This window comes from Myotis daubentonii, chromosome 1 (assembly GCF_963259705.1).
Source record: "Myotis daubentonii chromosome 1, mMyoDau2.1, whole genome shotgun sequence".
Classification (NCBI taxonomy): domain Eukaryota; kingdom Metazoa; phylum Chordata; class Mammalia; order Chiroptera; family Vespertilionidae; genus Myotis; species Myotis daubentonii.
In genome coordinates this window covers 174,222,254-174,510,611 of record NC_081840.1, presented here as the reverse complement: position 1 = coordinate 174,510,611, position 288,358 = coordinate 174,222,254, and the positions used below count along the sequence as shown (strand labels likewise).

Sequence of the window (288,358 nt, the reverse complement as noted above, 5' to 3'; positions counted from 1 at the left end):
TCCTGCTTGTCTTCACTCCCTGTGAATTAAATGATAGCAATTACGTTTAGGGCTGTCTATGTCCTAGATCAGTGGTTCTCAACCTTGGCTGCACATTAGAATCACCTGGGAATCTTTTTAAAATCCTGATTTCTGGGCCTCATCCTCCAGAAATTCTGTTTCTTTGTTATGGGGTGGGGCCACAACATTAGTAACAAAGAAACAGAATTTCCGGAGGAGGAGGCCCAGAAATCAGGATTTTAAAAAGATTCCCAGGTGATTCTAATGTGCAGCCAACGTTGAGAACCACTGTCCTAGATGATCTTACTGTGAAGAATTTGCAAATAAAAAGTACATGTGGTAATGTGAATAGAGATCATTTTTCTTATGTTGTCAAATAACAGTTTACCCCCAGTCTCAATATATGTTTTCTCTTTTTATTTCTATTGCTATTACTAGAAATCGTATGGGCTTACTTGCCATCTTGTTAGCACTGATTTCCAATGGGACAATTAAGATAGCATAGTGCCCTGGCTGGTTGCTCAGTGGTTAGAGCATTGGCCCATGGACTGAATGGGGTTTGATTTCCTATCAAGGGCATGTACATCAGTTATGGGTTCAATCCCTGGCCCAGTCAGGAGAGTTCAGGAGATAACTAATCAATGTTTCTCTCTCCTTCTCCCTGCCCCCTCCTCCCTTCCACTCTGTCTGAGAATCAATGGGAAAAAAATATCCTCAGGTGAGGATTAAAAAAATAAGTAAAAAGATAGAATAGTACTATACCCAGAGACAAGGGTTTTCCAGCAGACAGCAATAAATAGATAGAAATGCTATAAGATTTCTTTTGTCTTTGGAATTAAAATTCAGGAATATCATACTTGATTGTGTTGATAAAATGCAGGAGGTAAATACAGAAAGAATTATAGTCAACCTCATTTATCCAGTATACTTTTTTTTGTAATGTTTATAACAGTTTTATTCACAATTGCCCACAATTGGAAACAATTTTGATGTCTCTCACCTGGTGAGCTGTCAAACAAACTAGTAGATCCATACCATGGAACATCACCCAGCAATAGAAAGGAATGAATTATTGGTTCATATGACAATCTGCGTGAATCTCCAGAGAACCATACCAAATGAGAAAGCCAATCAGAATATGTTATATACTGTATGATTCATTTTTGTAACATTCTAGAAATGGCAAAATTATAAACATGAAGTAGAGATTAGTGGTTGTCAGGGGTTAGGGAAAGAATGGGTATAGGACAGAAATGAGTGTGGCTTGTCCATATACTTTTGATAATTTGTTGTGGGTTACAATTTTTAAAACCATTTTACTTAGGTATAACATATATATGTGTATATATATATATATATATATATATATATATATATATATATATATAAACTAGTGGCCCAGTGCACAAATTTGTGCACAGGTGGGGTCCCTCGGCCTGGCCAGCGATCAGGGCCAATCAGGATTGAGGGAGGTTGGCTGGCTGCATATAGTCCTTCATAAGGTACAACTTTTATTTCATTTTAGAATAATATATTTAAATTATAATTAAAATAAATAAAACATATTTAAGTATTTGACTTGTTAAAATACTTAAATGTGATCACACATTACAGAAAACTTGAAAAATTAAGAGAAGAAAATAATCAACCATGTTTTGCCACCTTAATAAAATATTTTAATTTCCAATAACTTCATTCAAGTCTTTTTTCAAATAAATGTACATATATATACATATACATATACATATACATATACATATACATATACACACATATATATACAAGGTGTGATCCAGGCACACATATATATACATATATATGTGTGTGTGTGTATATATATATTTCTTCAATTGTAAGCAGAGCAATATATATAAAATTTCAAATCCTGCTTTTTTACCTAACATTATAAATATGCATTTTACATGCTGTTTTATGATTCCTTGTATTTATAATTACTTGATCCTGCATAATATTTCATTGAAAAACATACTATAATTTTCTTAATTATTCTTCAATTGTTAGAAATGAAGCTTGTTCCAAGATTTTGCTCTTTGCTGTGAATACCTTTGTGTATTCACAAATTTATCAATTTAGTAAATGGGTTTTCAAATATCCATTTTACTAAAAATAAACAGTCTTTCTTTTAGTACTATGGCCCAGGAACAAACTTTCCTCTACCCTCAAGGTACTTTTGGCTGCTCTAATAATAAAATAGACATGAACAGATTAACAAGAGAAAATGACCTGATTTAATATGTACATGTGTATGGGAACTCCACATACGTGACAGAGTCAGAGACTCCCACATGCAACAGAGGTTCAAAGACAGAAGTGGAACATAGGACATTTAGAGCTAGGGATGAGGAAAAGCACCTTAAGCTTCAGAAGGTAATTGCAGGGAGAGTACTTGTTCAGTACTTGCATGGCCAATATTTAGTCCTACTTCTGCTAGAAACACCTCAATTTCCTTGTTTCCCTCTAGAAACTACTCCCTCCCAGTATTACATTTTATAATTTAGATGGAGTTAAATCTACTGGCTCTAGAAGTGGGCCATAATTGTGAAATCATATTTGCATATTTAACATTAGCATGGAGAGCTAGAGAAAGTCCAAGACTCAAAGTTATTCGCTCACAGTATCAAGTGGTAGAGGACAACATAAAAGATACATCTCAGGATTCCTGTTGTAAGGCGTGATCCAGGCACTCAAATGATGTCCTCAGGAAATTGTCTTTCCCACCCATCTCTAGCCTGTACTTTCCTCTTTTTATTCTCAGGTAACTATGAAGTGACTTTAAGTTATAAGATTTTAGTTTAGCAACACCACCAGGAAGAGCTCACCATAGTGCTAGCACCCTCCCCTGCCCTCTCCCAACCCCGTCTCAGCTTGGCTTGTATGCACACCTCTGAACAAATAATTGTGTCCAGAGTTGTTACTCTTCCAAGGCTGGTCTGGATAACATTCCCACTTCTAGAGCCAGTAGATTTAACTCCATCTAAATTATAAAATGTAATACTGGGAGGGAAAAGGAAATTGAGCTTGTAAGGCAAGTTGCTTACTTCCCTGATGTATAGAAGATAGGTGCAAAGTATTTCTGGTGATCACTCTTATCGTGGGCCAGGCTCCTAATTAAATTCTTCTAGATAAGGTTGGGGGCAGGGTCTTGGGGCCCTTACCCCACAATTGTCCACATGCCACTGAAGCACATCGTGGGGTGGCTCGTTCTGAACGTCTACAATACCCTGGCCGAGACATTGACTTTCTATTCAACAAATAAAGGATCAAAGTACAAAAGTCTGAAAAGTAGGTTGGAAGTAACAGTTCTGCCTAATTTCTATAAAATTTCCTAGAGATGGTATAACAGAGGGAAGTGCTCTGTCGCTCTGATTCCATCAAGTCTGCATCATTGCCAGGACTTTCAGGCTATAGCTCCTGTGTACACATGCTAATCATTAGAAGAGTTCTGTTTGAGGGCTTGCGTTTTCACAAAAATAGGCCATCCCATGTTCCCTTCCCTTGACATAAAAGAAGCCTGAATTCTATACTTTCTTAAGGTGGACCCAAGGAACTACTAGGGCTCCCATCTTTTGGTTGGAATGGTTGATCTTTCTCAATCAATAAAACTTTCTTCCTTCAAACTCTGATGTTTTGAGTTTTGGCTTTTCTAAACAGTGGGCACACAGACTTTGGACTGGTAATAATAGTCACCCAACTTTAGTATGATCACTCCACTGGTTTTAGAATTTCTATTGCCATTCTCAGCATGGACACATAAAACTATTGTACAAGTTTTTGAGCCAGCCTCTCTGGCTTCCTTATATGAAACCATTGCAACCACCCCACCCCCATTCCAGTAACTTTTACCCACTTATTTTAGTTAGTTATTTACCATTCTTCCTCTTTGTGCTCACTGTGTTCTGTTTCTCTCTCCAGTTCCTCCCCACCCTTCTCCACCCTGCTTTCTGAGGCTGGAGGCTGGCCTGAAAGTACTAAATCAGCTCTTGGCTGATGGGGCTCCCAGCAAAGAAGGCATGTGAAGGGAGGGTATTTACTCTGCTGGTGGTCTCCCTGCAGGATCATTTAAAGCTGGCTGTGTCCCTTCATTAAAGGTGATCTTCTTTATAAAACTTTTTTGAGTTCCTCTTTCTGGGTTGGATAAGTGACCTCTCACAAGTCCCTTCAGACCAAAGAGTAATAGCCCAGGGTATTGAGGTGTTCTTGTCCCTTTAACAACTTATTTGGACTATCTTAATTTGAGCAAGCCATCTGTTTCCTGTTTTCCGCTAGGATGTGTCTGACTTACTCTACATGCTCCTACTAAATGTAACCAGATTGTCACAAAACTGGAGTTATAACTACTTGCCTTATTGATGCTGATAGTGGAAGGGTCCAGAGCACACTGGCATGGCTCGCTCTGCTCACCTCTAATATTCACCACAGTATCGCTCAGTTAATTCATAATTCTCTGTCAGAATGAAAGAGAACCTTCACTAAACCAGGATAACATTCATCTTCAACGGCTTATGAACTAAAAGAGTTTGCACTGCTTTCCTTTAAAGCTCAGATTTTTAACTCATAAAAATTTTTACGTTAGATAAGTATCTGTGCCAGAGCTATTTGAATAATAGCATGAATAGATGGCATGAGAGATAAATGTGTATTTTTCCTTGGTGAGTGTTCAGTGCCTAACAGGCTATGGATAAAGTAGTAACTCTGGTAATCACAACTTGAAAAAAAAAAAAGCCAACTTCTCTGAGTGCTCTAGTTATTCCATATCTGTAAGACACCCTCCTGTAGAAACTGAAGTAATTCTTCCAAGCCTTTAGTGGAGCATTATTTGGCAAGTTACTTTCTGGGCATGCTTAATCTAAGTTTTCATTTTATAGGGAAAATGCTTTTTAGTATTAAGGACATACTAAAGGGATCAAGGCATACTAGCATTGCTAGATTAATTATTTCCTTTTAGAAAGAATGCTTGAAATGGATAAAAAGAAGCAACTGAAGATATCTCAAGTGTTAATTCATTATGTCATTTTCTTGATATGGTTCTTCTTCTGATTACCAGTTGGACTTGTTTTGCTCTTACAGAAGAGAGGGTTTGGATTAGCGAGTGAAAAAAAGACGTAAAGGGCTGAGTCAAGGCCAAGGAAAACTTGGCTTCCTCACTGTGTGTTGGGCGATCTTCTCTTCTCACTCTTTCCTTTCCTTACTAAATCTCATCCATTTCCATGTCTCCAATTACCACCTATTACAGATGACTCCCAAAATAAATCTCAGCACAGACCTATCTGAGCTCCAGACCCATAAATACAACTATCTTCTTGACATTGCCAAGTGGAGATAATCTCAAAATATCTCAAATTCACAGCCTTCATTCCCCCACTCAGGTTTGCTTCTCTTTCTGTGTTCTCTGTCGCCAGACACCAAGGGATCACCCTTGACGCATCATTATCCTCATCCCCTCATCACTCTTCATCCACTTTCTCCCCAAAGTATATCTCAAACACATCCACTCTGTCCTCTGGGTTCAACACCCTAGTCCTGCTACCATGACCTCTTGCTCTTGCCCAGGCAACAGTAGTCACCTCCTTACTGGTTTCTCAATATCTACTCTTTCTATTTTTCCAAATAGTTCTCATACTCAAGTGATTGTTTTGAAATGTAACTATGTTCCTGTTACACACACACACACACACAGAGAGAGCTTTTCTCCTTCATTTGCACTCAATGATTTCCTTTTATTCTTATCATAAAAATAAAAAAAAATTTAATGTGGCTTATAAATTGCTTCATCTTCTGGTCCTGTTCTACTCCTCCAAACGAATCTTACTTCCACTCTACCACTTACTAACTGTGTAACCTTGGGTAAGTTACTTCTCTGTGCCACAGTTTCTGTAAAATGAGAATTATACTAATATTTCCCCTTAGGATTATTGTGAGGATCGATGTAAAGTGCTTAGGACTTACTTAGTAGGTATGTAGCAAATGTTAACTCTTATTAGCGTTATCTTAACTCTTTCAGTCACTCTGAAATGAGAAAGAACCTTCACTCATGAATTTAAACGATAATGTTTATCTTCAATGTCTTATGAACAAAAAGAGTTTGCTCTGCTTTCCCTCAGGAGTGTTATACATCCTTTCACCATAGGACCTTTGCACAATTTGTTCATTGTAGGTTTTATTTAGGCACTAATCCCTCCCACATAAACTGACATCATTACCTCCAGGAAGCCTTCATGATCTCATTTTCTAGATCAAGTCATTCTATTACATGCTTTCAGAGCAGCAATACCTTTCCTTAATAGCACTTACATGGTTATATTTTTACATTTATTTAGGTAACCACATGACTAATGTCTTTCTCTCTCTCTCGATTGTAAGTCCATGAGACAAGGGAAGATGGGATCATTGTTCTCTTTTAACGTTGTATCCTTAGCCCATAGCATCTTGCCTGGCACTGAATAGTTATTCAATAAGCACAAATTAAATGAGTGGAAAGAATCTCATTGTACCCTGAGAGGACTTCAAGGCAAGGGAGCTCTCTGACATGGTCCACAGCTGCCTTGCCCTCTGCCAGAAAGCAGCACTATGGTGAGTAAGAGTGGGTGTTTCTCAAGGAAGCTCTCCTGACCACAGACCCCTTAAGTTTCCCCAGGATGTTGATGATTATCCCCTTCTCTATGTGTACATCATCCCTAAGAGGACTATTTATAGTAGACATATGGTTCCAGAACTATGCCCCTCAATAAGGCCAAACCTAAATACTCATAACAGTAATATCCATTTGCAGTGTCTCTGTAGGAGAGGTTAGCTATTGAAATCTGTCTTGAGCAGGAGATGTCAGACAAGTGGTTGTACTGGCACCTTTGATTGCCTTTTTTTCCAGCCTGGTTCTAGTTTGCTCCATTTTAACTTGCTCCTTTATAGGCCTACACAAGGGGAAATAATAATAATAGCTCACACTTATTGGGTGTTGGTGTTTGCTATTGCTAGGCAGTATGCTATGCATTCTCTGTTATTTCACTAATTCCTAATTGGAGAGAGGAAGTCTCTCAGGCAAATGCTATTCTCCTCATTTCACAGTTGAGAGTATGGAAGTTGGGAGAGATGAAGAAACCTGCCTACTGTTATAGGGCTGGATTTCGAACCCAGGTAATCTGATGCCATGGCCTGCACCTGTATGTGCTGCATCGCACTGCTTAGCTACAGATAGCGATGTCTTACTGACCTTAACTCCTTAGCCTCTCATCCAGTTGGGTAAGCTCCAAAGATCTTTTAAATGATCTTCTTAAACTTCCACACACATTGTGAACTCGAACATCATACACCTTTGGGTCAGATGGCAAAGTTACCCAGATTCACAACAAGATAAATCTTGATCTGTGATATAGGCACTCAATAAATACTTACTGAATGAATAAATGAATCATACCATTTATGCTGCTACACACCCTTTAATTGTATTATGAATATTTTCCCATACAATTTCTCCATAATTCAGAGTCCTCTCCTCTCCAAAAATGATGTGAAGGATTTTCTTCTTAATTTATTCTCTGCAGTCCAGACAATCTGATCGTAACTGCAAAAACTTGATAACCATCCATCAATCCATTCCACAACTATTTATTGACCAAGATACACTGGTATGTCCTGCTTTTGCCTCACTAGAGAATGGACTCATTCTTCTCTGGTGACTATGCATCCTGGCGTCCCTTCTGTCTTCCCTCCTGTCATAGTCAGGCCTGTCCAGTGCTTCTCTCTGTGATGGTCCACACAGGCATGCAAGTTTCACCTGTTACTGTTACTATTACTGTTACTACTACCCAAACAAGCCCTCCTCTCTCAAGCCTGACCTCCATTCTACTGTAACAGGTACCTTGCTGTAGATTCCATAGTGACTATTAGAAACCATTTCTATCTAAAGAAAATTCATTGTAATAAAAAGTAGTCCTTTTCTCTTATGATAAAAATGTATTCATTGCATAATTTTTTTAAAAAAAAAAATCCTTATAAGCCCCCAAAATGACTATAATATAGATCACTGCCAGAAGCCGGTCCATCCTTGCTGCTTGAAATGGTATAACAGAGTGAAGTGCTCTGTCACTCTGAGAGGAATAAAAACATCTAGAAAATGCAGTATTTACCTGAAAACAACAGTTCAAACAAGAAGAGATGGAGAGTGTTAAATGATGAGTTTAAGATCCCTGCCCAAACACTAGCACAGAGGCTTGAGAATCAATTTAGATAAGTTCTAGAAAATAAATGTCTTTGCACAGTGTGACTGAATTTTTAAACCCTGCATCAGTGCTAGCTTCATAATTTGTGGGGCCCAGCGCAAAATGAAACGCAGAGATCCTTGTTCCAAAAATAGGAGGGAAAAGGAAATTAAAGGTACTAAAATATAAAACTTTTTATTTTCTTCCAAGATCTCTTTTTAAATTTGTCATGGTCTTTTTATTTTCTACTTAATGTTGTTCTAACTAAAGAAAATTAGAATTTTAAGTTATGCACACAAATTTTACCATTCATCTTTTAAATTGTGCAATGCCAATTTTAAATGCAAACATAAACTATTAATTCATAAGCAAAAACTATGTAATTTCTATTTTGTAGCTCTTATATTCATGTGCATTTCATTCTTACCAGAATGGTGGAGACACTGCACAAAACTAACCCAACTGTTTTATTCCACTTCTTTATACCTGCATGTTCTACGAACATTCTAATTTTAGCCTAAGGATAAGGAAGGACTGAAAGGAAAATGAATTAGGGGTTGCCCTAACTTTCCTTTTCTTTCTATATCACTTTCAGTACCACTTGTTGGCTAATACTGAGAAAAATGAGGCATAAGAAAGGGTCTGATAGGGTTCCTTGCTCATCTGTGTTTCTTCGAATGCCATTGCCTTCTTTCTGGATTGGAAGCCAAGTTCTGGTTCAAACGGAAAGTGTGGCCTCTAGGGGCTGCCAATGTCCTAGTTTACTCAGTCCTGGGTGTAACCTACTTACCTTATCCTAGCTTTGAGCCTCACTGAACTCTCACACACCATGGATCCAATGGAATTTTATGCTTATGGCGGCATCTTGAATACCATATGCAAATAGGGTGGCAAGCAATAGCAGACATATTGCGTGTATCTCCTCTGCTCTCACACATACTCCAGTGTTCCAACAAACTTCACTTACAAAACACAGGTTCAAAGAGAAAATTGTTAAGGATTTCAAGACAGAGACAGCAGCACATTAAACTAAGTGCAGGCCTTCTGAAAGGGCCCTAGGCAACTAACTGCACTTGTCAGACTTGGTGATGCCGCCCTCCCATCTGTGGGAACCAAACATCTCAAATTCCTTGCTGGTTGTGGAGAGACTGCTCAGTGCACCCCAATAATTCACTCCTTCCCTGTAACAGAACTCCAATTTCATTTAAGTTCTCCAGCATCTTCTGCAGCTACTATAGCCATGTGAACAAGTTTTGGTTAATCAGACATATGAGAAAGTGTTGTATGGGTTTTGGGAATAGCAACCTCATTCCTCATTTCTAGCTGCCTGGAAACAGAGTTGTGATAATACAACTCCAGTAGTCATCTTGGAACGTGAAGATGTGCTGTTAGGTTTTTGAAGATGACTCGTTAGATTTTGAAGATGACCTTGAAGGTGGAAGTTAAGTTCCCAAAAGAAACAGATAAAAGGTGCCTGAGTTCCTGCCACAGGAGCCTTGGTTGCTTACCTCAACGACTTTTTAATGTGTGAGAGAAATAAACTTGAATCTTGTTCGCCATTATTATTTGACAGTGTCATGACACGCAGGTGAAATTTTCTAATTTACAAGAGAACACTCCACTAGTTCACATTGGCTAACAAATTAAGTTAAACAATGTTTAAATACAAGTCTTGGCCTGTCCTCAATTTGTTACTGGGTGGCATGTTTAGAAGCCCCTGGCTGGAGGGGCAACCATTTCTAAGATTCTGAGGTACTTTTTCTCTTTTTCCCAGTTCAGGACTATATTCTGGAGCTCGGAGGGTGCTGACAGACTCCAGATAAAAGCAGTGCTATAATGAAATGTGTTATGACAATAATGTAGTAATAATATGACATGTGAATATAACATTTTGTAGTTTCCTAAGTAATTTAAATATCAATATCTCCAATAAGCCTGAAAAAGAAAATCATAAAAATCCTTATGGATAATTATAAGACTACATATAGAAAAGAGATGTCAACCATTAATCTGTCAACATAAAAAAAATAGGTTAAGTTGTCTCCTAAGATTAAAGAAAAGAGCTTCACAGACAACAATATGGTGACTGCCAGAGGGAAGAGGAGGTGGGGGAGATAGAAGGTAAAGGGGGGAGACTTGACCTGAGGTGATAAAAACACAATACAATATATAGAATTGTATACCTGAAACCTGTATAATTTTATTAACCATCACCCCAATAAATTCAATTAAAAAAAAAGAGAGTTCAAGTTGACTAATACCGCCATCTAGAGTTAAAAATCAAAATTACTATTTCTTATCTAGTAATAAGGAGACTGAAAGGTTGGGACTTGAACAGGTCTCTCTCTCTTTTTTTTTTTTTTCTCACAACTTGTACTGGTTATCCTACCTGTCTTGTCCATTTGTGGAGAGCTGCTGGATGACATCTGCCGTGGCCATCTGGAGGTAATTGGGATGGCATATGGAGTGTCCTCATAAAACAATACATGAAGTGCATTCCATTTGCCATTTGTCCAGCCTACGGGCTGTCCTGGCTAAGTAGCACACAGGATGGGCTTTGAACTCAGAAGCGGGGCTAGGAAGAGGGTGGTAGAGAAAAGCAATATAATTACAAGGTCTCTACTCCTCACATGTCTTTCCAGCTGATCCTCAAGGATTGACCTCAGACCTAATTCTTCCCCTTCTGTCTGGTTTATTCTCTTTCCTCAACCCCATGTGCTCCACAATGACCTTCTATAAGTTCTCCCTCTCTCTCATCCTCTTTCCAAGATCCTTCTCACCTCGCTTTGAGTCAGTGCGGTTTGGTGGAAAGCAGGCAGAGAAGGTTTGAACCTGGGGTCCCCATGTACCTTACCATTTTTCTTTATCACATCACTACGATTTTCTGAGATTCAAGTTATTCATATCTGTATGGAACATGTAATATGGACCTTGCAGGGTGGCTGCAAAGCTTAACTGGGAAATGTACGGTAAAAGAAACCAGCATGTGGTGGGTAGTTAGAACATTTTCTTTTCTTTTCCTTCTCTCATTCTCCTGTCCTCCATAAAACAGTTAGGAAAAATTAGTAAAAAATAAAAAGAAGAAGAAGAAAAATAGGGCTCCTTGCATGAGATTTAGCTATCAATCATCTTCAAAGTGTGACTTCATGGATATGATGACAGTCCATTTTTATTGCTTCCTTTTTTTACCTGAGTGCTCTCTGAGAAAGGGAAGCTCATCAGACATGGTTGCATAGTGGAAAGGAAAGCCATGGGCTGTTGCACTTACTCGTCATTTGAGACCAATCCCTTTCACCCTGGGAGCCTGAGTTCTTCATCTCTGAAATAGGGGTGGTATTCCTTCTCATGCCCACCTCCTCTAAGCTTAGGTTAAAATAGCTGAAAGGATTTTGTAAAGCCTAAAGTAAATACTAATGTGAGCCATTATTACATTTTCTTTGCTTCATGACTTACCCATAATGGACATTCAGTAAGGATTTTAAAATATATTAACCATGAGTTTTACCTAATTAATTTACCTCATAGTCACTGAGTGCTGATTATCTCCTAAGCATCCATCCCCCACGTCTTCCAGCCAGGCACTCTACTTAGCATGTTTTGTGTAAGAGACACTTTGCTAGGCTTTGGTGAGGTTATAAAGATGATTAAGGTCCCTCACAAAGTTGGTTGGCAAAGCCAGGACAATATAGCAATACAGAGTGTAATTAGTATCACGCCGGGGAGCGTGTGCAGACTAAGGACACCGTTTGCTGTAGGAGCTCAGAAAGGAGGAACTGATGTGTGGAGTCCACGGCTTCACAGAGATGAGGTATTTGAGACGTTATATTTTTGTAAACAGAATCGGGGGGTAGGGAATTCTAGGCAAAGATACAGAATGACAAAGGCATGGATATAGAAAAAGCAAGTAGGAAAAGGCAAGTTGTTCATTGTGACTGGTCCCTGTGTGTGTGTGTGTGTGTGTGTGTGAGAGAGAGAGAGAGAGAGAGAGAGAGAGAGAGAGAGAGATACCTGTGATTGTTGGCGAAATGCAGCTGTAAAGATCCGTTAGAAGCAGATCATGGAAGGCCTTAAATTATACACAAAGGATTTTTTTCTGTAGTAATAGGCCTATAATCATTACAGAAAGTATGTGATGTGATCACAACTGTGTTTCCTGCAGATAACTCTTGAATATAAAAGACTAGAGGCCTGGTCGAGCATGGGTGGGGTCCCTTGACCTGGCCAGCGATCGAGGCCTATTGGGGGGGTTGGCCAGCCGGGGGGAGGGAGGGAAGGGAGGGGCCATGGGAGGTTAGCCGGCCGGCCCTCTCATCGGGGCCTATCAGGGGGGCCGGCCAGGTAGGGGAAAAGAGGCTGCAGGAGGTTGGCTGTGGGAGCACACTGACCACCAGGGGGCAGATCCTGCATTGAGCATCTTCCCCCTGGTGGTCAGTGTGCATCATAGCGACTAGTCAACCAGTCATTCCGATTGTAATGGTCACTTAGGCTTTTATATAGATAGATTAGATATACCGGATATTAGAGATGCAGACATGTGAGAGGTTATTGCAAAAGACCTGAACTAAGATAGGAGTGGCAGAGATATAAAGTGAATAAAAAATGAGCTGCCGCTGATATGAGCCTACATCCTTCAGCAGCTAATTGGTTAGAGGAGGTTTTTCAATGGGGAGGAACTATAAGGTGAACTGGAATGTTCTAGATGGAATAGTTGTGAGGAAGTGCCGTTAACCTAAAGAGGACACTAAAGGAGGCATCAGGGACTAAAGAGTGGAAATTAAATAGGCTTTCTAGACAAATTGACTAGAGTTAAAATTCTGCCACCTACATGCCATGTAACTTCAAACAAGTTACCAAAACTCTTTGAACCTTGATTTCGTACCCCAAAACAGGAATTACATGGATATTTATTCTACATGATTGATGTAGAGGATACACGTTGCTTATCTCCTCAGCAGGATGATCTGCCAGGTGATTGACTCCATCACCTGCATCCACAGTGGCTGGCTCAGGCGTAGACTGGTGACCCAAACGTGGCCATTGAGAACATCACGGCTAAACTTGCCACCTCAGAGGAGATTCAGGAACCGTGGAGTACACCGTGTGGAGCCTGAAGAGGAAGCCCCCATAGCAAGAGGCAGAGTAAAGGGAAACAGAGAAATGGAGTCATTAGGACATTAGGTTATTGTTGGCAGGAAGCAATCCCTGCCAATCAGCCATGCTGACAGACTTTCAATTATGGGACTGACAGAAGAGGCTAAATTATGCTATCAGAGCAATAACACCCTCCTCTCCCCCAAATCTCAGGGCCTGACAGCCACAAAGATTCATTTCTACATAGATTAGCTGCAACTCTGCTAAATTACTGTTTTAATCCAGGACCCAGGATGATGGAGTAATCGCTATCTGGAAACCACCAGTTATTGTAATAGGGGGGCAAGGGTAGGAGAATAAGTACTGGCTCTTAAACCATCTGCCTGGAAGATGCTTCCTGCTTGCACGCCATTGGCCAGAATAAATTCATGTGCTCAAGCTTGATGCCATAGGAAAGAGAGGGGCAGCAAATATTTTTGAAAAATAATAATGATTTATCAGTAAACTTCTTATTAAGCAAGCTTAGGTCATATTTTCTGTCACTTGCAATCAAACCTGTCTTAACTAAAAAAAAAAAGCAGATTAAAGAATTAAATTAGATATTTTATATAAAATTGTCAACACATGGTAAGCATCCAATAAATGGAGCTACTATTTCCAAGTGCATGAACACAGCTGAATGGATAATTATATCTTTCTCAAGCACTAAAAGTACAATCAATTTATTTAATTTACCTTTTATTCACTTAACTCACTAACGTGTGTTGCGTTCTTTTAATGTGGTAGACACTATCCTGTGTGGTAGTGACACAAAATGAGCATAATACATTTACATTGTAGTTCAGTAAAATTTTTTTAAAGAAATAACTTAATACGAGGGCTCAGTGTCTTAGGCTGATATCAAATTCTCACTGTTGTGTCTGAGGAAAGTAATACACATTTGGGAACTTTCTATTCAGAAAAGGGTAGATAGTAAATGGCATATTGTAAAATGGAGCCAGAAGTATGAATGCTATTCATTTACTTACCACACATCAACCCATTTGCCCAATACATGCCTATTAGTACCTACTATGTGCCAGGCACTCTTAAGAGTGAAAAACATTTATTCTCATCTTGAGAGAACTTAAATTGTAGTAGTAATGAATTATATTGTAAATCAGAAGATGCCTTAATCAATAAGCCAAATTTATTTGGAGTCCTGTTCATTTTTGCTAGCGCTAGCGGGCCCAGAGGGACTCTTGCTTCTCAAATTCTGGGGCCCAATATGGTGGAAGTCTTTCCTATTTATATGTTTTTCAGCTCTTTGTTTTCCAAATTTGAAATGAGACTTCCGGACCTTCTGAGAAAAAGTCCTGTTTGCTGGGACAGGGCCGTGAGACCATATCTCAAGGCCTGGCCTGGCGCCAACACTGACAACTCTGTCTGGAGCATAGTTTATGGCCTCTCTGGATGGGGAGTAGTCTTATGTTCCCTATTATTGAAGCAAGCAAATGTTTACAGAAGCCAGAATAGCAGGGTTAAAATTTTAAACAGCAGTTTTTACCCAAGATGGAGGTTACTATGCTTCAATGAGAAGTGAGCTGAGAGTATATAAAGGATACTATAAAAATAAAACAATACTAGTGATGCTGATGATGGTGAACACTGTCAGTCACCAATGACCCCCATTTTTGCCAAACCTAAAGATCAACTTGCTGGAAAAACAATAGAGTTGATCATTCCCTTGTTCTTCACTTGCTTCTCACACACCAGCCCTCCTGTGTTTCTTCCTAGGATCCATTCTGTTATATGCTAGCCACACCCACCCCCTGGGGCTCTCAGTCAGCCATCTGGCTTCCAATATTATCTCTGCACGGAGGACTGCCAATAGCAGGGCTCCACCCCGACTTCTCTCCACAACTCTGAAATGGCTTATCTTATTGCCTCATTTTATACCAAGCATCTCTCAGGTATTACCAGACTGGACTCCTGACCCACCAGTCTTAAACTGGCACCTCCCTCAAGGTCCCCCCTCCCAGTAAAGGGTACCACTGTTCACCCACTTGCTCAAGCCAACCTTGCAGAAATCCTAATTCTTTTCCTTCTTCCCTCACATTCCCAATCCAGCAGCAAATCTGTGGACTCTGGCTTTCAACACATCTCGACTGTGATCAGTTCTTCTCTCCTCCCCTCTAGGACATCACTTTAGTGCCAGCCAGCATCATCCTTGTGACCTGGACTCCGGCAGCCACCTCTCCTAACTGGCTTTTCTGCTTCCGTGTCTATTCTCTTATCTTCCACACAGCAGCCAGAATGATTCTTTTAAAACTAAAGTCAGACCATGTCACTTCTCTGTTCAAAACTTCAATTGCTGTCCCTGCAACCTCTGCCCTTAGATATGAGCATGATTCATTCCCTCTTTCCACCATTTTATACCTTCTCTGATATCTTACCAAAAACAACAGTTCCTTCTGTCCCCACCCTCTATTCCTTTACTGTTGTATTTTCCTTAATGTTGCTAAGTAACATTAAGTTGTCTGACCTTATGCTAAGTATGTGCCTGTTTATAAATGGGGGAATGGAAGCACCATGAGGATTTTGCATTTCTATTGCCAAAAACAGTTGAAGGTTGGCACTCAGAGGCGTTCATGAAAGCACTCTAGGATTATTCTAACTAACACGTTACTAATGAGCTATGACATCGTCCTGACGTATTAGCTTTACTGTGTTACTGTCCACATTTCAGAGACCTGGTAGGTGAGGCACAGAGCCGTCGCCACCTGCCCGAAGTCCCACAGCTCATAAGCGGCTCAGCGAGGATGTCAATCTAGGTGTTTTTCCCTCTCTGCTCCTGGGCACTTGGCTCTCCGGTTTGAACCCCGAAAGAATGTCTGGGGAGGCGTCCAGATGACGTAGTGCGCCCGGACAGCCCTCTTTGGGGCGAGTGCCACAGCTGGCTGCCGAGACCAGGGTGGGAGTGACCTCCGCTCACTAACCTCTGGGAGCCAGAGGAGACCCGGCAGCTAGACCTGAGCAGCGGCCAGCGCGGGAGCGGGATGTACTTCTGCGGCGGCCCCGGCCCCGGGAGGCTGCAGCGCCGGGAACCCGCGGGCAGAGCCGAGCTGCGGCGGGCGGCCAGCGGGGAGCGCCACTCGCTGCTGCTGCTGGGCGACGGCACGGTCCACGCGTGCGGGGACAACAGCCGCGGCCAGCTGGGCCGGAGGGGCGCGCCGCGCGGGGACGGGCCAGGTGAGCGCGGGACACAGGTGCAGGTGCGGGCGCGGCGCCGGCAGGTGGGGCCCGGGAGCCCTGGGTCCTCTGGGCGGGAGCCTGCAAAGGGCTCCCCGCGCCGGCTGGGCGCAACTTCGTCAGTTTCGCTTTCCCAGACGCGCCTCGGGCTAGTTTCGGTTTCCAGTTCCTCTTAAAAGAAAAACTGAAAGCGAAACCTTCAGTGGAACTGAACTGGACCGCTCTTCCCTGAAGGGTGCTGTAGCCCCTCCCACTTTTCTTTGGAGACCAGTCCTTGTCTGCGCAAAGCTCTCCAGAATGGTGACCTTCCAAATGTGGTTTTGGGGGGTTGATACCTGTGAGTCCCTCAGCAATACCCTAGGGCGTCTTTTTTCTTTTCTTTTCTTTTTTTTAAGTATTTTTTATTGTTAATAGTGTTACAGATACCACCCGTCCCGCCCCACCCCCCTTTACCCCTTACTCTTATTCAGTCACCTTTGCACTTCTTTTTTTTCCTGTTACTTTTTTTTTTTATTAAATCTTTATTGTTCAGATTATTACAGTTGTTCCTCTTTTTCCCCCCAATAGCTCCCCTCTACCCAGTTCCCACCCCACTCTCTGCCCTTACCCCCCCCCACTGTCCTCATCCATAGGTGTACGATTTTTTTCCAGTCTCTTCCCGCACCCCCCACACCCCCCACACCCCTTTCCCCCCGAGAATTGTCAGTCTACTCCCTCTCTATGCCCCTGATTCTATTATATTCACCAGTTTACTCTGTTCATCGGATTTTTTATTCACTTGATTTTTGGATTCACTTGTTGATAGATATGTATTTGTTGTTCATAATTTGTATCTTTACCCTTTTCTTCTTCCTCTTCTTAAAGAATACCTTTCAGCATTTCATATAATACTGGTTTGGTGGTGATGAACTCCTTTAGCTCTTTCTTATCTGTGAAGCTCTTTATCTGACCTTCAATTCTGAATGATAGCTTTGCTGGGTAAAGTAATCTTGGTTGTAGGTTCTTGGCATTCATCACTTTGAATATTTCTTGCCACTCCCTTCTGGCCTGCATAGTTTCTGTTGAGAAATCAGCTGACAATCATATGGGTACTCCCTTGTAGGTAACTAACTGTTTTTCTCTTGCTGCTTTTAAGATTCTCTCTTTGTCTTTTGCCCTTGGCATTTTAATTATGATGTGTCTTGGTGTGGTCCTCTTTGGATTCCTTTTGTTTTGGGTTCTCTGTGCTTCCTGGACTTGTAAGTCTATTTCTTTCACCAGGTAGGGGAAGTTTCCTGTCATTGTTTCTTCAAATAGGTTTTCAATATCTTGCTCTCTCTCTTCTTCTGGCACCCCTATAATTTGGATGTTGGTACGCTTGAAGCTGTCCCAGAGGCTCCTTACACTATCTTCATATTTTTGGATTCTTTTTTCTTTTTGCTTTTCTGGTTGGGTGTTTTTTGCTTCTTCGTATTTCAAATCTTTGACTTGATTCTTGCGATCCTCTTGTCTGCTGTTGGAACTCTGTATATTATTCTTTATTTCAGTCAGTGTATGCTTAATTTCTAGTTGGTCCTTTTTCATATCCTCGAGGTTCTCACTAAATTTATCAGCGGTTTCTAGAAAATTCTTGAAAAATCTTATAACCATGATTTTGAACTCTATGTCCAGTAGTTTGCTTTCCTCCATTTCTGTCATTTGTGACCTGTTTCTTTGTCTCCGCATTTTTTATGCTTCCCTGTGTTGGTAGACTGGCTTTGTGTGCTAGGTGTCCTATAGGGCCTAGTGGCTCAGGCTCCCCAATTACCTGAGATGGACACTCTTGGTGCACCCCTTTGTGGGCTGTGTGCACAGTCTTGTTGTAGTTAAGCCTTGATTGTTGTAGGTATCACTGGGAGGAATTGACCTCCAGGCCAATTGTCTGTGAGAATCAGCTATGTCTACAGTGGGAGAAATTCTGTGCTGAAGACACCCTTCTAGGACAAGACTTGCTTCAGTGGGGCTTTGGTGCTCACTGAGTCTTCCCCCTGAGTGTGTCCCTTATGGATTTGAGGAGTTGTAATCTGGATGGTCCCACTCTGACCACTGGCTACACTGGCTCTTGGATCTCTAAGGAGGTGCTAATTTAGCCTCTGCCTGAGGCTACCCAGCAGGAGCTACGGAGAGATCTGCAGATTCCTCTTCCTTATTTGGGGTTTGGAGGTGCCCAGATGAGGCCCAGCTGTGAAGCAATGCAAGCTGCTGTGGGGCCTTGAGCCTTCTTTTGGATGTTCTGGGTCTCTCTGACCCAGCTGCAGTTTGTTAGGTAATTTTAGATCTCAAAGGGCCAGGCCTTTCGTATGCAAATCCTCTGCGCACAGCTTGGGTGAGGCGGGGTCTCAGGGAATCAACAGGGCTGAGCAAACAACTATGGCTGATCCTCAGTCCTGCCCTAAGAGGTCCCGGGTCCCAGTGTCCCGTGGTAATCGCTGCAAGCACCTATGAGAGAAAGCCACCCTCGAGTTCCGCCCGATGCCAGATAGTCCAGTTTCTCCCCGTATGAGTCTGGGTCCCCAGAGACTCGCCTGGAACTGGAGTTCAGAGCAGTTGGGAGGTTGAGACTCTTTCCCGATTGAAAAAGACACCGGCATCCTCAGTTGCCAGCCCTTTCCACATGCACCTCCGTACCTCTGCACTTTACTTCCGCACCTCCTCTGAGTCTCAGTGTGCTTTTCTCTTTCCTTCTAGTTGTAGAATTTCCACTCAGCCAGCCTACCTGTGGTTCTGGATGATGTCTGTTTTGTCTTTTAATTGTATTTTTGAAGTAGTTGTGCGAGGCAGCAATTTCAGGTGTTTGCCTATGCCGCCATCTTGGTTTCTCCCAGAAATTATGGGCGTCTTTTTTCTTAAAATTAAAAATATATGTAATAGCATTTTTACCGTTACTAATTGTTCTTGAAACACAGGGGAAGAACTAGCCAATAGTTCCAATACCCAAAGACAACTGCTAATATTTTGTTGCATTGCCTTTTTGCTTTTTTTATATATTATGTATTTAATCTTTATGAAATCATGTCATTATACAGTTTTGTAAACCCAGTATTTATATAATTCTGTTAAATTGCATTTTCACCGAACATAGTATCATGAACTTATTGCCTTTTTATTACATATTTTTGAAAATACACTTCAAATTGTAGCATAACATTCCAGGCTCTTAAATTATTCTCCTTTTGTTGACATTAGTTGTTTTTTTTTTCATTTGGGGCTTTTATAAATAATATTATGATTGGCATTACTGTAGATATTATTTGATGAAGTTTCTAATTCCTTACTAAGAATAAATTCTAAGGGTTATGTCTGGGAGGAAAAACATTTCCTGTACCTTCTTAATCAGGAGGATCTGCAAACTTAGACAAGAGAAGAAGCATACAATTTTATCAATAGTTTTGGTGCACAGGAGTTCACAGAAAATAAGTTAAACTCAAGAAGTCCTGAGATTCAGGGACTTATGTACAATTTAAACAAAAAAAGGGCGTTTGGGCATTGAGGGATCTTCAGGTGTGGGGAAGTGACTTGGAAGTATATGGGGGGAACTAATGGAAGGCAAAGGTTAATTTAGTAAGGGTTGTTTATACAGACTCTTCTCAATGCCAGCTCCGGTGATGAGTCACTCTTGCTGGGGGACACCTTCACAAGGAAAAAATGTATGCCTACTGTTAGGTGGATAAGGGGAGGGAAGAGAACTCTTCCTGCATCTGTTGATTTGCTGTTGCCTTCTGCTCAGAACAATCCTTATGCCACAGCGGCACATTTTGGGATGGCACATCTTGATTCCCTTCAGGTGGAAATGAAGGGTATCATGATACTTAATGATACTTCCAGTTCTTCCGGAAGGTGGTCTGATTCGGGTTGTTTTCCTGAGCAGGATGCAAGGGTAATTTCTTTCTCCGGTCCTTGTCCAGATGGGTTCAAAGAATGAAGCCGCTGGACAAAAGGTGGTCGATGAAAGGGTGGAAATTTATTGGAAGCAAATACAGACTCCCACTAGTAGGAAGGGGATTCCAAGGGGGTAACCCACTAAGCTCCTTTTTTCTAAGGTTTATAAAGGCTGCGGTTCTTTGTTTCTTCATACTGCCTTCTAATTGGTCACTCTTTTGCAGAATATCAGCTTCAAACCCTAAAACCCCTTGTGGTGACCCTTTATCTCTCCCCCTTCAGTGGTAGAATTCTGTCCCAAGTAGATCCTGGGAAAGGATCTGGGGTGTTTATCTAAGGCGGCCCTTGAAATAAACTTTAACCGTGCAGGTGTGGTACATTCAAGTAGTTGCTAGCGAAGAGGCTACTCTACACAAGCAGGACCAAGGGCAGGCCTAGGACTGAAAAGACCAGAAGCTTTAATTTTAATTTTGAGCGTACACAAAATAATTCCGTTAACTGCCGGAGGAATTACAGCACATGAAACATATGCAGTTGCAAATCACACAGCACTTTATTACTCACACAAGTTCCTGATGCTGTGGGTACAGGCTTAATGGGGATCCCAGTGGTGCTGTCCTCTGGAGTCCGGCAGCTGGGCTGGTCCAGTCTGGATGCAGGAGGCCAGCATTCCTCACTTGAGAGCTCAGTTGCATCTTGATCGAGAGGTACTGGCCGTTCTTCTGTCGTCTGGCAAGAAAAGAAACATGAAATGGCGTTGCTTGCCGGACTGACAAGAGAACATGCCTTTGTGGCTGTCTCAACAGGCAAGCACCATTGGCTGGTCAGGACCCCCATTTTTTTTTAATATTTTTATTGATTTCAGAGAGGAAGGGAGAGGGAGAGAGAGATAGAAACATCAATGATGAGAGAGTATCATTGATCGGCTGCCTCCTGCAGGCCCCTTACTGGGATCCAGCCTGCAACCCAGGCATGTGCCCTTGACTGGAATTGAACCTGGGACCCTTCAGTCCACAGGCTGACACTCTATCCACTGAGCCAAACCAGCTAGGGAGGGCCCCCATTTTTAAAGCCTGTACGGCACCGGCAACAGTTCAGGTGGCTATCAATAAATTACGTCAATGCACACATGTTAATCTCAAACAGGGCAAGGGGCTACATGTGATTATCTTAGGAAAAATGCATCACTCACTCAAATGGTTATCTTGACAAGTCACTCTGAGTCATAACTAAAGTTCAAATCCTTATCTATAAAATGCACGCGCTTCAGGGCAATGGGAAATGTGTCCTTAATATCATACTTTAAGTTTCAAGGAAAATTAACTCAAACATTTTAAACCTTTCTTAACATTTTTATACATTTTTAAAGCATTTTTAAACATTTCTATATATATTACTACAACAAATTCTCTGTCTCCGGTAAAAATCTCATTTGTCTGCATTTCTCTATCCTCTGTGAAAGTTTGTTTCCTTTTTTCCCATACCCTGTGGCTTTTCCCTATTTTCTGTGAATGGATGTCTTCCTCTCTGCTTATCCTGTGGAATCCTTTTTTTTCCTCTGTGAATGTATGCCTTTTGGCAACTCCAAGCCCTCACCTATGCCTTCCTCCCCCATGGAGCCTCTTTATTCCTGAAACTCCCTAAAACTGCCTATTTTATCCCTAAAACTCCTTTCAGAACCAGTTTCTACCCCTGTGAGTGTATCAATCTTTGGGAAATTTTTAAATTGTTGCGTAGTTTGAAAGTAAATCATTGGAAAGGATAAGATCACAAAGATTTTTAAAAAGAAAATTTGTGTTAACAAAAACTTCACTTATAATTATTCTACTTAACTCCAACCCTTTGATAATTCAGAGACAACACTTTGGGAAAGAATCTAGATTGGCTTGCAGGGAAATGTGATCAGGTTTCCGTTTGTGGGCCCACTTCGCCCATTTAGAGGCATATCACTGCACTCTTCATTGTGAGATCTGGCTTCTGCCTCCCACACTCATGAGACAGGCTCCCTGCTTTTTCCTCCTGAGCAAGGGATTAATTCCTTGTTCTCACTGTTCAGGGCTGGGGATCCAAAAGAGTATAGAAGCAATCCCATCTTCTTTCCAGTTCCCTTCATTTTGCTGGGTTTTACTACCACCATCATAGAAAGGAACATTAGCTCAAGTGTCATAGTTCCTACAGGTTCCCCTCTTCCGTGATGCCCACCCTTTTGAATACCAGCTATATTCCCATAAAGACAGTATAACACACACTGAGCTATTTCCTTCAGACCTTTAGCATGGACTTTAGGCCTTGATTTAAAGGCCTATTGGAAGAGACAAGCAATTTGAATGACCCTTCTTTTTGAAGGAAAAGTGCTGTCTTGAACTTTCTGTTAAATTAATAATCTGTGGGGGTTTTGTTTTGCTTTGTTTTTGTTCCTGAAGAACCCATTAAGGCACTGGAAACTCTACACGTTGTTTTCGTGAGCTGTGGAAAGGAGCACTCCCTGGCTGTTTGTCACAAAGGAAGGGTCTTTGCATGGGGAGCTGGTTCTGAAGGACAACTGGGGATTGGAGAATTTAAGGAAATAATTTTTACGCCTAAGTAAGTATTTCAGTTCATTCATTCATTCATTCAATATTTTTGAGTTCCACCTGCCAGGTACCATGCAAGATGCCAGGGTACAAAGATGACTATTCGAACAAACACAGTCTCTAACCTCAACCATTACAGTATATTGCAGGGAGGAGGCAGGGGAAAAACTTGTAACACCAATTATTATTTAAAGTCCTGTGAAAGAGAAGGGCATGGTGAATGTGAACATGTGACCCTTCGGTCTTAATCTAATCTATTGGAAATACCTATACAACTTGGACCCCCTGAGTTGGCATAAAGATTAAAGTAAAAACATTTGAGCTACTGAAGATGCAGAAAGCAATTTATCTGAATTTCCCTATCTGACTAAAGCAGTGCCTCCTAAAATTCAGCTGCCATTAACCCTCCTAGCAAGGAGTTTCCTGTGAATTCGGCTGCCCTATCAGCACCAAAAAAAAAAAAAAAATCCCCCCCCCCAAAAAAAAACACCCACAATAGAAACTCCCATACTCTTCCATGGAAGTTGTAACTGCCTCCTCCAATCCCGACTTTCGTTATGTTGATATATATAAACTTTTACTCTGGTTATTCCACAAAGTTTCTATTACTGGGAGCTCCCATGTGTACATATAAATAAGCCATGTCTTTTCCACTGTTAATCTGTCTATTGTCAATTAATTGCAGGTCCTCAAATCACTGCACCCAAATTGGAAAAAGAAATGTTTTTCTTTCAACATAACCTTTTTGTTATAATCACTGGGTCCTAATATTTTACTTAGTAAAATGGAGGGGGAAATCATACCCTCACAAAACGTTTTCTAGGACAAATGATATGACAAGCAGTCTGAATTTTGTGTTCATGAATTACACACTTTGGAAATGGTCAAGAGCATGTTTTCTAATACTAAGAAGTTACCTTGTCACCCCCTGTGGTCATTAAATCATGTGAGAAATTGCTGTGGCTTGAGGAATGACCATTGAACTTGAAATGGAAAGACCAAGGTCTAGTTCTACAACTTGAAACATATCTGACTCTTCTTTGAGTGAAATTGCGGATAGTTAACGTTTTGATCCTGTAGAGGCAATTCAACCCAGTGGTTTTGTTTTTCTCACAGGGATTAAAATAGTATCCTATAAATTCTAAAGCCCTGTGCTATATGTGTATGAAGAAAGTTATTTTTCTTTTACATCAATAAGTATAGAATGAAAGTTGGTACATTAAATAATGCAGTAAAAGTCACTTTTGCATTATATACTGTTTTGAATTCTTCCCTGCACCTTTGTACATGCTGATGTCATGTTAAAAACAGCTCAAAGCTTTGAGAAAAAGATACTACAGAAATACAAGAACATTAAATTGTTTTTCTAAACCAAATGTATTACCTGGGATGTTTTAAATATCTGTAGCCCACTTAGTGATACATTCTAAAGAACGATTAATAGAGTTTGTGTATTTTTTATGTTTCATTTTTAATACAGGAAGATAAAAACTCTGGATGGTATAAAAATAATACAAGTTTCCTGTGGAGACTACCATTCCCTGGCATTATCAGAAGGTAAAAAAGGTGTTTTCGATCTCCTGTTGGCTTTTAATGCTTTGGGGTTCACTTTAATGCATTTAGAAGTTTTTAACTCTCCAGATTTCAGAAGAGATGTTGTTTTCACATGTTTTTTCAATTTTATTTGTTCTTATTATACTCTTAACTATTGCCTAATTCATATTTCACGGCCATAAAGACCATTTCTGCTTACATGATCTGATTGGCTGACTCTCTCAGAACCCAGTAGTGGTTTTATTTCCAGCATTTTGCCCTTTTTGTGGAATGGCTTGTCTTCACTGGCAAATTCAGGTAGACAAAGGCCTATTCTCTTTTTTACTTAGATCAAAGAAAGAAACGTCAAAATCATGACTACTTTTTTTTTTTTTTATCAACATCCTCGATCCTTTGTCCATCCTGCCAAATTTCAATGGAAAGTGTCAGGGAGGAAAAACTTTTCCTTTACTCCTTAGTTTCAGTACCTGGAGGGCTACAAATATAAGAAACGACAAATTACTAAGAAAAAAGGCACATCATTTTTATTGATACTTTCATGCATGGGAGTTCACAAAAAGAAGTGAAACCCAAGAAGTGGTTAGATTCTGGGGCTTATATACCATGTGAACAAAGGAAAGGAGGTTTGGGCTAGAGGAGAGAAATTGTGGGAAAGGGACTTGAAAACATGTGGGGGGAACTAATGGAAGATGAAAGTTATTTCACTAAGGGTGGTTGAGGCACCCTTACGCCAATGCTGACTCTCCATCTCTGGTGATGAGTCCCTCTCCCATTCCTGGTACAAAGGGGACACCGTCACAAAAGGAAATTTATGCCTTGCCTTCAGGTGGATAAGGGGAGGGCAGAGAACCCTTTCCGCAACTGTTAATTCTCAGTTGCCATCAGCTTAAAATAATCTTCCAAACAGGGCATATTCTGATCCCTTTCAAGAGACATCTGACATTTGTGTGTCCCTCTGGTGGTTTCGTGTGCATAACTGCCATTGTGACACCGGGACCAGGGACAGCCAACATTTCTTAGTTGCCTTCTATGTGCTACTCTTAAATGCTTTACATGTGTTGTCTCATGTAATTGCCTAAAACACAGAAGCTAGGGCCCTGGCTGGTGTGGCTGAGTTGGTTGAAGTGTCGTCCAATGCACCAAAAGGTGGTGGGTTCCACATGGTCAGGGCACATACCCAGGTTTCGGGTTCGATCCCCTGTTGGGCCACATGCGTGCAGGAGGCAACCAATCAATGTTTCTCTCACACATCAATGTTTCTCTCTCTCTCTCTCTCTCTCTCTCTCTCTCTCACTTTCTCAAGATCAATAAAAATTTTAAATAAATAAAAATATTTTAAAACACAGAACCTAGGTATTATTTGTATCCTTATTTCAGAAATAAGGATAGTTGGGCTCAGAGACTTTAACTATGTTTATATCCCAATCTTACGTTCTTAATCACTGTACCATGTAGGCTATGCAACCAGGACAATCCCAGGGCTATAGTGTGCTTCCTTCTACCTACCACTTCTAGCTATTTGATCTAAGGCAAGTTATTTAACTTTGTTGAGTCTCAGTTTTCTCATCTGTAGGAATATTGATGCATAACTTAAAAGTTGTTTAGAAGATTCAGTGAGAGAAGGTACGCAATTTATCCTGAACAGTCCATAGCATGTAGGGTACAATGAATATTAGTTTCTTTTCCTTTCTTATTTTTCTTCTTTTTAAAAATTAGAAAATGTATATTTTTATTGAGGTATAATTGACATACAACATTATTTAGTGTCAGGTGTACAACATAATGATTAATGTTTGTATACACTGTGAAATAAAAACAATAAATCTAGTTAGTATCTGTCACCAAACAGTTACAGAATTTTTTCTTGTAATGAGAACTTTTAAGATTTATTCTCTTTGCAACTTTCAAATATGCAGTACAGTATTATTAACTCTAGTGGCCATGCTGAACATTACATTCCCATGACATTTATTTTATAACTAGAAGTTTGTATCTTTTGATTCCCTTCACCCATTTTATCCCTAACTCTTGGCAACCGCCACTCTGTTCTTAGTATCCATGAGTTGTTGGTGTGTTTTTTTAAGATTCAACATGTAAGTGAGATCATACAGTATTTGTCTTTGTCTGACTTATTTCACATAGCATAATGCCCTCAAAATACATCCATGTATTGATTTCAGAGAGGAAGGGAGAGGGAAAGAGAGATAGAAACATCAATGATGAGAGAGAATCAATGATCAGCTGTCTCCTGCACACCCCCTGTTACAGATTGAACCTGCAACCCAGGCATGTGCCTTGACCCAGGAATCAAACCATGACCTCCTGGTTCATAATAGGCTGATGCTCAACCACTGAACAAATGGAACTTCTTAATTATGGAAATGATTTGAATTTTTTCCTTGGAGCATTGATTTGTCTTTATGTTGATCTGGAATGTAAAAGCTGTGTAGAACCCAGTACTCAATGCATTTGCTATGGTGAACTGTGAGTTCTCATACACTTTCATGACAGTTTGACATTTTGCAGCATGTTCTCAAAAATTATTTTCAGTGATAGAAATAACTTAGAAGAGTTCAAAATAAAAGTTAGATATAATAACTTAAAAATCTGAGATGTGTGGCGTTTCTCTGGACAAATAATTAAGCATTAGAGCAACTTTTAAAAAAATTGATATTAATTTTCCCTCTCTGGTCAAATTCAACATAAAATGTTGGTTCCCGCCCCCTCCCCCCCCCATGGAGTCATTTCACAAATATTTACCAAGTGCCTGCAGTGTTTCTAACAAAGGAATATAGCAGTGAACAAACATAAGACCCTGCTTTCAGGAAGCTTATATTCAGACTAGAGGCCCGGTGCATAAAAATTCATGCACTGGAGGGGGTGTCCCTCAGCCCAGCCTGCCCCCTCTCATAGTCTGGGAGTCCTCAGGGGTGGGAGGCGACCCAGCGATCAGGGGAAAGCGATGCCCCCATCACACCTCTGCTGCTGCCACTGCCAGCAGCGCAAGCCTCAGGCGGCCCTGGGCGGCTAGGCAGCCGCCATCCAAGGCTTGCCTGCACCTTGGGCCGGCCCTGGGTGGCTGGGGGGCTGAGGGTGGGTCCAGCCTCACTACATGCCTGCCATGCCCACGGCTGGTCTGAAAGGACTGGGGGACTCTGGCAGGGCTGAGGGGACTGGGCACCGCCATCTTTGTGATGGCATGATGGTCAATTTGCATATTCACTCTTTATTAGATAGGAAGAGAAGTAAGAGAAGAGACCCTTAAACACAGAGACAAATAGTTATGTAGTATAACAGATAAGGAGAAGGGGTCTGAAGAAAAGTGAGTGAGGGTAAGAGGACAGAGAGCAAGTGCTTGGGTGAAGGAAAGGGGTTTTTCTGTTTATACAGGAAGTCAGGGAAGCTATCTCTTACTAGGTGACATATGAGCAGAGACCGAAAGGGAAGGAAGGAGATATGATGCTAAGGCCATGATCCAGAAGAAGGATCCCAAAACAAAGGTGATGAGGTAGGGGGCATGCCCGGTGGTGTGCTCAGCAAGAGCAGGGTATATGGAGAGGCATGAGGAAGGGGCAGATGAGGTCTGAGAAATGGTCATGGGAAATACTGGGTACGTGGGGCTTGTGAGCTGTGGTAAGAATTAGTCTATTATTGAGTGAGATAGCAAGCTCCTGAATGGTTCGATCTGACTCATATCTTTAAAAGGTCACTCACTCTGGCTATTCTTTGGAACAGACTGCTGAGGGCAAACGTGGGATCTGGGAGTCCAGAAAGGTGCTGTTGTAATTTTCCAGGACAGAAATGATGGTGATTTGGCCACTGAGGAGCTAACAGTGGGGAGGTGAGAAGTAGTTGGATTCTGTATAAACTCTGACAGTAGAGGCTTTAGGATCTGCTGGGTTGGAAGATGTAAAGGAAAGAGAGGAGTCAAGGATGACTCCAAGATTTTTGGCCCGAGCACCTGAAAGAACACAGTTGCCCTTTACTTGGAAGAAGAGGAGTGGATGTTGTTAGAAGGGACCTCTGAAGGTGATCTTGACCTTTGCCTTTAGCCAGAATACTTTAACCTTATTTAACCCTGTTTTATTTTTTAAAGATTTTTTGAATTAGGGTGGCAGTTTCTACTTGCAATTCTGAATTTCTCTTCTTTATTTCTGTAGATGGCCAAGTGTTTTCATGGGGAAAGAACAGCCACGGTCAGCTGGGCCTGGGGAAGGACTTTCCCTCCCAAGCCAGCCCGCAGCGGGTGAGGTCCTTAGACGGGATCCCGCTGGCTCAGGTGGCTGCAGGAGGGGCCCACAGCTTTGCCCTGTCTCTCTCTGGGACTTCATTTGGCTGGGGAAGCAACAGTGCAGGGCAGCTGGCCCTCAGCGGGAAAGATGTCCCAGGTAAGGAGATAATCTTGTGCCTGCAATAAATTATTATTTCTTTCCAGTTGGAAGACCAACTCTGTAAAGGGCGGTCTCAGAGGTTAGAACAGTGGTTCCCAAACCTTATGGAACATTAGAATCACCTGGAGGCTACATTAATTTTTATGGTTGCTGTAACAAATTACCACAAACTTAGTGGCTTAAAACAACACAGATGTGTTATTGTTCCGGTGTTCTGAAGTCTGGTGTGGGCCTCCCTGGGCTAACATCAAGGTGTCAGCAGGGCTGTTTCCTTTCTGGAGGTTCTAGGGCAGAAACCATTTTCTTCTCTTTTCCAGCTTCTAAAGACCACCTGCATTCCTTCACTCAGCCCCCTTTCTTCTTCAGAACCAGCAATGGCTGGCTGATTAAGTCTTTCTCAAGTCACATTATTCTGACATTGACACGTCTACCTCCCATTTCTTCAGTTAAAGGACTCTTGTGATCTCCCTGTTTTAAGGTCAACTGATTAGCAACTTCGATTCCATCTGCTTCTTTAACTCCCCTTTGACATGTACCCTAACATGTTCACAGGCTCTGGAAAAAAGGACATGGATGTCTTTGGGAGGCCATTATTCTGTCTACCATGAGAGCATTTAAAAATCCCAATGTCCTAGTTGGACCCTATACCGATTAAATCAGGATGTTTGGGGATGGAAGTCAGGCATCAGTCATTAACAAAGATCTCTTGGGTGATTCTGCTGTGCAGCAAAATTTTGGAACCACTGGATTAGAAGCCTGCTAGCAGTAGGGAAATCACCAGTTCCTTTGGCAACCTTTAAACAAAACTCACTGTGAAGTCTTCCCCATGGGCCCTGTCCTCCTTTGTTCGATTTTTTACTAGTAGATTCAACTAACATATCTTTAGCACCTGTTTAGTGCTAGTTCCATGCTGAGCACTAATTTCATTTAACTCTGTCAGCATGAAGTAGGTTCTTGTATTTTCTTAACTACTATTACATATTTGCAAAATACCTACTGTGTGACAGAAATGAATTCAACATGATGACACTATCATTAGGATGAAGGTCTTAAAGCTTAGCTTTCCAGGGCAATAGATTCAGGAAAGAAAATTAAATAGTTTCCAGAAATACATGCTAAAAGACTGCTTTTCTTTCCCAAAGCAGGGCTTTCCCTTTGTTTTCTAAAACCTCTGGTTATTTATTCACTTCTAAAAATTATGTTAATTAATTATAAGATAATAAAAATATTAAAAAATATAAAAACTTATGATAACTGAGTCTGCTTCTTATACTTCTTTCAACAGTGCAAAGCTACAAGCCTCTTTCAGTTGGTCGGCTAAAGAGTCTAGATGTGGTTTACATCAGCTGTGGTTATGAACACACTGCAGTGCTTACCCAGGTAATTTAAAATGTCTTGCTATTTTTCAAAATTTCAATCAAGTGTTACCACAAGGTTCAGTTACTAATTATTGTTGAAATCAAGTTGTGGATCAATATCTCAATATATCCATTCAGTGTACAAATCTTTAAAAGGAGAAGTTACCCGATATTAACCATGAAATTTTCAAGATCCTATAACAGAAGTTAATTTTAGCTTTAGGATATAGTTTTAGATACCTACTAAATCAGATTACTAGGAGAGAATCTTTTTAGTAACTATTCATAATGTGGTTCTACAAATAAAATTTATTATAGGAGCACAAAGTAATTTTTACAATTTTCAATAATCCACATTACAAACTAGAACATACATTGTTCCACTTCTTGCTTGGCACAGATATGAACTGATTTCCTGAATTTTTTCCTCCTCTTTTTATACTGGCAATAAAGGATATTCCTTTGTGATAGATTTTTTTCCATAGCCATAAGTTATAGACTTGAAAACTGTGGTTGAAATTTAAAGACTAAATATCTAAAATAATTTTTACTATTTGTTTGAATATTTGAATTATATTATTCTTAATTGACAAGAGAAATCTAGAGTTGTTTTAATCAAGAATCATCTTTTGAAGATACCTTGAGGCAAATGAAAAGGAATACACAATGACTCAAAATTTATGGGACATGGTCAAAGCAGTTCTAAGAGGGAAATTCATAGCAAAACAGACCTATTTCAAGAAACAAGAAAAATCTCAAACAATTTAAGATTACATCTAAAGGAATTAGAAAAAGAAGAACAAAACCCAAAGTGAGTAGAAAGAAAGAAATAATAGAGCAGGAATAAATGAAAATATATGCTAAAAAAAACAACAAAACCAATAGAAAAGATCAATGAAATCAAGAACTGGTTCTTTGAAAGATAAAAAAGATAAAAGGTAAAATTGAGAAACCAGACTCATTAAGAAAAAAAGAGAGAGAACTCAAATAAATAAAATCAGAAATGAAAGAGAAGTGACATGAAAGGAAATATAAAAATCATAGGATCATATCAATAGATGCAGAAAAAGCATTTGAAAATATCAAACATCCATTCATGATAAAAACTCTCAGTAAAGTGGGGATAGAGAGAACATATGTCAACATAATAAAGACAGTATATGACAAACCCACAGCTAACATTATATTCAATGGTGAAAAGTTCAGAGCTTTTTCTTTAAGAACAGGAACAAGACAGGGATGTCTACTTTCACCACTCTTAATTCATCATAGCAGTGGAAGTCCTAGCCACAGCAGTCAAACAAGAAAAAGAAAGAAAATGTATCCACATTGGAAAAGAAGAAGTAAAATTGCCATTATTTACAGATGATATGATACTATATAGAGAGAACCTTAAAGATGCCTCCAAAAAACTATTAGAACTTAAATGAGTTTAGTAAAATAGCAGGATATAAAATTAATATTCAGAAAGTGGTTGCATTTTTATACACCAGTATTGAGCTTTGTAAGAAAAAGAAATTAAGAAAACAATTACAGCCCTAGCCAGTTTGGCTCAGTGGATAGAGCGTTGGCCTGTGGACTGACGGGGTCCCGGGTTTGATTCCAGTCAAGGACACATGCCTGGATTTCGGGCTTGATCCCCAATAAGGGGCATGCAGGAGGCAGCTAATCAATGATTCTCTCTAATCATTGATGTTTCTATCTCTCTCTCCCTCTCCCTTCCCCTCTGAAATCAATAAAAATGTATTTTTAAAAAAGAAAACAATTGCATCAAAAAAATACAGTGGGGCCTTGAGTTACAAGTGTCCCGACTAACGAGTTTTTCAAGATACGAGCCGTCTCTCGGCCAATTTTTTGCTTTGAGTTGCGAGCTAAAATTCGGGTTAGGAGCCAGCTTCAGATATCCCATCGCTAGTAGGTGCAGCGAACGTCACAGTGAACACCACAACATCAGCCCAGCATCACGTGTCTCACTCGTTCACTTTAATGATTTGACATACGAGTAATTTGAGTTACGAGCTCTGTCACGGAACGAATTAAACTCGTAAGTCAAAGCCCCACTGTATCTAAGAATAAATTTAACCAAAGAGTTGTAAAAGACCTGTACTCAGGAAACTATAAGACACTGAAGAAAGCAATTGAAGAAGATACAAACAAATGGAAGGATATACTGTGCTAATGGATATGGGGAATTAACATCATTAAAATGTCCTTATTACTCAAGGCAATTTACAGATTCAATGTAATCTGTGTCGGAATACCAATGGCATTTTTTACAGAACTAGAACAAATAACCTTAAAATTTATAAAGAACCATAAAAGACTTTGAATAGCCAAAACAATCTTGAGAAAGAAGAAGAAAGTTGCAAGTATCACGCCACCTGATATTAAACTATACTGCAAAGCTATAGTAATCAAAACAGCATGGTACTGGCATAAAAATAGGCATATAGATCAATGGAACAGAATAGAGAGCCTAAAAATAAACCCACATCTATATAGTCAATTAATCTAAAGAAGCCAAGAATGTACAAGATAGTTTCTTCGATAAATGGTGTTTGGGGAAACTGGACAGATACATGCAAAAAATAATAAAACTAGAACATTTTCTTAAACTGTATACAAAAATAAACACAAAATGGATTGAAGATTTAAATGTAAGATCTGAAACCACAAAATTCCTAGAAGAATGCATGGTAGGGGGTGCTTTCTTCAGCTTATTGCATGAAGAAGTCACACTAATCCAAGTTAAAAGCAGACACCAGTTGGTTACATTATGCAGGTGGTGAGGTTTTTAAACTTGTGACAAGGGCCTCTGGCCGGATAGCTCAGTTGGTTAGAGCATCATCCCGATACACCAAGGTTTCAGGTTCAATCCCCGGTCAGAAGAAATCTAACTAATTTGATTAGCGAGAATCAATCAATGAGTGCATAAATAAGTGGAACAACAAGTCAATGTTTTTCTCTCAAACCCTCCTTCCCCCCGCTCTTTCTCTCTCTCAAATCAATTTTACAATTAAACTTGTGAAAAGGGTTGCAAGGAAATTCTCACTTAAGCTTCAGTGAGCCACTAGCACTTAAAACTCATGAACCTTCAGCTGGTCATCCTTAGCCAGTCCAGTCTCTGCGAGGAACTGGCATATGTTCTTGTACTGGTCCTCCAGTACTTATTACTTATCTGTATCCTGGATGCTCAATTACAGTAATATTGCCGACAAATTTCTTCTTAAACACCTTCACTAGTTTCTTTTTATCGTAATCATCAGTGATCCCTTGGACAGTAGTAAGGGTCTTCCTGCTGTTTCTCTGTTGAATTCTTATCTACATTAATAAAAGAGAAAAATGGTAATTGGCGTACGGCGATACCGTTTTCATTGGCTAATCAGGGCTATATGCAAATTAACTGCCAACTATGATTGGCAGTTAACTGCCAACAAGATGGTGGTTAATTTGCATATGTAGGCACAATGCAGGGAGGTGAAAGGGAAAGTAGGAAGAAGCCCCCTGCCACTGACAGTGATCGGAAACCCAGCGGGGAGCTAAGAGCTGGGGGGCAGGGCAAAGGCGGCCCTGGGGCGGCCCCCCAGCCATGATCGGAGAATCAGGCACCTTTGCCGCCCTGGCCAGTGATAGCAGGAAGTAGGGGTGGAGCCAGCGATGGGAGCTGGACACGGTCGAAGCTGGCAGTCCCGGGAGCTAGGGGTCCCTTGCCTGGGCCTAAAGCGGAGCCCACGATCGCGGGGCCGCTGCAGCTGCGGGTCCCCGCTGCCCGAGCCGGACGCCTCGGCCAGAGGCGTTAGGCCTGGGCAGGGGCGGAGCCTGCAACCGCGGGGAGCTGGGGGTCCCCTGCCAAGGCCTGACACCTCTGCCGGAGGCCTCAGGCCTGGTCAAGGGGCCGATCCGGTGATTGGTGATCGGAGGGTGATGAGGGTCAACTCCTCTGGCCGAGGCATCAGGCCTGGGCGGGGGGCTGAGCCGGGGATTAGGGGGATATGATGGTCCCCTTGCCCAGGCCTGAAGCCTGGGTCAGAGGTGTCAGGCTTGGGCGGGGGGTGGAGCAAGCGATCAGAGGGAGATGGGGGTCCCCTACCCAGGCATGATTCCTGGGCCAGAGGCCTCAGGCTTGGGCGGGGGCCAGAGCCAGTGATCGGGGGGAGATGGGGGTCCCCTGTCCAAGCCTGACACCTCTGGCGGAGGCGTCAGGCCTGGGCAAGGGGCCGATCAGGCAATTGGATGGTGATGGGGGTCTACGCCTCTGGCCGAGGCATCAGGCCTGGGCTGGGGGCAGAACCAGTGATGGGGGGAAATGAGGGTCCCCTGCCTAGGCCTGACGCCTCGGACAGAGGCGTCAGGCCTGGGCAAGGGGCCGATCCTGCGATTGGAGGGTGATGGGGGTCAACGCCTGAGGGCTCCCAGTATGTGAGAGGGGGCAGGCTGGGCTGAGGGACACTCCCCCCACACACACACCCAGTGCACGAATTTCGTGCACCGGGCCCCTAGTATGGACATAATCCTCTGTGCCAGCAGGAAGCAGATATTCGCCCTTACTTACATCAGCAAAGGGGCTGAAAGAGTGGAGGCTCTGGATAGCAAATACCTAATATGATCTCTTTTCCTGGGGGTGGGGGAAGCAGGAGTTGGGGACTGGGTGAAAAAGGTGAAGGGATTAAGAAGTTATAAAATTAGTTTTAATTGCCAGTTATAAAAATAGTCATGGGAATATAAAGTACAGTATAGGGCAGGGGTGGGCAAACTTTTTGACTCGAGGGCCACAATGGGTTCTTAAACTGGACCGGAGGGCCGGAACAAAAGCATGGATGGAGTGTTTGTGTGAACTAATATAAATTCAAAGTAAACATCATTACATAAAAGGGTACGGTCTTTTTTTTTTTTTTTAGTTTTATTCATTTCAAACAGGCCGGATCCGGCCTGCGGGCCGTAGTTTGCCTACCGCTGGGATAGGGTATATAATCAATAATATTTTGTGTATGGTGTCAGATGGGTAGTAGACTTACTGGGGTGATCACTTCATAAGGTATATAAATGTCTAATCATATGTTGTACACCTGAAGTGAAAATAATATTGTATGTCTACTGTAATTGAAAAATAAAATTAAAAAATAATCCTTTTGAAAAGAGATTATTTCCAGAAGAATGCACAAATAAATAAAGCAATCCCATACTAAATGTTAGTGTAATTTTTGAACCAATTAATTTGTCCATCCATTCATTGTACAAACATGTATTAAATGCCTAATTCTTAAGGGAGTACCAATGATATTTTATGTTTAATGTGTTAACTCTATATTCACTATTAGAAATAGTAAATATAGACCCTTCCTCCTTATATAGAGCTTACTAGAGGCTCGGTGCATGAATTCGTGTACAGATGCCGTCCCTTGGGATGGCCTGCGGGGATTGGGCCCCAGCTCGTGCCCCCAGCCTCGCAACCCGGCCATGGCCTAGCGCCACCCCCTCACCTGCTCCACCATCCTGCCTGCGAGAGGATCAATTGGGGCCAGGCCCCCCCACCCAGCTCCCTCATCACCTAGGAGCCAGGGGGTGGCCCCGCCCCCCTCCACTGGTCACCGTCTGTGGGGCAATCGGCAGGGCAATTAGATCCCTGCTCACACCTGCCTTGGCCTGGCACCACCCACTCACCTGGTCCACTATCCTGCCATGGTCCCACTCTCATCGGGGCCCATTGGTGCCAGCAGTGCCTCCACTGCTGCCCAATGCCAGCGCCACATTGTCGATGCCCGCCACGTTCTGCACCACCCCCTGGTGGTCAGCACACATCATAGCAAGCAGTTGAACTCCTGGTCAAACTCCTGGTCAAACAATTTGCACATTAGGCTTTTATGATATAGGATATTTCACATAGTGCTCTCATATACCTCTGTTATGATACGTAATCTTTAACTTTTTAATTACTTTTTTTTACCTGAAATTAGTTTGATTTCAACTTTTTTAAACAGAATGGGAAAGTGTTCACATTTGGAGACAATTGCTTTGGACAGCTGGGACACAGCCCCACTGCTAAGAAGAGTGGTCCACAAGAAGTGGAAAGAATTGATGGCCTAGTTTCACAGATAGATTGCGGAAGGTAATAAGCTTCTTTCTTTCTTTCTTTTGTTTGTATATGTATGTATACACACACACACACACACACACACACACACACACACACACTAGAGGCCTGGTGCATGAAATTTCGTGCACTGGGGTGGGTGGGGGGGGGTCCTTCAGCCGGCCTGCACACTCTCGCAGTCTGGGACCCCTCCGGGGATGTCCGGGACCTCTTGCTCCTTACTGCCAGCCTACAGCAGAGGCAGGAGAGATTCCCACCACTGCCCCTACGCTCACCAGCCACGAGCCTGGCTTCTGACTGAGCAGCGCTCCGCCTGTGGGAGTGCACTGACCACCAGGGGCAGCTCCTGCGTTGAGTGTCTGCCCCCTGGTGGTCAGTGTGCATCATAGCAACCAGTCGTTCCACCGTTTGGTCGATTTGCATATTGGTGTTTTACTATATACTAGAGGCCCAGTGCACGAAATTTGTGCAAGGGGCTCGGCCCTCGCAGCCGTGGTGGCCGCCTCAGTCCTCACAGCCCCGGCTTCATCTAGAAGGTCGTCTGGAAGGATGTCTGGAAGGTCATTCAGCTGTCTGGTCTAATTAGCATATTATGCTTTTATTATTATAGACTAGAGGCCCAATGCACGAAATTTGTGCAAGAGTAGACCTTCCTACCCCTGGCTGCCGACACTGACTTCCCTCTGGCACCTGGGACCTGTGCTTCCCTCGCAGTTCCAGCTTCGTCCAGAAGGTCGTCCAGTCTAATTAGCATATTATACTTTTATTATTATAGAGAATATGACTTAGAAATGAGCCATATGACCCTGACCAGTGTGTCTCGGTTGGGTGTCGTCCTGTGCAAAAAGTTTGCCAGTTCAATTCTTGGTCAGGGCATATGTGGAGTTGTGGGCTCAGTCTCTGGTAGGGGGCATGCAGGAGGCAGCCAATCAATGTTTCTCTCTCACATCAATGTTTCTCTGTCTCTAAAAATCAAATAAAAATCTTTTAAAAATATTTTTATTGATTTCAGAGAGGAAAGGAGAGGGAGAGAGAGACAGAAACATCAGTGATGAGAGAGAACCATTGACCGGCTGCCTCCTGCACGCCCCCCGCTGGGGGTCAAGGCCGCAACCCAGGCATGTGCCCCCAACCAGAATTGAACCTAGGGCCCCTCAGTTCGCAGGCCAACACTCTATCCACTGAGCCAAACAGGCCAGGGCTCAAATAAAAATCTTAAATAAAATAAAAGCAAGAACTCATGTGGAATGTTATCAAAGCTTACAACCCTAAAATATGACAATTCTTTTTATAGATAATTTTCTTTTCTGAAATTTACTTTTTTCAAATATAGGTTAATTTTTTAATTATTTTCTTTTTCACCCTTGGCATTTACTTAATAGGGATTATTTTGAAGTTTACTGTGTAGAGACCACCTAACTAGGTGCTGGAGGGTGGGGAGTGGGTGTATAACAAAAACAGTGTACTTGGTAATCTCATGCTCATGCATGTAGAAGATGAAGAATATTTGCATGTATATTCAGAGTTTTGCATAAACTAGTTATGAGGACACTTTGAGTATCATTTACCTACTAGTAATTCCTAAAATAAAACACTTGCATTTTAAACACAAACTATAGAAACCATAGTAAAGATCCATCAATTATATTCTATGTTTAAGGTTAGTAATGTTCACCTACCATTTGTTTAGCCACATCATTTGGTACCCTCTAACACTGACATTGTGATAAGGGATCTGTGTACTTAGAGTGAGATAAATCTGTGTGTGTGTGTGTGTGTGTGTGTGTGTGTAAGAGACATCATCTTTCTCAGAAAGTATGAGTATCCTGATCTTCACTGTATGTATTCTCTCTCCTGCAGTTTCCACACCCTTGCGTATGTCTACACCACTCGTAGGGTGGTGTCTTTTGGTCATGGATCAAGTTGCACAACCAGCCCACCTCATCCGGAGGCCCAAACGGAAAACTCTGACATTAGCTGCCTGATTTCTGCTGATGGTATAAGTGGTCCCACTCACTCATGATTTTCTGTTAATTGATTTCACTGAGGAAAATTATGATTCAGCTTCTTCTCAAAGGAGTGCACAGAACTATGGTTCATCTAGTGCTATTATTATTTTTGTTTGTTTTAGTGCTATTATTTTTCATTTGTGCAATATGCATTTTTCTTATGTAGGGATTCCTGGAGTATTTGATAACCTTTTCTAAAGGTTAGGTAATACAAAAGAAGATCCCAAATCAGTTACTTAAGCATCAGAGCAATACACTTTTACTATATATTTAATCAAACCTCTTATAAAGCACATTAGCCTGGCTTCATGACCCAAATGCATGAAAAATTAAATTTTCGACCAAGTGAACATATGACATGCAACCTGTTCAAAATTAATCTTTTCTGCCGTTTGTAGTCAAAATTCATTCAGAAGATTATAAATTACCTTTATGGAAGTCAATTTAGCTTGGTAATAATCAGATTTTTTAAAGACTATTTTTAAGAGACGTTTTAGATTTACACCAAAAGATTTATTTTTTTACTTATAAAAGCAATAAGCATGGATTTATCACTTTCTTTTAGACCTTGTGGGTGTTCAGGTCAAACACATTTTTGCTGGAACATATGCCAACTTTGTGACAACTTATCAGGTATCTATTAATGTTTCTTTAACATCATTTTTCCCTCTAGATTTCAAAGCAGAATTGTATCATTTGTATATATTCAAATTTCTTAGAACGCTTTTTAAAAATATTATGTAATTCTCACTTCCTCATCTGGCTTCCTAACAATGAGACCACCCCCAAATGCATTGCTTTCCCACTAACTAATCCGAGTACTCCAAGTGGATCAACACATTTAATCTTCATATCAACTCCAGTTGGCATTGTTTTCCTCCACGTTACAGATGAAAACAACTGAGTCTCAGAGAGGTGGATTCGCCCAAAGTTGCACTGCTAAGGAGTGGCAGAGCTGGATTCCAACCCAGGCCATCCAACCAACTTCAGAGCTCACACCACTGTCCACCATGCCAGTGCCTTCCTAACTGTTAACAGAGAGGATTTTTATTATTTTACTAGAGGCCCGGTGCACAAAAATTTGTGCACTCGGGGGGGGAGGGGGGGTCTCTCAGCCCGGCCTGTGCCCTCTCGCAGTGTGGGACCCCTCGGGAGATAACGACCTGCTGGCTTAGGCCTGCTCCCGGGTGGCAGAGGGCAGGCCCAATCCCTAGGTGCAGCCCCTGGTCGGGCTCAGAGCAGGGCTGATTGGGGAGTTGGGGCGCCGCCCCCTGTCACACTCAAGGCAGGGTCGATGGGGAGGTTGTGGAGCAACCCCCTGTCACACACAGAGCAGGGCCCATCAGGGGGGTTGGGGCTCTGTACCCTGTCACGCACAGAGCAGGGCCCATCAGGGGGGTTGGGGCTCTGTACCCTGTCACGCACAGAGCAGGGCCCATCAGGGGGTTGGGGTGCTGCCCTCTATCACCCACAGAGCAGGGCGGATCAGGGGGTTGGGGCGCCGCCACTCTCACACTCAGGGCAGGGCTCTACCCCGTCACACACAGAGCAGGGCCCGTGGGGGGGGGGAGCTCCCCCCTATCAGGCACAGAGCAGGGTGGATAGGGAGGTTGTGGCCCCGCCCCCTGTCACACACAGAGCCGCAGGGTGATCAGGGGGTTTGGGTGCTGCCCCCTGTCACGCTGATTCCAGTGCCGGGAGGCCTCACGGCTCCGCTGATCCCGGTGCTGGGAGGCATATTACCCTTTTACTATATAGGATTGAGGCCTGGTGCATGGGTGGGGCTGGCTGGTTTGCCCTGAAGGGTGTCCTGGATCAGGGTGGGGGTCCCCACTGGGGTGCCTGGCCAGTCTGGGTGAGGGGCTGAGGGCTGTTTTCAGGCTGGGGGTGACTGAACTCCCAAACGCTCCTTTTTTCCTTTTTTTTTTTTTTTTTTTTTTTTAATTCTGGGCCAGCTTTAGCTTGAGGCTTGGCTCCAGCTCTTAGGCCTCTGGCTGAAAGTAGGTTTCTGGCCTTTGCTTACAATGTTGCCAATCTGCTGGCTGAAGTTGGGCGTATTTGTTACAGAGTTTCTTAAACTGCCGGCTCAGAGGCAGTGGCAGGCGGGGAACGCTGGTTTCCTCCGTCACTGAGGCAACCAAGCCTCATGTTAGTTTCAAGCTGCCTGGCTGCCGGCCGCCATCTTGGCTGACAGTTAATTTGCATATCTCGCTGATTAGCCAATGGGAAGGGTAGCGGTCGTACGCCAATTACCATGTTTCTCTTTTATTAGATAGGATTTCCAGATGATTCTAAAATGTTTTGTGTGGAGACAAGCATACATAGTTATTTTTCTAACTTGTACTTTTCTCTATTATCAGGGATTTTTTTTGTTTGTTTGTTTTTTGTTTGTTTTTAAATATATTTTATTGATTTTTTACAGAGAGGAAGGGAGAGAGATAGAGTCAGAAACATCGATGAGAGAGAAACATCGACCAGCCGCCTCCTGCACATCCCCCACCGGGGGTGTGCCCGCAACCCAGGTACATGCCCTTGACCGGAATCGAACCTGGGACCTTTCAGTCCGCAGGCCGACCGCTCTATCCACTGAGCCAAACCGGTTTCGGCAAGGGATGTTTTAAACTTGACATCCATATAGACTCTTACTATGTTGCCTGGGGCAGAAAATGGTGACAGGCAAAGGTTTCTGTGTTGCTGGGCTAATCAGGAGATTGTTCTTGGTTGCTCTGTCATAGCCATTCAATAAGCCAGTCAACAAACACCTCCTGTGTCTCTGGCTCAGCTCTTAGCACTTGAGATGAAAGTGAATAATACAAGGATTCTATTATTTGTATCCTAAAAGGTTGCCCTCACTCATGGTGTTTGGATTCTACAGAAAAGGAAAGATAATAAACATAGAAATGCAAAATAAGGTTTTGTTAGAGAGTGAGAGGTGCTCCGAAGAAAAACAAACGGGTCTTTTGAGGTGGGCTTCTTTAGAAATGTCAGTCAGAGAAGGCCTGGCAGAGGCGGTGACATTTGAGCAGCTTAGAAACAGAGAAAGCATTTCAGGTAGAGGGAACGACGGGTAGAAAGCCCTGGTGCACGAACACATTTACCTCTGTGAGGAACAGAAAGAAAGCCGGCCAGACAGAGCTTGGTAGGAAAGGATAAAGAATCATCTGAGATGGAGCCGGGGACGTAAGGCAAGGTCCGTTATGTGAGGAGGGGCCAATCTGAAATGTCCTTGGAGAGGTGATCCGGAGTTCAGTTGGATGTCTGAATCTGGAGCTCAGGGAGGATGTCAGCGCTAGGATATAAACATGGGATCAAACTCTAGATGGGATCTAAGCCAGGGGCCTGGGTAAAAGGTCACCTAGAGGGAAAGTAAAAATGAAGAGAAGGGAACACCATCCAGGTTGGAGGGATTTCTCCATTTAGAAATCAGGCAGGGAGGAGGAGCCAGGAGAAGAGCCTGAGAAGGACCAGTTTCTGAGGTAGCAGAGAACCAGGGAGGGTGCCTCATCACGCCACAAGAAGAAACTGGTTCTGGAAGGAGGAAGTGGCCAATTCCGTCACATCCTGCTGAGAGGTGAAGTAAGATGAACACAGAGTTTGTTTTTGCTGTTAAGACTGAGTCGTCTGGCAGGGGGCAGGGAGTTGATGACACCTGACTTAGTGGGAGAGACAGAGAATAGGAGGGGAGCCAGTAGAAACCACCATGGCTATGACAAGTGCGAGTTTTGTTGTGAAGGGGAATAGAGAACTGTGGAGGGTTTTGCTATTGTCTAGAGAGGTGATCTTAAGGTATGTTTGTGCGCCAGTGAGAAAGAATGATCCATTTCATATGGAGAAAGTAATGCATGAGAAAGAGTGAATAATTGTCATAAATGCAGCAAGACATGCATGGAGAGGGCGGCTGCTACTGCCATACAGTGGGTAGAGGCCAGGGATGCTGCTCAACATCCTACAGTGCACGAAACGGCCCCTCACAGCAAAGAATTAGCTGACTCAGAATGTCAGAAGCATCGGTTTAGAAACCCTGGTGGAGGGCATGAGTGGCTGAGGTGGAGCAGAGGAAAAGACTGGAGATGAGATCAAGAATTGAGAGATCAAGGTGGGAAATACATTGTGTTAATTCTGAAGTTGCCAAGAATGACAGGAAGAAAAATGACAGGCGCGGTGGTCCTGAGGAAGACAGTCAGCAAGATGCCAGAGTTGTCAATGATTGAAGGGTAGTGACTAGGACACTGGGAGATGATTGTAGAAGAAAGGGAGGCAGAGGATACAGTCTGATGTCATGTCCTTCAGAGGAGCCGGGATTTTGAAGTAGGAAGTGGAAGGAATGGTAAGTAGGTGCCTGTAGGGAGCAGGTTATTATCCCAAGGTTCCTGTGATATAAAAGGGGGAAAAAGCCTCCTCAGGATTGAACTGCAGGACTCAGATAAAGAAGCTGGAGGGAACTTTAGGAATCGGTTACACATCTTCTTCAAAGGTCTTTATTTAAGCACTAGAGGCCCAGCCTGCACCCTCTCCAATCTGGGACCCCTTGGGGGATGTCTGACTGCTGGTTTAGGCCAGATCCCACAATCCGGGACTGTTGGCTCCTAACCACTCACCTGCCTAATTGCCCCCTAACCACTCCCCTGCCACCCGATGGCCCCCAACTATCCTCCCCTGCTAGCCCAATCGCACCCAACTGCCCTCCCCTGCAGGCCTGGTCGCCCCCAACTGCCCTCCCCTGCCAGCCTGATTGCCCACAACTTCCCTCCCCTGCTGGCCTGATCGCCCACAACTTCCCTCCCCTGCCGGCCATCTTGTGGTGACATGAGGGCATCGTGCGAGGGCACGAGGGCTACCTAGGCTTTTATTAGTATAGATTAAACAAAAGTGACCAACATTTCCTGACTCATTACAAGTTCAGTGGAGGCCAAGGTATAGTATGGAACAGAGTACTAGTGTATTTGGAATTCTATGTTATAAGACTGATTTTTCTTTCCAGACAGTGATTTCTGACACGTCTGGCTGAGCCATTTGGTTTCAAGTATTGTATAGAACCACGGTTCTCAAAGTGTGGTCCCCAAACCAGCAGCATCAGCATCGCCTGGGAACTCACCAGGTGCACATTCTTGGCTCCACCCCTGACCTACTGAACCAGAAACTGTGGGGATGGGCCCAGCAGTCTATGCTTTAACAAGATCACCAGGCGATTCTGCTGCATGCTGAAGTTTAAAAACTGTTGATATAAAAGTAAAAATCTGTGTCTTATTAAAGAGGAGAAAGAAACTAGTATTCATTAAGTACCTACTATAATATAAAGCTTTGTATACCTAATAATAAGATCCAAGGGATCTAGGTATTGGGTCTTATTATCTCATTTTTTATTGTGGTAATAATAATATATGTACATATATTACAAAATTTGCTATTTTAACCAATTTTAAGTGAACAGTTCAGTAGCATTAATTGCATTCCAATGTTGTAGAATGCAACTATCAACACTATCCATCTCCAAAACTTTTTCATCACTCCAAACAAAATCTGTAAACATTAAATATTAACTCCCCATTCCCTCATTACTCCCATCCCCAGGTAACCCCTAATCTACTTTTTGTGTATAATTTGCCTACTTCATATAAGTGGAATCATACAATATTTGTCCTTTCGTATCTGGCATATTTCACTTAGCATGTTTTCAATGTTCATCCATGTTGTAGCATGTATCAGAATTTCACTTCTTTTCATGGTTGAATAATTCACTGCATGTATATACAGCATTCATCTGTTGATGCTGTTGGTGGACATGGGTTGTTTATGTCTTTTGGCTATTGCGAATAACGCTGCAATAATATTGGCCTACAAGTATCTGTTTGAGTTCCTGTTTTTAATATTTTGTATTATCCCATTTCTAAGTGCTAAATTAAGGCTCAGACCAAGCAAAGTAGCCAAAGCTAGGAACTGGACCAGACCAATCTGATGCCTTAGCTCCTCCCACCAAACCCCACTGCCTGAGAGGGCTGGTCCTATCTACAGCCTGTGCCATAAGCATTACGGGATTGCCTGTTACTCAGCACGTGTGTGTCTTTTCCTGATGGTTCTTTTATTTTTCTTCCTTGAAGGATACTGGTTCCACAAATGTTTCCAAGAAAACCTTGCCAGAAATAAGCCGAATTAACCAGTCCCGGGCAGAACAGTGGATGGCAATGACAAGTGGAAGTAATGAACGTGAAGCGACTAAGAGGTGGCTCTGTCCAATAATTATCTGACACTTTTATTTGGTTCTGGAGCCGTGGTCACTTTATCCTAGACCTAAGAATGAGGGTTTGGCTTTCTTGTGAAGGCACTTGCGTTTTAGCCTTGTCTTCTGCCACCTCTTAGTTTGAAGAAGTGATTGATTTATTCATTGATTCATTGTAGACTTAACAGATGTATTCGGGGGGCGGGGGGGGAGTAGGTTTATAGTTGCTCGTATCGAAAATTAATACAATAATTAATAAATAATGCAAGAATGAACTCTATTTCATGAACTCATAACTATAAACCTACTTTTTCCCCACCCTATTGAGGAGGTACAATATCCCAGACACCTAGATAGGTGAGGGAGATGTAGGAGTGATTTTTCATGTCTTCACTAGAGGTCTGGTGCACAGATTCGTGCACCAGTGGGGGGTCCCTCGGCCTGGCCTGAGGGGATTGACTGAACCAGCAGTCCAACATCCCCCAAGGGATGTAGCAGTGCTCGAAGCAGCAGGTGGCCAGGAAGGAACCTGAGCCCAGGCCCTACTGCACCTGCCACCACTGCTCAGTAGACTCACTGCTGCTCCACTGTGGTCTCCCTTCTCTAGTCCTAGGGTGATACCGGTGCGCCCCTGACCAAAGAGCGGCCACAGGCTTATGCCCAGTCAGTCATGATGCAGGCCCTGATCCCAGTCCCAGTCCAGATGGGGGAGGGACGCACAGGGGGAGTGTCTGTGGGAGAGGCTTGCGCCTCTGCAGCTGCTCTTGCCAGCCATGAGCCGGGCATCTATTGGCCAGCTGAACGGTGCTCTCGCTGTGGGAGTGCACTGACCACCAGGGGGCAGCTCCTGCATTGAGTGTTTGCCCCCTGGTATCCAGTGCCATCATAGCTACCAGTCAACTGGTCAAATGGTCACTTAGGCTTAGATAGATAGATAGATAGATAGATAGATAGATAGATAGATAGATAGTTTATTCTATGAAGTTCCATTGTTAGTGTTCAGAAGGATGGATTTATTTAACTCTAGATTACTTGATCAAATCAGCTATGAAGGCTGTTGATAAGTTGTAGTAGTCACATGCACAAAGCATAACCAGCATTTGGAGGGCTCTTAGAAGAATCGTTATTTTCGTTAAAAATGATTCCACATCATCAATTATATATTTAGACATGAGATAAGAGGAGGCATGCTTCTCTGTATGTTACGACTTAACCCTTATGTTATTGCTTTTGCAGTGAAATTAGAATGATATTTTCATCTCCTGCTTGTCTGACTGCAAGTTTTTTAAGGAAAAGGTAATATTTATATGAGATTTACCTTCATTTAAAACGGTGGGGAATTTTTTAAATGAAGTCTTTTAAGTCAGTCATTTCAATTTGTGAATTTTGGTATCTATGAACAAAAAGTCCAACATAGAAAACTCCATGGGTTGTTACAGAATTCTTCCATTTTTTAAAGTAATTTTCTGTTAGACCACTATTAAGTTGTAATTCCTATTTCACATTGTTTACTTCCTCAACCCTGCCCTTCTCTGTTCTCTGACTGGGAGGAACGGTGTTTTTTTCTGGATCTTTGTTTCCATGAGTATTATCTCATTGCCTTTGTACTCCGAGGCCAAGGCTGTACTTGGCAGTTCTTATTGTGGTGGCATCAGTAAGGAAAACAGATCCTATTTATCTTTAACTAGTCTCTCTATTGCAGAGGGAAATCTAACTTCATATTTGGTTTGACACTTGGTCTGACCTAGTCGTTTAAACAATTCCTTTGTAACATACTCAATATTTGGTCTTCTATTTTTCCCCCTCCTTCTATGCTCAGCAGTACTGTGACTAAGAACCATGAAAAGATAACCTAGGCATTCTAAACATCTTAAGAGTTTACTTGAACAAATATTGATTCAAATGGGGTAGTGCGAAACAGGAGGTGATTAAGAGCGCTCTGCAAACAGGGAGCCAGGAGAAAGACTGACATAGAGAAAGTGCAGAAGCAAAGAAAGGAAATTATTTGATTGGCTATAGCTTTAAGCCTAGGCTGTTTGTGACTGCTTGTCCTTAGGTTTTGATTCCATAACTTTGAGGCATGTACAGGCTTAGATTTTGTTTCTTTACGTAGGCCTCCATGCCATTAGAGCCACCACAGTCCAATGGCTTTCTTGTTTAATTAAACAGTTTACAAAGGGAGGTGAAGGGGCCATAGCAACATGAAGGGACCCTTAGGCTGCCCTCTGCTTTCTCTGGAGGTGAGTGCCCTGGAGTCTGTTTGCAGCCAGTATAACTCATTCCAGTCCTGTACTGGGTCAGGTCCCAGGCCTCCCCTTGTTGAGTTGGCCTCAAGTTGGCTCATGGTTCAGAAGATACTGGGTGTACACATCTAACCCCCTCCTGGCCACTAGGTGGTGCTTGCTTAACCCCTGCTGCAGCTATTCCTTGCCCCTACACAACTCAGTTGTTCCATTGGTTCATTTTTTCGTTTTAATTTTTTCAATTACAGTTTACATTCAACATTATTTTGTACTATTGTCTCATTGGTTCTTAGCCCAGCTGCATTCTCAGCCACTCCAACAACTTCACCTGGGCACCAGAGCAGCCCAGGGCAGTTAACTGGCATGGCTTCCCCCTGGCAGCTCATGAGGCAGTATATTCCTAGAGCTCAAAAAAGCATTCCTGTTCATCTCTATGCATCCTGGACAAAGGTGGGAGAAGAGAAATCAGGACACTGCTTCTCTCTACTGTTCCTCCCATTCGCTTTCCTCCTCTTGCCGTCCTTCCAGGCTGAAAGTGAGGGACTCTGCCATACAGTGTATCTTCTTTCTTCCTTAACTCTAGTCTCTTCCACACTAAGAATATCTTTTTCTTTTCTAGTTCTTTTTTTCTTTAAGTGTATTGTTGACAGTATTACAGATGTCCCCTATTTTCCACTCCTTTGTCCCCCTCCACCCAGCCCCCACCCCACCCCAGGCCTTCCCTCACACTATTGTCTGTGTCCATGGGCTATGCATATATGCCTATATGTTCTTTGATTAAATGTGTCTCATTCCCTCCACCCCTCTGCCCTCTAAAATCAGTCATTCTGTTCCATTCATCCAGAGAGGGAACTCATGGACATGGACAACAGTGTTGTGATTATAGAGGGTGGGGCTTGGGCTGGGGGTGAGTGGAAGTGGAAGAGGCCATGGAGGGGATAAATGGTGATTGAAAAAATAAAATAAAAATTATATGTATATATAAAATTATACGTGTGTGTGTGTGTGTGTGTGTGTGTGTGTGTATAGCCTAATATGCAAATTGTCCCCTAGAGAGTTTGACCCAGAGACCAAGAGTTCGATTGCTCGCTATGACATGCACTGACCACCAGGGGGTGGCGTGAAACGAAGGAAGGCCCTGGCCGGCAGCCAGAAGGCCCCAATCAGCCCTGATCGCTGGCCAGGCCTAGGGACCCTACCCGTGCATGAATTTTGTGCACCAGGCCTCTAGTATATGTGTGTGTGTGTGTGTGTGTGTGTGTGTGTGTGTGTCTGTGTGTGTGTGTGTGTGTATATATAATTTTATTTTTGGTTATTGTTGTTGTTGTTAATCCTCACCCGAGGATATTTTTCCATTGATTTTTAGAGAGAGAGGAAGGGAAGGGGGAGAGACAGAGAAAGAAACATCGATGTGAGAGAGACACATCTGAGAGAGACACATTGATTGGTTGCTGTCTGCACAAGCCTGACCAGGGCCAGAGATCGAGCCTGAACCAGAAGTATGTGCTCTTGACCAGAATCTAACCTGGGACTCTTCAATTCGTGGGCTGACACTCTATCCACTGAGCAAAACTGACTAGGGCTATATATAAAATTTTTTTTTCAATTAGCAATAATCACACCTCAGATAAACCTCATTGGCTATGATACTGCCACTGCACAAAGCTATATATATAATTTTTTAAGTGGAAATGTAACCTCCCAGGAGTGATGAACCTCAAGTTCATCTTAAAATGTCTTAAAATGTCAAAGGCTGGCCCTAGCCAGTTTGGCTCAGTGGATAGAGTTTTGGCCTGTGGACTCAAGGGCCCCTGGTTCAATTCCAGTCAAGGGCACATGCCCGGGTTGCAGGCTCAATCCCCAGTAGGGGGTGTGCAAGAGGCAGCCAATCAATGATACTCATTGATGTTTCTATCTCTCCCTCTCCCTTCCTCTCTGAAATCAATAAAAATATATTTTAAAAAATAAAATAAAAAAGATGTCAAAGGCTGAAAAGAATATACTTTACAATCCTTTAATACTTGCATGATATTTTAGCCCTTTGGTTACTATTGGTTTGTTAATCCAACAAGTATAAAGTATTTATTGATAGAACATAAAGACAAACTGTTTGGCAGAATGCACACTCCTCAAATATCATCAACACAGCCCAGGGTGGCAGGACACCTTTACAGGGCTTTAGCCACAATCTTTTGCAGCAAGGATTCAGAATCTGGAGAAGGGGTCATGCACAAATGGATATACTAGACAAGAAATATATATTTGGAAGGCACTGGAGGAACCAGCTGCAGGCCTTTCTCTAGTGGAATGGCTCTCTGAATCTCTGGACCCATAGCTTTTTATTTACTAGAATATACATTTGCCCTTTAGCAAAGCGAACAGACATCAATGGTAAGGTTTGGTAAACAAAGAATTATCAGGTTAGGGGATTGCCTTCAGCCATTCAGCCAGCAGCAGGGTAATACAATGCTGATTCTCAGCCCTTGTTGAATATCAAAGTCCATCAGCCTTCTGACAGACTTCTTGCATTTATATGTTAACTACTTGTTGTCATTTGCCTCCAGCAGGCTTTGTAGTGTTTCTGAGGGGGAAAGCCAGGTTGAAATTTATTAAGAATTGGCAGTTTAGTTTAAGGCAAGTTTTTCAGTGTGGAAAGGGGGCTTGGTTATGTTGGGAAAAGATACAAGGATCTTGGATGGATGGAAGCTGCAGGGCAAGGATTTTGAGGCAAGAGGTTCAAAGAACTTGGCATAAACTATCTGTTGATGCTTTTCCATGGGAGAGTTCATGGGTCTTTTCAGGAAGTTCCTATAATGAATAATCAAGACATTTGCTTGGGCAGGTGTCTCTAGGAATAGTAAAATCATGCTAATGAAACAGTGGAATCCCAAAGTAATGTAGCCGTAGATGGTAAGGAATGTGTATGTGTTCATGTGTGTGGGGGTTGCGGGGTGGTGGAGGGATATGTATTTTCAGTTCTCTGTATGCTGGCTGGAGGCGGGTAAATGCTATCAGTTCTCAGACGCAGCATGTAAAATGTTGCTGTTACTGCAGCCCAAATTTGTAGCTACTCTAGAGATAGTAAATTGTTACCTACCCTCACTTTTAGGAGAACATAGATTTCACGTTTTGTTATGCCAAGGAAATGGATTATTTTGAAAGGAGGCAAGCTTTAAGAAAAAAAGTTTATACTTGATGTGTACTAAAATAAAACTAAATAAGGATATATGAAGCTTAGAAATGTTCCTTTCCATTTGTTTATGCGTGTTTTTGCATTTCTTGTATCCAAAGAGAATCCGGAAAAATGCATTCCATTGATGTGGACCTACAAATGGCAAAAGATACCTTTGAGAAGTTAACACAAAAGCAATGGATTTCTTTCATGGTAATGTTTACCGGTGAAAGTGGTGGATCCCCTTCCCCACTGGGTGCTGGGGGTCGGGTCCTTACATATCTCGAGAAAAAGAATTTTCTGAGACTCACGCAGGAGGATGAGTGATTTTTATTTGCATGAATTACATCCTTGGGTTTGCAAAGTCCCACTTCCCTTAATCCAGTCCTGAAAGATATGAACCTGGGGCTTTGGCAGAGCTAGAAGCAAAGCCAGAGTCCAAAGTTCCGTCTGATAATGAAGCTGGGTCTGGGACAGCGGTAGGCTTGCTGCATTCCATTAGTCCATTGTGTGTGGGGTCCACATGGCTGTGGGCCCTGTGGGCGAGGGCAAGGGAGCCGAGGGTGAGGCCCCTGCAACAAGAGTCCCATGAGCAAAAGAGAGACAAGAGCAACAACAGAGGGAACTCCTTTGTTTAAGTGGTTAAGTACCTCACATCTTCCTGCACTTGCAGTGGCCACACCTCCTCTGGCCAATGACCTGTTCCCAGGTATGACTGACAGACAAGTACCTTCCCTATCTCACCCAGACCTCACTGGTCATGTGTCTGTTCTTCCCCTGTCCAGTCCACCCCCCCAGTGGGGACAAACCAGTGGCTTCCTGGGGAGTGTTAAACCACAGCTTCCTGGCAAAGCTGTACAATGGCAAGTCGCTAACCTTTGATCTTCTCTTTGCTCCTTTCCAATTATTAATAACTGGGCTAAATTATAACGGTATCAGTAAAAGTCAATATTTACTTGAGAAAAAGAGCAATAGAATTTCCACAGCAGCGGTTCTCAGCCTGTGGGTCGCAACCCCTTTGGAGGTCGAACGACCTTTTCACAGGGGTTGCCTAAGACCATCGGACAACACATATATAATTACATATTGTTTTTGTGATTAATCACTATGCTTTAATTATATTCAATTTGTAACAATGAAATTGGGGGTCACCACAACCTGAGGAACTGTATTAAAGGGTCGCGGCATTAGGAAGGTTGAGACCCACTGCCTTACAGGAACAATTATGATTGCAGTTTTTGTTGGGAGTTGAGTGAGGGGAACCTGATAGAGAGAGGGGACAGTGTTCATTTTGTGGTTGTTGTATTTCAGATGCTGTATTAAGTGCCGGCTCTTACTTTCTCCTTGAACACTTAAACATACAGAAGATGACAATGCTTTAATTTTCTTTCTTTCTTAATTGATTATAATTTCATTTAAAACATATTTTTATTGATTTTTAGAGAGAGGAAGGGAGAGAGAGAAACATCAATCAGTCGCCTCCCACACATGCACCAAAAGGGGATCAAAGTCGCAACTTCAGGTATGTGCCCTGACCAGGAATGGAATCTGCCACTTTTGGTAAACAGTTGACGCTCCAACCGACCAACCAGGGTAACAATATTTTTATTTTCAATATGAGAAAAGCATTACTTGAGAAGTAAATAACCTCTATCATGTTTGGGAAGCAGGATAATCCTGGACTAAGAGACCGAAAAGGCTGGTCTCTATTTCTTGAGATGAATCTCAAATCTAGTTGAGGTCAATCTGCTACTAATTCATCCCTTATCCTGAGAAAACTAATTGTAAGAACACTGATGTAGTAATAATAATAATAATAGTAGTAGTAGTAGTAATAATAATAATATAGTACTTTACAGTTTATTGTTGCATATATCATCATACTTAACCCTTACGTCATGTAGAGGCAGACACTATAGTTAAGAGTATCTGAGATCTATTAGATAGTATAATAATGCTAGCTGTTGTCACAAACAACTTCTAAACTTCAGTGGCTTAATACAATGAAGATTTATTTTCCACATCATAGTTCCATGAGGATTGAAAATATGAGGCACCTGTAGAGGGAAATTTTTTTCCCCATCTATCCATCTTAGTTTCATTGGGTGAGACCCTACAAAATAGACTGAGAAAAGACAGGTTAATAGGTGAAAAACAAACCGAAGTTTATTCACGGGTGTATCCTTCATATATATACTCAGGGATCAGAAATTTGAAGGGGTGGTTAGAACTTGGGCTTATATAGCATCTTAGTAAAGTACAATCATCTTGTAGAGAAGTGACCAGACAAAGGAAAAGGACTTTGAGCTTCTAGAGGTGCCAAATTGTGGGAAGGCAACTATATGGGGAAATGAATGGTAGGAAAGGGCTAGTTAGTAAGATTTGTTTCTGTGGACTTTCTCAGTGCCAGCTCATCTCTGCTGTAAGGTGGTTATCCTCTTCCTGGTACAGGAAGTTGGGGATAAGAGGACACCTTCACAAAAGGAATTTATATTCAGTTTTCAGGTAAATAGAGGGGAAGCCAGAAAGCTTGTTCTAGTCTGTTTTTTCTTACTTGCCTTCAGCTCAAAATGATCCTCAAGCCTGGCCAGCATGGCTCAGTGGTTGAGTGTCGATCTATGAATCAGGAGGCCACAGTTCAATTCCCAGCCAGGGCACATGCCCAGGTTACGGGCTCGATCTCCAGTGGCGGGGTGTGCAGGACGCAGCCAATCAATGATTCTCTCTCATCATTGATGTTCCTATCTCTCACTCCCTCTCCCTTCCTCCCTGAAATGAATTAAATACACACACACACACACACACACATACACACACACACATTTAAAATGAACCTCATGCAAGAGTGGCATCTTTTGGGGTGGCATAGTCTGCTACCCTTCCAACCTCTGCATAGTTGAATTCAGGAGTGGCCCAGGCTCCTTCTTTCTGGGTTCTGGGGCCATGAAACCCCCCAGTAGATCTTCTGTGTTTGGTTGGCAGATTAAGAAAGAGTATGTAAGGTCACGTGAGAGGTTTCTGGGGGCCATGCCTCGAAGTGTCGTACATCACCTTCACTCATGTGGCATTAGCTAGAACTCGGTCACATGGCCCCACTAACTGCGGGGGCGGCTAGAAAATACCACCTTCCGGTGAGCCCAGGAGGAAGCTGCAACAGGACTGGAGAGGGGAACACATGGCATTTTCTCTGCCGAGGCAGATTTTAGCCCAGACAGGTCTGGGTATGGATCCCTGCTCTGTCACTTTCTACTTGAACCACCTCCACAAGTCCCTCAGCACCTACGTGCACATGATCCACTTTTATTTCCTTATGCACCCCAATATAAAATCGGAAGGATGGCTCGCACATACTACTTCAGGGGCATGTGGGATGCAAGGAATGATGAACAACAGGTTTCAGGAAAACTAAATGATGATTCTAGTTGCAAAGTGGAGGAATGAAACCCCTGGTCCCAAAACTTACCCCGGGCCTTTCTTTCTCGGATCCCGTTTCAACTGCAGATAACTACAGGTCTCAGGGATCATCTGCTCGGAGCTCTTCCGTGCCGTTCTCCACACCAAGAAGCGTTGTCAGTTTTCCTTCTGCTCCCTCAATGTCCTGTGATGCACGATCCTAGGAACTCGGGAAGTCTGGTGGTTCCCTTTGCACAGGCTGTTTGTAAAATGAGTGACCGATCTTTACGAGTCCTGAGTAAGTTTGATTCCTTTCATGTTATTTTATTTAAGCTGTCAATAGAGTCACTGTCTGAAGTAGAAGTTGTAGCAAATTTTGAATAGATTTCAAAATACACAAATACTTGAGTACATGATATGTGAATTATTGGAAAGATAAACCTAAAGCAATTCTAATCATTACTGTTATACCGTGCAAGGCATGTACAATTCTTAGAGTTGGACATGGCTTTGACATCAGAGTTTAGTGACTGTAGAGGATCCAGTCACGATGAATCCACTTTGAAACTTTTTGCTTGTGCTGTTTTAAAACTTTAGACATTTTAACCAGAGGGGATGAAAAAGAAATGTTAAGTTTTGTATTCTTGTTTATTTTATTCACTACAATAGGATGTCTTTTTACAATTTTAAGCAAGTGTTCAAGGTCCAAAACTTGAAAGGAACAAAGGATATATACAGTGAAATATAAGCCACCTAGTTCCCCTCTCAGAAAGCAATTACTGAATATAGTTTCCTGTGTAAACTTTGAAAGATATTACACATAAAAACATATAGAAATGCATTTTTTAGTGGCAGCATACCATTCGCATGCTTTGGCAACTTGCTTTTCCCCATTTAACAGTATATTATGGAGAGCATTCTGCTGTTGAATCAGTAGAACTGCCTTATTCTATGTAATGTCTGAATAGATTGTATTGGGAGGATATACTATGAATACTTGTCTCTAATTTTTGCTATCATAACAGTACTAACATGCATTTCTTTGTACATTTGTAAATGTACACAGTCAGGGAAAATTCCAGAAGGCAAAATTACTGGGTCTAATTGTACATGGATTTTAAATTTTGAGAGATTTTGCCAGATGACCTTCCACAGAAGTCTGGGCCACCAGGTAGCCCAACTTCAAGGGGCCGCCATCCACACTGTATCTAAGTAAAATGCACCCCTGGAGCTGGGCAAAGTAGCCGCCAGGACAGAGGATGTATGTTTACCCTTCACGACAAACATGACAGCAGCAGCCAATGAATTCATGTTTCTACAGTGTTATCAAACTTTTGGTCTTTCCCATTCTGAAAAAAATACTCTTTTAATTTAATTTTCTCATTAAGAATGAGGTTGTGCTGGTTTTCTTCTTTGTTTGTTTTAGTAATCCTCACCTGAGGATATTTTTCCATTGACTTTTAGACATAATGGAAGGGAGGGTGAGAGACGGAAAGAGAGAAACATCAATGTAATAGAGACACATCGATTGGTGGCCTCCCGCAAGCGCCCCAACTGGGACTGGCGATCGAGTCTGCAACAGAAATATGTGCCCTTGACCGGAACCAAACCCAGGACCCTTCAGTCCTCAGGCAGACGCTCTGTCCACTGAGCCAAACAGGCTAGGGCAGTGGTTCTCAACCTTCCTAATGCCGCGACCCTTTAATACAGTTCCTCATGTTGTGGTCACCCCCAACCATAAAATTATTTTCGTTGCTACTTCATAACTGTAATTTTGCTACTGTTATGAATCCTAATGTAAATATCTAATATGCAGGATGTATTTTCATTGTTACAAATTGAACATAATTAAAGCATAGTGATTCATCACAAAACAATATGTAATTATAGATATGTTTTTCAGTGGTCTTAGGCGACCCCTGTGAAAGGGTCGTTCGACCCCCAAAGGGGTCGCGACCCACAGGTTGAGAACCGCTGGGCTAGGGGCTCTTCTATCTCAGTTCATGTGTATATCATATCTGGGAACTAGCAGTTCTTCCCGCTTACCCATTTTTCTATCTGTTGTTAGTTTTCATTTAGGAGGTTTCAAACTATTATGGCAGCTAATCCTTTATCAACAATATGAGTTACAAATTTTTTCTTTAGGTTATTAAAATTGTTTTTACTTTGTGGTCTTTTTGCCATGCATGATTATTTTTAACATGTTTATGAAGCCTAATATATTAGCATTTTCCTTTATGGTTTCTTAGTTTGGATCAGACTTCAAATAGACTATCTCACTCAGAAACAAAGAAACAAAAACATTCCCATGCTCCAAATATAGTTTTTATTGTTTCATTTTTATGTTTAAACCTTTGATCCATATGGAGTTTGTCTTGATTAAATTCTTTTCTGGATCAGTTTCCACTTGTCCCCAGACATTTATTGAATGATCTGTTTCATTGCCATTAATATGCAATGCCACCTTTATCATATCTAACCTCTCATGTGCAGCTGGATCCATTTAGGGAACTGTGCTACATTGATCTGCTTTTCATGCATTTGGGTCATACTGTTTTAATGGCATTAGCTTGATAATATATTGTAATGTTTGATAGGTTTATTTTCTGAGAATTGTCCTGTAAAGGTACAATAATCTAGACTGTAACCTCAGTAATATTAAAATACTGCTATTGATATAATTTTATATAAAAATATATCCATATATACCAGGTGTGTATGAAGTCTGAAGACATAGATATTATTTTTTACAGATTGAAAATATCCTTGATGACATTGTATGTGTATGTGTATTCACCTATGTATGTTCTCAGACTTTATAAATAACCTATAGAACTTTCAGTTTGATAATCATGAAATCAATCAAGTAATCAAGCATAAATATGAACTATCAACACATTTCTTTAGAATCCCGAATTTGAGCTTTTAATTCCAATGATACTTAATCAGGGAAAATATTTTTTCTGTAATAAATGTTGTCCAGGATGATATCCTTAGAAAACGTATTTTATGGGTTTTGTAATCAGAAATGGAAAATATCTATTTCTCACATTAAAGAACCCAGTAGAAACTGAGGGAGTATTTTTTAGGGGGGAAGAGGAGTATATATTTATCATGGCTGATTTTGCATCCCTCAGAGCAGTGTTGGGCATCTTTGCAAGAGTCTTCTCTCAACACACTAGTCCAGATGCTTAAATCAGCCATCATTGCTCAAATGATTTATTGGGTTGAAACACCTCAGAATAACTGCAATCTTAAAGCTCTTCTAGAAATGATGAAAGAAGTGTATAAGGTAAGTGTGCATCTAAAGGAATGTATGTACCATCTTACTAAATACGAATCTTGTAGTTCCCAGCCAACTGGAGTCTTGTTCTGTTATGTTTTTCACAACAGAAAGAGAATATTTTATTCAGCCTTAATAATTCAAAATTTTGCCTGTTTTGCTAACTGGATAGACTTTGGAGGAATATATTACATATTACATATAATAAATGAGATACACAAACACTACTCAAATATGAGAGTGGTTTAGCATTTTCATTAGCGTGCACAGCATAATCTGGAAGTAACCAAGGTTAGGCTGCTAACAATCTTAATATTGTTAGGGGACAGGAGAGGAGCCAGAGCATTTTCAACAAAACAAGAGAATTCAGTTGATATCATTCCATTAAAAATTAGCTAAAATAAGATGCTTTTACAAATAAATTGCTAAATGGTAATCAGAGCAAAGTTCACCATAAAATATTAATCTCAATAGGAGAAAAACATTACATACAAGGGTTAATGCTTTTCAGAAGTACTATTATAGTACTATTTCTAAAGTAGTATATTTCTCTTTTTCTCCAGCTTTATTGAGATATAATTGACATATAACGTTGTGTAACTTTAAGGTGTGCAGTGTGTTGATTTGATACACGTTATATTTCACAAAATGATTAACACCATAGCTTTAGCTAACACCTCCATCACCTCATGTAGTAATTACTCTTTGTTTATTGTGGTGATAACACTTAAGATCTACTTGTAACTTTCAAGAATATAACACAGTGCAGTTGACTATAATCACCATGCTGTACATTAGATCCACAGAACTTACTCATTTTATAATTGGAAGATTGTACACTTGGACCAACATCTCCCCATTTCCCTCACCCCCAAGCCCCTGACAACCATCATTCTACTTTCTGTTTCTATTAGTTCAGCTTTTTTAGCTCCCACATATAAGTGAATTCATACCGCATTTGTCTTTCTCTGTCTGCCTTATTCCACTTAGCATAATGTCCTCAAGGTCCATCAATATTGTCCCAAATGTAAAAATGTTCTTCTTTCTCATGGCTAAATAATATTTCATTATATATGTGACATGATGAAAGAAGTGTATAAGATAGATGAATGAATATCACATATTCTTTATTCATTCATCCATCCATGGATGCTTAGGTTGTTTCTTTCTTAGCTACCATAAACAAGAGCAATAAACATGGGGGTGCAAATAGTTTTTGAGAGAGTGATTAAATTTCCCTTGGATATATACCCGGAAGTGGGATTACTGGATCATATGGTAGTTCTGTTTTCCATTTTTTGAGAAACGTCCATGCTGTTTCCATAGTGGCTGCACCCATTTACATTCCCACCAACAGAGCCCAAGAGTTCCCTTTTCTTCACATCTTCACCAACACTTGTTATCTCTTGTCATTTTGATGGTAGCCATCCTAACAGGTGTGAAGCGATATCACCTTGTGGTTTGATTTCAATAGAAATATCTATTCAGTTCCTCTGCTCATTTTATTTTTTAAATATATTTTTATTGATTTCAGAGAGGAAGGGAGAGGGAGAGATAGAAACATCAATGATAAAAGAGAATCATTGATTGCTGCCTCCTGCACGCCCCCTACTGGGGATCGAGCCCACAACTAGAGTATGTGTCCTTGTCTGGAATTGAACCCAAGTGCCTTCAGTCCGCAGGCCGATGCTCTGTCCACTGAGCCAAACCGGTCAGGGCAAAGGGCTGAATTTTTATGGTGCAAATTTTATTCTCAAGATCTGGGAACTGTTTCCAGAAAACCTGTGCCCCAAGAATTTCTGTACTATCTCCACTGCCAATTGGAGAAATTAGAGATTTAAAACATGGAAGTTTTATAGAGTTCTACTTCATCATTAATAAATGCTTTGGGCCGAACCGGTTTGGCTCAGTGGATAGAGCGTCAGCCTGCGGACTCAAGGGTCCCAGGTTCGATTCCGGTCAAGGGCATGTACCTTGGTTGCGGGCACATCCCCAGTGGGGGGCGTGCAGGAGGCAGCTGATCGATGTTTCTCTCTCATCGATGTTTCTAACTCTCTATCCCTCTCCCTTCTTCTCTGTAAAAAATCAATAAAATATATTTAAAAAAAAATGAAAATAAAAATAAAATAAATGCTTTGGGTTTATAGAGCTCTATTCTGATTACCTATGTAATAGCACTCACTCCCTCTTTCTCATATATGAGAGAAGATTACGTCATCTGTTAATAGAAAATGATGTTCACAGGTCATATTCTCTTTAAGGTAAACAAAGCTACTTGTCAACTACCAAAGAACACTTTCATCATAAATGAACTCTCCACTATGTTGAACTTTATTGAAGAAAGAAGAAGAATGTCCTATAGAGATGACAACCTGGTAAGAGTAACATTTTCACTTCTGAGTGAAAATACCAAGAGGGCTCTAAATATTTCCGTACTTTAAAGGGGGACACATTAATAGCTATGTAGGTATGTAGGTATCACGTTGACAAATCAACATTTGAAAATGTCCTTACTGGAATGCTGAATATGCTAAATTTGATGATCATTGAAAACTTAAACATCTTTCACTCACAAAACAAATGCATTTTCTTAGAAATTTCTCTCTAAGTAATTTGGATTCTTAAAAACAGGTTCTAGAAAAATAGAGAGGGAAATAATTTAAGGTGATGAAGTAAAGGAATGAGGTTTTTTTCTCTTCTTTTAATTATGAAAACTGTTACCTGTTTGTTTCTTAGATAACTACAGGAAACTTCAGTCCCATTATTTTCAGTGAATTTCCATTTATCTTTAATTTGTTATCCAAAATTAAATTATGGCAAGCTGATTCCATTATGAAAATACTGGTATGTATGCCTTACATTTTTATTATGAAAAAATTTCAAACATATACAAAATAGAAATAATGGTGTAATGAATCCCATCACAAAGTTTTAGCAGTCATCAACATTTTGCTACACTTTTACTTATTACTGTTGTTGTTTTTGTAGTTGTTAGTATTTTTGCTGAGTTATTTTGAAGCAAATCCCAGGCCCACTTTCTTTTCACCTCTCCATACTTCAGCACATTATTTCTGGTTGTTTCACTCTTATTTATGCTAACATTCATCAGTGGGTTCGGCTGTTGACCACATGATATTTCCATTGTCATGTTTCCCATTAACCTTTTATTTAATTACTAGAGGCCTGGTGCAAAAAATTTGTGCACTCGGTGGGGAGGGGGGTCCCTCAGCCCAGCCTGTGCCCTCTCGCAGTCTGGGACCCCTCAGGAGATAATGACCTGCTGGCTTAGGCCTGCTCCCGGGTGGCAGAGGGCAGGCCCAATCCCTAGGTGCAGCCCCTGGTCGGGCTCAGAGCAGGGCTGACTGGGGAGTTGGGGCGCTGCCCCTGTCATGCACAGAGCAGGGCGGATTGGGAGGTTGCGATGCCACCCTCAGTCACGCTCAGGGTAGGGCCAATTAGGGGGTTGGGGCACCGCCCCCTGTCACACTCAAGTTAGGGTCAATGGGGAGGTTGCGGCGCCACCCCCTGTCATGCACAGAGCAGGGTCGATTAGGGGGTTGGGGAGCTCCCCCCTGTCACGCACAGAGCAGGGCCCATCAGGGGGTTGGGGTGCCACACCCTGTCATGCTCAGGGCAGGGCCGATGGGGAGGTTATGGCTCTACCCCGTCACACACAGAGCAGGGCCCGTGGGGGGGGGGGTGGTTTGGGGCGCCGCACCCTGTCACACACACAGCCGCAGGGCAATCAAAGGGTTGGGGCGCCTTCCCCTGTCATGAACAGAGCAGGGCCGATAGGGAGGTTGTGGCCCCACCCCGTCACACACAGAGCTGCAGGTGATCAGGGGGTTTGGGCGCTGCCCCCTGTCACGCTGATCCCGGTGCCGGGAGGCCTCACGGCTCCGCTGATCCCGGTGCTGGGAGGCATATTGCCCTTTTACTATATAGGATAGAGGCCTGGTGCACGTGTGGGGGCCGGCTGGTTTGCCCTGAAGGGTGTCCTGGATAAGGGTGGGGGTCCCCACTGGGGTGCCTGGCCAGCCTGGGTGGGGGGATGATGGCTGTTTGCAGCTGGTCACACACTCTTCAGGGTGGAGGTCCCCACTGCGGTGCCTGGCCAGTCTAGGTGAGGGGCTGAGGGCTGTTTTCAGGCTGGCGGGTGACGGAAGCTCCCAACCTCTCCTTTTTTTCTTTTTTTTTTTATTCTGGGCCAGCTTTAGCTCTGAGGCTCCAGCTCTTAGGTCTCCGCTACTGAAAGCAGGTATCTGGTTTGTTACGGTTCTATAATCGAAACAATGTATAACTCCAGCTCTGAGTTCCCGGCTCCCTGAAAGCAGGTTTCTGGGGTTTTGTTTAGCTTCTATATTTGTTACAATGTTTCTTAAACTGCAAGCTCAGAGGCCGGCAGCAGCAGGCGGGGAATGTTGGTTTCCTTTGTCACTGAAGCAAGCAAGCCTCATGTTAGTTTCAAGCTGCCTGGCTGCCAGCTGCCATCTTGGCTGGCAGTTAATTTGCATATCTCGCTGATTAGCCAATGGGAAGGGTAGCGGTCGTACGCTAATTACCATGTTTCTCTTTTATTAGATAGGACTAGTAGCCCTGCGCACGAATCCATTACTAGTACCTCACTGCCACTTGCCTCCGGTGGCTACCCACCCACCGCATATGGTAGCTCTCTTCTGCTCATAGCTCGCTGCTCCAGCCTCCTGTAGCTCTCCCCACTCTTAGCTTGCTGCCCAGCCCTCCTGTAGCTCTCTGCCACTTGTAGATCAGTCGTGACATTACAGCATCCCAGCCAATTTGCATAGTCCTCTATTATTATATTAGATTCCATCCATTGTTTTGGTTGAAGTTTGCAAAACAGCAACATTTCTAATATTATAATTTCTTCCAAAGTTAAAGAACTGCAAAGAACTTTTACTTTTTTATTTTTTCTGTAAAGAACTTTTCCTCATCAATCAGAGCTACTTGGCTCCCCTGAAAAATCATCGATATAGGAAGGTAGACTAATGGTTAATCCTTTTCCATGCATAGCAGTTGTACCAATTTATGTTACCACCAGCAATGCATGAAATGCCTCTTTTACACTATAATCAATACAGTGTTACCAAGCTCTGTGATATTTTCCAATTCTTTGGGTTAGCCATGATATTCCAATTTAATTTTTTAAAAATTATGTTTTTATTTGTTTCAGAGAGAGGAAGGGAGAGAGAGAGAGAGAGAGAGAAACATCAATGATGAGAGAGAATCATTGATTGGCTGCCCAATGCATGCCCCCCACTGGGGATCAAGCTTGCCACCCAGGCATGTGCCCTGACCAGGAATCAACCTCTTGGTTCACGGGTCAATGCTCAACCACTGAGCAACACCAGCCGGCTCATTTTAATGTTAATTTACGTTTCTCATCTATATATAGAAAAGCCTAAGCGACTGTTATGTCTGAACGACCAGAATGACTGGAATGACCGGTCAACCAGTCGCTATGACGCACACTGACCACCAAGCGGCAGAAGCTCAACACAGGAGCTGCCCCCTGGTGGTCAGTGTGTTCCCACAGCCAACCTCCCACAGTCCCTCCCCCTGTTGCTTACCCTCGCTGGCAAGCCCCAATAGGCCTGGCCCTGATCGGCCCGGCCCCGATTGGGACTCGGTGAGATGGCCACAATCGGCCTTGATCGCCAGCCAGACCTAGGGACCCCACCCATGCACAAATTCATGCACCAGGCCTCTAGTTATTATATAATGGCTGAGGCCTCACTTTCTTTAGCTAATATCCATTGTTTTCCTACTATGAGCAATACTGAAATGATCAAATAAATGCTCTTTTTCTCTCCTCTATCCAGTTTTAGTGACTATACTAAGTTCTTAGTTGTTACTCTTTGGATATTCGAGCCTTGGCTGGGTAGCTCAGTTGATTAGAGCATCATCTCAATAGTTCAAGATTGTGGGTTCGTTCCTAGTCATGGCATATACAAGGAGCAGTCAGTGAATGAATAAGTGGAACAACAAATCCATGTTTCTCTCTACCCCCCCACCCCCCATCCTATCTCTCTAAAATCAATAAATAATAATTTCTTTAAAAAGTCTTGGAGCTTCATTTGTAAGCTCCAACTGATATTATTTTGATTCCAGTGAATTTATTCTGTTTTCCATTTATTCTCTTCCTTCCACTCTTTTTCTGGTAGTCGTATTATTCCCACAAAACACTTACATGGTATTTTGTCTCTCTTGTCACCATCAGCCTTATACTCTCAGTTATACTCACCACATGCCCAGACATTATGCTAAAGATTTTCCAAACATTTTTTGATCATTGAAGTTTGTTTTCTAGGCCATTCCTCAGGAAAGGTTCGTATCTATTTTCTACGATGTTTATAGAAAGACTACAAGAGCCCTAGCCAGTTTGGCTCAGTGGATAGAGCGTTGGCCTGTGGACCAAAGACTCCCAGGTTCGATTCTGGTCAAGGGCATGTATCCTGGTTGCAGGCTCCTCCGCAGCCCGGGAGGCAACCAATTGATATGTTTCTCTCACATCAATGTTTCCCTCTGTCTTTCCTTCTCTCTTCTACTCTCCCTAAAAATCGATGGAAAAATATCCTCAGATGAGGATTAACAAAAGAAAAAAAGAAAGACTATAAGAGAAACTTTAAAGACTTACAGGAATCAGAAACATACCTATTACTTTTGCTAATAATTCAAAGGAGATGGGCCATCTAAGTGAAAAGTCTGGGGCATCACATGCACAAAAGGAGTCATTTCAGTAATAAAGTATTACCTTTTCATTCCCTACTAATCATAGAGCTAATATGGCATTTTCCAATAAGCCATGCCTGTAAATCCATAAACACCACATCTTATATAATAAAAGCCTAATATGCAAATTGACCAAATGGCTGAATGACTGGTCGGCGGGTGGTGGAGCCAGTGAGTGGGCGCTGCCAGGCCAGCCAAGTTGGGTGCCAGCAGGCAGAGGGAGGGGACAGTGATCGGAGGGACAGGGCTGGCCTCTCGCTGGCCAGCACTGTCCCCTGATCGCCCAGCCGGTCACCTCCCACAGAGGGAGGCCAGACTGCGGCTTTGGCCCGCTCCCCCTGAGGAGCGAGACTAAGCCATCAGTCAGACATCCCCCAAGGGCTCCCAGACTGAGGGCGCAGGCTGGGCTGAGGAACACCCCCCCCCCCCAAGTGCATGAATTTTCATGCACCGGGCCTGTAGTTTTTACAGTAATCAACCTAGAAGGACAAAGTACATCCTGCTAAAAGCATTCCATAGTTAAGGACTCTCCCTTTATGCCGGGGTCCAACCCCAGCAGGTCCAGGGGTCCCCAAAGGCATGGACGGAGTCGGCGAAGAAGGAATGACACGGAGACAGGGTTCAGTTGATCAGCAGCCTAGCCAGGATCTCTAGCCCGGATCTCCAGAGAGGTTCTGCTTCGGATCTCCAGCGAGGTTCTGTAGCCATGTTCCCTCGCTAGGTTCTCCAGCCAGGTTCTGTCCAGGCTCTCCAGTCAGGTTCAGTGTCCAGGTTCCAGTCAGGTTCTCCTGCCAATCTCTGTAGTCAGGTTCAGTCCAGGATCCCTTGCCATGTTCTCCCGCTAGGCTCTGTCTCTAGGCTCCGAGGCCAGTCCCTGTCCAGGATCCTCCGGCATGCTCTCGCCAGCGAAGTTCTTCTGTCTCTAGAGAACGTTCTGTGTAGGTTCTGTGCCTAGGCTCTGTCTCTCTTGGTCCTGTCTTCCAAGCCCTGTGTTCTCAGTTCTGTGTTCTGAGTTCTGTCTATTTCTGTCTTGTTACAACTGTATTTATACCAGTTGATTCAATCCTATCAATCTCTATTACAAAGGTTAGGGCGTTTCTTATCTCCATTCCAGGGAGAAAAGATTATGTAGTTTAAGCATGATTGTTCGTAGTTAAAGGGATTAATTACCCGCCTGGCACTTAGTTGAGGGGTTTTATTCCCTCCCTAACTTCAGGGGGAAATCCCTACCTGGGGATTCAACCTTTCTCGGAGAGGTGACTTTGGTTAAAACACAGCGCCAAGAAGGTGAGCAAACATATTAAGAACCATATGCCATATATGCCAGGTCCCTTGAAACAGCAAGGATGGACCGGCTCCCGGCAAATTCCCCCTTTTTTATTTTTTAAAAGCAAGCATTAAAAAGAAAAACCTCAAATGCTCTCTTATATCCATTTTAAGAGAAGGATTGGCGCTTTCCGCTATTACCTGAGTCCTGATCTATCACCCCAGGGAGAGCTCGCCAATCCTGCACTTTCCCAGGGTAGAAAGGCTGCAGTGGGGTTAAGGATAAGGCTCCTTGGGCCTACCTTCTCCCATGCCATTACATTTACCTTTCCTTCCTCAGAAAAGCATGGACATACTTCTTGTATAAAACGTTCTGTCTGACTGGGAGTAACCTTAATTCCTCTGCTAGCAAGCACATATGTTAAAAGATCAATACGGAGTCTTTTTTCTTTAGACTCAGTATGGCACATCTTCTTAATCTAAAGATCAATACAGAGTCTTCTTTCTTTGGACTCAGTATGGCACATCTTCTCAATCTAAGAATCAATACAGAGTCTTCTTTCTTTGGACTCAGTATGGCACATCTTCTCAATCTAAGTTCTGTACTATCCACCTTTTTACCCTACTTATCCTCTATAGGGGGGTCTGTAGCACCCTGGTGGAGTCCTATCCGTCCCGAGTGTGGGGGTTCTCAATGGGGGGGGGGGGGGGCTTACCTAGGGGAATCCTTTTCCAGGTGTTCCCAAAGGTGTGGACGGAGTCGGCGAAGACTATCCACCCTCTTCCTACGGTGGAGTCCTATCCGTCCCAAGTGCGGGGCGCTTACCTAGGGGTCCCTGTTCGGGCGCCAGATGCCGGGGTCCAACCCCAGCAGGTCCAGGGGTTCCCAAAGGCGTAGACGGAGTCGGCGAAGAAGGAAGGGCATGGAGACAGCGTTCAGTTGATCAGCAGCCTTGCCAGGATCTCTAGCCACAATCTCCAGCCATGTTCTGTGTCCATGCTCTCCAGTCAGGTTCAGTGTCCAGGTTCCAGTCAGGTTCTCCTGCCAATCTCTGTAGTCAGGTTCAGTCCAGGATCCCTTGCCATGTTCTCCCGCTAGGCTCTGTCTCTAGGCTCCGAGGCCAGTCCCTCTCCAGGATCCTCCGGCATGCTCTCTCCAGCGAAGCTCTTTTGTCCCCAGAGAACGCTCTTTGTAGGTTCTGTGCCTAGGCTCTGTCTCTCTTGGTCCTGTCTTCCAAGCCTTGTGTTCTTAGTTCTGTGTTCTGAGTTCTGTCTTCTGAATTCTGTCTCCTGAGTTCTGAGTCTTTCTGTCTTGTTACAACTGTATTTATACCAGTTGATTCAATCCTATCAATCTCTATGACAAAGGTTAGGGCGTTTCTTATCTCCATTCCAGGGAGAAAAGATTATGTAGTTTAAGCATGATTGTTCGTAGTTAAAGGGATTAATTACCCGCCTGGCACTTAGTTGAGGGGTTTTATTCCCTCCCTAACTTCAGGGGAAAATCCCTACCTGGGGATTCAACCTTTCTCGGAGAGGTGACTTTGGTTAAAACACAGTGCCAAGAAGGTGAGCAAACATATTAAGAACCATATGCCATATATGCCAGGTCCCTTGAAACAGCAAGGATGGACCGGCTCCCGGCAAATTCCCCCTTTTTTATTTTTTAAAAGCAAGCATTAAAAAGAAAAACCTGAAACACTCTCTTGTATCCATTTTAAGAGTAGGATTGGCGCTTTCCGCTATTACCTGAGTCCTGATCTATCACCCCAGGGAGAGCTCGCCAATCCTGCACTTTCCCAGGGTAGAAAGGCTGCAGTGGGGTTAAGGATAAGGCTCCTTGGGCCTACCTTCTCCCATGCCATTACATTTACCTTTCCTTCCTCAGAAAAGCATGGACATACTTCTTGTATAAAACGTTCTGTCTGACTGGGAGTAACCTTAATTCCTCTGCTAGCAAGCACATATGTTAAAAGATCAATACGGAGTCTTTTTTCTTTAGACTCAGTATGGCACATCTTCTTAATCTAAAGATCAATACAGAGTCTTCTTTCTTTGGACTCAGTATGGCACATCTTCTCAATCTAAGAATCAATACAGAGTCTTCTTTCTTTGGACTCAGTATGGCACATCTTCTCAATCTAAGAATCAATACAGAGTCTTCTTTCTTTGGACTCAGTATGGCACATCTTCTCAATCTAAGTTCTGTACTATCCACCTTTTTACCCTACTTATCCTCTATAGGGGGGTCTGTAGCACCCTGGTGGAGTCCTATCCGTCCCGAGTGTGGGGGTTCTCAATGGGGGGGGGGGGGGGCTTACCTAGGGGAATCCTTTTCCAGGTGTTCCCAAAGGTGTGGACGGAGTCGGCGAAGACTATCCACCCTCTTCCTACGGTGGAGTCCTATCCGTCCCAAGTGCGGGGCGCTTACCTAGGGGTCCCTGTTCGGGCGCCAGATGCCGGGGTCCAACCCCAGCAGGTCCAGGGGTCCCCAAAGGCATGGACGGAGTCGGCGAAGAAGGAATGACACGGAGACAGGGTTCAGTTGATCAGCAGCCTAGCCAGGATCTCTAGCCCGGATCTCCAGAGAGGTTCTGCTTCGGATCTCCAGCGAGGTTCTGTAGCCATGTTCCCTCGCTAGGTTCTCCAGCCAGGTTCTGTCCAGGCTCTCCAGTCAGGTTCAGTGTCCAGGTTCCAGTCAGGTTCTCCTGCCAATCTCTGTAGTCAGGTTCAGTCCAGGATCCCTTGCCATGTTCTCCCGCTAGGCTCTGTCTCTAGGCTCCGAGGCCAGTCCCTGTCCAGGATCCTCCGGCATGCTCTCGCCAGCGAAGTTCTTCTGTCTCTAGAGAACGTTCTGTGTAGGTTCTGTGCCTAGGCTCTGTCTCTCTTGGTCCTGTCTTCCAAGCCCTGTGTTCTCAGTTCTGTGTTCTGAGTTCTGTCTATTTCTGTCTTGTTACAACTGTATTTATACCAGTTGATTCAATCCTATCAATCTCTATTACAAAGGTTAGGGCGTTTCTTATCTCCATTCCAGGGAGAAAAGATTATGTAGTTTAAGCATGATTGTTCGTAGTTAAAGGGATTAATTACCCGCCTGGCACTTAGTTGAGGGGTTTTATTCCCTCCCTAACTTCAGGGGGAAATCCCTACCTGGGGATTCAACCTTTCTCGGAGAGGTGACTTTGGTTAAAACACAGCGCCAAGAAGGTGAGCAAACATATTAAGAACCATATGCCATATATGCCAGGTCCCTTGAAACAGCAAGGATGGACCGGCTCCCGGCACCTTTAGATACTGTTATTAGTGTCTGTCATCAGATTGACTTGCTCATCTCTTCTGTTTCCCAGCCACCTTTTTTTTCAATTTTCCTGACATTCCTGGTAATGGGAGAAAATAGATTAAATCTTTCCTTCCCAAACCTAACTTTCCCTTAAGTTCCCTTTAAGAAAATCTTTCTCTCTACATTATTTTTTCTATAGAAATTTTCTGCCTAGCCTGTCTGCTCTGTTAGTGAGGGTTGAGTGCATAGCGGACCCAGGCAAGTTACATACTATGAAGGATTGGGAAATGTTTGAGGACAAGAAAATTCTTAGTTGTAGTTGTCATGGGTGAAGTCACAAAGCAGGTTCCACAATCCTGTCCTCCAGAGGCGAGATGATGGACTTAGTCAAAATTGTAAGCTCCAAACTAGATTATCAATCCAAATGCACAGATGTAGACATGGGAAACCAGTACATGGAGAACGGGAGTAGAGAGGCCGGAAAATAGGATATACAGGTTTCCAGTCCAATTCATGGGAAGGCAAGAGAAGCCTGGGCCACAGCAGGACACATACACCTTTCCCTGCTATAGTCAGTGCAGGATATTGCTGGCCACTCCCTGTCACTCAGAGCCACAGGACATGTAGCTTAGCAGTCAGTATTCCTGAAGTGTCTGCAGATTCTAAGGCCACAGGAGGAGATGACCCACCACCAGAAAAGACTAGAAATAGCACTTGTTCCATCTCCCTACAAATATGGAGCTTCTTGTTTTGTTTCTTTTTAAATACATATTTTTTAATATATTTTTATTGATTTCAGAGAAGAAGGGAGAGGGAGAGAGATAGAAACATCAATGATGAGAATCATTGATCAGTTGCCTCCTGCACACTCCCTACTGGGGATTGAGTCTGCCACCCAGGCATGTGCCCTTGACCGGAATTGAACCCGGGACCTTTCAGTCCGCAGGCCGACACTCTAGCCACTGAGCCAAGCCAGCTAGGGTTGTGGAGTTTCTTTACAACAAAGACCTTAGGGAAAAACCAGAAGAATCTAGTGGAATCACACAATTTCTCAGTATTTGGTAATAGCAGAGATCTGGGACAGGTCTTTCCCAAGCCCAGAGCCATATGCATGCACTTACCTGAGATGCCTATAGAGTGCTAATATGGGCAACCACACTGTCTGGAAACCTGGGCTAGGATAGTTATTATCCACCTGTCTTGCTGTCTTAATAGTGGCATTGGTTTATGAATCCTAAATATTCTTTTATTGTCCTTGTGATATAGCAGAATTCCTAGAGGAAGGTTAAAGGTCAAAGCAAGGCCAATAATTCCAACACTAGATTTCTAATCCCAGGGAGTTCAGCAGAAACAAGAGCAGGGAGCTGAAATGGTGAGCGCATGTTGAGAATTTAGAAGAGCTTAATGGAGGTACTATGTAGGGTGACAGAGAACACTTATCTCTGAGCAAGTCTTTCCTCTAGTCTGTTTCCTACATCTCACATTATCCCTGAGCTTCTAACCTGTCCTTACATTCTTGAGGATTATTGTGCTAACACTCTTCTTCTTAAAAACTGGTGGGAGAATGTCTCTGCATGGTGAACACCACTATTGCTTTTAAGGATCATGTTTACTAAAATAAGTGATCAGAGATAGCTTTTAATTACTTAGCTGTACATCCACGATAATTAATCCTCTGTACAAAATTCCTGGATAGCAGTCTCACAGATTCTACCACCTTTTTATCTTCCAAGTGTACATATGATGCTCTTTTCCTTAAATACTGTAATTACAATATGAGCATATGTAGCAGTGGTAGGCATAATTGTATGTTAGACAAAATGGGTTTATCTGAAATGTTAAATATTTCCTAATATTCCAGTGAAGATTCCTAAAATATTTCTTTCTCCAGGAGTCACGAATTACAGATACGTTTTCACCCGGATTTTTACTCCAAGTCAGACGAAGTCACCTAGTTGATGATGCTCTGCGTCGATTAGACCAAGCTGAAGTCACTGACCTTCGGAAAGAATTGGTGGTACAGTAAAAAGCCTCATTGGACATTTTTACTAATGTGGGAGAGAAGTAATTATTTAATGTAGCAAAGTAAGAACCTGCATTTGCAATTATAGTTATCAGCCTTAAGATTTCCAGAATTCCTTGCTTACCCTTCAGAGAAAAGCAATGGGGGTTTTAATTGAACATTGGGATTATATATTAGTTACCTATGGCTATCATGACCCATCCCAAAGCTTAATGACTGAAAATAACAATACTTTATTTTATCTGCAGTTCAGTAGAAGATCTCCTGATTTAGGGTGAACTTATCTGGGTGGCTTTGGAGATTCTGTATGCACCTGTTGACATGTTTGGGAGTTGTCTAGGAACAAAATACCGACTTCTGTGCATGGGCCATGAAGTTTCAATCGCACTGTATGTGCGCACCCGCACGTGGTATTTTATGCAAGAGCCACACTCAAGGGGCCAACGAGCACGGGGCTCGCGAGCCGCAGTTTCCGGACCTCTGGTCTAGGGCCAAGGAATCAGTTGATCAAAGTGGCAATAGATAAGATCTTCCAGCCAAAAAGAGGACTCTTAGTCAAGCTTAGTGATGCTTGTATTAAAAAGAAAAAAAGAAATTATCCAGGAAAGGAAGTAGAGAGGGAGTCCTTAGAGAGGAAAGCTGGGAGTGCACTCGGCCACAAAGTCCAAAACTGGACTTTAGAAAAGAGGGACCAGTTCATATTGATCTCCCACCCCCGGGATATGGGCAGGCAGGGCTCATGGTTCCTGGAAAGATGCCAGGCGCAGGCTGCCTGGAAGGGCTGTTTATCAAAAGTCCCAATGAGAGCGGCGGGAACAAAGCAGAACCAGCCAGTTTACATTTGATTCTGCCCAAAGATGGTGGTGGTCATGGAAAACATGAAACAGCCGCTGTCGTTAAGTGGCGAACAGAACCTGAGCATCACAGTGTGGAGATGGAAGGATCACTTAGAAGCGCGACAGCCAGCCTCCAGGGAGGCCTCCTGGGAGAGGTACCTTCGCTTGAGAGAGGCCAGGAGCGGCATGTGGGGTGAGATTCCCGGCGTGGGCCCAGGCCTCTTCCCAGTCCTCCTCCTCCACCTCCGCCACCACCTTGCGGCCACTGAGGCCCCAGTCGGGGGCGGGACGTGCGGTAGCGGCGCCGGCCAGCCTGGCTGAGACCCGGGGGCGAGGGAGCAACCAGCGCCGCGCCACAAAGGAAAGCCAAGGCGACAGCGGCCAATCAGCGGCCAGCGCGTGCGGCGGCCCCGCCCCTCTCGCCCCGCCCCTCCGCTCCCCTCCGGCGCCGCGCACGTGCGGCGGCCGGCTCCGCCCCCGTGGCGCCCCCGTGGGCGGGTCCTGGGGAAGCCGCGGCCGGTGGGCCCGATCTGGAGAGCCGCTGCCGCCATTGTTGCTGTTGCTGCGGTAGCTGCATCCCCGCGTCCAGGCCGAGGCGGAGGCTGCGCGCTGGGCGAACGCGCCTGATCGGCGGCTCTCGGCCACACCGGCCCCTGCGGCCGCCGGAGTGTCTCGGCTGGTGCGTGCACTGCCCCGGCGAGGATGCGGCTGTTCCGGTGGCTGCTGAAGCAGCCGGTGCCCAAGCAGATTGAGCGCTACTCCCGCTTCTCCCCGTCGCCGCTCTCCATCAAGCAGTTCCTGGACTTCGGGAGAGACAATGCGTGTGAAAAAACGTCATACAGGTTTCTACGGAAGGAGCTTCCTGTGCGCCTGGCCAACTCCATGAGAGAAGTGAATCTTCTGCCGGATAATTTGCTTACCCGCCCGTCAGTGGGATTGGTCCAGAGTTGGTACATGCAGAGCTTCCTTGAACTTTTGGAGTATGAAAATAAGAGCCCTGAGGACCCAAAGGTCTTAGATAACTTTCTACAGGTTCTTATTCAAGTCAGAAATAGACACAACGATGTGGTTCCTACCATGGCGCAAGGAGTGATTGAATACAAGGAGAAGTTTGGGTTTGACCCGTTCACTAGCACTAACATCCAGTATTTCCTGGATCGCTTCTATACCAACCGCATCTCCTTCCGCATGCTTATCAACCAGCACACGCTTCTGTTTGGTGGTGACACAAATCCTGCTCATCCCAAACACATCGGAAGTATCGATCCCGCCTGCAACGTGGCCGATGTCGTGAAAGATGCCTATGAAAACGCCAAGATGTTATGTGAACAGTATTACATGGTAGCCCCTGAGTTGGAAGTTGAAGAATTCAATGCCAAAGCTCCAGGCAAACCTATCCAGGTAGTTTATGTGCCCTCACATCTGTTTCACATGCTATTTGAGTTGTTCAAGAACTCGATGAGAGCAACCATTGAACTCTATGAAGACAGAAGCGAGGCCTACCCCACGGTTAAAGCCCTTGTTGCTCTGGGTAAAGAAGACTTGTCCGTTAAGATCAGCGACCTCGGTGGTGGCGTCCCCCTTCGAAAAATAGAACGTCTTTTTAACTACATGTATTCCACTGCTCCTAGACCAAGCCTGGAGCCTTCAAGAGCTGCCCCTCTGGCTGGATTTGGTTATGGCTTGCCGATTTCTCGTCTGTATGCTAGATATTTCCAAGGAGATCTAAAACTCTATTCTATGGAAGGAGTGGGTACGGATGCTGTAATTAATTTGAAGGCTCTTTCAAGTGAATCATTCGAGAGGCTTCCCATATTCAATAAGTCAGCATGGCGCCGTTACAAGACCACACCTGGAGCCAATGATTGGAGCAATCCCAGCAGAGAGCCCAGAGACACTTCTAAATAAAAGGCAAAACAGTAATAAATTACTTCGCTTTCTTAAAAAAAAGGAAAAAAAAAGTCCTAAAGAGGGGAGAGGCAGGAAAAATTAAATAGTTGTTGATTGGGCCAAAGCTGTAAAGTCTGAATGATGCAATGAAGACAGATAACAAGATAGAAGAATCAGGGGATTTAGTGGCCCAGAGGATTAAAGCACATCAAAATTCAGTTTAACACACGGGTCAACATAATTGGTGAATGCTAAGTCTTGCTAGCATCCCCTTCACTTGGTTCATGGCAGTGTAAAAGCCCCATGCACTCAGTATACAATAATCAGACAATAAATAGGTTCATGGCAGCTGCTGCTCAGGAGCAAATTGAGGGAGAACACATTGCAGTGAAGTAAGAGATGTGGGATTCTGGGAATTCTGGTGACTGCAGGAGGTTTGAAACGCTTCTACAAAAGGTCAAGGCATTATATTTTAACTCTGGGAGTGTTCTCTTTCCTCAGATTGAATTTATTAACGAAATTCGTTCTGTGGGTTATGGGGTAAAGTCTGAGTTCTTCTACATCATATTTGAAGAGATGACCAAGACAGAATATGGAATGTTCATGTATCCTGAAGAGGGTTCCTACATGTGGTTTCCTATCAGTGTAAGTCTCTTATTTATTTTCTTATTTTTTTTTCAGAACAGAAAAAGTATACCATCTATTACAATATGAGAACCATACATAATCATGTAAAATTAGGCCATGGACAGTGGGGCTGAGTTAGTTGGAACATCGTCCATGTACTGGAAGGTCATGGATTTGATTCCCAGTCAGGGGCCATACCTAGGTTGTGGGTGCCATCCAAGTTGAGGCACAGTCAGGCATGTATGGGAGGCAACCCAATGCATGTTATCTCTTTCACATTGATGTCTCTCCCTCCTTATCTCCCTCTCTAAAATCAATTTTTAAAATGACACTATTTTAAGTAAATAAATAATGTAAAATTAGGTCATATAGAGCCTTGCTACTCAAAATATGGTCCACAGAGCAGCTGCTCCAGCAACACCTGTGAAAAGCAGAATCTCAGGCCTGTGTATTTCATAAGATTGTCAAGTAATTCATATGCACTTTATATTTTTAAACAGCTTTAATGAAGTACACTTGAGATACAATAAACAGCACATAGATTTTTTCAATTTGATAAGTTTTGATATGCATATATACCAGTGAAACTCTCACCATCATCAAGATAATGAAAATAGCCTGGCCAACATGGGTCAGTGGTTGAGTGTTGACCTATGAACCAGGAGGTCACAGTTCGATTCCCAGTCAGGGCACATGTCCAGGTTGCAAACTCGATCCCCAGTGTGGGGCGTGCAGGAGGCAGCAGATCAATGATTCTCTCTCATCATTGATGTTTCTATCTCTCTCTCCCTCTCCCTTCCTCTCTGAAATCAATAAAAATATATTTTTTTAAAAGATAATGAACCTACACATCATCCCCCAAAGTTTTCTCATATCCCTTTCTAACCCTACTCCTCCCCTGCTGCTACGCCTCTGGTGCCCCCTATCCCATGCCCAGGCAACAACTGTCACTATAGAGTACTTTGAATTTCCTAAAATTTTACAGAAATGGAAGCATAAGTAGTCTTGGTGTCTGTCCTCTTTAACTCAGCATAATTATGTTGAGAGTCATGCATGTTGTTGAATGTAACCAAAGCTCATTCCCTTTTGTTGAGTAGTATTCCATTGTATGGATGTACTACATGTTGCTTATCTAGTCACTTCTGATGGATATTTGTGTGGTTTCCTAGATTTTGAGATGCAGTAATCTAAAATGTTTCTATAAGAAGAGAAATTATTAATATAATCCTAGAGATAATTGCTAATTCTAATAAGGCAGTTCATTTCTGCAATGATTATACTTTTACAAGGATCCTCAAAATGTAAACATACCTTAAAATAATAAAAAACTTGTTTCTCTATTAGAAACACAGAGAAAATAATTCTAAAAGAATCATGTTGAGCCTCAATTTATGGATCCCCTTTCTGATAAATTTCCCAAGTGTTCTTTCCATAGTAGAAGTTTGGGACCCAGGGAACAAGGAAAGGAAGAGGAAAGATGAGTGGGTGTGTAAAAGTACTGAGAAGTGATCTGTATCTTTTTGAGAAAGAATGAATTTCTAGAAAATAAAAATGGCTATAGTGTACAAATGGTAGGATTTTTATGGGTCAAACAACAAGCATTTATTGACTATTTCATGAGACTCCACATTGTATTAAATATTGTGAGTGATTCAAATTATTATACGACACAATTCTTTTCCTCTTTTTGTATTTGTAGATAGAGTGATAAGACTAAAACACCAGGAACTTCAGCAATTGTTTCTAAAGTTTGGATTGCTGACTTTATGTGTAATGGTTGTTGAGCACGGAAGCTAGGGAAGGATACACTGATGTAGAATTGGAAGCCCAGAGTTGTAATCTCAAGTGATGGTGGGTGAGTTTTCGGTTTCCTCGCCTATAAAATGGCTGTCATAATTTCTGCTCTGCCTGCTTTACAGGACTGTTGTGAGAATAAAACAAGCAAGGCATATATCCAAATGTGAACGTTCCAGGAAAATTTTAGGGCAGTATCAAATTTTATTAGAGAGAAAGTTATCAAGGGAAAATGAATTGGAGAAAGTGTAATGGAAAAGTGGAGACCTGAGGTTAATGTTGAAGGATCGGGACAAAATAGATCAAAAAGATGCAAGCAAGGGATGTACTGTTGACCCTTGAACAACCTGTGGTTTAGGGGTGCTGATCCCTTTCTTCCACACACAATGGAAAGTCTGTGTTTAACTTTTGACTCTCCAAACATAACTAATAGCGTACTGCTGACCCCTTACATCAACTCCGTGAGGTAGATAGTTTGTCCCCATTTCACAGATCGATAAACAGGTTCAGAGAGATTAAATAAGCTATGGACATCTAACTAGCAAGCGACTGAGCTGGAATATGGATTCAGAACTAGATGAAACCATTATTCTTTTTTTAATAATATATTTTTTATTGATTTCAGAGAGGAAAGGAGAGGGATAGAGAGGTAGAAACTTCAATGATGAAAGAGAATCATTGATCAGCTGCCTCCTGCATGTCTCCTACTGGGGATGGAGCCCAAAACCCAGGCATGTGACCTGCCCAGGAATCCAACTATGACCTTCTGGTTCATAGGTGGACACTCAACCTGAGCAATACCGGCCAGGCCAAACCCCTTACTCTTAAGCATTGTGTTATACGGATAGATAGAAAACAAATAAAAGTCTAATTCAAGTATGGCTCCGTGAAAAGACTGAATCAGCTAGGACCAGGGGACCCATTACAGATACAGGAAATAAAAACTGAACAGGTTAGAGGAGGCCACCTTTGGAGTATACTTGTATTTTTAACTCATTTTCAAAAATCAAAGACATTTTAACATTTATCCTCACAATTACTCTAAGAAGAAATTGGACAAGTAGATGGTGGCTCAGAGTCATGCACCTAGTAACAGCAAGGCTGTTGCTGGAAAAGAAATCTTAAAAGATTAGCAGGTTAGTGATCTCTTGGTTGGGCTGTAGTGATAGTATGGCCAGATGTGGCCAGTGCAGAGAGGAGAGTGAAGCCAATATCATCAGGACGCTTTCCTTCCTTCCACTCACCCTCCCTGACCCCTATGATGGTCTCTGTAAGGACACCTTGGTTGAGGGTTATATTGCCGAAGGGACACCACTCCTCTGACACACACCTGGCATGCCTGATGCCTGCTCAAAGTGTAGATAAAGTTCACCCTTTCTTCCAAAGAGTTGTTTTTCTATGTGAATTTGAAGGCAAAGACTGTAAAATTAAATATCGAAAACCTTAGTTTATAAGGCTATCTGAGCATATTTTTTAATATTCTAGATATGCTGTTATGAACAAAAAGTACACTCATTTATTTAATCTTGTGAACTCTTAATTTGTATTTTAACTTATGGAAGAATTTTGAACTGTAATACAGCCAGAGTAAGAACCTCAAATTTTTATTTTCTTGAAGCCCCTTTTGTTCCTAATTTGTGATTCTTAGAAAAGGGAACCAAAAACATTTTTTGCTAATCTAATTTCCCAGTGATTATTGATTATTTATAATACATTATGGCTGGGGTTATTTTTCCTGCTTCCTTTCTAGCCTAAAATTGAGAAGAAGAGATATTTCCTCTTTGGGAGGCTGTGTGGACTCTCCCTGTACCATTTAAATGTTGCGGATATTCCTTTCCCACTGGCTCTGTTTAAGAAACTTCTGGACCAAAAGCCATCACTGGAAGATTTAAAAGAACTCAGTCCCCTTTTGGGAAAGTAAGTAAACGTTTTTCCTAGGACTTTATCTAGTAAGTCTTAGTTGTCTCGGCATAAATGATGTTCCACACAGAGACACAGACACACAAAAGGCCTTCAGTTTCAATAAATGTATGCCCTTTAGATGAATTTGAATTTTAGCATGACTTATAGTCAAGTAAACCTTCAAAAATGGAAAAGGCCAAATGTTTCTCTAATTATTGACCAGTACAATAAACAATGCCTGGTGTCTTCAGTTTATCCGGATGGAAACAGTTGCTTTAGACAGTACACAGTATTCTTAATGCGAATCATACCTACTATATTTATTTTGAATGAATTGTATTTAATCATATCTACTTTATTTAAATAAATCAGCATGTTATCAACTTTATTTTTAAGGGTTGAAAAATGCTTGTTCTAAGTTAAAAGGTAAACTATATCCTTTGACGAAAATACTGCCAGTATATATTAGACAGAGGATTAGTACAGTATCTCTGATGTATAAATATGCAGAGGTGGGCAAAAGTAGGTTAAATTACCAGCCATCATTATCTTAAAGATAAATCATAAGTAAGGATACAAAATAAAAACAATAAGACAATGATTAATAAACTCCATATTTCACGTACTCACAACTGTAAACTTACTTTTGCCAACCCCAGTACTGTATATATGTCATCACACATATGTATATATATGGTTAATCAAAAAATGAAAATATGCTCAACCTTACTAGTAATTTAGGAAATACAATTGAAATGTCATTTTTTGCTTTATAGATTGACAGCTATCAAAAGGTTTTTCATAAAATACAGAGTTGACAGCCAGATTGGGGAAAAGGATTTTCCCCTCATGTACTGTTAGTGGAAGAACACACTGGCTAGATTTATACTCTATGCCCTGTATTGTCAATGTAGAGGAGGGGTTGGGAAACGCCTGGCATTATTTTCTGGAGAATCCTTTATTGTGGAAGGCTGTCCTGGGTATTATAGGATGTTGAGCTGCATATGGGCTTACTTAATCCACTAGATGCCAGTAGCAACCCTCCTCTAATTGCTTTTTTGTTTTGTTTTGTAACCCTCCTCTAATTATGACAACCAAAGATGTCTCCCGATTTTTCCAAATATCCACTGGGGGTGGGGGGGCAAAATCACCCTGGTTGAGAATCACTGGTCTAGAGGAAGGGACTTTTTATTGTAATTTCTACCAAGACACAGCAGTGTCTGTGTTAGCAGTGGTTCAAGCAATCAAAACTAAATAGAGGTTAACTCTAGAAAGAGAGAGTGGGATGGTGCAGGAGAGGAAATTTACATGGCATTTTATACATTTGTGTTGCCCGTAATTATTCCATTGAACATTTATTACTTTTGAAATGCTTTAAGACCAATAAATAAAAATTTTAAACCAAAATTTTCATTAGGAATTTGCAAGAAGTTCTAAGTTATGAGGCTGATGACATTGGAGAAGCACTTTGCATATATTTTTCTGTGAGTACTGTCAACCCATGGTTATTGGCCAATTCAGTGCCAACAGGAATTCCCAAGTTGGTGTGCAGTGAAGGAAACTATTCAGGGCAAATCAGCTCAATTGATACAGCACAGCTGTGAAAACAGCATGGCTTTGAGGCAGCCCTGGGGCCAGGCCCCTCTCTGCTAGACAGCTCTGCTCTGCTCTCCTCTCCTCCTCACTCCTGTGCTCTGCTCTGGTCTGCTCCTTGTGGGTCTGCTTTGGGCTGGGCTACTCTGCTTTGCTCCACTCTGGTCGGCTCCATCTGAGCAGACTGCTTTTGTCTGTGCTGGTCTGCTGCGCTCCGCCCCAGTGAGACCTCTTTGGTGTTCAGCTCGGTCTGGGAAACATAGTCCTGTCCTCAGTGGAAATGGAAAGTGCACTCCCCCAGTCAGAGAGGAACTGGCTTATATAGACAGAAGTCCCCAACCCTGGTCCCTGATTGATCTATCCTCATGCAAATGAGGACTCCATATGCTTACAGTTTGCTTGGTCCAAAAGGCATTGCCTTGATTGGTCCATGTAGATGTTGATGGGGATATAATTGTGCAGCTCCTATTGGATGGAGAAAGCCTCAGTCCTATTGGATAAAATAGGATTCCAGGAACTCCTTTAGAAGGGCTGGCTCACATGGCAGAAACACAGTGTAAGCAGGTAGTTCAGTGCAAGGTTCTCCCATACGTGCAGTTTGCATGACAGGTCCCTGTGTAGAAACAGCTCTAGGCTGTTGTTGTTTTTTAATTTAGCCCCAAGGAGCCCTTCTTAGTAGGCATCTTCTTTCTCAGGGTTCACAGTACTAGTGAACAACAAATTATGTTTTAGCTTTAATCTTTATAAAAAATAATCCTATCTAATAAAGAGGGAATATGCTAATTGACCCTCAGGCCATCACAAAGATGGCAATGCCCACACCCAATAAGGAGGGAATATGCTAATTGACTGCCCCGCACTCAAATGTGGTGATGCCCACAGCCAATAAGGCGGGAATATGCTAATTGACTATCACACCCTCAATGATGACAGCGCCCACAACGAATAAGGAGGGAATATGCTAATTGACTATCACACCCTCAATGATGACAGCGCCCACAACGAATAAGGAGGGAATATGCTGATTGACTGTCACACCCTCAAAGATGGTGTTGCCCACAGCCAATAAGGAGGGAATATGCTAATTGACAAACACGCCCTCAAAAATGGAGGCACCCACAGCCACTAGATGGCCGCACCCAGTCCCCTCAGCCCCCCTGGGGCGCCTACCTCCAGAGTTCCCTCAGCCCCCCAGCCACTCAGGGCCGCCCGAGGCTCAGGTAACCACAGCCGGCTCAGGCTTGCGCTTTCGGCACTGGCAGCACCAGAAGTGTGATGTGGGCATGGTCTTCCCCTTGATTGCCGGGTCGCCTTGCGCCCCTTTGGGCTCCCGAACTGTGAGAGGAGGCAGGCCAGGCTGAGGAAACCCCCTCCAGTACATGAATTTTCATGCACCGGGCCTCTAGTTTTATTATATCTCAAATCTGGGATGCCTTTTTTGAATGGTACTTTACTTCTGTACTGTAAGACTTTCTCTCTACCTGCTCCTCATTTTTTACCTTATGTCTGTGTACTCACAAATAAAGTGCAAATACAAGTGATTATTCAATCTATGTAAATAACTAAATGGATCAATGTATGCTTAAAAGCAATCTACAACATATACTAGGGTAGGTTTTAAAATGTTTTATGTATTCAAAAGGCTGAACTGCATAAATAATTATTTACCTCCAAGTTATTTAAATTTTGTTAGGGAAGAACATAGAGTGTCCCAAAACATGTACACACACTTTGAATAATTATTCATTCCAATGGGGTAAATCTGAAAAGAAAGAAACATCAATTGAGCTATCAGCTGTTAAAGTGTGTATGCATTTTTTGGATATCCTGTAAATTGGCAATAATGGTAATATGGTTGATTATTGAGACTTTCTTTCATGCTTGCTACCTGAATATATTACAGCTACGATGGGACCAACATAATGTTGATTTAATTACAAATGGGATCTCTATACTTGTGGACCAAACCAACAAGTAAGTTTTGAGACCTAGAATATATGCATTGAATACACATAAAATGTTTATGTCACTTTACTTTATAAATGTATTTTAGCTTCTCAGATGATCATTTTAGTTCCTCACCTTTTAGAAAGATAAAACAGTTATAGGGTAAGAGAAGAGGAGAAAGGAGTCAGAATTAAATATTTCCTTTGTAGCCGTTTTCACTAGTTATTCATTTAACAATTATTTTGAGCCCCTACTATGTACTAGACCCTATTCTAGGTGCTGGAGATATAGCAGTGAAAAAGACAGACATAATATAGAGCTTAAATTCCAGTAGGACCAAAAGGCAATACAAGAATAAATTACTATGTAATAGAATGTCACATAAATACTCTGAAGAAAATTAAATCCAATGAAGAGACTAGAGTTACAGGTTGGAGGTGTGCTGGAGAGGCAGCTGGTACCAGCTTGTGAGAGCTGATTGGTTGTTAAATTTTCAAAAATGTTCACAGTTTATTATTAAAGTGTTTGTAACCTGAAATCAGCCATAGTGGGAATATTTACACCACAGAAATTGGCGAATGCTACCAATGAGCATTTCCTTTTTCTCTTTCCCTTCGGATAACTGATTTTTAAACATTTACCAGCATGCCACTGGTTACCGGGGAGGGCAGAGAGGGATTGATATAGATAGGATAGTCCAGGAAGGATGCTAGAGGGGAGGGAGACTATTATGTTTCTGGTGGAAATAGCTCCAGTAGCAACCCTGCCGTCAGGAAATTCTTCACGTAGTGGAGAGGACAGGCTGCATAAATAATTTTCACACAATGACATGTCAGTGTGGAGGGAAAGAGGGACAGAGGACCAGCCCTGAGAAAGACATACATATTGATGAGTGATAAAAGTTGCTAGGAAAGGGGAGAGCACTGCATGCTATGGCCTAACTACAAGGGAGACAGGAAGGCCAGAGACTCAAATGGAAGTGGGAAGAGGCTGGAGAGTAGGGTAGCGGTCAGATCATGGAGGGCTTTTTGATCCTGCTGTGGAGGTTGTGCTCGGCCTTTGAGAAGCCTGTGAAAGTTTTTAAGCAGGAGAATGGAGTGTTTTAGTGTTTTTAAGATATGATCCTGTCTGTAGCTAGGAAACTGGGAATAAAACAAAGCCTTATTCCTTCTGCTCTATGCTCCAAGGTTCCTTCCTTCCTTCTAGCTGATCAGATGTTTTTATATCTTAGAGTAGTACTGGGTTGTGTGCTCATTAATAGAAATGGTAAAAAGGGCAAAATCAAGAATATTTTGGGCACTGGTAAAGTATGTTATTGGGCTTTTTTTATTTTTCCGTTTCCTTCCAGGACCGACTATGTTTCTCAGTGTGTTGATTACATTTTCAACACTTCTGTAAAGGCAGTTTATGAGGCATTTCAGAGAGGATTTTATGAAGTCTGTGACAAAGAGATACTTAGACTTTTCCATCCTGAAGAACTAAGGACAGCAATAATTGGAAATACTGATTATGACTGGAAACAATTTGAAAAGGTAGGTACGAACTAATGCCCCCAATTCTTCTGAACTGTTTATATGTTCCCCACTAAGACCCATTTCCTCCTTCTTTTTCTCAAGAATTCAGTATATGAGCCAGAATACCATGAATCACATCCTACTATACGGATGTTTTGGAAAGCTTTCCACAGATTAACTTTGGATGAAAAAAGACAATTCCTCTGTAAGTATTACAGTAATAGAAGGATCTATAAGTACATATCTTTTAAAAAGATAAATATCTTATTTGTGGTGGATCAAGTGTGTTAATGGAAACACACGGGTTATAACCCAAGTTCCCTTCTGGACCAGTGGTTTTTCTCTTACATAAACCTGTTCACCATTTTAAAAAATTATAATAAAGATGTCACTATTTTACTCCCTTCTCTACACTGACTCTAATCCCACCTCCAATTTTAGTTTGCATCCACTTTCCTCATTCTAGTTGGCTCCAAATCAAGCCTTTTTATCTTAACTTCAGTTAATAATCAAGTCCCATGGAATTAGGACAATGTATACTGAGTCTAATATTATTTTAGAAATAATAATAGTAGCAATGACCATTGATGATAATAACAGCATTTATTGTGTGCTTACTCTATGCCAGCCATTGTACTGATCACGTTGTAGCTATTAACACCCTTTGTCCCAATAGCAACCTTATGAGGTAGGTATTTATTTTCTCCATCTGAGGAAAAAGCGGTTGGAGCATTTAGTAGCTTCCTATGTTCAGATACCTGGTGAGTGTCAGAACCAGAATTTGAACACAGCAGGCTGATCCAAAGCCCAGGCTATTGACCACTAAGCTCTGTGTCCTTGGGCTATACAAACTTTTCCTAGAGGGAACCCTAAAGTTTCCCTACAGCACACAATGACATTCTCTCACCTCCTTATCCCATTTTTCAGCTCCTCTTTCTTCTTGCTATTTTTGTTGCTACTGAGGATGCTGGAGGACAATTACAACTTCTCCACAAACCCAGCCTACTTTTCCACAAACCCAAACTACCTTTCCAGTATGCTCTCTTAATGGGAAACATGTACTTCAGCCCAGTGGTTCCATCATCTGTACATTCATGTCTGTACATTCAGTGAGCTCATGTATATCTCTCTATTTCAGGCATTTTTCCTTAGGATTCCTCCACACCGCACTCAACTAGCCAGATGTGACCTCTGTGAAGTCTCCTAGTTACCCCAGCCTGGCCCTTCTCTCCCTGCCCTCAGTCTTAGGGCTTTCATCAGGCTCTTCACCTCATACTTCTTGGTTGTGCTAAAATAAACCTCCCTGTACCTTGCTATTATCTTTTCATGTGCTGTTGGCCCTTGAACAACCTGGGGGTTAGGGGCACTGATCCCAGGCCACACACACAATGGAAAGTCTCTGTATAACTTTTGATTCCCTCCAAACTTAACTACTAATAGCCTACTGTTGACCAGAAGCCTTACTGATAACATAAACAATTTACTAACACATATTTTCTATATTTTATATATAGATATACATATATATATATTATACTGTATGCTTACAATAAAGTAAGCTAGAGACAAGAAAATGTTAAGAAAATCGTCAGGAAAATCCATTTACAGTATTTTTGAAAAGTATCTTCATGTAAGGAGAGCCACATTGTTTAAACCCACGCTGTTCAAGGGTCAACCTTATGTAATTTCCCCCCAACCAGACCTTGAACTTACTGAGGACAAAGACCAAATGTCATGATTTTTCTATGCTCCCCATAGTCCCAGGTAGTTCTCTCCACACAAGAGTATTTAATAAATATTTACCGAATTAAGTGATTAATTTCTTTTCATTTTAAATTTTGTTCTTCCGAACTCTTACCATTTGCAACGTCATGGATGGAACTGGAGAGCATTATGCTAAGTGAAATAAGCCAGTCAATAAAGGAAAAATACCACATGATCTCACTCATTCGTGGACAATAGAGACCATTATAAACTTTTGAACAATAATAGATACAGAGGCAGAGCTGCCTCAAACAGATTGTCGAGCTGCAGCGGGAAGGCCGGGGAGGGTTGGGGGGCAGGAGGTAGGGGGGTAAGAGATCAACTAAAGGACTTGTATGCATGCATATAAGCATAACCAATGGACATAAGACACTGGGTGATAGGGGAGGCTAGGGGACTGTCTAGGGCGGGGGGATAAAATGGATACATATGTAATACCCTTTGTAATACTTTAAGCAATAAAAAAATTAAAAAATAAATAAATAAATAAATAAATAAAATAAAATAAAATAAAATAAAAAAATTTTTAAAAGGAAAAAAAAAATAAATTTTGTTCTTCCTAAGGAATATCTTTTTTAAAAATATGTATTTATTGATTTCAGAGAGGAAGGGAGAGATAGAAACATCAATGATGAGAGAGAATTATCGATCGGCCTCGTGTACTCCCCACACTGGGGATCAAACCCGCAACTCAGGCATGTGTTTAAACAGGAATCAAACCATGACATCCTGGTTCGTAGGTCGATGCTCAACCACTGAGCCACGTGAGCCGGGCACTAAGGTATATCTTAACCAAAGATTCCTTTTCAGTTTTTCTTACAGGAAATGATAGGCAGACTGCAAGAGGATTACAAGAAATGAGAATCAGATTTCGCTGTCCTGAAACGTTGAGTGAAAGAGATAACCCAAGAGCACTCGTGTGTCATAGTATTCTGGACCTTCCTAAATATTCTACAATGGAAAGACTGGAGGAAGCACTTCAAGAAGCCATCAGAAGCAACCGTGGATTTGTCTCGCCCACAGTCACACAGAAATAATGACCTCTGGGAGTCTCAGTGAGGCCTCAGGTTCCCAGGTTCTCTCACTCTTCAATTCAGATGTTCTTCTTTAGTTCTAATTAGTACAAAGGGTTGATGATTTTAATTAGAATTAATAAATAAATGTTAAGATAAGCAAAAAGTGATGAATCAAGATATTTTTAATGAATCAACATTTCCTATTGCTATCCTAATATTTGCCTTTTAGTGAATTATTTCCTGAACAATAATTACCTTTTAAAAATAAGCTGAATATTAAAAGCTAAGAGCTGGGGGGTTTTTTGTTTGTTTGTTTTTTTAAATATTTTTTATTGATTTTTTACAGAGAGGAAGAGAGAGGGATAGAGAGTTAGAAACACCGATGAGAGAGAAACATCGATCAGCTGCCTCCTGCACACCTACTGGGGATGTGCCTGCCACCAAGGTACATGCCCTTGACCGGAATCGAACCTGGTACCTTGCAGTCCGCAGGCTGACGCTCTATACACTGAGACAAACCGGTCGGGGCATGAGCTGTTTTTTAAAATATTGTGCATCTAATAAACACTGCCTGCAAATATGATAGTTTGAAAAAAATAAACAAAAATATAAACTAATTTAACTTAATTTTGAGACATGTAGATGTGTATTTTATACTAGAGGCCCAGCGCATGAAATCATGCATGGGTAGGGTCCCTAGGCCTAGCCTGCCATCAGGGCCATCTTCTGCCCGCTCGCCAACCCCTAGTCCCGCCCCACCGCCACCCATCCCAGTTCCCTGTGGTTTACTGTTCGCCATCCTGCGACCAGAGCCTGCAGAACAAAGGGTGGGACCAAGAGGTCTGCCATCCCACCCGCTCGCCAGTCCCTAGTCCAGCCATACCGCCACCCACCTGGGACCCCTGTGGCTCCCCACTCGCCATCCTGTGATCAGAGCCTGTGGGCCGGGGCTTGGGAAGGGAAGGGACTGAGAGCTGGTCAATGCACCTCATAGCGGCTGGTCAAGCAGTCATTCTGGTCGTTAAGCTGTTATTGTTCCTGGGCTTTTATTATATAGGATTATTAAATGTCTCCATAGTTTTTATTTTAGCCAACTGCTGAATAATTTATTTGAAAAATCTAAATGTTAAGGGATTCATTCATTCATTCATTAAAGAATTACTTATGTTCAATACCATGTTCCAAGAATCATTCCAAATGGACAAGAGAACGAAGAACCTATTCAAACAAATAGTTGATGAGAGTTTCCCAAACCTATGGAAAGAGTCAAATCCTCAAAGCCAAGAAGCAAACAGAACACCTACTTACCTCAATCCAAAGAGGCCTTCTCCAAGGCACATATTATTAAAACTGTCAAAAATTAATGACAAAGAATTCTAAAGGCAGCCAAGGAAAAGAAAGGAACTCATAATGGAAAGCCCATTAGGTTATCATCAGACTTCTCAGCAGGAACTCCACAAGCCAGAAGAGAGTGGAACCAAATATTCAAACGATGAAAAAGAAATTACCAGCCAAGAATAATATATTCTGCCCTAGCTGGTGTGGCTCAGCTGGTTGGGCATCATGCCATGCACCAAATGGTTATTGGTTTGATTCCCAGTCAAGGGCACATGCTGGGTTGAAGGCTCAATTCCTGGTAGAGGGCATAGAGGAGGCTGCTGATCAATGTTAGGCTCTCACATCAATGTTTCTCTCTTTCCCCATTTCCCTACTTCTCTCTCAAAAATTAATTTAAAAAAATATATTTTTAAAAAGACTAATATAACTAAAGACATTTCCAGACATACAGAAATTGAGAAAATTTATCACCAGAAGACCTCCACTGCAGGAAATACTCGAGGGTGTTATGCTACCTGAAACAAAGAACAAAAGCTTACAATACTATGAATAAAATCACAAAAAAACTTACAGAATAAACAGGGATAATTTGTGACAACAAAAACAAAAGGGGTGGGAGTAAGGAATGAATTTGCAAAGAAGGACAGAGGTCAGATGCATTCAAAAGAAAAAACTGTATATAATGAAACTTTCTTTTTACACACACACAACATCCAAATTGAGACAAATATCCTAAACAGAAGAGAAAACAGAGGGAAGAATTATGGAATATCACCAAACAAAAACGACAGATAGAAACATAAAGGAAAGGGACTGATGGAGGCACAGAGCTACCAGGAAGCAAAAGACAAAACGGCTAAAGGGAATCCTCATACATCAGTAATTACCCTAATATAAATGGAGTGAATTCACCAAAAAAGCACAGAGTAGCAGATTGGCTCAAAAAACAAAACTCAACCATATGCTGCCTTCAGGAGACACATCAAAGCTGCAACACAAAGTTAGACTCAAAGTGAAAGGGTAGAAAATGATTTCTCCAAGAAAATAACATCCACAGAAAACTAGGATGTGGAGAAAAGGGAACCCTAGTACACTGCTGGTGGGAATGCAGACTGGTGCAGCCACAATGGAAAACAGTATAGTTTCCTCAAAAAATTAAAAATACAACTGCCATTTGACCCAGTGATCCCACTTCTGGGAATATATTCTAAGAACCTCAAAACACCAATCAGAAAGAATATATGCAACCCTATGTTCATAGCAGCGTTATTTACAATAGCTAAGATTTGGGAACAGACCAAGTGCCCATCAGTAGATGAATGAATTAAAAAGCTGTGGGACATTTACACTATGAAATACTGAGCAGCTGTGAAGAAAAAAAAAAAAAAGTGGGATCTCTTACCCTTTGGGACAGCATGGATGGACCTGGAAATATTACCCTAGGTCAGTGATGGCGAACCTATGACACGCGTTGCAGAGGTAATACACGAACTCATTTTTTGGTTGATTTTTCTTTGTTAAATGGCATTTAAATATATAAAATAGAGTCCCAGCAACAACACAGAGCAGGGTAACGATTAAAGAACCAGCTCTGGGCAGTTGACCTCCCCAAACCAGTTTTAAGTGCAATAGAGAAAATAAACCCTTGCTACTGGATAGAGAAGCTGTATAGCCTCAGGGGCCAACCCAAACACACTGCCACCCAGAGGCTGAGCCACAAACTGACTCTTAAGTAAACACAAATTAAGGCAGTTTGGGACACAAATACGGCCTGCTTTAAAATCAGGACTGTGGTTTACAACACGGAGGAACAGTGTATCACAGGGAAATTCAACACTCTCCTGAATACCTGGCAGGACTAAGGCGAGCCAGACTGAAGAGTAGAAGAACCGAAGAACCTTCACCACTGCAATTTTTTTTTCTTTTTTCACCTTTTAACTAAGAAACCAATTTTTTTTCTTCATTTTCCATCACCTGATTTTACCCTTTTAATTACTACATTCTTATTTTTAACCAGTATTATTACTGCTACCATTTTACCATTTTTTAAATTGCCATTTTATTTTCTCTTTATTTTATTTTGGGATTAGTGTTCTCCATTCTATTTTCATCGTTCCTTTAGCATCAATTTTCCCTACCTCAATTTTACCTCTATGCTAAAACCCTCTTCCTCACTTTTCCCCTTTTGTTGTCCTGTTTCTCTTACCCTATTCCTGCTTTAGATTTTCCCTATTCCTTCTTTTTACCCCCTGTCAAAATTTCACCCTACTTATATTTCCTATTCCCAATCCACTGCTCTAAATCCTTATACACCTATCCCTTACCTTTCTTCACTATCCAAAAGTTTTTTTCCTCTTCTTTTATCTTTCTATTGTTTTCTTGCTGTTGGCTTTATTGTTGAGTATATTGTTGTGTGTGTGTGTGTGTGTGTGTGTGTGTGTGTGTGTGTGTGTTTAGGACTGGTTGTGAGGTTGTTTTGCTTTTCTGCTGGTTTTTCCCCTCCCTCCCCCACCTCCCCCCACCCCTACCCCCGGTTATTTTTGTGCTTCTGTTTTGCCTTGCCTCTCTTGATATTATTGGCTGTTTGTAGTTTGCATTCATCTCCAGGGATCTGTTGCTGGAATTTGTTGGGATTAGTGGTGGTTCTATCAGAGTTTTCTTCTCATATAAATAGTCTCTTCCCCCTTCTACTTCATTCTCTTTTCGCTCTTTTTTTTTCTTTTTTTCCCCCTCCTTTTTCCCAATTTCATTTTTACACTCCTTTATTTTTCTTACTTTTCTTTTTTCTCTTTTCTCTTTTTCTCTTCTTTCTTCCTTATCCCCTAATTCTCTTAATTCGGGTGGTCACCTTTATTTGGAGTTATTAATATCATGAATATATTTGTGTTCAGTGCCTGGTACGTTGTGCCATGTTGTGTTGTATTTTGTGCCTTTAAATCAACGCAGCAGATCCAAGCAACAGAAGCCTTCTGATCACCACACCCTCTGTCTGAGGAACAGCAGCTGTACGTGAAGCCTCCCCCCACCAGCCAGAAGAGCCACCACAGCTGTGAACAGCACCCACCAGAGGAGCTGCTGCCAACTGAGGAGCAGCTGCTACCACAACCGCCTGAGGAGCAACCACAGCCCGAGGAGCCGCTGCCACCCAGGGAGCAGCCACTGAACGACTTAACGTCTAGATATGTCAGTGAGATCAAACATGGGTAGACAAAGGAACCCCCAAAGTAAAGAAAAGGAGGACTTGCCAGAAAAGCAGCTAAGTGGTACAGAGGCATGCAACATGACAGAAAAAGAATTCAGAATAAGGGTCCTAGAGTGCATAAACCAGATGGAGGAAAAAATCAACAACTTATGCAAGAAACAAGAAGAAACAGATGAAAAAATGAATAACTTATGTAAGACCCAAGAAGAAATGAAGAGCGATATAGCTGCAATAAAAAACACCATTGAAAGTATCAACAGTAGACTAGGAGAAGCAGAGGACTGAATTAGTGAATTAGAAGACAAGGAAGCAAAAACACACCTAAACTGTACTGCAATTGGAGAAAAAAATTAAAAGACAGGAGGAGAGCCTAAGGGAGCTTTGGGACAACATGAAACGAAACAACATACAAATAATAGGGGTGCCAAAACAACAGAAAGAGGAACAAGGATTAGAAAACCTATTCGAGAAATAATATCAGAAAACTTCCCTGAGGTGGGGAACAAAAAATTCACACAAGCACAGAGAATCCCAAACAAGGTGAACCCAAAAAGACCCACACCAAGACATATCATAATTACCATGCAAATGTTCAGGACAAAGACAGAATCTTACAGGCTGCAAGAGAGAGAGTTACATACAAGGGATCCCCCATTAGATTATCAAATGATTTCTCAACAGAAACACATCAGGCCAGAAAAGAATGGATGGAAATTTACAAAGTGATGCAAAGCAAAGGACTGAATCCAAGAATACTCTATCCAGCAAGGCTATCATTCAAAATTGAAGGGGAAATAAGAAGCTTCACAGACAAAAAAAGGCTAAGGGAGTTTATCACCACCAAGCCAGCAATGCAAGAAATGCTAAAGGGACTGGTGTAAAAAGAAGAAATAAAAAGCTCAGAAAGAAAACAGCCACACACACACGCAAAAAATGGCTACAAACAAGTACCTTTCAATAATAACTTTAAATGTAAATAGACTAAATACTCCAACCAAAAGACATCGAGTGGCTGAAGGGATAAAAAAACATGACCCATACATTTGCTGTCTACAAGAGACCCATCTCATTAGAAGGGACTCACACAGACTGAAAGTGAAGGGATGGAAACATATCTTTCAGGCAAATGGAAATGAAAAGAAAGCTGGGGTAGCAATACTTATATCGGACAAAATAGACCTCAATGTGAAGGCCATAACAAGAGATAAGGAAGGCCACTTCATAATACTAAAGGGAGCAATACAACAAGAGGATATAACCCTGGTAAACATATATGCACCCAATGCAGGAGCACCCAAATATATAAAAAAAAACTCCTGGAAGATATCAAAGGAGAGATCTACAACAATACAATCATAGTAGGGGACTTTAATACACCACTGACATCACTGGATAAATCCTCTAGACAAACAATCAGCAAAGAAACAGCAATCCTAAATGACTCACTAGATCAGATGGACTTAATTGACATCTTCAGAAAACTTCACCCCAAAGCCATGGAATATACATTCTACTCAAGTGCTCATAAGACACATTCAAAAATAGACCACATATTGGGCCACAAACAAAGTCTCCCCAAATTCAAGAAGACTGAAATAATACCAAGCATCTTCTCAGACCCTGATGGCATAATATTAGAAATAAACTACAATAAAAACAACCCAAAATACTCAAACACTTGGAAGCTGAGTAGCATGTTATTAAATATTGATTGGGTTACCAATGAGATCAAAGAAGAAATTAAAAACATCCTGGAAACTAATGACAATGAAAACACAACAATCCAAAACCTATGGGACACAATGAAAGCAGTCCTGAGAGGGAAGTTTATAGCTCTACAGGCCTATCTCAAAAAACAAGAAAAAATGGTAGTAAATCATCTAACTCTACAACTCAAAGAATTAGAAAGAGAGCAACAAGAAAACCCCAGAGTGAGCAGAAGGAAGGAGATAATAAAGACTAGAGCAGAAATAAATGACATAGAGACCAAAAAAACAATACAGAAAATCAATGAAACCACGAGCTGGCTCTTTGAAAGGATAAACAAGATTGACAAACGCCTAGCCAGGCTCACCAAGAAGCAAAGAGAGAGGACCCAAATAAAATCAGAAAAGATAGAGGCAAAATAACAACAGACCCCACAGAAATACAAATGATTGTTAAAAAATACTATGGACAGCTCTACTCCAACAAACTAGACAACATTGAGGAAATGGACAAATTCCTAGAAAAATACATTACAAAACTCAATCAGGAAGAATCTAAAAATCTCAATAGGCCAATAACTATGGAAGAAATTGAAGCAGTCATCAAAAAGCTTCCAGCAAACAAAAGCCCAGGACCAGACGGCTTCACAGGGGAGTTTTACCAAACATTCAAGAAAGAACTAAAACCTATCCTCCTTCGACTACAAAAAATCCAAGAGAAAGGAACACTTCCAAGCTCATTCTATGAAGCCAGCATCACCCTAATACCAAAACCAGGTAAAGACAACACAATGAAAGAGAATTACAGGCCAATATCCCTCATGAACATAGATGCCAAAATCCTCAACAAAATCTTAGCAAATCGGATCCAGCAGTACATCAGAAAGATCATACACCATGACCAAGTAGGATTTATCCCAGGGATGCAAGGATGGTACAATATCCGCAAATCAATAAACGTGATACATCACATAAACAAATTGAAAGAAAAAAACCACATGGTCATATCAATTGATGCAGAAAAAGCATTTGACAAAATTCAACACCCATTTTTGATAAAAACTCTCAGCAAGGTGGGAGTAAAAGGATCATACCTCAGCATAATAAAAGACATATGACAAGCCCATAGCCAACATCATACTCAATGGACAAAAACTAACACCATTTCCCCTAAGAACAGGAACAAGACAGGGATACCCACTCTCACCACTCCTGTTCAACATAGTACTGGAAGTGTTAGCCATTGCAATTAGGCAAGAAGAAGAAATAAAAGGCATCCAAATTGGAAAAGAGGAAGTAAAACTGTCCTTATTTGCAGATGACATGATATCATACATACAAAACCCTAGAGACTCCATCAAAAAACTACTAGACTTAATACATGAATTTGGCAATGTAGCAGGATACAAAATTAACCTCAAGAAATCTGAGGCATTTCTATACACCAATAGTGAACTTTCAGAACTAGAGACAAAAAAAACAATCCCATTTACCATCGCACCAAAAAAATTAAGCTACCTAGGAATAAACTTAACTAAAGAGGTAAAAGACCTCTACTCAGAAAACTACAGGACGTTGAAAAAAAAGATAGAGGAAGACATAAACAGATGGAAGAACATACTGTGTTCATGGATTGGTAGAATCAATATCATTAAAATGTCCATACTACCCAAAGCAATCTAGAAATTCAATGCACTTCTCATTAAAATACCAACGGCATACTTTACAGATCTAGAACGAACTCTCCAAAAATTCATCTGGAATAAAAAATGACCCCGAATAGCTGCAGCAATCCTGAGAAAGAACAAAGTAGGTGGGATCTCAATACCAGATATCAAGCTGTATTACAAAGCCACTGTTCTCAAAACGGCCTGGTACTGGCACAAGAATAGGCATATAGATCAATGGAATAGAATAGAGAGCCCAGAAATCGGCCCGAACCAATATGCTCAATTAATATTTGACAAAGGAGGCAAGAACATACAATGGAGCCAAGATAGTCTCTTCAATAAATGGTGTTGGGAAAATTGGACAGATATATGCAAGAAAATGAAACTAGACCACCAACTTACACCATACACAAAAATAAACTCAAAATGGATAAAGGACTTAAATGTACGACAGGATACCATAAAAATTCTAGAAGAATCCAAAGGCAAGAAAATCTCAGACATATGCCGAAGCAATTTCTTCACTGATACAGCTCCTAGGGCACTTGAAACTAAAGAAAAAATGAACAAATGGGACTACATCAAAATAAAAAGCTTCTGCACAGCAAAAGAAACCATCAACAAAACAACGAGAAAACCCACTGTGTGGGAAAACATATTTGCCAATGACATATCTGATAAGGGCCTAATCTCCAAAATTTATAGGGAACTCATACAACTTAACAAAAGAAAGATAAACAATCCAATCAAAAAATGGGCAAAGGACCTAAATAGACACCTTTCAAAAGAGGACATCCAGAAAGCCAAGAGACATATGAAAACATGCTCAAAGTCACTAATCATCCGAGAGATGCAAATCAAAACAGCAATGAGGTACCATCTCACACCTGTCAGACTGGCTATCATCAACAAATCAACAAACGACAAGTGCTGGAGAGGATGTGGAGAAAAAGGAACACTTGTGCACTGCTGGTGGGAATGCAGACTGGTGCAGCCACTATGGAAGACAGTATGGAGTTTCCTTAAAAAACTGAAAATGGAACTCCCATTTGACCCTGTGATCCCACTTCTAGGAATATATCCCAAGAAACCAGAAACACCAATCAGAAAGGATATATGCACCCCTATGTTCATAGCAGCACAATTCACCATAGCTAAGATCTGGAAACAGCCTAAGTGCCCATCAGTAGATGAATGGATTAGAAAACAGTGGTACATCTACACGATGGAATACTATGCTGCTGTAAAAAGGAAGGAACTCTTACCATTTGCAACGTCATGGATGGAACTGGAGAGCATTATGCTAAGTGAAATAAGCCAGTCAATAAAGGAAAAATACCACATGATCTCACTCATTCGTGGACAATAGAGACCATTATAAACTTTTGAACAATAATAGATACAGAGGCAGAGCTGCCTCAAACAGATTGTCGAGCTGCAGCGGGAAGGCCGGGGAGGGTTGGGGGGCAGGAGGTAGGGGGGTAAGAGATCAACTAAAGGACTTGTATGCATGCATATAAGCATAACCAATGGACATAAGACACTGGGTGATAGGGGAGGCTAGGGGACTGTCTAGGGCGGGGGGATAAAATGGATACATATGTAATACCCTTTGTAATACTTTAAGCAATAAAAAAAAAATAAAATAAATTGCCAATAGGGATTAACAACAACAACAACAAAAAAAAAAAATGGTGTTGGGAAAATTGGACAGATATATGCAAGAAAATGAAACTAGACCACCAACTTACACCATACACAAAAATAAACTCAAAATGGATAAAGGACTTAAATGTACGACAGGAAACCATAAAAATTCTAGAAGAATCCAAAGGCAACAAAATCTCAGTCATATGCGGAAGCAATTTCTTCACTGATACAGCTCCTAGGGCACTTGAAACTAAAGAGAAAATGAATAAATGGGACTACATCAAAATAAAAAGCTTCTGCACAGCAAAAGAAACCATCAACAAAACAACGAGAAAACCCACTGTGTGGGAAAACATATTTGCCAATGTCATATCTGATAAGGGCCTAATCTCCAAAATTTATAGGGAACTCATACAACTTAACAAAAGGAAGATAAACAATCCAATCAAAAAATGGGCAAACGACCTAAATAGACACCTTTCAAAAGAGGACATTCAGAAAGCCAAGAGACATATGAAAACATGCTCAAAGTCACTAATCACCCAAGAGATGCAAATCAAAACAACAATGAGGTACCATCTCACACCTGTCAGACTGACTATCATCAACAAATCAACAAACGACAAGTGCTGGAGAGGATGTGGAGAAAAAGGAACACTTGTGCACTGCTGGTGGGAATGCAGACTGGTGCAGTCACTATGGAAGACAGTATGGAGTTTCCTCAAAAAACTAAACATGGAACTCCCATTTGACCCTGTGATCCCACTTCTAGGAATATATCCCAAGAAACCAGAAACACCAACCAGAAAGGATATATGCACCCCTATGTTCATAGCAACACAATTCACCATAGCTAAGATCTGGAAACAGCCTAAGTGCCCATCAGTAGATGAATGGATTAGAAAACAGTGGTACATCTACACGATGGAATACTATGCTGCTGTAAAAAAGAAGGAACTCTTACCATTTGCAACGGCATGGATGGAACTGGAGAGCATTATGCTAAGTGAAATAAGCCAGTCAATGAAGGAAAAATACCACATGATCTCACTCATTCATGGATAATAAAGACCATTATAAACTTATGAACAATAATAGATACAGAGGCAGAGCTGCCTCCAACAGATTGTCAAACTGCAGCGGGAAGGCCGGGGAGGGTTGGGGGGCAGGAGGGAGGGGGGTAAGAGATCAACCAAAGGACTTGTATGCATGCATATAAGCATAACCAATGGACAGAAGACACTGGGGGTTAGGGGAGGCCAAGGGATTGTCAAGGGTGGGGGGAAAAAAGGACACAGATGTAATACCCTTTGTAATACTTTAAGCAATAAAAAAAAAATAAAAATAAATAAATAAGTATAAGTAAATAAAAGAAAAGAAAAAAATAAATATATAAAATAAATATCAAAAATATAAGTCTTTGTTTTACTATGGTTGCAAATATCAAAAAATTTCTATATGTGACACAGCACCAAGTTAGGGTTTTTCAAAATGCTGACACACTGAGCTCAAAAGTTTCGCCATCACCGCCCTAGGTAAAATAAGCCAAACGGAGAAAGTCAAACATCACATGATCTCAATCGTTCGTGGAATCTAATGAACAATATGAATTGACCAACAAAATAAAGACCCGCAGTAGGGGGGCATGGAACAGGCTGACATACCTGGATGTGGGGTTGGGGGTCCAGAAGAGATAAACCAAAGAACTTGCATGCGTATATGCAGAGCCCATGGACACCAGGAATAAGGTAAAGACCTGAGGGGTGGGGGTTGGGGGGGAGGGAATGAGAGATTATCTGTAATACTATCAACAATAAGAAATATTATGCAAAATGAAAAAAAAAAAGGAAAACACAAAGCCTGCATAAGTTTTATTCCATTTGTAAGGAATTCTAGAAAAGGCAAAAACTATATTGCCAGGAGTTGTGATGTGGCGGAAGGACTCGACTGCACAGTTCACCCTTTGACTTTCATCCTCAAGTTTAGTTTTTTATAACAACACTGGTGGGCCGGTGCACGAAATTCGTGCATGGGGGAGGGGGTGTTCCTTAGCCCAGCCTGCACCCTCTCCAATCTGGGACCCCTCGAAGGATGTCCTACTGCCAGTTTACAGGGATCAGGCCTAACCTGGCAGTCAAACATCCCTCTCACAATCCGGGACTGCTGACTCCTAACCGCTCACCTGCCTGCCTGCCTGCCTGCCTGCCAGATTGCCCCTAACCACTCTGCCTGCCAGCCTGCTTGCCTCCAACTGCCCCCCCCCCACCAGCCTGATCACCCCCAACTGTTCCCCCTGCTGGCCTGCTCACCCCCACCTTCCCTCCTCACTGGCCTGCTCGCCCCCAACTGCCCCCCTGCTGGCCGTCTCACTCCAAACTGCCCCCGCCCCCGCTGTCCTGATCACCTCCAACTGACCCCCACTGATGGCCTGCTTGCCCCCAACTGGCCCCCTGTTTGTCTGCTTACCCCCAAAGGCCCACAACTGCCCTCCCCTCTTGGCCTCTAACCGCTTCTACCTCTGCTCTGCCACCATGGCTTTGTCCAAAAGAATGTCCGGTAGGTCTTCTGGAAGGTCTCCCAGTCTAATTAGCATATTACCCTTTTATTAGTATAGATAGAGTCCTGCTGCACGGGTGGGGGCCAGCTGGTTTTCCTTGAAGGGTGTCCTGGATCAGGGGGGGGGGGTTCCGTTGGGGCATGGGGCGGCCTGGGCGAGGGGGCCTGTGGTGGTTTGCAGGCCAGCCACACCCCCATGGGGTGAGGGTCCCTGCTGTGGGTGCCTGGCCAGCCTGGGTGAGGGGATGAGGGCTGTTTGCTGGCTGGCCACGGCCCAGGGCAACCCAGGCTCCCAGACCCTCCTTGAGCAGAGGCCACAGTGGCTGTAAGCAGGTATCTGTGATTTCTTTATCTTCTATAATTAAAACTTTGTAGCCTTGAGCGGAGCCCACAGCTGGCCAGGGCAGGCGGGAAGCTTAGCTTCCTCCATCGCCAGGGACAACCCAAGCCTCCTGTTGCTCCAGCTCTGTGGCCACCACCATCATGGTTGGGTTTATTTGCATACTCGCTCCTGATTGGCTGGTGGGCGTGGATTGTGTGGTGGCTTGTGAGTGTAGGGGAGGTACAGTTAATTTGCAGTTTCTATTTTATTGGATAAGAAGATAGTTTGGGAAATGGTGCAAATCCAGCTGTGTCAGGGCTCCTCCTAGTGAAACCCCAGTTTCTTTCAAGGCCATTTGGTCCAGCCAGCTGGCAACACTTTTTCTGCCCCGCCCACCACCCTCAATAGGGCATCGCCCTGTGAACTTCGGACAGTCTAGAATTGTTTCAGTTTCCCTTTCCTTCTCCTTTCGATTCTGCAGCCTTAGAAGAAATACTCCCCTTCCATTCTCACTAGACCTTCGGGCTCCGCCCCCAAACAGAGCATTGGTGTTGGCATCAGCGCTGGGGCTGTTGAGCAGTCCACTCGCCAGCTGCACTAGGAGGTCGCGCTCAGGCTTCCAGGGTTTCCCTCTTCTCTGACCTCTCCTCCGGACGGACTTCCTTCTCCTCCCAAGGTCCGCGCAGCGGGGGCGCGGCTGTGGAGCCCGGGAAAGCGGCGATGGGGCCGAGGCCACCGAGGAGGTCACGGGGCGGCGCGCGCCCGGCATCCCGGCCGCCCGCCAAGTGCCGGCCGCCCGCCCAGTCCCGGACCCCGGCTCAGCCGCAGGGCTCGCGGCTGTGGCTCTTCCCCGACGCCCCGGACCTCGGCAGCGCGCTGTCCCGCAGGGCCGACGCGACGCGCCAGGTGTGCTGCGCGCGGGGGCGCCTGGCGGTGCTGGAGCGCGGCGGGGCCGCCGTGCAGGTGCACCAGCTGCCGGCGGGGAGCGACGGCGCCAAGAAGCCGAGTGAGTGGGGCCGGGCCACGCCAGCTCGACCCTCCGGCGCGGGCAGAGGGTGGGCGGGTGGGAGCCCGGGGCCCGCGCCGGCCCTCCAGCTTCTCGCGGCAGCGGCCCGAGTGGTGGGTGCGCGGTCCTTCTCTAAACGGGGAGGAGAGCTCCCGAGCGGACCCGGCGCCGCAGGGGTGCGCGGTGGTCCCAGGAACGCGCCGGGCCCGGGTGGGTTTTCGGGTTTCGCGCCTGCGGCAGCGCTGGGCTCCCCAAGATCCTGCGCCCGGTCGGCGCCGAGTTCGCAGTGGGAGCGCCCGCTGGGTCGCCCTCTCCGCGGGTTCGCGCGGCGCGAGGGCGCACACGGGCGGCATCTTCACTCGAGCCAGACTAGTCCGCCTTTATCGGGGTTTCTGTCCCAAGCCTTTCATTTGCCCCGTTTAGATCATAGCTGCTCCGGTTTTCTGAGCCTTTGGAGAACGCAGTTGCCTGGTTCTCGATGGCGGTACCTTACCTGGGCGAGCGGCTTAAAGAACGCTTTCAGTTGCACATCCCGAGGGGTCATCTCCGCGGAGATCGTCCCGGTTCTGTGACTCCCATTGCACAGGTCGGGAAGCGCGTGGCCACGCTCCTGCTCTTAAAACGTTGCTCCTGTGCTGACTGAAGAAGATGGTGTTCTGTTGTTCGTTTTGCTTTTAACTTGAGCGAGGCGGAACATCACTTGCATTCCTTTTTGGTGAAGTTCCTGTGCTTGTATTTGCCGGGCTTTTTAAAAATTGAGTTTTTCTTACCAGTTTGAAAGAGTTGTATGAACGTGAAGTCAGAATAGCCCTTTGTCGGTCATAGATGCTGTAATATTTTCCTCTTCTTGCACTTAGTTTGTGTTACTGTATAGTCTGCGTCAGCAATCTTTTCTGTTAAGGAGGCTTACAGATTTTTCTGATGTTAGGAAGCTATCCACGCCAACTTTTTAAAATGTACTCATCTTTATAGAAATTTTAAGCTTTCACATTTAAAATTAAAATTTTTGATAGGCTTGGCTATTATTTTGATTTAAGAATAGTGAAATAAGGGATATAGGTTTATTTGTTTTCCACCCGAAAGCCCCAATACCATGGGCTGTTTTTTTAAAATAACCTTTCTTTTTTCCCAACTGACTTGAAATGCTGAGTCTCTCAAAATCCAGTGTGTTAGGCCATTTCTTGTTTATTACCAAACTGTTTTCATTTGTAATGTAAAGTGGATTGTGCTTTGATATTTTACATGAATAGGTACTATTTTCCCAAATATCTATCCTACTTTAATTTTTGTGATAAAACTAAATAAGATAAGAGTAAATGGTAACTAATGAACAATTTCAAATCTCTTAACTTTTACAAAGGGAAAAATATGCACTAATACCAATAAAAAATTTTAAGAGCATCCTCTTTTAAAATAGTTCCCCAAACACAATTTCAAGAATATAGGCCTTAGCTTCTCTATGGAGCAGTCAGGGAGGGTTATTATTGTTATTTTGTTTGGTTTTGAAAAGAGTATATCTCAGAAAACAAAAGATATTTCCTTCTACAATGAGTTATGTTGTCCAAAAATTGTTATATTTTCTTATAGACTTTTTCATTGCTGTCACTTCAAATGTAGCTTCTCTATTGATTTATTAAGCAGGAATTTATTATCAGATTTTAATTCACTACTTTAAAGGTATTTTCAACATAAAACAAAGTACGAATCAGTGTCTTCCCAAATTAAAAAAAAATTCATCGTCAAGACGACAGTCAATGCTAATTTGTCATCTTTCTGTGAGTGCATTTTCTTTAAAAACTTGTTTATGGGAAGCAAAGGTTGTCTAGATGAAATTTTTTTCCAGGCGTTTTAAGTGCATTATAATAAAGTCAGCAATAAAAGTGGATAATAGCCCTAACCAGTTTGGCTCAGTGGATAGAGCGTTGGCCTGCGGACTGAAAGGTCCCAGGTTCGATTCAGGTCAGGGGCATGTACCTTGATTGCGGGAACATCCCCAGTAGGAGGTGTGCAGGAGGCAGCTGATTGATGTTCCTCTCTCATCGATGTTTCTAACTCTCTGTCCCTCTCCCTTCCTCTCTGTAAAAAATCAATAAAATATATTTTGAAAAAGTGGATAATAATCTCAGAGTGATTACCCCTAATAATAACCATTATTCCTGGTTGGATTTGCTCTGCAGAATGCATTAAATTAGGAAAAAAAATGAAGATACATTCTGTGGACCAAGGAGCAGAGCACATGCTGATTCTATCCTCAGATGGAAAACCATTTGAGTACAACTATAGCATAGAACATGAAAGGTAGGGAACTTTTTTTAATTAAAAATTATTTCAATTTTACTTTAAAAGGCAATTATAATTTTGTAGCAAAATATTACTTTATATGATCCTTGTCCCCTGCTTTATATAGTGGCATTTTAAGTAAACCATGAATTCTGAACTGACCAGTGAATTCCATGAGTAAATTACAAACCAATTTATGTCACCTAGGCCACTTATCCTGTGTTGCTTTCACATTTAAAGACAATGATTGGTTAGTCTGCCTAGTCCCAAATTGGATTTTCACATTCACTAATTCATAATAATCTTATAAATTAGATTTCTAGAATAACAGCTAATAAATCTAGAATAAAAGTATTCAATCAAGGAAAAATACTTTATCATGGAATGATTTGTGATACTTTCTCTTAGTAGATCATAAGAATTAGAACTTATTTTCATCTTGTATTATTCCTGCATCATAAAATTATTTTATAAAACTCTTAGAATCATATTATTACAATTATATAACGCATATTATTTTCCTTTTAAACCACTGGTTAAAACATTTTTGTAATTGCATTTTTATAATAATTTAGATATATTGAATGTGAAGCAGTAAATTATAAATTTTTTTCTTAAGCTTCAGTACTAATTAAATACAATTAATAATTGTAACATGTTGTGACTTTCATTCATATAGTGATTGGCATAAAATACATTTTCTTTCATCAGGCTTCAATGTTATAGTTTTTTTCAAGAAAAAACTATAATTCAAATCACATGTGGAGATTACCATTCCCTTGCACTCTCAAAAGGTACTTTTTTGGAATATTAATTGTTTTTTTAGAGGGAGTGAATATGTGTATATATAGAACTAATAGAATGTGTACGCTTTACTTTGTAGCATGACAAAAATATGGTTTTGAATTTGATATGGTTCAGAACACTATTCTTACAGGAGGTATAAAATGAGAGAATTCTTGGACCTATAAAATCTTCAGATTTCCATAATTACAATTCCTACATTTTATTCTGTCAGAAAACAAAAGTAAAACAATTTAGTAATGTCCTTTATTCAGAGGGAAATGATCCATGAATTGGGGAGAAAAGTGCCTTACAAGCAATGGAGCCTTCTTCCAGTGGATTCGGGGCAAGAGCAAGTTTCATAGAGCATTAGAAGATCAAACTTGGAAACAGGGCGCGATTGCCTGGGCTTGCAAATCTCACATTATTTAGAAAGATCAAGGAAATAGCCGGGTTGGCTTGATGTTTGGGGATTGGCTGAGTGGATATACTGTGTTTCTGGTCAAGAGGAGCATTTATAGAAACATAAAAGTTTGATTGGCATGGCATGCCAGGCAGGGCTGGCTCCATCTTGGGCCTAGAGATTAATTCAACAGCTTTATGTTTTTATTTTTCAAATATGAAACAATGAAAATATTCTGAATAGTCAAAATCATTCTGTCTGGAATCAGGACTAGCATGGGCCACCCTTTTCTAGAACCTTCTCCCTTTTTCTTAGTGCTCTTCCAACTCCCATGGTAGGAGCTCAGAATCTTTGGCTCTGCTTCTGTGGCCAGTTTGCAGCCCCTGATGTGTTTTAACATTACCTTTTGAATTAGGGATTCTCTCTAAGCTCTTTATTATTTCCTGTTTCTTATCAGACACCGAAATGAATTATTTCCTAAAGAAACTTGACCGTGGAGGAATAATTAAGACAGGAGAGTGATAGGAATTCAGAGTCAAACATTTTTTTTTTATTAATGTATAGGATAGACCAGGGGTGGGCAAACTTTTTGACTCGAGGGCAACAATGGGTTCTTAAACTGGACCGGAGGGCCGGAACAAAAGCATGGATGGAGTGTTTGTGTGAACTAATATAAATTCAAAGTAAACATCATTACATAAAAGGGTACGGTCTTTCTTTTCAATAGTTTTATTCATTTCAAACGGCCCGCGGGCCGTAGTTTGCCCACGGCTGGGATAGACACACACACAAACTGAATGGAAGCTGGGAATCAAGGGAAATAAATAATCAAGAATCTGACCTGTCCTGAAGGCCCTATGAAAGTTTGAGAGTATGAACTTGTATTGGAAAAAAATGGCCTGATTGTTTTTCTCCATCCATTCATGAAGAAACATCTAATTTTTAATATCCATCATGTTCAGAAGCAAACACATTGCACCTTCAAGAACCCCAGGGTCTAGTGGTGTGGGGGGAAAGAGATGTTCAGGATTTATTACCGGTAAATCACATGTAGGAAAAAGAAAGGTTGAGGAAACAAGAAATGGAACTACATGCTCATCATTATATTCCTGGTGGTGGAAAGGCCCATGAAATTATGTTTGAAAGAAAGTCTTTGCCTCTAGATCTTGCACAGTATGTTGCAGGGGTTTTCAGTATTAATTCTCTGATATATTTTTTCAGACTCCATTAGATATTATCAACTCCATTAGATAACATCTAAAAACTTTTCTTGAAAAATGTATTCAATTAATGGAAGAAGATGCTGGTTCTTTAAAGATATTGTGCTACAATTTCCAATGTATTTTTAAGTTGTTTATTTAAGATTACAGGCCCGATGCACGATATTCGAGCACTCAGGGGCGAGGTGGGGGTGCGGGGTCCCTCAGCTGTGCCTGTGCCCTCTTGCACTCCGGGAGCCCTAGGGGGATGTCCGAGCTTACCTAAGCTATCAGTCAGACATCCTTAGTGCTGCTGTGGTGGCAGGAAAGGCTCCCGCCACCACCGCTGTGCTCACCAGTCCAGAGCCTGGCTTCTGGATGAGCAGCACTCCCCCTGTGGAAGTGCACTGACCACCAGGGGGCAGCTCCTGCATTGAACAGAATCAGGCTGAATGGGCTCTCCAACATCCCCCGAGGGGTCCTGGATTGTGAAAGGGCACAGGCCAGGCCAAGGGACCCCACCGGTGCACTATCACTGGGCCTGGGAGGGACTTGGGAGGTTGGCCAGCCAGGGAGGGAACGCAGGAGGGCTCCAGGGCATAACTTGACCATCTCGTTGAGTCCTGATTGGCTGGACCCCAGCAGCAAGCTAACCTACCAGTCGGAGTGTCTGCCTCCTGGTGGTCAGTGCACAATATAGCAAGTGGTTGAGTGGCCTTAGCATATCATTAGCATATTTCACTTTGATTGGTTGAATGAACGACCAGACACTGAGCATATTAGGCTTTTATTATATAGGATCTTTTGGCTCATTAAGGAGCAGGGGTGGGGGTGGGGGGGGGAGAAAAGAATGGTTTTTATCCAGATGTACAATGTTTTTGTGTTTCATGGACTTATCCTGTGGGTTTTTAAAAATATTTTTAACTTAATTATAATATGTGCAGATAACTTCATTCTACTTGACTTTGTCTGGGCTTCTGTAACAAAAATGCCACAAATTAGGTGGTTTCAACAACAGAAACCTCTCACAGTTCTTGAGGCTGGAAGTCCAGTTCAAGGTGCCAACAGATTTGGTGCCTGATGAGGAGAGGGTATGAGCTCTCGGGAGCTCTTTTATAAGGGCACTAATCCCATTCCTGAGGGCTCCACCTCCTGATCTCATCTAATCCCAATCATTTTCCAAAGGCTCCACCCCCTAATATCACATGGAGGATTAGGATTTCAATATATGAATTTGGGGAGGGATACAGCCAGTTCGTAACACTACCAACTGTTACTGCTAAAAAGAAGATTCTTCTAGTTTTTCTGGCTCAGACATATGGGATCTGAGAAGTCCTGCCAGTTTGAATGTAAGAGACTGTGATAGTATAATATGCCGTAGGGTAATGTCTGCTGCATTTTAAACTCAATAAGACAGCATTTTCTTTGTTTATGTCCAGGTGGTGAGCTTTTTGCCTGGGGACAGAACTTAGATGGCCAACTTGGACTTGGGAGAATACTTGACTCGACCCCCACACCACAGCTTGTGGAGCACCTCTCAGGAGTCCCCTTGGCTCAGATTTCTGCAGGAAAAGCCCACAGCATGGCTTTATCCATGTCTGGAAACATTTACTCGTGGGGAAGAAATGATTGTGGACAACTAGGCCTGGGCCACACTGACAGTATGGAAACACATTTTAAAACTCATATTATCAACAGACATATTGTTAGATACGTGATGAAATTAACACAGATCTCCCTTTTAAAAATGGTTCAAGTCCTCGATTTTCTTGTCACTGTTCTTCCTGGTTCTCTGTCTTCAGGACAGAATCAGTTTAAAAGTCATGCATAGTGTAGAAGTACTTGCTATAATTGAGACACACGTCAGGGCCATGTGGAAAAAGGGAAGGAGTATCAGACGGGATTGGAACCCCTGGATTATGATTCCCACCTCACAGTTAACTAACTGCAGGGCCTTAGCCAGTCCCTTAGCCAGCTTTTCTCTAGGCCTTACTTTCATTTCCTGTAAAGTGATGAGCTTGGATGGAATGATCTTCAAACTCCATGTGCACTTACGTGTCTATTAACATAATTATATTATGACAAAAGGATACTAAAACTCTATCTTAGGAACTGATCCTAATCATATCCTAAAAACTATTCATTACATCTGTTCATACACACATGCATGTATGCACTATAAAACACGTACAGTAATGTCCATTATTGAACTACCGCCACAAAGCAGATGGCAGAATTTCTTATTGACCCAAACACCTTGTTAGAGTTTTCAGGTGAAGCAGAATCCATTGATTTATCAACTGGTAATATTCCTGTTATCTCCTGAGTTATTGGTCAGACACTGCATTTCTTCCTGATGTGGTCCCATGCTAATTCCTCAGCAGAACCCATAAGTTAAAGTTAGAAAAATATTCAAAGGAGGCAAAGAAATAAAGGGCAATTAAACTGTTTTAGTTGAATCTCTAAGTGATTTGACAAGAAAATAATCATGAAAAAGAGGAGAGGTAGAGTGAGGCAAGGACAACGTAGTAGAGAACTGAAAAGAAAAAAATAATGTTTGTTAAAAAGGATAATTCTCAATGGGAATGGAAAATATCAGATATCCTGCAATTAAAGTTAATTAATTAACGGGCCAGGTTAGAAAGAGAATAGGCCTGGGAAGTGGCTTGATACGTTCACAGGTGAGTCCTTTGACCGTTGCCCCATGCCCACCTTTAAGCCTAAATACACCAGCGTACAGCCTTTCTGGTCAGAATGTGTTGGGAATTGCAGTCTGAGAGGAAGTAGCCCAGGTATGTTACCGGTAGCTCAGAACTCTAGTGTGAAACTCAGCATTTCCTTTTGGCCACTTCAACTGTTCTTTCCCTCGTGCAGATGAAGATCGCCCTTCCCTTATTGAAGCCCTGGACAACCAGAAAGTTGAATTCCTTGCTTGTGGTGGCTCTCACACTGCCTTGCTCACAGAGGTGTGTGTCCTTTGTCTCCTGGAGTGTAATTTTGGAAGAACACTTTGCAGTGGGGAAAACACGAGAACACCTAGGTGTGGGCAGTTAGTATTTCCCCGGGAAGAAAGGTCATCGTTTCCCACAAGCAGGCTGTCTTCCTGATAATTGTGGGTTTTGCTTTGACTGCTTTTCTTTGCTTTGTTTTGTTTTGTTAATACTCCCGGGAGGATATTTTTCCCATTGATTTTTAGAGAGAGTGGGAGGGAGGGAGGAGGAGAGAGGGAGAAACATCAATGGGAGGGCGACACATTGATTGGTTGCCTCCCGCACATGCCCCAGTCAGGGTGGGGATTGATCTGGGTACATGCCTTTGGACAGGAATCAAACTCAAGACCCTTCAGTGGGTGAGCTGAGACACTAACCATTTAGCACACTTGCCAAACCTGACAGTACTTTTTAATTATTCATTGACTATTTTCATGCACCGGGGGGTGAGGGGGGTTCCTCAGCCTGGCCTGCCCCCTCTCACAGTCCAGAAGCCCTCAGAGGAGGGAGGTGACCCCGTGAACAGGAGAAAGCGATGTCCCCACCACACCTCTGCTGCTGCCACTGCCGGCAGCGCAAGCCTTGGCTGGCCCTGGGCAGCTGGTAAACGCTAGGTGAGGCTTTCCTGCGCCTGGGGCTGGCCCTGGGCAGCTGGATGGCTGAGGGGACAGGGAACTCCAGAAGCAGGCACTGGCGGGGCTGAGGGGACTGGGTGGTGCCATCTTTGAGGATGGGACAGTTAATTAGCATATTCCCTCATTGGCTGTGGGTACCACCATCTTTGCAATGGTGTGAGGGTCAATTAGCATATTCCCTCTTCATTAGATAGGCTGGTGTCTTTGCACCAATAAATACAACTTCTGTGTCGCATTTCTCTAGAATCTGATATGAACTTCCCTTTCCTTAGGATGGGCTCCTGTTTACTTTTGGTGCTGGAAAACATGGGCAGCTTGGTCACAATTCAACACAGAATGAGTTAAAACCCTGTTTGGTGGCTGAGCTCCTTGGGAATAGAGTAACCCAGATAGCATGTGGAAGGTAAGTTGTAAAGTGTTGATGGAAGTTGATAAAATCACTAGAATAAGTTCTGGTTGGTAGTTAAATAAAATTTCCATCAGTTTCATCGATTGAGATAAAAGTATTAAACATTTTTAAATGGAGATGCTTCATTTACATTATTAGATAATCATAATTTTTGTTTAGTATACATGTTTGTTTTCATTGATTTTTTAAAAATATATTTTTATTGATTTCAGAGAAAAGGAAAGTGATAGAAACATCAATAATGAGAGAGAATCATTGATTGGCTTCCTCCTTCACGCCCCCTACTGGGGATTGAGCCCACAACCTGGGCATGTGCCCCGGCACCGGAATCAAACCTGGGACCCTTCCGTCCGTAGGACGACACTCTATCCACTGAGCCAAACTGGCTAGGACTGATTTTTTTTTTTTAATTAAATCTTTATTGTTCAGATTATTACATTTGTTCCTTTTTCCCCCCCCATAACTCCCCTCCTCCCAGTTCCCGCCCCACCCTCCGCCCTCACTCCCCACCCACTGTCCTCATCCATAGGTGCACGATTTTTGTCCAGTCTCTTCCCACATCTCCCACACCCCTTTCCCCCTCAAGAATAGTCAGTCCATTCCCTTTCTATGTCCCTGATTCTATTATAATCAACAGTTCATTCTGTTCATCAGATTATTTATTCACTTGATTCTTAGATTCACTTGTTGATAGATGCATATTTGTTGTTCATACTTTGTATCTTTACCTTTTTCTTCCTCTTCCTCTTCTTAAAGGATACCTTTCAGCATTTCATATAATCCTGGTTTGGTGGTGATGAACTCCTTTAGCTTTTCCTTATCTGTGAAGCTCTTTATCTGACCTTCAATTCTGAATGATAGCTTTGCTGGATAAAGTAATCTTGGTTGTAGGTTCTTGGTATTCATCATTCTTTGAATATTTCTTGCCACTCCCTTCTGGCCTGCAAAGTTTCTGTTGAGAAATCAGCTGACAGTCGTATGGGTATTCCCTTGTAGGTAACTGAGTTTCTTTCTCTTGCTGTTTTTAAGATTCTCTCTTTATCTTTTGCTCTTGGCATTTTAATTATGATGTGTCTTGGTGTAGTCCTCTTCGGATTCCTTTTGTTTGGGGTTCTCCGCGCTTCTTGGACCTGTAAGTCCATTTCTTTCACCAGGTGGGGGAAGTTTTCTGTCATTATTTCTTCAAATAGGTTTTCAATATCTTGCTCTCTCTCATCTTCTGGCACCCCTATAATTCTGATGTTGGTACGCTTGAAGCTGTCCCAGAGGCTCCTTACACTATCCTCGCATTTTTGGATTCTTTTTTCATTTTGCTTTTCCGGTTGGATGTTTTTTGCTTCCTCGCATTTCAAATCATTGACTTGATTCTTGCGCGCCTCTGGTTTGCTGTCGGGCGTCTGTATAATATTCGTTATTTCAGTCCGTGTGTGCTTAATTTCTAGTTGGTTCCCCAATATAAGATCGAGGGTCTTATTAGTTTTCGTGTAAATCTCATTAAGTTTATCGGCAGCTTCTAAACAGTTCTTGAGAGACCTTAAAAGTGTGGTTCTGAACTCTATTTCTTCCATTGACAATTTTGTCCTGTTTCTTTGTCTCCGCATTTTGTTATGCTTCCTTGGTGCACCCCCTAGTGGTCTTTGTTCGCAGTCTTATAGATAAATCTTGATTGTTGTAGCTAATTCCAGGGAGGGTTTGACCTCCAGGCCAAGTGGCTATGAGAATCAGCTGTGTCAGCAGTGAGAGAACTTCTGTCCTCTAGGGAGGTGCTAATCTAGCCTTTGCCTGAGGCTCTCCGGCAAATGCCTTTGCCTGAGGCTATCCGGCAAATGCCTCTGTGCAGGGCTTGGGCGGGGCGGGTCGCACAGGATCAACAGGGTGGGCCGGAGAGAGCAGTTATGGCGGCTCTCAGTCCTGTCCCCAGGGGCTCTGCCTCTCTGAGTCCCAGCACCCGCTGCAAAGCTGGGAGAGAAAGCTGCACTCGCTCTGACCGAAGCCAGACAGTCCCCCTTCTCCGTTTGAGTCTGGGTCCCTAAAGACTCGCCCGGATCTGGAGCTCAGAGTCTGCGACTCCCTCCCGATTGAAAACGCCAACCGCGCCCTCCGCCGCCAGCCCGCTCCGCGCACTCCGCACCTCAGAATTTGACTTCAGCACTGCGCCTCCTCTGAGTGTCCGTCTGCGTTTCTCTTTCCTCCTAGTTGTAGGACTTCCACTCAGCCAGCGTTCCTGTGGTTCTGGGTGATGTCCCTTCCGTCTTTTAGTTTCACTTTTGAAGTAGTTGTTCAAAGCAGCAAACTCCGGCGTTAACCTATGCCGCCATATTGGTTCTCCTCTGATTTTTTTTTTTTTTTTAAATCAACAAATACATTCACCTTCTAAAGCCCCTTCAGTGAAATACCTTTGTAACTGTTCAAATGCACTTTGTCTTTACAAAAAATGTCATCATTTATGTGGGAAAAATAGAGACAGACTCATAGAGAACGTACTAACAGCTGTCAGAGGGGAGAGGGGTTGCCAGGCTAGGTGAAAAAGGTGAAGGAATTAAGCAAAAAAACAAACAAAACCAAAAAACCTCATAGAGACAGACAACAGTATGGTGATTATCAGAGCGAAAGGGGTTTGGGGGAGGTTATACGGGGATAAATGGTGATGGAAGGAGACTTGACTTGGGGTGGTGAACATACAGTACAATATACAATATCAATACAAAGATGATGTATTATGGAATTGTACACATGAAAACTACATAATTTCATTAACCAATGTCACTCCATAAATTCAATAGAAAAAATAGATAAGGAAACATGAATCACAAAAGATTATTCATTGATAACCCCTCAGGGGCCATCATACTTAATCACCACAATTCTCTCAGAGTGATTACAGTCAAGTAGAAGACTAAGTCATTTGTGCTTTTGAGTAAAATATTCTTGAGAAATTTGATTCTCACAGCTTTTTTTTTTTTTTTAAACAAAAGTAGAAAAACTTTCTCAAACTCCTTGGTTTACTTAATTATTTTCTTCCTTGAACCTCAATCAATCCACTTCTCATTAGTGGAAATGTTGGGTCTTGGGGGTTAAGAAGTATTTTCACCCAGATACTTGTATTCTTTTCCACACTAAACACAAGCAAATTCAGACTGTACCGAATATTGGGTTCATTTGTTTGTTTACTACGCCTTTGCTGTTAAAAAAAAACTGGTGTATGTACTTTTAGAAATAGACTCTATGAGAGTAGTTCTCAACCTTCCTAATGCCACGACCCTTTAATACAGTTCCTCATGTTGTGGTCACCCCCAACCATAAAATTATTTTCGTTGCTACTTCATAACTGTAATTGTGCTGCTGTTATGAATTGTAATGTAAATATCTGATATGCAGGATGTATTTTCATTGTTACAAATTGAACATAATTAAAGCATAGTGATCAATCACAAAAACAATATGTAATTATATATGTGTTTTCTGATGGTCTTAGGCGACCCCTGTGAAAGGGTTGTTCGTCCCCCAAAGTGTTTGCGACCCACAGGTTGAGAACCGCTGCTCTATGATCTTGGAGTAAAATCACATAGATGAATATTATGAAGGTAGACCAGATTATTGGGTTGGCATAATTCTCTGCATTCACTAATGTCTGCATTATCCAAAGAAGCTATCACCACGTTGGGTTTTTCATAACACAATTCCTTAGTGTAGCATGTGTTACAAGAAGAGTCGTCATGTTAGAGATGTAATGCAAACCAGGGCAGTACCCCTGTTAACACAGAAGAATTCTCTGGAAAGCCTCACAGAACTCACTGAAAGCTGTTATACTCATGGTCACATTGATTACAAGAGGAAGACACAGATTGTAATGAAAGGAAGAGATGCATAGGACAGCGTCTAGGAGGGGTCCAAAATAGGAGCTTCAGACATCTGCTCCCCTGACAGGGTTACCTCCTCCCTGCCTGATACATGGCCACATGTAAAGTATTGCCAACCAGGGAAGCTCACCACCGAAGTACAAAGTTGTTACTGTGGTTTCATTCCTTAGTCGTGATTGATTGAATTATTGTCTAGATCCGTGGTTCCCAGCAGGGGGGCCCCACAAGGGGACAATTTGATTTTTAAGGGGGGCAATTTGAGAACGAGTTATTAACAGTGAATTTTTTTCCATTCCTTATGGTTCTAGGGGCCTCATATATAGTATGTAAATATATATGGTGACATACTTATGCATTTCACTTCTCTATTATATGTTTTGAAACTTTATTTGCTATTTTTTCATATCATTTCATATTATTACTATTCTTTAACGATTTCTTAGTGATTTCTTCCTCAGTACTTAACACTGTCCTTTCATTCTTTTATTTTCCTCCTTCATGAATGATGCTACGTTCTTTAGAAGCTTATTTAGACCAAGTTAATGGCCTTTTAGGCTTCCTCCACGTGAATAGGAGTTCACTTTTTGAATATGAAGAATTATAGGTGGGGGGGGGAGGGGATCAGGATTTTAGAGATGCTTTGGTGGGGCTTGACCAAAAAAAGGTTGGGAACCACTGATCTAGGTAGTTGAATTCAAACTCCAGTGTCTCCCTTCCTGTAGGTTTGCCTTACTGGTGGCCAGAGGGGCCCCCCCTGAGCCACCTGGGTAAACGATTAAGTCAGGGGCCTGCCGTGAATAATAACGACACACCTACTGTTTGGGGAGTTTTAAGAATTTAGAAGTTACCTCCCAGGCCCTGAGGACAAAGGCCAGACCTCTATTTGAGCAAGGCCAAATTCTATGTAGTGGATGAGACCATTGAACAAAGTTGTAAGAAAATCAGGGTGATAAAGGTCTTTGGGAACTAGAGTGGGAACTCGGAGGACCCCCTGATTCCATTTTCTAGCACGGGAGAGGAAGGGCTTAGAGGTGGCTTCCAAGAGGTGGTGGCTCTCAAGCCAAGGCTTAAGAAGGAGTCCAAGGCAACGGGAGGTGCTTGTTCCTGATGCAGGGAACACCACTTGGTACAGATCATGGCCGTGAGTCATCTCAACCACACATGAATGATTTCCTGTCCATGTGGCTAATGTCATGCCTTGGCAGTTGGTTAGCTAGTTTCACCCACTAGTGACCTAATTTTGACAGTTTCCTGCATTGCTGTGGACTCTCATTGTGGATAATTGAGAACTGACCGTATATGTGTTTTTATTTAATAGGCGGCACACACTTGCCTATGTGTCTGATTTGGGGAAGGTCTTTTCTTTTGGTTCTGGAAAAGAAGGACAACTGGGAAACGGTGGAACACAGAATCAGCTGATACCACTTCCCATGAAATTGCCATCAAATGAAGAACTCAAATTTGGTAAATTCTATAGGAGCACAGGATTTGGCGTAAATACTTTTGTCGAGAAACTGTACTGTGGCAAGAAAAGAAATGTATGACTGAAGGGAGTTTCTCTTAACATTGGTTTCATTGTTTGCTTACAAACAATTTAAAATATCCAGTCTAATTTATCAAGTCAAGTCTAATTTATCAAGTCAAGTTAATCATTAGTTTTCTCTTACCTCTTCAGATTAAGATTAATGTGGGCTTAAAATGATACAACATAAATAGACTCTGGATTCAGAAGCATATGCAGTCTCTGATTCCAGTTTGCAGGGGGCCTATTAATTTCACGGTTTGGTTTTCTTACCTGCTTAAGTAATCATGTAAAACCCTCAGAACGAGAGCAGCTGACATATGCAGGTAACTGTGCTGAACACTTCGTGTGTGTTATCTAATCCTTAGACAGCTCAGGGAGATGGGGACTCTCAGTCGCATTTCACTGGAGGTGCAGAGACAGAGTGAAGGGTTAGCCAGGGCTCATGGCCAGTAAGTGGTCCAGCTGGATTTGAACTGTCCTGTGCAACCTCAGCCTGAGGTCTGAAACCCTCTACTCTAGAAGTACCTCGGAGCGGTTTAGTTACCGTTCTGAAGGTTTAGTGGTGACCTCAAGTACCAGAATTCTCTCAGTTCTCCTGGGAAAAGGGACAGTAGGGTTATTTCCTTAAGCAGCTCATATACTTGATTTCTTCTAACCACTTACATAGACTTTGGAAATACTTATTTACATTCCTCACAGCCAATAGTCATTGGTCAAATCTTGAGTTGCAGAGTATAGTTTTTAGTAATAGGAGCCAAATTACATCAAGGAACAGTTAACTAATCAAGTATTTGACTGTGAAATATATATGTGCATTGGCATTAATTCTGTACATTAACCTGATGCCACATATCAACCTTGTGAATCACCTGTTTGCCAACTACACTTTAACCTGAAGTAAATATATATATTTCTGCTTTATGGTGGGAAATGTGCTGAGCCGTTGTCTGTCAGAAAGCTAAAAGGACTAAGTTTCAAAAGAATCTGAAATTAAAATGAGTGTGCATGTTTGTACCAAATTTTAAACTCTTACTTTCTGTATATCCCTTTCAGAAAGCCATACCTCAGAAAATGAGTTAATAATAATTGCTGGAGGAAATCAAAGCATTTTGCTCTGGATGAAAAAAGAGGTAAAAATAGTTCTCTAGATGTTTTAGAACATGGTATTTTAAGCAAAACAAACAGTTCCAGAATCCAAGTTTGGTTAATTCCAAAATCATCGGGTGACTAGGCTGACTTTTGGAGATTTGCTCAGAAATTGATGCTTTATTGTTTAAACTACATAATATGTACCCACAAAGATCAGATTTGTCCCACGTGAATATCGAATCAGCGAGATTTCCTTAGATTCTTCATATCTTTGAGGAGGCCCCTGCCAATGGCATTTGGTCAGTGCCCTAGAGAGCCAGTGGTTGACTTTCTAATATAGTTCTGCCAGCCAGTACTAAAACAGATCTGAGGTTCATAGGCATATGAATAAGTCCTTGTCCTACTTCACCAAGGCAAATCAAGTTCCTCCCACTTCTACGCTCAGCTCTGTTAGGATTTGCCTTCCCCTCAAAGCTGTGTGATGATGTTCGTTTTGATCCAATCACACCTGTGTAAAGTGTTAAGTGTTAGAGCACTCAGAGAAATTTACTTTGGGTCTAAATTTGTATTGAAATTGGCCATCAGGAAATGATTGATTACTCACTTTATCATTGCCCAGAGCTCTATTATTCGTATTTAAAAAGTCTGTTTTACCCTCCATCTTTAGAATATGCCTGTAAGTTGGATACCTATTCCTGTTGTGTCTAAATAATTATATTTCTTTCCTTTTTGTGTGTTTACAGAATTCATACGTTAATCTGAAAAGGAAAATTCTTACATTGAATGAAGGGACTGTGAAGAGATGGATTGCTGATGTGGGGACTAAGCAGTGGCAAAATACAAAAAGGTATACCCATGTGTCCGACTGTCTGCTTATGCAAGGCTCCAAAGCTATGTATGTCCCCCCATTAGTTCCGCACCATACAGAACTGTAAGATTTGTGGTCTATTAAGGGTCCACCAGCCAGAGATTCCCAGAGCTCATGTGTTTAAGAGGGCTGGTAAATATAAAATTCATAAGGCAGACCAGCAGGGAGACCCAGGTAAGAGTTGATATTGCAGCTTGAGTCCCAAGGGAGTCTGGGGGCAGAATTTTCTTTTAAGGCCTTACATTAACCCTTTTTTCTTAAGGCTTCAACTCATTGTATGAGGCTCACCCATATTATGGAGCACTAGAGGACCAGCGTGCACGAAATTGTTCTCGAGTAGCTTGCTTCCACTTGCCTCAGCTGGCCACCCCGCCCATCGCCACTTGTAGCTAGCTGCCCTGCCCTCCACTCCTGGTAGCCCTCTGCTGCTCATACCTCTCCCCCGCTAGTAGCTCACACCCCACCCCGCTCACCATGAGAGCCACTGCTCATTTGGTCGTGACAGCTCTATGGCGTTAGGGCCCTGGGCTTTTTATATATGTAGATAATCTGCTTTACTCAAAGTCTGCTGACTTAAGTGTAATCTATTCTAATGCTTTTACAGCAACATCTAGGTTGGTGTTTGACCAAAAATCTGGATACCGTTGCCTCGCCAATTATTATATTATTATTATTGTTTTATTGTACTATTATTGAAACATACAATAATCATCACAACTAGCATGGAATCTCCATGAAGGCAGCTTTCTTTACTGCGGAACTTCTCTGGGCCTTTGACATGTTTGCATCTATTTTGACTGTCTGAGCAGGAAATACAGTCCACAGGTTCCCAACCCTATTTGACCTTAGAACCACTTGTTTGTGGTCCTCCTCATCACCGCTGAACAACTTCTACCATCTATAAAGACTGTACTTATATTTACAAAAAGTCTGTTTAGTGAGTTTTTTAGGTATGGCTTACTAATTCTAGAAAATTTTTATTTAAAAAGTTACAAAGATGGAACTGAACATACTCCCCTGACCTCAATTTCTGTTAACTTGTTGGTTTACACGTCAGTGGAACAGAAATAAATAGGGCTGGGAAAAGTTGGGTGGGATGAGAGTGTTTAATTTGTCACAGAAAATAATGACCCCATGTTGAGCCTTTTCCGCTTTCCCCGTGGCTTCTCTGAATACATATCCTTTGATTGCCCATGTTTGCCACTGAACTTTTAGATACCCAAGGCAATAGCAAACACATTGGAGACCGAGAGAGAGGTTTGAAGCACAATTATAAGATGTTTTAATTATCACGTCTCATGTTATAAGAAGGCATATTCATGATTTGTTTTAACCACTGTCTTATTCCTATTATAGGGAAATCACAGAGATATTTTCATCTCCTGCATGTCTGACTGGAAGTTTTGTAAGGGAAAGGTAATATATATATAATAAATTTATAAAGTTATGTTAAAAGTACTGTGTACAGATGGTGCCTATAGTTAATACTGTATGTTATGTTTAAAAGTTGCCAAGAGAGATCTTTTTATAACAAAAAAATTGTAACTATGTGATGATGGATGTTAACTAGACTTATTGTGGTGATCATTTTGTAATATCTACCTATACTTCGTCATTATGTCATACACCTGAAACTAATATAATGTTATATGTTAATTATATCTCAATTTTAAAAATACTCTGAAAGATTGTAAGGTACTGGTTTAAGTACTTTAATTAGCTATGTGTTTATCTCTTTAGAAATTATTTTTTTACAAAAGTAAATATATGATTGACATGGAAATGTCAAAAATACAGATACACAACAACAACAAAAATGAAAATCATCCATAATCCACCATCTAAGAGTAACAGTTAATGTGTATATTTTTTCTATGTAAATATATTCTTTTACCAAAAAATGGGATTATATGTTGTTTTATACATTACTTTACACTTAATATATTTGTCTGTTTTTCACTTTGTTCAATTTCCATATTCATATTTTTATTACCTCACTTTAATGGCTGCATGGTATTCCTTGGGAAAGACATACCCTAACTTATTTAAAAACTTTCTTGTAAGATATTAAAATTTCTTTGAATTTGTTATTTATTTATTTATTTATATTGTTTAAAGTATTACAAAGGGTATTACATATGTGTCCTTTTTCCCCCCCCGCCCTTGACAGTCCCCTAGCCTCCCCTATCCCCCAGTGTCTTATGTCCATTGGTTATGCTTATATGCATGCATACAAGTCCTTTGGTTGATCTCTTACCCTCCTCCCTCCTGCCCCCCAACCCTCCCCGGCCTTCCTGCTGCAGTTTGACAATCTGTTGGAGGCAGCTCTGCCTCTGTATCTATTATTGTTCAAAATTTTATGATGGTCTTTATTATCCATGAATGAGTGAGATCATGTGGTATTTTTCCTTCATTGACTGGCTTATTTCACTTAGCATAATGCTCTCCAGTTCCATCCATGCTGTTGCAAATGGTAAGAGTTCCTTCTTTTTTACAGCAGCATAGTATTCCATCGTGTAGATGTACCACTGTTTTCTAATCCATTCATCTACTGATGGGCACTTAGGCTGTTTCCAGATCTTAGCTATGGTGAATTGTGTTGCTATGAACATAGGGGTGCATATATCCTTTCTGGTTGGTGTTTCTGGTTTCTTGGGATATATTCCTAGAAGTGGGATCACAGGGTCAAATGGGAGTTCCATGTTTAGTTTTTTGAGGAAACTCCATACTGTCTTCCATAGTGACTGCACCAGTCTGCATTCCCACCAGCAGTGCACGAGTGTTCCTTTTTCTCCACATCCTCTCCAGCACTTGTTGTTTGTTGATTTGTTGATGATAGCCAGTCTGACAGGTGTGAGATGGTACCTCATTGTTGTTTTGATTTGCATCTCTCGGGTGATTAGTGACTTTGAGCATGTTTTCATATGTCTCTTGGCTTTCTGAATGTCCTCTTTTGAAAGGTGTCTATTTAGGTCTTTTGTCCATTTTTTGATTGGATTGTTTATCTTCCTTTTGTTAAGTTGTATGAGTTCCCTATAAATTTTGGAGATTAGGCCCTTATTAGATATGACATTGGCAAATATGTTTTCCCACACAGTGGGTTTTCTCGTTGTTTTGTTGATGGTTTCTTTTGCTGTGCAGAAGCTTTTTATTTTGATGTAGTCCCTTTTGATGTAGTTCATTTTCTCTTAAGTTTCAAGTGCCCTAGGAGCTGTATCAGTGAAGAAATTGCTTTGGCATATGTCTGAGATTTTGTTGCCTTTGGATTCTTCTAGAAATTTTATGGTTTCCTGTCGTACATTTAAGTCCTTTATCCATTTTGAGTTTATTTTTGTGTATGGTGTAAGTTGGTGGTCTAGTTTCATTTTCTTGCATGTATCTGTCCAATTTTCCCAACACCATTTATTGAAGAGACTATCTTGACTCCATTGTATGTTCTTGCCTCCTTTGTCAAATATTAATTGAGCATATTGGTTCGGGCCGATTTCTGGGTTCTTTGAATTTTTAAATAGTATGAGGGAAAAACTTTATACTTCCTTTTCTACATATTTGTATAATTTTATTTGAAATAATCTATTTTCAGACACCAAATATATGTATTGTTTTACAAAGAATGTGTCTATGTTTAGACAGTGACTATATTCAGTTTACTATTCATGGCTTAAATACACATCATTATGGTTTATTAGAATACTAACAGTTTACTGCTCTGAACCCTCTTTTATTTGGTCCCCACTTTCCCTTCATGTAGCTCAGGGAAATTGCCTTTTTTTGGCTTTTTTTTTAAATCCTCAACTGAGGATATTTTTCCCATTGATTTCTAGAGAGAATGGAAGAAAGGGAGGAGGGAGAGAGAGAGAGAAAGAGAAACATCAACATGAAAGAGACACATCAATTGGTTGCCTTCCACACACACACCCCTACGGGGCTGGGGAACCTGCAACCCAGGTACATGCCCCTGACTGGGGCCAGCACTCTAACCACTGAGTGAGACTGGCCAGGGCTGTGGCTGTTTTTTTAATGGAAAATAAATATTTATTGATTATCTATTTGAGATAAGACAATATCTGAGTTAAAGTTAGACTGCATATATTATTAATCCAGCCTTAATATTTTTGAAATTTTAGAACTCATATGTTGTTAGATATAAATATATATATATATTTGTTGTTAGTCCTCACCTGAGGATATTTTTTCCATTTATTTTTCAGAGAGTAGAAGGGAGAGGGAGAGACAGAGAGAAGAAACATCACTGTGAAAGAGACACATTGATTGGTTGCCTTCTGCATGTGCCCCGACTGGGTGGGAATTGAACCTACAACCCAGGACTGTGCCTGTGACCAGAATTTATCCTATGGCCCTTCTGTCCTCAGCCGATATTCTAACCACTGAGCAAACCAGTTAGGGCATCAGCTATGTTTTTAATTGTATTTGTATTCAGCCAAATTAGTATAGTTATTGTAAAGTTGAGGAAAATATAAAATTATTGAAGTGAAAGCAAGCTTTAGAAAAAGCCTTTCATCTGAATAGATAATCTAATATGTAATTTTGAATTGAACTTTTTCATTTACTTACCTCTTTTTAAAATTTTTCTTCCACAGAATAGCTGCAGACACCATGTTTACTCATTTGGACTTAACTAAAGCAAGAAACACCTTTCAGGAGTTAACCCAGAAAGACTGGATTACTAACATGGTGGTATTCTTCACGTTGTTTGCCAAAGGGAAACAAATCACTAAAATATTTTTTATAAGAACTCAAAATTTCCAAAGAAATACTTTGTTTTGGGAGATTCTCTGAGACCTTGTTGTATATCCAGATTAAACTCAGGTAGCATTCAGGTGTTTGCCCACAGAGTGCAAACAGTAGTCACACAGGTTAAAAATAGTGTAAATAGATAGGCACTCTTGGGGCATTAGGAAGGTGATTAAAGGAATTGTTGAGATTGGAACACTAGAATATTTTAAACCTAAGTATAGAAATGAGCATACTTTTTCTGACATGAACATTCCCTTCACTGAGGACTTTCTGGATTCTTCCTCTCTGTTTTGTTCCATTGCACTTCCTTTTCTGCAGGTTCTGTAATACTTTTGTTCTTTTTGAGATTGTTGCTTCTTTGTTTCAGCGCTGTCATTACTGTCGTTAGGTTTCCCACTTGCAGATGATGCAAACATACTTCCGTTATTGAATTAGCCTTTCTTGATTCAGCCTTTCTCCCTTCCTCCCTGAAATAAATTAAATATATATATTTAAAATGAACCTCATGCAGGAGTGGCATCTTTTGGGGTGGCATAGTCTGCTACCCTTCCAACCTCTGCACAGTTGAATTCAGGAGTGGCCCAGGCTCCTTCTTTCTGGGTTCTGGGGCCATGAAACCCTCCAGTAGATCTTCTGTGTTTGGTTGGCAGATTAGGAAAGAGAGTAAAGGTCATGTGAGAGGTTTCTGGCGGCCATGCCTTGAAGTGTCGTACATCACCTGCACTCACATGGCATTAGCTAGAACTCGGTCACATGGCCCCACTAACTGCGGGGGCGGCTAGAAAATACCATCTTCCGGTGAACCCAGGAGGAAGCTGCAACAGGACTGGAGAGGGGAACACATGGCATTTTCTCTGCCGAGGCAGATTTTAGCCCAGACAGGTCTGGGTATGGATCCCTGCTCTGTCACTTTCTACTTGAACCACCTCCACAAGTCCCTCAGCACCTACATGCACATGATCCACTTTTATTTCCTTATGCACCCCAATATAAAATCGGAAGGATGGCTCGCACATACTACTTCAGGGGCATGTGGGATGCAAGGAATGATGAACAACAGGTTTCAGGAAAACTAAATGATGATTCTAGTTGGAAAGTGGAGGAATGAAACCCCTGGTCCCAAAACTTACCCCGGGCCTTTCTTTCTCGTATCCCGTTTCAACTGCAGATAACTACAGGTCTCAGGGATCATCTGCTCGGAGCTCTTCCATGCCGTTCTCCACACCAAGAAGCGTTGTCAGTTTTCCTTCTGCTCCCTCAATGTCCTGTGATGCATGATCCTAGGAACTCGGGAAGTCTGGTGGTTCCCTTTGCACAGGCTGTTTGTAAAATGAGTGACCGATCTTTAGGAGTCCTGAGTAAGTTTGATTCCTTTCATGTTACTTTATTTGAACTCTCAATAGAGTCACTGTCTGAAGTAGAAGTTGTAGCAAATTTTGAATAGATTTTAAAATATACAAAACTTGAGTACATGAAATGTGAATTATTGAAAAGATAAACCTAAAGCAATTGTAATCATTACAGTTATACCGTGCAAGGCATGTACAATTCTTAGACTTGGACATGGCTTTGACATCAGAGTTTAGTGACCGTGGAGGATCCAGTCACGATAAATCCACTTTGAAACTTTTTGCTCGTGCTTTAGACATCTTAACCAGAGGGGATGGAAAAGAAATGTTAAGTTTTGTGTTCTTGTTTATTTTATTCACTACAATAGGATGTCTTTTTACAATTTTAAGCTAGTGTTCAAGGTCCAAAACTTAACAGGAACAAAGGATATGTACAGTGAAATATAAGCCACCTAGTTCCCCTCTCAGAAAGCAGTTACTGAATATAGTTTCTTTTTTTAAAATATCTTTTATTGACTTTTGACAGAGAGGAAGGGAGAGGGATAGAGAGTTAGAAACATCGATGAGAGAGAAACATCCATCAGCTGCCTCCTGCACACCTCCTACTAGGGATGTGCCCGCAACCAAAGTACATGCCCTTGACCGGAATCGAACCTGGGACCTTTCAGTCCGCAGGCCGATGCTCTGTCCACCCAGCCAAACCAGTTAGGGCTGAATATAGTTTCCTGTGTAAACTTTGAAAGATGTTATGCATAAAAACATATAGAAATGCATTTTTTAGTGGCAGCGTACCACTCACATACTTTGGCAACTTGGCTTTTCCCCATTTAACAGTATATTATGGAGAGCATTCTGCTGTTGAATCTGTAGAACTGCCTTATTCTATGTAATGTCTGAATAGATTGTATTGGGAGGATATACTATGAATACTTGTCTCTAATTTTTGCTATCATAACAGTACTAACATGCATTTCTTTGTACATTTGTAAATGTACACAGTCAGGGAAAATTCCAGAAGGCAAAATTACTGGGTCTAATTGTACATGGATTTTAAATTTTGAGAGATTTTGCCAGATGACCTTCCACAGAAGTCTGGGCCACCAGGTAGCCCAACTTCAAGGGGCCGCCATCCACACTGTATCTAAGTAAAATGCACCCCTGGAGCTGGGCAAAGTAGCCGCCAGGACAGAGGATGTATGTTTACCCTTCACAGCAGCCACTGAATTCATGTTTCTACAGTGTTATCAAACTTTTCCCATTCTGAAAAAATAATCTTTAATTTAATTTTCTTATTAAGAATGAGGTTGTGCTGGTTTTCTTTTTTTTTTAATTTTTTGGTTTGTTTTATTAATCCTTACCTGAGGATATTTTTCCATTGACTTTTATAGATAATGGAAGGGAGGGGAAGAGACACAAAGAGAGAAATATCAATGTAAGGTTGGTTGCCTCCCGCAAGAGCCACAACTGGGGCTGGAGATAGAGTCTGCAACAGAAATACGTGCCTTTGACTGGAATCGAACCCAGGGCCCTTCAGTCCTCAGGCAGACGCTCTACTCACTGAGCCAAACAGGCTAGGGGGTACTGGTTTAGTTATATCTCAGTTCATGTGTATATCATATCTGGGAACTAGCAGTTCTTCCCGCTTACCCATTTTTCTATCTGTTGTTAGTTTTTATTTAGGAGGTTTCAAACTATTATGGCAGCAAATCCTTTATCAACAATATGAGTTAGAAATTTTTTCTTTAGGTTATTAAAATTGTTTTTACTTTGTGGTCTTTTTGCCATGCATGATTATTTTTAACATGTTTATGAAGCCTACTATATTAGCATTTTCCTTTATGGTTTCTGAGTTTGGGTCATACTTCAAATCGAGTATCTCACTCAGAAACAAAGAAACAAAAACATTCCCATACTCCAACTAGAATTTTTACTGTTTCATTTTTATGTTTAAATCTTTGATCCATTTGGAGTTTATCTTGATTAAATTCTTTTCTGGATCAGTTTCCACTTGTCCCCAGACATTTATTGAATGATCTGTTTCATTGCCATTAATATGCAATGCCACCTTTATCATATCTAACCTCTCATGTCCATTTGGATCCATTTAGGGACTTGTGCTACATTGATCTGCTTTTCATGCATTTGGGTCATACAGTTTTAATGGCGTTAGCTTGATAATATATTGTAACGTTTGATAGGTTTATTTTCTGAGAATTGTCCTGTAAAGGTACAATAATCTAGACTGTAACCTCAGTAATATTAAAATATTGCTATTGATATAATTTTATATAAAAATATATCCATATATATGAGATGTGTTTGAAGTCTGAAGACATAGATATTATTTTTTATAGATTGTAAAATTGTCATCCTTGATGACATTGTATGTGTATATGTATTCACCTATGTATGTTCTCAGACTTTATAAATAATCTATAGAACTTTCAGTTTGACAGTCATGAAATCAATCAAGTAATCATGCATAAATGTGAACTATCAACACATTTCTTTAGAATCCCGAATTTGAGCTTTTAATTCCAATGATACTTAATCAGGGAAAATATTTTTTTCTGTAATAAATGTTGTCCAGGATGATATCCTTAGAAAACATATTTTATGGGTTTTGTAATCAGAAATGGAAAATATCTATTTCTCACATTAAAGAACCCAGTAGAAACTGAGGGAGTATTTTTTAGGGGGGAAGAGGAGTATATATTTATCATGGCTGATTTTGCATCCCTCAGAGCAGTGTTGGGCGTCTTTGCAAGAGTCTTCTCTCAACACACTGGTCCAGATGCTTAAATCAGCCATCATTGCTCAAATGATTTATTCGGTTGAAACACCTCAGAATAACTGCAATCTTAAAGCTCTTCTAGAAATGATGAAAGAAGTGTACAAGGTAAGTGTGCATCTAAAGGAATGTATATACCATCTTACTAAATACGAATCTCGTAGTTCCCAGCCAATTGGAGTCTTGTTCTGTTATGTTTTTCACAACAGAAAGAATATTTTATTCAGCCTTAATAATTCAAAATTTTGTTTGTTTTGCTAACTGGATAGACTTTGGAGGAATATATTACATATTACGTATAATATATTAGATGCACAAACACTACTCAAATATGAGAGTGGTTTAGCATTTTCATTAGCGTGCACAGCATAATCTGGAAGTAACCAAGGTTAGGCTGCTAACAATCTTAATATTGTTAGAGGACAGGAGAGGAGCCAGAGCATTTTCAATAAAACAAGAGAATTCAGTTGATATCATTCCATTAAAAATTAGCTAAAATAAGATGCTTTTACAAATAAATTGCTAAATGGCGATCTGAGCAAAGTTCACCATAAAATAAAAATCTCAATAGGAGAAAATATTACACACAAGGGTTAATGCTTTTCAGAAGTACTATTAGAGAACTACTAGAGGCCCGGTGCATGAAATTCGTGCATGCGGGGGAGGGGGTGTCCCCACAGCCCAGCCTGCGCCCTCTCCAATCCGGGACCTCTTGGGGGATGTCCAGCTGCCAGTCTGACTGGCAATCAGACATCCCTCTCATAATCTGGGACCACTGCATCCTAACTCCTTACCTGCCTGCCTGCCTGTCTGCCTAATCGCCCCTAACTGCCCCCACTGCCGGCTTGGTCATCCCTCCCTGACCCCCTCTGGTGGCCTGGTCACCCCTCACTGCCCCCCTTCGCTGGCATGGTCACACCCAACTGCACCCCTGCTGGCCTGGTCGCCCCACGCAGCCTGCTGCTCAGTCGCTTGGTCGTCCCTCACTAACCCCCCTGCCTGGTTGGCCGCCCCAGGCAACCTGTTCGGTCATCTGTTTGGTTGTTGCGGTTGCGACAGTCACTTAGGCTTTTATATATATAGATTTCTAAAGTAGTATATTTCTTTTTTTCTCCAGCTTTATTGAGATATAATTGACATATAACATTGTGTGACTTTAAGGTGTGTGGTGTGTTGATTTGATACACTTTATATTTTGCAAAATCATTAACACCATAGCTTTAGCTAACACCTCCATCACCTCATGTAGTAATTACTACTTGTTTATTGTGGTGATAACACTTAAGATCTACTTGTAACTTTCAAGAATATAACACAGTGCAGTTGACTATAATCACCATGCTGTACATTAGATCCACAGAACTTATTCATTTTATAATTGGAAGATTGTACACTTGGACCAACATCTCCCCATTTCCCTCACCCCCAAACCCCTGACAACCATCATTCTACTTTCTGTTTCTATTAGTTCAGCTTTTTTAGTTCCCACATATAAGTGAATTCATACAGCATTTGTCTTTCTCTGTCTGCCTTATCCCACTTAGCATAATGTCCTCAAGGTCCATCCATATTGTCCCAAATATAAGGATTCCCTTCTTTCTCATGGCTAAGTAATATTTCCTTATATGTGTGAAATAATGAAAGAAGTGTATAAGATAGATGAATGAATATCACATATTCTTTATTCACTCATCCATCCATGGATGCTTAGGTTGTTTCTTTCTTAGCTAACATAAACAAGACTGCAATAAACATGGGGGTGCAGATATCTCTTTGAGAGAGTGATTTAATTTCCCTTGATATATACCCAGAAGTGGGATTACTGGATCATATGGTAGTTCTGTTTTTAATTTTTTGAGAAACGTCCATGCTGTTTCCATAGTAGCTGCACCCATTTACATTCCCACCAACAGAGCACAAGAGTTCCCTTTTCTTCACATCTTCACCAACACTTGTTATCTCTTGTCATTTTGATGGTAGCCATCCTAACAGGTGTGAAGCGATATCACCTTGTGGTTTGATTTCAATAGAAATATCTATTCAGTTCCTCTGCTCATTTTATTTTTTAAATATATTTTTATTGATTTCAGAGAGGAAGGGAGAGGAAGTGAGAGATAGAAACTTCAATGATGAAAGAGAATCATTGATTGCTGCCTTCTGCACGCCCCCTACTGGGGATTGAACCCACAACCAGGGTATGTACCTTTGACCGGAATCAAACCCGAGTGCCTTCAGTCCGCAGGCCTGTGCTCTGTCCACTGAGGCAAACCGGCTAGGGCTCCTCTGCTCATTTTATTTTTTTACATTTTAAAACATTTATCTTTATTGTTGAACACTTTACAGATGTTCTATCCCCCCGCCCCCCATTTTGACCCTTTCTAGCTCGCACTCATCCCCTTCCTCAAGCCTTCACCACACTATTGTCTTTGTCCATTGCTTCTACTTATATGCTCTTACATTTTTTTTTCTTTAGGATCACAGTATATTTTATATTACTTATTTATTTTTTAATTCTTTATTGTTTAAAGTATTACATATAGTAGTACATATGTCTCCTTTTTTTCCCACTGACCTCTCTCCGGCCACCCCCAGCCCCAGCACATGATGAAATCATGTTGGTTGATCTCTTACCACACCCCCCCCCACACCCTCCCTTGCCTTCCCTCTGAAGATTGATGGACTGTTTGATGCTTCTACATCTCTGGATCTATTTTTGTTCATCAGTTTATGTTGTTCATTATAATCTACAAATGAGTGAGATCATGTGATATATTTTTTTCTCCAACTGGCTTATTTCACTTACATAATGCTCTCCAGGTCCATTCATGCTGTTGCAAATGGTAAGAGTTCTTTCTTTTTTACAGCAGCTTAGTATTCCATTGTGTAGATGTACCACAGGTTTTTAATCCACTCATCTGCTAATGGGAACTTAAGCTGTTTCCAAATCTTGGCTATTGTATATTGTGCTGCGATGAACATGGTGCATATGTCCTTTCTGATTGGTGTTTCTGATTTCTTGGGCTATATTCCTAAAAGTGGGATTACTGGGTCAAATGGGAGTCCCATTTTTAATTTTTTGAGGAAACTGTATACTGTTTTCCACAGTGGCTGTACCAATCTGCATTCCCACCAGCAGTGCACAAGGGTTCCTTTTTCTCCACATCCTCACCAGCACTTGTCGTCTGTTGATTTGTTGATGATAGCCATTCTGAAAGGTGTGAGATGGTATCTCATGGTCATTTTGATTTGCATCTCTGGGATGATTAATGACTTTGAGCATGTTTTCATATGATGCAGAAAAAGCATTTAACAAAATCCAAAACCTTTTCTTGGTAAAAACTCTCAGCAAAATGGGAATAGAGGGATCATATCTCAGCATAATAAAAACCTTATATGACAAACCTACTTCCAACATCATAATCAATGGGCAAAAACTAGAATCATTTCCCCTAAGAACAGTAACAAGACAGGGATGCTCACTCTCACCACTGCTATTCAACATAGTATTGGAAGTGCTAACCATGGCAATCAGACAAGAAGAAATAAAAGGTATCCAAATTGGAAAAGAAGAAGTAAAACTGTCACTATTCGCAGATGACATGATGTTGTCCATTGAAAACCCTAGACTTCATAAAAACACTACTCAATTTAATAAATGAATTCGGCAATGTAGCAGGATACAAAATTAACACCCAGAAATCTATGGCCTTTTTATACACCAATAATGAATTCACAGAAAGAGAAACAACAGAAACACTTCCATTTACCATCACACCAAAAAAGTTAAGATACCTAGGAACAAAGTTAACTAAGGAGGTGAAAGACCTCTATTCAGAACACTACAGGATGTTGAAAAAAGAGATAGAGGAAGATATAAACAAATGGGAGAATATACCATGTTCATGGACTGGTAGACTCGACATCATTAAAATGTCCATTCTACCCAAAGCAATCTATAGATTTAATGCAATCCCCATTAAAATACCAATGCTACATTTCACAGATCTAGAAACAACTCTCCAAAAATTCATATGGAACAAAAAAACACCCCAAATGGTTGCAGCAATCTTAAGAGAGAAGAAAAACGTTGGAGGAGTTACAATGCCAGATTTCAGGCTATATTACAAAGCCACTGTTTTCAAAACTGCCTGATGCTGGCATACAAACAGATATATAGACCATTGGAACAGAACAGAGAACCCAGAAATCATCCCAAGCCATTATGCTCAATATTTGACAAAGGAGTCGAGAGCATACAATGGAGTCAAAACAGTTTCTTCAATAAATGGTGTTGGGAAAATTGGACAGATACATGCAAAACAATGAAACTAGACCACCAACTTACACCATACACAAAAACAAACTCAAAGTGGATAAAGAACTTAAACGTAAGACAGGAAATCCTCTGCTCATTTTATAATCAGACTAGAGGCCCAGTGCACAAAAATTGTGCACTGAGGGGGGGGGGTCGCTTAGCTGGCCTGTGCCCTCGCAGTCTGGAACCCCTCGGGGGATGACCACCTGCTGGCTTAGGCCCCCTCCCTTGGGGATTGGGCCTAAACTGGCAGTCAAACATCCCTCTGGCAGCCCAGGAGCCCTCGGGGGATGTCTACTTGCCAGTGGGGAGCAGGCCTAAGCTGCACTCAGACATCCTTAGCACTGCTGAGGAGGTGGGAGAGGCTCCCACCACCACTGCTGTACTGGCAGCCATCAGCCTGGCTTGTGGCTGAGCAGAGCTCCCCCCTGTGGGAGTGCACTGACCACCAGGGGGCAGCTCCTGCATTGAGCGTCTGCCCCCTGGTGGTCAGTGAGTGTCATAGTGACCAGTCATTCCCAGTCTTTCTGCTGTTAGGGTCAGTTTGCATATTACCCTTATATAGGATAGAGACCTGGTGCACGGGTGGGGGCCAGCTGGTTTGCCCTGCTTGGTGTCCCGGATCAGGGTGGGGGTCCCACTTGGGTGCCTGGCCAGCCTGGGTGAGGGGCTGATGGCTGTTTTCAGGCTGCCCGCACCCCCTTTAGGGTGGGGGTCCCCACTAGGGTGCTTGGCCAGCCTGGATGAGGGGCTGATGGCTGTTTTCAGGCTGCCGTCTCCCCCTTCAGGGTGAGGGTGCCCACTGGGGTGCCTGGTTCAGGCTGTTTCAGGCTGGCCACACCCCCTTTAGGGTGGGCGTCCCCACTGGGGTGCCTGGCCAGTCTGGGTGAGTGGCTGATGGCTGTTTGCAGGCTGGCCAAGCCAATCCCCTGGGGAGCAGGCCTAAGCCAGCAAGTGGTCATCCCCCGAGGGGTCCAGACTGCAAGAGGGCATAGGCCGGACTGAGAGACCTCCCCCCCGAGTGCACAAATTTTTGTGCACCAGGGCTCTAGTATCTATATAATAAAGAGCCAGGGTCATAACCACTGAAGGCTCAACCAGACCGCTGTGGGCGCCCCAAACCAGCACTGACTGCCTAAGGGGCTGCGGATCAGGCCTGGAGAGAGGCCTTCAGAGAGAGAGGCAGGGTCTGATCCATAGCCTCTGTGGCAGCCATTGATCAGAACTTGCCTCTCTCTCTCCTGGCCTGGCCAACAGCCACACCTCCATTTCTCTACAGGCCTCCACCAGAGCTGCTGATCAGACCCGCCTTTCTGATCAGGCCCCATTGATAGGCCAAGAGACGCTTACTGGCATAAAAACTGACCAATCATAACCAAATCTGGGTCAACTGTGAGGAGCCAATGGCTGCCTAGGAGGTGGAGCTGTTGACACTAACTGGCATAGACACTGACCAATCAGAACCAAATTGGCTGGCAGAAGAGGGCAGTTGGGGGCGAGATCAGGCCTCCAGGGGAGGGCAGTTAGGGGTGATCAGGCAGACAGAGGCAGTTAGGGGCGATCAGGCTGGCAGGGGAGAGCAGTTAGGGGCAAGATCAGACCAGCAGGCAGAGAGGTTGGGGACAATCAGGCAGGCAGGCAGAGGCAGTTAGGGACGATCAGGCAGGCAGGAAGAGGGATTAGAGACGATCAGGCAGGCAGGCAGGCATGCAGAGGGGTTAGGGGCAATCAGGAAGGCAAGCAGGTGAGTGGTTAGGAGCCAGCGGTCCCAGATTGTGAGAGGTGTGTCCGACCAACAGTTTAGGCCCGATATCTGTGGGATCGGGCCTAAACCGACAGTCGGACATCCCCTAAGGGGTCCCAGATTGGAGAGGGTGCAGGCCGGGCTGTGGAACGCCTCCTCCCTCCCCATATACGAATTTCATGCACTGGGCCTCTAATATATATATTGATTTTAGAAAGGAAGGGAGAGGGAGAGAGAGATAGAAACATCTTTGATAAGAGAGAATCATTCATCTTCTGCCTCTTACACGCCCCTCACTGGGGATCGAGCCCACCACCTGGGTGTGCCCTGACCGGAATTGAACCATGACCTCCTGATTCATAGGTCAAAGCTCAACCACTGAGCCACTCTGGTCAGGCAGTCTTTAATCCATTTTGAGTTAATTTTTGTGAGTGGTGTAAGATAGGGGTCCAATTTTATTCTTTTTCCTGTGGTTATCCAGTGTTCCTGCTGCATTTGTTGAGGAAACTATCCTTTCCCTATTGAGTATTCTTGACTCCCTTGTCAAATATGCAAAGATTTAGTTCTGGGTTCTTGACTGTGCTCTACTAGTCTATGTGTCTATTTTTATTTCAGCGCCATAAAAATAGTGTGTGTGTGTGTGTGTGTGTTCTTAGATTCATATATATTCCAGTGTGTGTGTGTGTGTGTGTGTGTGTGTGTGTGTGTGTGTGTGTTCTTAGAAGCTTACATCATTACAGTTTTGATTACTATAGCTTTGTAGTATAGTTATAAATCAGGAGGTGTGATAACTCCAGCTTTGTTCTTCTTCCTCAGAATTTTGAGAGGAATTGTGTAAAATCTATAGATGACTTCATGTATAATGGACATTTTAACAATATTAGTTTTTCTAATCCATGAACACAGGATATCTTTCCATTTCCTTGTATTTTCTTCAACTTCATTTTATCAAAGTCTTATAGTTCTCAGTGTATAGATCTTTCATGTACTTGCTTAAATTGATTCCTAAGTATTTCATTGGTATTGTGAATTATCAATTGGTGTCTTAAGAAGACAAATATGAATCATGTGGAGACACATATATTTTAAAGTAATGTATAAAAGGTGAATGTTTGGCATAAAGTAATTGAGGATTTAACAAGTGAGACACTTTATGAGGACTTAAAGATGTTTTGTAATAGACCTCTCTCTTACCCCTCTCTGTGATGTGTACTCTTTGTTTCCAATATTGGTTATTTGCTTTTTTTTTCTGGATCAGTTTTACCAGGAAGCTGGGGGTCTGTTATTTTGTGTATGTATTAATTTAAATTATGGTTACATTCAATATTATTCTGTATTAGGTTCAGATATACAGAAAAGTGCTTAGAAAAAGAGGGACTTTACAGAGTGGGTCCTCCACCCCACCAAGTACCCAAGAACCAACCATTATATTTGTTGATCCTCTCTCCTGTACATCTACATCTGGGTTTTCTCTTCCTAATTTATGTTCTTAGATTCTTTATTTCCTGCCTCCCATATTTTGAATTCATTTGATTTGGTGGAGCTTTACTTAGATTATTGATTTGCCAACATGTCTTCTTCTGAAAGGCCTTCTTGAACCTTTAATTCCTTCTCCAAAGAGAAACTGTATCCCTGATGCCTGATTACTTGTCATTTTCACCTACCAGAGCATGGATCACCAGTTGGCTGTTTATGCCCATGGGGAGCTTACTGAAACACATCCACACTCACTTGTCTACATATTGTCTATGACTGTTTTGTGCTATAAAATGTCAGGGTTGAATAGCTACAGCAGAGACTGTATGGGCCCAATCTTAAAATTTTTACTACCCAGAATTAAGAAAGGGTTTGCTAACTATTATACAAGACAGTAAGCTTCATGTAAGCTAGGACAATTTTTACCTTATGTTTGTCCCACACCTGGCAAATAGTATGCACTACATTATTATTCATTAATTAATGGAAAAAGGGCTGAATTTTTATGGTGCTTTTATTCTCAAGATCTGGGAACTGTTTCCAGAAAACCTGTGCCCTAAGAATTTCTGTACTATCTCCACTGCCAATTGGAGAAATTATAGATCTAAAAAATGGAAGTTTCATAGAATTCTACTTCATCATTAATAAAGGCATTTTGTTTATAGAGCTCTATTCTGATTACCTATGTAATAGCTCTCTCTCTCTCTCATATAGATATATGTGTGTGTGTTCTCAGATTCATATATATATATATATATATATATATATATATATATATATATATATATATATCTCCCAGTGCACGAAATTCGTGCATGGGGGGTGTATCCCTCAGCCCAGCCTGCACCCTCTCCAATCTGGTACATCTCTCTCACAATCCAGGACTGCTGGCTCCTAACCGTTCACCTGCTTGCCTGCCTGATTGCGCCGAACTGCCCGCCCCTGCCAGCCTGGTCACCCCTGTCCTCCCCTGCAGGCCTGGTTCCCCCCAACTGCCCTCCCCTGCAGGGCTGGTCCCCCACAACTGTCCTCCCCTGCCAGCCTGGTTGCTCCCAACTGCCCTCCTCTGCCAGCCATCTTGTGTATTGGAGTGATGGTCAATTTGCATATTACTCTTTTATTAGAAGATTACATCATTCGTTAGTAGAAAATGATATTCACAGGTCATATTCTCTATAAGGTAAACAAAGCTACTTGTCAACTACCAGAGGATACTTTCATCATAAATGAACTCTCCACTAAGTTGAACTTTATTGAAGAAAGAAAAATAATGTTCCAGAGAGATAACTACCAGGTAAGAGTAACATTTTCACTTCTGAGTGGAAATACCAAGAGGGCTCTGAATATTTTCATACGTTAAGTGGGGGGACACATTAGTAGCTATGTAGGTATGTAGGTATGGAAAATGCTAAACTAGATGATCAGTGAAAACTTAAACATCTTTTACTCACAAAACAAATGCATTTTCTTAGAAATTTGTTTCTAAGTAATTTGGATTTTTAAAAACAGGTTCTAGAAAAATAGAGAGGGAAATAATTTAAGGTGATGAAGTAAAGGAATGACATTTTTCTCTGCTTTTAATGATCAAAACTGTCTGTTTGTTTCTTAGATAACTCCAGGAAACTTCAGTCCCATTATTTTCAGTGAATTTCCATTTATCTTTAATTTGTTATCCAAAATTAAATTATGGCAAGCTGATTCCATTATGAAAATACTGGTATGTATGCCTTACATTTTTATTATGAAAAAATTTCAAACATATACAAAATAGAAATAATGGTGTAATGAATCCCATCACAAAGTTTTAGCAGTCATCAACATTTTGCTACACTTTTACTTATTACTGTTGTTGTTTTTGTAGTTGTATTTTTGCTGAATTATTTTGAAGCAAATCCCAGGCCCACTTTCTTTTCACCTCTCCATACTTCAGCACATTATTTCTGGTAGTTTCACTCTTATTCATGCTGAGATTCATCAGTGGGTTCAGTTAGTGACCACATGGTATTTCCATTGTAATATTTCCCATTAATCTTTTATTTCATTATTAGAGCCCTGGTACATGAAATTCGTGCACGGGGGTGGGAGGTCCTTCAGCCTGGCCTGCACCCTCTCCAATTTGGGACCCCTAGAGGGATGTCCGACTGCTGGTTTAGGTCTGATCCCTGCTAGGGCTCTGGGATCAATTGCAGAGCAGAGGGATGACCTGCCCACCCTACCAGGGCTCTGTGATCAATGCTGTGCAGAGGGAGGCCCTTTCCACCAGGCCGAGGCTCTGCCATTGATCCCCGCCCACAGGAAGGCCCTGCCCACCCAGCCTGGCCTCTGCCACACATCACTGCCCATAGGGAGGCCCTGCCTGCTCTGCCCACCCTGCCAGGGCTCTGTGATCAATGCTGCGCAGAGGGAGGCCCTGCCCACCAGGCCAGGGCTCTCTGATGGGCCCTCCCAGCTGTGGCGGCTTTCCTCGGCCCTTGCAGCCGCGGCTTTGTCCAGAAGGACGTCTGGAACACGTCTGGTCTAATGAGCATATTACCCTTTAATAGTATAAATTTTATCCATTGTTTTGGTTGAAGTTTGCAAAACGGCGACATTTCTAGTATTATCATTTCTTCCAAAGTTATGAACTGCAAAGAACTTTTACTTTTTTAACTTTTTTATTTTTTATGTAAAGAACTTTTCCTCATCAATGAGGGCTATTTGGCTCCCCTGAAAAATCGTCCATATAAGAAGGCAGACTAATGTGTAATCCTTTTCCATGCATAGTAGTTGTACCAATTTATGTTACCACCAGCAATGCATGAAATGCCCCTTTTACATTATAACCAATGCAGTGTTACTAAGCCGTGTTCCAATTCGATGGGTTAGCCATGATATTCCAATTTAATTTTTTTTTAATTATGTTTTTGTTTGTTTCAGAGAGAGGAAGGGAAAGGGAGAGAGAGAGAGAAACATCAATGATGCGAGAGAATCATTGATTGGCTTCCCCTTGCATGCCCCTCACTGGAGATCAAGCTTACAACCCAGACATGTGCCCTAACTAGGAATAAACCTCTTGGTTCATGGGTCAATGCTCAACCACTGAGCAACGCCAGTCAGCTCAATTTAATTTTAATTTATGTTTCTCTCTCTCTCTCTCTCTCTCTCTCTCTATATATATATATATATATATAAAAGCCTAAGTGACCATTACGACCGAATGACTTCAACAACCGGTTGACCAGTCACTATGATGTGCACTGACCACCAGGGGGCAGATGAGCTGCCCCCTGGTGGTCAGTGCACTCCCACAGCCAACCTCCCGCAGCCAGCCACTGATCCCTCCCTGCGACCAGCCAACCTTCCACGGTCCCTCCACCCAGCCCGCTGCCCCAATTAACCCCGATAGGGGCTGGCCAGCCAACCTGTGGTCCCTCCACCTGTTGCTTCCCCCAGCTGGCAGGCCCCAATTGCCCTGGCCCTGATCAGCCTGGCCCTGATCGGGACTGGGCGAGATGGCCCTGATCGGCCCTGATCACCAACCACGCCTAGGGACCCCACCCATGCACGAATTCATGTATCCGTCCTCTAGTTATTATATAATGGCCGCAGCCTCACTTTCTTCAGCTAATAACCATTGTTTTCCTACTATGAGCAATACTGAAATGATCAAATAAATGCTCTTTTTCTCTCTATCCAGTTTTAGTGACTATACTAAGTTCTTAGTTACTCTTTAGATGATCATATCTGATTATGAGTCTTGGAGCTTGAGCCCTGGCTGGGTAGCTCAGTTGATTAGAGCATCATCTCGATAGTCCAAGATTGTGGGTTCGATCCCCGGTCGTGGCATATACAAGGAGCAGTCAATGAATGAATAATAAGTGGAACAACAAATCAATATTCCTCTCTCTCTCTCTCTCCCCGCCCCATTCTGTCTCTCTAAAATCAATAAACACATTGTTTGCGGGTAGTTTTTATCGCGCGCTACCAGGTGGCGCAGGCCATTTTTGCTAATTTTTTGCACAAGTGGCAACGTTCAGTAAAATTACGACAACTTTAGTTTACGTATTTATACGTTACCCGCATTCTACCACTAGTCTATAAAAAACGTATTAATACGTGTCCCGTGCTCTACTACTACAGTCAACGTAAAACGTATAAATACGTTTCCCGCATACAATGTGTAAATAACAATTTCTTTAAAAGTCTTGGAGCTTGATTTATAAGCCCCAACTGATATTCTTTTATTCCCAGTGAATTTATTCTGTCTTCCATTTATTCCCTTCCTTCCATTCTTTTTCTGGGAGTTGTATTATTCCCACAAAACACTTACATGGTATTTTGTCTCTCTTGTCACCATCATCCTTAGTTTTCAGTTATACTCATCACATGCCCAGACATTATGCTAAAGATTTTCCAAACATTTTTCATCATTGAAGTTTGTTTTCTAGGCCATTGCTCAGGAAAGGTTCATATCTATTTTCTATGATGTTTATAGAAAGACTATAAGAGCTCTAGCAGGTTTGGCTCAGTGGATAGAGCGTTGGCCTGCGGACCAAAGGGTCCCAGGATCAATTCTAGTCAAAGGCATGTATCTTGGTTGCAGGCTCCTCCCCAGCCCAGGAGGAAACCAATTGATGTGTTTCTCTCACATCGATGTTTCTATCTGTCTTTCCCTCTCTCTTCTACTCTCCCTAAAAATCAAAGGAAAAATATCCTTGGGTGAGGATTAACAAAAGAAAAAAGAAAAAAACAAAGACTATAAGACAGAATTTAACGACTTAAAGGAATCAGAAACATACCCATTACTTTTGCTAATAATTCAAAGGAGATGGGCCATGTAAGTGAAAAGTCTGGGACATTACATGCACACAAGGAGTCATTTCAGTAATAAAGTATTTCCTTTTCATTCCCTATTAATTATAGAGCTTATATGACATTTTCCAATGAGCCATGCCTGATAAATCCATAAACACCACGTCCTATATAATAAAAGCCTAATATGCAAATCCACCAAATGGCAGAAGGACGGGTTGGCAGGGGGCAGGGCGGGGCCGGTGAGAGGGCAGCACCAGGTCAGCCAAGACAGGTGCCAGCCAGCAGAGGAAGGAGAGAGTGATAGGGGGTGGCAGTGACCAGCGGCGGTGGAGGGGCGATCGGGGGGCAGGGCCGGCTGCTAGATGGCCAGCGCTGTCCCCAATTGCCGTGCTGGTTGCCTCCCACAGAGGGAGGCCAGATTGCAGCTTAGGCATCCCCTGAGGGCTCCCGGACAAAGGGAGCAGGCTGGACTGAGGGACAACCCCCCCCCCAAGTGCACAAATTTTCATGCACCAGGCTTCTAGTTTATTAATAATACTCAACCTAGAGGGACAAAGAACTTTCTGCTAAAAGCGTTCCACAGTTAAGGACTCTCCCTTTAGTTACTGTTATTAGTGTCTATCATCAGATTGACTTGGTCATCTCTTCTGTTTCCCAGCCACCTCTTTTTTTTTTTTCAATTTTCCTGACATTCCTGGTAATGGGAGAAAATAGATTAAATCTTTCCTTCCCAAACCTAACTTTCCCTTAAGTTCCCTTTAAGCAGATCTTTCTCTCTACATTATTTTTTTCTATAGAAATTTTCTGTCTAACCTGTTTACTCTGTTCGTGAGGGTTGAGTGCATAGCGGACCCAGGCAAGTTACATACTATGAAGGATTGGGAAATGTTTGAGGACAAGAAAATTCTTAGTTGTAGTTGTCATGGGTGAAGTCACAAAGCAGGTTCCACAATCCTGTCCTCCAGAGGAGAGATGATGGACTTAGTCAAAATTGTAAGCTCCAAACTAGATTATCAATCCAAATGCACAGATGTAGAAATGGGAAACCAGTACATGGAGAACGGGAGTAGAGAGACTGGAAAACAAGATACACAGGTTTCCAGTCCAATTCATGGGAAGGCGAGAGAAGCCTGGGCCACAGCAGGACACATACACCTTTCCCTACTATAGTCAGTGCAGGATATTGCTGGCCACTTCGTCACTCAGAGCCACGGGACATGTAGCTTAGCAGTCAGTATTCCTGAAGTGTCTGCAGATTCCAAGGCCACAGGAGGAGATGACCCACCACCAGAAAAGACTAGAAATGGCATTTTTCCATCTCCCTACAAATATGGAGCTTCTTGTTTTGTTTCTTTTTAAATACATATTTTTTAATATATTTTTATTGATTTCAGAGAAGAAGGGAGAGGGAGAGAGAGATAGAAACATCGATGATGGCTGCTTCCTGTACACCCCCTACTGGGGATCGAGCCCACAACCCAGGCATGTGCCCTTGACGGGAATTGAACCCGGGACTTTTCAGTCCGCAGGCCGACGCTCTAGTCACTGAGCCAAGCCAGCTAGGGCTGTGGAGCTTCTTTACAACAAAGACCTTAGGGAAAAACCAGAAGAATCTAGTGGAATCACATATAATTTCTCAGTATATAGTGGTAACAGAGATCTGGGACAGGGCTTTCCCAAGCCCAGAGCCATATGCATGCACTTACCTGAGATGCCTATAGAGTGCTAATATTGGCAAACACACACACACAGTCTGGAAACCTGGACTAGGATAGTTATTATCCACCTGTCTTGCTGTCTCAATAGTGGCATTGGTTTATGAATCCTAACTATTCTTTTATTGTCCTTGTGATATAGCAGAAGTCCTACAGGAAGGTTAAAGGTCAAAGCAAGGCCAATAATTCCAACACTAAATTTCTAATCCCAGGGAGTTCAGCAGAAACAAGAGCAGGGAGCTGAAATGGTGAGGGCATGTTGAGAATTTAGAAGAGCTTAATGGAGGTACTATGTAGGGTGACAGAGAACACTTATCTCTGAGCAAGTCTTTCCTCTAGTCTGTTTCCTACATCTCACATTATCTTTCGGCTTCCAAACTGCCCATACATTCTTGAGGATTATTGTGCTAACACTCTTCTTAAAAACTGGTGGGAGAATGTCTCTGCATAGACACCACTGTTGCTTTTAAGGATCATGTTTACTAAAATAAGTGATCAGAGATAGCTTTTAATTATTTAGCTGTACATCCACGATGATTAATCCTCTGTTCAAAATTCCTAGATGCCACAGTTTCACAGATTCTTCCACCTTTTTATCTTCTATAGTGTGCACATGATGCTCTTTTCTTAAATAATTACAATATGAGCATATATGGCAACAGTAGGCATAATTGTATGTTAGACAAAATGGGTTTATCTGAAATGTTAAATATTTCCTAATATTCCAGTGAAGATTCCTAAAATATTTCTTTTTCCAGGAGTCACAAATTACACATATGTTTTCACCCGTATTTTTACTTCAAGTCAGACGAAGTCACCTAGTTGATGATGCTCTGTATCGATTAAACCAAGCTGAAGTCACTGACCTTCGGAAAGAATTGGTGGTACGGTAAAAAGTCTCATTGGACATTTTACTAATGTGGGAGAGAAGCAGTTATTTAATGTAGCAAAAGAAGAGCCTGGGTTTGCAATTATAGTTATCAGCCTTATGATTTCCAGAATTCCTTGCTTACCCTTCAGAGAAAAGCAATGGGACATTTAATTGAACATTGGGATTATATATTAGTTACCTATGGCTATAATGACCCATCCCAAAGCTTAATGACTTAAAATTACAATACTTTATTTTATCTGCAGTTCAGTTGAAGATCTCCTGATTTAGGGTGAACTTATCTGGGTGGCTTTGCAGATTCTGTATGCCCCTGTTGACATGTTTGGGAGTTGGCTAGGGATGGTCTGATCTAGGCTAGGCCTGGCTGAGGAAGTTTGGCTCTGCTTCCTGTTTTTCATCTTCTTCCTGGGACCAGCAAGATGTTCTTCTCACAACAGTGCCAGAGGTACAAAATAACAAGCCCAGTCACACAACAAACATTGCTTTAATCAAAGCAAGTCACATGGCTGAACCCACATCAAGAGCTGGTGAAATATACTCAGCCTCTTTAAAGGGCGGAACTGCAAAGTCACATGCAAAAGACTCGGGTCAAGGAGGGGTGAAGAATTGGGGCTGTCAGTGCAATCCACAAGCAGCAGGTGGAACAGACACTTCTCCTACATTTTGGCTCTACTTTTAGCTATAGAACTTCCACTACTGTATTGATTCTAACTAACTATCCTTCACTTCACCCTTTGTGGGCACCTGTAGGAATTTTATTGTGTGGTACCTCAGATTATTAGCCTTATTGAGGCTATAAAATAATGACTAACTCTAGATTCGAGCTGGAGTCCCTTCAGAAAGGAGTGGATTTTCTCTATATCAGCCATGAGGGGAAGGTTTAGGTTCTCAGAGAAGAAACCAGAACCTAGAGGGTTAGACTCACACAGGAGAGGGATATTTCTCAGCATGGGACTCCAATAGGAAACAAAATATTTCATAAGCCAGACTTTCTAGATGTATGTCTCCCTCTGTACCTACTCTCCTTTAAATCTTGATTATGAGGAAATGAACTGAAAATGATTCTGCTACAGGAGATGACAAAGAGATAAGAAGGTAAGAGAGATCTGATCAAAATATAGACCCTGAGCAAGGCAAGGCTGTCAAGGCCCATTATGAGTGTGTCCTGACCACGACAGAGGCAGACGTGCTAGGGTCAACACTCAACCACTGAGAAATGAGAAAATCAGAAGTAAGCTTAATTCGTTATTGGGATATCCAGATGGAATGAGAGGCAGGCCCTTGGAGATGACCGTCAAGGGCCAAGGAATCAGTTGATCAAAGTGGCAATAGATAAGATCTTCCACGCAAACAGAGAACTCTTAGTCAAGCTTAGTGATGCTTGTATTAGAAAGATAAAAAGAAATTATCCAGGAAAGTCGTTAGAGAGGAAAGCTGGGAGTGCACTCGGCCACAAAGTCCAAAACTGGACTTTAGAAAAGAGGGACCAGTTCATATTGATCTCCCACCCCAGGGATATGCGCAGGCAGGGCTCATGGTTCCTGGAAAGATGCCAGGCGCAGGCTGGTTGGAAGGGCCGTTTATCAAAAGTCCTAATGAGGGGAGAGGTAGGAGAAATTAAATAGTTGTTGATTGGGCCAAAGCTGTAAAGTCTGAATGATGCAATGAAGACAGATAACAAGATAGAAGAATCAGGGGATTTAGTGGCCCAGAGGATTAAAGCACATCAGAATTTGGTTTAAGACGCTGGTCAACATAATTGGTAAATGATAAGTCTTGCTAGCATCCCCTTCACTTGGTTCATGGCAGTGTAAAAGCCCCATGCACTCAGTATACAATAATCGGACAATAAAAAGGTTCATGGCAGCTGCTGCTCAGGAGCAAATTGAGGGAGAACAGATTGCAGTGAAGTAAGAGATGTGGGATTCTGGGAATTCTGGTGACTGCAGGAAGTTTGAAACTCTTCTACAAAACGTCAAGGCATTATATTTTAACTCTGGGAGTGTTCTCTTTCCTCAGATTGAATTTATTAACGAAATTCGTTCTGTGGGTTATGGGGTAAAGTCCGAGTTCTTCTACTTCATGTTTGAAGAGATGACCAAGACAGAATATGGAATGTTCATGTATCCTGAAGAGGGTTCCTACATGTGGTTTCCTATCAGTGTAAGTCTTTTATTTATTTTCTTATTTTTTTTCAGAACAGAAAAAGTATACCATCTATTACAACATGAGAACCATACATAATCATGTAAAATTAGGTCCTGTACAGTGGGGCTGAGTTGGTTGGAACATCGTCCATGCACGGGAATTTCATGGATTTGATTCCCAGTCAGGGGCCATACCTAGGTTGTGGGTGCCATCCAAGCTGAGGCACGGTCAGGCATGTATGGAAGGCAACTAACCCAATGCATGTTATCTCTTTCACATTGATGTCTCTCCCTCCTTATCTCCCTCTCTAAAATCAATTTTTAAAATGACACTATTTTAAGTAAATAAATAATGTAAAATTAGGTCATATAGAGCCTTGCTACTCAAAATATGGTCCACAGAGCAGCTGCTCCAGCAACACCTGTGAAAAGCAGAATCTCAGGCCTGTGTATTTCATAAGATTGTCAAGTAATTCATACGCACTTTATATTTTTAAACAGCTTTAATGAAGTACATTTGAGATACAATAAACAGCACATAGATTTTTTCAATTTGATAAGTTTTGATATACATATATACCAATGAAACTCTCGCCATCATCAAGATAATGAAAATAGCCTGGCCAACATGGCTCAGTGGTTGAGTGTTGACCTATGAACCAGGAGGTTGCAGTTCGATTCCCAGTCAGGGCACATGTCCAGGTTGCAAACTCGATCCCCAGTGTGGGGCGTGCAGGAGGCAGCAGATCAGTGATTCTCTCTCATCATTGATGTTTCTATTTCTCTCTCCCTCTCCCTTCCTCTCTGAAATCAATAAAAATATATTTTTTAAAAAAGATAATGAACCTACACATCATCCCCCAAAGTTTTCTCATATCCCTTTCTAACCCTACTCCTCCCCTGCTGCTACGCCTCTGGTGCCCCCTATCCCATGCCCAGGCAACAACTGTCACTATAGAGTACTTTGAATTTCCTAAAATTTTACAGAAATGGAAGCATAAGTAGTCTTGGTGTCTGTCCTCTTTCACTCAGCATAATTATGTTGAGAGTCATGCATGTTGTTGAATGTAACCAAAGCTCATTCCCTTTTGTTGAGTAGTATTCCATCGTATGGATGTACTACATGTTGCTTATCTAGTTCTGATGGATATTTGTGTGGTTTCCTAGATTTTGAGATGCAGTAATCTAAAATGTTTCTATAAGAAGAGAAATTATTAATATCCTAGAGATAATTGCTAATTCTAATAAGGCAGTTCATTTCTGCAATGATTATACTTTTACAAGGATCCTCAAAATGTAAACATACCTTAAAATAACAAAAAACTTGTCTTCATTTCTCTATTAGAAACACAGAGAGCCGAAACCGGTTTGGCTCAGTGGATAGAGCCTCGGCCTGCGGATTGAAAGGTCCCAGGTTCGATTCCGGTCAAGGGCATGTACCTGGGTTGCGAGCATATCCCCAGTAGGAGATGTGCAGGAGGCAGCTGATCGATGTTTCTCTCTCATCGATGTTTCTAACTCTCTATCTCTCTCCCTTCCTCTCTGTAAAAAATCAATAAAAAATATATTTTTTAAAAAAAGAAACACAGAGAAAATAATTCTAAAAAGAATCATGTTGAGCCTCAATTTATGGATCCCCTTTCTGATAAATTTCCCAAGTGTTCTTTCCATAGTAGAAGTTTGGGACCCAGGGAACAAGGAAAGGAAGAGAAAGATGAGTGGGTGTGCAAAAGTACTGAGAAGTGATCTGTATCTTTTTGAGAAAGAATGAACTTCTAGAAAATAGAAATGGCTAAGGTGTACAAATGGTAGGATTTTTTATGGGTCAAACAACAAGCATTTATTGACTATTTCGTGAGTTTCTATATTGTATTAAATATTGTGAGTGATTCAAATTAGTATAGGACACAATCCTTTTCCTCTTTTTGTATTTGTAGATAGAGTGATAAGACTAAAACACCAGGAACTTCAGCAATTGTTTCTAAAGTTTGGATTGCTGACTTTATGTGTAATAGTTGTTGAGCACGGAAGCTAGGGAAGGATACACTGATGTAGAATTGGAAGCCCAGAGTTGTAATCTCGAGTGATGGTGGGTGAGTCTTTTGGCCTCTCTGAGTTTTCGGTTTCCTCGCCTATAAAATGGCTGTCATAATTTCTGCTCTGCCTGCTTTACAGGACTGTTGTGAGAATAAAACAAGCAAGGCATATATCCAAATGTGAACGTTCCAGAAAAACTTTAGGGCAGTATCAAATTTTAGGGATTCTTTATTAGAGAGAAAGTTATCAAGGGAAACAAAAGTAATTGGAGAAAGTGTAATGGAAAAGTGGAGACATGAGGTTGATGTTGAAGGATCAGGACAAAATAGATCAAAAAGATGCAAGCAAGGGATGTAAGTTGACCCTTGAACAACCTGGGGTTTAGGGGTGCTGATCCCTTTCTTCCGCACACAATGGAAAGTCTGTGTTTAACTTTTGACTCTCCAAACATAACTAATAGCGTACTGCTGACCCCTTACATCAACTCCGTGAGGTATTTAGTTTGTCCCCATTTAACAGATCAATAAACAGGTTCAGAGAGATTAAATAAGCTACAGACATCGAACTAGCAAGCGACTAAGCTGGAATATGGATTCATGACTAGACAAAACCATTACTCTCTTTTTTTAATAATATATTTTTTATTGATTTCAGAGAGGAAGGGAGAGGGATAGAGAGATAGAAACATCAATGATGAAAGAGAATCATTGATCAGCTGCCTCCTGCATGCCTCCTACTGGGGATGGAGCCAAAACCCAGGCATGTGACCAGACCAGGAATCGAACTATGACCTTCTGGTTCATAGGTGGACACTCAACCACTGAGCAACACTAGCCAGGCCAAACCCCTTACTCTTAAGCATTGTGTTATATGGATGGATAGAAAACAAACAAAAGTCTGATTCATATATGGCTCCGTGAAAAGACTAAATCAGCTAGGACCAGGGGACCCATTACAGATACAGGAAATAAAAACTCAACAGGTTAGAGGAGGCCACCTTTGGAGTATACTTGTATTTTTAACTCATTTTCAAAAATCAAAGACATTTTAACATTATTCTCACAATTATTCTAAGAAGAAATTGGACAAGTAGATGGTGGCTCAGAGTCATGCACCTAGTAACAGCAAGGCTGTTGCTGGAAAAGAAATCTTAAAAGATTAGCAGGTTAGTGATCTCTTGGTTGGGCTGTAGTGATAGCCTGGCCAGATGTGGCCAGTGCAGAGAGGAGAGTGAAGCCAATATCATCAGGACGCTTTCCTTCCTTCCACTCACCTCCCCTGACCCGTATACTGGTCCCTGTAAGGACACCTTGGTTGAAAGTTATATTGCCGAAGGGACACCACTCGTCTGACACACACCTGGCATGCCTGATGCCTGCTCAAAGTGTAGATAAAGTTCACCCTTTCTTCCAAAGTGTTGTTTTTCTACATGAATCTGAAGGCAAAGCCTGTAAAATTAAATATCGAAAACCTTAGTTTATAAGGCTATCTGAGCGTATTTTTTAATATTCTAGATATACTGTTACGAACAAAAAGTACATTCATTTATTTAGTCTTGTGAACTCTTAATTTGTGTTTTAATTTATGGAAGAATTTTGAACTGTAATACAGCCACAGTAAGAACCTCAAATTTTTATTTTCTTGAAGCCCCTTTTGTTCCTAATTTGTGATTCTTAGAAAAGGGAACCAAAAACATTTTTTGCTAATCTAATTTCCCAGTGATTACTGATAGTTTATAATACATTATGGCTGGGTGTTTGTTTGTTTTTTCTTCTTCCTTTCTAGGCTAAAATTGAGAAGGAGAGATATTTCCTCTTTGGGAGGCTGTGTGGACTCTCCCTGTACCATTTAAATGTTGCGGATATTCCTTTCCCACTGGCTCTGTTTAAGAAACTTCTGGACCAAAAGCCATCACTGGAAGATTTAAAAGAACTCAGTCCCCTTTTGGGAAAGTAAGTAAATGTTTTTCCAGGACTTTATCTAGTAAGTCCTAGTTGTCTCGGCATAAATGATGTTCCACACAGAGACACAGACACACAAAAGGCCTTCAGTTTCAATAAATGTATGCTCTTTAGATGAATTTGAATTTTAGCATGAGTTATAGTCAAGTAAACCTTCAAAAATGGAAAAAGCCAAATGTTTCTCTAATTATTGACCAGTACAATAAACAATGCCTGATTGTCTTCTGTTTATCCGGATGGAAACAGTTGCTTTAGACAGTACACAGTATTCTTAATGCGAATCATACCTACTATATTTATTTTGAATGAATTGTATTTAATCATATCTACTTTATTTAAATAAATCAGCATGTTATCAACTTTATTTTTAAGGGTTGAAAAATGCTTGTTCTAAGTTAAAAGGTAAACTATATCCTTTGACGAAAATACTGCCAGTATATATTAGACAGAGGATTAGTACAGTATCTCTGATGTATAAATATGCAGAGATGGGCAAAAGTAGGTTAAATTACCAGCCATCATTATCTTAAAGATAAATCATAAGTAAGGATACAAAATAATAACAGTAAGACAATAATTAATAAACTCCATATTTCATGTACTCACAACTGTAAACTTACTTTTGCCAACCCCAGTACTGTACATGTGTCATCACACATATGTATATATATGGTTAATCAAAAAATGAAAATATGCTCAACCTTACTAGTAAAGGAGGAAATACAATTGAAATGTCATTTTTTGCTTTATAGATTGACAACTATCAAAAGGTTTTTCATAAAATACAGAGTTGACAGCCAGATTGGGGAAAAGGATTTTCCCTTCATGTACTGTTAGTGGAAGAACACACTGGCTAGATTTATACTCTATGTATGCCCTGTATTGTCAATGTAGAGGAGGGGTTGGGAAACGCCTGGCATTATTTTCTGGAGAATCCTTTATTGTGGAAGGCTGTCCTGGGTATTGTAGGATGTTGAGCTGCATATGGGCTTACTTAACCCACTAGATGTCAATAGCAACCCTCCTCTAATTGCTTTTTTGTTTTGTTTTGTAACCCTCCTCTAATTATGACAACCAAAGATGTCTCCCAATTTTTCCAAATATCCACTGGGGGTGGGGGGGCAAAATCACCCTGGTTGAGAATCACTGGTCTAGAGGAAGGGACTTTTTATTGTAATTTCTACCAAGACACAGCAGTGTCTGTGTTAGCAGTGGTTCAAGCAATCAAAACTAAATAGAGGTTAACTCTAGAAAGAGAGAGTGGGATGGTGCAGGAGGGGAAATTTACATGGCATTTTATACATTTCTGTAGTGCCCCCAATTATTCCATTGAACATTTATTAATTTTGAAATGTTTTAAGACCAATAAATAAAAATTTTAAACCAAAATTTTCATTAGGAATTTGCAAGAAGTTCTAAGTTATGAGGCTGATGACATTGGAGAAGCACTTTGCATATATTTTTCTGTGAGTACTGTCAACCCATGGTTATTGGCACCAATTCAGTGCCAACAGGAATTTCTGATTTGGTGTGCAATGAAGGAAACTGTTCAGGGCAAAATCAGCTCAATTGATACAGCACAGCTGTGAAAACAGCATGGCTTTGAGGCAGCCCTGGGGCCAGGCCCCTCTCTGCTAGACAGCTCTGCTCTGCTCTCCTCTCCTCCTCACTCCTGTGCTCTGCTCTGGTCTGCTCCTTGTGGGTCTGCTGTGGGCTGGGCTACTCTGCTTTGCTCCACTCTGGTCGGCTCCATCTGAGCAGACTGCTTTTGTCTGTGCTGGTCTGCTGCGCTCCGCCCCAGTGAGACCTCTTTGGTGTTCAGCTCGGTCTGGGAAACATAGTCCTGTCCTCAGTGGAAATGGAAAGTGCACTCCCCCAGTCAGAGAGGAGCTGGCTTATATAGACAGAAGTCCCCAACCCTGGTCCCTGATTGATCTATCCTCATGCAAATGAGGACTCCATATGCTTACAGTTTGCTTGGTCCTTAAGGCATTGCCTTGATTGGTCCATGAAGATGTTGATGGGGATATAGTTGTGCAGCTCCTATTGGATGGAGAAAGCCTCAGTCCTATTGGATAAAATAGGATTCCAGGAACTCCTTTAGAAGGGCTGACTCAGATGGCAGAAACACAGTGTAAGCAGGTAGTTCAGTGCAAGGTTCTCCCTTAAGTGCAGTTTGCATGACAGGTCCCTGTGTAGAAACAGCTCTAAGCTGTTGTTTTTTAATTTAGCCCCAAGGAGCCCTTCTTAGTAGGCATCTTCTTTCTCAACGTTCACAGTACTAGTGAACAACAAATTATGTTTTAGCTTTAGTCATTTTAAAAAATAATCCTATCTATTAAAGAGCGAATATGCTAATTGACCCTCATGCCATCGTAAAGACAGCAATGCCCACAGCCAATACGGAGGGAATATGCTAATTGACTGCCCCACCCTCAAATGTGGCGATGCTCACAGCCAATAAGGAGGGACTATGCTAATTGACTGTCACACCCTCAAAGATGGTGTTGCCCACAACGAATAAGGAGGGAATATGCTGATTGACTATCACACCCTCAAAGATGGTGTTGCCCACAGCCAATAAGGAGGGAATATGCTAATTGACAAACACGCCCTCAATAATGGAGGCACCCACAGCCACTAAATGGCGGCACCCAGTCCCCTCAGCCCCCCTGGGGCGCCTACCTCCAGAGTTCCCTCATCCCCTCAGCCCCCCAGCCACTCAGGGCCGCCCGAGGCTCAGGTAACCACAGCCGGCTCAGGCTTGCGCTTTCGGCACTGGCAGCACCAGAAGTGTGATGTGGGCATCGTCTTCCCCTCGATTGCCGGGTCGCCTTGCCCCCCTTTGGGCTCCCGGACTGTGAGAGGGGGCAGGCCGGGCTGAGGAAACCCCCTTCAGTGCATGAATTTTCATGCACCGGGCCTCTAGTTTTATTATATCTCAAATCTGGGATGCCTTTTTTGAATGGTACTTTACTTCTGTACTGTAAGACTTTCTCTCTACCTGCTCCTCATTTTTTACCTTATGTCTGTGTACTCACAAATAAAGTGCAAATACAAGTGATTATTCAATCTATGTAAATAACTAAATGGATCAATGTATGCTTAAAAGCAATCTACAACATATACTAGGGTAGGTTTTAAAATGTTTTATGTATTCAAAAGGCTGAACTGCATAAATAATTATTTACCTCCAAGTTATTTAAATTTTGTTAGGGAAGAACACAGAATGTCCAAAAAAATGTATACACACTTTGAATAATTATTCATTCCAATGGGGTAAATCTGAAAAGAAAGAAACATCAATTGAGCTATCAGCTGTTAAAGTGTGTATGCATTTTTTGGATATCCTGTAAATTGGCAATAATGGTAATATGGTTGATTATTAAGACTTTCTTTCATGTTTGCTACCTGAATATATTACAGCTACGATGGGACCAACATAATGTTGATTTAATTACAAATGGGATCTCTATACTTGTGGACCAAACCAACAAGTAAGTTTTGAGACCTAAAATATATGCATTGAATACACATAAAATGTTTATGTCACTTTACTTTATAAATGTATTTTAGCTTCTCAGATGATCATTTTAGTTCCTCATCTTTTAGAAAGATAAAATAGTTATAGGGTAAGAGAAGAGGAGAAAGGAGTCAGAATTAAATATTTCCTTTGTAGCTGTTTTCACTAGTTATTCATTTAACAATTATTTTGAGCCCCTACTATGTACTAGACCCTATTCTAGGTGCTGGAGATATAGCAGTGAAAAAGACAGACATAATATAGAGCTTAAATTCCAGTAGGACCAAAAGGCAATACAAGAATAAATTACTATGTAATAGAATGTCACATAAATACTCTGAAGAAAATTAAATACAATGAAGAGACTAGAGTTACAGGTTGGAGGTGTGCTGGAGAGGCAGCTGGTACCAGCTTGTGAGAGCTGATTGGTTGTTAAATTTTCAAAAATGTTCACAGTTTATTATTAAAGTGTTTGTAGCCTGAAATCAGCCATAGTGGGAATATTTACACCACAGAAATTGGCGAATGCTACCAATGAGCATTTCCTTTTTCTCTTTCCCTTCGGATAACTGATTTTTAAACATTTACCAGCATGCCACTGGTTACCGGGGAGGGCAGAGAGGGACTGATATAGATAGGATAGTCCAGGAAGGATGCTAGAGGGGAGGGAGACTATTATGATTCTGGTGGAAATACCTCCAGTAGCAACCCTGCCGTCAGGAAATTCTTCACGTAGTGGAGAGGACAGGCTGCATAAATAATTTTCACACAATGACATGTCAGTGTGGAGGGAAAGAGGGACAGAGGACCAGCCCTGAGAAAGACATACATATTGATGAGTGATAAAAGTTGCTAGGAAAGGGGAGAGCACTGCATGCTATGGCCTAACTACAAGGGAGACAGGAAGGCCAGAGACTCAAATGGAAGTGGGAAGAGGCTGGAGAGTAGGGTAGCGGTCAGATCATGGAGGGCTTTTTGATCCTGCTGTGGAGGTTGTGCTCGGCCTTTGAGAAGCCTGTGAAAGTTTTTAAGCAGGAGAATGGAGTGTTTTAGTGTTTTTAAGATATGATCCTGTCTGTAGCTAGGAAACTGGGAATAAAACAAAGCCTTATTCCTTCTGCTCTATGCTCCAAGGTTTCTTCTTCTAGCTCAGTAGTTGGCAAACGGCGGCTCGCGAGCCACATGCGGCTCTTTGGTTCCTTGAGTGTGGCTCTTCCACAAAATTCTGACTTCTGCACATGGGCCACCAAGTTTCAATGGCACAGTTCATGTGCGCCCGCACGTGGTATTTTGTGGAAGAGCCACACTCAAGGGGCCAAAGAGCCGCATGTGGCTCGTGAGCCGCAGTTTGCCGACCACTGTGCAGCTGATCAGATGTTTTTATATCTTAGAGTAGTACTGGGTTGTGTGCTCAGCAGAAGGAATTTACTTGTCTTTCTTAATAGAAATGGTAAAAAGGGCAAAATCAAGAATATTTTGGGCACTGATAAAGTGTGTTATTGGGCTTTTTTTATTTTTCCGTTTCCTTCCAGGACCGACTATGTTTCTCAGTGTGTTGATTACATTTTCAACACTTCTGTAAAGGCAGTTTATGAGGCATTTCAGAGAGGATTTTATGACGTCTGTGACAAAGAGATACTTAGACTTTTCCATCCTGAAGAACTAAGGACAGCAATAACTGGAAATACTGATTATGACTGGGAACAATTTGAAAAGGTAGGTACGAACTAATGCCCCCAATTCTTCTGAACTGTTTATATGTTCCCCACTAAGACCCATTTCCTCCTTCTTTTTCTCAAGAATTCAGTATATGAGCCAGAATACCATGAATCACATCCTACTATACGGATGTTTTGGAAAGCTTTCCACAGATTAACTTTGGATGAAAAGAGGCAATTCCTCTGTAAGTATTACAGTAATAGAAGGATCTATAAGTATATATCTTTTAAAAAGATAAATATCTTGCCAAAACCGGTTTGGCTCAGTGGATAGAGCGTCGGCCTGCGGACTGAAGGGTCCCAGGTTCGATTCTGGTCAAGGGCATGTACCTGGGTTGCGGGCACATCCCCAGTGGGAGATGTGCAGGAGGCGGCTGATCGATGTTTCTCTCTCATCGATGTTTCTAACTCTCTATCTCTCTCCCTTCCTCTCTGTGAAAAATCAATAAAATATATTTAAAAAAAAAAAGAAACTAAACAACAACAAAAAAAAGAGATAAATATCTTATTTGTGGTGGATCAAGTGTGTTAATGGCAACACAAGGGTTATAACCCAAGTTACCTTCTGGACCAATGGTTTTTCTCTTACATAAGCCTGTTCCCCATAAAAAATTGTAATAAAGATATCACTGTTTTACTACCTTCTCTGCACTGACTCTAATCCCAACTCCAATTTTAGTTTGCATCCACTTTCCTCATTCCAGTTGGCTCCAAATCAAGCCTTTTTATCTTACCTTCAGTTAATCATTATGTCCTATGGATTTAGGACAATGTAAACTGCCTCTAATATTATTTTAGAAATAATAATAGTAGCAATGACCACTGATGATAATAACAGCATTTATTGTGTGCTTACTCTATGCCAGCCATTGTACTGATCACCTTGTAGCTATTAACACCCTTTGTCCCAATAGCAACCTTATGAGGTAGGCACTTATTTTCTCCATCTGAGGAAAAAGCGGTTGGAGCATTTAGTAGCTTCCTATGTTCAGATACCAGGTGAGTGTCAGAACCAGAATTTGAACACAGCAGGCTGATCCAAAGCCCAGGCTATTGACCACTAAGCTCTGTGTCCTTGGGCTATACAAACTTTTCCTAGAGGGAACCCTAAAGTTTCCCTACAGCACACAATGACATTCTCTCACCTCCTTATCCCATTTTTCAGCTCCTCTTTCTTCTTGCTATTTTTGTTACTACTGAGGATGCTGGAGGGCAAATACAACTTCTCCACAAACCCAGCCTACTTTTCCACAAACCCAAACTACCTTTCCAGTATGCTCTCTTAATGGGAAACATGTACTTCAGCCCAGTGGTTCCATCATCTGTACATTCATGTCTGTACATTGAGTGAGTTCATGTATATCTTCCTATTTCAGGCATTTTTCCTTAGGATTCCTCCACACCACACTCAACTAGCCAGATGTGACCTCTGTGAAGTCTCCTAGTTACCCCAGCCTGGCCCTTCTCTCCCTGCCCTCAGTATTAGGGCTTTCATCAGGCTCTTCACCACATACTTCTTGGTTGTGCTAAAATAAACCTCCTGTACCTTGCTATTATCTTTTCATGTGCTGTTGGCCCTTGAACGACCTGGGGGTTAGGGGCACTGATCCCAGGCCACACACACAATGGAAAGTCTCTGTATAAATTTTGACTCCCTCCAAACTTAACTACTAATAGCCTACTGTTGACAAGAAGCCTTACTGATAACATAAACAATCTACTAACACATATTTTCTATATTTTATATATACATATACATACATATATTATACTGTATTCTTACAATAAAGTAAGCTAGAGACAAGAAAATGTTATTAAGAAAATCATCTTTCCCTGGCCAGTTTGGCTCAGTGGCTAGAGCGTTGGCCTGTGGACTGAAGGGTCCCAGGTTCGATTCTGGCCAAGGGCATGTACCTTGGTTGCGGGCACATTCCCAGTCGGGGGTGTGCAGGAGGCAGCTGATGGATGTTTCTCTCTCATCAATGTTTCTAACTCTCTACCCTTCCTCTCTGTAAAAAATCAATAAAATATATTTTTAAAATAAATAAATTAAATAAAATTTAAAAAAAGAAAATCATCAGGAAAATCCATTTACAGTATTTTTTGAAAAATATCTTCATGTAAGTAGACCCACATAGTTCAAACCCACGCTGTTCAAAGGTCAACTATATGTAATTTCCCCCCAACTAGACCATGAACTTACTGAGGACAAAGACCAAATGTCATGATTTTTCTATGCTCCACATAGTCCCAGGTAGTTCCCTCCACACAAGAGTATTTAATAAATATTTACCGAATTAAGTGATTAATTTCTTCCTTTTCATTTTAAATTTTGTTTTTTCTAAGGAATATCTTTTATAAAATATATTTTTATTGATTTCAGAGAGGAAGGGAGAGAAACATCAATGATGAGAGAGAATTATCAATCGGCTGCCTCCTGCACTCCCCACACTGGGGATCAAATCCGCAACCCAGGCATGTGTCTAAACAGGAATTGAACCATGACATCCTGGTTCGTAGGTCAATGCTCAACCACTGAGCCATGCTGGCCGGGCACTAAGGTATATCTTAACCAAAGATTCCTTTCCAGTTTTTCTTACAGGAAATGATAGGCAGACTGCAAGAGGATTACAAGAAATGAGAATCAGATTTCGCTGTCCTGAAACGTTGAGTGAAAGAGATAACCCAAGAGCACTCGTGTGTCATAGTATTCTGGACCTCCCTGAATATTCTACAATGGAAAGACTGGAGGAAGCACTTCAAGTAGCCATCAGAAGCAACCGTGGATTTGTCTCGCCCACAGTCACACAGAGATAATGACCTCAGGGAGTCTCAGCGAGGCCTCAGGTTCCCAGGTTCTCTCACTCTTGGATTCAGATGTTCTTCTTTAGTTCTAATTAGTACAAAGGGTTGATGATTTTAGTTAGAATTAATAAATAAATGTTGAGATTAGCAAAAAGTGATGAATCAAGATAATATTTTTAATCAATGAACATTTCCTGATCCCTAAACTTGTTATCTAATATTTGCCTTTTAGTGACTTACTTCCTGAACAATAATTACCATTTAAATATAAGGTGAATAGTAAAAGCTAAGAGCTCTCATAATAATAGTAACAGTTGATGAGTGTAATTTGTCCCATAATAATAGTAGCAAAAGAAAATAAATATAGGGCGCAACATTTATTATCAAAAAATAGATTAAATTAAACAATAAATTAAAAATAGTACTCCTAATTTTTATTTTGAGTGTTCAGATAGTTCCTGGATTTTTCAGTAATCTCGTTACTGCATTTTAAACTTGTAGGTAGGATCCCTTGGCTGCGAAGCTTTGCTTTCCCTCTATGCGTGAGCTTAAATTATTGGAGCCGTCGTTCTTCATTGCTTCCAGCATAACTTGTTGAAGTGACAGAAACATATTATCCAGTATTTCGGGAGAAATATTATCAAAGGCTAATATGGTCCCTCTTCTGCTAAGAGGAATATATCTAAGTTTTTCAAGTTTTTCTCCATAATCTTTGCATTTATGTCCTCAGTTTTGTTTTTTCAAAGAATCAACATTAGCATAAGATTCTCCTTGACAATTATTTTCGGAAGCACATTTCCAAATTCTTGATATGGTCATTCTGTTGCACTTAAATTGTTATGCAGCTAACATAATTGCACCTTTCTGCAACTCTTCCTTTTTCTTTTGATGCATCAAGAACTGGACAATCGCAGCTTGATCTTTGCTTGAAAACTCTATTTTTTTCATCTTACTTTTACAATGGGTTGATATTCAACTGAAATAAAACAATTGATTTCGATCAGTGGATGAAATTAGAAAAATAGCTATAATTCGTAATAATTAGATTAACCTAAAAATTGAAAGATGTGTCAAAACAAATGACAGATGTCATGAAACATTGATTTTGATTGAAGGCTTCGCAATTTTGCGCTACAACATAACTTACAGCTGCATTCGCCAATAATTCCCATTTAAATATTCACTTGCTATTATTATTATGGGACAGAGGGAGTATTTATATACATTTTTCTTTTATAGTCAGATTTTATTTTACAGGAATGAGTGTGACATTTAAACGGAACAGCCTTGTTGGGCCATTTCATATATAAATTAAGAGGTACTTCCTCAATGAAGAGGACTTGTTGTTGTACAATTGTAGGAGTTGGAATTGTTTACATTGCTTATTCTTGCAAAAACCATTGTCACAATGAACTAAAACTGCTGAAATTGTTTAGAAGAAACCTGCCTTTGTTAATACATGTGTGTACTTTAATAAAGTTGGAAAAGTTTGTTTAATGTCTAAAAAAAAAAAAAAAAAAGCTAAGAGCTGTTTTTTAAAATATTGTGCATCTAATAAACACTGCCTGCAAATATGAAAGTTTGAAAACATAAAAATATAAACTAATGATCTTCAGTTTGACACTTGTAGATGTGTATTTTATACTAGAGGCCCAGTGCGCGAAATTGTGTGTGGGTAGGGTCCCTAGGCCTAGCCTGCAATCAGGGCCATCTTCCACCTACTGGCCAGTCCCCAGGCCCGCCCTGCCGCCACCCACCCTGGTTCCCTGTGGTTCCCCATTCGCCATCCTGCGATCAGAGCCTGCGAGCACGGGGGCTGGGAGGTGGGGAGGACAGGGACTGAGAGGTGGTCAATGCACCTCATGCAACTGGTCAAGCGGTTGTTCGGGTCATTAAGCCGTTGTGGTTGCTGGGCTTTTATTATATAGGATTATTAAATGTCTCCATAGTTTTTATTTTAGCCAACTGCTGAAAAATTTATTTGAAAAATCTAAATGTTAAGGGATTCATTCATTCATTCATTAAAGAATTACTTATGTTCAATACCATGTTCCAAGAATCATTCCAAATGGACAAGAGAACGGAGAACCTATTCAAACAAATAGTTGATGAGAGTTTCCCAAACCTATCTATGAAAAGAGCCAAATCCTCAAAGCCAAGAAGCAAACCGAACACCTACTTACCTCAATCCAAAGAGGCCTTCTCCAAGGCACATATTATTAAAACTTAATACACATATTATCAAAAATTAATGACAAAGAATTCTCAAGGCAGCCAAGGAAAAGAAAGTAACTTATAATGGAAAGCCCATTAGGTTATCATCAGACTTCTCAGCAGGAACTCCACAAGCCAGAAGAGAGTGGAACCAAATATTCAAACGATGAAAAAGAAATTACCAGCCAAGAATAATATATTCTTCCCTAGCTGGTGTGGCTCAGCTGGTTGGGCATCATGCCATGCACCAAATGGTTATTGGTTTGATTCCCAGTCAAGGGCACATGCTGGGTTGAAGGCTCAATTCCTGGTAGAGGGCATAGAGGAGGCTGCTGATCAATGTTGGGCTCTCACATCAATGTTTCTCTCCTTCCCCCTTTCCCTTCTTCTCCCTCGAAAATTAATTAAAAATACACATATTTTTAAAAAGACTAATATAACTAAAGACATTTCCAGACATACAGAAATTGAGAAAATTTATCACCAGAAGACCTCCATTGCAGGAAATGCTCAAGGGTGTCATGCTACCTGAAACAAAGAACAAAAGGTTACAATACTATGAATAAAATCACAAAAAAACTTACAGAATAAACGGGTAATTTGTGACAACAAAAACATAAAAGGGGTGGGGGTACAGAATGAATTTGCAAAGAAGGATAGAGGTCAGATGTACTCAAAAGAAAAAGAACTACTGTATATAATGAAACTTTCTTTTTCATAAACCTAATGGTAAACACACACACACACACACACACACACACACACACACACAACATCCAAATTGAGACAAATATCTTAAACAGAAGAGAAAACAGAGGGAAGAATTATGGAATATCACCAAACTAAAACGACAGAAGCATAAAGGAAAGGAACTGATGGAGGCACAGAGCTACCAGGAAGCAAAAGACTGAATGGCTAAAGGAAATCCTCACACATCAGTAATTACCCTAATATAAATGGAGTGAATTCACCATAAAAGAAGCACAGAGTAGCAGATTGGCTCAAAAAACAAAACTCAACCATATGCTGCCTTCAGGAGACACATCAAAGCTGCAAACACAAAGTTAGACTCAAAGTGAAAGGGTGGAAAATGATTTCTCCAAGAAAATAACATCCACAGAAAACTAGGTATACTATAATTATATCTGACAAAACAGATTTCAAGATAACAGGTAATAAGAGACAAAGATGGACATTTTATAATAAAGGTGACACTAGATCAAGAACACATAGCACTTCTTAATATATATGCACCCAATCAAGGAGCAAAAATATATAAAGCAACTACTAACAGAACTAAAGGAGAAACATTAAAAAAAAAAAAATAGAACCACAGCTGGAGACCCTTAGTACTCTACTGACAGCTCTAGATAGATCATCCAAACAGAAAATCAAAGAAATATCATGCTTAAATGACACATTAGACCAAATGGACATAATTGACATTTACAGAGCCTTTTGTCCCAGAACATCAGATTATAGATTTTCCTCCAGTGCACATGGAACATTCCAAGGATAGGCCATCTGTGTGTCACGATACTCATCTCAACAAATTCAAGATTGAAATTATAGCGAGCATATTCTCCGACCATAATGCATGGAATTAGAAATCAACAGCAAAAAAGAAGTAAACAAACCCACAACTATGAGAATAAACAAGATACTTCCAGGGCGCGTGTGCGCTGCGCGGCCGGCAGGGAGGCGAGGGGGCAGGGTGTTCCTGTGTGGCCTCTCTGCCTCTTTGCGCTACCGGGACACTGCACAGGCCACCAGCACCATGAAGATTTGGACGTCGGAGCACGTCTTTGACCATCCATGGGAAACTGTTACAATAGCCGCAATGCAGAAATATCCAACCCTATGAACCCAAGCGTGGTTGGAGTCGATGTATTGGACAGACATGTAGATCCTTCTGGAAAGTTGCACAGCCATAGACTGCTCAGCACAGAGTGGGGCCTGCCTTCCATTGTGAGATCTCTGATTGGTGGGGCAAGAACCAAAACATATGTGCAAGAACATTCTGTAGTTGACCCTGTAGAGAAAACAATGGAACTTAAATCCACTAATATTTCTTTCATTTACAAATATGGTTTTAGTAGATGAGAGACTTAGATATAAACCACATCCGCAGGGCCCAGAAAGAACTGTTTTGACTCGAGAGGCCATCATCACTGTGAAAGGAGTGAGCCTCAGTAGTTACCTGGAAGGGCTGATGGCGAGCATGGCATCCTCAAATGCTCGTAAAGGCTGGGAAGCAGTGGAATGGGCGAAACATAAATTAAATGCTGAGATCGAAGAATTGACGGCTTCAGCAAGAGGAAGCATGAGGACGCCAATGGCGGCAGCAGCATTTGTAGGGAAATGATGAAAGTTGGTATACAACACCCAGTCCCCCAGGTCTCTACTGGCTGGCATTATATTTATTGTTATTTAAAAAATACATTAAAAAATTATATTTTAGGTAGAATTTTTTTTTAGTAAGCCGAAGAAAGGGTATGTAACTTGATCAAAACAAGGAGGTACGGTGTTTCTAAATAACGGAGCATCTGAAATTACTAGTGTTGTTTGAAATGACTCTGGTTTTGAAGATTCCATAGTTATGTGAGAATTTAACAATTTTTGAAAGGTACTTGGAAATTGGTGTTAGCATATTGTCTCCTTCAGGTTGAATTTTAAAGATTTTCATGCACTGGAACTCTACCTGGCTTTGGACCAACCCCAGGACAAAGCAGAGCCACCTCCAAATAGACACAATTGCTCTGCTGTAGAAAACTTCAATAGGGAACTCACTTTCAAAGGAGAAATTGTATAGTTTTAAAAGATATAAATTTATATAAAGTAACTTGCTCTGCTTGCTATAAACCACCATTAAAAACCACAGTGTTTTAATTTGGTACGTAAATGAAATTTTTTGGAGTTAAAATTATCACTCAAGTAATATATAACTTCATCTTTACTCTATGAAAGAGTACTGTATTGATTTGCCGAAGTTTTGTAACTTAGTGAAGATATTACCTTCCATGGATTTGTACTTTATGACCTATATGCTGTATTGTGGGCCGGTTATGTTAACTGAAAAAATAAAGTCATTACGGAAATTTTTCAGCACTCTAAACTTAAACAGAAGAGCAGCTGTTCACATCTTTTAGCATTTCACATTTGTCGAACTTATAAATTGCCATGTGTCAGAATCATGGTTCTGAAGCAGGAATTTTAGGGGAACATAGGCAAGCTTAGGGATTTTTTTAGAATTGGGGTCCATGGAAAAACACAGTGTTACAGACTGGGAGAAGGTACATTTCCATAGCACAAGGAAGCCAGGTGCAGTTACATCTCCATAAGACAAGGGAGCAGCAACAGGTATATTTCCATAAGACAAGGGAACTGGAGGTAGCCAAGAAAGGTCTCTATTTACGAAATAAATGTAAAAGAAAGCCCAGAGGAATGGAAGGACTATGAGGGAGGAGGACCTCAGGAATCACTAGAGCAGTGATGGCGAACCTATGACACATGTGTCAGAGGTGACACGCAAACTCATTTTTTTGGTTGATTTTTCTTTGTTAAATGGCATTTAAATATATAAAATAAATATCAAAAATATGTCTTTGTTTTACTATGGTTAAAAATACCAAAAAATTTCTCTATGTGACACGGCACCAGAGTTAAGTTAGGGTTTTTCAAAATGCTGACACGCCGAGCTCAAAAGGTTCGCCATCACTGCACTATAGTAACCAATTTGCAGGGGAATATTGACCAATCGAGGGGTATCAGGACACAAGAACTGCAGCCTTTACAAACCTTGGAAACAGGCACTCAGTGGACCTTTCCCCCTCTCTACTTGGGAGTCCGTTCTGTGGGACTCTTTCCCTCTCCCCACATGGGAGTCTGTACTTGTTCTTCAACAAATCTCCACCTTTGCTATACCACATTTGTCCGTGGATTCATTCTTCGATTCCGGCGGAAAAAGGATCCGGGTTCCAGTCCAAAAATCCATATCAGTTCTGTAATTGCTAAAACATGATCTGCCAGGTTATTTGAATATAATTACTTTTTGAAGTAATTGTGACCACAGAACATCTTTTTTACATGAGGAGCTGTACATCATTTGAAATTGCCCAAATGATGTCTTGATCTGGGGTACAAATCCCAGGTACCTAATGTTTTTAATAATATGGTGCCTGAAGGGGTGGGGTAGGAAGTGGGGGAAAGGCATTGGCCTAAAATAACCACTACATGAATTGCTTTGTGACTTTTATAGGGAATCCTCATTTGGAGAGCCAAAGGGCCATTGCACTCAGAAAAACAATCCAGTAGATGTATTTTGTTTCATATTTTGTAGCAGTTATTTACCAACCATTAAAAAATATCTTTGATACTTGCACACACACAAAAAAAGAAACTACTAAAAAATTGACTGAGTCAAAGAAGAAATAAAAGGTGAGATCAAAAAGATATATAGAGACAAACAAGAATATGATATATCAAAACTACTGAGATGCAACAAAAGTAATAATAAGAGGGAAGTTTACATCATTACAGGCCAATCTCAATAATGAGAGAAATCCCAAGAAAACAACCTAACATTACATCTTAAAGAACTAGAAAAAGCAAAAGCAACTCAAAATCAGCAGAAGAAATGAAATAATAAAAATTAGAGCTGAATAAAATAAAATAGAAAACAAAAAGACTATACAAAAAATTAATGCAACAAAGAGCTGGCCCTAGCTGGTTTGGCTCGGTGGCTAGAGCGTTGGCCTTTGGACCAAAGGGTCCCGGGTTCGGATCCGGTCAAGGGCATGTCCTTTGATGCAGGCTCCTCCCTGACCCAGGCCCTGGCAGGGGTTCATGCAGGAGGCAACCAATCAATGTGTTTCTTTAACATGGATGTTTCTCTCTGCCTTTTCCTCTCTCTTCCACTCTCTCTAAAAATCAATGGGAAAATATCCTCAGGTGAGGATTAACAAAAACAACAACAACAAAGAGCTGGTTCTTTGAAAAGATTATTAAAACTGACAAACCCCTGGTAAGACTCACTAAGGAAAAAAGAGGAAAGACTCATATAAACTAAATCAGAAATGAAAGAGAAGTTACCACAGACATCCAGATATACAAAGGATCATACTGAAAGAAGTTTTTAGGGGAAAAAAAAAAAAAAAAAAAGGCAGCCGAAACCAGTTTGGCTCAGTGGATAGAGCGTCGGCCTGCGGACTGAAAGGTCCCAGGTTCAATTCTGGTCAAGGGCATGTACCTGGGTTGCGGGCACATCCCCAGTGGGGGGTGTGCAGGAGGCGGCTGATCGATGTTTCTCTCCCATCGATGTTTCTAACTCTCTATCCCTCTCCCTTCCTCTCTGTAAAAAATCAATAAAATATATTTTTTTTTAAAAAAAAAGGCAGGTGTAAGGAATTTTAGGAGTTAGGGGGTCCACGGGGAAGAACTGCAGGGCTTCAAAGCTGGGAGCCACCAGAAGGCATACCTTCACAGAGTAAGGGGACTCAGGAGCTGCCAAAAGCAACACATTTACAGAATAAAGGGAGAGGAAGCCACTCATTCAGAGAAGGAAGAGGAAGGCCAAAGGGAGTAGAAAAACAAAAGAGAGAAGAAGAGGGGAATCCCACAGGGGGTTTGAGCTCTGAAGCTGCTACAGTGTCCAATCAGACGGCATATCAGGACACAAAGAACTGCAGCCTTTATAAACCTTAGAAAAGAGGGACTTAGTGGGTCTCTTCCCCTCCCCACGTGAGAGTCTGTCCTTGTTTCCCAATAAATTTCCACCTTTTCCTATACCACCTTCGAAGTGCATTCTTTGAATCCACTTGGACAAGAATCCAAGAAATCACCTTTGCATCCTTCCCAGAGGAACATCACGCATTCCAATTTAATTTCCGCGTTTCAGTATTAGAATACTAGGAAAGACTATATGCCACAAAATTCAACAACCTAGAAGAAATGCATAGGTTCCTAGAAATATATAACCTTCCTAGACTGAATCATGAAGATTTGGAAAATCTAACACACCTATCAACAGTGAGGAAATAGAAACAACCATCAAAAATCTCCCAAATAGTAAAAATCCAAGAGGAGACGGCTTCACTAGTAAATTCTACCAAACATTTGTGGACGAAAAGGGGCCGCATGCTGACCTGACAAGCTCAGGAGAGGCCTGCCTGGCAGTTTTGCAGACTCGGAGACCTAAAGTAACCACAAAGGATGGTCTGAAATTAAACCTTAACTAAAAGCAGTTATGGCGGGCAGTTACGTCCTAAGCCGATATCTTCACTGATAAGGTCAATCTTTACCGTAACTGAGCCTATCTGTCTTTTTGCATCTATGATAACATGTCCTTGGGATGTCTGGGTAACTTGTGACTTCCCTTTTTATGGAGCCCCTGGGGTACAACCAGGTGTGCTGAGCCCAGGACAGATGCAGCAGATTCTTTCATTTATCATGTTAATTGTTCCTGCACCCACCTAAGTATGTGTCCATCATTTTACTTTTTATCCTCTCACAGAGGTTTCCCCACTTCGCTTAATCCCACCTCCTTAATCTATCACCAATGAATTTCATGTATAAATAGGATGTAACCCTGCCATTCTCCGGAGCACTATCTCAATTCGTTGAGGTTCTGCTTCCCGGCATATGTCGACAGTTTGGCTCAAATAAACTCACAAAAATTCTTTACAGGTTTCAATGGTTTTTTTACGTTAACACATTCAAAGCTTCATATCTATCTTTCTCGAACTCTTCCCCAAAACTGAAGATCAGGCAAAACTTCTTAACACTTTTTATGAGGTCATCACAATCCTGATACCAAAACCTGGCAAGGGTAACACGATAAAAGATAGCTATAGACCAACATCTCTGATGAATACAAATGCAAAAATTCTAAATGAAATACTAGCAAATCGAATACAACAATACATTTAAAAAAATAATACATCATCCCCGCCAGTGTGTCTCAGTGGTTGAGCGTTAACCCAGGAATCAAAGAGGTCACTGGTTTGATTCCCAGTCAGGGTACATCCCTGGTTTGGGAACTCAATCCCCAGTAGGGGGCCGCCAGGAGGCAGCCAATCGATGAAATTTCTTTCTCATCAATGTTTCTCTCTCTCTATCCCTTCCTCTCTCTCTAAAAATCAATTTTAAAAATATTTCTTCTAATTAATTTCCTTTCAATGTGCACGAATTCGTAAACCAGGCCTCTAATATACAAATAATTTTCAGCAAAGGAGCCAAAGAGAAAAGAAAGCCTCTTCACTAATTGGCGCTGGGAAAATTTCAAAACCACATGCAAAAGAATGAAGCTAGAAAACAGTGTGTCCCCATATACAAAAATTAATTCAAAATGGATCAAAGATCTAAATATAAGACCTGAAACATTAAATCACATAGAAGAAAACATAGGTACTAAACTTATGGGCCGTGGTCATAGAGAACATTTTGAGTTTGACCCCAAAGGCAAGGGAAGTGAAGGCAAAAAATAAATAAATGGGACTATATCAAACTAAAAAGCTCCCGCATAGCAAAAGAAACTGACAGCAAAACAAAAAGGCAACCACTCTAATGGGAGATGATATTTGTCTACAACAGCTCTGAGAAGGCGTTAAATATCCAAAATATATAAAGAACTCATATAACTCCACACCAAACAAACAAGCAATCCAATCAAAAGGTAGGCAGAGGACCTGAACAGACACCTCTTCCAAGAAGACATACAACTTCACTAGCTATTAAGGAAACGCAAATCAAAATTACAATGGGATATCACCTTACACCTGTTAGAATGGCTGTTATAAAAAAAGACAAGAAAACAAGTGCGGGAGAGGTTGTGCAGAGAAAGGCACCCTCATTCACTGCTAGTGGGAATGTAAACTAGTACAACCACTATGAAAAACAGTATGGCGGTTCCTCAAAAAATTAAGAGTAGAGTTACCATGAGTCCCAGCAATCCTACTTCTGGATACCTACCAAAAAAACTTGAGGACAATTATTTTTCAGAGACATATGCACCCCTATGTTCACTGCAGCATTATTCATGATGGCCAAGACATGGAGACCATCAGAGTATTTTTTAACCTTCTCTCCTTTCATACAACACTAGACCATCAGAGTATTTTTTAAAGCCTTTTTTTTAATGTTTTTTTTATTGACAGAGAGAGAGAGGAAGGGAGAGGAATAGAGAGAAAGAAACATAGATGAGAGAGAAACAGCATCACCTCCTGCACACCCCTCACTGAGGATGGAACCTGAAACTCAGGCATGTGCTCTGACGGAGAATCGAACTGGTGACCTCTTGTCTCATGGGTCAACACTCAATCACTGAGCCACTGGCCATGCCAAAGTGTTTTTGGATAGAGGACTGGATAAAGATGTGGTACATATATACCATGGAATACTACTCAGTCATAAGAAGTGATGAAATGCTGCCATTTGTGACAACATGGATGGCCCTTGAGGCTATTATGTTAAGTGAAATAAGTCAGAAAAAAAGCCAATAACCATATGATTTCACTCATATGTGGTATATAAAACTGAAACTCATAGACACAGACAACAGTATGGTGGTTACCAGAGGGAAGGGAGTGGAGCAGTGAGTAAAGGGTAAAGGGGGTCAAATATATGGTGACAAAGATGAACTAATTTTGGGTAGTGGAAACATGCAATATCCAGATTATGTATCATATAAATGTGTAGCTGAAATCTATATGATCCTATTAACCAATGTCACCCCAATAAATTTATTTTAAAAATTAGAATAAATGCAGATATTATCATTTTGGTTAAATGCTGAGCCCAACCAGGAACTCTCATCTAATTATAGTTGGGGAAATGGGAAGAACCTGAAATGTGTCTCAATATCACAGCTATAGAATGAATTAAAGAACAGATATAAGTATGGTTGGAAATGGCCAATGAATTATCCCAAACCATACACAGAGCCTTGCATTGGTGGTAGTTTGGGAAAGAAAAGCTTATGGGGAAAGAAAAAGAAAAAAGAAAAGGCATACTGATTGGAAAATAAGGAGTAAAACTATCTTATTTAGAGACTATCTGGTTATCTATGTGCAAGATTCTAAGGGATTTATAAAACAACTAGAACTACTAAGTAAAAATAAAAAGGTATTAGTATTCAAGGTCAAAATATAAAAATTAATATTATATCTATATACACTCATACATTGAAATTTTAAAAAGTATCATTTGTAATATCAACAAAAGATAAATACCTAAGGATAAATTTTTTAACAAAATATGTTCAACTATATCCTGAAGACTAGAAAATATAGCTGAAAGAAATTAATGATGCTTTAAATTAATGGAGAAATATACACATGGACAGAAGAATCAATATTATCAGCATATCAATCCTTCCTAAATTGATCTCAGTTAGTGTAATCTCAAAATTCCTGCAGTCTTTTTTATAGAGATTGATAAACTTATCCTAAAATATGTACAAAAATGCAAAGGACCTAGGATAGTCAAATGACAGTGAAGAAGGACAATAGTGAAGCACTTGAATGATTTTGAGACTTACTCAGAATCTACAGGAATCAAGGCAGTACAGTACTGGAGTAAAAATAGATCAATAGAACACAATAAAAAGTTCGTAAATAAATCTAAACATATAAGTATGATCAGAATTCTGACAAAAATACTACGGCAATTCAATGAGGAAAGGCAAGCTGGAACAATTGGAAATCTATAAGGAGAAAAAATACTAAACCACTACCTTACCTCACACCATAAAGAATAATTAATTTGAAATGACAAACACCTAAAACTATAAAACTTCTAGAAGATAATATTTAAGAAAATCTTTGTAACCTTGGGTTAAGCAAAGATTTAGGTAGGACAAAAAAAAAAAAAAAGGCATGAACTATGTAAAAGGAAAAAAACACACACATTGCATCCAAATTAAAAACTTTAGCTCTTCAACACACTGTTAATAAAATTGAAAGGCCAGCCACAGGCTGGCAGAAGACATTTCAAAACATCAAATAAAAGACTTGATATATATATAACATAAAGAACGTATATCAAAAGCTTTTAGTTAATAAGCAATTGAATTAATAACTGGACAAAATATGTGAATAGACACTTCAAAGAAGAGATTAGCACTAATAAACATACGAAAAGATGCTCAATATCATTAATCATTAGGGAAGTGTAAATTAAAAGTTCAGTAAGATACACTATAGACCATTTTTAAAATTTAAAAAGACTGACACTGCCGAATGTTGGTGAAGATACAGAACGACTGGTACTCCCATAAATTGCGGGAGGAAATGCAAAATGGTATAGCACTTGGAAAAGCTTTGGCAGTTTTTTATAATGATATCTATGTACTTACCACACATCAGGACAATTCTATTTTTAGGTGGTTCCCCTCCTCCCCCAAATGAAAACATTTATCTACTAAAAGACTTGTTCACAAATATTTATGGCACCTCTATTCATTGTAGTCAAAAATTGTAAAGGACTGAAAAGTCCTTCAATGGTGAATAGAATGTGGTCTATTCATATGGAATACCACTTAGTTATAATGAAGAGAGAGCTTTTAACTAAACATAACAGGATGAATTTCAAAAGCATTAAGCAAGACAGTCTCTTAAAGAAATGGTGCTGGAAAAACTGGACAGACACATGCAAAAAGATGAAACTAGACCACCACTTACACCATACACAAGAATAAATTCAAGGTGGATAAAAGACGTAAATGTAAGGCATGAAACCATAAAAAATCTTAGAGGAGAACATAGGCAGTAAAATCTCAGACACCTCACATAACAATCTGTTGATGGATACATCTAGGGCAAAGGAAACTGAGGAGAAAAATAAACAAATGGGACCACATCAACATAAAAAGTTCCTGCACAGCAAAAGAAACCACCATCAAAATGAAAAGGGAGCCCATTGTTTGGGAGAACATATTTGCCAATGATCTGCCTGATAAGGGGTTAATATCCAAAATACATAAAGTACTCATACAACTCAACAAAAGGAAGAAAAGCAATCCAATATAAAAATGGGCAAAGGACCTAAACAGAAATTTCTCAAAAGTGGACATACAGAAGGGCAAGAGACATATGAAAAAAATGCTTAAAGTCACTAATCATCAGAGAAATGCACATTAAAACCACAATGAGTTATCACCTCACACCTGTCTGAGTGGCTATCATCAAAAAAATCAATGGCAAGGATGTGGAGAAAAGGGAACCTTAGTGCACTGCTGGTGGGAATGCAGACTGGTGCAGCCACAATGGAAAATAGTATAGTTTCCTCAAAAAATTAAAAATACAACTGCCATTTGACCCAGTGATCCCACTTCTGGGAATATATGCTAAGAACCTCAAAACACCAATCAGAAAGAATATATGCAACCCTATGTTCATAGCAGCGTTATTTACAATAGCTAAGATTTGGAAACAGACCAAGTGCCCATCAGTAGATGAATGAATAAAAAAGCTGTGGGACATTTACACTATGAAATACTGAGCAGGGAGAAACCAAGATGGCGGCGTAGGTTAACACCGGAGATCGCTGCCTCGAACAACCACTTCAGAGATATAACTAAAGGACAGAACGGACATCATCCAAAACCACAGGAAGGCTGGCTGAGTGAAAATTCTACAACTAGGAGGAAAGAGAATATCATACCCAGACTCAGAGGAGGCGCAGTGCTGAAGTGAAATACTCAGGCGCGCGAGGAGCGGGCTGGTGGCGGAGGGCGCGGTTGTTGTTTTCAATCGGGAGGGAGTTTCAGACTCTGAGCTCCAGATCCGGGCGAGTCTCTGGGGAGCAAGACTCAAACGGGAGAAGCGGGAGAAGCGGGACTGTCTGGCTTCGGTCGGAACTCGAAGGCAGCTTTCTCTCCGAGGTTTGCAGCCATTGCTGGGACTCTGAGAGGCAGAGCCCCTGGGGAAGGAACTGAGAGCAGCCATAACTGCTCCCTCCGGCCCAGCCTGTAGATCCCCTGGGACCCGCCCCGCCCAAGCCCTGCGCAGAACCATTTGCCGGATAGCCTCAGGCAAAGGCTAGATTAGCACCGCCTTAGAGATCCAGCACAGAAGCCCTCCCACTGCAGACCCAGCGGACTCTCATAGCCAGTTAGCCTGGAGGTCAACTCACCCCCGGTATTGCTGACATCAATCAAGGCTTAAAGGCAACAAGACTGCACACAAAGACCACTAGGGGGTGTACCAAGAAAGCATAAAAAATGCGGAGACAAAGAAACAGGACAAAACTGTCAATGGAGGATATTGAGTTCAGAACCACACTTTTAAGGTCTCTTGAGAACTGTCTAGAAGCTGCCGATAAACTTAGTAAGGCCCTCGAAAAGACTGGTGAGACCGCCGATAAATGTAGTGAGATCCTCAAGAAATCTAATGAGACCCTCGATGTTATATTGGGGAACCAACTAGAAATTAAGCATACACGGACTGAAATAACGAATATTATACAGACTCCCGACAGCAGACCAGAGGAGCGCAAGAATCAAGTCAATGATTTGAAATGCGAGGAAGCAAAAAACACCCAATGGGAAAAGCAAAATGAAAAAAGAATCCAAAAATGCGAGGATAGTGTAAGGAGCCTCTGGGACAGCTTCAAGCGTACCAACATCAGAATTATAGGGGTGCCAGAAGATGAGAGAGAGCAAGATATTGAAAACCTATTTGAAGAAATAATGACAGAAAACTTCCCCCACCTGGTGAAAGAAATGGACTTACAGGTCCAAGAAGCGCGGAGAACCCCAAACAAAAGGAATCCAAAGAGGACCACACCAAGACACATCATAATTAAAATGCCAAGAGCAAAAGACAAAGAGAGAATCTTAAAAGCAGCAAGAGAAAGAAACCCAGTTACCTACAAGGGAATACCCATACGACTGTCAGCTGATTTCTCAACAGAAACTTTGCAGGCCAGAAGGGAATGGCAAGAAATATTCAAAGTGATGAATACCAAGAATCTACAACCACGATTACTTTATCCAGCAAAGCTATCATTCAGAATTGAAGGTCAGATAAAGAGCTTCACAGATAAGGAAAAGCTAAAGGAGTTCATCACCACCAAACCAGGATTATATGAAATGCTGAAAGGTATCCTTTAAGAAGAGGAAGAGGAAGAAAAAGGTAAAGATACAAATTATGAACAACAAATATGCATCTATCAACAAGTGAATCTAAGAATCAAGTGAATAAATAATCTGATGAACAGAATGAACTGGTGATTATAATAGAATCAGGGACATAGAAAGGGAATGGACTGACTATTCTTGCGGGGGAAAGGGGTGTGGTAGATTCGGGAAGAGACTGGACAAAAATCGTGCACCTATGGAAGAGGACAGTGGGTGGGGAGTGAGGGCAGAGGGTGGGGCGGGAACTGAGAGGAGGGGAGTTATGGGGGGGGAAAAAGAGGAACAAATGTAATAATCTGAACAATAAAGATTAAAAAAAAAAAAAAGAAATACTGAGCAGTTGTAAAAAAAAAAAAAAAACAAAAAAAAGAGGAAAATCTTTTGCCCTTTGGGACAGCATGGATGGACCTGGAAAATATTGCCCTAGGTGAAATAAGCCAAATGGAGAAAGTCAAACATCACATGATCTCAATTGTGCGTGGAATCTAATGAACAAAATAAATTGACCAACAAAATAAAGACCCGCAGTAGGGGGCATGGAACAGGCTGACATACCTGGATGTGGGGTTGGGGGTACAGAAGAGATAAACCAAAGAACTTACATACTTATATGCAGAGCCCAAGGACACCGGGAATAAGGTAAAGACCTGAGGGGTGGCGGGGGGAGGGAATGAGAGGTTATCTGTAATACTATCAACAATAAAAAATATTTTTTTAAAAAGCATTATGCAAAATGAGAAGAGAAAAAAGGAAAACACAAAGCCTGCGTACGTTTTGTTCCATTTGTAAGGAATTCTAGAAAAGGCAAAAACTATATTGCCCGGAGCCACGTTGTGGCAGAAGGACTCGACTGCACAGTTCTCCCTTTGACTTCCATCCCCAAGTTTCGTTTTTTGTAACAACATAGTTTGGGAAATGGTGCAAGTCCGGCTGTGTCAAGGCTCCTCCTCGTGAAACCGCAGTGTTTCTTCGAAGGCCATTTGGTCCAGCCGCCTGGGGACACTTTCCCTGCCCCGCCCACCACCTTCAATAAGGACATCGCCCTGTGAACTTCGGACACTCTAGAATCGTTTCAGTTCCCTTTCCTTTTCCTTTCCATTCTGCTCCCTTAGAAAGAAACACTCCCCTTCGATTCTCACTACACCCTCGGGCTCCGCCCACAAACAGAGCATGGGTGTTGGCGCCAGCGCTGCGCGGAGCGGCCCGGGTTCCTCGACGCCGCCCAGCGGTCCGCTCGCTGGCTGCGCTCGGAGGTCGCGCTCAGGCTTCGGGGGTTTCCGTCTCCTCTGACCTCTCCGCCGGACGGACTTCCTTCTCCTCCCAAGGTCCGCGCAGCGGGGGCGCGGCTGTGGAGCCCGGGAAAGCGGCGATGGAGCCGAGGCCACCGAGGAGGTCACGGGGCGGCGCGCGCCCGGCATCCCGGCCGCCCGCCCAGTCCCGGCCGCCCGCCCAGTCCCGGGCCCCGGCGCAGCCGCAGGGCTCGCGGCTGTGGCTCTTCCCCGACGCCCCGGACCTCGGCAGCGCGCTGTCCCGCAGGGCCGACGCGACGCGCCAGGTGTGCTGCGCGCGGGGGCGCCTGGCGGTGCTGGAGCGCGGCGGGGCCGCCGTGCAGGTGCACCAGCTGCCGGCGGGGAGCGACGGCGCCAAGAAGCCGAGTGAGTGGGGCCGGGCCACGCCAGCTCGACCCTCCGGCGCGGGCAGAGGGTGGGCGGGTGGGAGCTTCTCGCGGCAGCGGCCCGAGTGGTGGGTGCGCGGTCCTTCTCTAAACGGGGAGGAGAGCTCCCGAGCGGACCCGGCGCCGCAGGGGTGCGCGGTGGTCCCAGGAACGCGCCGGGCCCGGGTGGGTTTTCGGGTTTCGCGCCTGTGGCAGCGCTGGGCTCCCCAAGATCCTGCGCCCGGTCGGCGCCGAGTTCGCAGTGGGAGCGCCCGCTGGGTCGCCCTCTCCGCGGGTTCGCGCTGCGCGAGGGCGCACACGGGCGGCATCTTCACTCGAGCCAGACTAGTCCGCCTTTTCTGGGGTTTCTGTCCCAAGCCTTTCATTTGCCCCGTTTAGATCATAGCTGCTCCGGTTTTCTGAGCCTTTGGAGAAGGCAGTTGCCTGGTTCTCGATGGCGGTACCTTACCTGGGCGAGCGGCTTAAAGAGCGCTTTTCAGTTGCACATCCCGAGGGGTCATCTCCGCGGAGATCGGCCGGTTCTGTGACTCCCATTGCACAGGTCGGGAAGCGCGTGGCCACGCTCCTGCTCTTAAAACGTTGCTCCTGTGCTGACTGAAGAACATGGTGTTCTGTTGTTCGTTTTGCTTTTAGCTTGAGCGAGGCGGAACATCACTTGCATTCCTTTTTGGTGAAGTTCCTGTGCTTGTATTTGCCGGGCTTTTTAAAAATTGAGTTTTTCTTACCAGTTTGAAAGAGTTGTATGAACGTGAAGTCAGAATAGCCCTTTGTCGGTCATAGATGCTGTAATATTTTCCTCTTCTTGCACTTAGTTTGTGTTACTGTATAGTCTGCGTCAGCAATCTTTTCTGTTAAGGAGGCTTACGGATTTTTCTGATGTTAGGAAGCTATCCACGCCAACTTTTTAAAATGTACTCATCTTTATAGAAATTTTAAGCTTTCACATTTAAAATTAAAATTTTTGATAGGCTTGGCTATTATTTTGATTTAAGAATAGTGAAATAAGGGATATAGGTTTATTTGTTTTCCACCCGAAAGCCCCAATACCATGGGTTGTTTTTTTAAAATAACCTTTCTTTTTTTCCAACTGACTTGAAATGCTGAGTCTCTCAAAATCCAGTCTGTTAGGCTATTTCTTGTTTATTACCAAACTGTTTTCATTTGTAGTGTAAAGTGGATTGTGCTTTGATATTTTACATGAATAGGTACTATTTTCCCAAATCTCTATCCTACTTTAATTTTTGTGATAAACTAAATAAGACTAAATGGTAACTAGTGAACAATTTCAAATCTCTTAACTTTTACAAAGGGAAAAATATGCACTAATACCAATAAAAAATTTTAAGAGCATCCTCTTTTAAAATAGTTCCCCAAATACAATTTCAAGAATATAGGCCTTAGCTTCTTTGTGAAGCAGTAAGGGAGGGTTATTATTGTTATTTGGTTTGGTTTTGAAGAGTATATCTCAGAATACAGAATATATTTCCTTCTACAATGAGTTATGTTGTCCAAAAATTGTTATATTTTCTGATAGACTTTTTCATTGCTGTCACTACAAATTTAGCTTTTCTATCGATTTATTAAGCATGAATCTATTATCAGATTTTAATTCACTATTTTAAAGGTGTATTCAACATAAAACAAAGTACAAAAAACTGCCTTCCCAAATTAAAAAAAAAATTTATCGTCAAGACAACAGTCATTGCTAATTTGTCATCTTTCTGTACTTGAATTTTCTTTAAAAACTAGTTTATGGAAAGTCAAAGGTTGTCTAGTTGAAATTTTTTTTCCAGGTGTTTTAAGTGCATTATAATAAAGTCAGCAATAAAAATGGGTAATAATCAGAGTGATGATAGTTCCTGGTTGAATTTGCTCTGCAGAGTACATTAAGTTAGGAAAAAAAATGAAGATACATTCCGTGGACCAAGGAGCAGAGCACATGCTGATTCTATCCTCAGATGGAAAACCATTTGAGTACAACTATAGCATAGAACATGAAAGGTAGGGAACTTTTTTTAATTAAAAAAATTATTTCAATTTTACTTAAAAGGCATTTATAATTTGGTAGCAAAATTTTACTTTATATGATCCTTGTCCCCTGCTTTATATAGTGGCATTTTAAGTAAACCATGAATTCTGAACTGACCAGTGAATTCCATGAGTAAATTACAAAACAATTTATATCACCTAGGGCACTTATCCTGTGTTGCTTTCACATTTAAAGACAATGATTGGTTAGTCTGCCTAGTCCCCAATTGGACTTTCACATTCACTAATTCATAATAATCTTATAAATTAGATTTCTAGAATAAGATCTAATAAATCTAGAATAAAAGTATTCAATCAAGGAAAAATACTTTATCATGGAATGATTTGTGATACTTTCTCTTAGTAGATCATAAGAATTAGAACTTTTTTTCATCTTGTATTATTCCTGCATCATAGAATTATTTTATAAAAGTCTTAGAATCATCTTATTACAATTATATAATGCATATTATTTTGCTTTTAAACCACTGGTTAAAACATTTTTGTAATTGCATTTTTATAATAATTTAGATATATTGAATGTGAAGCAGTAAATTATAAATTTTTTTCTTAAGCTTCAGTACTAATTAAATACAGTTAATAATTCTAACATTGATGTTGTGGCTTTCATTCATATAGTGATTGGCATAAAATATATTTTCTTTCATCAGGCTTCAATGTTATAGTTTTTTTCAAGAAAAAACTATAATTCAGATCACCTGTGGAGATTACCATTCCCTTGCACTCTCAAAAGGTACTTTTTTGGAATATTAATTTTTTTTTAGAGGGAGTGAATATGTGTATGTATAGAACTAATAGAATGTGTACGCTTTACTTTGTAGCATGACAAAAATATGGTTTTGAATTTGATATGGTTCAGAACACTATTCTTACAGGAGGTATAAAATGAGAGAATTCTTGGACCTATAAAATCTTCAGATTTCCATAATTACAATCCCTACATTTTATTCTGTCAGAAAACAAAAGTAAAACAATTTAGTGATGTCCTTTATTCAGAGGGAAATGATCCATGAATTGGGGAGAAAAGTGCCTTACAAGCAATGGAGCCTTCTTCCAGTGGATTCGGGGCAAGAGCAAGTTTCATAGAGCATTAGAAGATCAAACTTGGAAACAGGGCGCGATTGCCTGGGCTTGCAAATCTCACATTATTTAGAAAGATCAAGGAAATAGCCGGGTTGGCTTGATGTTTGGGGATTGGCTGAGTGGATATACTGTGTTTCTGGTCAAGAGGAGCATTTATAGAAACATAAAAGTTTGATTGGCATGGCATGCCAGGCAGGGCTGGCTCCATTTTGGGCCTAGAGATTAATTCAACAGCTTTATGTTTTTATTTTTCAAATATGAAACAATAAAAATATTCTGAATAGTCAAAATCATTCTGTCTGGAATCAGGACTAGCATGGGCCACCCTTTTCTAGAACCTTCTCCCTTTTTCTTAGTGCTCTTCCAACTCCCATGGTAGGAGCTCAGAATCTTTGACTCTGCTTCTGTGGCCAGTTTGCAGCCCCTGATGTGTTTTAACATTACCTTTTGAATTAGGGATTCTCTCTAAGCTCTTTATTATTTCCTGTTTCTTATCAGACACCGAAATGAATTATTTCCTAAAGAAACTTAACCGTGGAGGAATAATTAAGACAGAGTGGTAGGAATTCAGAGTCAAACATTTTTTATTAATGTATAAGATAGACACACACACAAACTGAATGGAAGCTGGGAATCAAGGGAAGTAAATAATCAAGAATCTGACCTGTCCTGAAGGCCCTATGAAAGTTTGAGAGTATGAACTTGTATTGGGAAAAAATGGCCTGATTGTTTTTCTCCATCTATTCATAAAGAAACATTAATTTTTAATATCCATCATGTTCAGGTTATGAAGACAAGCAAACACATTGCACCTTCAAGAACCCCAGGGTCTAGTGGTGTGGGGGGAAAGAGATGTTCAGGATTTATTACCGGTAAATCACATGTAGGAAAAAGAAAGGTTGAGGAAACAAGAAATGGAACTGCATGCTCATCATTATATTCCTGGTGACGGAATGGCCCACGATAATTAGGTTTGAAGGAAAGTCTTTGCCTCCAGATCTTGCACAGTATGTTGCTGGGATTTTCAGTAAGTGTTAATTCTCTGATATATTTTTTCAGACTCCATTAGATATTGTCAACTCCATTCGATAACATCTAATAACTTTTCTTGAAAAATATATTCAGTTAATGAAAGAAGATGCTGGTTCTTTAAAGATATTGTGCTGCAATTTCCAATGTATTTTTAAGTTGTTTATTTAAGACTCGAGGCCCGGTGCATGAAATATGTGCGTGGGGGCAGGGGGGGTGGGTGGATGAGGTCCCTCAGCTGTGCCTGTGCCCTCTTGCAGTCCCGGAGTCCTCGGGGGATGTCCAAGCAGGCCTAAGCCATCAGTCGGACATCCTTAGCCCTGCTGCAGAGGTGGGAGAGGTTCCTGCCACCACCGCTGCGCTCACCAGTCTTGAGCCTGGCTTCTGGCTGAGTGGAGCTCCCCCTGTGGAAGTGCACTGACCACCAGGGGGCAGCTCCTGTGTTGAGCGGGATTAGGTCCAAAAGGCTCTCTGACATCCCCTGAGGGATCCTGGATTGTGAGAGGGCGCAGGCCAGGCTGAGAGACCCCACCGGTGCACTATCGCTGGGCTTGGGAGGGAATGCAGGAGGGCTCCTGGGCGTATCCGGCTGGTATCATTCAGTACTGATTGGCTGGACCCAGCAGCAAGCTAACCTACCAGTCGGAGTGTCTGCCTCCTGGTGGTCAGTGCACAACATAGCAAGTGGTTGAGTGGCCTTAGCATATCATTAGCATATTTCACTTTGATTGGTTGAATGAAGGACCAGACACTTAGCTTATTAGGCTTTTATTATATAGGATCTTTAGGCACAGTAAGGAGTGGGAGGCAGAGAGAAAAGAATGGTTTTAACCAGATATACAATGTTTTTGTGTTTCATGGACTTATCCTGTGGGTTTTTTTAAAATATTTTTTAACTTAATTATAATATGTGCAGATAACTTCATTCTACTTGACTTTGTCTGTTTGGACTTCTGTAACAAAAATGCCACAAATTAGGTGGTTTCAACAACAGAAACCTCTCACAGTTCTTGAGGCTGGAAGTCCAGTTCAAGGTGCCAACAGATTTGGTGCCTGATGAGGAGAGGGTATGAGCTCTCGGGGGCTCTTTTATAAGGGCACTAATCCCATTCCTGAGGGCTCCACCTCCTGATCTCATCTAATCCCAATCATTTTCCAAAGGCTCCACCCCCTAATATCACATGGAGGATAAGGATTTCAATATATGAATTTGGGGAGGGATACAGCCAGTTCGTAACACTACCAACTGTTACTGCTAAAAAGAAGATTCTTCTAGTTTTTCTGGCTCAGACATATGGGATCTGAGAAGTCCTGCCAGTTTGAATGTAAGACACTGTGATAGTATAATATGCCGTAGGGTAATGTCTGCTGCATTTTAAACTCAATAAGACAGCATTTTCTTTGTTTATGTCCAGGTGGTGAGCTTTTTGCCTGGGGACAGAACTTAGATGGCCAACTTGGACTTGGGAGAATACTTGACTCGACCCCCACACCACAGCTTGTGGAGCACCTCTCAGGAGTCCCCTTGGCTCAGATTTCTGCAGGAAAAGCCCACAGCATGGCTTTATCCATGTCTGGAAACATTTACTCGTGGGGAAGAAATGATTGTGGACAACTAGGCCTGGGCCACACTGACAGTATGGAAACACATTTTAAAACTCATATTATCAACAGACATATTGTTAGATGCGTGATGAAATTAACACAGATCTCCCTTTTAAAAATGTTTCAAGTCTTCACTTTTCTTGTCACTGTTCTTCCTGGTTCTCTCTCTGTCTTCAGGACAGAATCGGTTTAAAAGTCATGCATAGTGTGTAAGTCCTTGCTGTAATTGAGACATGTCAGGGCCATGTGGAAAAAGGGAAGGAGTATCAGACGGGATTGGAACCCCTGGATTATGATTCCCACCTCACAGTTAACTAACTGCAGGGCCTTAGCCAGTCCCTTAGCCAGCTTTTCTCTAGGCCTTACTTTCATTTCCTGTAAAGTGATGAGCTTGGATGAAATGATCTTCAAACTCCATGTGCACTTATGTGTCTATTAACATAATTATATTATGACAAAAGGATACTAAAACTCTATCTTAGGAACTGATCCTAATCATATCCTAAAATCTGTTCATTACATCTGTACATACACACATGCATGTATGCACTATAAAACACGTACAGTAATGTCCATTATTGAACTACCGCCACAAAGCAGATGGCAGAATTTCTTATTGACCCAAACACCTTGTTAGAGTTTTCAGGTGTAGCAGAATCCATTGATTTATCAACTGGTAATATTCCTGTTATCTCCTGAGTTATTGGTCAGACACTGCATTTCTTCTTGACGTGGTACCATGCTAATTCCTCAGCAGAACCCATAAGTCAAAGTTAGAAAAATATTCAAAGGAGCAAAGAAATAAAGAGCAGTTAAACTATTTTTGCTGAATCTCTAAGTGATTTGGTAAGAAAATAATAGTGAAATAAAGGAGAGGTAGAGTGAGGCAAGGACACCGTAGTAGAGAACTGAAAAGAAAAAAATAATGTTTGTTAAAAAGGATAATTCTCAATGGGAATGGAAAATATCAGATATCCTGCAATTAAAGTTCATCGGGCCAGGTTAGAAAGAGAACAGGCCTGGGAAGTGGCTTGATACGTTCACAGGTGAGTCCTTTGACCGTTGCCCCATGCCCACCTTTAAGCCTAAATACACCAGCGTACAGCCTTTCTGGTCAGAATGTGTTGGGAATTGCAGTCTGAGAGGAAGTAGCCCAGGTATGTTACCGGTAGCTCAGAACTCTAGTGTGAAACTCAGCATTTCCTTTTGGCCACTTCAACTGTTCTTTCCCTCGTGCAGATGAAGATCGCCCTTCCCTTATTGAAGCCCTGGACAACCAGAAAGTTGAATTCCTTGCTTGTGGTGGCTCTCACACTGCCTTGCTCACAGAGGTGTGTGTCCTTTGTCTCCTGGAGTGTAATTTTGGAAGAACACTTTGCAGTGGGGAAAACACGAGAACACCTAGGTGTGGGCAGTTAGTATTTCCCCGGGAAGAAAGGTCATCGTTTCCCACAAGCAGGCCGTCTTCCTGATAATTGTGGGTTTTGCTTTGACTGCTTTTCTTTGCTTTGCTTTGTTTTAATACTCCCGGGAGGATATTTTTCCCATTGATTTTTAGAGAGAGTGGGAGGGAGGGAGGAGGAGAGAGGGAGAAACATCAATGGGAGGGCGACACATTGATTGGTTGCCTCCCGCACATGCCCCAGTCAGGGTGGGGATTGATCCGGGTACATGCCCTTGATCAGGAATCAAACTGAAGACCCTTCAGTAGGCGAGCTGAGACTCTAACCATTAAGCATACTGGCCAGGCCTGGCAGTACTTCATTGACTAGAGGCTCGGTACATGAAAATTCATGCACTGGGGGGAGAGGGGGTTCCCTCAGCCTGGCCTGCCCCCTCTCACAGTCCAGAAGCCCTCAGGGGGCGAGGCGACCCTGTGAACAGGGGAAAGTGTTGCCCCCACCACACCTCTGCTGCTGCCACTGCCGGCAGCGCAAGCCTCGGCTGGCCCTGGGCAGCTGGTAGACGCTAGGTGAGGCTTGCCTGCGCCTTGGGCTGACCCTGGGCAGCTGGGGGACTGAGGGGACTGGGGGACTCCGGAAGCAGGCACTGGCGGGGCTGAGGGGACTGGGTGCTGCCATCTTTGAGGGCTTGGCAGTCAATTAGCATTTTCCCTCATTGGCTGTGGGTACCACCATCTTTGCAATGGTGTGAGGGTCAATTAGCATATTCCCTCTTCATTAGATAGGATGGTGCCTTTGCACCAATAAATACAACTTCTGTGTCGCATTTCTCTAGAATCTGATTTGAACTTCCCTTTCCTTAGGATGGGCTCCTGTTTACTTTTGGTGCTGGAAAACATGGGCAGCTTGGTCACAATTCAACACAGAATGAGTTAAAACCCTGTTTGGTGGCTGAGCTCCTTGGAAATAGAGTAACCCAGATAGCATGTGGAAGGTAAGTTGTAAAGTGTTGATGGAAGTTGATAAAATCACTAGAATAAGTTCTGGTTGGTAGTTAAATAAAATTTCCATCAGTTTCATTGATTGAGATAAAAGTATTAAACATTTTCAAATGGAGATGCTTCATTTACATTATTAGATAATCGTAATTTTTCTTTAGTGTACATGTTTGTTTTCATTGATTTTTTAAAAATATACTTTTAGTGATTTCAGAGAAAAGGAAAGTGATAGAAACATCAATAATGAGAGAGAATCATTGATTGGCTGCCCCTTTAATGCCCCCTACTGGGGATTTAGCCTGCAACTGGTACATGTGCCCCAGACCTGAATCAAACCTGAGACCCTTCAGACCATTGGCCAACACTCTATCCACTGAGCCAAACTGGCTAGGACTGATTTTATTTTTTTTAATGAACAAATACATTAACCTTCTAAAACCCCTTTAGTGAAATACCTTTGTAACTGTTCAGATGCACTTTGTCTTTACAAAAACTGTCATCATTTATTTGGGAAAAATAGAAACAGACTCTTAGATAGAGAATAGACTAACAGCTGTCAGAGGGGAGAGGGGTTGCCAGGCTAGGTGAAAAAGGTGAAGGAATTAAGCAAAAAACAAACAAAACCAAAAAAACTTCATAGAGACCAACAGCATGGTGATTATCAGAGGGAAAGGGGTTTGGGGGAGGTTAAGGGAGATAAATGGTGATGGAGACTTGACTTGGGGTGTCAAACATATAGTACAATATCAGTACAAAGATGATGCATTATGGAATTGTACATCTGACAACTACATAATTTTATTAACCAATGCCACCCCATAAATTCAATAGAAAAAGTAGATAAGGAAACATGAATCAACAGATTATTCGCTAACCGGTTTGGCTGAGTGGATAGAGCGTCAGCCTGCGGACTCAAGGGTCCCAGGTTCAATTCCGGTCAAGGGCATGCCGTACCTTGGTTGCAGGCACATCCCCAGTGGGTAGTGTGCAGGAGGCAGCTGATCGATGTTTCCAGCTTTCTATCCCTCTCCCTTCCTCTCTGTAAAAAAATCAATAAAATATATATATATTTTTTAAAAAGATTATTCATTGATAACCCCTCAGGGGCCATCATACTTAATCACCACAATTCTCTCAGAGTGATCACACACAAACTCATTTGGGTTACATCGGAGATCCGTTCCTACTGCGAGACGAAACTCAAATCACCGTAAGTCGGAACCCACCTACATAAGCACCTACGTCACTCACATAGAGCACATACATAGCAGTAATGAAGTGAAACAGTAAAAAAAAAAAATTTAAAAGAAGAAAGGTAACAATTCCTGACCTTGTGGTAAATAAATCATAAAAACATAAAACACATATGTATATACGTCGAAATGACAAACTTTTTTTATAAATACTGTAAATGGGAGATGACAACGTAACCACGAAACAGCGTATGTCCAGGACTGCCTGAATTGTGGTTTCATTGCTTAGTCGTGATTAATTGAATCATTGTTTAGGTCCGTGGTTCCCAGCGTGGGGTCCCACAGGGGGACAATTTGAGAACGAATTAACAACAGTGAATTTTTTTCCATTTCTTATGGTTCTAGGGGCCTCATATATAGTATGTAAATATATATTGCGACATATTTATGCACTTCAGTTCTCTATTATATGTTTTTGAAACTTTATTTGCTATTTTTTCATATCACTTCATATTATTATTTTTTAACAATGTCTTAGTGATTTCTTCCTCAGTACTTAAACCGTCCTTTTGTTTTTTATTTTTCTCAATGGATGATGCTATGTTCTTTAGAAGCTTGTTTAGACCAAGTTAATGTTAATGGCCTTTTAGACTTCCTTCACATGAATAGGAGTTCACTTTTTGAATAAGAAGAATTATATGTCAGGGGGCGGGGGTGGAGGGGGCATCAGGATTTTAGAGATGCTTTGGTGGGGCTTGGCCAAAAAAAGGTTGGGAACCACTGATCTAGGTTGTTGAATTCAAACTCCAGTGTCTCCCTCCCTGTAGGTTTGCCTTACTGGTGGCCAGAGGGGCCCCCCCTGAGCCACCTGGGTAAACTATTAAGTCAGGGGCCTGCCATGAATAATAACGACACACCTATTGTTTGAGGAGTTTTAAGAATTTAGAAGTTACCTCCCAGGCCCTGAGGACAAAGGCCAGACCTCTATTTGAGCAAGGCCAAATTCTATGTAGTGGGTGAGACCATTGAACAAAGTTGTAAGAAAATCAGGGTGATAAAGGTCTTTGGGAACTAGAGTGGGAACTCGGAGGACCCCCTGATTCCATTTTCTAGCACGGGAGAGGAAGGGCTTAGAGGTGGCTTCCAAGAGGTGGTGGCTCTCAAGCCAAGGCTTAAGAAGGAGTCCAAGGCAACGTGAGGTGCTTGTTCCTGATGCAGGGAACACCACTTGCCAGGGTACAGATCATGGCCGTGAGTCATCTCAACCACACATGAATGATTTCCTGTCCAGGTGGCTAATGTCATGCCTTGGCAGTTGGTTAGCTAGTTTCACCCACTAGTGACCTAATTTTGACAGTTTCCTGCATTGCTGTGGACTCTCATTGTGGATAATTGAGAACTGACCGTATATGTGTTTTTATTTAATAGGCGGCACACACTTGCCTATGTGTCTGATTTGGGGAAGGTCTTTTCTTTTGGTTCTGGAAAAGAAGGACAACTGGGAAACGGTGGAACGCAGAATCAGCTGATACCACTTCCCATGAAATTGCCATCAAATGAAGAACTCAAATTTGGTAAATTCTATAGGAGCACAGGATTTGGCATAAATACTTTTGTCGAGAAACTGTACTGTGGCAAGAAAAGAAATGTATGACTGAAGGGAGTTTCTCTTAACATTGGTTTCATTGTTTGCTTACAAACAATTTAAAATATCCAGTCTAATTTATCAAGTCAAGTTAATCATTAGTTTACTCTTACCTCTTCAGATTAAGATTAATGTGGACTTAAAATGATACAACATAAATAGACTCTGGATTCAGAAGCATATGTAGTCTCTGATTCCAGTTTGCAGGGGGCCTATTAATTTCACGGTTTGGTTTTCTTACCTGCTTAAGTAATCATGTAAAACCCTCAGAACGAGAGCAGCTGACATATGCAGGTAACTGTGCTGAACACTTCGTGTGTGTTATCTAATCCTTAGACAGCTCAGGGAGATGGGGACTCTCAGTCGCATTTCACTGGAGGTGCAGAGACAGAGTGAAGGGTTAGCCAGGGCTCATGGCCAGTAAGTGGTCCGGCTGGATTTGAACTGTGTCCTGTGCAACCTCGGCCTGAGCTCTGAAACCCTCTACTCTAGAAGTACCTCGGAGCGCTTTAGTTACCGTTCTGAAGGTTTAGTGGTGACCTAAAGTACCAGAATTCTCTCAGTTCTCCTGGGAAAAGGGACAGTAGGGTTATTTCTTTAAGCAGCTCATATACTTGATTTCTTCTAACCACTTACATAGACTTTTGAAATACTTATTTACATTCCTCACAGCCAATAGTCATTGGTCAAATCTTGAATTGCAGAGTGTAGTTTTTAGTAATAGGAGCCAAATTACATCAAGGAACAGTTAACTAATCAAGTATTTGACTGTGAAATATATATGTGCATTGGCATTAATTCTGTACATTAACCTGATGCCAGTATCAACCTTGTGAATCACCTGTTTGCCAACTACACTTTAACCTGAAGTAAATATATGTATTTCTGCTTTATGGTGGGAAATGTGCAGAGTCTTTGTCTATCAGAAAGCTAAAAGGACTAAGTTTTAAAAGAATCTGAAATTAAAATGAGTGTGCATGTTTGTACCAAATTTTAAACTCTTACTTTCTCTATATCCCTTTCAGAAAGCGATACCTCAGAAAATGAGTTAATAATAATTGCTGGAGGAAATCAAAGCATTTTGCTCTGGATGAAAAAAGAGGTAAAAATAGATCTCTAGATCTTCTAGAACTTGGTATTTTAAGCAAAACAAACAGTTCCAGAATCCAAGTGTGGTGAATTCCAAAATCATTGGGTGACTAGGCTGACTTTTGGGGATTTGGTTAGACATTGATGCTTTATTGTCTAAACTACATAATATGTACCCACAAAGATCAGATTTGTCCCACGTGAATATCGAGTCAGAGAGATTTCCTTAGATTCCTCATATCTTTGGGGAGGCCCCTACCAATGGCATTTGGTCAGTGCCCTAGAGAGCCAGTGGTTGACTTTCTAATATAGTTCTGCCAGCCAGTACTAAAACAGATCTGAGGTTCATAGGCATATGAATAAGTCCTTGTCCTACTTCACCAAGGCAAATCAAGTTCCTCCCACTTCTACGCTCAGCCCTGTTAGGATTTGCCTTCCCCTCAAAGCTGTGTGATGATGTTCGTTTTGATCCAATCACACCTGTGTAAAGTGTTAAGTGTTAGGGCACTCAGAGAAATTTACTTTGGGTCTAAATTTGTATTGAAATTGGCCATCAGGAAATGATTGATTACTCACTTTATCATTGCCCAGAGCTCTATTATTTGTATTTTAAAAGTCTGTTTTACCCTCCATCCTTAGAATATGCCTAAAAGTTGGATCGCTATTTCTGTTGTATCTAAATTATTATATTTATTTCCTTTTTGTGTGTGTACAGAATTCGTACGTTAATCTGAAAAGGAAAATTCCTACATTGAATGAAGGGACTGTGAAGAGATGGATTGCTGATGTGGGGACTAAGCAGTGGCAAAATACAAAAAGGTATACCCATGTGTCCGACTGTCTGCTTATGCAAGGCTCCAAAGCTATGTATGTCCCCCCATTAGTTCCGCACCGTACAGAACTGTAAGATTTGTGGTCTATTAAGGGTCCACCAGCCAGAGATTCCCAGAGCTCATGTGTTTAAGAGGGCCGGTAAGTATAAAATTCACAAGGCAGACCAGCAGGGAGACCCAGGGTAGAGTTGATATTGCAGCTTGAGTCCCAAGGAAGTCTGGGGGCAGAATTTTCTCTTCAGGCCTTACATTAACCCTTTTCTCTCAAGGCCTTCAACTGATTGGACAAGGCTCACCCATATTTTGGAGAACTAAAGGCCCAGTGTGTACGAAATCGTGTGCAAGTAGCTTGCTTCCACTTGCCTCAGCTGCTCGTAGCTCTCCACTCCTATTAGCTCGTGCCCTGCCCCTCCTCGCCCGCCATGAGAGCCACTGCTCATTTGGTCGTGACAGCTCTATGGCGTTAGGGCCCTGGGCTTTTTATATATATATATAATCTGCTTTACTCAAAGTCTGCTGACTTAAGTGTAATCTATTCTAATGCTTTTACAGCAACATCTAGGTTTGGTGTTTGACCAAAAATCTGGATACTGTTGCCTCGCCAATTATTATATTATTATTATTGTTTTATTGTACTATTATTGAAAGATACAATAATCATCACAACTAGCATGGAATCTCCATGAAGGCAGCTTTCTTTACTGCGGAACTTCTCTGGGCCTTTGACATGTTAGCATCTATTTTGACTGTCTGAGCAGGAAATACAGTCCACAGGTTCCCAACCCTATTTGACCTTAGAACCACTTGTTTGTGGTCCTCCTCATCACCGCTGAACAACTTCTACCATCTATAAAGACTGTACTTATATTTACAAAAAGTCTGTTTAGTGAGTTTTTAGGTATGGCTTACTAATTCTAGAAAGTAGTTCTTTAAAAAGTTACAAAGATGGATCTGAGTTTACTGTAACCCAGACCTCAATTTCTGGTAATTTTTTGGTTTACACGTCAGTGGAACAGAAATAAATAGGGCTGGGAAAAGTTGGGTGGGATGAGAGTGTTTAATTTGTCACAGAAAATACTGACCCTACGTCAAGCTGTTTCCGCTTTCCCCGTGGCTTCTCTGAATACATATCCTTTGATTGCCTTTGTTTGCCACTGAAATTTTGAGATTTAGCAAATGGAATCAACTTTTAGATACCCAAGGCAATAACAAACACATTGGAGACAGAGGGAGAGGTTTGAGGGCAATTATAAGATGTTTTAATTATTACGTCTCATAAGAAGGCGTATTCATGGTTTGTTTTAACCACCGTCTTATTCCTAATATAGGGAAATCAGAGAGATATTTTCATCTCCTGCATGTCTGACTGGAAGTTTTGTAAGGGAAAGGTAATATATATAATAAATTTATAAAGTTCCGTTAAAAATACTGTGTACAGATGGTGCATAGTTAATACTGTATTTTATGTTTGAAAGTTGCTAGGAGAGATCTTAAAAATTATGACAAAAAATTGTAACTGTGATGATGGATGTTAACTAGACTTATTGTGGTGATCATTTTGTAATATATACCTATACTGACTCATTATTTCATATACCTGAAACTAATATAATGTTATATGTTAATTATATCTCAATTTTAAAAATACTTTGAAAGATTATAAAGTACTGGTTTGAGTACTTTAATTAACTATGTGTTTATCTCTTTAGGTATTATTTTTTTACAAAAGCAAATATATGATTGACATAGAAAAATGTCAGAAATACAGATACACAGCAACAAAAAAATGAAAATCATCCATAATCCACCATCTAAGAGTAACAGTTAATGTGTATATTTTTTCTATGTAAATATATCCTTTTACCAAAAAAATGGGATTATATGTTGCTTTATACATTACTTTACACTTAATATATTTGTCCGTTTTTCACTTTGTTCAGTTTCCATATTCATATTTTTTATAACCTCATTTTAATGGCAGCATGGTATTCCTTGGGAAGGACATACCCTAACTTATTTAAAAACTTGTAAGATATTCAGATTTCTTTGAATTTTTAAATAATCTGAGGGAAAAACTTTATACTTCTTTTTCTAAATATTTGTATAATTTTTATTTAAAAGAATATTTTCAGACACTAAATATACGTATTGTTTTACAAAGAATGTGTCTATTTTTAGACAGTGACTATATTCAGTGTACTACAAATGCAATTCATAGCTTAAATACACATCATTATGGTTTATTAGAATACTAACAGTTTACTGCTCTGAACCCTCTTTTATTTGGTCCCCACTTCATGTAGCTCAGGGAAATTGCCTTTTTTTGGCTTTTTTAAAAAATCCTCAACTGAGGATATTTTTCCCATTGATTTCTAGAGAGAATGGAAGAAAGGGAGGAGGGAGAGAGAGAGAGAAAGAGAAACATCAACATGAAAGAGACACATCAATTGGTTGCCTTCCACACACACACCCCTATGGGGCTGGGGAACCTGCAACCCAGGTACATGCCCCTGACTGGGGCCAGCACTCTAACCACTGAGTGAGGCTGGCCAGGGCTGTGGCTGTTTTTTTATTGGAAAATAAATATTTATTGATTATCCACTTGAGATAAGACAATATCTGAGTTAAAGTTAGACTGCATATATTATTAATCCAGCCTTAATATTTTTGAAATTTTAGAACTCATATGTTGTTAGATATAAATATATATATATATATATACATATATATATATTTATTTGTTGTTAGTCCTCACCTGAGGATATTTTTTCCATTTATTTTTCAGAGAGTAGAAGGGAGAGGGAGAGACAGAGAGAAGAAACATCACTGTGAAAGAGACACATTGATTGGTTGCCTCCTGCATGTGCCCCGACCGGGTGGGAATTGAGCCTACAACCCAGGAATGTGCCTGTGACCAGAATTAAACCTATGACCCTTCTGTCCTCAGCCGATATTCTAACCACTGAGCAAACCAGTTAGGGCATCAGCTATGTTTTTAATTGTATTTGTGTTCAGCCAAATTAGTATAGTTATTGTAAAGTTGAGGAAAATATAAAATTATTGAAGTGAAAGCAAGCTTTAGAAAAAGCCTTTCATCTGAATAGATAATCTAATATGTAATTTTGAATTGAACTTTTTCATTTACTTACCTCTTTTTAAAATTTTTCTTCCACAGAATAGCTGCAGACACCATGTTTACTCATTTGGACTTAACTAAAGCAAGAAACACCTTTCAGGAGTTAACCCAGAAAGACTGGATTACTAACATGGTGGTATTCTTCACATTGTCTGCAGAAGGGGAATAAATCACTAAAATATTTTTTATAAGAACTCAAAATTTCCAAAGAAATACTTTGTTTTGGGAGATTCTCTGAGACCTTGTTGTATATCCAGATTAAACTCAGGTAGCATTCAGGTGTTTGCCCACAGAGTGCGAACAGTAGTCACACAGGTTAAAAATAGTGTAAATAGATAGGCACTCTTGGGGCATTAGGAAGGTGATTAAAGGAATTGTTGAGATTGGAACACTGGAATATTTTAAACATAAGTGTAGAAATGAGCATACTTTTTCTGACATGAACATTCCCTTCACTGAGGACTTTCTGGATTCTTCCTCTCTGTTTTGTTCCATTGCACTTCCTTTTCTGCAGGTTCTGTAATATTTTTGTTCTTTTTGAGATTGTTGCTTCTTTGTTTCAGCGCTGTCATTACTGTCTTTAGGTTTCCCACTTGCAGATCATGCAAACATACTTCGTTATTGAATTAGCCTTTCTTGATTCAGCCTTTATTAATTAATTTCCCCATACTGTTGCAGTGGTTGATGTAGGGGTGGTACTTGCTATGTTCTCTCAATGTGTTTCTGGGTCTCTCTCTGGTTCCTCTTTCTTTCTCTCTCCTTCACTTCTTTTCTTTTTGCCTTCCTCTTCCTCTCCCCACTTACCTTCTCACTCTACCCCCCCTTTCTCTCTCCTTCCCCCTCAAACCCCCCCTTTCATCTTTCTTCTGTTTCTATATCTCTCATTCTCTTTCCCTCTCAATCTTGCTCTCATCTCTCTCCCTCCCTCTCAGGCCCCTCACCTGCTCTGTTGCTGTCTGCAAAAAACAGCATCTTCACCTTAGCTTCCAAGTTCTCTCTCTCACACATTCCTGTATTGCAGGGAAGGTTAAAGTTCAATTCTGTTAACTTTGACAGAACCATGGCCCAACTAGGGATCTGAGTTAAAATGGATCCCTAATGATTCCCCTTTATCAGGACTCTGCAGCACTTAATGGAAAGATCACACACAAAATAGAAGGCCATTTCTGCACCTGTGAAGGGAAGGCTAATTATATCTTGGTTGTGCCAGCACAGTATCATAAAGTCTAAGTGACATAACAGAGAGCAATCTTCCACTAGTTCAAATGGACAATTGGGTCAGAAGACCTGTAATGTTTCTCTTTAGAGATTTCTGTGATAGAGAGTCACAGCCTTGGCATTCATTTATTTAGCAAACATCTGAATATTTGCTTTTGCGGGGCATTGCAATGAGGATTCCTAATAAACCATGGAAGAGCCGTGCTCTGCCCTTAGAAGGTCGTGGCTTAGTTTGGCACATAGACACGTTCATGGAGCTACTAATGGGAAGACTGGGTGTGTTTTACACGCCACTCTCTTCCCTAATGCCTAGCGTAGAACATAGTGGGTACATAGTAAATATTTCGAATGAATGAATTCAGTCATGACTAAGGCCCTGGATAGTCAGCTCTACTCACAGCACTCAAACAAAACAAGGTGCCCAGGGGAAGTAGGTGCCTACATGGGGAGGGCACTCCTGGAAGCGAGGGAAGTGTTCACAGAAACTTGGGGTATGAAACATGCAACTGGCTTGAGAGTATTGCAGTAGTTCCGAGTGGGTTGGGAGGTTTGGGGATGTGGCTAGCGATGAGCAAAGAGGAAGGATGTATGCTGTCGAAACGTCATTAAATAGAGTTGTCAGGTGTATGTAACTCCAGAGACTGAGCCACATAGTAGGAGCCCAGTATGTTTTGATGTAAAAAAGAGAAAATATGAAAAATGTGTACGTTTAGAGATACCATTAGGTAGTGTGATAATTTAGTGATTAAGAAAGAACTAGGGTTTGGAGTCCGAAAGATTCAGGAGAGATTCCCATTTAGCTGTGTGACCTTGATCAAGTTAATTTCTCTGAAGTACAGATTTCTCATCTATAAAATGGGGTCAATAGTATCTATGTTATAGTAAAACTATAAGGATTAAATGACCTATTTAATATATGCAAATCATATAGCACCTGACAGATACTCCATAAATACTAGCTTTTTAGTGGATTTTGAAACAAATTTTTAAAAATATATTATTACTGATTTCAGAGAGGGAGGGAGAGATAGAAACATCAGTGATGAGAGAAATCATTGATCGGCTGCCTCCCGCATGCTCCCCCAATGGGGATCAAGCCCACAACCCAGGCATGTGCCCTTGACTGGAATTGAACCCGGACCCTTCAGTCCGCAGGCTGATGCTCCATCCACTGAGCCAAACCAGCTAGGGTAAAACAAATTATTTTTATTATCTGAGCACACATGACCAGTAAAAATTCAGAATTGCATTTGATGTTTTCCTGAACACTTGCATTCTGATTAGGGAAACTGAGGAGATTAGAAGGACTAGAAACTAAAGTGTGTGGTGGGGAGAGTTGGTGATGAGGTCCTATAGGAAGATAATAGGAAACAATTTTGATTTTTGTTGTTGCACTTGTTACTTTTTCTTTGTTTGGGGTTTTATTTTTCTTTTGCTTTTTTCTAACACATTTTTGCTCTTTAAAAAAAAAAAGAGATATGATAGTGGAACCAGAGGGTGCAGTGTAGTGTTTATTACTGAGTGGCTGCCTGTTAGTTCTGAACCCACTTCCTCCAGTACAACTCCTAACATGTGGTTTCTTTTTTATCTCCTTCATGCACTCACAATAATTGAATAAGGACAATACTTGTCACATATCCACACCTCAGGCACTGGGAGCCTCGGTAAGATGGGATATCAGCATAGGTGTTAGAAAAACTAAACGATCATTCCAGTTTCATGGTGCAATGAAACTTCAGGTTCTACGCTTTATGTACAGTAAGTTGCACCCAGTCCCTCCTGGGGCTTTTTTCCTGCTGTGTTTTGAGTGCCTTCTCCCTGGTTATTTTTTTTGCTGCAGATAACCACCTGTCTCAAGGATAATCTGCTCAAACACCTTCCATTTTCTTCTCCCCACCGAGAAGCCTTAGAGATCTTCTTCCTCCTCCCAGAATGTCCTTTGATGCATGATTACAACAACTGGGAGAGCCTGGTGGTTCCGTTTGCAGAGGCTGTTTGTGAAATGAATGATAAATCTTCAGAGGCTCTGGGTAAGATTGATGATTTACATGTGAAATTACTTTACCATTCTCTCTCTTTTTTTAAAAAAAAATATATTCCATTGATTTTCTACAGAGAAAGAAGGGAGAGGGACAGAGAGCCAGAAACATCAATGAGAGAGAAACATCCATCAGCTGCCTTCTGCACACCCCCCAGTGGGGATATGCCCACAACCAAGGCACATGCCCTTGACCGGAATCGAACCTGGGACCCTTGAATTCGCAGGCCGATGCTCTATCCACTGAGCCAAACTGGTTCGGCACCATTCTCTCAAGGAAAGATATGCCTCCTAAAGTTAGGGCAAAACTTAGGTAGAGAAATGGGAACACATTCATGTTTTTTATCTTGTATTCTTAGTGTATTCTAAAGACACTCTAGTAATGACTCTGGACATCCAAAATAGAGTGTTCCAGTACCTGTTTAGAGTTCTTATCTTGACCTATGTGTGGCGTGGTCATGAGGTCCTTCGTTCCCAACTTTTCATTGTGAAAAATTTCATACACAGAAGTTAAAGGAATAGTCCAGTGAGTACCCTCTACCTGAGAGTCAGCAACAATTAACATGTTGCCTTATGTGCTTCCTCTCTTTTTTTTAAATTTTTTATTGATTGAGTTATTACATATGTGTCCTTATCCCCACATCACTCCCCATCCCCCCACTCATGCCCTCACCCCCCTGTTGTCTGTGGCTTCCTCTCTAAGTACAGATTACATTTTAATTTTGCTGAATTATTTGAAAGTAAGTTGGGGATATTATGATACTTCACCTATAATAGTTAATCATGCATCACCTGACATATGGAAATCTACATTATGACATCATTACGCACCTAATAAAATTAGCCGTCCTGTATATTAAAACCCTAATATGCAAATCCATTGAATGCAGAATAACTGGTCACTATGATGTGCAGTGACCACCAGGGCACAGACGCTCAATACAGGGGCTGCCCCCTGGTGGTCAGTGCGCTCCCACAGGGGGAGCACCACTCAGCCAGAAGCTGGGCTCATGGCTGGTGAGCTCAGGAGCCTCTCCCACCTCCTCTGCTGCAGGCGGGCGGTAAGGAGCCAGGGGTCCCGGACTGCGAGAGGGCACAGGCCAGGCTGAGGGACCACCCCCCAGTCCATGAATCTCATGCACCAGGCCTCTAGTAATTTCATAATAATTGTCTAATATTCCAGCCATATTAAAATTTTTGCAAAAGATATTTTACGGACTGCTTTATTTAAAAAAATCTACGTTAGTTGCCTTGGAGAATGCCCCAGCTCTAGAGTTGTCTGTTTCCTCCTTCCCTGTGTCTCCAGTACATTGGAAGTTAGTTCTAGGGGCTTAATTAGATTTAATGGGGTTTCTTTATTTTTTACATAATCCATTCTAATATTAAATCTAGATAACATTGTAAGTGATGAAAAGCTGTTTAAAATGTTTTTTTTGCTGTTTTTTACAATGCTGAAAGGTGTTATTTAAGAGTTAAAAACTCATGCTGGGAGCACAAAAAAAAGTCATGCAGTCATGAGTAGTTCTTAGTCTAGTTTTCCATACAGTATGCTCCTCAGCCTGGAATAAAATGTAACTAATTTAATGTCTCTTTTTTCACAGATTAATATCAAGATTGAGGTCCTATTACTGTCAAGGAATTTTTTTTAGGACATTAAATTCTGAACTTTTTTTTCTTTTAAGTTTGAGCGTAGACTTTTTAAAATATATTTTTATTGATTTCAAAGAGGAAGGCAAAGGGAGGGAGAGATAGAAACATCAGTGATGAGAGAGAATCGTTGAGCGGCTGCCTCCTGCACGCCCCCTACTGGATATCGAGCCCACAACCTGGACACTGGCCCTAGACCCATGACCCTTCAGTCCATAGGCTGACACTCTATCCACTGAGCAAAACAAGCTAGGGCAGATTCCAAACTTTTAATTGCAATCATATTCTCTGAAAATTTAATACGAATATGTTTTTGTAACTGTGACATATAAAAAAATATATCAGGTTTTTAAAAATTCTTTATTGTTTAAAATATTACATATAGTATTACATATGTCTCCTTTTTCCCCCATTGTCCTCTTCCCGGCCACCCCACCCTATTCTATCAGTTTTGGAAAATATGGACCCCTTTAATACCTTTAAGAATCCAAGAGGAATCACGTTAACATTTATTTACCTTTGTATCCCTCAGAGGAATATTGGGCATCTCTGCATGACTCCACTTTCATGGAACTGGTCCAGATGTTTAAAAGAGCCATCACTGCTCAACTGCGTTACTGGGCTGAAGATGCTGAAAGTAACTGTCACATTAAAGTTCTCCTAGAAATGCTGAAAAAGCTGCACAGGGTAAGGGTTTCTCCTGGCCTGAATCTTAAACAGACTCTTGAAACATGAAGTTTGTATTGCTATTTTTTAAATTTTGTTTTTTGTGAATTAAGCCATGCATATAAAAGAGTGTCTATAGTATCTGTGAACAGTTTGAAGAAAACTAATAAAACAGACATCAGTGTAACTACTGCCCATGTTTCAAAAGAAAGTATTTCCAGTACTTTGGAAATGCCTGTGTATTTTTCTCTCAGATTTCATCCCCTCACCTCTTGGAGATACCCATGATCCTGGGTTTTGGGTTCATCCTTCCCTTACTCCTCTTTATTGTTTTACAACAATAGGTAGATAGGTGCTAAATAGATAGATAGATAGAGAGATAGATAGATAGATAAATAGATGATTGATGGATGGATGGATGGATGGATGGATGGATGGATGGATGTACGCTGTTTAATTTTGCTGTTTTTGAAATTTACATGAGTGGAATACATGTGTCTTACACATTTGTTCTACAAGTTCTTCCAGATTAGTACTCATGGCTGTATTCATTTTCATTTTTACATCATAGTCTGTTCTGTGATGTACCATGATTATTCATTCCAGTACTGATGGATATATGTGCTGTTTGCAGTTCTTTTGGAGGGGGAGGGGTTCTCTATGAGAAAACCTGTTGCTATAAACATTCCTGTATGTATGTCTTGGTGTTCATGTATCAAGAGTTGGTTTTTAGTTTCCATACCTAATTCTGGAAGTGATCGCTTGTAGGATATGTGTGTTCTTTACACAGCCACAGAGGGGCTTTTAGAAGACCTCCTCAGCATTAGTCATTCAGTCCAGGACTGTGCCCATCCCAGTCAAATACTGATGGTCACTCATGTCCAAAGTATCTAATGTCGTTATCAGTGTCTTCGCTGACTGATGTTAGCACTGAGCCACGGTGTTCATAGGTACTTCATAATATTCCCGGGTCACATTGGGATAGAAAACTGAAAATTCTCCCACAATTGGGAGGAAATGCTCTATATATGCCTTGCCAGAGGGAACATCTATAAATGGTATATTGTTAATCTCTGAAGAACATGACATGCAATATTGGGCCCCAGAGTACTTTGGATTTATATTGCACTGTATTTTTCTTTGGACTTAAAGTTTCTTAAAACTTCTTTTTTCTATGAATTAAAAATAGCTAGAAGTTTCCAAGCTGGCATGGCTCAGTTGAGCATTGACCTATGAACCAGGAGGTCACAGTTCTATTCCCAGTCAGAGCACATGCCCGGGTTGTGGGCTCAGTCCCCAGTGGGGGGCATGCAGGAGGCAGCCGATAGATGATTCTCTCACATCATTGATGTTTCTACCTCTCTCTCCTCCTCCTTTCCTCTCTGAAATCAAGAAAAATACATTTAAAAAGTAAAAGTAACTAGAAATTTATCATCTTAGTTAGCAATTTCTACTATGAAATGTTAGACATTCTTTATGTTCCTGGACATGTGGGGTTTTGACAGTGAAGGAATTGGGTAGAACTTTATTCTCTGGTCATGAAGGGTGTTTACTAGTAATTTGCATTTATCCTGAGAATCTAATAGCCATTAAGCAAAATTATCTTTATATAGAAAACTTTCTCATTAGTTATATTTTATTTAAGGTAAACCAGACTAAATTTCAACTGCCTGAAAATATTTTCCAAGTAAATGAACTCGCGCACTGCCTTGATTTTTATGAAGATGCACGTAGAAGGAGCTCTTGGAAAAAGAACTTAGTAAGTATGGCATGTATAAAGAGGAAATTGGATCATCAGTGAGTTAATGTAGGCATTTGTGCTGTAACCCTCTACATGAGTGTCCAAAATCCTTGCACTCTGCCAAATTGCCCAATAGAAATAGCAGGGCTTATTGGGAAAAGCAAAACAGACCCCTCAAAACCTGTGCAGTTTTGGAGCCAGAGCACTAACAGAAAAGTGGTTGCTACCTGGGCAGGTAGCTTGGGTCTGCCAGACAAGCGTCATGTGGAGCGTGCCATGCAAATATGAAAAACACACAAAAAACGAAAGGGTGGACCACCTCTACCTACACCTAATTAGAGGACTGGTGGGCTGTTTACTTAATACATCTGAACTCATTTACATTTCACAAGTGTGGGTGGCAGTAGAACAGACTCTGGGGAAGTGCCCAGAATTTCAGTTAATTGGTAAATGAGCACTGAAAATACCAGGTCTATATACCTTTCATTGGTACATGTAAAACATTTTCTTAGAATTTTATGTATTTAAGTACTACTGCCGAGCAATTTGAATTGATTTGGCCGTAAGTACTGAGATCTTCACCCATCAGGGGTTTAAGGCTACGAGGTCAGACGGAAGATAGCTCTGTCCTTTCACTTATCAGAATTGTTCTTACTTCCATTTTTAGGACACTGCAGAAGACATCCAGCATCCTGTCATATTCAGTCATTTTCCATTTGTCTTTAATATCCTGTCAAAAATTAAACTACTACGTGCAGACTCGCTTTTAAAAATGCAGGTACGCATGCCGATTTCTTTGTCTTTGGTAACAAATCAAATAATAAATGCCTTCGTAAGTGTACAGTGTTTTGGGGGGTGATAAGGGAGCCACCCACTGGTGAAAGTAATGGCTGTGGCATTCGAGTGACTTCGGCTCTCATGAAGAAGGCACAGTTTGGGTTGGCTTGGTCTCGAGGCCTCTTAGGGCCTTAGTAGCAAAGGGTCGAGCTTGGGCAGCTGGCCTAGTTGTAGAGCGTTTGACCTTGAGGTTGGTGCCTGTAGTTTTCTGATTGGCTGGCATTCAGAGAGGTGTAGCAAACTTGGACTTGATTGAAGTTAGCACTATATTTAAGGAGGTCCAACCGAGTGAAGAAAACATAACAGTGGCAATAGAGGTGACAGGATTCTTGAAATTTGGACCCAAATAAATGCCTGAGATAGTGCCATAACAAAGGTTTGTAAAACGTATCCTTTCTTCAATGAACTATCATCGGCTAAATTGGTTGTTTGTGAACATATCCGGCAACACGCTTTTGAAGTTAAAATTGGACAATTTAAAATGCCTTGGAAAATACACTTCATTACCTTTTTGTAAGGATGAAATTTGTTAATATAGGTACAGGTTTTAGAACAGTGCCTCACACAAAGTAAATGCCCAAAAGTGTTAGGTCTTATTATCACTCTTGCTCTCATGTATGCATCTGTACGTGTATGAGTAATATTCAAATATATGTCATAAAAGTAAATACTTTCACAAATGCAGTTACCATAATAAAATAGGAAATTGATTTATGAGTTCTGGTATAACCATTAATGAAACACTTAACAAAGGAAAATAAAAAATATACAAGGATTTTCTTTTGCTTCATCTCTTAACTATTTTCTCCTGACTTTAAGTAAGTTTCCAGTAATAATCTTATAGAACTGATTTCTCTCTGTTTTGCTAAGAACCACAGACTTTAATGGTCCCAAATTGCTATTTGGTTTCAGGTGGACGATCTCTCTCTCTCTCTCTCTCTCTCTCTCTCTCTCTCTCTCTCTCTCCTCCCCCTCTCCCCCTCTCCCCTTCTCTGCCTCTCTCCCCTCTCTCCTCCTCTCTCCCCTCTCTCCCCCTTTCTCCCCTTGTCCCTTCTCTTCACCTAAAATCTCTTGTCTGGTTTCTCTTCCTAGAATAGGATCTTTTTAGCGAGGTCTCTCATACCTGAACTTTTCCTGCAGACTGCTTTTTTCCTAAACGTCTGAACTTTTTCGAATGAGAGTATGTTTCAGCGCACTGCTTCAGTGTTTACTAATCAGCCTCTTAGTCTGTTGATTGTAATTAGCTTTAGTGACTGAGGTATTAACACTTGCATTTATAGGAAGGGTAGAGTAGTCCAGTGGAGCCTGCTGTCGGTCGCCTTCCTGCTCACCCAGGCTGGCTCCCGTTTCTTAGGTTCCATGTTTCTTCAGCTCACTGAGGGTGAACACTGACTGTATAGCTTATCTCCAGTGGTGTATATAAGGCTCTTTTTATAAGTGTTTGTGACATGCATTCTTAACAAACTGAACCAGTTTATCCCACTTTACAAATTTCTACTCGGAGCAAATGGTAAAATGAAGTGAGACATTTCTGTTTTCCTAGGAGAGAAAATTTAGAGCTGTTTTGCATTTGGCTGGAATTGTGGAAGACGGAGGGTCCAGTTTAGGGTTGCTGCCCACCTTTAATCTCATAGTCAGAAGGAGTCACTTGATTGAGGACGCTTTGAGCCAGTTAAGCCAATTTGAGAATGAAGACCTGAGGATGGAGTTAATGGTAAAGTATCACTCTCAATAATTTGGTGCCAGATAAGGAAAATATTAAGTAATGTAACAACTAGCCTTCCCAGAAGGGAAATGATCTCCCTTTTCCATCGAGGCGGTCTGCCTCAGAGTTCCCCTAACTCCCCAGAGCCTGTGAGTTTCAGGTGATAGGTGTAGGCACTTCATCAGGACACGCAGGCTCAGGGGCAGTAGGGAAATGGTTGCCCTCCCCTAGCCTAGCCAGGTAGAAAGTCCAGCTCTAACCCTGAGAGGTCCAGTCCCTCCCGAGGACTGGCCTCGCCTGGCTAGTCACCACTTTTTAAGGGTTTTGGTGAGATGAGCACTGAGGGTTTGTTTCTGCTCACGCAGGACCCAAAGTTCTCTGTGGAAGAGGGAACTTTCTGTTTATTGACTGCATCGTTTTTGAGGGTATAATTGTAGATAATACCATGTTCTGAACATCTATAAATGATCTTTGGTTTAGTAACTATATAACTTGTCTTACTAGTGTATATATGTATATTATTTTTAATATTTTTTAATTGATTTTAGAAAGGAATGGAGAAGGAGCAAGAGAAACACCAATAATGAGAAAGAAACATTGATTAGCTGCCTCCTGCACACCCCCTACTGGGGATCGAGCCCACAACTCCAGGCCTGTGCCTTTGACCGGAATCGAACCTGGGACCCTTCAGTCCGCAGGCCGACGCTCTATCCACTGAGCCAAACCGGTTAGGCCCACTCATCCATTTTTAAAATCTAGGTAACATTCGATGAGCAGTTACCATTTTCCAGACTCTGTGAGGCATTTTACATGTTATTTAATCTTTCAGATAATCTGTGGGGAAAACAGCCTTTGTGAGATTAAGGAACTTGCCCATTGGGAGAGGCCGGTTTAACACCTGGTCTTATAAAGATTTTAAATATTTTACTGAGGCCGAAACAGGTTTGGCTCAGTGGATGGAGCGTGGGCCTGCGGACTGAGGGGTCCCAGGTCCGATTCCGGTCGGGGGCGTGTGCCTGGGTTGCGGGCACATCCCCAGTGGGAGATGTGCAGGAGGCAGCTGATCGATGTTTCTCTCTCATCGATGTTTCTAACTCTCTATCTCTCTCCCTTCCTCTCTGTAAAAAATCAATGAAATACATTTAAAAAAAAATATTTTACTGAGGTTTGAAACTTGCATCTCTATAAAATGGTAGCGATATCATCCAAATAAACCAGTAAAAGGAGCTTTTAAGGAGAAAAATGAGGATTTGGGGAAAGAGCAGAGAGAAAGGAATTTCTGTATTAAAACGGCAGGACAAAGGAGAAAAATACAAACCTAAATAGTGCTGCATAAGAGAAAGCAAGGGAGAAAAGGATGTGGAGAAAGAGGAGGTGGTCAGAGGAATGAAATGGGTTAGGAAACCAAGGAGATGAGACATCAGGAAAAGTCCTTGGAATTGAGGACTCCAGGTTCTTGGTCCTGTTGGAGAAAAGCATTTAAGAAGAGAAATGGGTTTGGAAGTTGGTGACAGTATTCTCCGAAATTTGACAGCCTAGAGTAGGAGGGGCCAATATTGTCTGTTTTGGAAACAGTGGTCTTGAGGTGTGTGTTTTCTTTAAGGATAAGGGAGAACTTAACACATTTGTAAACTGAAGTGAAAAATTCTAAAAAAGAAAGGCAAGAATGGAACGACTGAAGGAGCAAAGACAGTGATGATAGAATCATCTTGTGCAGGGATTGGTGCCCCTCCTTAAGGAGCAAACAGCCAAGCCAATAAATACTTCACGTGTGCTCTGGCTTGGTTTTTTTGAAGATCCTAATATTTCTGATTTCTTTGTGTTTTACTGTTATTATACTTAGCCTACCTTATAACTGTAACAATGGTGCCAATTGAGGTCAATTTAGTGTTAAAAACTTTAGGCTCTGAGGTGTCACAGACATAGGAGTAAACCTCGGCTGCACCATTGAGTATTTCATAATCTTGGGAAAGTTATTTAAATTCCTGAAGCCTCATAGAATTAATAGGATATTAAATATGGTAATGCGAGTATGATGCTGACCACAGTGGCTGCCAAATACTTGGGCCCACAATAATGCTAGCTCTCACTGCTAAACAGAGTGTAGCAGGTAGCAATACACAGCCTAAAAGTGATGCATTATTTGCTCTGCTTCCTCAGGTTTCATTTAGTGAAGAAACTGGATATGAACCTGGAGGCGTCCGGACAGAGTTTTTCTACTGTCTGTTTGAAGAGATGACTCGGCCAGAATATGGGATGTTCATGTATCCTAAAGAGGCTACCTACATGTGGTTTCCTGTTAAGGTAAGTCCCCTTTTCTTTGCTTATGGTGTTTCCTGATAGAAAAGGTATGTCACATACCATAAATTAGATTGCCTAATTTGCTTTATACTAGGAGAAGAATTAATGATATAATTGTAGAGATAAAAGTTTAATTTGAAAAAGGTGATTATTGCCCTGGCCAAGTGGCTGGGTTGATTAGAGCATCATCCTGTACACCAGCGGTTCTCAACCTGTGGGTCGCTACCCCTTTGGGAATCAAACGACCCTTTCACAGGGGTCGCCTAAGACCATCGGAAAACACGTATATAATTACACTAGGGGCCCGGTGCACGAAATTCGTGCACTGGGTGTGTGTGGGGGAGTGTCCCTCAGCCCAGCCTGCCCCCTCTCACATACTGGGAGCCCTCAGGCGTTGACCCCCATCACCCTCCGATCGCAGGATCGGCCCCTTGCCCAGGCCTGACGCCTCCGCCAGAAGTGTCAGGCTTGGACAGGAGACCCCCATCTCCCCCTGATCACTGGCTCTGGCCCCCACCCAGGCCTGAGGCCTCTGGCCCAGGAATCATGCCTGGGCAGGGGACCCCCATCTCCCTCTGATCACTTGGTCCACCCCCCGCCCAAGCCTGATGCCTCTGACCCAGGCTTCAGGCCTGGGCAAGGGGACCATCATATCCCCCCAATCCCCGGCTCCGCCCCCCACCCAGGCCTGATGCCTCGGCCAGAGGAGTTGACCCTCATCACCCTTCCGATCACCAATCACCGGATCGGCCCCTTGACCAGGCCTGAGGCCTCTGGCTGAGGCGTCCGGCCCGGGCAGCGGGGACCCGCAGCTGCAACGGCCCCGCGATCGTGGGCTCCGCTTTAGGCCCAGGCAAGGGGCCCCTAGCTCCTGGGACTGCCAGCTTCGACCGTGCCCAGCTCCCATCGCTGGCTCCACCCCTACTTCCTGCTATCACTGGCCAGGGCAGAAAAGGCACCTGATTCTCCGATCATGGCTGGGGGGCAGGGCAAAGGCGGCCCCAGGGCCGCCTTTGCCCTGCCCCCCAGCTCTTAGCTCCCCCCTGGGTTTCCGATCACTGTCAGTGGCAGGGGGCTTCTTCCTGCTTTCCCTTTCACCTCCCTGCATTGTGCCTACATATGCAAATTAACCGCCATCTTGTTGGCAGTTAACTGCCAATCATAGTTGGCAGTTAACTGCCAATCATAGTTGGCAGTTAATTTGCATATAGCCCTGATTAGCCAATGAAAAGGGTATCGTCGTACGCCAATTACCATTTTTCTCTTTTATTAGATAGGATATTGTTTTTGTGATTAATCACTATGGTTTAATTATGTTCAATTTGTAACAATGAAATTACATCCTGCATATCAGATATTTACATTACAGTTCATAACAGCAGCACAATTACAGTTATGAAGTAGCAACAAAAATAATTTTATGGTTGGGGTCACCACAACATGAGGAGCTGTATTAAAGGGTCGCGGCATTAGGAAGGTTGAGAACCACTGCTGCACACCAAAAGGTGGCAGGTGACAATCGCCGCTCAGGGCACACACCTAGGTTGCAGGTTTGATCCCTGGTCAGGGCGCATAATGGGAGGCAACTAATTGATGTTTCTCTTGTGCACCTGCGCTCTCTCTCCCCCTCCATTTCTCTCTCCCTAAAATCAATAAAAACATATCCTCCGGGAAGGATAAAAATAAGTAAGTACATACGTACATAGATGATTATTTTCTCTAAAACAGGGTCTACTTTCCCTGGATTCTCATGTCCACAGAGGAGAAATTAAGCAGTATGTGTTTTTGACCATTTATGGAATGTATGGATAAAATCAAATGCTTCTTTCTTAGGCACTCACTCTTTGTCACAGTTCTATTTTTCCTGGTCAACTTGAAGACAAAGGCTATGAAAGTAAATTGTGAAAACTTTAGTTTATAAGGATTACTGAGCCTAATGTGCTACTATGCTTGTTCATTCTTTCATTTGCTTATTTTTTATGGAAATAAGTGGTATATGACATTGTGTAAATTAAACATTGTGCACATGTTGATTTGATATTTATATGCTGTAATGTGGTTGCCACTGAAGCAATAATTAGCACCTCTGTCACGTCACATAATTACTATTTCTTTTTAGTGGTTGGAATAATTAAGATCTAGTTTCATAGCACATTTGATTATTATAATCCAATATTGTTATCTGTATTCACTACTGTGCATTAGATCTCTAGGACTTTCTACTTGGTGCAGTTTTTTCCCCCTAAACAACATCTCTCCTAGCCCCTCAACCCTCATTCTGTTAATGCTTTTAGTGACCAAAACTGTGACAGGGATTTAAATTGACTTAATGATTGAATATAAATCCTGAATATTCTTATCTCAAGATTTTTGGTTTTAATTTGTGATTTGATTTTGTGAAAGGGGGGGGGGGACATGTTTATCTAATATAAAGATACCATTGTACTGGCAAAAATTCATAATATGTTAAAATGTTTTTTCTCTTTTCAGCCTAAATTTGAGAAAAAGAGATATTTCTTCTTTGGGATTCTGTGTGGACTTATTCTGTTCAACGGCAATGTTGCAAACATCCCTTTCCCACTGGCTCTGTTTAAGAAACTTTTGGACCAAACACCATCATTGGAAGACTTGAAAGAGCTCAGTCCTGTCTTGGGAAGGTAAGTAAACATGATTCTTTTTCAGAGTTCTACCTAACATATATTAGGACAAATATTTAAACACACCCTCTCAGTAATATTTTTATGTCCAATAGTAGCATTCTGAGTACTTGAAACCAATTTTAACTTTGGCAAGAATTGTTGGATTAATAATTTAACTTTCTAAAATTAACGAAAGTTTTTTATATTAGTCCTCAGTGCTTGCATTAATCTTTGAACTTTATTTGCATAGAAACAGTCATAGACAGAGTATAGGTTACAGTGATGTTTATTTTAAATATTGTTTCCGTATTACCACCTTTAAAATGAAAACTTATATGTAAGTTAACAGACAACTCCCACCATGTAAAAAGTATTGGTAACATATAATAGGAAGGGTGCCGTAACCGGTTTGGCTCAGTGGATAGAGCGTCGGCCTGCGGACTGAGGGGTCCCAGGTTCGATTCCGGTCAAGGGCATGTACCTTGGTTGCAGGCACATCCCCAGTCGGGGGTGTGCAGGAGGCAGCTGGTCGATGTTTCTCTCTCATCGATGTTTCTGACTCTCTGTCCCTCTCCTTTCCTCTCTGTAAAAAATCAATAAAATATATTAAAAATAAAATAGGAAGGGTGACTATCCCTACTATATAAAGTACTCCTACACGTTCATAAGAAAAATTGACAAAGTGTACAAGAAGGCAACTCACAGAAGAAGCAATAGAAATGGCACATAAATACAAACATGATCAATCTCACTAGTGATCATGGAATGCAGATTAAAATGAGAGACTATTATGTGCTTCAAAGTGACAGTGGATGGAAATACTGATCTGTATGGTGTTAGCAAGGGTTTGGTAAAAGATTAACTCCAGTCTCAGGTATTGTTAGTGGATGTGCAAATTGGTAACTCCTTTTTCAGAGAACAATGTGGCATTGCTTATCTGAATCAAAAATGTGTTTGACGCTTTGACCCAACAGTTCTGTCTCTAGACATTTCATCTGAAACACATAACCATGCAAGGATTTCTGTATACCAGTGTACACTGTATCATATAGTTCATAATACATGGACTGCCTAACTGTTCTTCAAGAAGGGAATTGTATATTTTTGGTATATTTATGCAATGGACTGTGGAGATATTCTTTTAAATATTTTACTGATTTTTTACAGACAGGAAGGGAGAGAGAGAGGAAGAGAGAGTTAGAAACATTGCTGAGAAACATCAACTCAGCTGCCTCCTGCACACTTCCTACTGGGGATGTACCCACAACCAAGGTACATGCCCTTGACCGGAATCGAACCTGGGACCCTTCAGTCTGCAGTCCAATGCTCTATCCACTGAGCCAAACCAGTTAGGGCGAGTTTTTTTTTAAAAAAATTAGGACAGTAGTATGATCCTGTTATTAATAGACTATTAATAGGATCCATTTTACAGATGAGGAAACTAAAACACACCCAGGTCCCAAAGTGACATAACCATGGCTCCAGAGTCCAATTGTTAATCATACTAATAGGAGGAGGAGAAAAATACTGAAAACAGAAGATTTGGGAAGGAGGAGAGAAAAAAAATTTTTTTACTGAAAACATTGAAAATTACCTAATTAATGCTATGCCTAAGGAGACTTAATAAGCTTAATAACTATACACGTAAACTTAGTAAATATAAAGGTCATTAAATCTGTATCAGTATTTCTCAGACTTTTAGGTCTTAAGATATTCAAAAAGTATTGAGGACTCAAAGAGCTTTTATTTATGTTTGTTACATTTGCCAATGTTTGCAATATTAGAAATTAAAAGTGATAAATGTTTTACATTCAAGAATACACAAATATTGGGTATCATAGAGCCTCTGGGAAACTGTTCTATACTCACTGTGAAAGACAAAAGTAACATCTTAGTATTATTATGAAAATCGTTTAGAGCCCATGGACCCCTGTAAAGTCCTCAGGGATTCCCAGAAGTTGTGGATCTGGGCAATGCTTTGAGAAGCACTGATCTCTACATTCAGTAAAACTCCAGTTTCAATCCCAGCAGGCTTACTATAAAACTTGACAAGCTGATTCTAAAATTTAGATGGATGAACAAAGGGCCAAGAATAACCTATAAGGTAAAGAAGGGTGGGGAACTTGGCCTATCAGATATCAAGAATAATTTAAAAGCCGCATTAAGCAGGACAGTATGTAATTGTGCAGGTTTTCCAGTAGAACAGAAGAGAGAGCTCAGAAACTGACCATGCACACATGGAACTTTAACAAACTAGCATATTGGGTCAATGGGAATAGGAGGACCATTCAGTTAATGCATCTGGGGAAAAATTAGAGCAGATACCTTATGTCATATACAAAAATCAACTCCACATGGATGCAGGACTTAAATATTAAATGTTAAAATGATGGAAATATGGATAAATACCTTTCCCATTCTTGGGATTTTTTTTTTAAAGTAAGACATAAGAAGTATCAACAGTGAAGGAAAGATTGGTAAATTTAACTGCAACAAGATTAAAGAAGTTCTCTGTTCATCAAGACATACCTTAATGAAAGACAAAAGACACTCTTCAAACTGGTAGATATTTGTAACTCGTTTGGGGGGGGGTAGAAAAATGGGATAAGGAAGGTACCTCCTATAGGTAGGTATAAGATACTAGAGGCCCTGTGTATGGATTTGTGCACCAGTGGGGTCCCTCAGCTTGACCTGCAGGGATCGGGCTGAAACCGGTTCTCCAACATCCCCCGAGGGGTCCCTGATTGCAAGAGGGTGCAGGCCAGGCCAAGGGACCCCACCTGTGCACGATTGGGCCTGGGGAGGGTAACGTGGGAGGGTTCCAGGGTGTGTCCAGCCCATCTTGCCCAGTCCTGATTGGCCGGACAACAGCAGCAAGCTAACCTACCAGTCAGAGCGTCTGCCCCATGATGGTCAGTGCGCGTCATAGTGACTGGTCGAATGACCGGTCGGACACTTAGCATATTAGGCTTTTATCATATAGGATTAGCAATGTTTTAGTTCTTGTTTTGGGAGGCAGGTTCACAGGTATTATTCATAAACATACTCATAAGCCATATATGGACATACAATGAGAAGATAGTGAACCAAATGTTGTGATGAATCCAGTTTTGTAAGCTGAGTTCCCTGACCTCACAAAAATACATGCATGAAAGATGGTGTGTTTTATATCACAATATCATAGTAAAAAATCAGCTTCATTTCCACCATCTCCCGGAGGGAGACTTCCCCAGTGACATGTTTCCCTTCAGAAAGGGTTAACCAAGCTCTTCCAAGTTATCCCTGTACCATTTACATAGTTCCCGGCTGCACACATCTCACAGGACTGTAGGTAAGGCTCCCATCAGCATCATTCCTACTGGTCTCAGGGTTTATTGGCAGGAAAGGAATTGGTCTCAACTTTACATCCCCTTTGCCTACCATATTAAGTAGTTAATAAGTGTTTGTTGAATGAATAGAGAGGTAAAGGAGTAAATAATACGTAATGAGACATATTACATTAAACGTATTTATAAAGTTCAGAGGATGGAAATAGAAAACGACTGGCTGCTCCCATTCTGACATAACCTCTGTTCTCGCAAATGCCTGGAAAGAATTAAGGTAGTCAAATGCCAGGTCTGTCTGGAGCTTGTTGATACTGGGACAGCAGATACAGAGAAGGTCCTTTGACCTGTCTATGCACTCCACAGATCTGAGCGATGCCTGATATTTAAAAGGAGATCTATTGTTTGCTCTGTAAGTAAAGTCCCAAAGCTTAAATAAAGGTAACACCAATTTGAATGAGTTTTAGTGTCAGTAAATACGTTACCAGTCCTTTTCTAAAATAGACACTTATGATGACGAGATGAAGGAAGTTAGGGCAGTAGGAGAGTAGGAATCAGGTGGGGAGCCTGCAGAATTGTAGATAAACTTCTAACCTCACATTTAAAGATAGCTGCGGTCTCAAGCCATGGTGATGCAGGGAACTGTACCTGACTTCTCACCTTCAGAATAGTCACGCACTCCGTGTTTATTTACAAGATGTACCTAGTGATCATTGTTATTTTTTTAAATGAAATTATTTGTTCTTTAGGAGTTTGCAGATACTTCTGGATGATGAAAGTGCTGACTTTGAAGAAGTATTTTATGTCCATTTTAATGTGAGTAACAGTGAAAGCCAGATTACAGATCAGATTTAATCTGATTAACCCTTTACATACTTGCCTAAACATGCACCCTTTAATGAAAAAACAAACTTCTGAATTAAGTTAATGTAAAAGGTTATTCCCTTCATTTTTTATGAGTTGGATGTGTCAGTTGGATTTTACTGTGTAACAGACAACACCTAAACTTAGAGACAGAAAACAGCAGATAATTCTGTGGTTTCTGGATTGGGCCAGCGTGCCTGAGCTGGATGGCCGACAGTGGCCTCGCACCGTACCTGGTCGTTGGCAGGCTGGCCCTTGGCAGGTGTCAGCTGGAACAGCTTGTCTCTGTTCTGGCTGTTATCATCCAGGAGGCCAGCCGAGGCTTCTTCATTGGATGGGCTCAGGGTCCAAAGAGATGGCAAGCCCCAGCACACAAGCTTCTTTTCGTGCTTTTGCTCCTGTCAGATCCCATTGGCCAGACTATTTCACAAGGTTACCTCCAGATTCAAGGGCTAAAGAAAGAGACTCCTCCTCTTTTTTTAATTTAATTGTTGGTGTTTTGTTTTCTTTAATGTATTTTTATTGATTTCAGAGAGGAAGGGGGAGGGAGAGAGAGAAACATCAATGATGAGAGAGAATCATTGATTGGCTGCCTCCTGCACACCCCATACTGGGGATCGAGCCCATAATCTGGGCATGTGCCCTGACTGGGAATCGAATCATAACCTCCTGGTTCATAGGTTGGCACTCAACCACTGAGCCATGCCAGTCGGGCCAGACTCCCCCCTCTTGGTGGGAGATGTTGTGGAGTCATATTGCAAAGGGACAGGAATACCAGGATAGGAGGAATTTATGGCTAATTTTCCAAGTCCACCACACCAGGTCTGTCCTGAGAAAAGTGAATACTGAAATATGGCAATTTCCCTATTTACCTTTTTTTTTGCATTTGCTATTTATTATCATCCTAAATAAAAAATAATTATAAACATGAATTTACCATACATCTTTGTTTTGCAATGCCAGTTTAAAATGCAAATGTAACAGCATTTAACTTACATGCTAAATCACCAAAATTCCATAGTTCATATTTTGCAGTTCATACATGCACATATATTATGTATTTAGTTCTTAACCAGAGCACTGGGCACACTGCATGAAACTAATTCCACTGTTTTTATTTCACTTCTTCATACATGTGCATTCTGTCAACATTGTCCAACTCCAGTTTACTGATGATTAAGGAGGATGAACAGGACCTGGTTGGCTTATCTTTTCTTTTCCTTTGATGTCATCATTTTCAGCATACGTTGTTAGCTAATACAGGAAAGTAACACAATAGGATGTGACTGGGTTCCTGGTCTTCGTGTTTCTCAGAACTCTATTGCATTCTTTCTGCACTGGAAATAAGTGCAGGTTGGAAAGGAAAGTGTGGTGTGTTTGGTTTGTCATCATCACCACACCCCCACCCCACGCCTCCGTCTTACTCAGCTGTAGATACAACATACTGAACTTATTCTCACTTTGAGTCTTGCTGAGCCCCCATGCATCATGGGTTCACTGGAATTCTACGCTTATGGGGCATCACAAACTCTATATGCAAATGGAACGGCAAGAAATAGCAGCAGACACACACATTGCCCTAATCTCATCTCACAGGAATGTTCCACTTTTCCATCTGACTTCACTTGCAAAACACAGCTTCTAAAATAAAATTATTAAGAATTTTAATATAGTGAGGGACCCAGACATAGAGCTCTGGGCTACCGTACAGGTCACATGCCTAGGAAACCAGGCCTGATTGTCAGATGTTGTTTGCAAACTTTTTATTTTAGGTCTGTATGTGAGAGTGTGATGTGTGTGTGCCTCCCCCTCTCCTCCCTTCCCCCACCTATTTACTTTTTCAGTATGATCAGTTAAAATAGATAACTTGAGTTTTTTAAATTTATTTTTCATTCTGCATGAAAAGCTGGTAATTTTTATTTGTACATTCCTTGCTTGTTTTGTGACAAACATGTACAATTCCACCTATTCTTGAGGAAAAAAAGATATGCTTCAAAGTGTATTTGCTGATGATAGACTGTTCACGATTATTTGGGAGATGCTATCTGAGTTTATTTGTGGTTACAGGTGAATTGGGACAAAACTGATGTTGACTTAATTCCTAATGGAAGTTGCATAATTGTCAACCAGACTAACAAGTAGGTACAAAGAAGTGAAATGTTTGTTTTCTTTATACACTGTCTATTTCACTTGGCTCTAAAAATTTATTGTAGCTATATAACTTTTCATTCCCAGTTAATTTTTATTAAGGTGGAGAGTTGCTGTGTGCTGGGTGTGTGTATGTGTGGAGTGTATATTCTGGTAGGGAAGAAATGGCTTTCTCATGGAGGCCTTCCCTAATCCTCCTATCTAGAACCAACCACCAACCTTTCTCTCTAGCCCCTTACCCTTCTTTACCTTTTCTTTTCATGTCACACTTTACCTACCTTTAGACTTTATTTGCTTATTTCCTTGCCAGTGTTTCCCCCACTATGCTGAGCTGCATGATGGCAAGAACTCGGTCTTTCTTGCTCACCACTATACATCCATTACCTCGACTAGTCTACACTAATGTCTGGTCCATAGGAGGCACAGAGTATTTGTTAATATTATTTGTCTAGGGGCCCAGTGCATGAATTTGTGCACCTTGAAAGGAACTGTGGGCTGGGAGGCTACGGTGAGCACGGGGGTGGGTCTCGGCCCATCCTCTGCGCCCCTGCCCTGCCCATCCCATCCCACTGCAGCCCCTGGTCCCCTGTCTGCCAGCAGCCCTGCTTTCGCCATCACACAGGCTGACGGCACGGAGCAATTGGGGCTGGCGCCAGCAGAAGGTGTGAGCAGCAGCTGCTGCCCTGATTGCCCCTCAGGAGAAGGCCTGAGGGGAGATCGGGGCCAGTAGCTGCTGCTCGCACCCGCTGACGGCGCCGGCGCCAGGCACCAGCAGCGGGTGCGAGCAGGGCTAGTGCTGGCAGCGGGTGCGAGCGCCGGGCAGGACCACGGTGCGCAGAAGCAAAGCATTTTCAGTAACCACCAGCGGCTTGCCCTGATGACAGTGACTGGCGCCCGACCTTGGTCTGGCTCCCCTGCTCACCTGCTCCACCATCTCGTTGCAGCCAACACCTGCCATGTTCCGTGCTCTGCTGCCAATGCCCACCGTGTTCCACGTGCGCCCCCTGGTGGTCAGTGCACGTCATAGCGACTGGTGGTTCTGTTGTTATGAATACTAAAGACCCGGTGCACGAAATTCGTGCACTTGGGGGGGGTCCCTCAGCCCGGCCTATGCCCTCTTGCAGTCCAGGAGCCCTCAGGGCCCCTCCAACTGATAGGCCCGCTCCATCAGTTGGACATCCTTAGCGCTCCCACCACCGCTGCTGCGCTTGCCAGCCGTGAGCCTGGCTCAGGACTTCTGGCTGAGCAGTGCTGTGGGAGCACACTGACCACCAGTGGGCAGCTCCTACGTTGAGCGTCTGCCCCCTGGTGGTCAGTGCGCGTCATAGCTACCGGTCGTTTGGCCATTTGGTTGATTTGCATATTAGCTTTTTATTATATAGGCTAGATAGATGCCACTGTGGTATCTTCCCTTCCCAACACCTTATGCGACTAAAAGGAATACAGTGTGGGATTATAGAATGTTCCCTTGATAGTTGGTCCTAGTGAGCATTCTGCCCTAAGGCAAATATTTTTCTAGGATTTTTAATCTTTATTTTAAAAAATCTTTGTATTGCAGTGTAACGTACAGAAAAGTGCACACATGATAAGAGCACAGATCAAGAAATAGAACATATCCAGCTCTATAGTGTACTAGTGGCCCGGTGCATGAAATTCGTGCACATTAAAAGGGAATTAATTAGAGGAATTAATGTTGCTATTTGCCCTTTCTTTATAATAGAAGTGTCAGAGATGAAAGAAAATTAGTAAAATGTATATGAAAGTCTTCCTCCTGTCAAGAGTCCGGGGCATGCCGCAGGACCCAGAGTCAAGTCCCCGCCCACCCGCATGCCCCTCGAAATTGCGCCAGACCCAGACCCAGACCCAGCTGGCCCCATCCCCATTGGGCGAGATTCAGACCCAGCCGGTCCCACCTCTGTCAAGCCCCGCCGGGCGAGGGGCACAGCCTCAGAGCCCCCGTCAAGCCCTGTGGGGGGGGTGCAGCCTCAGGTCCCCCTTCAAGCCCCAGGGGCATGGCCTCAGGTTGCGTGGCGCCAGGGCAGGGGGTGCAGCATCAGGTCCCCGGGCCTGGCACTAGGGCAGGGGGCATGGCCTGAGGTCCCCCCTCAAGCCCCACTGGGCGGGTGGCGCAGCCTCAGGTCCCTCGCCCCGGCCCAGCATCTCGCAGTCTCAGGTCCCTGGTGATCGCTCCTTACTGCTCATTATGGGAACCCTGCCTCTGCTGTGGGCGCAGCCATCTTGTGATGGCATGATAGAGTAAGGGTCAATTTGCATATTACCTCTTTATTATATAGGATTTTATGAATATATCCCGTTTACCCATAGTATTATTGATGGATATAATAAGGTTTTCTGCCTCTTAACAACTCCTTTTTGTTCAGCCCTTTAGCCTGACAGAATTGGCAAATGTGCCAGAGGGAGAGAAAAACTACAAGTAAAATGCTAGACTCTCATCAGTGAGCTTCCCTTCTCTCTGAGTCCAGAGGTCTCTCCAGTCTTGTCTCAGATGTGGAAGCCTGGAGCTACATGTTTTTTTATATTGCTTGCCTTTTTGTAGTTCTTATTGCAAGCATTTGCTACCAGGTACTCCGTTATAGCTAGAAGTGTAAATCCCTTCTTTATTTGTGTTAAGCTCAAATAATTACTCCTATGACAAATTCAGATAATACTGAAAAGTATAAAATAAAATAGGAAATTTCCCCCATCTCCCAAGCCCATTTCCCAGACATGACTGTTAGCAGGTCAGGTTTAATTCTTCCAAACTTATTCTATTCTAATCAATGTTGATTCTCCTAACTCTGTGACCCTGAAAAATCACATGACTTCACTGTATCTCAGTTTCCTCTTCACTAAACTGTTATAAAAATGTGCCTGAGTTTCTTGATTAAATTAGATAATATGTGAAAAATGCCTATAACGGTCCAACCACTCAGTTGCTAAGTGGTCCAGCTCTTATCTTTAGCCGCCTCCTTCCCGCCCCTCCTCCCATTTTTCTTTGGAGTATTGCAGTAAGCTGAAATTATTTTCGTTTCATTAAAGGACAGACTATGTTTCTAAGTATGTCGATTACATCTTCAACATCTCTGTAAAGGCCGTTTATGAAGAATTTCAAAGAGGATTTTACAAAGTGTGTGACAAGGAGATTATTGAATTTTTCCGTCCTGAAGAACTAAAGGATATGATTATTGGAAATACAGATTATGACTGGGAAACATTTGAAAAGGTATATCATAAATGCCAAGTAGCTTCAATTTAAATTTCTTTTCTATTTCCTGAAAATATATATATATTTTTTGCATTTTTCTCCAGAATGCACGTTATGGACAAGGATATGACAATTCACATCCCACCATAGTGATGTTTTGGAAGGCTTTACACAAGTTGACTTTGGAGGAAAAGAAGAAGTTCCTTGGTAAGTGTTAGATCAGGAAGACATTTATAATCTCCTGTTCTTTTTTTATGGAATAAGAACATTTTATTTGTCTTAGGCACCATTTGCAACTAGGAGTGGAAGAGCCACTCCTAGTCCAGTTGAATGTCCTCTATGCCAAGTTGTCACAACATCAAAAAATAAATGTTAATAGAGATATTTTTTCCTGTTTTCCACCCTACCTATTGCTTTAAATGTTTTTTTTCTTCATCCGAGCTAAATAGTGAGCCTTCTTTCTATAGTTAGTTCCTTGCACCCTCTCACTTCCAGGCTTTCTCTGAAACTCCTGCCCTGCCTTGAAACTTCACCCGCCTCCTTTGCCTCTCTAAACCTTTCCCTCCTTAAAGGCCCAGCTTAATTCCAAACATACAGAAGTCTTCCCCAGTCACCCCAGCCTGGTTCCCTCTTCCTGCTCTGAACCCCATAGCATGTACACCCCATAGCAGCCCTTATTATCTATGACACCCTGTTTGGCTGTCTTACACCCTTTTATTTCTTGTTTTTGCCCTTTTTTGCACAAGAATCTAATATTCCCACCAGTCATTGAGGGTAGTGACTGTGTGTCAGACTTAGTTATAATATGATCCCCAGTGCTGTCTAATGTAGGACTTTGCACATGGGCCCTCAGTAAATGTTTAAAATAAAAGTATTTTCTCTTGATAACTGTTGGTGATTCGTGAAGCAGATCACTCAATTTCATTTTGCTTTTTAGTGTTTCTTACAGGAACTGACAGAATTCAAGTAAAAGGTTTAAAGAGCATGAAAATAACATTTTGCTGTCCTGAAAATGTGGGTGAAAAAGATCCCATAAGAGCACTTACATGTTTTAGTCTCCTCTACCTCCCTAAGTATTCTACAATGGAAAGAGTGGAAGAAGCGCTTCAAGTAGCCATCAACAGCAGCAGAGGATTTGGCTGACCCTACCTCATACTCTTTACTCCTTTTTGGGAACATTTTCAAAAATAAAATGAACTCAAAAGTTTACTAACATAAAAGCCTTGCTGATTATTCAGTATGTTTACCTATTTTATAATCTCTGTTTTTGCATGTAAGATCTATTAGTTACTAGAGGCCTGGTGCATGAAAATTTGTGCACTGGTCGGGGGGTCCCTCAGCCCAGCCTGCTCCCTCTTGCAGTCCAGGAGCCCTCGGGGGATGTCCAGCTGACCTGTGGGCCAGCTGGCGAGTGGCCAGCCCCGCCCCCCATCACCCCACTGCCACTGGTGGCCTCCCTCTGCAGGAGGCAACTGGCAGGCTGATTGGGAGACGGCACCTGCTGGCTAGCGGCTGGCCCTGCCTCCTGATTGCCCCTCTGCCACCCCCCCCATCGCTGTCCCCTCCATCTGCCCACTGGCACCCGCTTTGGCTGGCCTGGCACCACCCACTCACCAGCACTGCCCCCCACCAACCAGTCATTCCACTGTTTGGTCAATTTGCATATTAGGCTTTTATTATATAGGATGATACAGATTAGGCATTAAACAAGGCAACCCCAAAACACAGTGCATTAAATAAGGCAGAAGTTTATTTTTCCTCTCATAAACATCTGGGTAGTTTGTCCAGGGCTGAAGTTGTGCTTCTCCCACTCAAACTGCTGTAATAAATCACAGATGATTTCCCTGTTGCAAATTTTGGTGGAAACTTGCCCCTTTCCGTCTTATATCTATTGCATTTGAAACTGTTGTCTAGTTTCTCCTCAAAACTGTCATGAACTGCTAGACTGTGGCTTTCTTTTTCTCGGCTTCTTTCCCGTCTCCTTTACCTCTTTTCTCGTACACTCCCCTGACCTAAAATGATAGTGGAGAGTGTTTTCTCACTCTCCATAGACTGCTTATCCTCTTCATGGCTGCAGTTATTCTTCCCATGCTGACGCTACTCATCTGTCTCTCTGACCTACAGGAACTGATGATATATTCCAGGACCACAGCTATTTTTCTATCTAGTCTGTGTCTACCTGCATGCCCCTTGGCTCCTTAATCTCAACATCTTTAAGGAGGAAATTACCGTTTTTCCTGTATTCCAGTTTGTGGTACCACCAATATCTCCAGGTAGAAGCCTGCAGTCATCTTCACTCCCTCCCTGTTCTTCACCCCCACATTCAATTATCGGCCTTGTCCTGACAAGTCTTGTTCTAAGTCTCTCTAACCCCCCGTCGATGCTTTAGTTCAGGCTCACATCATCTGTCCCATCACGGCAACAGTCGCCTCCCAATTGGTCTTGTATCTAGTCTGACACTCTATAATAGAACGTTTTGTGAGGCTAGAAATCTCCCATATCTGCACTGTGCAATACGGTAGACCCTTGCTGTAGATAAGGTTCGTTGATAGTAGTGGGAAAAACAGAGTTTAGAGCTGTTCTCTTCAGTATGTGGTTATTTAAAATTAACATAAAATTCAGTTCCTCCGTCACAGTAGCCATGTGAGTGCTTAACAACTACCTAGGACTGGTAGCTACTGTACTGAGAAGCACATGTGAACACTTGCTACCACAGGAGTCCACACATGCTAACCCTCAATCATTTGGAATGTTTCTTTTTCTTTTTTCCTGGAAAGAAGAGCCATAATGTTTATCAACTGCACGAATTAAAAAGTTGGTCAATAAAGCCCAGCTCCCAGATCCTTCCTGTAAGCTCCAGCCCTGCCTCCCACCATAGCCTTGCACACACAGCCTACTCCATTCTAGTTATCTGTAACTCGTTTTCCTGAATGGGCCAGGCTCCTGTGTTTTCACGCATGCTTTTCTTCTGCCTGGAACCTGTTCTCATCCCACCTCTATCTTTCAACTGCTGCCTTCAATTCCACCTCCCCCTCTGACTGAGTTATCTCTACTTGTTCCTTGGGATTCACTTCAGCTACCATTGCTATCTAGCAGATGCCATGAAAATGACTGAAGGATTGTGGAATATGGCCACTTAGCTCAGCGTTTCGCAGGTGCTGTTGTCAGTGGTTCCACCAGTTAGCCAAAAGTGCCACCTGGTGGCACATGCAGGAAGTAGCAATTCCAATAGCATCTCACTAAAAGGGATAAAACTTGTAGAGGACAGGCCTTTCTCCCAACTACACGTAGTAGTGAGACTACTGTTTCTTGGCTAATTTCACATTCTCTACCTCATTTAAAACTGCTACCAGGTCTGGAAGTAGGTATCATCCTTTTCACCTGACAGATGCAGAGTCTGAAGCTCAGAGAGACTTCCTTAAAAGCCCATTTTGCAGGATTGGAAAAAAATGAAGAGGGAGAGTAGGTCATGAGAAGTCCTTTATTGCTCCCTCAGAGTGGGAAATTGTCACTTAGAAAGCTGATAGGGCCCTAGCTGGTTTGGCTAAGTGGATAGAGTCAGCCTGCAGACTGAAGGGTCCTGGGTTCAATTCTACTCAAGGGCACATGCCCGGGTTGCGGGATTGATCCACGGTAGGGGGCATGCAGGAGGCAGCCAGTCAATGATTCTCTCTCACCATTAATGTTTCTGTCTCTCCCTCCCTCTCTGTAAGCAATTAAATTTTTAAGAGCAAATATTATTTTTTAAAAAGCTGATAGGATCTTATTTATGAGATGATTAAAGATGACCCCTGACAGTGATGGCAAATAAAAACACTAAGGAAAATAATCTTGTTTAAAGACTCTAAGGAATCAAGAGGTCTATCATTTTGAAGCCAGTTAATTATTGGGGAAGAGTCACAATCAATGTATTTCTCATGGTGGGTTTACAGTGCTACAAGTGGAGGTGGTGAGGTCAATGTGTGTGTGGCATGAGCTATGTAATGGGAAGCTAGTGAAGAAGTCCCATTAATGGTTGGAAGCCAGGATGATTTGCTAGTGAGGAACGTGGAGGATTTTCAACAAAGCGTGTTGTATCTGAGGGTCAGAAGTCGCATATCATGGTGGACAAAATTTAGAAGCCTTAAGACCTACATTCCACTTTCAGCTATGCCTCTAATCAGCATTTGACCTCCAGCAAGTAACTTGGAAATGCTGTGCTGTGCCTTATACTGGACATTTAGATAGTGCTTTCTTGGCAGGGAGGAGGGGTAACAGCTTTATTGATATGTAATTCACATCACATGTAATTCAGCTAAATAAAGTTTACAACTCAGTGTATTTAGTATATTCACAGAATTATGCCATAATTGCCACAATTTTAGAACATTTCATCTCTCCAGAGAGACCCTGTACTCTTCACCCCCAGCCCTATGCAACCTCTAATCTGTTTTCTGTAGATTTACCTATCACGCACATTTCATGTAAATGAAGTTAATATATGTGATTTTTCTATAACTGACTTCGCATGTTTTTAAGGCTCATCCATGTTGTAGCATGCATCAATACATCATTGCTAGTTTTTGCCAAATATCTGTATTTATGCACCATTTTATCCATTCATCACATGGACATTTTGCTTGTTTTGGGCTCTTAAGAATAATGCTGCTGTGAACATTTGTGCACAAGTTTTCGTGTAGACACATTTTCAATTTTCCTTGAGTATGTACATATACCTAGGAGAGGAACTGCTAGGTCGTATCGTAGCTCTGTTTAACTTTTTTAGGTACTATGAACTGTTTTCCAAAGAAGCTGTATTCTCACCAGCAGTGTATGAGTCTGAGAAATTTTTAAAACTTCAGATCTATTAAGAGTGCCAGTGAAATAACAGAAACATTATAGTTCTTCCCCCCTTTTGTGCTGTTATCATGCATAGTTTATCTACATGTTACAGCCCAACAATACTTTGTGACTTTCATTAATTTAATGTCTCAAACTGAGAAAAGGAGAACAAGTATATATTGGCATCACTTTTATATCAATCCTCTTATGTACCTTTTCTGGTTCTCCATTTGTTCCTGTGAATTCAAGTTAACCATCTGGTGTCATTTCCTTACTCCAGTACAGCTTTCCTCCCATCCATTTACTTTGTGCTGTTAATGGCAATATAATACAGACCCCAATTGTATACATATTGTTTTACATAGTTGCTCTACAGATCAGCTCAGAAAAGAGGAAATATGCATTTACACTTTTATAAAATCACACATTTCCTTTACCTGCTGTGCTCCTCTGGAGAAGGTACATAACCCTCAGTTAGGAGATGGAAGAGGGAGCCCTGCGGCTCTTGGCTGCACCCTCCTGGAGTGTCCATCACTCTGAGCTGAGAGGAGGCGGGAAGACGTGAGTGGTGGTTCAAATGCCACAAATCTGCTATAGAGTTTTAGATTTTCTTGTTTCTCATTTGGCTGTATGCCCTGAGAACAATTTCCAGAGACTTCACATGGTTGTTTTAAATTTTGCCAGGTAGGTTGTTTCACTGGGGAATTGGTTTGCAGAGTTCCTTGTGCTGCCATTCCAGTAGTCAGTATTGCTTGGCTCTTTACAAAGTGCTTTCACAGGTAATTTACTTTGTTCCTCACAAATGTTTAAAAGAAGCACAAGGAATTCTAGTCCTAAAAATGAAGTTGAGCCAAAACCGGTTTGGCTCAGTGGATAGAGCCTCGGCCTGCAGACTGAGAGGTCCCAGGTTCGATTCCGGTCGAGGGCATGTACCTGGGTTGCGGGCACATCCCCAGTGGGAGATGTGCAGGAGGCAGCTGATCGATGTTTCTCTCTCATCGATGTTTCTAACTATCTCTCTCCCTTCCTCTCTGTAAAAAATCAATAAAATATATATTTTTAAAAAAATGGCACCCTTCCCATTTAAAAAAAAAAATGAAGTTGAGATGTTAGGTAATTTGCTTAAAATTATAAGGCTTGTCAGAGCCACGTGTTTACTCTTTCAGGCTTATTGTCTAGACAAGAGAAAGAAAACAGCAATTACAGTACAAAGGTAAGTGCTACAAGAGGTAAAATAGAAGCTGCTTTAGGAAAACAAAAAAAAGGGCATTAGCTTTGAATAAGAATTTGAATCCAAGAATTTAGATTCCTGATTGTTTTCCTTATAAATAGGAAGGACGAGTTTGCACAAAATAAACACTGTATAGCGATGAACAAGCTGCTAGACTAAAGCCACATTGCCAGATGGTTTCAATTTCAGCCCAATTATTGCTGTTACCCTAGGGCAGTGGTCGGCAAACTGCGGCTCACGAGCCACATGCGGCTCTTTGGCCCCTTGAGTGTGGCTCTTCCACAAAATACCACATGTGGGCACGCATGTACAGTGTGATTGAAACTTCGTGGCCCATGTGCAGAAGTTGGTATTTTGTGGTAGAGCCACACTCAAGGAGCCAAAGAGCCGCATGTGGCTCGCAAGCCGCAGTTTGACGACCACTGCCTAGGGCAGTGGTTCTCAACCTTCCTAATGCCGCTACCCTTTAATACAGTTCCTCATGTTGTGGTGACCCCCAACCATAAAATTATTTTCGTTGCTACTTCATAACCGTAATTTTGCTGTTATGAGTCATAAATATCTGATATGCAGGATGTATTTTCATTGTTAGAAATTGAACATAATTAAAGCATAGTGATTAATCACAAAAACAGTATGTAATTATATGTGTTTTCCGATGGTCTTAGGTGACCCCTGTGAAAGGGTCATTGGACCCCCAAGGGGTCTCGACCCACAGGTTGAGAACCGCTGCCCTAGGTAAATCACTTAATCTTTGTGCTTCAGTTCCCTCATCTGTAACATGGTGCCAATATTACTTACCCTATCCCTTAGATTATAAGACTAAAGATTATATGTAATTTGCTTAAAACTATCTAGTGTACAGTTTACTGCTAAATGAATTCTATTAGTGAGAAGATGGGAGTTAATACTGAACTTCCCCAGGGGTATACTTGTCAATTTCCTCTTAAATGGTAAAATGCTGAACTTGTAAAAGCTGAAACAGACTTTGCAGGACACAGTGCTTGTTTTATCAACAAAATTGTTTCATTTACAGACCACAGGGAAATTTAGGGTAAATTAAAAAGAGTAACTTCAGGAAATGATGGAACCTCTGTATTTTTCTAGGTTATTTGTAGATTGGCATAAATTTTTAAAATGTGATTTGTTCTTAAGTATATACATTGATGTAATATAAAATATATGCCGTTTTAATTTTCTTTCCATAAGAATGTCTAACGCTTCTGTTAAAGTACTTTAAGATTCTAGTAAAAGTAAATTAAGATTAGTATATTTAATTCTTAGGTTTCTTTATGGAAACTAGTAAAATTTTAACCTCTATCAATCTTGTTGAAAGTTCTGGAAAATCAGGAACTATTATGTCAAATGCTCATGCCCTTACTCATGCTAAATTTGTCTCCTAAGTCAGGAACTGTGGCTCAAAAGATAGTTCTCAGCTCAATAGGTCACAATCAGGTATTTGCAAGGCTTCTAACACCACCCCCACTTCTACCCCTAAAAATACTTTCCTGGGAAACTATTCTATTTGGGCATTAACTGCTTCTCTAAAAATAGCCTACACTTTATTTTTTTTTAATATATTTTATTGATTTTTTTACAGAGAGGGAGAGGGATAGAGTTAAAAACATCGATGCGAGAGAAACATCGATCAGCTGCCTCCTGCACACTCCCCACTGGGGATGTGCCTGCAACCAAGATACATGCTCTTGACTGGAATCGAACCTGGGACCCTTGAGTCCTCAGGCCGACACTCGATCTACTGAGCCAAACCGGTTAGGGCTAAAAATAGCCTACACTTTAAAATGTAAAATATTTTTAGATGTTCCCTCCCTTAGAACCAAACTCTTATGACCAAAAACAAAACAGTGTAAATGTTTTACGGAAAAGTGTCATTTTATTATTTACTAACGTTAAGTATTTGATGCCAAAGAAATGAAGGTAATTTTACTGACTCAAAATTTTGTAAGTCCATGAAGTTTCAATTTTATTACAGTTTTATATCACACTAGTTCAAATGCATTTCTCTATAACTACTCCAACATAGCTCCTCTGGAGTTATTTCAGTTATCTGTAGAACATGTGACTTTATCAAAGACTTTGAATCTCAAACAAACATAAAATTTCAAATTATTAATTTTTAGATGAAAGGGATAAGAAATAAAAGCCATTAGGTGATGGTTGGGATTGTATTGTTAATTTCCAATAAGACACTGTGTTGAAATGTTTCTTCTGACACAGTAGTCATAAATTAGAACCTTCAAAAAACAAGGGCAGAACCAAAGTATAATGAAAGAAGCTTCTGCAGTGTACGCCTCCCACGGTCCTCAGCCTCTGACAGAAGCACGGCCCAGCATCTTCCCTGAAAATTAAGTGGGTTTCCAGTATTTTCATGCAGTTGAGCTAGACACTCAAGACTTATCATTAATGTATATCCCATCTTGGCTCTGGGTGCATTAATTATGCCTGAAGAGCTTAATACCCATCCAAGTCCACAGGTGGAAGAACACATACACTGGTATGGTGATGGGCAAGAGCAGGCTGTAAAAGCACAGGCTGGCTGTGCTGGTGCAGCCCTGTGGGAAGTCTTCTTCCACGGAGGCCGAGTAGAACAGCCCTGCTAAGGAGATCAATGGAATGAGGACAGTCAATGTAGGAAGAGACAGAAACATTCTCCTCTCCCACTTACTACCTGCCACCCTGACTTTTAAAAGGTCGATGGTGGTAAGAAAATCTGGCTGTATGTGTCGTTTTTAATTATGATCTAGTGCTGCTCCGTATCTTCTTGCTTCTTATTTTGATGTGCCATCATCCTAGCTGCCTGTGGTATCATATTAGGGATCCCATCAATAATTGGATAGGCTATTCCCAACTCGTCATTAATCAATTCATTTGTCGATGCTTCATATCTGAGGGGGGAAAAGAAAAAATGAATTGTGAAAAACAAAATACTGGGAAGAGCTTGCAGTTCAATAAATAATACCATTTATCCAATTCTTGACACAGAGCTAATCCCAGAAAAGCAGAATTAAACTTTTTAATTCTAAAAGCAGTAATAGCCAACCAAATCATTTTAGAAAATTAATCTCTAATTGTTCCCACTTTAGTCAGTTTCTCATATTTCCTTTTTCACTTTATTTTCAAGGTATGCCTTAATTTTTTTAAAAAAAAAAATACCAGTCAGAAAAGCTCTCCCCTTTCCATTCAACTATTCCTTCATCACTCTGGTCACCCCCAAAACCATCCCAGTTAATCTACTACTGAAAGGACACTAGAGGAAAATTCAACTTCCTCGTTTTTAGAACACATGAGAGCAAACTGACTGGCCCATTCAAAGGAAACCACTGAAAAATCAAACACACAAAATAAAAGTCTGAGAAAGATAAAAGGGCAGAAATTGAGAAAACTGGAAAACAGCCAATCCGCAGTGAGCTAGTCCCACAGTTGGCAAAAAGGTAGATCAAGTGGTAATTGCAATGTTTAAGAAACTCTGCTATGTTCATTATGGGGGAAAAAACCTAGAAAGGAAAATGCAAAAAGAAGAGAATTAGAATTCCTATCACTCTACCACCCGAACGTGCTACCGCGCACAACACGGTGGCGGTTAGCAGATTCGATCTGCAGCCCCGTGTGCGGAGCCCGGGCTGCAGAGCTGCTGGCCCCAGGCCTCCGGGTTAGAGGCTGGGGAGCCGAACTGAAAGCCAAAGGGCAGCCACGGCGCCGGCTCGCTTCAGCGCCAGGCGTCCTCTGGGCACAGGATTCCGCATCGTCTTGGCTTAGAAGCCGCAGGGCCTGGGCCTCGTCCTGGGCGTTAGAACCACTCCGGTCCCGCCCCACACCTTCCGATTTCCCGATGTGCATCGGCCTGCGGACTCAAGGGTCCCGGGTTCGATTCCGGCCAAGGGCATGGACCTTGGTTGCGGGCACATCCCCAGGAGGGGGTGTGCGGGAGGCAGCTGATCGATGTTTCTATCTCATCGATGTTTCTAACTCTATGTAAAAAAAAAAAAAATCCATAACATTTTAAATAGATAAATACATAAGTAAATAAATAAAAAGTAAAAAGGTCCTCGCGAACCTATAAACGCGTCGGTGCGGTCGGCGGTGACACCTGGGGGGCCTGGGGCTCGGCTCTCGGCTCCCCCACGGCCGCCTCCCGCCCTTCCCGCCGCCGCAGGGGGAGGAGCGTGGGAGCTGGCGGGGCCCCCCCAACATGGCAGCGGGGAGTGCCCGGCCGGACCTAAAGGCTCCCGTAGGCGGCCGCGCGGCCCGCCTGCCCTCTGCCCGCCGCGGGAGGCCGCGAGAGGAAGCGCGCCGCGGGCGAGCCTCACCGGAGCGGCTTCTTGGAGAGCGGGCACACCAGGAACTCCAGCAGCGCCGGGTCGAAGGCGTGGGGCGGCTCTCCGGGCCTCTCGCTCTTGTCGGCCGCCGGCCGCGACGCCGACACGCGCAGGCACCGACGGGCGACCGTGGACGACGACGACGACGGCGGCGCGCGCGTCCCCCGCAGCACTGCGCCGAGCCTGCCCGCACAGAGCATGGTCCGGCCGCCCGCGACCGCCCCTCGCCGCCCGCCGCCAGGCGCCGCCGCTCACGCTGACCCCGCGCGCGTCCGGCCCCGACGCCCAGGCCCCGCCCCTGGGTGCGCTGGGAACGTAGTCCGACGGGCGGGGCGGGGCGAGCGCTTTGGTTCCGAGGGCGTTGCTGACCCGGCTGCCAACCCCGGGGCACCGCTCCGGCAGCCAGAGTCCCCTGGCGGCGGTTCGGAGCTTGTATCGCGGGGCGCCCGGGCCGGACCTCGGAGTCACTCAGTGTTAGGCCGACACCTACGTGGTTACCCACAAAATGCGGTTTCAAACCCTCCTCTCGCACTGGGTATGTTGAAAGCATTCATTTGTTGTATGTGAATCTTTACCACAGTTTCTGTAACCTGGTTTGGCGTTTTTCTTTTTCTTCTCACTTAAAAAAAACAAGTAAGAACCTGAAAAGAGTGGCTGAGTCCTCTTTCCAGTCCAGGACGTCCATAGGCTCGTACCCTGCGGGATTCATTTTGAATGCAGCTGCGTAATAAGCACAATTAATTTTCTTCTCCAAATGAGCTGTGAGACAGCAAGAGCCTAGACACCTGTGTCATCGCAGATGTTCACTAAGGGGTGACCTGTTGGGGGTTTCTTTCGCCCCGGGTTCGTCTCTGACTCTCCGAGCGGGTGGCACGGGTTCCGTCTCCTGCCTGTAGCAGGTGAAGAGTTTGGGCTCTGGGGCCTGACAGCGTGGCTCTAGGTCCAGAGTCTACTAGCTGTTGGACTCCAGCAAATGACTTCACTATTCACTTTTCTTATTTGCATAGTAAGATTCATAATTGTTCCTTAATAATCCCTTGTGGGGATTACTATATGGCAGTGCATTCAAAGGGCATTTAGAAAAGAGCTTGGGACAAATGAATGCCCAAGTAACGCTTCCGTTGTTTTTATTTCCCCTATTCTTCGGTATACGAGGAGATTCTTTGTTAGTCACCAGTTTTCCCCCTTTTGTTTTGCTGAATATTGATTTGAACCTTTTCTGCATCCTTGGGCTCTCCCATTTCACACTTTGAGCTCCTGGGAGGTAGGGATGGGAGTGAGGGATATACAGATACAAATATAAGATTATATTTTCAAGCTTCTCTTCCACTCAGCAATGTAAAAAATAAATTGAGAAATTTGTATACTGTTTGTTCACTCTCTTTTTTAAAATCCACTCCATGACTTGATGCTCTTTGCTGGAAAGGTTTCAGCATAGAGCAGCTGCCAGGGATGTAGGACTGTTAAAAAGTGCCTGTGTTACCTTCACATTATTTCCTACTAGGGCCCGAATTAATTTTTTAGCTTGTGGTTAGTTGATACCTGGGGCCCTGGGGAGGGAGTGAACTATAGGGAGGATGTTTCCGCGAGGGCTGGGGAAGCAGAGCTTGACTTCCACCACCACTTAGAGGGCTCAGAGCAGGCTGGGCAGGCCGAGGGTCTCGGCCCCTGTGGCTAGGGGCAGGCACCCATGTAAGGCCAGCTTCATCAGCCTGGCCCGGCGGACAGATCCCGCCCAACTGGGTTTCCTAACCAGTTATAAATAAATTAGTTCCAGTTTGCCTCCACACAGAAGGTCGGAAGCAGACCAGTTTAACTTGTGTTAGCATTAGGGGGGGAGTGGAGAGTAAGAGCAAATTATTAAAAAACAAATTCATAGCACCAAAAACCTATGACCAATATTTTAGGAACATCTGAGTGTGTGATGTATTAATCCAAACAATGTTAATATTAAGTTGCACAATGTTCCTAAACAGCCCCCAGTAATTGAGGAATACAGCTCGTTTCCGCATGTAGCATACTAAGCTGAATGGAGATGACAGTATAGAACTGTAAAATCATTAGTCCTTTTCGACTGTTGGGGTGACTGTTCTCTTTCCCATCTTAGAGCCCTATGCACACATGGGATAACACGATGGCCTCCGGGCTGAGGTACCTTACTAGCTGTGTGACCTTGCGGAAGCTACTGAACTTCTCTACCTCAGTGTTACCCTCTGTAAAATACAGGCATTCCTCTTTGTATTGTGTTTCACTTTAGTGGAATTCACAGGTGTTGTGCTTTTTACAGACTGAAGGCAAGACTCTCCACCAGCAAAAATATTACGACTCACCTTATTATGATATTTATTTTATTACGGTGGTCTGGAACTGAACCTGAAGTAGCTCCCAGGTATGCCTCTGCTATAACAATAGTACCTACCTTATTAGAGTTGTTGAGAGGCTCAAATCAAATCAAGTAAAGCAGTTGGCACAGGGTTGGCACAGACCGCAATTAAAAAGTATGTTATCAGCAGCAAAACTACTTTTTTGTGGTAAAGTTGGTGAAAATTCTAATTAGAAAATGTTGACCATCCCGGCTGGTGTGACTCAGTGGCTGAGCATCCACCCAGGCACCAAGAGGTCGCCAGTCAGGGCACATGCCCGAGTTGCCGGCTCAATCCCCCGTAGGGGTACGTGCAGGAGGCAGCCGATCGATGATGTTTCTCTCTCATCAGTTGTTTCTCTCTATCCCTCTCCCTTCCTCTCTCTCTAAAAATCAATAAAAACATATTTTAATGCATTGCCATCCAGTCTTCTCAAGTTCTGTCCTCTCTACTCAAAACCACAACAATAAATCTAAACTCGACTGTCAATATCCTAACCACACCATCAGATCTCCTTTGCCTGTTGAGCTTCACATATCCCTAAATATGAACTCTACTGCCAAGTCAGAACCGAATTTCTCACAACAGTTTACTCCGGAAGTCCTTATTATAAATTGATTTGCTGAAGCAAGAACAACTTTTTAAGAACTTAAGAAGAATCATTGAGAGTTTGCTGTTTGTCACACTATACTTCATACCTTCTGTTAATGTAGCATTTGTGTAATTATTTCTTAAGTTACATGAATCACCTAAATAAATGTTGTGTAAATCATGGCTAAAAAAAAAAAAAAAAGAAGAAGAATCATTGATTCACCCAGTAAGTCATTCTAGTGTTTATCAAGTAGAAAATATTACCTTATGTCTTATAGACAGTTCGTGGGGGTAACATTAAATGCCTCACTTCCACCCCTCCAGTCTCTCCCCTCCAAAATAAATAAACATTTGAAAGAAAAAAAATATTTTTAAAAAAGAACAGATTTATCTTTAAAAAAAAAAATTGTCAAAAGAAGTAGAGCCTAAGAAAAAGTCTTTGGAGAGTTTATTTGAGCCAAATTGACAACAATTGCTGGGAACTAAAATCTCTACTGGTTGAGGAAACACTCTGGAGAATGGCTGTTTTGCAGCTTATTTCATCATTAGAATCAAAGGAGGAAATTCACTGGTGGTAGATTAGGGAGGTGGGAGAAAGCATAGCAGGGAAATCTCTGAGATTGTATTAAAGGTAAAATGGAGAGACACATACTTCTTTTACATTGGTGGGTACAGGGTAGTTAATAATTAGCATTCACAGCACATAGAGGTGGAATGTGGGCAATAACATAGCAGTAAGGAGGGGTTCAGTGCTATGGTGAAAAGTTGAAGCCGGAGGGCTCAAAAAAAGGGGATTATTCTGACATTCTGAAGGTATGGTATCTTAGATGCAAAAGTGCAGGCTTCCTTAAGGTAAAGATTGACCTTGGTGAAGGAAGCTACAGGCCTGGGATGTGACTACCCACCGTGACCCACTTACAGTTAGGAATTTTTATGTTCAGCTCATTCTGTGTGGTTGCTTTCGTCTCTGAGTTTGCAAGGCTCTTCCTACTGGCCTCCCATGGACTTGTCAGGTTTAGTAGGTGGCCCCTTCTTCATCCACAAAAGGGAAAGGATGATGTACCACTGGGCACCTTAATTTTAACTGATACCAAATTTTTATAGTTTCTAATATAGATAATATTGAAATATGCTCTTGGGCAATCATATACATTAGGTGAGTTCAAAATCTCCAGGCAGAGGAGAGACTAGAATATAAATTTTAAAAGGTCCCATAAATACCAAATTTGGGAAGCTCTGTTCCAGAAAGAGAAGTTAAAACCAATTTTCCACTAGATGGCATCCTTCAATATTTAAACTAATATTATTTCTGCTTATACTTTTCTTTCTGTGATTACAAAGATTTGCTTTTATTTTGCCAGTGCTTTCCTTAATTTTGTGAAATCTATTATAGGGGGAGAATCACAAAAAAATATATTTTATTGATATGTTGCAATTATAATGAGTTCATTAAAATCCAGGGTCCAATAGATAAATGGACAAAAAGTGTGGAAAAAAATTATGAACACATAAACACATAAATAAACACATAAATAAACAAACACATAAAATATTCATCCTCAATAGTAACTAATGCAAATTTTAAACATCAAATAAGTTTCCATTTCCCAATTTGAGGAGTTGGGTCACATGATTATGGAGGCTGAGAAGTCCTGTGATAGACTGTCTGAAAGTTGGAGGACCAGTGGAACAGATGGTGTAAATCCCAGTCCAGGGGCCAAAGAATACACATGCCCCTGCTCAATCAGCCAGGTAGGAAGCAAAAGGTTTGAATTCCTTCTACCTCTGTCTTTGTGTTCTATTCAGGCTATCAATGGATTGGATTATGCCCCCACACTGGAGAGAGCAATCTACTTTACTGAACCCACTGATTCAAATGCCAGTCTCATTTGGAAACACTCTCACCAGCATACCCAGAAATAATGTTTATTTATTTTTATTTTTTTTATTTTTATTTTTTTTATTGCTTACAGTATTACAAAGGGTATTACATATGTGTCCCTTTCAGAAATAATGTTTAATATGGGCACTGCTTGGCCCAGTCAAATTGACACATAAAATTACCCATCACCCTGTCCTAGAGGCTAGAGCTCCTCTGTACCATTATAGAGCATTAAAAATAAAAAGTCACCATAACACAGAAAATGATGATCTAGATATATAAAACCCTAACATGCAAATTGACCGAATGGCAGAACAACCAAACAACCAAACAACTGGTCACTATGACGTGCACTGACCACCAAAGGGCGCGTGCAGAATATGGTGGGCAATGGCAGCAGGCAGCAGAGCACGGAACATGATGGACATTGGCCGAGGCGGGATGGTGGAGCAGGTGAGCGGGAGCGCCAGACCAAGGCAGGGCACCAGTGGCTGTCATCAGGGTGAGCTTCTGGTGGTACTGAAAATTCTTTGATCCTGGCTGGGCGCTCATACTTGCTGCCGATGCCAGCCCTGCTTGCACCCGCTGCCGGCGCCCAGCACCGGTCCAGATTGCTCAGCTCTGTCAGCGGGTGTGAGTGGTGGCTGCCAGCCCCAATCACCCCTGAGGGCTTCTCCACCTCCCCCTGCTCCTGAGGGGCAATCGGTGCAGCAGCTGCCACTCGCACCCACTGACAGCACTGGCCCCACTCGCACCTGCTGCTGGCACCAGCCCCAATTGCTCCACGCCATCAGCGGTGCCAAGCAGGGGGCTGGTGCCATCAACATGTGGGAGCAGCGAAGGTGGGAGCAGGGCTGCCAGCAGACAGGGGACTGAGAACTGCAGCGGGAGGGGCTGGGCAGGGGCCCACAGGAGGATGGACCGAGACCCACCCCTGTGCCCACCACAGCCTCGTGGCCCACAGTTCCTTTCAAGGTGCACAAATTCATGCACTGGGCCCCTAGTTAAATATAATAAGTGAAAAGAAGCAGGACACAAAATTTTGTGCACAATGAGTACAATTAATTTTTAAGCCAAGAACCTGCGAATAGAAACCAAAATGTTGGTTGTCTTTAAGTGATTGGAATGTTACTGATTCTTTTAAATTTTTATTTAATGAAATAGTTTTTTTTTAAATATATATTTTATTGATTTTTTACAGAGAGGAAGGGAGAGAGATAGAGAGTTAGAAACATCGATGAGAGAGAAACATCGATCAGCTGCCTCCTGCACATCTCCCACTGGGGACGTGCCCGCAACCCAGGTACATGCCCTTGACCGGAATCGAACCTGGGACCTTTCAGTCCGCAAGCCGACGCTCTATCCACTGAGCCAAACCGGTTTCGGCTAATGAAATAGTTTTAAAATATAAATATTACCAGTTAATATTTGAGGTTAATAATTGATATTGGTATATTTTATTTAAAACTATTGATTCAATTCAATGAACATTTACATTGAGCACTTCCTTTATTCTCAGTATTGTGCTAGGAGGTAAAAAAGAGGGATATAAAGGCATAAAAAATATCCTGATTTTTAGGATACAGTTAGCTAAAAATCCTGGCTACATATGATGCATTCTTTTGTGTATTCATTCAACATTGGTGAATTAATATTGAACATCAGGAGGGAGCAATACCTGTGCTTGATGGAAGGGTTGGGGAAGTGTCAGTAAAGTATAGGTCATGTAGCTCTATCAAATTATTGATTTACTCAGATCTCAGGAGACACCCATTTTATCCCCTTTTAAAACCTTTTTAAGCCATGAAAACAAAATTTTGATTTTACAAGTAGGACATGAAGCTTGTTGCAGAGATGAGTATGATGAACCATCCATACTATATTGCAGATCTGAGAAGAGTGAGTAATATGGAATTGAGTGGATATTGGAAGGCTGGATGTTAATATACATTTTATTTATTTAATTTTTATTTTTTTTAATTATATTTTTATTGACTTCAGAGAGGAAGGGAGAGGGAGAGATAGAAACATCAATGATGAGAGAGAATCACTGATTGGCTGCCTCCTGCACACCCCGCACTGGGGATCAAGCCCGCAACCCAGGCATGTGCCCCTGACCAGAATCGAACCTGGGACCCTTCAGTCTGCAGGCCAACGCTCTATCCACTGAGCCAAACAAGCCAGGGCATTTATTTAGTTTTTAAAATATTTATTGTTGAAAGTATTACATATGTCCCATTTTTCTCGCATTGACCCCTTCTAGCCCACCCTCAACCCCCGTCTGAGGCCTTCACCACCCTATTATCTGTGTCCATGGGTTATGCATGTTAATAGACATTTTAAGTGACTTCCATATATAACTCTATGATTTCCAAACTGATTTTAAAAAATGGCCAGGTTTGATCTTTAGCTTAAAATTTCAACATAATTAGGACATGAACATATGAAAAGAGAAATGGTACTTCTTAAAGAGACTCATCACAACTATTTTGTTCTTTAAAATTTCTATTCTTATATATTTTGAAATACTTCAAAAATAAGAGATAATTAAAACTGTAAGTATATCAAAGAGGGGATATCCAGATATGCCACTTCCCATATTATTAACTTGTCTATTTAGATGAAAGGAAATCAAGGAAAAAATGGCAGGAAGTTCTTTCCAACTCGGCTTAAACAGGCCAGCTGCTTTGACTCTCTCAACCTCCATTTCACCCTCCTATTTAGAGAAGCTAAAGAGTAACATTTTCCAGGCTCTTGCAGCTAGCATTGTGGGTGTGCAATATGCAATAAACATGTACTTGTGATTTGGAAGGGAGACAAAGGAGAGCTTCTTGCAGCAGGGCGAGCTGACAAGCAGGTTCTGACCGACACAGGTTTGCATGGATCCACCATGTCGCCCTCCAGACACATTTTCCTAAGTTTGAGGCAGCCGTGGCAGTGACAGCCGTGGGAGCCATAGCGGCTTCCTGCCTTCTGGATCACAGCTGTGAGAGCATGACTCCAGAACAAACCTATATTTGTGCTCTTCCAGTGAATTTATGAGCACATACTTCCCTAGAGTAAACTCCTTATATACTAGAAATAACTAGAATAATTTATTTTCCTACATGAAACCCTGTGTGATAAACTTGATAAACTGCCCCAGAATCTTTTTTTTTTTTTTTTAGATACAGGGAATTTTATTAAATTGGCATAGTTGGGACCAAAGAGATAAAATGATCACTGCCAGCTTATCTGCAGCCCTTCCTTTTAACAGGCTAATGAACACAATCTGAAACACAAGCTAGTCTTGCAGGTCTAAGAGACAGTGAAGGGGTTTCCTCAGAATTTAAACATATTAACACAACCAGTCATATAAATCTAAATGTAAGCCAATCTCCTACAGGTTTTGAGATGGCACTCGCCACCTCTGTGAAAAGTTGAACACTAGGAATCAAGTCCCACCATATTGTTAGAAGGGAGGACAGTGCTTGCTGAACCAAAATTATTATCAAAGCTCATAAAGCTGACCATATTCATTTAACCACAAGCCAATCTCATTTAAATCAGGACTGCCCAAAAGAAATGCTCTATTAGCCATTCATGATCTGAATTCTAGTGTATGAGATCAATTTAAATATGGTACACATAAAAAAAGTCATGAGACATTTGTAATAAATAAGGCAGTGGCCAACTATTACTCATTAGTAGCTTTTTTGAGATAAGCTATCAAGTCTGCCCTCTCTGCACTCTTCTTAATGCCAGCGAAGATCATTTTTGTTCCAGGGATGTACTTCTTGGGATTCTCCAAATACTCCACAGTGTAGCCTCCCCCCAGGTGATACCTTGGTTCTTGTTGGCATCCGTGTAAGAAAATCCAGGGGCCTGACCTGTCTTTCGCCCAAAGAGACCATGGAGATTTGGCCCAGTCTTGTGCTTGCCTCCCTTTTCCACAGTATGGCACTGGGCACACTTCTGAACAAAAATCTCCTTGCCCTTCCAACATCACCCATTTTTAAATCTCTCGTTAGTCGCGGGCGACACGGAGATGCCCACTTGAAGCCGGACGTCCCGCTCTCTGCCCCAGAATCTTGATGTGAGAATTAAATATAACATATGTAAATCACTTTGAATAGTTCCTGACACTTTGTACTCAATACATGTTAGTTATTTAAATTTTTTATGAGGGAGATGAGTTTAATCTGAAAGGAAAAATCTAGACCAGGAGTCAAAAACTGGGTTTCAGTGCCGAAGCCGGTTTGGCTCAGTGGATAGAGCGTCGGCCTGCGGACTGAAGGGTCCCGGGTTCGATTCCGGTCAAGGGCATGTACCTTGGTTGCGGGCACATTCCCAGTGGGGAATGTGCAGGAGGCAGCTGGTCGATGTTTCTCTCTCATCGATGTTTCTAACTCTCTATCTTTCTCCTTTCCTCTCTGTAAAAACTCAATAAAATATATTTAAAAAAAAACAAAAAAAAAAAACTGGGTTTCAGGCCAAATTGAACTGACCACCTGTTTTTGTTTGTTGGTTTGGTTTGGTTTGGTTTTTAGAGAGAGTGGAAGGGAGGGGGGTGACAGTGAGAGAAAAAGAGAGAGAGAGAAACATGAATGTGAGAGAGAGACATTGATTAATTGCTTCACACAGGCACCCCTACTGGGTTGGGTATCAAACCTGGAATGTGCCCTTGGTTGGGAATCGAGCTCAGTGTGCAGGCCTATGTTCTAACCACTGAGTCACACCAACCAGGGCTGACCATCTGTTTTTGTAAAGTATTATCAGAACACTGCCATGGTCATTTGTTTACATGTCGTCTATGGCTGCTTTCACTTTGCAAAGTCATGGTTGCTACAGAGACGGAATAAACCATGAAACCTAAAATACTTATTAACTGGCCCTTATAGAAAAAAATTGCCAACCTCTGATCTGAACTATCAAAAAGATTCAGAAGCGTGAGTACTGGGAACCACTCATGAAAACAATCATCCTCTTGACACCGAATTGTCATATTTAGAAAAAAATAGGAAATTCCTTATCTGCAAGGATTTACAGTAGAGCATTGGGGATGGGTGGAAATAACTTACTTGAATTACTACACCATGCAAAGTTCTGATTTTATAAGTTAAATCAAAGGGATAAAAGGACGTTAAAACTGATGTTACCTGGGGCTTCAGCAAATAATTTGGTGGTACTCATTTTCCAAGGCTTTCCTCCAGATAATGCATCCTAGCTTAGAAAGTGACCATTTGAGAAGGAACATCAAGTCTACCCTCTTTCAAATCCAGCTGGTCACCAGTTCTTACAATTTGTTTCTTCGTAAGCCCTCTGCCATTCACCCACTTTGATCTTAATACCCATTGTTCTAATCTAGGCCTCAGTAATTCAAACTGTGCTTAGTCAAGTGGGTGTGGCTCAATGGTTGAGTGTCAACCTAGGAACCGGGAAGTCACAGTTCAGTCCCTGGTCGGGCACCTGTGGGGTTTCCAGCTCGATCCCCAGTAGGAGGCGTGCAGGAGTCAGCCGATCAATGATTCTCTCTCATCATTGATGTTTCTGTCCCTCCCTTCCTCTCTGAAATCAATAAAAATATGCTAAAAATAAATGAATAAAACTGTGCTTAATATAGTCCTAACTTCCTTGTCATTAACTTTATTCTCCTTCAAATCCGTTTTAAAAGTTTCTTTTTTATCTTCCTCACTGGCAGCTTTGTCAAAAATTTCACAAAAAGAAAAATTATTTATGCTTAAGTATCATTTTTAAAGGATTTAATTTTTAAGAGCAGTTTTAGATTCACAGCAAGAATGAGAAGAAGGTACAAAAATTTCCCATATATCCTTTACAGGCGCAGCCTCTCCCTCTAACAACTTCCACAGCCGGAGTCGTACCTACATTAGTTACAACTGATGAACCTACGTAAACACATCATAATCACCCAAAGAACAAAGTTCACATTAGGGAAAAATGTATAATGGCAGGTATCCACCATTACACCGTCATACAGAGTAGTTTCACTGCCCTAAAAATCCTCTGCGCACCACCAATTTTATGTTTGATTTTAAAGTTCTGTGTGTTTTCAATTTTAACCAAGTTTTTTAGCTTTTATCTCTTTTTTATTTCATTCCCTTTCTTCCTCTTTCCACTCCCCACACTCTTCCCCATTCCTTCCTGCGGGTGGATACATATGATCCATATAATCTGGCAGTGATTTTCAAACCTGAATGTACATATGAGTCACCTGGGAATCCTGTTAAACTGCAAATTCTGACTCAGGACACTGCATAGGTGCTGGAAATCCTTATTTCTTAAAAGCTTCCAGCTGCTGCTGCTGAGTTTCAGACTACACTCTCAAAGGGGTGATTTGGGCCTCCCAGGGACATTTGGCAAGGTGTGGAGTCATTACAACCAGGACAGTGCTACTGGTAGAGGCCAGGAATGCGGTTGAACATCTTTCCATGCACAGACAGGCCCTTATAACAATTATTTAGCCCAAATGCCAAGACTGAGAACCCTGCTCTAGAATCATCTTGAACATTATGAATACCCAGTGGGTATCTCCTGTGAATCTAACAGTTTTGTTTTTCTCTAGGAAAAAACTCTTCAGGTTGCTCCCAGTCCTTTTTCTTTTTCTTAGCTAGTTCCTGTGACTGAAAGGGTTCTTATGCTAGAAAGAATTGTTTTCTTTCAAAAGTCTACCAGCTCTCAAGTTATATCCTCTTCCGATTTATTACATGAAAATCATGAGTAGAATTGTTCATGACACTGACATGATTTTAAAAGCCCCATAATGCTGGAAAAGGATAAAAAAATTAAGGCAGCAAGTCTACAGGCTGGAAATGACTTATATGACTTTTGTATTACTTGTATTTAGGCGAGTACAGCAATTTTCAGCCTTTTTCATCTCATTGCACACATAAACTAATTACTAAAATTCTGCACCACACTAAAAAATATATTTTTTGCTGCTCTGACAAAAAAAATAGGTATAATTTTGATTCATTCACACCAGACAGCTATTGTTGTGTTGGCCATTTGTCATTTTTTAATTTGACAACCTAAGGGAAAAGAGGTCAGTGCAGCACTGCCTGGTTTGCTCAGTTGGTTAGAGCAGTGATGGAGAACCTATGACACGCGTGTCAGAGGTGACACGCGAACTCATTTTTTTGGTTGATTTTTCTTTGTTAAATGGCATTTAAATATATAAAATAAATATCAAAAATATAAGTCTTTGTTTTACTATGGTTGCAAATATCAAAAAATTTCTATATGTGACACGGCACCAGAGTTAAGTTAGGGTTTTTCAAAATGCTGACACGCCGAGCTCAAAAGGTTCACCATCACTGGGTTAGAGCATCGTCCTGATACCCTAAGGTTGCAGGTTTGATCCCTAGTCAGGGCACATATAAGAATCAACCAATGAATACATCAATAAGTGGAACAACAAATCAATGTTTCTCTCTCATAAAAAACAAAAAACAAAAAACGAGAGGCAGTTATTTTATGTTTTAAAAACTCTTGCAGCACACCAGTTGAAAGTTGCTGGGCTAGTGTACTATGGGGGGTCTTAAAAAAATAACAGAAGCAATTCTCAAAATGATAATCAATAGATGTTTTACTCTGTATGTTTCCAGTGACTCTTTAGATTGTATCAATCAAATAGTCTATGGCAGTGGTCAGCAAACTGCGGCTCGCGAGCCACATGCGGCTCTTTGGCCCCTTGAGTGTGGCTCTTCCACAAAATACCACGTGCGGGCGTGCACGTCCAGTGCAATTGAAACTTCATGGCCCATGCGCAGAAGTCAGTATTTTGTGGAAGAGCAACACTCAAGGGGCCAAAGAACCGCATGTGGCTCCTGAGCCGCAGTTTGCCAACCACTGGCCTATGGTATAAAAGGAAATGAACCTTAAAAGGAGCCTTTCTTTGTATTTAGATGGAGAAAATAGAGAGTTCTTCATTCTGATTGTAGAAAGCTGTGTTTTCCGTGCTTGGAGAGATTGGGGAATTTGATAACTCTAACTTGACTTCACTCTCCAGTGATGTAGCTTACACAATAGAATTGAAAAATATGATGATTTTACCAGGATCATGGTTAAATGAAATGAAGGCCTGAATATTTTTATTTAAACTGTGGTCACAATTCCGAGTTTTTGAAAGTCTGTTTTTCCTAATTTTCTCTAGCCTGTTAGGCATCTTTGGCTAATTCATAGCTCAACATTGGACTTCCTATCAAGCACTACCTGGCCTGCCAGCCCTTGGGGGACAGCCCTGTGATTCATTCTGGCCTGGATTCTTCTTGAATTTAAAGAAATTCAAAACTCAAATTTTTTTCCAGTCTGGTTATAATTTTGAGCATAATAAGTTAGGGTGGAGGTGCTGTATTAGATCTGTCTTCTAAATTCCTTTTTGTATGAATTTATTTATATTTTAAACCGATAGAAAAATTATAAAAAATAGAACAAAGAATGATTCTATGCTGTCATCTAGATTCCCTAAGTTGACAGTTTTCTATAGCTAGACTTTAAAAAAACTGTTTGCAAGTAACTTGCAGACATGAGGTTTAAACACTTCAAAACAAAACAAAAGATATTATATCACCATAGTACAATTATCAAAATCAGGAAGTTGATATTGCTACAATGTTATTGTATAATCTACAGATTTAAATTTTATCAGTTGTCCCATTAATTTACTTTTTTCCTTTTGTTTTAAAATTCAATTTATTGGGGGTAACTGGTTAATAACATTACACATATTTCAGGTGTACACATTTGTAATACAACATCTGTATACTCCATGTGTACTCACCACCCCAAGTCTCATCTCCTTCCATCCCATTAATGTAGCAAAAGAAAAAGCATTTCTTCTCCAGGATTCAACCCGGGATCCAACATTGTTTATAGCTGTCATGTCTCATTTGTCTCTTTTAATATAAATTTTTGTTTTGTTTTTCATGAACTTGACATTTTGAAGCATACAGACCAGTTACTTCTCAGCAAGTTCATCACTCTATTTCACTGTCTGATATTTCTTCATGAAAAAAATCCAGGTTACACATTTTTGCTAGGAATATTAGAGTGATGTTGTGTCTTTCTCAGTGCATCATACCAAGAAGAATTACTGGTGATGACAGCTCTAAACATTTTATTAATGTGGTGCCTACAAGTTGTCTCCATGGTAAACCTCTGTTTTTCTCTATGTAATCAATAAATATTGCATGGATTTGAGGTTATATTTAAGGTTAAACCAAAGAGAGAGCAGGTTTACCTAAGTGATCTAAAAGGAAACTGTTTAGCTCTGCTATTTGACTTTCCTAGAGATTACATATAAAAACTAGAAGACCTTCTGCCCTAGCCGGTTTGGCTCAGTGGATAAAGCATCCGCCTGCGGACTGAAGGGTCCCAGGTTCGATTCTGGCCAAGGGCACATGCCCGGGTTGTGGGCTCAATCCCCAGTGGGGGACTTGCAGGAGGCAGCCAATCCATGATTCTCTCTCATCATGGATGTTTCTATCTCTCTCTCCCTCTTCCTTCCTGCTGCCGCCAGTATGAAATGGGAGAGTGTACAGGAGGCGGCTTCTGCAACTTCCTGCATCTGAAGCCCATTTCCAGAGAGCTGCGGCGGGAGCTGTGTGGGCGCTGGCGCAAGAAGCATCCCGGAGCGTCGCTCTCCGTCTAGAGCAGAGGTGGGCAAACTTTTTGACTGGAGGGCCACAATGGGTTCTTAAACTGGACCGGAGGGCCGGAACAAAAGCATGGATGGAGTGTTTGTGTGAACTAATATAAATTCAAAGTAAACATCATTACATAAAAGGGTACGGTCTTTTTTTTTTTTTAGTTGTATTCATTTCAAACGGGCCGGATCCGGCCTATGGGCCGTAGTTTGCCCACGACTGGCTAGAGACTTTAGAGACCATGGTCGTAGTGGTGGCGGAGGTGGTGGTAGAGGCGGTGGGGGACGGGAGCATGACAGGAGGCGGTCAAGAGATTGTGAGAGATCTGGGTGATTCTGAGCCAGGCCATTTTTACCGCATGTCTGCTAGCAAGTGTTGTAGTTGATTGACCAAACCAGTTCATAATGGGAATGAAAAAAAAAAAAAAAAGAAAAACCTGAATGCAGTCTCTGTGTCATTCCTTCTTCGCCGACTCCGTCCACACCTTTGGAAACCCGTGGACCTGCTGGGGATGGACCCCAACAGACAGTCAATTGATTGTAAATGTGAGGGTTTTTTCTGGACTCTCAATTCTACTTCATTGATCTACATGTATATACATATGCCAGTACCACACTTGCCTTCGGGGATTGGACAGCTCCTGTTCAAGCAGGACTGTGCATGCGTCCAGGACTGCAAGAGAAGGTGAATGGAAAGGTAGGGAGGAATGGTACTTGTGCTTTTCTTTGGTTCCTCTGTAGGTATTCTTGCTGCATCCCCAATTTTATTCTGAGTAGATGGGAACATGTCTGTGTCCAGTACAGGGCCCACTTCTTATTTTGTAGTTGTTGTTTTTAACATTTCCATCTCCACAACCATACCTTTCTAGAGCAGCTGGTAGGCAGGGGAAAGGAAGCAAAACCAAAGCCTGAGCAGGTGGTTGAGAACCATTATGGCTTCTTTTTTCTTCCAGCCACTTTATTCCTAAAGTGTTTCACTGGAATGCATAGTGTGGGGAGTGGATAACGAAATAATCAGTTTCAAGTTTCATATATTTACAGTAAAATAGTATGCAGAGTTATTTTTGTTTTTCTCCAGACAGAAAGCAACTCTGAGAAACAGCCTGACAAATGTGGATTTGAGTGAAATGTTTCATGACCTTGTAGAAGAAAAACTAATTTTTTTAGTAATGAAACAATGTCTTAGAGTCATAGGACTATTGTCTTATAAAATGTTTTAAAATGCACTGATCTGATGATATATATATATATATATATATATATATATGTATATATATATATATATATATATATATATATATATAAAATTTATTTCAGAGTGGAAGGGAGAGGAAGAGAGAAACAGAAACATCAGTGGTGAGAGAGAATCATCGATTGGCTGCCTCCTGCATGTCCCACACTGGGGATAGAGCCTGAAACCCAGGCATGTGCCCTGACTGGGAATTGAACCATGACCTCCTGGTTCTTAGGTTGATGCTCAATCACTGATCCACACTGGCTGGGATGATGGTTTTGATTTTACTTTATCTGGATTTCTGACAGTGTTATGGTTTGAATTGTGTCCCTCCGAAATTCATATGTTGAAGTCTTAACCCATAATACGTCCGGATGTGACTATATTTGGAAGTAGGATTAAAGAGACAATTAAGTTAAAATTAGGTCAATAGAATGGGCACTAATCCAATATGAATGGTATTTTTATAAGAAGAAATTAGGTCAGAAACACATATAGAGTGAGGACCACGTGAAGAAACAGGAAGAAGACAGCTATCTATAGCCTCAGAAGAAACAGTCTTCCCAACTCCTTGATCTCAGACTTCTAACCTCCAGAATTGTAAGAAAATAAATATTTGTTATTTAGGCCACTTGATCTGCAGTCCATTGTTATGGAAGCCCTAATACAATTGGCTTCAAAATATGTGCTAAAGGGGTTGTGGATTTCCAATTAGATACACTTGATTTAGATAATATCATACAGCACCAAAGAAGAAATCCTCCAAAATAATCTGTTTTGACAATGTAGCTTTCCTGATAACATTAATTATATTCTACTAAGGAATAAGAACTCAGAAATTCAGGGTTATGGCCCCGTTCAGTTGGTGGCAGTTAGTGAAGTGTATGTGGCCTTAAGCCACTGTCTAACCAAAAATTGGTTTATCAATATGTAAAATTGATATGATTATATTCTTTTCCTTCATGAAGCCTATAACTAAATTACATAAATGGGGAAATTTTAATCATAAACCCTTTATTCAAAATAAAGTTGGTAATTTGATTCTGTTATCTGAAAAATTATATTTTGATGATACTTCTTGGGTATCAGATGCAAAAAGTATGGGAAAAGATTATAAAGAGAGAAAAAGAACAGGAAGAGTATTCACTGGATTTTAATTAAAATGTTATTTGTTGAGTGTTGCACTCTACTAGAGTGAAAGACATGTGTGTGTTATAAAAACTAATTAAGACTGCCTTTTGCTCACAGAGAGAAACAGCTGGGTTTTAGCATTTGCATGTATTCAAGATCAGTATTCACAGAGAAAAAGAAAATGCATAGCCAGTTCGAGAAGAAAATGAAAATTTAGCTTACTCACCAGTCATTAAAAACATTCTTTATGTGCACATGGAAAATAAAGCTCATCAGGTTTATAATCCAGCCACTTCCAGTTCTTATAAAGCTTAATGTCTTGATTAGATAACATTTTTAGTTGGATATTTTAAACCTAAAATTAGAAAGTTGTGCAATGTAACCATTTATTCACACTGCTACCATACAGTGTCTCTGGGAATCCATAAACCATGGACATGTGCCTACTCTGACTTCTGAAAATCTGGAATTCTGGGATAAGATGATAGGATGGTGACCCAAAGAAATCAGAGCTTCCTTTCACCCCCATATCTTTGCATCGATTTGAAATTTAACAAGTCTGAGAATCTGAGAAAAGGAAAATCCTTATAAAAGATTCATTGATAACCGCAAAGGAAGTTGTCATGCCTTAACGTGCCCTTTCCAAAACAAGTCAGCAGGAATAAAGAGAAAGTAATGATTTTAAAGGACACCTGACTTGCAGCCCTAACAGCCTTTCCTAGCTGTCAGTGAAAAGACCTGTGATGTTCTAGAAAAGATGAAAACCTCAAACTCCCCCTCCAAAAACAGTAGGATTTCTGAGTCTACTGCCAGGATCTAAAATGGAATTTCCACCATCTATGAAGCAAGAAAACACAATTAGAAAATGAAAATAGCCCTAGCCGATTTGGCTCAGTGGATAGAGCCTGTGGACTTAAGGGTCCCGGGTTCAATTCCAGTTAAGGGCACATGCCTGGGTTGCAGGCTCAGTCCCAGTGGGGGTCATGCAGGAGGCAACCGATCAATAATTCTCATCATTTATGTTTCTATCTCTCTCTCCCTCTTCATTCCTCTCCCTGAAATCAATAAAAGTATATTTAAAAAAAGAAATGAAAATAGTTGCTAGACCACCTTCCAGAAACAGGATGATACTTCCTAACTGAAAGTAGGTATAAAGATCTTTCCTCTTCCCTCTCTACCATGTCGGAGTGCACAGGCACTACTTTCTGAGGCAGTCAGATTACAGATTTCCCTATCCACCTCTACCCACCAAAATCTATCAATGTCTATCTGAGAATTGAAATCCCCTTAAAGTAACTGGGTAGGATCTCGGAAGGAATCAAAGAGGCCCACTGCATCCTGGGGTGTACAGAGTGGGTAAAAGTAGGTTTCCAGTTGTATGTGAAACACAGTTTATTCTTGTACTATTTTTTATTATTGTATTATTTTCCATAGAAACAACTGTACACATGCTTTGGCCCCACCCTGTATAACTCCTACCACACCGCCAACTCCAGAGCTCAATAAGAAGGGACACGAATAACAAGGGTCTTTGTGGCAGTGCCCATTGAGGGCTCCAGCTTTACCAGAATGTACATTACATCTTTTCCGAGTGTTCGGGCTCTGGAAACGGAGGGAAAGAGAATATACCATCTTATTCCTTCAGAGTTGCTGTAGATGAAATTCTTCTGGTTGCTAGAAATGAGTCTAAGTCAGGATTTCTGAACCTCGGCATTGTTGACATTTGGGGCCGGAAAATTCTTTGTTGCGGGTTTCTGGCATGTTTGTTTAGCAGCACCTCTGTCACTCAGGATGTTCTGTAGCATCTCTGACAGCTACTTATGAGATGCTAGTAGGCCCCTCAAGTTGTTTGTGACCATCAAAAATGTCTCCAGATAAAGCCAAACGTCCCTCAGGCCAAAATCACTCCTGATTGAGAACCACTGGAAGAAGACGATCAAGACATAGTTGAAGAATAGAATGCTGATCGTTTTGTTTGTTTTTATTGATTTCAGAGAGGAAGGGAGAGGGAGAGAGAGAGAGAAACATGAATAATGAGAATCATTGGTTGACTACCTCCTGCATACCCCACACTGGGAATTGAATCCTGACCTTTTGGTTCATAGGTCAATGCTCATCCAGTGAGCCATGCCAGCCAGGCTGAAGAAGAGATTGTTGAGCAGAGAAATATGACTAAGTATATAGATCAAAATGAATCACTGAGCTCTAGGCAAAATCTGTAATCACTGATATTTATTGGAAGCTCACTATATGCCAGATACTGTTCTAAGTGCTTCACCACATTATCTCATTTAACCTCAGACCACCCTGTGAGGTAGGTACTATTATGGTCTCCATTTTACAGTTGAAGACATGGAGACAGAAAAATAAGGCAGGGGCCCACTATTAGGGCAAATTAAATCAAATCTGATTCAATTCCAGAAAATCTAACTCCAGAGGCAACTTTCTAATTGTTAAGCAATAAACTTGTACACCTCTATAGACATTTATAAATTGCAGGGCACTTTCCAAAGTTCATCTTGCCTTTCACCCTGATTCACCTATATTCCATGATGGTTTCTTCTACATGTTTAACCCTAGGGCCTAGGCAGATGAACAGTTCATTTTGACCAAGGCAGGCAGTGCATGTGTAGCACCAGACTTATCAGCTGGGGCCTGGCACTCATTTAATGCTTCCAGGCTAGAATCTAAAATAACTAAGTTGAGCCACAGCCTTCCTTTACTTCCCTCCACATTGGCCTATACCCCTGGCTTCTGCCTCATTTCCTTTCTTTTAAAAAATATATTTTTATTGATTTCAGAGAGGAAGGAAGAGAGAGAGAGAGAGAGAGAAACATCAATGATGAGAAAGAACCATTGATGGACTGCCTCCTGCACGCCCCACACTGGGGATCCAGCCCAAAACCTGGACATGTGCCCTGACCAGGAATCGAATCTTGACCTCTGGCTCGTAAGTCGATGCTCAACCATTGAGCCATTTTCTTCTTAAGTGTTTTGGATAACCTGAATCCCATCCATTTGGCTGAGCTCTCAATCAAACTAGAAACACCTGCCCCAGTGGTTATTTTCTATTCCCTGTGCCCCCTTGCATGTCCGAGAGTGTCCCTCTGTAGGACTACCTACCATATACAGAACTCTGACCCTCGGCAAGCCTGAAATAGTTATGCCCCTTGGTATACAGTGTTTGGGGTTGATACTGCCTTACCCTCAAGGGAGAGCTCTGTAATACAGCCGGTTCCTCTGGTCCCTCCAGCCCATGCTTCCACCCACCTTCTTGTTTTGTTTTTGTTATTTTAAAAATGTTATTTTGATCTTCCAAATCATTTATGTAGGGAGCATGGTACATATTATAATCCCATTTGAGCAAAGTAGCTAAATAACTTTACCTAATGCCACAGCACTAATAAGTGACAAAGCGAGTACTTACCTGGTAAACCTAGGTCATGAAACCAGAGACCTTTAGGTCTTGAAAGGCCTTTAAAAGTCATCGAATCCGACCAAGTACATGAAACTTGGATCTCCTCTATAACATCTTGGCCAAGTAGCTCACTAGCCTGTGGTTGACTGCCTTCCCTCACAGAACAGATCAGTTTCCTCTTTGGCTAGTTTTTAACAGTCATTTATTTCATAATCCTCACATTCTTTAATTCATTCAACAAGTATTTCAGGGCGTAATATGTGTGTCAGCAGGTGCTATGTGGCTATTGAGGTAATTTATGGGAGTAACTTTCAGTTAAAGATAGAAAGTGGAAAGTTCTACGAGAGGTACTGATAAAGTGCTATGGAAACTGTCAGAAACTTCTTCCTCCTACTGACCCAAAACCTGTCTTACCTTGTAGCTTCCAAAATTTGGCCTCAATTCTATTCTTCTCAGCCATAAAGAACCAATGACTCCTTTTCATTATAGTCAGTGTGTCATCTTTCAGTTATTTCTCATAAACAATTTCTCCGGCTCCTTTTTTTCTTCTGATTACACCTCTCTGAACCCATTTAATTTGTCTATAATTCTCTGAAAGAGTTTCCTTTAGCTGAACTGAACTCAATGTGGTCTGGTCAGAAGAGAAGAGATGTGGACTACTCTTTCCTCATTCTAGATAAAATAATTCTATAGGGCATTAAAACTCCATTTGCTTTTTGGTGACCACATTCATCACTCTATTGTCTCAAACTGACCTTAATATCCTATCTAATAAAAGAGAAACATGGTAATTAGCCGTACCTCCACTATCCTTCCCATGGGCTAATCAGGACAATATGCAAATTAACTGCCAGCCAAGATGGCGGCCGGCAGCCAGGCAGCTTGAAGTGAACATGAGGCTTGCTTGCTTCAGTGACGGAGGACTCCAACGTTCTCTGTCTGCCACTGCCGGCCTCTGAGCTTGCAGTTTGAAACATTTTTACAAATATAGAAGCTAAACAAAACCCCAGAAACCTGCTTTCAGCCAGCTGGGATCTCAGAGCTGGAGTTGAAACAGTGTTTTGATTATAGAACCCAAACAAACCAGATACCTGCTTTCAGCAGCCGAGGCCTAAGAGCTGGAGCCAAGCCTCAGAGCTAAAGCTGGCTCAGAATAAAAAAAAAAGAAAAAAAGGAGTGGTTGGGAGCTTCAGTCACCTGCCAGCCTGAAAACAGCCCTCAGCCCCTCACCCAGGCTGGCCAGGCACCCAAGTGGGACCCCCACCCTGATCCAGGACACCCTTCAGGGCAAACCAGCTGGCCCCCACCCGTGCACCAGGCCTCTATCCTATATAGTAAAAGGGTAATATGCCACCCAGCACTGGGATCAGCAGAGCAGCGAGGCCTCCCGGCACCAGGATCAGCGTGACAGGGGGCAGCGCCCAAACCTGATGATCGCCCTGCGGCTCTGTGTGTCACAGGGGGCGGGGCCACAACCTCCCTATCCGCCCTGCTCTGTTTGTGAAAGGTGAAGGTGCCCCAACCCCCTGATCGGCCCTGCTCTGTGCCTGACCGGGGGGAGCTCCCCAACCCCCTGATCGCCCTGCGGCTCTGTGTGTGACAGGGTGCAGCGCCCCAACCCCCTTATCGGCCCTGCTCTGTGTGTGACAGGGTGCGGCGCCCCAACCCCCCGCCACGGGCCCTGCTCTGTGTGTGACAGGGGGCGGTGCCCCAACCCCCTGATCGGCCCTGCTCTGTGCATGACTGAGGGTGGCATCGCAACCTCCTGATCCGCCCTGCTCTGTGCGTGACAGGGGGGAGCTCACCAACCCCCTGATCGACCCTGCTCTGTGAGTGACAGGGGGCAGCGCCCCAACCCCCTGATCGGCCCTGCTCTGTGCATGACTGAGGGTGGCATCGCAACCTCCTGATCCGCCCTGCTCTGTGCGTGACAGGGGGGAGCTCCCCAATCCCCTGATGGGCCCTGCTCTGTGTGTGACAGGGTACGGAACCCCAACCCCCCTGATGAGCCCTGCTCTGTGCGTGACAGGGGGTGGTGCTGCAACCTCCCCATCAACCCTGCCTTGAGTGTGACAGGGGGTGGTGCCTCAACCCCCCAATCGGCCCTACCCTGAGCGTGACTGAGGGTGGCATCGCAACCTCCCGATCTGCCCTGCTCTGTGCATGACAGGGGGCAGTGCCCCAACTCCCCAATCAGCCCTGCTCTGAGCCCGACCAGAGGCTGCACCTAGGGATTGGGCCTGCCCTCTGTCACCTGGGAGCGGGCCTAAGCCAGCAGGTTGTTATCTCCCGAGGGGTCCCAGACTGCGAGAGGGCACAGGCCGGGCTGAGGGACCCCCCCTCCCCACCGAGTGCACAAATTTTTGTGCACCGGGCCTCTAGTCCTATACAATAAAAGCCTAATATGCTAAGTGACCAGTAGTCCATTCAACCAATCAAAGCATAATATGCTAATGCTATGCTAAGACTGCTCAACCACTTGCTATGACATGCACTGACCACCGGGGGCAGGCGCTCCAACTGGTTGGTTAGCTTGCTGCTGGGGTCCGGCCAATCAGGACTGATCGAGTGAGGCAGGACATGCCCTGGAGCCCTCCCATGGTCCCTCCCTGGCTGGCCAATCCTGCATCCCTCCCCAGCCCTGACTATGCACCCGTAGAGTTCCTCGGCCTGGCCTATGCCCTCTTGCAATATGGGGCAAGGGACCTCCCCCTCACCCGGAGTGTATGGATTTTGTGCACTGAGCCTCTAGTTTATTAACTAAAAGCCACTGTGCCAGATATTCAGAAGATAGTGTTGTGACAGGACCTACTCTTAGATGTCTTATCCTGACAGATTATTATAATATTGCTCATATGGCAGAGCACTTACTACTTAAAATTAATTATTATTTTTAAATTGTAGTAAAATGCACAAAATAAAATTTACCATTTAAAAATGTACAGTTCAATGGCATTAAATATATTTTACATTGTTGTAAACCATCACCACCATCTATCTCCAGAATTTTTACATCTTCCAAAACAAACTGTGCCATTTCCCCTCTGTGCAGCCCCTAGCAATAACCATTCTTTCTGTCTTTATGAATTTGACTACTGTAGGTACTTTATATAAGTGGGATCATATAATATTTGTCTTTTTTTTAATATATTTTATTGATTTTTTACAGAGAGGAAGGGAGAGAGATAGAGAGTAAGAAACATCGATGAGAGAGAAACATCGATCAGCTGCCTCCTGCACCTCTCCTACTGGGGATATGCCCGCAACCCAGGTACATGCCCTTGACCGGAATCGAACCTGGGACCCTTCAGTCCGCAGGCCGACGCTCTATCCACTGAGCCAAACCGGTTTTGGCAATATTTGTCTTTTTTAAAATTGTCTTATTTCACTTAATATAAATGAGTTCAAAGTTCATCCACATTACAGCATGTGTTAGAATTTCCTTCATTTTTTTTTTATAAAATATATTTTATTGATTTTTTACAGAGAGGAAGGGAGAGAGATAGTTAGAAACATCGATGAGAGAGAAACATCGATCAGCTGCCTCCTGCACACCCCCTACTGGGGATGTGCCCGCAACCCAGGTACATGCCCTTGACCAGAATCGAACCGGGGACCTTTCAGTCCGCAGGCCGACGCTGTATCCACTGAGCCAAACCGGTTTCGGCTCCTTCATTTTTTAAGGCTGAATAATAATATCCCATTATACATATAACCCACATTTAATTTATCCATTCATCAGAGGAATACTTGGATTACTTCTACCTTTGGCTATTGTAAATAGTGTGCTATGAACATGAATGTACACATATCTTTTTGAGACTGCTTTCATTCTTTTGGGTATATACCAAGAAGTGGAATTGCTGGGTCATATGGAATTATTTTTGATACTTATGTAATATTTCTAAAAATGTTTTGCTTGGCTATCCAATAGAATTTTTATTTGTTTGTTTGTTGTAGTTTTAGATCTCAGTTGGACAAGATATAAAACTTCAGCTTGGGTAAATTTAACTGAGTTTGAAGTCTTTCTGATCAAATCTGATTTACAATGATAGCTAGTGTCAAATTTTTTAAAAATATTTTATTGATTTTTTACAGAGAGGAAGGAAGAAGGATAGAGAGTTAGAAACATTGATGAGAGAGAAACATCGATCAGCTGTCTCCTGCACACTCCCCACTGGGGATGTGCCTGCAACCAAGGCACATGCCCTTGACCGGAATCAAACCCAGGATCCTTGAGTCCGCAGGCCGAAGCTCTATCCACTGAGCCAAACCGGTTAGGGCGCTAGTGTCAAATTTTGAAAAGCCGTTATTGTAATGATAAGAACACTAGATGCCAATTACCTATAGAAAGGTAGTGAAGTCTAGATACTTTTTGGCAGAACACCAATGAAGATAAACTTTTGTGTTCTTCTGTATAGGATTTCTCCTTGTTGCACTCTAAATGATCCATATTCTAGTAGAGTTGGGGCATGTAAATAGCAATGTGAGTATGCTAAAAACCATGTTGCCCTCAGAGTTTAAAAGCTGAATACTGATTTGGTGTCAATGGCATTTGAGGGCTACTCCTTAGCCTGTCAAATCTGACAAGCATCAACAGCTGACACCCAGATGTCACTTGCTCTCTTGTTTGCTCCCCTGCTTACTAAAAGCCAGTGTTGCAAGGCTTCAGTACCCTTAGGAGTCAATTCTCCAAAACAAGAGAATTTAGGGGCTTTAAGCTATAGCGAAGAACCCCTATCTATGTGAAGATCTTACAACGTTTCCTTCCTGGAGTACCAGTTTACAGCATCAAACATTCTTTACATTAGACATTCAGTAAAACAGTTCTTTGTTTTACATAAGTCTCATAAATGTAGAAGACATTAACTTGCCACTGTCACCTCATGCATAAATTTGAAATGTGAATCTTTTAACTATATCCCACGTCTGCTTAATACATCATTTAAATTACTGACTATCCTTTTTTAAGAGGTAAATCACCAGGTGATTTTTTTTTTTTTCTGCCCTGGGCCCAGAAGGGTGACGTGGACCGGCCTCACTGTGCCTGCCATTTTCAATTTTCAGAGTTTGTTGACTGTCATCTTGCTGCTTATATGTACCTGTGCTTACATCTGATCTTGGCACCCAGCCTCCTGGACAGAAATAAAACTGGATTGTTGGGTATATTTTGGAAGTGTGTCAGAATTGGTAAACGGGAGAGTCCTTATGTTGCAGCATTCTTTAGAGTGATGGCATCCTCATCTTACAGTAGCTTGGAAAAATACCTGAATTTAATTGCCAACAGATTTCAATATAAAAAGGGGACTTGTCTGAAGACAATAATGGAAAGAATGGTTAACTTTATCTTTCAACATTGAATGAGATAAATTCCTAGCTGCTGTTCTCTATTTTGTTACTGAATGTCCTATATAATTAGAATGTCATCATTTAGTACTCAAAGTTTGTAACAATCAATTTCAGTACTGTCACTACAATATTACATTCTGCAAATGTCCAATACCAGTTTTGTTGTGTCCAATACCAGTTTTTAGTGAGGTATCTCTAAGGCACACAGTAGGAAAAAATTGGTAAATTATTCAAGTTCCTTTCACTGTGATTTGGAAGTGATATATCCTCATAGAATGAGATCATATATTGGAACTCGCTTTTTTTATTGAAAAAAACAAAAGGTTCAAGTTGTGTTGATAAAAATTTAAAACTTGCTCTCTAGACTATGATTTCAGTGTATACCATACAAATATTTAATTATAGTTATTGTAGAAATGTATGTCCTTAAATTATAGCATGCACATAAAGAAATTACTATGGCATGATTACAACATATTTACAAATAAGCTACTGAATTTTTAAAAAATTTTATGAGTCTATTTGAGCCAGGGAGCAAGCTCTCAAATGTTCCACCTGAATTTTGAATGCTATCTGTCATCTCCAAATTATGACTAACTAGGTTCAGAAAAGACTAGAAAGTCAACTGAAAAATTGCTCACATAAAACTGTATGGCTCTTTAAAGAACTATGCATTAAACTTTGGACAGAATCTCTATTAAACCTTAATATACTTCTTATAGTGTATACAGTAATACATTTCTAAATTAATTGCCATACTCCCATTTATTAAAGAATTTCACTCCCCATGAAAAGCATTCTCACTAGATGTGAATTTTACACTGAGCTAGATCAATCCCAATACCAGTAAATGCCTATTATTAAACTAGAGGCCCAGTGCACAAAATTTTGTGGACTGGGGGAGTGGGCCCTCAGCCTGGCCTGCGCCCTCTTGCAGTCCGGGACCCCTCAGGGGATGTCCGCCTGCCAGCTTAGGCCCACTTCCCCCGGGCCTAAGCCAGCAGTTAGACATCCCTCTCACAGTCAGGGACCCCTTGCTCCTTACTGACCACCTGTAGCAGAGGCTGGAGAGGCTCCTGCCACCGCCCCTGTGCTCGCCAGCCATGAACCCGGCTTCTGGCTGAGTGGCACTCCCCCTGTGGGAGTGCACTGACCACCAGGGGGCAGCTCCTGCGTTGAGCGTCTACCCCCTTGGTGGTCAGTGCGTGGCATAGTGGCTGGTCATTCCACCATTTGGTGGATTTGCATATTAGGGTTTTATTATATAGGATAGCTTGGGGTAATGCATACTGGAAAAGAAAACTTGTAGTGTGCTGCCTTTGAGCAGGCCTGGCTTGCATGCTGTGGCAGGGCAATTGTCGGCATGCTTTGTAATGCCAATCTGCAGTTTTTTTAACTCTAGATGCTATGGCAACCAGGGTTTAACCGACAAGCAGCTAACAAGCTCCCTTCATGGCATTGTCTGGTTATGTGTTTGCCTTGTTTTAGGGAAAACATCAAATAGAATGAAGACGCTTGTGGACATTTGTCAAACTGAATGTTCAGTCATAATTGTCTGTTGTACAGTCATATTGTACAGTAGTGAGATACGCTGTTTTCCATGTTCCTTGCAGAGCACACCACTGCATTCCCGCATCAGCCAAGTCTCCCTTGAGAACAGTGAGTCCTGGTTGCTATAGGTTTAGTGCAACATAGAAGTCCACAACTTAAACCATATCATCTGGGAAAGAAAAGAGCAATGAATAGTTCTGAGTTTCTTCTCTTTGGAAAACCTTGTGTTTGATTTGAACTATATTTTTATGAAATATAATGAACACAAGTTGATGTGAAAAGATACTTCTTTTTTTTATAAAATGTGTTCACAGGGTTAATTGTAGATCAAAATATGCAGGTGAATTAATTTGTTACTTATGATTGGGCATAATTTTAGTTATTTAAGAATATTGATTTTTTAAATTTGCAACCACTTGTATTTGTGTCACCAATCATATACATAGTTTAAAACATTGAGGAAATAATCAAGCTTCTCTGATGGAATGGTCTTGTTTTAATATTGCCTCATCCTATTGAAAATGAATAGAAGATAATCTATTCAATGTTTTAAATGATTAAAAACTTACTAATATAATTTCAGTCTTTTTAAACAAAGGCATTGTGTTTTTAAGATCATTTGATACCAAATCTTTATTTTTTTAAATTTATCTTTATTGTTGAAAGTACTACAGATGTCTCCTTTTCCCCCCAAATTGACCACCTCCACCGTGCAGCCGTCTCCCCTCTCAAGCCTACTGTGCTATTGTCTGTATCCATGGGTTATGCATATATGGGTATAAGTTCCCTGGTTAATGTCTCCCCACTCACCCACCCCAACCTTCCCTCTGAGATTTGTCAGTCTGTTCCATGCTTCTATGACTCTGGATCTATTTTGTTCATCAATTTATTTTGTTCATTAGATTCCACATATGAGTGAGATCATGTGATACTTGTCTTACTCTGAGTGGCTTATTTTGCTTAACATAATACTTCCCAGGTCCCTCCAGGCTGTCTTGAAGGGTAAGAGATCCTTCTTTGTTACTGCTGCAAGTATTTCATGGTGTAAATGTACCACAGCTTTATTTATCCATTCATCTATGGGCACTTGGACTGTTTCCAGACCTTAGCTATTGTAAATTGTGCTGCTATGAACATAGGCGTGCATATATTCTTTCTGATTGATGATTCAGGTTTCTTAGGATATGTTCCTACAAGTGGGACCACTGGGTCAATTGGCAGTTCCATTTTTATTTTTTTGAGGAAACTCCATTCTTTTTTCCACAGTGGTTCCACCAGTCTGCATTCTCACCAGCAGTGTACTACGGTTCCCTTTTCTCCACATCCTTGCCAGCGCTTGTCATTTGTTGATGTGCTGACAGATGTGAGGTGATACCTCACTGTCATTTTAATTGGCATCTCTCTGAAAATTAGTGACTTTGAGCATGCGTTCATGTCTCTTGGCCACCAGTATGTCCACTTTAGAGAAGGTTCTATTTAGGTACTTGGCGCATTTGTCAGTTGAATCATTTGTCTTCATTTTGTTAAGTTCTATGAGTTCCTTATATGTTTTGGAAATTAACCCCTTATCAGATATATCATTGCCAAATATGTTCTTCCATACAGTGGGCTCTCTTTCCGTTTTGTTGATGGTTTCTTTTACTGTGCAAAAGCTTTTTATTTTGATGTAGCCCCATTTGTTTATTTTCTCCTTTATTTCATTTCTCTAGATGTTTTGGCAAACATATTGCTATGAGAGATGTCTGAGATTTTGCTGCCTATGGTTTCTTCTAGGATTTTTATGGTTTTGCAATTTATATTTAAGTCTTTTATCCATTTTGAGTTTATTATTGTGCATGGTAAAAATTGGTGGTGTAATTTCATTTTTTTTTTTGCATGTGCATGTCCAATTTTCCTCACACCATTCATCGAACAGACTGTCTTGACTCCATTGTATGCTCTTGTCTCCTTTGTCAAATATTAATTGAGCATAATGGCTTGGGTTGATTTCTGGGGTGTGTGTTCTGTTCCATTGATCTATATGTCTGTTTTTGTGCCAGTACCAGGGTGTTTTGATTACAGTGGCTTTGTAGTATAATTTGATGTCTGGCATTCTAATCCCTCCAACTTTGTTCTTCTTTTTAAAGATTACTGTAGCTACTACTGCAGAGGTCTTTATTAGTTCCATATACATTTTTGGAGTGTTTGTTCTAGCTCTGTTAAATATGCCGTTGGTGTTTTAATAGGGATTGCATTGAACCTATTGATTGCTTTGGAAAAGTATGGACATTTTAATGATGTTAATTCTACCAACCCATGAACTTGGTATATTCTTCCACTTGTTTATATCTTCCTCTATCTCTTTTTTCAACACCCTATAGTTTCCTGAGTACAGGTCTGTAACCTCCTTGGTTAAGTTTATTCCTAGGTATTTTAATTCTTTGTTTCAATGGTAAATGGGATTGTTTGTTGCCGGGAGCCGGTCCATCCTTGCTGTTTCAAAGGACCTGGCATATATGGCATACTGTTCTTAAAGTGTTTGCTCACCTTCTTGGCACTATGTGTTTTAACCAAGGTCTCCTCTCTGAGAAAGGTTGTTTCCCCAGGTAGGGATTTTCCCCTGAAGTTAGGGAGGGAATAAAACCCCTCAACTAAGTGCCAGGCGGGTAATTAATCACTTTAACTACAAACAATCATGCTTAAGCTACATAATCTTTACTCCCTGGAATGGAGATAAGAAATGCCCTAACCTTTGTAATAGAGATTGATAGGATTGAATCAACTGGTATAAATACAGTTGTAACAAGACAGAAAGAGACAGAACTTAGAACACAGAACTTAGAACACAGAACTTAGAAGAGAGAACCTACAGACAGAACCTACACAGAACCTACAGACAGAAGAACTTCGCTGGAGAGAACATGGCAAAAGATCCAGGACAGAAACTGGCCTCAGAACCTAGAGACAGAACCTAGCGAGAGAACCTGGCTGAAGAACCCGGCTACAGAACCTGGCTAGAACCTGGCTAGAGAACCTTGCTATGATGATCATCTGAATGCTGTCTCTGTGTCATTCCTTCTTCGCTGACTCCGTCCACACCTTTGGGGACCCCTGGACCTGCTGGGGCTGGACCCCAGCAGTTTGTTTAATTTCTCTTTCTGATAATTCATTATTGGTGTATAAAAATGCCATTAGTTTCTTAGATTTGGTAAGTGTTTGAGGCAAAGATTCATAATGAAGAGGAGGAGGCATGCAGAGGTTCATCCCTGGATGAAAGAGTTCATGACTGCTAAGAATTGTATTCAGACTAATGTAAGTATATGCACCATTTTTGTGGAGACAACATATAACTTTGGCCAGATTCTCAAAAGGATAGACGATCATAAAAGAAAGTTAAGAATTATGCCCACATGCCATGTGGGTATCTGAGGGTGGAGGAGAAAAGGCAAAGGACAAGAGTTGGCAGGAAGAGTAACACATGGAAACTCCACTGTCATTCTTTTGCTGCAGCTCAGTGCTGCTAATTCCTGCCTCTCTTTTCTTTTACTGGATCCATTTCAGGGCTTCTTCTGTTTTCAGAACCAGTCTGCAGAGATGTTGCAGAGTTCATTCTGCTAGAGGTTTATTTTATTTGCTGACATTGTGTTCTCTAAAAGATTTTGTTTGGGTGTTTTACAGAATATTTCATCTACATTTCTTAAAGGAGTTTTCTAAATATTGCAAGTACTAATATCTCCACACAAAGTAGATATTAAAACTCAGTAAATAATTATCATCAGTAATCTCTTTTCAAAGAATAGATGAGATCTAGAAACCTTAAGTAGCTTTTATTAGCAGCAACTATTCCCTGCCCCACCCCCCGTGAAATAAACCAAGAGCTGCCAAGTTGATCTCTAAGTAAAATGTTCCTGTAATTAAATTTGATGTCAGTCCTGTATAGTGAAGAGATACTTGTCAATATAGCTTAGATTCAGCATAGTCAAGTCCACTGAATGCTTCAGAGGCTGACCGAGTGTCAGAATCTCTTCCCTAGGCAATTTATTTAGGTAACTGGCTTTCTATCCCTGTACAAATGAAAATGAACACTTTCTTTTTTGTTTTGCAAGATAACATTGACTTACAAAAAATAAACATCATTGCCCTGGCCAGCATGCTCAGTGGTTAGAGTGTTGGCCTGGGCGGGGGTTCAATTCCTGGACAAGGGCATGTACCTGAGTTGCAGGCTCAGTCCCTGGCTGAGGTCCCATGCGGCAGGCAACCAATCAATGTGTCTCTCTCTCACATCGATGTTTCGCTCTCTCTCTCCACCTCTCTTCCACTCTCTCCAAAATTCAATGGAAAAAATACCCTTGTGTGAGGATTAACAAATAAAAATAAATAATTAATGTTAAGATTTCCTTTTAATAAATATAAAGGAGCCGAGACCGGTTTGGCTCAGTGGATAGAGTGTCGGCCTGCGGACTGAGAGGTCCCGGGTTCGATTCCGGTCAAGGGCATGTGCCTGGGTTGCGGGCACATCCCCGGTGGGGGATGTGCAGGAGGCAGCTGGTCGATGTTTCTCTCTCATCGATGTTTCTGACTCTCTATCTCTCTCCTTTCCTCTCTGTAAAAAATCAATAAAAATATATTTTAAATAAATAAATAAATAAATATAAAGGAGTTGACTAGGTTGTATTTGATGTAATTTCCTATGGGTATAATTGATTTTCCTGGGTCTTCTCCCTAGACCTCAAGTTCCACTTTCCCACTCAGAGTCTTGCCTTATAGGATAAGTATTAATTCAAAAGCAAGTAAACTAAATTTAAATATTTCCCACCTTCTATTATTATAGTCAAATCATAAAGAGTACTTGCTCTGCCTGGCCAGTGTGGCTCAGCAGCTGAACATCGACCCGGGAACTAAGAGGTTGCTGGCTCAATCCCTGGTCAGGGCACATGCCCAGGTTGATCCCTAATAGGGGGCGTGCAGGAGGCAGCTGATTGATGATGTCCCTTTCTCATTGATATTTCTATCTCTCTATTCCTCCTTCCTCAAAATCAATTTTAAAAAACCATTTTTAAAAAAGAGTACCTGGCTCTAGCTGGTTTGGTTCAGTGGACAGAGTACTGGCCTGCGGACTGAATGGTTGTGGTTTTGTTTCTGGTCAAGGGCATGTACCTGGGTTGCAGGCTCGAGCCCTGGCCCTTGGTCAGGGTGCATGTGGCAGGCAACCAATTGATGTGTTTCTTCAATGTTTCTCTCTCTCTGTCTTTACCCTCCCCTCTACTCTCTCTAAAAATCAATGGAAAAATAGCCAGTGTGAGGATTAACAAACAAAAAAAAGAAAAGGAGTACCTGCTCTGATATAATATCAAGGAAAATATATGTAATGATTTGTCTTTGAAATGATTAGAATTTCATCAAGGTCAAGACTTACATTAATTTAATTTTATATAAATTATATGCTTTCTGAGTGAAACTGATATGGAGCTATGGTTGACTGATACTATAATAAAATATCAAGTGGAGAAAGGCCTTTTATGAAATGGATTTGGCTAACCTACATTTGCTTGCAAAAGGATGTCAATGTTTATTGGAAATATCTAGCCAGGGAGTACAGCCTCACATATACCTTGACTAAGAATAGACTTTATTGGTTTGGAAATGCCATTCTTTTTGTTTGAGTTCACATTTTGGGAAGAACACACATGAAACTCTCAGAGAAAAGGAAGTCTGGACGAAGATGCCAGATTAGTCAGTCAGTCCCGGCAATGAACCTGGTGATAGATGCCAGAGCTAGCCTACATGAAAAACCTATTATAGATGCGTTTTGTAGCAACATTCAAAATCTGTACCACAAACTGTGTGGCTTAAAACAGAGATGTATTATGTCATGATTCTAGAGGTTGAAGACTGAAATTAAGGTGCTGGCAGTTTGGTTTCTTCTGGAGGGTCTGAGGGAGTAGATATTCTCGAGGCCTCTCCTTGCTCCTGGTGCTTGCTTGGCATTCCTTGGCTTGTAGATACATCGCTCCAATCTCTGTCTCCTTCTTCACAGGGCATTTCCCCTTGTGTCTCTATGTACTTACATGGCCTTCTTATAAGGATACCAGTTGCTCAAGTTAGGGCCCTCCTAATCCAGTATGACCTCATCTTAATGAAACTAATTATATCTATAAAGACCCTATTTCAAGAAAATCCACATTCTGAAGCTACAAGAGAACTCAAAGTGTGTTTCTATCTGATGATTTGTAGAAGGTTATTTTCTTCTGTAAAGCCTAGGACACTCTGGCACACGTAATAGGGTGATAGATGACAAAGGTAACTGGACCACAGTGAATATTGTAAATCATAACACTACATTTTCAACAAAATGCCTTCTCTGGCTACCAATTCTATTGCTGGATGACACAAATTCTCCTCCTCCTCCTCCTTTGTTAATCCTTACCCGATTTTTTTTTTTAGAGATACTGCAGAGATAGAGGGAAAGAGAGAAAGAAACATCAATGTGAGAGAGACATCCATTGGTTGCCTCCCGCACACACCCCGAATGAGATGCCCTTGACCGGGAATCAAACCTGTGACCCTTTGGTCCAAGGGCTGACGCTCTAGTCACTGAGCCAAACTGGCCATGGCTGGATGACACAAATTCTGATACTCTGTCTGCTTTTTATTTTGCTAAAGAACTTGGTGAACTATCAACTCATTGTTATTGGCTATACACATGTACTGAAGATGAATATGATTAACAACAGTTTCAGTTTGTACAGAACTTCCTTTCTGAAACTTTTTATTTTTGGCAGGTGTGTGGGAGGACTAGGGAAACACATGACATCAAACAGCATTTCAGCAAAGGACCAACAACCCAATCATGCATTTTTACTCACTTAGATATTTTTTGATGTGAATATTTAGGAACATCTTACCTAGGACTAATTTTTAGATGTGTGCCCCAGGGTTTTTTATTTTACTAGATTTTTTTTGTTTTGTTTTATTTTTGTTTATATCCCACATGGTCTAGTCAAGATTTAAGTTGGCTTACAAAATTAAGCCACAGTAAAAAAGATACAATGAAAACTAAAGTAAAACAATCCCATTACTGGATAAGGGGGATTGTGTGTATATTTAACTGGTGCCATCTTTTGTCAGGGAAAACTGGCAATCCATCACATAGCTTTAAGAGTCTGCATTTGGCCTGACCTAGCAATTCCAGTTTTAGGAATTTACCTTAAAAGGCAATAATCAAGGGTGAGGGCAAATATTTAGCTATGTTCACTATGTGTAGCTTTGTTGCATTATTGTTTATAATTGCAAAGAATGCAAATAATTTAAACATGCTATAGTGGGGAAATGGCTTAAATTATAGTATACCCATTTTGTGGGTACATGCAATTGCTTAAAATGATGTTGTAGAACAGTATTTAATTCTATCGAAGATGTTCAACATATTGCTAAATTCTGAAAGCATAGTGTAAAATACTAGGTATAAAATGAGCCACCTTTAGAAATGCATAGGCATGCAATGGGAAATGCCAAAATATTAAAAACTAAAAAAGAGGGTTGAAAGAACAGGTCATTTTTCTTTTCTCTTTTTTTCTTCTATGTATTTTATACTTTTAATATAGTGGATATTTGTGAAGAGAAACATGTTTTTTTTTAAGTAGGTAAGAAAATGAGTATAATGGAAAAATGACAGAAGAAAATTAACTTTGAAATGAGGTTACTTCTCAAAAGGCATGCAAAAAGATTCTGTACAGATGGGATATACATTTTACTCTAGGCTTGTCACACTCCCAACAATAAAGATTTTTAAAAAGCCAATGGAATGAGAGAAACAGAAACAGCTATGATATCTATTAGATAAGACACTCTAGTATCTTAAGTCTCTATAAGATAAAAGCGATTTGTTGGTCAACAACTTAAAAGTAAATATAATGGCCTATTTCACTGGGCTTTTACCTACAAGTAGGATGAAAACAAAATGCTGAAAGTCAACAGAAAATTAAATACCAATTACTTCCCCTTTATATAAATGGTAGCCATAAAGTTTGGAAACACAAACAATACTATTTTATTTTTTTACAGATTTATATTAAGTAAATTATGTTCCATTCTATATCAACTTTACAGATAGAACCCTCTTAATTATTCACTTCTTCTGGAGTATGCTGAAGATTGTGGATGAAAAATAAAAAGGTCCTATGGAAAATAACCCCCGGGTAATCCTATATCAGTGATGGCGTACCTATGACACGCGTGTCAGAGGTGACACGCAAACTCATTTTTTTGGTTGATTTTTCTTTGTTAAATGGCATTTAAATATATAAAATAAATATCAAAAATATGTCTTTGTTTTACTATGGTTGCAAATATCAAAAAATTTCTATATGTGACACGGCACCAGAGTTAAGTTAGGGTTTTTCAAAATGCTGACACGCCGAGCTCAAAAGGTTCGCCATCACTGTTCTATATAATGAAAGACTAATATGCATATCGACCAAATGGCAGAACGACTGGTCGCTCTGACGTGCACTGACCACCAGGGGGCAGACACTCAATGCAGGAGCTGCCCCCTGGTGGTCAGTGTGCTCCCACAGGAGGAGCACCACTCAGACAGAAGCCAGGCTCACAGCTGGCGAGCGCAGCAGCAGTGGTGGGAGCCTCTCCTGCCTCCGTGGCAGCGCTAAGGATGTCTGACTGCCAGCTTAGGCCCGCTCCCAGAGAGCAGGCCTAAGCCAGCAGTTGGACATCCCCCGAGGACTCCCAGACTGTGAGAGGGTGCAGGCTGGCCTGAGGGACACCCTCTCCCACCCCCCAGTGCACGAATTTCATGCACCTGGCCTCTAGTCTGATCATAAATTCCTAGCTGGGCAGGTCAGGGTGGGTAGTCACGCTCCATGCATATAACTTCTTTATTAAAAGGCTTATCTTTACCTTAAGCCATCCCTGTCCATTGTTTGTGTGCACCTAGATTAACACACCTTTGAAATGCCCCCTTTTAGATTCCTCCTTCAAATTCCTGACCACCTTTTCAGATCCCTCCTTCAAATGTGCAAAATGTAATTAATCACCGCTCACTTTCTCAAACCTTCATTTATGTTTCTCTTACATTCCCTCCCTAATCTCAAATGCATAAAAGAAACTGCAAACTATTATTCTCCAAAGCACTTTTCTCAGTCTGTTGAGATTTTGCTTCCAAGCATATCCTCTGTTTGATTAAAATAAGCTCTTATAATTGGGGGTGGTGAACACACAATACAGTGTACAGATGATGTGTTGTAGAATTGTGCACCTGAAATCTGTATAATTTTGTTAACCAGTGTCACCCCAATAAATTCATTAAAAAGGGAAAAAGACAAACTCATAAAAATTCTCTACAAGTTTGGACGTTTCTTACATCGACAAGGTATAGATTTAGTAAAAATGAGAGGAAGAAACCAACCAAGGCAGCATAATAAAAAGGCTTCTGCTAGAATTAAAGAAAACGGTGTTTTAATGCACCACACATTGCAACATGAACTATGCATTGCTCCAAGGGAAAACACATTTAACTAATATAATGTCATCAAACATATCATTTATTACAGTGTTAAAACAAGCCATTTATTATGCATACTTTTCCAGAATTCATGGCCAACCTATAAAGCTGTCTAATATTCTTATATGTATGCCTTTGTGTGTGTGTGTGTGTGTGTGTGTGTGTGTGTGTGTGTGTGTGTTTGTTGTTAATCCTCTCCAGAAGATATTTTTTCCATTAAATTATTTTAGAGAGAGTGAAAGGGAGGAGAGGAGGGAGGGAGAGAGAAACATCAATATGAGAGAGACACATCCATTGGTTGCCTCCTGCATGCGCCCCAGATGGGGCTGGGGATCGAACCTGCAACTCAGGAACTCAGGTACATACGCTTGATTGGGAATATATCCTGAGACCCTTCAGCGTGTGGGCTGTTTTGCTAACCATTGAGAAATCCGGCCAGGGCATGTATGCCCTTTTGAAATTCCATAGGCTCACTTTCGCTTTTCTATCTTAAAATAAAACTAGAGGCCTGATGCATGAAATCCATGCAAGGGGCTCAGCCCTCGCAGCTGTGGTGGCTTGCCTCAGCCCTTGCAGCCCCGGCTTCGTCCCGAAGGTCGTCCTGAAAGACATCTGGTCTAATTAGCATCTTATGCTTTTATTACCATAGAAGATTCCTTAAATTTCATTTGACCCAGACTTAATCAAACTTCAAAGAAAGGGTTTATTTTTCATTATGATTTTATTTTGATTTGACACAAGTAAACTAAAGAATTTGGTCTATTTTACATCTAGAAGGGAAAAACCACTGCTTGATTTTTGGCAGTTAAAATACGGGCACACTGTGCAGCTACCCAGAAGCAGACATGCTCTTTGCTGCATTCCCTGAGTATTGTTGTCAGTACAGTCACAGTGATAGGTTGGATGCTATTTACAAGAGCGTAAGTTTTGGGACCTTGTGAAAAGAGAAACTTCCATGGAAGGAGTCACTTTCCAGGACTTTATTGTTTGCATTCTCCAGGGACAAACTAACACTCACGCCAAAGGCTTCCTTAAGAAATGCTAAATCATCCAATCTTATTAACATTAATTAATTTTAACCTATATTATTCTAGTGAGTTTCTTATATGTAAGGTAAGGTATTTGTGCTTCAGTCAAATGGCTTGAAAGAAAAAAAAAGCAAACAAACTATGAATAGTTTCAAGAAAAACAAAGGAATAGTCATAATAACTGTTAGCTCTTTACAGTCAGGAATGATGCTTCTTGTCCAGCAACACTACATAGAGGAGACATTCAATAAATACTTAATGGTTAGTTTATTGATGGAAGTATTGATTTACCACATCTTTTTTCCAAGATATTTTCATTAATAAGTTAATGGTGTGTGTTATAGGACAGTTTTCAATAAGCTTAGGTCATTTAGCCTGGGTATATATAAGCCTCTTGGATAAGCTGTATTAAACAACCAAACATAGAGAAAAATGTGAAAAAAATGTTTTACAACCAATTTTTCCCTTGAGTACTGACTACACTGACAAAGTGAATATTTGGTTTTGGGGGCAGGTTCGGGAGTGATCAAGAACAGCTTTGTCAATACATAGCTTCACAGGGTGCACACATATTATCTGTCAAGTAATCCGTGTTTTCCCTTCCTAGAGCTGAAGACACTCATTGAAAAGTATACCTGAAAGACGGAAGGTTGTGGCCAACCTGGTTTTTCCCCTACGGGTTTGATCTGACATATAAAAAGTCTGTCTCTTTCTAAGTTTACCAAACAAATGTTTGTCTGTCGGGCAATTAAACACAGAAAACAGTCATCATTAAACAGTATTCCTACTGTACTGAAAACATTTTTCAATTCAAAATGGGCATATGCATTTCAAGAAATGAGCTGAGAAGAATGCAGCAAATTGGCTTGTTGAGGTGGAAGTGCAGCACCATAGGAATCATCCCCTTGTTACTGGGGATTCCTCATCTGCTCCATGCTGGAGCTGGACCACATGATCCCTTTCACCTGTCAAAAGTTATGGCTAGAATTGATTACACCTTTTATTATCTATTTATTTTCCAACATTTTAAAATGTAAGCTTTTCAAACATACAAAAAAATTGAAGGTAATGAACAGTGAAATCCACTTATCCACCATGGAGGGTCTATAATTAACATTTTACCATACTGGATTTATCACATACGTACCCATTTATACATCCCACCATCCATCTTTCAATCCATCTTTTAAAACATACATTTCAAAATAAGTTGCAGACATCAGTACACTTCCTCCTAAATATTTCAGTATGGCATTAATTAGAGCTAATTGTTTCTAGTTTTGGGGAGGTTAAATCTTTTATTTTTATTTATTTATTTATTTATTTTTATTGTATGTATACTTTATTTTATTTTATTTTTTTATATATTTTATTGATTTTTTACAGAGAGGAAGGGAGAGAGATAGAGAGTTAGAAACATCGATGAGAGAGAAACATCGATCAGTTGCCTCCCCCACATCTCCTACTGGGGATATGCCCGCAACCCAGGTACATGCCCTTGACCGGAATCGAACCCGGGACCTCTCAGTCCGCAGGCCGACGCTCTATCCACTGAGCCAAACCAGTTTCGGCAAATCTTTTATTTTTAACACTAGAGGCCCGATGCATGAAATTCGTGTAAGAATAGGCCTTCCTTCCCCCGGGCTGCTGGCACTGGCTTCCCTCTGGCACTGGACCCGGGCTTCCCTTGCAGAGGGAGGCCCCACCCACCCACCGCAGCCTGCCAGTTGGTGGCCTGGGCCTCCCTCTTTGGGGTGTTCATGGAGCCCCCCTACCCCCATTGATCGCCCTGCCAGCAGGTGGCCTGGGCCTCCCTCTGCGGGGCAATCATGGGGCGATGGCCGGGCCCGACCAATCACATCACATCTGCCTTGGCTGGCCTGGCGCCAGTGGGTGTCAGAGCGTGGTCCCGGATGTTCTTCCGGATGGTCGTCCCGCTGTTAGGCTGTTGTGTTGATTTGCATATTACACTTTTATTATATAGGATGCATGTTTTTATTTCATAAAATTTATCATAGTTAGCAAGTACCAAGTCCTTGGTGTGATTATTTGGTTAATGCTTCCCTCCCCCTTCAAGGTAACAGGAACTGTGTTTTGCTCACCAATGTATCCGCGAGTCTTGGCATTATAACAGATGGTTAATATAGAGTATATTTATTAGGGAACATATGAGAAGTCAGAAAGAAGTGGATGAAAGACAGTATTATAGAAATGGAAAGAAAAAGTAAGCCATGGCCTCCTCATAGCAGTTTAAGTCTTTGCTATTATGACTAGTGTTGGTGCTGGGGCCATTTAAAGCTTTTTTAGTAAATGGAGCAGAATATGTTGCTGAGGAAATTGCCATTTTATGTTGGCTCAATTAAGAAAATAAAGTACTGTGGATATCTTCACTGATCAAATATAACAACTTCCCAGGGTTCTGGTTGTTTTGTAAGGAAGCTTATAGTACCCGACTTTCATTCTTATCTCACTTATCTCCCGGCTTGCGTCCTTTGATAACCATCCTTTTCCTCAAGGCGAAATTTCATTTGAGAAACGCCTGATCCATGGGTCAGATATGTTTACCCAAATGCTGATTACAAACCTCATATTGGACACATGAAAATAGAATCTATTTTTCTCCTTCTCAAGCTCCCCCCTTCCTATCAAGACTCCTCTTTGGCTGTTCCTCCAGTTCTTTTTGATGACACCAGCTTTAAATTGGGAGTATATCTGTAAATCAAAATTAATTTTAGAATGTAATGAGTGAAAAGCATTTATTTGAGCAAAAGGAGCTGCAGCCTGGAAGACACAGGTTCAGAGAGCAACCTAAATTGTGTTCCACTGAGACAAAGGGGAGGCCATCCTATATAATAAAAGCCTAATATGCAAATTGTCCCCTTGACCGGGAGTTTGACCACTCACTATGACGTGCGCTGACCACCAGGGGGTGACGCGGAACATGGCGGGTGTCGGCTACATAGCACTGGCAGCGGGCGGCAGTGGAGGCCCTGCTGGCCTCAATGGCCCGATGAGAGCAGAACCACAGTGGGATGGTGGAACAGGTGAGTGAGTGGCGCCAGGCCAAGGCGGGTGCGAGCGGGGGCCCAATCACCCCGCTGATTACCCCGCAGATGGTGACCAGAGGCAGTGGTGGGAGGCAGGGCCGTTGCCCGGCTTGGAGGTGCTGAGGGAGCTTGGCGGGGGCCTGATGACTCAGATGGAGGGGGCCCAGGTGCTGCGCAGGGTCCAGAGGTCAACCGGGGCCTGCCCTTCCACGCCAGACGCTCGTGCTTTGATTGCCGGCCAGGCTTAGGGACTGTACCTGTGCACGAATTTCATGCATTGGGCCTCTAGTCTATCATAAAGTTTCTGCCCAGGGTCCCAATTTTATGCAAATGAGACTTCCAACTTGTGCAGTTCTGTTTGGTCAGTATAGCTGCCACCGAGGATACAATTTGTATAGTTTTGTTTAGATGAAGCAGGTCTTAATCCCTTGGTATAAAGAGGAAACCGGGGTTTCCCTGCAGTGGTTGACTCAGGAACAGGAGCAGAGTACATTGTGAGAAGCATAGAGTTCAGTATGAAGATCTTCCCACTCAGTGAGGAGGCTCTATTAGCAAATGGCTAGACCAGTGGTTGGCAAACTCATTAGTCAACAGAGCCAAATAGCAAGTCCAACGATTGAAATTTCTTTTGAGAGCCAAATTTTTTAAACTTAAACTCTATAGGTAGGTACATTGTTATTAACTTAATTAGGGTGCTCCTAAGCTGGCCTTTGCTAAAAACGTCCTCAATCTGAGGGGTCAACCTCAGCGAATGTACCCCCACTTCTAATGCCACTTCTTCAAAACAGACTCGCCCAGGCCGAAAACCGACTTCTGCGCATGGGCCATGAAGTTTCAATCACACTATACATGCGCGCCCGCACATGGTATTTTGTGGAAGAGCCACACTCAAGGGGCCCAAAGAGCCACATGTGGCTCTCGAGCCAAGGTTGGCTGACCACTGGGCTAGAATCTTCCTCATAAAATGTGGACCCTCAGGTGACCATGGGGAATCAGTCCCATTAGTTCACACCAAAAGAATCTTTCTTCTGGAGACCCACATGCCTGTGAGAGGCCTGGATCTGGTGACACAGCCACCCTTCTGGAGCACAGGGGATTGTGTAATCTTGTCCCCAGTGTTTATAAAGGTGCCTCACGTGATTGAAACTTCAAAAGCTGCAATTATTTTCTTAGATGACCTTACCTACCTGATAACTGAGATTTCGCTCTCTCATCTTTCTTATCTCAGGAGCATTTGATAACTTTATGTCATTGAGAGTTCATAGTGCTCCATCCCCAAGATACACCATTCGTAATCTTAAAGCCTTCTTCTGCTCCGCCCATTAGATTCTGAGAGCAGGTGACTGCAGACCTGGCCTGATCTGAGTATCTTGGTGAAGAATCTGGCCTCAAAGGATCCGGTTCCAGAGCCAGGTTCCAGAAATCCTCCCATGAAGAGTCATCCCTTGGGGCCAAAGCAGGGCTGGCCCGTGTTCTGCTTCTGTGTTTCAAATGGAGCGGTTGAGGAGGATCTGCAGACACGTCAGCTTTGGGAGAGCTTCCCCCGCCCCCCCCCCCCAAAAAAAGGTTTTCCGTGGGTCGGACAAGGACCAGGGGAACTCCCTAGCTTTCAGGACGAGAAGCAAGCGCTGAAATTCAGTGTCAGGAAGGGCAGACTTCTATGATGTGTGGGTTTTAGGCCACATTGGTGTTTTTTGGATAAGATTCAAGAGCTCCTACTCAGTGACTTCTTTGGTGCTCCCCGGCGGCCACCCTCCAGCCCTCCCCAAGCCCTCCCGGCTCCTGCAGCGCCGCTCTCCCCTCCGACCCCCAACGCTCCGGGAGGGCCGAGGCGGCTCCCGCGGCTGCTCGCGACCTCCCGTCGCTCCAGTCCGCGCTCGGGCTCCGGCTTCCTCCAGCCCCCCAGGGCGAGCGAAACTGCAGACCGCTGCGCCGCGGAATAAAACGCTCCACAGCGCAGTGGCCACCCCGTAGCTTTCCCCATGCCCGCCTCTGCACAAGCAGGACGCGGACCCCAGAGCTAAAAAACACCGCTGAGGGGGGGATAAGGACACCTTTGTAATATCTTAATCAATAAAGGGGAAAAATATGAAAAAAACACAAAAAAAACACCGCTGATCAGCTCGCTCGTTCCCCTCCATTGAAATGCAAGCCTATTCCCGCGCCAACGCTGCGCGTCCTGCAATCGCGCCTGGGCCGTCACCCGCCGGAGCCGCGTTCCCCAGGCCGCCCCGCCTCCCACCAGGTCCTGGGCCTCTTCCCCGCCTCCCGCCCGCGGACCTCCCCGTCCCGCCCTCGGAACTCCCCGCCCCGTCCTCGGCTCCTCCGCGGCCGCCATTGGTGGCGGCCCGCCCCAGAGGGCGCCCATTGGTCAGGCGGGAAGTCACTCACCCGGCGCATTCCGCCACCCGCAGGCTTGCGGGGAAACTTCCTTATTATTGTGACGCCGAAAGCGGAGACACCCGGAGTCCGGCCCGAGGGACTGTCACCGTCGGAATCCCGAGCGGCAGTTCAGCGCCCGCCAAGGTGCGCGGGGCGGGGGCCGGGGTGCCTGGGAGGAGGGCCCTGCGCAGCGTCCCCCGCGCGGCCGCCGCGTTCCACGGGGCGCGTCTGTCAGCGCGCGGCGCCCGGAGGGGCTGCTGCGGCGGCGGCGCTTTCTCAACGACCTGGGGCTGGACGCCTGCAGTGCCTGCGGGCAACCTCGGCCGCAGTTGCGCGCGCCACCCTGGCGTTCTGGGGGGTTCGCCCTCCATCCAAAGAGCCCCCGCGCCCGGGAAGGCCGGAAGCTGCGTGAACACTGGGAGCGCCCCCAACCCGGACTCGACTGTTCGCGGTCCGGGAGGAATTGCGACGCGGAAAGTCACAAGGAGGATCCTCCCCTTCCTCCTCGCCCGGCCCCATTTAAATCCCGGGGCTCGGGAGACACCCAGGCGGTGCGGGCGCCGGCGCTTCCCGGCCCCGTGGGGGGCGGGTGAGGCCTCCGCCTTAGAGGGAACCCCCGCGGTCTCGAGGAGTTTGCGCCGGGGACGCAGGGCTCGGCGTCCGCGGTGACAGCGCCCGCGGGGCCGCGGCGCCCGGCACCACCCGCCTCGTGGAGGCCGCGCCCGCCCGTCTGCCCGAGTCCGCCTCCTGGGCGGAGTTGGGGCGAGGGTGTGTGCGCGGACACGTGCGCGCGGGAGTGTGTGTGTGGACACGTACGTGTGCGGGGGTGCCGGGAGCCGGGAGCTTTGGGGGCAGGTGGCGCTCTTATTTGTAAAGGCGTGGCGTGCGCAAACCAGGACACGGAGCGTGTGTAGCCCTGAGCCAGCGGGGCCAGGAGTGCAGTGGAGACACCTAGAGCTACTGTGCCTGGGTGGGGGTGGGTGCACAGTGGGCCCTGCGGCGTATGCGTTTGAACTTGGCTCCTAGTTACTAGGTTGGCGCGCGAACTCATTTTTTTTGGGTTGATTTTTCTTTGTTACATGGCATTTCCATATATAAAATAAATATCAAAAATATAAGTCTTTGTTTTACTATGGTTGCAAATATCAAAACATTTCTATATGTGACACGGCACCAGAGTTACGTTAGGGTTTTTCAAAATGCTGACACGCCGCGCTCAAAAGGTTCGCCATCAGCTCGCTGTCTCTGGCTGTTTTCTGATGACCTGCTTCTTTAGCTTTTAAATCAGCCCCAGTAGGAAGTACCTTTAAATTCAGAGCGAAGCCTGGCAGGATTTCTGCTTGCAATCGTCACACCCGAAACGTTTTAGGAAGGACAATTCAAGAGCTCTTCCATTTGTGTGTGTGTGTGTGTGTGTGTGTCTCTTCTGGCTCTTCCCACAAATAGGAGGCTATTTCTAGAGCCTTGCATTGGGTGATTTGATAACATCAAGTGAGCTGATTTTTAACTCCAGGCTGAGGAGGAAGAAAAATGAAATAAAATGAGGATTTAACAGCCTTTTTAAATGAAGTGACTAGATGGAGAGGGATCTTGTTTTAGTAGGCAGATTACTGTGTCGCTCTCTTTTTGTACTTTACCCTGGGGCAAGGGGAATGGCATTATAAATAAGAAAAGGGGAGTAATATAGGTACCCCCCACCCCTTTAAAGCAAAATAGATTAATTACACATCATTGTTTGACCACAGTGAGCTAGGAACCTTCTGGAGAAAGTGTTCAGAAATCAGGGAGGAAGGTTTGAAACCTCTTTGGAAAAATACCTCTTTTGGCTTGGAAAAAAAAACAACTATTGATTAACATCCAGTTTTTGCTTGTTCAAAAAGTATGCAGTTGGGTTTGTATTTTTTTTTTTTTTTTAAACAAACACAATCTAAAATGTTCCAAATGGTGTGGTTGGAACCACTGGTTATGGCATTTCATTCTGAGTAACAGACTTCTTAAGATTTGCATAATAATTAAAAAAATGTAAGACAGAGTTGCACCCCTACTGGAGATACAGGATAGTTTTGCATCAGTTTAAGAAATAAAAGTAATATTCTCCAAAGTGAATGGGATTTTCTACATAAGATAGAAATAAAGTTTTGATGATATCTTAAAATCATGAGGGACTTTTTCTTTTGAGAGACTAAAGGTACCTCTCAGTCTTACCTTGTTTTCTATGATAGAGGATATGGTGTTGGAAGGAAGGAAGATACCAGAAAGTCTTCAAAACCAGTTGTGGCAAAATAAGCTATAATGTGTGTGATACATGGAAAACATGGAAGAAAATAGACAAAATTGAATTATAGTTTCAAAATTTCTCTTTTTAACCTAAATGGGAGATTTAAAGATAATTTCATTTTTATTTTAGTATCTGCTATAAATGTTAGGAATTTTTAAAGGTGCTACCTATGTCTCTAGTTCACTTTTAGAGATGATAGCTTCATAAGTTGGTTAGAGGTTCTTGTTCATATTTAACAGTCTTGAGATGCCGTGTTGGGGGAATATTTGTTTTCAATAACATGAAGGTATTTTGTAGAATTCCATACTAATGCTTTTTATTTCTTTAACTTGTAGATCTGCAGGGTGAGGGGTAACCATTCTGGCTCCTTGTCCAAATGCCAAGTGTGTGACCTGTGGTGAGTTACTTGATTTCTCTCTCAGTTTCCTCATCTTATACATTGAGATAATAATCTACTTTACAGAATTAATAAGAGGATTCAACAAGATAATCTATATAAAGAACTCAAGTTACTACAGTTGCCTAGAGGGGGACCTTAACAAATCCTTAATGACTTTCCTTTGCTGTGATGTAGTGAAGAGAACTGGGTGAGCCCAGGAGGTAGGAGACCTAGTTTCCAGTCTCTTCTTCATCCACTTATTTCTCAGAGGACCAAGGTTACTTGGCCATGGAAGGCCTCAGCTGCCATTAAAAAGAAGTTAGGAATGTAAGTCTCTTGCCTAAAGGTTAGATTAAGTGGACATTTAAGGTATCCTTAATAAGGTGATCTCTTTTATGCTATACCTCTGCCCCTTTTAGACATGTTCTACATTTAGAAATAGAACTTGCTGATGTCAGTGACATGTATTTTTGTGTGTGAACCAGTAAGTGAACTAGTTTTTTGTTTAAAATATATTTTTATTGATTTCAGAGAATAAGGGAGAGGGAGAGAGAATCAACGATGAGAATCATTGATCGGCTGCCTCCTGCATGCCCCACACTGGGGATCGAGCCCACAACCTGGGCATGAGCCCTAACTGGGAATTGAACTGTGACCTCCTGGTTCATAGGTCAGTGCTCAATCACGGAGCCACACTGGCCGGGCGTGAACTAGTTATATTATAAGTCAGGGTAGACATAGAAAAAAGTCTGGCTAACTCTGTTGAGATTGCTTCATTTACCCTTCCCATCTCTGGCTAGCTTAGGTCTGGTTACCTATAAGTTGGAATCCTACTGTTGTCACTTAACTGCTTATGTACATGTTCTTGGGCAAGTGACCTAACCTTGCTAAGCATTGAGGTTATTGTACAGGGCAAATTAAATAATCTGTGTAAACTTTTTAGCACAGACTCAGATGCACAGTAGGCTTGCAGTAATAGTAGATATTACTTTTTCTTTATTCAGCAACTATTTATTGAGCTCTTACTATGTGCCAGGCACTATTCTAGTCTTTAGGGATAGAGAAATGAACAAAAGTGAGTGAGAAAAAAATGGGTGGGAGTACCCAGGATAGCAAATGCCAGGTGAAGAACAGTGCTAACACTGGATCTTTAAATTCATGGACACCATTAGCTACTAGATATGGGGGTTCTACCAGAGTGTACTTTTAGGTGAAAGCTGCATTATTGGCTGGTTTCTCTTCAGTGCACTGAACTTTTCTCCTGAAAGATGATTTTCTTGCCTCCTGCTACAGTTTTGGCAAAGTGTCTTGATGACCTAGACCACATTTTCTATTAGGGTTAGTAATTCATACATAGGAATACGGCTTATTTGTGGTTGTCACTTAGCTACTTCTCTAGTAATTTTTATTTGACTGCCTGAAGATTCCATTACTGTAACTCAGGTGGGAAGGATTTTGAACAATAGTCCTATTTGTCGTTTTTCATAAATGGTTTCTATTAGTCAGTTAAAGATGAGGCCATACTTCAGGCTTGCAATTGTCCCAAGCTCTCAGAGTGTAGCTGATCCTCAAGGACTGATTCATGCTAAACAAATTTATAAGAAGCTGATAGATCCAGGATGTTGAATTAATAATAAGTAGAAATGCTAAGAAGCCTGAGATGCTTTGGCCAGCTGGTCATGGTGTTCTTTCTACATAGTAGGATCTGCCTTGGAAAACAAGTTACTTAAGGTTGCTTAATTACTCATGGAATCTAAGCAAGGCAGGTGGCTAGGTGAATTTAAAGACTAATTATAGTACGTCAGTTCTCTGCTTGGGGGACATTTTAAACAGCAAAGTTACCAGCAAAAAATATAAAAATGTGAAAAATGTGGCACTAAATACACTGCAAAAAGACCACTTTTGAGAGTCAAAACAAGAAGGCAGAGCATCATCTTATTTGACTTCACCTGGGAACATGTGCATAGGATGATTCAAATTTTTCATCTCTTTACACATGTCTGGGAATGATTGCTAAAATGTTCTGAGCACTGATTTTGGGGTTACAAACAAATTTTAGTGAGTACGCAAATTCACAAGCATAGAATTGCAAATAATGAAGAACAACTGTGCTTAGGGATAGTGAAGGTGGTGGTGCTGGACATTTTTGTTTAGTATGAATAAAGCTGCTGTGAGCATTGTTTATAGATTTTTAGATTATTGATTTTTAGAGAGGGAGGGAGAGAGGCAGTCAGACATTGATATGAGAGAGAAACATGATTGTTGCCTCCTGCATGTTTCCCAACTAATGATTGACCAAAACCTGGGAATCGAACCCGAGACCTTTTGGTGTATGGGACAACACTCCAATCAACTGAGTCACTCCTGGCCAGGGCTGTTTATAGATTTTTGTGTTGACAAACAATCATAGCTTCTTAATACCATATTTTTAGACACATTGTACTTGGCTGGTTAAGGGGATGGCTTAATGGTAGAGCTGCCTAATCTTATTCATTATCTCCTAATTCTGGCTACTTTCCCTCTAGAGGGCAACTTTATTTTCAGGTTTCCAGGACATCCTGTATTGTATACTGACTATAATTTAGTCATTCTGCAAGTATTTTTGTGGTTTTTGCTCCTGTAGGTGACATATAAATCTACTTGGGTGGCATTGTAGTCCACTGGGTAAGACTGTGGACATTGGCTTAAGATTCATAGCCTGGTTCTGGCTCTTTTCGGCTGTGTGACCTTAGGCATGCTTGTTAATCTCTCTGAGCCTTGCTTTCTCTAAAATGAGGCTAAAAATAGTACTTATGGCACAGGGTTGGTGTGAAGATGAAATTAGATAATGAAATAAAATGCTTATTAGCACAGTGAATAATGTATAGTAAGTACTATGAGTTTCTTATGTAACTGTTAGTAAGAGAAGACATGCTCATGAAACATTGGAAATTAAGGAAGACATTAGTATGTATACAGCAATTTAGCAAATTGGGAAAATAAAATTATGAAAAGATTATGTGATCTTGCTGGTCTTTTAAAATGTATGTATCTTCCCCCCCAATCCTCCGCTGCCTCATTTTATCATTTTATCTTGTCTCCCTTTGTAGTTAACTCAAAGAATAACATTGAAGCTTATTTTTTTTTTTTTTAGTTCTAGTGTCTAGACAAAAAATCTTAAGAAGAAGCAGAACTTTCTGGTTAAGACAGCAAATTGAGATTCAGTTTTATATTTTTTCCATGACTTTTTTGAAAGAGTTCAAAGAGTATATCAGATAGCATTGCCATAGGTCACTAAATAAATGTTCCACTGTATAGAAAAACTACATTTTGCTTATTCATTTTTCAGTTGATGGATGTCTGAGTTATTGCTACCTTTTCATAACATGAGTGAATAATGCTGTTATGAACATTTGTGTACATGTTTTTGTGTGGATGTATTTATGCTTTTCTTTGTTTCCTATTTAAATTTTAAAAATTTAGTTTTTGATTACAGTTGACATACAATATTATATTAGTTTCAGGGATACAGCATAGTGATTAGACATTTATATAGCTTACGAAGTGATCACCTCATTAAGTCTAGTATCTACCTAGTATCATACATAGTTATTAAAATATTATTGACTACATTCCCTATGCTGTACTTTACATCTCTGTGACTATTTTTAGATCTTGAAATTTGTATATTTTAATCCCTTTCACCTTTTTTGCCCATCCCCCCCAACAACCCTCCCACCTGGAGACGGTCAATTTATTCTCTATCTATGAGTTTGTTTCTGTTTTGTTTGTTCGTTTTTTATTTTAGACTAGGGGCCTGGTGCACGAAATTCGTGCACTGGGTGTGTGTGTGTGTGGGGGGGGGAGTGTCCCTCAGCCCAGCCTGCCCCCTCTCACATACTGGGAGCCCTCAGGCATTGACCCCCATCACCCTCCAATCGCAGGATCGGCCCCTTGCCCAGGCCTGACGCCTCTGGCCTAGGCATCCGGCCCGGGCAGCGGGGATCCGCAGCTGCAGCGGCCCCGCGATCGTGGGCTTCGCTTTAGGCCCAGGCAAGGGACCCCTAGCTCCTGGGACTGCCAGCTTCGACCGTGCCCAGCTCCCATCGCTGGCTCCACCCCTACTTCCTGCTATCACTGGCCAGGGTGGAAAAGGCACCTGATTCTCTGATCATGGCTGGGGGGCAGGGCAAAGGCGGCCCCAGGGCCGCCTTTGCCCTGCCCCCCAGCTCTTAGCTCCCCCCTGGGTTTCTGATCACTGTCAGTGGCATGGGGCTTCTTCCTGCTTTCCCTTTGGCCTCCCTGCATTGTGCCTACATATGCAAATTAACTGCCATCTTGTTGGCAGTTAACTGCCAATCTTAGTTGGCAGTTAATTTGCATATAGCCCTGATTAGCCAATGAAAAGGGTAGCTCGTACGCCAATTACCATTTTTCTCTTTTATTAGTGTTGATTCCACATATAAATGAAATCATATGGTATTTGTCTTTCTCTGTCAATTTGCAGTTCTCTTGGATATATAGCTAGCAGTAAAATTGCTGGATAATATGGTAACTCTATGTTTAGCCTTTTTAGGACCTGCCAGACTGTTTTCCAAAGCACCTGTGCTATATTACATTCCCATCAGCAATGTAAGAGAGCTCCACTTACTCCACATCCTCACTCAAACTTGTTATTATCTGTCCTTTTTTATTATAACCCTCCTAGAGGGTGTGAACTGATAGAGATGGAATTTGTTTTTGTTTGTATGAAAGGAAAGCATGAATTTTTAATAATTATTTTTGGGGGGGGAGGAGCATAAATTTTTAAAAGTAGTGAGACTTTGGGCTAGAGCAGGGGTGGGCAAACTTTTTGACTCGAGGGCCACAATGGGTTCTTAAACTGGACCGGCGGGCTGGAACAAAAGCATGGATGGAGTGTTTGTGTGAACTAATATAAATTCAAAGTAAACATCAACACTAATAAAAGAGAAAAATGGTAATTGGCGTACGAGCTACCCTTTTCATTGGCTAATCAGGGCTATATGCAAATTAACTGCCAACTAAGATTGGCAGTTAACTGCCAACTAAGATTGGCAGTTAACTGCCAACAAGATGGCGGTTAATTTGCATATGTAGGCACAATGCAGGGAGGCGAAAGGGAAAGCAGGAAGAAGCCCCCTGCCACTGACAGTGATCGGAAACCCAGGGCGGAGCTAAGAGCTGGGGGGCAGGGCAAAGGCGGCCCTGGGGCCGCCTTTGCCCTGCCCCCCAGCCATGATCAGAGAATCAGGTGCCTTTTCCACCCTGGCCAGTGATAGCAGGAAGTAGGGGTGGAGCCAGCGATGGGAGCTGGGCACGGTCGAAGCTGGCAGTCCCAGGAGCTAGGGGTCCCTTGCCTGGGCCTAAAGCGAAGCCCACGATCGCGGGGCCGCTGCAGCTGCAGGTCCCCGCTGCCCGGGCCGGATGCCTAGGCCAGAGGCGTCAGGCCTGGGCAAGGGGCCGATCCTGCGATTGGAGGGTGATGGGGGTCAACGCCTGAGGGCTCCCAGTATGTGAGAGGGGGCAGGCTGGGCTGAGGGACACTCCCCCCCCCCCCCCCACACCCAGTGCACGAATTTTGTGCACCGGGCCCCTAATCATTACATAAAAGGGTATGGTCTTTTTTTTTTTTTTTTTTTTTTTAGTTTTATTCATTTCAAACGAGCCAGATCTGGCCCGCGGGCCGTAGTTTGCCCACGGCTGTGTTATACTGTGGTCTCTGATTAAGGCAATTAAAATCTGGCTGAGGAGTTAAGTTATGATACAGAGAAAGTTTTTTCTGTTCTTTTTTTTTGTAAAAAATATATTTTATTGATTTCAGAGAGGAAGGGAAAGAGCGAGAGAAACATCAATGATGAGAGCAAATCATTGATTGCCTGCCTCCTGCACGGGTTCGAATCTGCAACCCAGGCATGTGCCCTGACTGGGAATCGAACCGTGACCTCCTGGTTCATAGGTCGAGGCTCAACCACTAAGCCACACGACAGGCCAGAGAAAGTTTTTAATCAGGGTCGGAGGGATGCAGATTGATGGTGGCTGGAATGGTCTCCAGGGGCCCTTGAGTAGGATGTGAAGCTTGACTCAGATCCAGAAGGATGTGTAAGAGGAAAGAGAAGTAACATTTTTTACCCATTTCTCATTTTTGTTGCAAGTGGTGAATTACTGTCCAAGCTAACAATAGGCTATTTAAAGGAGCTCACAAATTTTTAAAATTTAAATAAGTAGAAAACTCAAAGGAAAAGTGCAGTGAGAAAGAACAAGGTGAAGTCATGAGGGTAATTTCAAAGCTGTTGTACCATATGATTTGCAGAGATTGTTTTAGCAATGCTCCTGTACTCAAGTGTTCCTCATCAGTGACCTGAAAACTCTATTCTGTATTCACAATTCATTTACACAAATAAAATTTGTTTAGAAATGTTCTTTAAAATCTTACTTTAAAACACAAAAGTGGCATTATTATTATTATTATAACATGACTACTTTCAACACTATTAGTAAGTATTCTTCTGAGATGAAAATTGATTACATTTATTATTACTCATTGTGATTTCCTCTGACCTATTTTTTAAAATCTTTTTTTACAAAATGTTTTTCTAGGCTACATGATCCCCTGAAGGATAAGAACAATGTTATGTTGGGGATATTGGTCTCTGGGCCAACCTGGTATCAGCACTAACCTACAAGGAATTGTGGCCGAGCCACAAGTGTATGGATTTATATCAGACAGAAGTGTCAAGGAAGTAGCCTGTGGAGGAAACCACTCCGTGTTCCTGCTGGAGGATGGAGAGGTTTACACCTGCGGCTTGAACACCAAGGGGCAGCTGGGCCATGAGAGGGAAGGAAACAAGCCAGGTGAGTGCACCTTGTCTGCCTTGATGACGGGCGAGAAAGGCTGGGGAATGGGAGAGTGTTGGTGGAAGATCTACGCAAGTGTTTATCTTTCAGGGAGGCTCTTTGAATGGTGTAGGATTCCCTTCTGTGTGGAACTTTTTTTTTTTTTTAATTTTTTAAAATATATTTTATTGATTTTTTACAGAGAGGAGGGGAGAGGGATAGAGAGTTAGAAACATCGATGAGAGAGAAACATCGATCAGCTGCCTCCTGCACACTCCCCACTGGGGATGTACCCGCAACCAAGGTACATGCCCTTGACCGGAATCGAACCTGGGACCCTTTAGTCCGCAGGCCGACACTCTATCCACTGAGCCAAACCAGTTAGGGCTGTGTGGAACTTTTGTGTCTAATTCAAGCCTTTTGATGGAAAACCAGACATTTCCTTTCTGTCTTTTTTTGTTGTTGATGTTAATCCTCACCTGAGGATATTTTTCCATTGATTTTTATAGAGAGTGGAAGGGAGGGGGAAAGACAGAGCGAGAAACAAACATCAATGTGAGAGAGACACATTGATTGGTTGCCTCCCACATGTGCCCTGACCAGGGCCGGGCATCAAGTTGCAACTGGTATGTGCCCTTGACTGGAATCAAACCCAGGACCCTTCAGTCCGTAGGCTCTATCCACTGAGCCAAACCAGCTAGGGCTCCTTTTCATCTTATTAGACAACATATGTTGTATCAGTTACCAGGGGAGGGAAGTTGACTAGTTGGTTTAGAGTTAGAGAAATAGATTTTTCTCCCATAATTGAATGCTAACACATTGTGATTATTTTGTGAATAGGTAATGCTCATAAAATCTATATCAGAAGCATTTTCCTCTAATTTTTCCTCCAAAGTGCCTATTCATTCATTTATTTCTGCAACATGCTTTTGTTAAGCAGTTTGGGCTAAGTACTATGCTTGGTGTTGTGAGTAGAAAGTGAATGAATTAGTAATGATTTGGTTCCAGGGAACCCGTGTGCAGGAATGTGTGAGGTAAGTTGGAAAACATGCTGGGGGATTGAAGGAGAGGGATTCATTTCTCCTTTGGAGGTCAGTCAAGTAGGAAGCAGGAGTTGGGACTTCAGCAAGTGTGTGTATGTTTATTACACACACCTGGGTGTACCCAGTGATTAAAGGCATGGGTATGATGGTGCAATCTTGTTCAGGGAATGTTGAATAGTTTGGTGAGACTGTTGATGGAGGGTGAGAGAGGAGAAGTTGGAAAGGTAGAGGGCTGATTAGATTCCTTAAGTTTTAGGGTCTTTCATTTATTGATAACAGGTGCTGTGTGTATTTAAAGTCCATTGGTTTAAGTTCTTTTTCCTTCCATTTTTTTTTTTTTTTGTCTAAAGGGTCTAAGTTTGACCTTCAGTATGTGTTTATATAGCATAGATCTATCTATAAGGTACTTTCTTAGTATTGGATTTCAGCTACATTTAGAGGAGTGGTGATACTTGAATGAGTCTCCTTTTGGTGAGAAATGATAAGATAGGGTCTTAAATTATGACCATGCTGTATTTTTCATATTAGCATGGCATGTGTCATTTTCTTTGTTATTTGCTGACTTTTTTATTTAATCCAAATCAAATGAAGATACTGAAGCTTCATTAAAGGACAGTCTTGTGTTTTTTTTCTAGGTGATTTTACTTTTATGTGTTTATTTAGGCAAATCATTTTGGTGTCAGGATGAGCTAATTTTTTCTGTGACACTGGCTCCCTCTTTTCTCATATTTATTTCCTCCCATAACAAGTGGCTACATTCTGTAGTTGCCCTGCCCAAATATCAGTGTTAACATTTCATCAATTTTATGTTGCCCACTGGATAAAGGGCTGCAGGGCTGCTCTTATGTAGAATTATTATGTGAACTGTGATTTATGGGCTTTTTCCCCATTCTTTGCCTCGAGGTTCCCTCTTGGGAACCCTTCCTGCCATATCCTACCAGGCCTGCTCACCCAGTGTCCTAAACAGTTGTTTCTGGACTTGTGGCCCTTGGACTCTTGGGATTTCAAGGAAGTGGTTTGTAGCATGGTTCATATATGCACCTTTATATATACAATGCACCTGGTACTACAGTTTTTCAAATGTGAGTAGGTCATGTTTTTAACTAAAATAAAAATTCAGTTAACAGTGTCACCATTTCATAAGTTGAGTTAGTAATTCCTATTCATTATGTTTTACCAATTAATATAATACAGAAGTGTAATATAGAATTATTATGGAGGCGGCAGGAAGGTTTTTTACTTTTAAAAATGTTTTTCATATTAAAAGAGAGTAAAAGCCACGGTCATCTTTTCTCTCCTCCTGTTAAAACTCACCCGTGTCTTACATTAATCTGTTCTTGCTGTTTCCCCAGGTGAGAGTCAGTGTCTAACTACTCATGCTTACAGAGGGGTCAGTGGCAGGTCACAGCCCAACATCATGCTCCTCCTCTCGGGAATATCTACATTCCATCAGGGCTTAGAGATCCTTTAGGCCATTTCACACCAGTGACCCCTGAAGGACTTGTATTCACCCTGACCAGCCTTTGAAGGGAGTATTTTGGGGACCAGGAGGAGATCTTTCCATTACTCTATAGAGACAACATGGTTAGGGTGAATTCTGGAGTCAGACGAACCTAGTGGAGGCATTACCGTGCTCTGATTCTGTATTTTAGAGCCTCAATTCCCTTTCCTATAAAAAGAGGAGGCTTCGGTTCTAGTGTAGCTCCTAAAGTAGTTTCAAATGATAAAGAAGACTCCACAAAGCTAACTGTAGCCTGTGAAGCCTGCCCTCCTGTCTGTTTTCTCTGTGACTGTGCCTTCTGTCAGGCAGCGTCCCAGCAGAGCTGGTTGCTCAGGATGACTCAGGGCACACCTTTGCCTTAGAACCTGGGGTGAGAAGATTGAACTTGGGGTGGCAGGTGAGAAAGGAAACAAAATCCTGTAATCCCACAATGGCAAAGATCTGTGGAAGGCACTGTGGTGAATACATTTGAGTGCAATGTGACATTCTACCAGTGGAGCCTCCTGCCACCAGCTTTATGGAGCTAATGGTGGGTGGTTTGTGGGCCTTGGGAGTGAGGAGCAGCTACAGTGCTTCTGCCTGTACGTTGGGTCAGGCCAGTTCTCTCTGTAGTAAAGGCTGAGTGATTGGAATAGACTTGAGCTAGAGGTATGACAAGAAGGCCTTTGGATTCAACCACAGAATCCAGCCGATGTTTATAATAAAAATTTCAAATAAACAAGGTTCTAGTGTAAATTACAATAGATTCCAGAAATTTCTGTTGTTGGCGAAGCTTGCCTGTTAATTATAAACTCCATAGCAGCTTTGGAATAGTTCCTCTTTGAATGGAAAGATTATGTGGGTGAGCACTTCCCTCTCTCTCTTTTTTAAAATATATTTTTACTGATTTCAGAGGGGAAGGGAGAGGGAGAGAGATAGAAACATCAATGATGAGAGAGAAACATTGATTGGCTGCCTCCTGCACGTCCCCCACTGGGGATCGAGCCCACAACCCGGCCATGTGCCCTTGACTGGAATTGAACCCAGGACCCTTCAGTCCACAGACCGACGTTCTATCCACTGAGCTAAACTGGTTAGGGCCCTCTCTTCTGACTTTTTCATTGGTAGGTATGTTCTAAATCTGGGTACCATTTGGGTTTATTTTTAATGAGTGGGAAAAGAGAACGAGCTTGTTTTCTATATGTGCTTATTGAGAACTGTGACCTGGAGAGCTGCTAGGCGTGGAGGTGGTGACAGACAGACCCTGTTTCAGGTAGCCAGTGCTGGCCCTGGCCCACAGAAATGCTGGCCCCAGGTAACCACTGTGGTATTTGGGGAGGGATCTTTGTAGAAGGCCACCTCCCCAGAGGACATGTTTCTGGGGATAGTGGGTAAGTCTGAGATTTCAAATTGACGACATTCCCCCGACCAAAGGACTCTGCAGCATGAAGGATTAAAAAGAGTGAGGGGAAGGAAAGGTGGAAGGTGATGGTATAGGCAATGTACCAGGACGAAATTCTTCTATTTGAACATGTGTCTTGAGTCAGTCCTGCCAACTGTCACATATCAGTTTATACTGATATTTTTATTTTTTAATATATTTTTATTTATTTCAGAGAGGAAGGGAGAGGGAGAGGGAAACATTGATCAGCTGCCTCCTGTATGCCCCCCTCCTGGGGATTGAGCCTGCAACCTGGGCTTGTGCCCTTGACCGGAATTGAACGTGGACCTTTCAGTCTGCAGGCCAGTAGACTAACATTTTTGTGTCAACCCTTTTGGATTCATATCTGAGCAAAACCAGCTAGGGCTATACTGATATTTTATACGTTGTGTCCAACTGGCACAGTTGCAAGGTACACAAATTCATTTTTTGGAAGCATCCTATACCTGTGACAGAGCAGTGATACAAAGCACTCACAGTGCTTGTATGGTTGTCTTTTTTTTTTTCTCTCCTTGAAAACATGTAATAGTTTCCAATTGCTTTTATTGATCCTAAGGCTACTGTGCTTTCCTTGTACTCTCATTTCTCTCCTCAGTACTGCCCCTATGTGACCAACTTCCCTGTGTGGAGGAGAGAAGGCATTTTAAGGGCACATCCAATACTAAAACTCCTGATTATGCAGGCACATATATTTTTCCATAGTGTCAGGCAACTTAGGGTTCTAGCTTAGGTGTCTCCATGACTCATTCATTTGTGCTTTGGCCAAGGGCAAAGACACCTGTGATTCCCAGAAACATTTTTCGGGGGCAGAATTCCAAACCCCGTCTAAACTCAATGTCCAACTTAAAAAAAAAAGTGTTGGATTATAATTGTTTTGAATATTCTTCTCTAACATGACTTTTCTCTCTTTATGCTCTCCTTTGTATGATACATTCTTAACTCTCCCAAAATCAGGGATGGTTTCATTGATCAGGACATTGTATAATTATTTCTAATTTCTTTATGTTTTTGCTAATGAATTCATCTGATAACTTTGTAAGACATACACTTACAGAGTTGCATTATAGGAAGAATTATGTCCCTTCCTTTTTAAATAAAGCATGCAAACAAAAACATGACTATTTTCTAAACGATGACATTTTATAAGCGATTAATCTACCTTGGAATATTTTATTAAACTAAAATAGGAACTGGTTGCCTATAGAGAAAATTGAAAAATTTTACCTCAGTTTACTGTGCTTCTCTTATTCCCACCCAGCCACATTGTCAGCACTAGTCTTCAGCTAAATGGACAGTTTTCCTTTCCCAGTATTTACTTGATTTCCCATATTGGGATTAGCATAAACGAATCCTCTGAGTTATTGTAAACCTCCTAACCTTTTTTCCTATCTTGAGTAGACAAGAACTGTATTAGCTGCAATTATTTAGTTTAACCTAATTTGTTAAATTTTTAAAAATTCTGCATAGACATCCCAGGAAGCCTTTTCCCAGCAAACCCCATTTTATGAGTAGACTAACATTTTTGTGTCAACCCTTTTGGATTCATATCTATGATTGGTTTCTTTTACTTTCTCCTGAGTTACTCTCTTGCAGGTAATTTAATCCAATTCACATTCACATTCACATTTTGTAATCAGTCTAATCATTTCCATAATGCCCATCACCATATGTAACAGCTCTTCTACTGTTTTTAAAAATATATATATATTTTATTAATTTTTTACAGAGAGGAAGGGAGAGAGATAGAGAGTTAGAAACATCAATGAGAGAGAAACATCGATCAGCTGCCTCCTGCACACCCCCTACTGGGAATGTGCCTGCAACCAAGGTACATGCCCTTGACCCGAATTGAACCTGGGACCCTTCAGTCTGCAGGCCGACACTCTATCCACTGAGCCAAACCGGTTAGGGCTCGCCCGCTGTTTTGATAAATGAGGTTTATAAAGCAGAACATCTCAAAAGCCTTAATTTCCAGAGCTGTGTTTGCTGCTAACCCTGGTAGAAATAACACTTTGAACTAGTAGCTTATCAGCTTGCTTTCCTGTCACTGAACGACTCAATAACTTTGTTGTTAATCAGCTTTCTGCCAAAAAGCAAACTAGCTGAGCTGAAAGGAAATAGAAGAAATTTTATGACTTCCTGTTATTGAAGTGTTTGTTTCCATAACTCTGATATCAAAGGCAGAAGGTGCCATAGGAAGTGTTCAGATCTCAACATTACACTTGTTAGGGGCGCTGTCCCTTCCTCATTAGGAGTGGCAGGTGGTCTGGGAGAGTGTATACCCTTTCTGATGATGATAATAATGGTGGTAATCAAACTGGTTGACTTTTTTGATAGCTGAGTGGACAGCTTTCTGGTCCAGAGGCCTAGGGCAGTGGTCGGCAAACTGCAGCCCGGCAAACTGTGGCTCGTGAGTCACATGCGGCTCTTTGGCCCCTCAAGTGTCGCTCTTCCACAAAATACCAACTTCTGAGCATGGGCCATGAAGTTTCAGTCGCACTGTACGTGTGCTCCCGCACGTGGTATTTTGTGGAAGAGCCACACTCACGGGGCTGCAGTTTGCCGACCACCGGCCTAGTGATCAGAAGCAAATGTCATTTAATAGTTTTATTTTCTGGTGTGCTTAATCAAGAGTTATAAGGAATTCTTTATATAGTATTCAATCTATTTCTCTAAAGATGTTAGAAAATAAATACTTATTAATGAACAACTCTAATGTGAAGTATTATTTGTGTATTATTTAAAAATTTTTGCAGTATTTTTAAGTAATTAACACAGTGGTTTGTGTTGTGATACATTTGTTAATTGTAAATGTGGTTAACCGCATATGCATATTATAAGCTATCTTGATGTGCTTAGCTTTTTCTTAATTGTTGACACTATTACAAATGTGCTTAGCATTTTTAAGCTGATTAATCCTTATGATACCCCTGTAAAGTAGGTCAGTATTATTATCCTAGGTATATGTAATGAGAAAAGGAAAAGGAGTTGAGTTTGAGTCTTACTTAGGTACTGACACTTTGATTTTAAAATTCTAGAATTATGTCCACAGACATGTTTTTAACCTCCGGTTGATTAGCAGAATTAATAGAATTATTTTGTTCTTTACCTTATTGGTACCAAGAAAAGTAACTTGTATATAGTGGGCATTTTGGAAAAACTGATTATCCCTGTAAGACATGCATACATAAATCTTATCTCTACACCATAGTTAACATTGATTCTGGACCCACATTGCAAAGATAGGAGAAGCAAATACCATAGTATGTACACTAAAGGCTGCTTTGTGATGCTCCTGGTGGACCTGAAGTGGTTCAGCACCCATTAGGTGATTTGATATTGCCATAGTTCAGAACACAGAGTGCATCTGATCCCAGCTGAATTCTGTGAACATTTATTGTAGGCTTCCAGTTAGCTTTGATGGGTGAATCTTTGGACAGAGATGTAAATAACCTGAAAGAAGGTTTTCCTTTTTGCATTCTGCAGTTGCTTAAGAAGAGATCACTCTGAAGTCTGAACCTATCTGATACCTGCTTTTTTGTTTTCAAATGGGCCTGTATCAGTCAGGATGCTTTCAGCAGCAAGTAACAGAATATAGTACTAAGGTAAATATGGAATAAGTAATGAGTAAAACTTAGGATCTTATATAAGAGGTCTAGAGAGAGAGATTTCTAGGATTGGTTAAATCAGGGGCACATCAAGCACCCAGGTGCTTCCTATTTTTCTGTTCTGCCATCTTCATTTCCTTGGGTTTGTCCCCTCAAGGACACCAGGTACTTGTCACAGCTTCAGTCATCATATCCTCACACAACTGTATTCAAAGGCAGACAGAAAGGGGAGTTTCCAAATGGGGAAAGTTTTTCCCAGGAACCTCCAACATACATCCTCTTTTGTCTCATTGGCCAGGTCTGGGTTACAGGCCAACTGAGAGCAATCATTTTCATGCATAAGTGAAATAAGAATTATCTGATTGGCACAGTCAAAGCTTGCCTGCTAGGTTTGGGGAGCGGCCCAGCATCCCTGACGGTTCTGGTGCAAGAAAGAAGTGGGCGATAGCTGATGGGTAAGCAATGCATATTGTCTTCCACAAGACCGATTTCATAATTGTGTGCAAATTTGGGTCTTTTACACCTTAAAGTGGAATCATGAGTCTTACTTTTGTTCCATATTATGATCTATAATTTATGAATTCAAATCTTCACATCTGCTTTTAAAACAAAACTAATGGCTGTTACCATGAGGCAATGACTTTCTCTAGTGTTTATTATATGATATGTGATGTCAAATTGTGTATTTCCTAAGAGTTAGTATATTACTCATGTTTGTATCTTAGTATTAAGTACAATGTGGTAGGCACATAGTGTACAAAAGTGTTAAATAAGTAAAATGTCTAACGGGTTTTATTATTTTGTTACTTTGCCATTGTTATGCCCAGATTTCAAGATCCCCCAAGACAGACCACTAGGGAGCCGAGTCCGATGCAAAAGCATAGAGTCTTTTATTCAAGCCCGGGACTTGGTCCCCCCCCCCGCCTCCATTACTGGATGCAAGAGAGAGCCCCGAAACCCAAGGGAACAAAGAATTTATAGGGCTTGGGGTCAGGGGATGGGGGCACACTCTGACCACTTATTTGGCCGATTCCGGTTGGTTGAGTGAGGGCCGGGGGCTAGTGACGCAAGGGCAGGGTGCAGCTAGGGTCTGAGTTACACAAAGACAGGGGGGTGGCTAGCATATTCTCGGCCTTGGGCTAGTTTCCCCCGCTTTCCCATTGGCTGAGATAAGGGCAAGCTGAGTAACTGATACATTCTGCGGCTTTTTTTTGGAAGAGGGGTTAAGGACACAGCTATCAGTCCTGTTCTGTCCTTTCATTCCCCCCTTGTCTTGGAACTTCCGGCTCAATCATGAGATGGACTGAACTATCAACTGAATTATTTTTATACACTTCTTGACAAATTGGATTAGTTTGTTAATAATGCAAGGGCCGAAAGTCAACAGCATCAGGAGGACTACAAGGGGTCTGCTGAGGCCCACTGTCTTCTTGAGGGTGATCTGCAGCGGGTGTGTCTGGTCAGAGGTCACCTTCCAATCAGGCTCCTTGCTGTTCTGGGCACAGAAGGAGCTGGGCTTGTGATCTGGCAGAGACAAACTATAACAAATGGTCCGGTGGAAGGGAAAGAAAACATTTCAGTTTTAACAACCTCTATTAAAATAGGATTTTTCTCCTTAAAATTCCTCTATGGTTATCAAAAAGCCAAATCAAGACTAATTTATCTACTGTATTCAATTTGGCCTGATGTTTGCATAAACACAAAAGAATGGTAACTGACTACCTTTGCTGGAATTTCATGATTGAATCTTAATGTGCCCCGTAGGGCCAGGAAGCCAAACCATCCAGCTGCCATCAGGCCTGCCTGCCATATCTGCTGTGTTAGGTGAATCCCTCACCTGTAGCAACTCCACCTGAGCCCACGCTCTAGGCTTTAAGGCCCATCTCAGTAGCCCTCCTACTAGTTGTGGCCCAGAGTGTGTGGGGGTTCCGCAGGGACGCAGAGGCGTCCTTATTGCTCCCCTTCTACTCTTACCAACTGCCAGTGATGGTAGGGCATGGGCCTGATGCTCCAGTGCCAGCCATCTTCAGGGCCCCCAAGCAGGATACCAGGCTTTCTCTGTGGCACTCTTATTGGCTTCAAGTTTTCAGAGCTCAGACAGGTTTCTTTAAAACATGATACTCCAGTCAAAGTTTCCGGTTAATAAAATCACTAATGAAAACTGGTCTTACTGATTTCATGCAAAGAAATGTATTGCCATGACTTATTAAGCATTGCCAGATTTCAGAGGAATTATATAAGGAGAAAAACATACTGATCTGCTCTAAGATCTTCTGATTTTTCTTGTCAGACAGTCCTTTAAAAATGCATAACTATGCCTCAGACCTTCCATTCTAAATAGGCCTTTCCCAGCTCTCTACAGCCGAGGTTTGTACCATCCCTGACATGGGCATGGTCATGCAGGCCTGCAAGACAGTACACAGGCTGCCAACTGTCAGCTGTTTCTCAATAGAGACCAAAACCTGATGGGTATTCTTCTTTGTCCAGTTGGGCATCTGCCCTCTTGGCAGCCAGACACCCTTTACTTTTGGGGTTCATTCCATATAGTCCCCTTCCAGGACAGCTAACACATAGCTATAACAATGTCCCTCAGTGTGGGAGACTGGACACTTGCCAGTTATTCCCAAAAACTACCAAGGACTGTAGACCATCACCGGTCCACAGCTACAGCTACATTCAAACCTGCAAGAGAATCATAGGTTAATACAACATATTAATACAATGAAACATAATATTGGCACCATGGCCGCTTCAGGCAGCTAAATCTCATGCTATCAAACATGACACATGGTAGGGCTATACAAACATTTTAGGGAGGTGACTAAAGTCCACTCTTTGACCTTTCTATATAAGGTAAAATTGTCCTTGTCTTTCTGAAGCCATTTCTATGAAGATGCAGGCATCATCTGAGTCTGTTATACAATTTTCTGCAGGTATAGTCCTTTTCAAGTTGGGGTGAGTCCTGGGGTCGTGAACTTCTTTACCCACACCGAGCCCCCAGGCTGGAAAGGATGTACAGAGTCTGAGGTGGCACTGGCAGGGCATCTTGAACAAGCTTATGGATGGCTCGTAATTTCTGTAAGAGATCACGTCCAAGTAAGGGGTACAGGCATTCTGGCATGACTAGAAACGAATGAGTTACCATGAATATACTAGTCATTCTGGTTATTTCATGCTGTCCCATTGGTTACTGAGGGTAAAACTTATATTGACGAGATGCCTGTTTTCTTTCTTACTATTCTAATCTATCTATACATGTAAAAGCCTAAGCGACCTTTATGACAGAATGAGTGGAACGACCGGTTGCTATGATGCACACTGACCACCAGGGGGCAGACACTCAATGCAGGAGCTTCCCCCAGCCTGCAGTCCCCCATCGCTGTTGGGGCCTACCGGCCAACCCCCCCAGTTCCTCCCCCTGGCCAGCAGGCCCCCATCTCTGGATTGGGGCTGGGCCCCTGGGCTGGGAACGGAAAACTGGGGGTGGGTGGTGGCAGTTGGGGACCCTTTCCTGGGGGGGGGGCCAAGGGCCGGCTCCCTCCTGGGGGCCGGCAGCCAACCTCCTGGGTCCCTCCCCCATCCTCCCCCTGGCTGGCAGGTCCCGATCACCTGGTTGGGGCTTGGCCCCAGGCTGGAACGGGGAACTGGGGGTGGGTGGTGAGGGAAGGAGCAGGCGGGGAGGCAGGGAACCTGATCGGCCCTGAACACTGGCCAGGCCTAGGGACCCCACCCATGCACGAATTTCATGCACTGGGCCTCTAGTTTGTCGTAAAGCATCTGCTACCCTCTCATATAGTGGGGGATTTGTATTTTTAGGTTTTGTAAATAGCTGCTTTTAATATTTCTAAACTGACAAAATGTAATTAAGAGTGGGAAGGGGTGGACCAGTGCCCAGAGAGCAATGAGTGATATTTCTCTTTCTCTCTCTGCCCCCTCCTTCTCTCTCACCTGTGCAGATATAGGTTGAATGGGGGAAGGTGCTAGTACATTTCACCCATGGTTGGGCAGGGTCACTAGACCTACAGAATTTCTTTTCCTTATCACTTTATGAACTTAAGAAAAACAATAAATCTCACTGTCATCTCTTAGCTAAATCACTTTATGGATTACCATTTAACTGCCTTGATTTAGGTATTTTGGGTCAGCCCACTGTTTCAGGTTTGTTCAGTTTAAATGAACCATTCAGTTTGGCAGTGTTCCAGCCAAAGGGAGCTGTTTGGAGAAATTCTTAGGATTGATCATGAGTGTCCAGCCAGGAGAGCTTCAGGCTTTAGTGCCTGGGGCCGAAACCAACCAGTGAAACAAAGCTCTGTGATAGGAAAGACTTGAGGGAGCCAAAAACTTCGAGATAAATGAATCCTTTACTGTTTTAGTTTAAGTGGCTACTCTCTGTCCCTTGTTTTGGACTGGCCATGGCAAGGCCAGACCCACGAGTCAAGAAGAAGCCATGCTTTGGGTTTCTTTCACTTTTACTGTTGTTCTCCTCTTTAATGCATTTTTGACTCTGAATTTTGCTCTGTGTAATTTGCATATTTATATAAAACTAGAGGCCCGGTGCACAAAAATTTGTGCACTGGGGGGGGGGGGTCCTCAGCCCGGCCTGTGCCCTCTCGCAATCTGGGACCCCTCGGGAGATAACGACCTGCTGGCTTAGGCCTGCTCCCGGGTGGCAGAGGGCAGGCCCAATCCCTAGGTGCAGCCCCTGGTCGGGCTCAAAGCAGGGCCGATTGGGGAGTTGGGGCGCCGCCCCGTCATGCACAGAGCAGGGCCGATTGGGGAGTTGGGGCGCTGCCCCCTGTCATGCACAGAGCAGGGCCGATTGGGGAGTTGGGGCGCCGCTCCCTGTCATGCACAGAGCTGCAGGGCGATCAGGGGTTTGGTCGCTGCCCCCTGTTACGCTGATCCCGGTGCTGGGAGGACTCCTTGCTCTGCTGATCCCGGGGCCAGGACCCCTCTCGCTCCGCTGATCCCGGGATCCTGAGGCCTCGCGGCTCTGCTGATCCCAGGGGCCGGGAGGCCTCTCAGCTCCGCTGATAACCTGGACAGGGAGGCCTCTCGGCTCCGCTAATCCCAGGGGCCGGGAGGCCTCTCGGCTCCGCTGATCCCGGGGTCCTGAGGCCTCACGGCTCTGCTGATCCCGGGGTCCTGAGTCCTCGCGGCTCCACTGATACCGGGCCAGGAGGCCTGTCTGCTCCACTGTTCCTGGGGCCCTGAGGCCTCTCTGCCCTGCCGCTTCAGGGCTGTTTGGCTTCGCTCCGCTTGGAGCCTGAGTATGCAAATTAACCGCCATCTTTTAGCTTCTATAATTGAAACATTGTATCTTTTGGAGTTGTTGCTTCAGGAGCTCAGAGCCCCCCAGCTGCAGACGGGGAACCTTGGCTTCCTCATGCTGGGGCAAGCAAGCCTCCCTATTGGCATCAGCTGCCAGTTAATTTGCATATCTCGCTGATTAGCCAATGGGAAGGGTAGCGGTCGTACGCCAATTACCATGTTTCTCTTTTATTAGTGTAGATAGTAGGGCACTTTGACTTTTTTTAGGCTCTTATGCAGAATTTATTTCTGGTCAAGATTGCATGGCTGCCCAGGTGAGTCAGACGTATGATAACGAGGTATTTCTGCCCTCGATGGTTTGGTTCAGTGGATGGAGAGTTGGCCTGGGGACTGAAGGGTCCCAGGTTCAATTCCTGTCAAGGGCACATAACTTTTAAAAATGAGATCATATTATAATACTTCTTTCTAACATTCATTTCCTCTCAATATCTCATGAATATTTTTCTATGATGATCATGTTCATATTGATCTATATTAGCCTTTTAAAAGACTGCATATTTCAACTTATAGTGTATAATCCCAATTTACTTCTAATTTTTTTCTGTTAATAGCAGTGCAATGTACAGTATTTCTTTATGATATATTTATTGAAATTCAACTGTTGTATCAAAGACTATGCAAAACTCTAAAGCTTATGGAATACTGTCAAAATGTCTGCCTTAAAGTTTGTACTGATAGGTAGTATACTAACATTAGGTGTCTACTATTTACTTTATTAGGAGATAAAGGTAGGATTTTTATCATAATTTTAATTTTCCCGTGCTTTCTTCATTTTTACCTAAAAGCTAATAAATATGTTATCTCTCTATCCTTTGATTTAATCAAAGATAATTTTTCCCTTTACCACAGTTTAAATGGTTAATCAAAAATAGGGACTTTTTACACAGCCTCTCTGAAAAGAAGTGGACTAGCAAGTATTTTGTTGTGATTACACATCAGCTTCCAGTGTATATTTTGTGATTTAGTATAGAGAGCTTTTTATTATCTTTTGGGTCAGTCCATGGGTTTTGGCTGCCTTCCAAGGAAGCCAAAGTTAAAATATTTGAGCTCTAAGGAGATAGAATAGTGCTACTGGTTAACTGTAGTATGTGGTAAAAATTGGGAGGGTTTGGTTTTTATTCTGGATGAGAACAAATGTTTATGAGATAAACATGTAAATTGGTCTCTGCTCCTAGTTCCTGGCACAGAGCTCCATAAAAGCCCTCATAATTTTCTAAGTGATAAGAGCACTATATAAGTATCTCTTGTTCTAATATTTGTTTTTTTTACCCCATTCCTGGCACAGAGCTTCTAAAAAACTTGTACATTCCTAAGTGATAAGAGCACTAAGAGCATCTTTTGTGCTAATGAGGTGATTGGGTGGGCTCCTAGATGGGGGGCTGGTCACCAGAAAGACCAAGCAGTGGTGAGGGTGAGGGCAGGATGGGGGGGAGGAGGGGACATTGGGGGATAAGGACACATTTGTAATATCTTAATCAATAAAGGGAAAAAAAATAAAAAAAATAAAAAAGATGAGAATTTTCAGCCCCCACCTCCCATTCTCCAGAGATGGGAGAGGGGCTGCAGCATGTGTACGTGAGGAAGCCTCTTGTAATAAAGGAGGCATATAGAAGTGGGGAAACTGGGATTTCTTAACAATGCCCTACTTACATTAGTGGCTCTAACACAGATTAATTTATTTTCTAAATGGACCTGTCTTGGTTCTGTCACTTCTGATGGATGCATTTTTTGAAAATGTTTTAGTTTCTCCATTCCCACTGTAAAGGATGATGATGCTTTGAAATATTCATGAACTCTTCCAGTGATTTTGAAATAATTAGTTTGTTTTCTCCTTTTACTAGGAATTGTAGTATTTTAATGTCCGAGACTTCCTTAGCAGTCATTTGAGACATCTTAATGCTGTTTGCATTTTGGTATTAAAGACTTTATATAGTCAGCAGGTGTTTCCTAGCATTTCTTTAATGTGAGGCAGTGTTCCTGTAGTTTATACTCTAGTTCTTGTAGGTACCCATGCAGGCATTCTTCTGCTGTCATTGTACAGGAAAGGAAAGCTCTGTGAAGGTTAAAGCAGCTATGGTAACATCTGAGCTGACCTTAGTATTTTGTGCCTGAGCATTAAGATTTCAGTCTTCTTGGAAGGGTTTTGAATTATCAATTGGAGGACTCAGGTAATTGCTATACAAGTTATATATACCACTGTATCTCCACCACAGAGGTCCCTTCTGCTTTTAGGATTCCGTCTCCCAGAGGTGTCAGGTAGTTTCCTAATTTACAGTCTTTCTCTTTTAAAATCCTTTTAAGGCATCATATTATGCATGGTTGGCAAATCTGAGTTCCTGAAAATAACTGAGTCACTACAGCTGGTTTTCTTCTGACTAGTGGCATACTAATGACTAAAAAAACACAAATACTTCTTCCCTCCCATTGCCTGTGACAGGCCTCCATATGTTCTAATTCAGTATATTTGGTTTCTTGCATCTAAAAGCATACATGGTAAATTTAGATTTATGGCTTTAATAATAAAATATCCTAAACAGGATTTTAGGAATCTGTGGGACAAGAACATTCATATCATTGGAGTCCTAGCAGAAGAGGAGAAAGAAT

General features: G+C 41.8%; 7 protein-coding genes and 3 pseudogenes across 14 annotated transcripts in view; 6 read left to right on the top strand and 4 right to left on the bottom strand.

The window, feature by feature from the left end:
- Window positions 1-16,201: 16,201 nt before the first annotated feature.
- HERC6 (HECT and RLD domain containing E3 ubiquitin protein ligase family member 6) lies at window positions 16,202-85,209 on the top strand. 2 transcript variants are annotated; one of them, XM_059665675.1, is made up of 23 exons: window positions 16,202-16,538; window positions 22,859-23,018; window positions 24,489-24,565; window positions 28,723-28,950; window positions 30,239-30,333; window positions 36,290-36,417; window positions 38,263-38,399; window positions 38,977-39,044; window positions 44,510-44,631; window positions 45,865-45,924; window positions 50,163-50,256; window positions 53,545-53,734; window positions 56,574-56,728; window positions 58,981-59,094; window positions 59,456-59,563; window positions 69,907-70,032; window positions 73,266-73,409; window positions 76,936-77,102; window positions 78,505-78,571; window positions 80,584-80,654; window positions 81,976-82,159; window positions 82,244-82,346; window positions 84,716-85,209. In XM_059665675.1, the coding sequence occupies exons 1-23, from the start codon at window positions 16,346-16,348 to the stop codon at window positions 84,940-84,942; spliced, it is 3,018 nt and encodes a 1,005-aa protein (XP_059521658.1). In that variant the 5' UTR covers window positions 16,202-16,345; the 3' UTR covers window positions 84,943-85,209. The 2 variants fall into 2 exon arrangements, with proteins under 2 accessions (XP_059521658.1, XP_059521664.1); XM_059665681.1 differs by lacking the exon at window positions 59,456-59,563.
- On the bottom strand, window positions 48,456-48,538 carry LOC132223301 (U4 spliceosomal RNA; annotated as a pseudogene).
- LOC132216471 (pyruvate dehydrogenase (acetyl-transferring) kinase isozyme 3, mitochondrial-like) lies at window positions 70,044-73,259 on the top strand. The gene has a single exon (XM_059665687.1). It carries the CDS (start codon window positions 71,577-71,579, stop codon window positions 72,780-72,782), a length of 1,206 nt encoding a protein of 401 aa, XP_059521670.1. The 5' UTR covers window positions 70,044-71,576; the 3' UTR covers window positions 72,783-73,259.
- A 12,656-nt stretch (window positions 85,210-97,865) lies between the features above and the next one.
- Window positions 97,866-152,726, top strand: LOC132216449 (E3 ISG15--protein ligase HERC5-like). 2 transcript variants are annotated; one of them, XM_059665652.1, is made up of 23 exons: window positions 97,869-98,371; window positions 100,549-100,669; window positions 101,363-101,445; window positions 104,476-104,697; window positions 105,911-106,002; window positions 106,934-107,064; window positions 112,249-112,394; window positions 113,509-113,585; window positions 114,288-114,391; window positions 115,769-115,828; window positions 119,014-119,107; window positions 120,339-120,528; window positions 123,264-123,418; window positions 132,026-132,139; window positions 132,455-132,562; window positions 138,113-138,238; window positions 140,266-140,409; window positions 144,216-144,382; window positions 145,791-145,857; window positions 147,818-147,888; window positions 149,447-149,630; window positions 149,715-149,817; window positions 152,223-152,726. In XM_059665652.1, exons 1-23 carry the CDS (start codon window positions 98,086-98,088, stop codon window positions 152,447-152,449), a joined length of 3,072 nt encoding a protein of 1,023 aa, XP_059521635.1. In that variant the 5' UTR covers window positions 97,869-98,085; the 3' UTR covers window positions 152,450-152,726. The 2 variants fall into 2 exon arrangements, with proteins under 2 accessions (XP_059521644.1, XP_059521635.1); XM_059665661.1 differs by lacking the exons at window positions 144,216-144,382; window positions 145,791-145,857 and having other exon boundaries at window positions 97,866-98,371.
- A 2,186-nt stretch (window positions 152,727-154,912) lies between these two features.
- LOC132216480 (PRELI domain containing protein 3B-like) lies at window positions 154,913-157,847 on the top strand (annotated as a pseudogene).
- Window positions 157,848-168,992: 11,145 nt separating this feature from the next.
- Window positions 168,993-211,064, top strand: LOC132216443 (E3 ISG15--protein ligase HERC5-like). The gene is made up of 23 exons (XM_059665639.1): window positions 168,993-169,441; window positions 171,342-171,462; window positions 172,161-172,243; window positions 175,038-175,259; window positions 176,467-176,558; window positions 177,494-177,624; window positions 180,250-180,395; window positions 181,492-181,568; window positions 182,271-182,374; window positions 183,717-183,776; window positions 185,564-185,657; window positions 188,583-188,772; window positions 190,960-191,114; window positions 192,739-192,852; window positions 193,502-193,612; window positions 195,215-195,385; window positions 197,537-197,680; window positions 200,168-200,334; window positions 204,389-204,455; window positions 206,571-206,641; window positions 209,691-209,874; window positions 209,961-210,063; window positions 210,794-211,064. Exons 1-23 carry the CDS (start codon window positions 169,156-169,158, stop codon window positions 210,997-210,999), a joined length of 3,099 nt encoding a protein of 1,032 aa, XP_059521622.1. The 5' UTR covers window positions 168,993-169,155; the 3' UTR covers window positions 211,000-211,064.
- A 6,718-nt stretch (window positions 211,065-217,782) lies between these two features.
- PIGY (phosphatidylinositol glycan anchor biosynthesis class Y) lies at window positions 217,783-218,577 on the bottom strand. The gene has a single exon (XM_059665624.1). It carries the CDS (start codon window positions 218,575-218,577, stop codon window positions 218,362-218,364), a length of 216 nt encoding a protein of 71 aa, XP_059521607.1. The 3' UTR covers window positions 217,783-218,361.
- Window positions 218,578-218,669: 92 nt separating this feature from the next.
- PYURF (PIGY upstream open reading frame) lies at window positions 218,670-220,532 on the bottom strand. Its single transcript, XM_059665615.1, has 2 exons — window positions 220,237-220,532; window positions 218,670-218,814 (listed from the first exon to the last, which is right to left on the bottom strand). The coding sequence occupies exons 1-2, from the start codon at window positions 220,443-220,445 to the stop codon at window positions 218,670-218,672; spliced, it is 354 nt and encodes a 117-aa protein (XP_059521598.1). The 5' UTR covers window positions 220,446-220,532.
- A 7,698-nt stretch (window positions 220,533-228,230) lies between these two features.
- LOC132216425 (cytochrome c-like) lies at window positions 228,231-229,065 on the bottom strand (annotated as a pseudogene).
- A 34,310-nt stretch (window positions 229,066-263,375) lies between these two features.
- Window positions 263,376-288,358, top strand: part of HERC3 (HECT and RLD domain containing E3 ubiquitin protein ligase 3) — an 86,042-nt gene continuing 61,059 nt past the window's right edge. For 5 of the 6 annotated variants that reach the window (XR_009448751.1, XR_009448752.1, XM_059665552.1 and 2 more), the window contains exons 1-3: window positions 263,376-263,504; window positions 265,974-266,035; window positions 272,615-272,869. Coding sequence is in view for 3 of the 6 variants with exons in the window: in XM_059665552.1 (XP_059521535.1) it covers window positions 272,644-272,869 (226 nt within the window). In the remaining 3 variants the exon portion in view is untranslated. Of the gene's footprint in view, window positions 263,505-265,973; window positions 266,036-272,614; window positions 272,870-280,301; window positions 280,421-288,358 lie in introns of those variants that run through there. The other variant, XM_059665561.1, reaches the window with a different exon arrangement.

Coding starts and splice junctions, on each gene's coding strand:
- HERC6 (XM_059665675.1), top strand. CDS start 16,346: ATGTACTTCTGCGGCGGCCCCGGCCCCGGGAGGCTGCAGCGCCGGGAA. Junction 16,539..22,858: donor GCCGCGCGGGGACGGGCCAG/GTGAGCGCGGGA, acceptor TTGTTCCTGAAG/AACCCATTAAGGCACTGGAA. Junction 78,572..80,583: donor CACTTTGCATATATTTTTCT/GTGAGTACTGTC, acceptor AATATATTACAG/CTACGATGGGACCAACATAA.
- LOC132216443 (XM_059665639.1), top strand. CDS start 169,156: ATGGAGCCGAGGCCACCGAGGAGGTCACGGGGCGGCGCGCGCCCGGCA. Junction 204,456..206,570: donor TATTTTATGTCCATTTTAAT/GTGAGTAACAGT, acceptor TTGTGGTTACAG/GTGAATTGGGACAAAACTGA. Junction 206,642..209,690: donor ATTGTCAACCAGACTAACAA/GTAGGTACAAAG, acceptor GTTTCATTAAAG/GACAGACTATGTTTCTAAGT.
- PIGY (XM_059665624.1), bottom strand. CDS start 218,577: ATGTTTCTGTCTCTTCCTACATTGACTGTCCTCATTCCATTGATCTCC.
- PYURF (XM_059665615.1), bottom strand. CDS start 220,445: ATGCTCTGTGCGGGCAGGCTCGGCGCAGTGCTGCGGGGGACGCGCGCG. Junction 218,815..220,236: donor CTCTCCAAGAAGCCGCTCCG/GTGAGGCTCGCC, acceptor TTCCCCCCTCAG/ATATGAAGCATCGACAAATG.
- LOC132216449 (XM_059665652.1), top strand. CDS start 98,086: ATGGGGCCGAGGCCACCGAGGAGGTCACGGGGCGGCGCGCGCCCGGCA. Junction 98,372..100,548: donor CGACGGCGCCAAGAAGCCGA/GTGAGTGGGGCC, acceptor TTTGCTCTGCAG/AATGCATTAAATTAGGAAAA. Junction 115,829..119,013: donor GGAAGTTTTGTAAGGGAAAG/GTAATATATATA, acceptor TTTCTTCCACAG/AATAGCTGCAGACACCATGT.
- LOC132216471 (XM_059665687.1), top strand. CDS start 71,577: ATGCGGCTGTTCCGGTGGCTGCTGAAGCAGCCGGTGCCCAAGCAGATT.